The sequence below is a fragment of the Engystomops pustulosus genome, chromosome 1, assembly GCF_040894005.1.
Source record: "Engystomops pustulosus chromosome 1, aEngPut4.maternal, whole genome shotgun sequence".
In the NCBI taxonomy this organism is placed as follows: Eukaryota; Metazoa; Chordata; class Amphibia; order Anura; family Leptodactylidae; genus Engystomops; species Engystomops pustulosus.
This window is the reverse complement of record NC_092411.1, coordinates 287288031-287576388: the sequence shown is the minus strand read 5'-3', so window position 1 is coordinate 287576388 and position 288358 is coordinate 287288031. Positions and strand designations below refer to the sequence as shown.

The 288358-nt window shown below is 45.2% G+C and overlaps 1 protein-coding gene across 7 annotated transcripts; it reads right to left on the bottom strand.

Moving 5' to 3' along the window:
* Positions 1–98033: 98033 nt before the first annotated feature.
* On the bottom strand, positions 98034–271529 carry DYSF (dysferlin). Of its 7 annotated transcripts, none has more exons than XM_072126385.1 (57): positions 271362–271529; positions 244863–244918; positions 242547–242638; positions 235572–235677; positions 232802–232940; positions 232375–232565; positions 231505–231633; positions 231365–231427; positions 231227–231277; positions 230826–230856; positions 228938–229053; positions 228550–228676; positions 220614–220717; positions 219967–220035; positions 218533–218576; positions 216117–216199; positions 212253–212288; positions 210343–210458; positions 209992–210105; positions 209002–209179; positions 200418–200542; positions 199959–200065; positions 199641–199833; positions 196254–196409; positions 194561–194692; positions 192819–192985; positions 177711–177825; positions 176769–176874; positions 175986–176128; positions 173354–173527; positions 166682–166775; positions 166238–166315; positions 157948–158129; positions 157372–157512; positions 155845–155874; positions 153944–153970; positions 152453–152494; positions 150314–150421; positions 149008–149169; positions 147990–148155; positions 141710–141783; positions 127745–127807; positions 123963–124061; positions 119434–119562; positions 116528–116683; positions 115729–115820; positions 114761–114931; positions 113762–113904; positions 113301–113440; positions 112737–112825; positions 111283–111378; positions 109658–109799; positions 107716–107815; positions 105194–105372; positions 104199–104308; positions 103380–103527; positions 98034–101226 (listed from the first exon to the last, which is right to left on the bottom strand). In XM_072126385.1, the coding sequence occupies exons 1-57, from the start codon at positions 271447–271449 to the stop codon at positions 101188–101190; spliced, it is 6351 nt and encodes a 2116-aa protein (XP_071982486.1). In that variant the 5' UTR covers positions 271450–271529; the 3' UTR covers positions 98034–101187. The 7 variants fall into 7 exon arrangements, with proteins under 7 accessions (XP_071982486.1, XP_071982485.1, XP_071982488.1 ...); XM_072126384.1 differs by lacking the exon at positions 271362–271529 and adding an exon at positions 255328–255436; XM_072126387.1 differs by lacking the exon at positions 212253–212288.
* Between the last annotated feature and the right edge of the window lie 16829 nt (positions 271530–288358).

The window sequence follows — 288358 nt, the reverse complement described above, 5'->3', positions numbered from 1 at the left end:
CGAACCTTTCGAAAGAATGTTTTTCTCCAGAGCTCCTAATCTCGTTTTTGGAATTTATATCCGAAATGGTGTGAAGCAAAGCTATAGTTGTCACCCACCTCAATCATTAAAGACTGCTGGATGGAAAACATGGTCTGTGTATAAGCCACAACTCTACAACCCAATGGTGCAGATTTATGAAAATCCTTGCAAAGTGCATAGTCAGACGTGACGGCCCCCTACTGCACCGGATTTATCACAGTCTGATGTCGGATAATTTTTTGGTGCATGCTTTATCCAGAGAAGCCACTCCCCTTTTCATAGTCCTCACCCTTTTGTTGTCTTAGTCTAAGTGTCTAAAAACTGTTGTATATTCTTAAAAAAGGGGCACAAGGCATTTGAGAGATTCTGGACTCCTTCGATGTTTTCGGAATAAGATTTAAAAATCTGCCAGTTTTTGTTTTATTACACCAACCACAATTTTTCTAAATAACCAGAAAACCTCCTTAAAGTATAACCGTAAAGTTATAAGGATTTTACCAAATTATTATATGTGATTCCCCCTTTGATGCCTACTTTGTGCTGCTCACATTTTTCTTTCCAAAGTACTGCCATTTTCTGTTCTGAAAGCGTTTGACAAAAATCAGAGGTGAAGTGGGCGTAGACTAATATCTGCCAGTCTATGCCCTCAAGCTGAGGCTAATTTATTTTGCCCACAGATACTACGATGCCTTCTGTTCTCTATATCAAAGTAAATTAGCATTAAATCCATTTAGTTTCCCACATGTAAATTCAGTAAACACTGCACATACAGGATGTGTATACTGACAGCCTGGCAGCTTCCATCACCTGGAGGAGAAGGGGACCTGCGCAGTACATACAGGATGTATATGGTGACAGCCTGACAGCTTCCATCACATGGAGGAGCAGGGGACATGTACAGTACATACAGGAGGTATATGGTGACAGCCTGGCAGCTTCCATCACATGGAGGAGCAGGAGACATGTACAGTACATACAGGATGTATATGGTGACAGCCTGGCAACTTCCATCACATGGAGGAGCAGGGGACATGTACAGTACATACAGGATGTATATGGTGACAGCCTGGCAGCTTTCATCACATCGAGGAGCAGGAGACATGTACAGTACATACTGGATGTATATGGTGACAGCCTGGCAGCTTCCATCACATGGAGGAGCAGGGGACATGTACAGTACATACAGGATGTATATGGTGACAGCCTGGCAGCTTCCATCACATGGAGGAGCAGGGGACATGTACAGTACATACAGGATGTATATGGTGACAGCCTGGCAGCTTCCATCACATGGAGGAGCAGGGGACATGTACAGTACATACAGGATGTATATGGTGACAGCCTGGCAGCTTTCATCACATGGAGGTGCATGGGACATGTACAGTACATAAAGGATGTATATGGTGACAGCCCGGCATCTTCCATCACATGGAGGAGCAGGGACATGCAGATTACATACAGGATGTATATGGTGACAGCCCGGCAGCTTCCATCACATGGTGGAGCAGGGGACATGTACAGTACATACAGGATGTATATGGTGACAGCCTGGCAGCTTCCATCACATGGAGGGTCAGGGAACATGTAATAAGTGTTAGAAGTCATTAGTACATGAAGTCTGTAGCCTTGTGCTGTGCTGTGTGAGCACTAGGGGTTATTAGCTTATTTGTACAGAGCTCATAATGCCGATGCAGTATGAGGTGCAAAGATAGACAGAGAAAGTTCTGTAGAATCGTAGACAGGGATGGAGGGACTGGTAGGGAACAGGGGAGATCTTGTACCTCACGATACTGTGCAGGAGAACTCTGTATCCAGTCTCTTGAAAATATCCAGTTCTGCTACATACACAGAGAGCACAGTCACATGACCTCCTCCTTTGTGAGCAGAAGCCCCTCCCTTTCCATGAAACCACAGAGTTTGTTTATTCTACGGACTCCAGGGCTTGTCAGCACAGGCAGAGGAAGCATCTACTGCAGCACTGAGATAATCTGAGGGCTATAGAAAAGAAACTTCTGGATATAGGTAACAAAGATAATAGGCAACGTTGTTTTACATCCAAAGAGCTTTTGATTTGTGGAGAAAAAAACCTTTATAGTTACTCTTTAACATTTGTCATGGACATGTATAATGTATGTGTGTATATGCAGAAGAACCCTAAGAATTATTACCTCCCTGTAGTCAGGTTTCCCCAGCTCTACCCGCGGGGTGTACAATCTGGTTGCATTGGATTTATATTAACATTTGGTGATATATATATATATATATATATATATATATATATATATATATATATATGTCACCAAATGTTAATATAAATGTCACCATATGTATATATATATATATATATATATATATATATATATATATATATATATATAACATTATTAAAAATATATAGGAAAATACCAAAATATTTTATAATTTTTTGTGAGATGTTGTCTCTACGATCTTTTCATTTTCATGTGAACAAATCCCCCAAAAAAGTCTCCCACATAAACATGATGTGCGCATAGGAATAAGTCCTTAAGTCTTCTAAGGATTGAGCATCCTGGGAAATTGAAGATTTCCCTCCTTAACAAGTATTTTCCATAAAATATAAAGTCTCTGAGGGAGCGACTGTCTTGTTCTTTGTGACTCCCTGGTCTGGTTTGGACCGACGTACAGGCGATTACTAAAACATAAAATATTCTGCTGCTTAATGTGCGGCCTTTGGGGTTAGACTTGGTCCTGGGTATTATTTTCCAGAATTCCCATCTATTTTAAGTCAAATAAATATTTATCTAAGTCATGTGCGTCAAAAAAGCCACCGCCTGTCACTGGCGTCCGCCATCAAGCTCCAGAGACACATGTCATACAATGTGATCCCTTCATGGGATTAGGATATGGAATAATAAGGTGCCAAGTCAGGGGATACAGTCAGCCGACTAAAAGTGAGTCTCTCAGCAAGACCCCACATTATGGTTATCATGTTGACATGTAGGGGTGACCCTGAAATATCTGCTGCCTGAGGTGATCCATAGAACGGCGCCCCCCCCATCATACCCCGTAGTAATAGTAATACTCCAGGTTATTTTTTTAGTATCTGGTCCTCCATGCAGTCTCACACCTCTGCTGACAGGTTTTAAGGAACACTATCTTTAAGTGTCAAGTTCTGCCCCCCATCTTACTACAGATACTGCTGCCTGAGGCAAGAGGCGCAACTCGCCTCATGGATGATGGACCGCCGACAAGGGAGGTGAAGCCGTGAACTGGAGCCTTTTTGAGTCACTTTACTTAGTTTGCTGAAATTTTCTAATTTAATAGGAAATGGATTTTATAATTGTAAAACCTTCATTTATGACGGCCATTTTGAAAGCGATCCCCGCCTTTCTGTATATTCTTGTAGAATATACAACAGGAAGTGTGTGCTTTATAGCAGCAGACATGTCTGGTTTTCTAGATAATTGCATTTGACATAAATCATAAAAACCTGTAGCTTACATTTTTACATAGAGCTCCATTCCTCCGTTATTCTGTAGATTTTTTTTGTATACGTTGACCAATGGGTGTTACTAGGTGGGGGGTCACAATTCTTAAGGTCCAATACTGATCCTGTTATTGGGGTTCCCACATTTTTCCCATGTTGATTTGTGCATACTGCTTCACAAATCAACTTTATGGTATTGATGGACAAAGGCAAGTAGAGCAACATGGACAATGGAGCAGCAGCGTGCGTTGGGCAGCCGTAGCTCTAATCACATAGAGGTATTGGCGCCCTACGACCTGTGACTGACGGAGGTAAGATAACTCTTCTTGTATGATCCCTTCCTAGTGTGATCACTCTTGGTTCTATACACTAGTAAAAATGAGATGACTCTGAATACTCTGTCCTAGTCTGCAGAGCAAAGCTAAGAAGTGAGCAGAGAATAAACTCTCAGCTATAATGGAAGGCAAACTAAGTGTGTGATGTGTGTACAGCTACCCAGGGGCCACATCCTCATGATCATACTTCCCTACCTGGGGGGATTTGGTAGCTGTAGATATCCTTTAGAGTAGCCTCTTAGTTTGCGTGTAAAACACTGGTCGGTTATCCTCGGGTTATGATTTCTCACATGTGATAAGTCGCCGGCAGGCCGGCCAGTGGACGAGTGCCAGCATATGATACATATCCTCCAATGATTGTAAAGTGTTGATTGTCTAATTAATGTAAATTGCGGACCTTGTAATAATAAAATAATATATATATATTGTTGCAGATTTCTTTTTTTGAGCTTCCTTGATAATTCCTGAATTATTCTTTATTACAGAATGTAACAAGTGACAGGGACAAGGACTGATAAGTGCGGAAAAACTGAAATACTAAAAAGATCTGGAATTCAGGGTCATCATTGTTTACCAAAAGCACAAGAAAGCCTTGGCGAGAACGATGAAGTGGTGATAGGGGGAACTACACACGACCTGTCGTGCACCCTGAAAATGTGAAAAAGACCCTAAAAGACATCTACCACCAGGATGAAGGACGTTCTGGTGTGCGCCCTTCTGGCAGGACCTGTTCTTCTATAGCTTCCTATGTCCTTCTTTTTAAGAAAAAAGGCTTTAAACATTTGCCATTGAGCCTGGGGGGCACCAGGCTCTATAGATGTTATTGGAGCCTGTAGCCCCTCAGGCTCATTTGCATAATTGTGTAAGCTTTTATTTTTTTAAAACTAGGGCATGGGAAGCTTAAAGAACGGATCCTGCCAGAGGGGGCACACATCAGTATGCCCTTCATCCTGGTGTATGATGTCCTCTAAAAGGGAATATATTGAATCCTGTTCTTCATGAATATGGCGCCCCCTGTACTGCTCCGACAGAGTGCACCACTTTTTTTTTTTTTTGCTGCACCTTTAACCTGGGGCATGATAAATCCAGGGCACGATGCGACTGAGCATTATAACGCCCGCTCCAGTGCAGAAATTTCTGTTGCATGAAGAATAGTTCAACTGTAACACAAAACGCTTGCATGTGGCGTGAACACTTCTTAAAGGGAACCTGTCATCAGAAAGTGGCCTAACAAACTACTACCAGTAGTGTTGTCTAGCAGCTTTACACATTACAGATCATGTTTCTTTCATAGCCCAGCGTGGTTCCATCACCCAGAAAATCAACTTTAAAATGAAATGTAAACTGGTTGTATAAAGTCAAGGAGGAGGAGAGTTTAACAGTGAAGTCAAACTCTTCCTGCCTCTGAACACCTCCTCCCGTGATTTACATCATTCACTAGACTTCAGGAGATCTGGTTAGTGATGTCTCTGGGTGCAGGACCATCAATTACAGTGAAGGGGGCATTCTGAGATAGGGAAGCCTTGAATTCAAGTGTTAAAGTCTCCACTTCCTTGACTTTATACAATAAATATACACTCACTTCAGAGTGGATTTTCTGGATGATGCCATGAAAAAAATATAACCTGGAAGGTGTTCAGCTATTGGACAGCATATTGGTAGTGGTTTATTAGGCATATTTCTGCTGACAGGTTCCCTTTAAATACCTGTGCAAGCAGTTTGCACAGAAAAGAACATGCAAAGTTTATCAGAAAACTGGTGTAAATGTGCCCCAATGTGCTAAGTTTGATGTAACATTTTGCTAATATAATACATAGTGGTCACCGGTCAATGGGGACGAGGTGGCATTTCATTGGATTACTCAAATATTCTCTTGACCATTATGGGAAGCCATCTTGGCTTATTGAAGACTGGGAATGAAATATGGACCTACTTATACAGTTAATGTAGAAGACACATTGTGGAGATCTGTGTCCTACCCTTGTCATTTCTAGACTAAAAGGCTTTTATCCCAAAATTAGGAATCTCAGCATCTCTGCAGCGGTGTAGACCATCTGCTGATATTTACATTACATAAAACTTCCATAGGGTCTAGATGCTCTGACTGGACACAAGCTAAGGACAGCAATGGTCCAGCAGAAGGTGGACTTGGGTCACATGTATTATGCGGTGTTAGAGATTTACTTGATGACCACATGGAGACCTGATGGCAACTTGTAGTAAGTAAAAGTAAGTACTTTCTTGCACTAGCTATAGTGTCACAGTGGTCTTCGGTTCTCCGGCACTGGCAGTGGGCTTGAAGTATCCGTGGCCACAAGACACATTGGCCAATCATAGGCCTTAACCCAGAATAGTAGACCACTGGGAGTTGGAGCATAGTCGACACACTTTTGGGGTTTCCCATGATACCTAGAAAATGCCTTCATCTTCAACACTTTTGGAGTGTCACTGGGAGACAGTTCTCATCTCTGTTAGGTCATCAGTTATTTTGACCAGAAGTTGTAGACCACACAGATCAGTTGCAGGTCTTTCCAGTGACTACACAGAGGTAAGTTACGATAGAAAGACTGGCACCTGTTCTGTCTGTCGACCACTCTTGCATTTTGCTCAAAATAACTAAGAAAAAACTGAAGACTAAACAGTTGTCACGGGTGCTCCTGTAACTCCTCCTAGGGAGCGCACGCACCGGCTCTGTGAGATTTTAAGGGCCAGAGTGCTGATAATTGGCGCTGGCCAGCTGCCTGCCCTGATATAGAGCTGTCCTCTTCCAGTGTCCCCTGCCGGATCTTTGTGCCTTGTGCCTCAGGGAAAGATTCCCAGTAGTTGTTCCTGTGTTTATAGTGATTTCCCGTTGTGACCTCGATTCTGTTCCTGACTTCAATTCTTTACCACCTGTCCTGACCTTCTGCCTTGTCCCCAACTCCGATCCCGTCCTGCCCTCCTGCCTGACCACGTCACCTCCGTCTGACAATTTTGTACCTCACCTTGGCCTCCACCGCATGCAAAGTCGTGCCTGTGGAGCGACCTGCTGGTATCCCTCCGCAGCAAGTCCAACCCACTTTGCAGTGGGCTCTGGTGAAAACTGGGTACCACTTAGACTCCGCTCCCGAGTGTCGGCTTACATTACTACCCCTGAATCCTGACAACAGAAATGTGAACTGACCCTAATGCTTGAACCACAAGTATTTAAGTCACCAAGTTACCAATCAGTCAAACTTTAAATGACATCTACCATCAAGATTAGGGACATGAGAAGTTAAAAGTAGATGGGGCACACACGACTACGTCAGTGCTTGGTTTACAGTCCTTCATTCTGGTGGTAGAGGTCCTTTAACTATGTGAAAATATATTGCATTTTTAGAAAACTTTATTTTTGAAGGCTCATTATTTACACTATAAGGACCAATTCCCTCCTTGCTATCGTCATCGGCCTTATTTTCCTGTCCAGTATTGAAAAAACTTCACATGAGATTGTCTTCTGCTCCACCATTGCTGCCTTATTTCATTTGAACATCTACACAGAAGCAGGAAATATTTCCTCCCCACAATGTTCACCTGTAATACGTCCCTTTCAGACACAAATCATTCTGTCAGCTGCTTTGATCCGACTCCATTGCTCCTAATTGAGGCCAAGCATTCCAATTAGTGAGCTGTCCATCAGCCGGCAGCAGGGGGTCTCAACCTTCATCATATCTCCTAGTTTCTTGGCATGGGACCCCACTGCACCACATGATTACCTGCCTGTGTTCTCCTTGCCCCAGGGGCACTTCCTCATCTAATGGAAATGGGCCACCACATCATTGCAGGTTTAAAAACACAAGGGAACAATGACCTTGAGTATGAACTCTGCCAGCTCGTGACCTAGGATAATATTATGTCAATTAAAATTCCAGCTCTCCCAAATTACCTAGAAAGTTCTTCCCCGAATTACTGTTAGTAAAGGCCTGTGGCAGTCGCCAAATCATCATGGCACTTAGGAGATAGAAGAGAAATATCTGAGATGCCTCAGCTCCATGTCTACATCCAAGTTTATGTCATTTTTACTAGGGTGCAGCTGCAGGAGATGCCGTTTATTGTTCCTTCTTGAGCTTTTTGCCTTGCAATACCCCCTCTACTGCATGAGAAGATAGAAGTGTAATTTGTGATACATGGAAAACACTAAGTTTTTATTGGACATCAAAGCTTCAAATGATAATCTCATGCTGACTGCTGACATTGGGTTGGTCCTTGCATATGGAGAAGTGAAATGTGCCCAAATGAAAGATTTGCCAATACTAGATGGTCAATGACGGTATAATTGAGTACTTAGCCTCAGGGCACCCTGCATTCACATCGGAAAGAGTATTCTTTACTGTCCCAAATTTGATGTCCTTGAGACAGCAAATATGGACATGTTAAAAAAGGGGTTTGCAAAATCGTACCCGAAGTGTTTGGCTTCTGTCTGGTTTAGACAGAATCTATAGATCCTATAGATTTGAGGAAGAAGATCTGTGATCTCTTGATATAAGAAACATCTAACTGCTTCGAGTCCATAACTGCCCTTGGTAAACATGTGCCCAGGAGTTTCTCCACGTCTCGGCTCATGAGAGTAGGGCTATAAATTTTACTTTGCCTTGTTTTGTGCATTGAAAACTTATTAAAACCAAGTTTAAGAAATGGCTAAAATAAGATCTGAAATTAAGTTGTGTCTCTTATGTCCAAAGTTTGCAATGGGGGGTATACAGTACATGCAGTGGAGTTTCTTAAATAGACCTTGATGGGCCTGTGTCTTCTTTCAACCTTATCTACTGTGAGGCACTTTGTTACCACAAACACCATAGACCAACATGTGGACCTCCTTATCTACAACAAAAATGTCCCACGTTTGGCATAAATAATAACACAAACTCTTATTGGTCTAATAGTTATATAATCTGCAGCAATAGATAATGGGTGAAGATGGGGAGGCTGCAATGTAGATAAGGAATTACTCTGTGGCACTCCTGGTGAGTGTGTGATAATGGCTTTCTGAGTGGATGGTGAAGGCGAGGCCCATGATGTTAGCAACAGGCCAGGGTTCACACTGAACATAGGGAATCAGCACAAAACTCACAATTCCTTTAATAGCACATAGTCCACTCTGCAGCCAGGAACAGGCTGGCAATGGTCCTTCCCAAAGGGCAATGGGTTGGCTGAGGCAATGTTTCCCTCGTGGAGCAGGAATTCAAGAGTACCTCTGCATTGAACCAGTGGTCAGAGTGAGCTCTGCTGTATTAACAGCACAACAGAAATATCTGTAGCATAGATGTAAGCAATTAACATGTCCTAACATCATTTCCAACCAATCACAGCCTGGGATTCTGCAGGAAAGATAACAAATGTTTCAACATAACATAAATATTGCATTAACCTCTCAGTAGCAGGCATGATGGAATACAGATGTAAACACTCATTTTGGCTAGTAGAAAATGTCAGACCTTAAAGGTGAGTATAAAGGGAGAGCTGGCATAGGAGAGCTGTCCAAACCCTCTTCAGCTGACCAGGAATCTGATCAGGGCTCAATTTCTTAATGACCTGTTTTGCGGGACATTACAAATTATGTCATCCCTTTGTGAGCTGGAGTCGTATAGTCAATAATGATATCTCTTTGTGTTCTGTGATCAAATCAATGGAGGGATTGAGCTTTGAAGTAAATGAAAACGTCCCTGGTGGATTGGTGGAGCAAAGTCAGAAATACCAACCCTGATGAGCGGGAGAATTGAAATCAATGGACTCATCCCTGGTTGTCTGGAGCAATGAAGTCAATGCTTCTAGGTGACCTGCACTGCCTCCTCATACTTTAGATGTCCAGTGGTCCTCTTACACCTTGATGACCTTGCGCCTCATTGCACTCTATATAATATAATTCTATTGTCTCCTATGAACATAACGTGATTACAAACGGCTCGTGGGTCGCAGACACAGTAACCCTGTTAGGCTTGCTGTTACAGGAGCCTGGCATACGCGACCTTTCACCCCGTTCTGAGCCCGAAGGGATGGTGTGTTTTACATGTTGCTCTGGTTTAGAGGTTCCTCTGTTTTTGATTTTCCTCTCTGGCTGCAGGGAAATTTGTCTCTCCGCCAAGATGTCTCATAGAGCAGAACGAGGCAGGAAAACAGACATTTTTACACACACACAGTTTGAGACTGTTCCTTTTCTGGTGGGATCCTGACATCTTGTGATTTATGGAGATTTGTTGTATCATTCAATTTTCTCTTTATTTCCATGATCGGGGTCTGGACAGAGCCAAAATGGAAATTCATCCATCGGCTACCTGTGCCGAATGGCATCCAAGAGAAGGAGAAGAAATATTTTCTTTTCTTGAAATCAAATTCTTTCATGCAAACTTCCCAAATTATCACCAATTTAGATTAGATCAGAAGAACCTCAAAAAATATCTCCAATATCTTCAGTAGCTGTTATAGTATCATTAGTATAACATGGCAGGATCCATGTTTATTTCTCCAAACTATAAGACTTGTCAGTTGTCTTTCTTTCCATGTGACCAGGAGACATTATGATTTTTGTAAGATTTTGCCAGAGATATGAAGTCTTTAACAGTCCATGAGATCCAAAGGATAACGTTTATCATTCTAATTAGTTTGAATACAACAACTGAGAAGAGGATAGCCTTCAGACTGATGGGGTTATGACCACTCTAATGTGAATAGGATTCTGATTGGTTGGAGTAAGGCCACTGGGAAGAGGTTAATATCTTGATTTGAGGTGGTAAGACTGATAAGAGGATAGCATTCTCATCGACTGGGATATGACCATGGAGAAGGGGTTAACCGTTTGACTGACCGAAATATGACAGGGAGGACATTCTGATCGGCGGGGGGTATGACCACTGAGAAGAGGATAACATCCTCATCAATGGTGGTGCAACCAGTGAGAAGAACATAACATTCTGATAGATAAGGGTTCAGTTACTCAGCAGAAATTCTGTTAGTGAGTGACCCTAATGTTCAATAATATCTGTAGTGCCCGGGGTAGGGGTGGACCCGATGCTATGCTGTGTCTGCCAGGCATTGTTGAGGTGTTACCACATGTTTCTGCTCTCCGTAAGGCATAGTAAGGCATGGTGCACCCCAATGGGAAATCAGTCCAGAGAGTTAGGGTCTGCAGTGAACAATTCAATTCAATTTACTGAAGAAATTCAGGTGCAAAGCAACTCAAGCAAATCACAGGGATGAATCTCCTCCCTGGCAGATGAAGGGTTCTATGCTGAGGAAAGGCCTGGGCCAGCTGTTCCTCTCTTTCTCAGAAGGTTTGTACCCTGGGCTGGAGCCCAGTATCCCCTTCTCAAGTTCTTCCCTAACTGCAACACACTAAGGATTGGGAAAATTCTCTTTATATACCTTTCACCAGAGAGCATACATTTTAGCACAAAAATAATGACCAAGCATTCTCCCATAGACTTACCTCTCCCATAGCAAGATTCTAAACAACTTTCCAGACACCACCTGTCATTCTAGAAGTCAAACTGTCTTCTTGTCTAGTATCGGGAAGTAAGAGTTCTCCCTGTCTAATAAACTAGTCTGTTTTTCTTTTGTAGAACAGTCTGTACTATAGAAGTGGGCATGCACGCAACAGAAATGGGGGGGGGGCGTGGCCGTAAGAAAACCCGACGGATTCGGAAAAACCAACGGATTTTTTTAAAAAAAGTGTCGCTTGCCACGCGCTTACCTGGGTAGGCGCGCCCAGGGTAGGACGGTGAACTTCAGTGAACTACGACGGACTTCAGCGCACCAGCGACACCTGGTGGACATCGGGCGCACTACCTTAGTGAATCGCCGGAAGACCCGAATCCTCCACAGAGAACACGCCGCTGGATCGCGAATGGGCCGGGTAAGTAAATCTGCCCCATACAATCAGAAATGTCAAATATCTCAATGTTGATTAACCATTTCTACTAGTCTATACAGATACAATACTAATAAACAGAATGTATGTAACAAAATACTATTGATTAATGCAAGTTAACCCTCAATGTAAAATAAAGTAAGAAGTGCTGTGTTTGTATAAGGGAAATATTCAAATGTCCATAGTGCAATGTTCCTCTTTTACAGGGCAAAACACATCTCCGAAAGAGGCTACTGATCTTTTCATGAACCTATGAGAACCATCATTTATGCTAGAAGCGCCATCCACTGGAGAATATTCTTGCATTTATTTTGGATCCAAGTCGGCCATCTTGAAATCCACAATCTTTAGTACGGTAAGTGTTTTAAGTTTTTGACTTGTTTTATACTAGAAGCGCCATCCACTGGAGAATATTCTTGCATTTATTTTGGATCCAAGGCGGCCATTTTGAAAAACCCACAATCTTTAGTAAGTGTTTTAAGTTTTTGACTTGTTTTATACTCTAGAGTAGTAGATGCTACTGGTGCACGTTCAAAGAGTTAACCCTCTGATCTTTTATGTCTAGCAATTATCTATAATTACAGATTAAATGTCTTTGAAAAAATGAATCATTCTATATAATTTGTCTCAGCCTGAATTCTGAAAAATGTTTCTAAGCATTTTCAGTTCATTGAACTCGACACTTGTCTTTGACGTACATATATATTGGGTAAAAGATGAGTATGGCTTCCTGACAATTCTACACAGTAAATCACACGGATAATTTAGATTTATGGATATTTACTTGTAAGTGGGTAAGACAAATTCTCAGGTAGTTCCAAGTTTAACTGAGGCTCAGCTAATACAGAACAGTTAATTAAATCCATTAGAGGAGATGGAATAGCAGAAGCCATTGAAGTGGGTTGGCCAGAGATCTGTAACGAGACTATGTGCCATTGTATGTCAAAAATAAGAAAATTCAACAAAACCATGAGCTAAATTTAATGTCAAAATTGCTTCCATTTCATCCAACAAACAAAGCTCGAAGTCATAGTAGTTGGTTGATTCCCAGGCTAGAAAGTTAATGGAAATTGCAGATGATAGGCTGATGGCTTCCAATACGGTTGTCCTTCAACGATTTAGCGTACGGGGGATAATTTTTTTCCTTAATAATATAAAATGCTAAATTTAATTTCTCTTTCAGAATCTCGAGTCTCGTAACTTTTTTATACATATGTATCTTGGCTGGAACATTGAGGAAATGTGAGAGTTTTCGCCTTCTATAAGGTTGAACGACTTGAAGGAATTTTGGTACAGGAAGAACTTGCGAGAATAAGAATAGGTCAAGATGTTCTGGAGGAAACTGTAATTGATTCAGACTAAAGGGTCCAAATCTGAAACCTACTGTAGTGTGAAAGACATAGTAATGGGGTGTCAATACTATAAGGGTGACAATCTCCCATGAGACACCATAAAGGCAAAAGTGTAAGTTCCCGTGAGGAGAGGGGGCCTACCTGATGTCTGGGACATTTGGGATGCTGATTATATCCCAATAGGAATGGAAAAACCCAGCACAAGGTTAAACCCAACACAAGGTGGAATACCAGCCTCGGCCACGCTACATCAATACAAATGGAGCTCTAAAGTCTTCTGTCTAATAGTTGTGTATTAAAAAATAAAAGCAAATAAATCACCATTATACCCGGTATTTATGCCGTAGACACGGACCACATTAAACAAGTGTTGCTGATATCTTGCCACAAGAATAAGCTGAACCTTCAGCCAGACATGCCGAAACGTCACATTTTAAATCAACTTTATTAAAGGGCGGCTGCATCTTGTTGTGTTGAATAATAGACATGGAAAAAGTTTTTATGTCCCAGCCTCTTTATATGAAGAAGAGCAGAATGTAGATCATGGAGTTTTTTGTTATTTTATGCAGTTTTTTTTTTTTTTTTTAATTTCATTGCTGTTTATAAATTAAAATGGATCTGTACAATATGGACCATCGGGGACTACACCAAAGTCTACTCAGGGTAGAAATTACTTAACACAGAGTCAGGACCCAGTGGGTCCAGAATCTAACAACTCCATTTGGATGCTTCTAGAGTGAGTTGCTTAGGGTTTAATTGAAGGTGGGCCTAAGAACCATTTTATCTAGCGACCTTTAGGGACCCAAGCCTGACACTGAGTCTGCTCCTCTATTGGAAGACACATGCCACCAACCTTGATGTCATTGCATCCCCTGAAATGTATAACATAATATTTTAATCAAACTGGTCTAGAACTTAATCCTCTTGAAGGGGTTTTCCCACAGACAGTCCCCTTAACCTCTACAGTTGGGTTTAAGTTGCCAATAATCTTATGCAGTCCGGTAGGAGTGAATTGAAGGCTAGTCACATGTGAGTACCACGACTTCATTCAGTGGCAATGAAGACTTAGGTGAACTTTGTCCTCGATGACCCTGATTATTGGGGTACGAGCAGTTGCATCCACTGCAATAATAGATTCTCGCTATGTTCATAACAGTTTTTCAAGGGACAACAATGCCTTATTGGTTACTCATCATCATGGTAATCATTTGAAACAATGATAGAATAACTAGAATCAAAATATCTCTATCTATTTAAAAGAGAAGTAGATGAGATGTGCAGGAGAAGTAGATGAGATGTGCAGGAGAAGTAGATGACTTTGCTGTTACACAATATAAAACCTTTATTTTTAATACAGTTTTTTAACATTGGGAGAATGGATCCAAGAGGATAGGCACCACTGGGGAATTACTTTACGGACAATAAGCTCACCTATATAGAATAACTTTTTTTTATCTAAGCCACCGGATCTGAAAAATTCAAACAATAGAAACCAGATCAAAAATGCTACATATAGAGTTTTTGATCCGGCTATGCTTGATGGGTGTATGTGGTGCATCAGAAGGTAAGTTGATCTAAAGCAGTTCTTCAGTTGATCTAAAGTAGAGACCTGTTTAGCTTCAGCCGCATGATTTCGACGTATTGCCAATCCGGCAAATTGACGCCTATAGCAACTAGCCATGGCTATGACTATACACCAATCCGGCAACATGTCCAGGTCTCACGGCCAAACCCAAATGATGAACTTGAACGGGAACCTGGATCTGCTCATCTCTAATCTAGAGACTAAAAGTAAGACTAAGAATAGAAAAGGTAAGAAAAAAATCATGGACCTCTATATAGAAAATATAGGCAAATAGCAATAAAAATCGGAGAGTTTTTTGGAAAAATTATTTTTAATTAGTCATTTTAAAATGTATAATTTTACATAATAAAATACCATGATCAGATGGATAAATACCATCATTTATAACTATAATTTTTTTTTTTTTTAAAGTTAAAAAAAACACTGCAATTTTAATTCAAATCTCAATCAGATGTATAGAAATAAAAAAAAGAATCAAAACTTGAAAAAAAAATTATAATAAATTTAGGCTTTTTTTTTTTTAATTTAAAAAACTGTCTGAACTGTTATTCCCAGTGCCTGTAATATTTTTCAGATGCCGCTGACCAAGCTTAATGATTTTATTTTATTTTTCTGAGCTGGAAATTCTACAACTGCCGTGCGTTCCAGGCAATTATCTGCAGAGACTTGAAATCCGATGTTCTGCTGACTACTGGGATTCCTCAGCGCTGCTCCTCCTCAGTGAACGCTAAGATCCTATAATTTCTACAGGGAAACAAATACTTGCGAACACGGGGTCGGAAGTCCATGAACTACCTTGTAGGCATTATATGAATTTAGAGAAATTGAATCCACTCAGCTTTGCATTCCAATGTGAGTATAACCTCCAGAGCTGGGCGCAAATTCTCCAAGAAATCCTCATTAGATATACCGTTGCCTCTCGGTAACCTCTCTCGTTATTGGGGCCCGACTTATGGGTCTTACTGGATTGTCTTGACATAAAATTTGGTCTTTTTGGAAAAAAAAGTGAAAAAGTAATTGATCAATGTCTTGTTAAATGTATGTGCTACACTGGGTCACTAATGAATTCCAGATATTCACATTCTTATGAAATGTTCAGCCGACTTAGACAATCATTTGTAGATGTGAATTATGCAAACGACCGAGCCAAGCAACACCCTTGTTTATCCATATTTAACATGAAAAATCCATGCAAGAGTTTTTCAACCCTACAATACTGTTCATAGTCCTATTGTGATAGAGGTCCTTAAGTTGGCCGGTAAGAGAGGAGCCTTTTGGGCTTTCTCAAACTCAAGGTCCAGCATCTGTTCTGAAGTCTTTAGTTAGGAACAAACTGGGACATGACCTGTATTTTAATGTATTTTTGCAGTATATGGTATAGGCAGGGTCATTGAAGAGCAGACTAAATTTGGGGTTGCATCATCAGTTATCCTTTAAATGGCAAATAGTCAAAAGAAAAGGACCTTTGAAAAATCCATATTCCAAAAGATGAGTTTCCTTTGTTGGGGTTCTTCCATTAAATAAACATAAACCTTATGCGGAGGAGAAGGGATATGTCTCAGTACCAGAAGGTCCATCTGCTGGGAGAACTGGTAATGAAAGTCCCCTTGTGTATGAAGTGTCATTGTCAGGCCCGATGGTCCAGGACAACATTATGCCCAGTTGTAGTAGTCCATCATGTCTTCAGCATTTCAGTCCCCACTTTTCCAGATCATTTAGTGACCCAGTAGTCAGACCCCATAGATGGGAGAACCCCTCTAACTTTTTTTTATTTTTTTGGGTTGTCAAAATTGGCAGGACAGTCATTTCCTGTGATTGAAGTTAGAGATTGACATAATGGGGGTCATTTACTAAGGGCCCGATTCGCGTTTTCCCGACGTGTTACCCGAATATTTCCAATTTGCGCCGATTTCCCCTTGAATCGCCCCTGGATTTTGGCGCACGCGATCGGATTGTGGCGCATCGCGACGGAAATCGGGGGGCGTGGCCGAACAAAAACCCGACAGATTTGGAAAAACCGCCACATTTAAAAAAGAAAATGTGTCGCGAAAATTGCACTTACCTTCACTCAGCCCGGCTCGGTGTATTCCAGTGTGTTCCGATGCTCTTCAGCGCAGCAGCGCCACCTGGTGGACGGCGGAGGAACTACCTTAGTGAATCCCGGCCGGACCCGAATCCAGCGCATAGAACGCGCCGCTGGATCGCGAATGGACCGGGTAAGTAAATCTGCCCCAATAAGACTGTGATGGAGATTAGAGAGTGAACACGAGTGTTGGATCATTGAACAACCATTTGCAGTCCCAATCCACTTAATGCTTTGGGCTATGTTAGTGGATATGACAAGACATGAAGAACATTTGATTATTACAGATATTTTATTATTAAATAATTAAATGACAATGGAAAAATGTTAATGGTCAAGAACAAATGTAATATTGGTCTATTTAAAGAACAACTCTAAAGTGTTAAAACTTTTGCCTAACTCTGCACTAAGCTAAAAAAAAATTCTGTAATTTACTCTCATTAGCTATCTGAAGCCATTTGCCTGCTAGCAGGGGTTTTACCTTGTCCACTTGGCTGCTCTTCCTGCCTTTGCTTATCTTGGTTGTCTTGAAAATCCCTATCATTAGCTGGAAAGGAGTAGTGGGTGGGTGAATCTTGTTGGGAGTGCATTAGGTGAGGTGCACGCTCCCAAGCTTTAGATGCTAGGAGCAGGAGAGTATCAGTCCTGAAATGACAAAAAAAAACAAATGAAAGTGATGTCACAAGCATGTGACTGATCACATGCTTTAAGTCATCCAATTACAAGGATGCCACACGGTTGTTATGTAACAGAGCTTTATTACTGTATGGTCATTTTTTACTATGATGCAATGATCTGTGCTCTATGCTGTCAGCTCTTTGTCTCTCCTATGTTGCTCTGCACTAGATCTCTGTACAAGCAGTAACACTGATTCTGTGTCCTCCTGATTGGCTGAGCTGTTTGTGCACGTTCACGTGAATGCCCTCAGTGCTCTGGCCTCACTGCCCTTAGCTGATGTCACAACATGGAAGTCCCACCCACTTCAGGAAAAACTGAGAGGATATTACAGATAGCCTCATATATCTATTAGCATATTTGGAATTGTTGTCAAAGGCTCTCTTCAGCTATATTTTGTCTATAAACTTTAAAGTTATGTTTTAAATCTGAACTAAACTGAAGAAATACAAGTCATGTATTAAAACTACAACTTGAATTCAACCCATTGACATTTCTGAGTTCCATAAAAAACTAAAAACTTCCCAAAAAATTGTCATTCTTCTATGAAAACTTCTCCTTGTTTGGTCTGTCCCATCTTTTTTAAGTTAGTTGTAGAAAAATGAATCCCCCCAAAAAATAAAAAATCTACAAAAAAATCTTATAGTGTGAACCGATCAGATTTTGGATACTGTCTTACTTGCAAACTGCTTCCCAGAAGAAGAAGAAGGTGATGCCGGGATCTGCATGGAGAGAAGTAATTTCAATGTATAACTGACAGTGCAGGCGCAGTGTAAGTCTATCCGCCCAGGATAGGCTCAGGGAATAGGGATTTGTATCTTGTGCGGTAAATACTATTTTGTCAGGAAGCCCAGACTTAAAGGTATGAAAATAAGGAAATCAAGTGGACATGTATGATAAATTCAATATGGCTATGACTTGGATTTCATCTTACTTGGAGAATGGATCCAGTTGGTCCATGACCAGACGCAGAGTTTTCCAGCACTCTAAAACATGTGTAGGAGGCGATGGCCCGAGCAGAAGATAAAGGCCATTTGTCAACATTATGAAAGATTGTAGGAAACTGGTACAGAACAGAGAATCCATGATGCTGGGCCATGGACCATCATTTGAAATCAGATATTACGGGTTTTGTAGATTTCAGTAGAAGACGGCAGCTATGGAGCCAGTGCGTTGGTTAGTGAAAGGTTCTTTGTGCAAGTTAAGGTAGTTACCTGGTTGGTGACCCAAGTCAATAAAAGACCCAAAAATTAGTTTTATATTTATATTTGTAAAATATGTGTATACCATATGGCTAGATCATAAATACCTGCAGGATCTATCTCAGGATCCACCTCAGGTACCCACACCTCTCTCAGGAACCGGTCATCCTGCAGCCAGGCAGAATGGAGAGGCAGCTGTAGCAGAATGTCTACCATCCATTCAAATCTATGGGAGCACAGGCAATATTTGCCGTCACTTGGCCAGGTGGACATATCCTCTGGTTAGTCGTAACTCTTTAAATGTTGACCTTGTTACTAAACAGATGACATGTGTGATGCCGGTCACCCATCTTTCCACAGTAATTTCTCTTCATCACTCCTTACCCCTGTGTCTGCCAACAACGTCCTACCAGCATCTCTGTATTCCAGGGCACTCTCCTCCTCCAAAAAGTGTATACATACAAAGATGTCGCCAACTAACTCCTGTGCCCCCCCCCTCCCCCTAGAGATAAAAGGAACAAAGGAACTCTCCTCCTACAGGAAGCATTGATGTTCCTCTTGTCTCGTTCAGAGGTGTCTACTACCGTTTACCTACACTATCTTGGTTCTAGTTTACCTAGAACTACCCTTGTAGAGTCCTTGAGTCCTCATTGCCGCATGGTCCAGAATTCTGTGAATAGGTTATAGGTTGGAAATGATTGTGAGCACTCGAAGCAGGATACTGGGAAAAAAAAGAAAGAAAGCAGAGATTCAAATGTAGAATAACAGACCAAAAATAATGTGAACAACAGGGTATAATCGGGGGAATTCATTATGACTGGCGTTTTGAACACAAGTTTCAAAATCCCCCACGTTTGCAGTCCGGTGCTCATATCTACTAATAGGCACCAGCTTCTTCGCAAATACGGGCACAAATTCTGCAAGTTCCAGGCAACAATTGGATCACAAATACATATGAGGATATCAGTACCTGCAATTTTACCTAAAGAAGGCTTATGTTCTAAGCCGAAACACATTCACACGTAGGCAGCACCCTCCTTCTAGTTCATCAACTGCTCTTGTTGACCTCCTCATTTTCTTAGGATAAGCTCAATTTCAAACTGGTTAGGTGGTAAAGTTGGTCCACAACCCTCATTTGCCTTACCATATTGGAGAGAGTGATCAATGTGTGCCCTACTTACCTCACCATGGATGTACTCGCCTCCTCCAGCGCTGGCGATCACACTCTAGCATTGTCTACCATAAGAACAAAAGAATCAGACAAGTTGAAATCAAATCCCATCAACTGTTATTGGAGGAAAGCTAGTCTAGCCCACGTTGCCCTAGGTCAGTGATGGCAAACATTTTGGAGACAGAGTGCCCAAACTACAACCAAAATCCACTTATTTACCGTGAAGTGCCAACATGGCATTTTTAGCAGTAACTTATTGTTACCTGTTCTTCCCCATCTTTCAATTGTATCGGCCCCCTAAGGCCACCAATACAGTTGAAAGGAGGGCAAATTCAGACTCACTGTAGCTTCTCTTCAGGGTCTCTCTGTAGAGGAAGAATGGTGGGTTCAGCAGGATGACCACCAAAGATAATGCAGTTCTGTCAACTCCCTTTCACTTTTCCCGCAGTTCCAAACAGACAATGAAATTTTGCTTTAAAATAGCGCTGAGAGCGGCAACTCTTAAGTTGCCTGGGACTGCAGTTGGATTTTGTCCTATTTGGTGAACTCTGTCCTGGGGTGATGGTCTGAGTGCCCACAGAAATGGCTCTGAGTGCCACCTCTGGCACCCGTGCCATAGGTTCGCCACCACTTCCCTAGGTGATGGCCAATGTTAAAAAAAAAACGGCAGATACAGCCAGCTCTTAAGTGTAAGGCTACCTCGTGGCAATTGGAAGTGTAATTCTAGTAACCAACACTACACGATGATTCCTAGGGTACAATGATTTCTAAAGCTCTACGGAATATGATGGCGCTACATAAACAAAGATTATCATTATTATTATCCTCTATGAATACCTCAAAATTTTAGGAAACTCCACCAAGAATGATCTCAGATGTTTTTCTCTGCCACAAATGGAAACCAGTGACTGCCATGGATAGCTTAAAGAAAAAATACTCAGCAATGTATCATGCGGGAATCCTACACTTTCAGGATGTGTCACCATCTCATATATTCAGCCGAGCCGTCCAGATACCGACTACTACTACAAGAAAAACAACTCGGGCTGCGAGTAAAGTCTTATTCACAGGAAGACGATACTATGAGTAAGTAATCCAGGGAGGTGCTCAGAACCATTACCGGACAAACTCTGGCTGGCCCAATGCTACGATATTTGTGGCTTCAACTCCTGGTGTTTTCTTCTAAGAGATGGCTCCAGATTTTATGTTCTTCAGATTTATCTGGAATAATAAAAACTTTTCTAATGTCTAGATTATATTAGAGATCTAATGTTTAGATATGGATAGAAGCTTCCTATTCCACCAGCATATAGTATATAATATATAGCAGCATGCGTCCGGCCGTGGATAGGATTTTTAGTAATAATAAACATCTTTCGGTTCTACACCCATAAAGAAGGAGGTAAAGCCTCATCTCACAGCGAGGTGTTTAAAGCTGAGCTCTTTTCCGCTTCACCTTCTCCAGAGGAAGGGATCTGGCCTCCAGATGGTGTCTGAGGGCCACATTTGGTGTTTGTAGCTCATCGATGGGGCTTGAGCCATTGACCTTGGGATATCTTGTAAAAACCGGACGCACTAATTGACATCATATTTGTCCTTTTCAGTCTTTTAAGAGAAATCTGGTTCGAGTTTTCCGGGCTCCCAATATTGCTGTACATGCTTTAATAAGGCACAGGGGAATTAGCTCAAGTGGATTCCCAGTTACTAAGTCTGATTAAGTCAAACATGTAGAACTGTAACTAATCTCACAGCCCTTCCATCACGGGATATACAAAGAGCTATGACAGATGTGACTTGGTGGGGAGAGCGCAGCCGCAGGCCCGGGAGAGACTAAACCTAAAGATCTACATACAGAATTATGATGTTAGAAGGTGTCATAATAATAGTAATTTTCGAATAATCATTATAACACGGATACAATGTTTAAAAATGATTGTGAATACTGCCACCACTAGTGGGCGCTGACAATTATAATTATAGCTGTATAGTCTAAATGTAATAGTCTCAAGATACCCCCAAATAAACTGTATATACCCCACTAGAGACTCCAAGGTCTGAATTCTAGTAAAGTATAACATCAAAAACTTTGGGTTCTAGTTTTCCACTTTGAATGATGTCATTCTGATGGAGGGGCTCGGTTTATAAGATGCTGGCTACAGGATAGACTTTTATAGACTGTGGGGGTCATTTACTAAGGGCCCGATTCGCGTTTTCCCGACGTGTTACCCGAATATTTCCGATTTGCGCCGACTTTCCCTGTATTGCCCCGGGATTTTGGCGCACGTGATCGGATTGTGGCGGATCGGTGCTGGCATGCACGCGACGGAAATCAGGGGGCGTGGCTGAACGAAAACCCGACGGATTCGGAAAAACCGCCGCATTTAAAAAAAAAAAAATGTGTCGCGGGACTCGCACTTACCTTCACTAGGAATAGGCCGTTGAACTTAAGGGCATTCCGGGGAACTTCAGCGCATTAGCGCCACCTGGTGGACGTCGGAAGAACTGCCTTATTGAATCCCGGCCGGACCCGAATCCACCACAGAGAACGCGCCGCTGGATCGCGAATAGACCGGGTAAGTAAATCTGCCCCTGTGTATTCAATTACCCTATAGCACCTCTAGAGGTGAAATGAAATATTAATTGAATGTGTAATGTCCTCTAGAGGCCACAGGTGTTGGACATGCCCACAGTGATTTCCAAGATGCTGTTGGGTAAGGTTGGGTTCTGGGTTCATGTGGATATTACTATGAGACGTACCACCTACCTAAACATTGAAGAGGCAAAGTAAAACCAAACATAGTAAAGGTTCCCCTAGAAACAGCAAGAATGGTCTGAAGAAGTCAACACGATTACGTGGTCTTCAAAATCCCATATCTAAGCCCTATCAAGCCACCTTGAAATGTGATGGAAACACTAATGCAATCCACCGAAGCCAGTTCATGATTTATTGGACCAGCTGCTTACGCCTTCGACCCATATACCACAGGACACCTGTTGACGTTCTGAAGAGTTCAAATCATGACAGGTTAAATGTTTTAGGGGACACATGCCGAGCCAGAATAGAGGTTAGAACATTTTTTTATAATACTTTCATCAATCATATAATAAAAGGGGCTTCCCATAAATTCACTGAGAGCCCAATATGGCTGGGCTTAATGAATATAAAAATGTTCTTTGCTCCGACTCCTGATTTTGGCATAGCTTCTGACACCCATTGACCAACACTCCTGTCCAGTCCCATGACCGCCAACACTTCTGTCCCAGCAGTGCGAGTAGACAGGTGGGATTAGCAGTGTTGGAACCAAAAGTGGCAAGTACGCTATATTTTTCACTCTTATAACTGCCACGGCCCTTACCGGGTTTTCCAGAATTCTTCTAAAACCTCTTTAATAATATGGGAAACAAAGTTTAATAAAACTGCAGCCATAAATCCTAATATTATGGTCTAAGTCTGGGTACACGTGCTGGACCACTGTGCCATAGCTATTAAATACCTCTCTCCCTTATGGGTACTGTACGCCAGGCATGAGTAATGGAAGGCAAGATATTATTCAGATGGCTCCACCCGGTTACAATCCGGCCTGGAACGGAATTGTGTTCATGTACTGAATACCCAAAGGCAAGGAATTATTGATTCAGACAACGGCTGTGTCTCTAAAGTTCCTATACCCAGAGAGTAAAACCCAACATGAAACCAAATGAATAACCAGGTTCTGGAAAGTTGGACATTAGCCGGGTAAGGCTAGCTTCATAGATATGGATCATCTGGTCAGCTACAGATTAGGCTTAGGGCTAAACCATGGAAGTGGATTCTAAAGGACTGTGTGTTCTTCAGCCATAAACCACAAAAGGTTTTACTCCTGCCTCAGTAGAAGAGCGCTAACGTAGACCATCAGCCAAGAACGAGACATGGGACCTCGAGAGATGTGAGCAGGTCAATTCAGACAGTTTCTGTAAAAAATACCCTCCAAAAAAGCTTTCAATGATAGACTTTGTCCTCTTCTATAACAATCTGGGACCAATATATTCTCTTACATTCTCTTTCAAGTGCAACTTGTTCTTCAGCCGAGAAAAGAGTGTGACTAGAGATGAGCGAACACTAAAATGCTCGGGTACTCGTTATTCGAGACGAACTTTTCCCGATGCTCGAGTGCTCGTCTCGAATAACGAACCCCATTGAAGTCAATGGGAGACTCGAGCATTTTTCAAGGGGACCAAGGCTCTGCACAGGGAAGCTTGGCCAAACACCTGGGAACCTCAGAAAAGGATGGAAACACCACGGAAATGGACAGGAAACAGCAGGGGCAGCATGCATGGATGCCTCTGAGGCTGCTTAATCGCACCATTATGCCAAAATTATGGGCAACAGCATGGCCATGACAGAGTGACAGAATGAAGCTAGATAGCATCTAAAACATCCAATAATTGACCCTGACACTATAGGGGACGGCATGCAGAGGCAGCGGCAGCAGGCTAGAGAGTGTCATGGCGACATACCCTAAATGGACTCAGGCTTCAAACCAATGGGTGGCAGAGAGGAACCAAAGGAGGTGAGCAAGAAGCGCTCAAATAATATCGGTACATGATAAAAGTTTGCCAGTATATTTTGTGGATTACACAGCAGGGTGGCGACAAAGTTAACATGGAAGCCATGAAAACAACCCAAAATTCTGCCTGACACAGCTCGTTTGATAAGGGGACCATGTATGGAGGCAGTGAACTAGTAGTAGATTAAAGGTGCTGCAGTTAAAACTATGTTAGTTGGATCTTGGCATGGAGCTGGCGCTCCGCTGCCAGGCGAGCTTTCGCCAATCCAAGCCCCTGTCTCTAGGCTACTCCCCAAACAGCACTTCTAAGAACCTTTTGTATAAGATCAAGTGTAGTAGCGTTCTTATAAGTTTAGGATATGGCGGGTGAGGGGAATGTAAACAGATGCGCAAGAAGCGCTGAAATAATATCCCTAAATGGTAAAAGTTTGCAAGTATATTTTGTGGATTACACAGCAGGGTGGCGACAAAGTTAACAACTTTGATGTGGAATGCCCTGTAATAGCTCTTGGGCGGTGTGCCTTTTATCGCCTAGGCTCAGCAGTTTCAGCACCGCCTGCTGTCGCTTAGCGACGGCACTGCTGCTGTGCCTAGAGCTACCGACTGATGGCGCCATGCCCACGGATGGTAATTCGGAGGAGGAGGAGGTGGAGGAGGGGTGGGAGGAGGTATAGTAGGCCTTTGAGACCTGGACCGAGGTAGGCCCCGCAATTCTCTGCGTCGGCAGTATATGACCAGCCCCAGGGTCAGACTCGGTCCCAGCCTGCACCAAGTTAAGTGTAGTAGCGTTCTTATAAGTTTGGGATATGGCGGGTGAGGGGAATGTAAACAGATGCGCAAGAAGCGCATGATGCGCATGGAGCTGGCGTTCCGCTGCCAGGCGAGCTTTCGCCAATCCAAGCCCCTGTCTCTAGGCTACTCCCCAAACAGCACTTCTAAGAACCTTTTGTATAAGATCAAGTGTAGTAGCGTTCTTATAAGTTTAGGATATGCCGGGTGAGGGGAATGTAAACAGATGCGCAAGAAGCGCTGAAATAATATCCCTAAATGGTAAAAGTTTGCCAGTATATTTTGTGGATAACACAGCAGGGTGGCGACAAAGTTAACAACTTTGATGTGGAATCCATGAAAACAACCCAAATTTCTGCCTGACACACCTCGTTTGATAAAGGGACGATGTATGGAGGCAGCTATATGGACGACTTTTGGAGGTAGCAATGGAGACAACGTGTGGAGGCTGCTATGGAGACAATTTAATTTGGATAGTGCCTGTATGTGGCAGTCCCAAACATTTTTCAAACCAGAGGAGCAGGTAGGTGGCCCTCCAGTAAAATGGGATAGATTGAGTGCCTGTATGTGGCAGTCCCAAAAATGTTTCAAACCAGAGGAGCAGGTAGGTGGCCCTCCAGTAAAATGGAATAGATTGAGTGCCTGTATGTGGCAGTCCCAAAAATTCTTCAAACCAGAGGAGCAGGTAGGTGGCCCTCCAGTAAAATGGAATAGATTGAGTGCCTGTATGTGGCAGTCCCAAAAATTGTTCAAACCAGAGGAGCAGGTAGGTGGCCCTGCAGTAAAATGGAATAGATTGAGTGCCTGTATGTGGCAGTCCCAAAAATTGTTCAAACCAGAGGAGCAGGTAGGTGGCCCTGCAGTAAAATGGAATAGATTGAGTGCCTGTATGTGGCAGTCCCAAAAATGTTTCAAACCAGAGGAGCAGGTAGGTGGCCCTCCAGTAAAATGGAATAGATTGAGTGCCTGTATGTGGCAGTCCCAAAAATTGTTCAAACCAGAGGAGCAGGTAGGTGGCCCTGCAGTAAAATGGAATAGATTGAGTGCCTGTATGTGGCAGTCCCAAAAATGTTTCAAACCAGAGGAGCAGGTAGGTGGCCCTCCAGTAAAATGGAATAGATTGAGTGCCTGTATGTGGCAGTCCCAAAAATTGTTCAAACCAGAGGAGCAGGTAGGTGGCCCTGCAGTAAAATGGAATAGATTGAGTGCCTGTATGTGGCAGTCCCAAAAATGTTTCAAACCAGAGGAGCAGGTAGGTGGCCCTCCAGTAAAATGGAATAGATTGAGTGCCTGTATGTGGCAGTCCCAAAAATTGTTCAAACCAGAGGAGCAGGTAGGTGGCCCTGCAGTAAAATGGAATAGATTGAGTGCCTGTATGTGGCAGTCCCAAAAATGTTTCAAACCAGAGGAGCAGGTAGGTGGCCCTCCAGTAAAATGGAATAGAATGAGTGCCTGTATGTGGCAGTCCCAAAAATTGTTCAAACCAGAGGAGCAGGTAGGTGGCCCTGCAGTAAAATGGAATAGATTGAGTGCCTGTATGTGGCAGTCCCAAAAATGTTTCAAACCAGAGGAGCAGGTAGGTGGCCCTCCAGTAAAATGGAATAGATTGAGTGCCTGTATGTGGCAGTCCCAAAAATTTTTAAAACAGAGGACCGGGTAGGTGGCCCTCCAGAAAAATTAAATGCATGAAGTACTATAGCAAGAGCCAGTGGGCCCTGTCAAAAAATAGCCATTTTCCTCTGCTTTACTGTACAAAGAGGAGGAGAAGGAGGAAAATGAGGAGGAGGAGGAGGAGTGGATCAATTATTCAGGTTGAGCTTCCTTCACCTGGTGGAGATTGGAAATTCTGAGAAATCCAGCCTTTATTCATTTTAATAAGCGTCAGCCTGTCAGCGCTGTCAGTCGACAGGCGTGTATGCTTATCGGTGATGATGCCACCAGCTGCACTGAAAACCCGCTCGGACAAGACGCTAGCGGCAGGGCAGGCAAGAACCCCCAAGGCGTACAGCGCCAGTTCGTGCCACATGTCCAGCTTTGAAACCCAGTAGTTGTAGGGAGCTGTGTGATCATTTAGGACGATGGTATGGTCAGCTACGTACTCCCTCACCATCTTTCTGTAAAGATCAGCCCTACTCTGCCGAGACTGGGGACAGGTGACAGTGTCTTGCTGGGGTGACATAAAGCTGGCAAAAGCCTTGTAAAGCGTACCCTTGCCAGTGCTGGACAAGCTGCCTGCTCGCCTACTCTCCCTCGCTACTTGTCCCGCAGAACTACGCACTCTGCCGCTAGCGCTGTCAGAAGGGAAATACTGTTTCAGCTTGTGCACCAGGGCCTGCTGGTATTCATGCATTCTCACACTCCTTTCCTCTCCAGGGATGAGAGTGGGAAGATTTTGCTTGTACCGTGGGTCCAGGAGAGTGAACACCCAGTAATCGGTGCTGGAATAAATTCTTTGAACGCGAGGGTCACGGGATAGGCAGCCTAGCATGAAATCTGCCATATGCGCCAGAGTACCAACGCGTAAGAATTCACTCCCCTCACTGGCCTGACTGTCCATTTCCTCCTCCTCCAACTCCTCCAACTCCTCTTCTTCTGCCCATACACGCTGAACAGTGAAGGACTCAACAATGGTCCCCTCTTGTGTCTCGCCAACATTCTCCTCCTCTTCCTCCTCATCCTCCTCCACCTCCACCTCCTCCGATATGCGCTGAGAAACAGACCTCAGGGTGCTTTGGCTATCAACAAGGGAATATTCTTCCCCCGTCTCTTGTGACGAGCGCAAAGCTTCCGACTTCATGCTGACCAGAGAGTTTTTCAACAGGCCAAGCAGCGGGATGGTGAGGCTGATGATGGCGGCATCGCCACTGACCATCTGTGTTGACTCCTCAAAGTTACTCAGCACCTGACAGATATCAGACATCCACGTCCACTCCTCATTGTAGACTTGAGGAAGCTGACTGACCTGACTACCAGTTCTGGTGGAAGTTGACATCTGGCAGTCTACAATCGCTCTGCGCTGCTGGTAAACTCTGGATAACATGGTCAGTGTTGAATTCCACCTCGTGGGCACGTCGCACAACAGTCGGTGAGCGGGCAGTTGGAGGCGGCGCTGCGCTGCCCTGAGAGTGGCAGCATCTGGGCTGGACTTCCTGAAATGCGCACAGATGCGGCGCACCTTCGTGAGCAAATCAGACAGATTGGGGTATGTCTTGAGGAAACGCTGCACTATCAGATTTAACACATGGGCCAGGCATGGCACATGTGTCAGTCTGCCGAGTTGCAGAGCCGCCACCAGGTTACGGCCGTTGTCACACACAACCATTCCCGGCTTGAGGTTCAGCGGTGCCAGCCACAGATCAGTCTGCGCCGTGATGCCCTGTAATAGCTCTTGGGCGGTGTGCCTTTTGTCGCCTAGGCTCAGCAGTTTGAGCACCGCCTGCTGTCGCTTAGCGACGGCACTGCTGCTGTGCCTAGAGCTACCGACTGATGGCGCCGTGCCCACGGATGGTAGTTCGGAGGAGGAGGTGGAGGAGGGGTGGGAGGAGGAGGAGGCATAGTAGGCCTGAAACACCTGGACCGAGGTAGGCCCCGCAATCCTCGGCGTCGGCAGTATATGAGCAGCCCCAGGGTCAGACTCGGTCCCAGCCTCCACCAAGTTAACCCAATGTGCCGTCAGCGATATATAGTGGCCCTGCCCGGCAGCACTCGTCCACGTGTCCGTGGTCAGGTGGACCTTGTCAGAAACGGCGTTGGTCAGGGCACGGATGATGTTGTCTGACACGTGCTGGTGCAGGGCTGGGACGGCACATCGGGAAAAGTAGTGGCGGCTGGGGACCGAATACCGAGGGGCGGCCGCCGCCATGAGGTTGCGAAAGGCCTCGGTCTCTACTAGCCTATAGGGCAGCATCTCCAGGCTAAGCAATCTGGAGATGTGCACATTAAGGGCTTGGGCGTGCGGGTGGGTTGCACTATATTTGCGTTTCCGCTCCAGCGTCTGGGGTATGGAGAGCTGAACGCTGGTGGATGCTGTGGAGGATCGTGGAGGCGACGATGGGGTTTTTGTGCCAGGGTCCTGGGCAGGGGGCTGACTAGCAGCTGACACAGGGGAAGGAGCAGTGGTGTGCACGGCCGGAGGTGAACGGGCTTGTTGCCACTGAGTGGGGTGCTTAGCATTCATATGCCTGCGCATACTGGTGGTAGTTAAGCTAGTAGTGGTGGAACCCCTGCTGAGCCTGGTTTGGCAAATGTTGCACACCACAGTCCGTCGGTCATCCGGTGTTTCCTTAAAGAACCTCCACACTTCTGAAGATCTAGCCCTCGCCGCAAGAGCCCTCACCACGGGAGCTTCACTAGTTGACAGTGGCGCTGATGCACCAGCTCTGGCCCTGCCTCTCCGTCTGGCCCCACCACTGCCTCTTCCAACCTGTTCAGGTCGAGGACTCTCCTCCGTCTCAGAAGCACTGTGTTCACCCGGCCTCTCAACCCAGCTTGGGTCTGTCACCTCATCATCCTCCGATCCCTCAGTCTGCTCCCCCCTCGGACTTCCTGCCCTGACAACAACTTCCCCACTGTCTGACAACCGTGTCTCCTCATCGTCGGACACCTCTTTACACACTTCCACTACGTCAAGAAGGTCATCATCACCCACAGACTGTGACTGGTGGAAAACCTGGGCATCGGAAAATTGCTCAGCAGCAACCGGACAAGTGGTTTGTGACTGTGGGAAGGGTCCAGAAAACAGTTCCTCAGAGTATGCCGGTTCAAATGCCAAATTTTCCTGGGAGGGGGCAGACTGGGGGGGAGGAGGCTGAGGTGCAGGAGCTGGAGGAGTGGGGATTTCGGTGACATGGGTGGACTGCGTGGAAGACTGACTGGTGGTGGACAAATTGCTCGAAGCATTGTCAGCAATCCACGACATCACCTGTTCGCACTGTTCTGGCCTCAACAGTGCTCTACCACGAGTCCCAGTAACTTCAGACATGAACCTAGGGAGTGTAGCTCTGCGGCGTTCCCCTGCTCCCTCATCAGCAGGTGGTGTCTCACCCCGCCCAGGACCACGGCCTCTGACCCCTGCAGTAGTTGGACGCCCACGTCCCCGCCCTCGTCCTCTACCCCTAGCCCTCGGGTTAAACATTTTTAAAATGAGAGTTATAACTTTTTTTTTTTTTTTACTTCTTTTTGTTTTTTTTTGTGTTTTTTGTTTTTTTTTGAGTTTTTAAAACCAAACAATCCTATCCTATTGCTATGGCTATTTTCTAGCCAAGTATCAAAGGAAGCACACTACTATGCCAGATGAGATGACACTGAGTTAGTGCCTAATAGAAATCCAACCCCTACTGAATTTTGCCACTTCGGCCTTTGCTATGGATATGTGCGCCACTAAGCGCAGAACACAGCGGTCGCAAGTCTCACTACAAATTGCTCAGAATTGGCAAGTACATGCACTGCAGAAACTACAGCCACCAGCAGATCAACCAGAAATCAAATATATAGAACGCTACTGTAGGCTTCAAGAAGCTGTTTGTATTCTCCTATGGCTATTTTCTAGCCAAGTATCAAAGGAAGCACACTACTATGCCAGATGAGATGACACTGAGTTATTGCCTAATAGAAATCCAACCCCTACTGAATTTTGCCACTTCGGCCTTTGCTATGGATATGTGCGCCACTAAGCGCAGAACACAGCGGTCGCAAGTCTCACTACAAATTGCTCAGAATTGGCAAGTACATGCACTGCAGAAACTACAGCCACCAGCAGATCAACCAGAAATCAAATATATAGAACGCTACTGTAGGCTTCAAGAAGCTGTTTGTATTCTCCTATGGCTATTTTCTAGCCAAGTATCAAAGGAAGCACACTACTATGCCAGATGAGATGACACTGAGTTATTGCCTAATAGAAATCCAACCCCTACTGAATTTTCCCACTTCGGTCTTTGCTATGGATATGTGTGCCACTAAGAGCTAAACACAACGGTAGCAAGTCCCCCTGCTAATTCCTCACAAAATGGTAAAAGATGCAAATTAAAATAAAAAAAGTAGAACGTTATTGTAGCCCTAAGAAGGGCTGTTGGGTTCTTTGAGAATCACTCCTGCCTAACAGTAAGCTAATAGAACACCCTAACGCTTTCCCTGACCAGCAGCAGCTCTCTCCCTAGCGGCATCCAGAGACAGAATGATCCGAGCAGCGCGGCCAGCGGCTAGTCTATCCCAGGGTCACCTGATCTGGCCAGCCAACCACTGCTATCGACGTGTAAGGGTACCACGTCATGCTGGGTGGAGTGCAGAGATTGGCTTTGTTTCTGGCCGCCAAAAAGCAAAACGGCGGGAGCTGCCATTTTCTCGAGCGGGCGAAGTATTCGTCCGAGTAACGAGCAGTTTCGAGTACCCTAATGCTCGACCGAGCATCAAGCTCGGACGAGCATGTTCGCTCATCTCTAAGTGTGACGTTTCCATAGTAAATGTCAAATATCCGACTTACTCCGATGATGTCACTAGTTTGGAGTTGAGTTCCTAATGAGGAGTTCCAGGATGTGTGTTCATATTTCACTGGGCCACTCCGGTCTCCGTGACATTGTGAGGCTTGCTGATTTTTCAGTTGGCGCCATGAGCTGTAGGCCTCGTAGCCAGTAGCGAGTGAACCACGGTGGGATAACCATATTTATGACAGGAAAGGAAGCTGTGTTTAGAAATACTGGGCGTCTCTCAAAGCCATCAATCTTGGTAATTAGCTTCTGTCCACAGACTGGCCCAGGGTTAAGTGAAATGGAGAAATTCGCCCTCAACTGTCTCACCAAAACCAAGTGAGCAGCAAAGGGAGGAAGACGGCAAAGCTAAATATTTGCCTTACGAGCTGACGAATGGCCGGATGATTTATAGACATTCAATTAGTTTATATTTGCATCATCTCCCGGCCTTTAATTCACTTGGTGACAGAGGTCTCCTGTGCCCCGTGTTGTAGAAATCTGTTCTTTATTGAGAATTCTGGAGAGTTAGTCCCAAGCAGAAGTCAATATACTCAACAATGAACAAGGGAGTCCCCTGCGTGTAAACCCGAAACTGCAGAACATCCAATCTTTCTGGAATGACTCAGGCTCCTACAGGAAGTATTATTATATTCGGACAGGCTAAACACTCAATGCTCAACACACACATAACTGTTTATTATGGTATAGTTGCTTTTATTATGAGGACTTGTTTTTTTGTGGAAAGGGATGTATTTGTAAAGGCACCATTTTGATTTCATACGATTTCATCATTAGCTTTTGTCACTTTGTTGTGTTTTGGGGAATTGATTAAAAATATGTTCTGGCTGGGCCCTCCAATGGGAAAATAATCACACTGGGGCACATTTACTTACCGGGTCCAGTCGCGATCCTGCGGCGCGTTGTCCGACGAGGATTCAGGTCTGCTGGCATTGACTAAGATTGTGCGCCAGATATCCAGCAGGTGTCGCTGCTGCGCCGAGGTCCGCCGGAGTTCACCTTCTTCTTCCTGGTGCATGTGAGTGCTTGATCTTGCGACACAAATTGCTTTTTAAATTCCACAGTTTTTCCGAATCCGTCGGGCTGTCCGACGGCCACGCCCCTGATTTCTGTCACAATGCGTCACAATCCGATCGCTTGCACCAAAATTCCGGGGCAATTTGGCGCAAATCGGAAATATTCAGGAAACCCGGCGAAAGTGCGGCGTTCGGACCTTTAGTAAATGAGCCCCACTATGTCCCCGATTAAAGAAATAACCACAATGGCCCACATTTATCAAAGACAGCTAGTGACGTCATCCAACTCCTACCTTGCGTAGCCCGGAGCTTTCCAGTGTGTCAGCGCAAAAATCCAACCACACTGAATATGAGATTTGCAGAAATGATGTCCGGATGATGTCACCGACTGTCGGCAAAGCTTATGGGTGGCCGGAAAAATTAATTTAGATGAAACCAGGTGATGTCCAGCTCATATTTTTATGAACTTATTTATTCGGTGTAGCGGAGCTGAAGATAGGAAAAACGCTGCGATTAAACCCCCAAGGAATCAAGCATTGAGTTGGTGACACTTCACCACCACTAAAATGAAGATAGATTACCTTTAAGCAAACAGTTGGAGGTGGTGATAGGTGCATTTAAAATGAATAAAATTACGAATAGTTTCTAAAAAGTTTCTTGAAAAGAGTCTAATTATGTCAAATAGTTGTCTCTGCTGGATATAAGTTTTTCAAAAAGAGAACCAAAAGTATCAACCTGCAGATGTTTACAGACCCCAAAACACGCGCCAGACACAATGAGAGCCCCTCATGTAACATCTAACCTGCCGGGGAAATATGGAAGGAATATGGCCGGGATTTCAGGCTGACTGACTTTTATACGCTGATTATTGAGTGCTGAGCACTTGGGCTGCCGAACATTGTTACACGCAGATTTTCATCCTGATCGATTCCAGATCACAATATTGTGATATTATTTTGTAACACTGAGATCTCATACCCAAATATTGTAGGGGGTCCTGACCAGGGGATATCATAAGAATTCTAAAAGACAATGGGGGCGGGGGGGGGGGGCAGGTTATCAAGACTTGTCCACACTTGTATAGCCTACACCTATTCCTAGTGCAGGTTATAAAGAAATTCCACACCAGTCAGAACTTGGCGTAGAATTGTTTGGTCACATGGTCAGCACCGATATACAAAGCGGCCAGAGCCTTGGAATATCCGGTGAGACCATAGGGTTAGTGGGAACATCAAGCACTGACACACATGACAAATCACCCCAATATACATAGGGGCAAAGCTATAGTACAGATGTGACCTCTTAACATGAGGGTTCCAGCTTATCAATATATCAATTAACATTAAATGGCGTATGCATTGTTACATTATATCCTTCACCTCTTTATTTCCTATTGTTATATTGTTTTGAAAATCAAATATAAACTGTGATTTAAAAAAAAAAATTCTAGGGACCATCGATCAGTTGCTTCCTGTGGTTTTGTCCAGGGCCTGGCAAATAGGCAGGGACAGAAGTAAAGGGAAATCTCAGGTCCTGCACCTCTTTCTCTGTCTGGACAAGTTATATTTTTTATTTACTCCCAAACATCAGGCAAAGGGCATCCCAAAGAGAGACTTTTAGTACCTCTAGTACAGTGACCGTGGTGAAAAGCATACTACATGTATTTAATGCTTTCCTGGTGTCTTGGGGGGGGGGGGAGTTTATTAAATTGTTATCGCACATCAATATATGCATCCAAATAGCAGATTTTATCTAATGCCTAGGACTTAGGGCTGAAATAGTGTTACAGGAGCAAACCTCTATTAAAGGTCTAGATATTTAAAGGGGTTGTCCAGGAATGCATTTTGTTTTAAGAAAACTAACGAAGAGCTTATATTCCGGTGCTCCATTCTCCTGGGTCAAAGCACCGGCCACTGTAAACAAAAAGGGCCCTACAGGGACACTGACGGACAACAGCGCAGGAGCGCGAGAGGTGAGGATATGCCCTTTGTTATTTTTACAGCCCCCCCAGCCATGTATAAAAACTTTTCAATCCTGGACAACCCCTTTAAGCCTTCCTCACTTGAATTAAGATGCTCTATTGAAACGGTCAATGTGATAACAGAGAACCATAGATGGTGGAAGCTCTGAGGTGGCCACCACAGCGTTTCTCCTTGCATCCATCTTTGAGGCAAATTTGTGTTTTTTGCGGTCCCAAAGTAAGTTGGAAAATTTAGTCGGAGGCAGGTAGGATTCTTTGTATTTAGTAACAATAAACTTTCACCTCTTTCCATTCACAGTAGCAACCGCTCTACCATGTGTCCACTAGTTAGCGCCCCCCACCTCCTCCGTCCTCCCCCGTTGTGCGGTGATAAAGTGTCCGCTGCCTATTTTTATCCTCCAGACGCGAGGCGTCTCTGCCAAGAAGCCATTATGACAACCATCACAAGAACAATTATTTCAACAGCCCGTAATCTTAAAATAAGTCACTTTTCCACTTTACGTCTAATCCGAATGTATTTTGCATCCAAAAGTTGCCTTTTTTATTAGGAACCGGATACTTGTGAAATGAAACTTGGTTAATCATTTCCCCCCTTCAAAGTCCAGAGATGGACGGAGCCCAGGAACAATACGGATCATATACTATGAATTCTCTACGGGAGAAGGAATAATGGTCGGATTCAAAGGCTGCGTCTCCACCCTGGTAAGAGAGGCCGTAACGAGACACGACAAGTTCTTATACTGTCAGGTCTGTGTGGGCTCCCGGCCCTCCAGGATATCCAGAGCCTTGGCAGGGCGTCCACATATGTTACCCCAGGCGGGTAAAGATGAATAGATGTTTGGCCACGTCCAACACATTTTTTATCTTGTTTTTAAATGTAGAGTATTTTCTTGCAATTATTATATGTTATAGGATCAGAGGGATCTAACTCCCAGCACCCCCAATGATCTGCGTCTTCATAGCACCCCCACTTATGTGCATCTTCATAGCACCCCCACTGATCTATGTCTCCATAGCACCCCCAATGATCTGTGTCTCCATAGCACCCCCAATGATCTGCGTCTTCAAAGCACCTCCGCTTATGTGCATCTTCATAGCACCCCCACTGATCTATGTCTTCATAGCACCCCCACTTATGTGCATCTTCATAGCACCCCCACTGATCTATGTCTCCATAGCACCCCCAATGATCTGTGTCTCCATAGCACCCCCACTGACATGTCTATTTATAGCACTCCCACTGGTCTGCGTCTTCATAGCACCCCCAATGATGTTTGTCCTGATGGGTGAACTTTGAAGCCTCTTCTTACTGACTGCAGCATCACGTCCACTGGTCATGAGTAGAGTTGAGTGGGACTCAAAGTTTAGTTTCTGGTGGGTCCCGCACAACATGTACATATTTCCAGATTGGTGGTTGAGCAGCCAGTCCGGCAAATTGATGCCCCTAGCAACTCGCCATGACTATGATTGGTCAGGGGTGTCCTCTAGTCATGAGCTTTTGCAACTCATAACCATTCCATTAAAAAGCAGTAAGATGCAATACCAGGCACAGCCACTACACAGTATATGGCGCTGTGCCTAGGACACTCCAAAGAGGCTGCAATTCCAAATCCTGTTCAATGAGCTCATCATCGGGATACAAGTTACTCAGCCCTCTCCCCCCTCCTGGTATGTGGCCTCCTGGGCCAGAACTACCCATGCCCTCTAACTGGTCTCATTGTGCTGGAGCAGGTGATCCTCACATGTAGGTGCAGACCATACTGGGAATATTTTGTCTGTCCCTCGTCACAATAGCTACAATCTATAATGCTGAGAACTTCACTGACTTCGATATTTAGGCTAAAGCTGAAGCGTTCTGATCCGTGTTTCCAGCTGTCGCTCATTATTCTGGCTCCTGGAAACGGAGCAGCAGAAGATTTAATATTACAGCAATCCGCACGTTATCCTCTATTGGACCCGTGATGGAGCGGCTCCGGTCACATCAACAAGAATGGAAGAAATCTAAAAATCATAGGAGAAGGAAGCAAAGTGATTGACAGAGGAGTCATTCTAGAGTCATCAAAATACTTGCACAGACACAGGCTGGAGCCTCAAACAGTTCACACTTATTTGATATCACATTGTATATCTTCCCTGTGACATCACTGTGTGTATAATCCCTATGCCGTGACATTGCTGTGTGTATGACCCCTGTGACATCACCACTGGGGCACATTTACTAAGGGTATGCGGACCACATTTCCGTCGGGTTCCCCGACTATTTCCGATATGCAACGCATTTAAATCAGGGGTCGTGGCCACCGGACAACCCGACTGATTCGGACTGAGCGCGGGATTTAAAATTCAAATTGTGTCGCAAGACAATGCACATACACCGAGAAGAATAAGGTGAACTCCGGGGACCTGAGCGGGGAAGCGACACATGCAGGATATCGGATGCAAGATCTTGGTGAATCGCGCTGGACTTCATCCTCGTTGGACAAAACACCTTGGGGATAGCGACAGGAGCGGGTAAATCTGCCCCCCTGTGTATTATCTCTGTACCTTGACATCACTGTGTGTATTATCCCTGTGACATCACTGTGTGCATTATTCTTCTACGGTGACATCACTGTGTGTATTATCCCTGTGACATTACTGTGTGTATTATCCCTGTGACATCACTGTGTGCATTATTCTTCTACGGTGACATCACTGTGTGTTGAATCCCTGTAATTAACCAGCCATGGATTCTACAGGTAGATGACAGAAAATAACATCCACTCTCTATATTTGGGAATTGCCCCCCACTGCATGCCCACCCAAAGCTTAATATATTACAATCACCAGGAGATGAAATGAAGGACTTTCCGTGGCGTCTGGTCCCGCACATTATCCGGGGTAGAGTTACAACTTGCGTTTAGAGGTTCGAAGACTTCATCAACGACAATTTAATGGCCACCAGGAAAGTGAGCGCGGAATATTGTCAGGGTTGGGGGTCCGGGGGTTCAGCCGTCTTCTTAATTCCCAATTATCATGCGGATTGTATATTCCTTTGCTCCGTTGTTTGATGAGGAAATTCCGTAGCAATTAATGCAGTAATAACATCATTAGTATCAGAGGGTAACTCCATCAATGTGTCATAACCTGCCGAGACCACAGACCTTCTACAAGATGTTCCAACATCTGGGAAGCTATTTTATTCCCCCCGGGAAGGAAATTTTACATAAATTAGGAAAGTCTCAAAGCCCTGTGTTGTCTAAGTTGTTGCTGTAACCACAATAAACATGCTTAATATTCAGGGAAATCAGGCATCTTACGAGGTCTGGATTACAATGGGAAGGATTGTCTGGATAACCCACATCATATGTGCGCCTTGTGCCCGGGTCAGGGCAGAGACTCAAATCCCTTAAAGGCATCCGACCATCGAACAACCTTGAACTTTAGACAATGGGTGCGTCATCAGAGCTGTGCTCCACATTGGGGGCAAATACAAAGTGAATAGATATCAATATTGACATTTAGGGCCACAATTATTATAGCGGGCAAGGGACTAATGAATCTGGCACACCCTGCTTACACAAAGGGCACCAGTTTTTTTTTCTGATGCATTTAGTTTAACGGGCATGCGACACAATGATGTCGGACTTGTGACATAAATGTGGTCGCCAGTGCGAATTTGGTTCTACCATCACCATAGACAGGGGGCATCCTCTACACCTAGATGAGAGGAGGTTCTACCATCACCATAGATAGGGGGCATCCTCTACACCTAGAGGAGAGGAGGTTCTACCATCACCATAGACAGGGGGCATCCTCTACACCTAGAGGAGAGGCGGTTCTACCATCACCATAGACAGGGGGCATCCTCTACACCTAGAGGAAAGGTGGTTCTACCATCACCATAGACAGGGGGCATCCTCTACACCTAGAGGAGAGGAGGTCCTACCATCACCATAGACAGGGGGCATCCTCTACACCTAGAGGAGAGGAGGTTCTACCATCACCATAGACAGGGGGCATCCTCTACACCTAGAGGAGAGGAGGTTCTACCATCACCATAGACAGGGGGCATCACCTACACCTAGAGGAGAGGCGGTTCTATCATCACCATAAACAGGGGGCATCCTCTACACCTAGAGGAGAGGAGGTTCTACCATCACCATAGACAGGGGGCATCCTCTACACCTATAGGAGAAGTGGTTCCATCACCATCATAGAATGGGGGCATCATCTACACCTAGAGGAGAGGTGGTTCTACCATAACCATAGACAGGGGGCATCCTCTACACCTAGAGGAGAGGAGGTTCTACCATCACCATAAGCAGGGGGCATCCTCTACACCTAGAGGAGAGGAGGTTCTACCATAACCATAGACAGGGGGCATCCTCTACACCTAGAGGAGAGGAGGTTCTACCATCACCATAAGCAGGGGAAATTCTCTACACCTAGAGGAGAGGAGGTTCTACCATCACCATAGACAGGGGACATCCTCTACACCTAGAGGAGAGGAGGTTCTACCATCACCATAGAGAGGGGGCATCCTCTACACCTAGAGGAGAGGAGGTTCTACCATCACCATAGACAGGGGGCATCCTCTACACCTAGAGGAGAGGAGGTTCTACCATCACCATAAGCAGGGGAAATTCTCTACACCTAGAGGAGAGGAGGTTCTACCATCACCATAGACAGGGGACATCCTCTACACCTAGAGGAGAGGTGGTTCTACCATAACCATAGACAGGGGGCATCCTCTACACCTAGAGGAGAGGAGGTTCTACCATATCCATAGACAGGGGGCATCCTCTACACCTAGAGGAGAGGGGGTTCTACCATCACCATAGACAGGGGACATCCTCTACACCTAGAGGAGAGGAGGTTCTCCCATCACCATAGACAGGGGACATCCTCTACACCTAGAGGAGAGGTGGTTCTACCATAACCATAGACAGGGGGCATCCTCTACACCTAGAGAAGAGGCGGATCTATCATCACCATAAACAGGGGACATCCTCTACACCTAGAGGGGAGGAGGTTCTACCATCACCATAGACAGGGGACATCCTCTACACCTAGAGGAGAGGCGGTTCTACCATCACCATAGACAGCGGGCATCCTCTACACCTAGAGGAGAGGAGGGTCTACCATCACCATAGACAGGGGACATCCTGTACACCTAGAGGAGAGGAGGTTCTACCATCACCATAGACAGGGGGCATCCTCTACACCTAGAGGAAAGGAGGTTCTACCATCACCATAGACAGGGGGCATCTTGTACACCTAGAGGAGAGGAGGTTCTATCATCACCATAGACAGGGGACATCCTCTACACCTAGAGGAGAGGAGGTTCTACCATCACCATAGACAGGGGGCATCCTCTACACCTAGAGGAGTGGTGGTTCTACCATCACCATAGACAGGGGGCATCCTCTACACCTAGAGGAAAGGAGGTTCTACCATCACCATAGACAGGGAGCGTTCTCTACACCCAGAGGAGGATCGGTTCTACCATCACCATAGACAGGGGGCATCCTCTACACCTAGAGGAAAGGAGGTTCTACCATCACCATAGACAGGGGGCATCCTCTACACCTAGAGAGGAGGAGGTTCTACCATGGCCATAGACAGGGGGCATCCTCTATACCTAGTGGAGGGGTGGTAATATCACATAGACAGGGTTTCTTTACAGTAAGGGTAGTGAGGTTTTGGTCCCTGCCACAAGATGTTCTAATGGTCATGATACTGAACATGAGGGACCTGGATGTTGTTTTTTAAAACAAAAATATCACAAACTAACTAGATGTTATCCTGGCTGCCATATGGGATCACTTGGGATCAACACTGTGGGGTTTTAGGTTGGACTTAAAGGATTTTTATTTTCAACGTTATCCACAACTATGATGCTACAAGATGGTCGTGTCATACTATCATGTAGCATCCTCAGCCTTCTACACTTTTATGCTGAACACTCTGGAACATCCTCTAGAACAATGTGATCTTTCTTATCGAATTCCATGGTATGGAGGGTGCAGTGCAGACTCTAGTCCATCTCTAGATCATACTGGGCGCCCAGGTTGAGCTTTACTGTATGCAGACTTTGACCCCCCTGTAGTATGTGATCATCACCCAAGTTCCTCCTCGCACCTTAGAAATAAGTCCGGTTTCCCATGATTCTGTGCCTCACATTCATTCCCCCTCAGTGTAAGAGGCCTCAGTATAAATCCAGGCCTCGTCACAAGTCTCGTGTCACCCGCCCGCCACCACATCTATTATAAACCTTCTCCATGTGGAAGAAGTGATGGAAATGTTGGAAAGCCGGAGCAGAGACACCCGGGATTATCAGTCTGGTTCTGCGGATAATTGGAAGGAGAACAGATAGAGCCGGGGCCCGGGAGATTTATGATTTTCCAGCATCTCCAGAAAGTAATTATTCCATTGGAGGAGACCCGGCTCCTGCCACAACCGTGTGAAAAGGTTTTGACTACAATTTCCTCTTCTGCATCTGGAGACCTCGGGGTCACACACCTACATGTCCTCCGTCTCCACCGCACGGATTTAACCCTCTAAGCTCTCACTATGTGCCTTTATATTATGGATGGCAACTATCACATGTCCTGTCACTTTATATTCACAGCCAGTCCTCGGGTTAAGTACAAGATAGGTTCTGTATTTTTGTTCTTAAGTTGAATTTGTATATAAGTCGGAACTGTATAGTTTTTAATTGTAACCCAGACAGAATTTTTTCCGGTCTCTGTGACAATTGGATTTTAACAATGTTCGGTTGTCATAAGAACCTGGATTAACACTAAATCTTAATTGCAGACTCCTGTGATAACTGTTATAGATGTCTATTGTAGCCTAAGTGAATTACCAACATCCAGAGAACAGTCTCTACCTAGGGGTCGTCTGTAAGTCGGGTGTTCTTAAGTAGGGGATTGCCTGTATCTAAATGTGTGGTGAGTCATGTGACCAGTTCATTCCCCCAGTATATACTCACTTGTATATCGCTCTCATTATGCTTGAAAATGGCCGAGCCGAAACATAGCAGCAACCGGAGTAATCACTTTTTTTTACCTTTTTGTACCGCTTATAGGGCGTGTGCTCCCCGGCTCTGTATAATTTATAGGTCCATTGCGACGATAATTGGCATTGGACGGCTGCTAATTCTGTTAAATAGCCGCCCCTTCCTGTGTTCCCTGCCGGATCTTTGTGCCTCATAGCCTCACAGAAAGCTTGCTCCGGATGCCCTGTGTGATTATTCTGAATTCCCTTTGTGACCTCGATTCGGTTCCTGACCTCGCTTCTGTGCTGCCCATCTTGACCTTCCGCTACGTCCGCGACTCTGATCCTGTCCTGACCTCCTGTCTGTCCCCAACCACGCTTCTGCCTAACCATTCTGTACTAGGCCTTGGCTGCCACCTCGGACAAAGTCGCACCTGTGGAGCAACCTGGTGGTACAACGCCGCAACAAGTCCAACCTGCTTTGCGGAGGGCTCTGGTACCACTTAGACTCCGGTCCCAGGTGCCGGCTTATGTCATCGTCCGCGGTGGTCCAGAGGATCCACTACCACTGACACTGACAGCAGGTAAAATGTACATGTGTATACAGAGGTTACATTTGTAATTCTATACAGATGTATTGATCATTGTGGTTACTTGTCTTGGCAGAGGCACTGAAGTTGATGGTTACATTTCTATACAGAGGCACTAAGCTTGGTGGTTACATTTCTATACAGAGGCACTAAGCTTGGTGGTTACATTTCTATACAGAGGCACTAAGCTTGGTGGTTACATTTCTATACAGAGGCACTAAGCTTGGTGGTTACATTTCTATAAAGAGGCATTTAGCTTGATGGTTATATTTTCATACAGAGGTAGTTAGTTTGGTGGTCACATTTCTACACAGAGGCATTGAGCTCCATAGTTGCATTTCTATACAGAGGCATTGAGCTTGGTGGATACATGTCTTGGCAGAGGAATTGAGATTGCTGGTTATATTTCTATACAGAGGCATTGAGCTTGGTGGTTAAATTTTCCATACAGAGGCACAGAGCTTGATAGTTGCATGTCCTACAAGAGATACCGTCCCACATTAATTAAAGTGCCTGCGCCAGTTTTCTGTCTGACTTTGCACTAGAAATAACTTGTAAACTGCACATGTATATATAAAGCGTCTTTGCCAGTTTTGTGTCGTGGCTGCTCTGTGTCCGACAAGACAAAAAAATGTGCAGCTAACGCGGCTGTTACTGCTTAGCCGGACCGTGTGCTCCACAATTCTGCTGCAAGTGCACAAGAAAAAAATGGCGCTTTCTGCTGACACAGTGCAAGGGGCGACAGATTCATAAAAACTGTGTAACACATCTCATGAATGCAGTTTGCACTATTTCTGATAAATATGGCTCACTGGGGGTCATTTACTAAGGGCCCAAATTGCTATTTTTCGTCGGGTTTCCCAATATTACCGATTTGCGCCGATTTCCCCTGAATTGCCCCGGGTTTTTGGCGCACGTGATCGAATTGTGGCGCATCGGCATGCATGCGACGGAAATCGGGGGGCGTGGCCGTCGAAAAACCCAACGAATTCAGAAAAAATTCGGTATTTTTTTTAAAAATGTGTCGCTTGACACGCGCTTACCTGCACCCAAGATAGGATGGTGAACTCCGGCGGACCTCGGCGCAACAGCGACACCTGGTGGACATCGGGCGCATGACCTTAGTGCAACCCGGCAGACCCAAATCCTCGACGGAGAATGCGCCGCTGGATCGCGACAGGACCGGGTAAGTAAATGTGCCCCATTATGTTTGCTGGTCACAGGCCTCATATAAATAATTTCTTATCAATATTTATGAACACAGAAAGAGACTAAAGATAAACTGGAGCTTGTTGGTAACTAAAAACAATAGTAAAAGTTGCAGAGGGGATCCAAGATTCCTGGGGGCTTCAAGCTTTGCAGTCGCAAAAAGTCTTTCAAAGATGGCATCTCAAAAGATTATAACCCTGCTCTGCGCTCACATTGGTTTTCTTCACCAATACATGGACTCAAGTTACTCCAAACAGGTGAATACACAGGACTCATAGTCATCCTAGGCAGAAATGTAGTCCTTCACTGTTACTACAGCCATGAGGCGCTGCAGGACTTTGGGGAGGCTCTCCTGAGCGCTCTCTCACGTGTGGCCTTCAGTGCATCCAACATATCAAAGTTATAATGGGCCCATTGTAGCAGAATATACACACATCACAGATTATACAATAAACAGCACAAAGACACAAATATCATGTATCCTCCAGCAATCCCCGCACATATGGAGAACATAAACTATATACAGCTGAAGATCACACTACTGGAGGTGCGCTGACCTGACATCAGACTTCTCCAGACGATCTTCTCACAAGCGCAAAAGAACTTAAAGGATGTTCCAATGTTCCGACAGGTAAAATCCTCCCCCAAAATCTGCCACTGTGGAGACACTAGACATTCTGGGGTGGACCTCCATACATGGCCAGCTAGTGACTATCCTATATTTGATGATCTACTGTAAGTGTTGGAGGACAACATCTTGGAGCACCACCAGTGGTGATGGTGATACATACTAAGGTCATCGAGGTGACTGTTCCAAAGCAGGTCCATTGGATCCTCTGTTGAACCTAATTGTTAGTAAATCATTATCACATTTCTCCATCTTTTCATCAGACCTCATAAATCTACCAAATTGTCCAAATGGACTGGTCAAATGACTAAGGAAGCCTCCTGCACCGAGACCCAGTAACTAGTTTCGATCCTTGGCCTTCAGTTCCTTGGGGCATTTTGCCAGTTTAATAATTTGGCTTTATATCTTTTATCTCAAGGAACAAGTCGGATTCCTCAGACAATTTTGACAGAACCTGCCATAAACAATTCCACACAGAACATTACTATGTGTCCCTCAGACGTAACATTTGCCGCTCCCCGGAGAAGATAACATTGTCCTCTGTGTCCTGCGCACCCTTCTTAGATAAACACTGGCCATTGGTTGTTATCCTGAGGTCTGATGTTACATTTCTGAACTTGGCCGTGGCCGTAGCCTTCATGTTGTCTATCTGCCTGCTGTAGGAACTACTGTACATACTTGTAATGGCAACATAATTCCTATGATAGATTTCCCTCTCCAAAATTCCTCAACTTGATAGATTTTCTTCTCCCCAATGTGAAAAAGTCACCGGGTTCTAGAATTATCCAGATTTAGAGACACAGGAGCAGACGAGACCGGGACTTGTCAACTGTTCCAGCAGAAGTTCAGCGTGTGGTGGAACATTTCTGAATAATTCAGAGGTCTCTCCCCCTAGAGAGTGACTGACCTTCCTGTTACCTACAGCGTGAAGGTTCCCCTCAGCTAAACGAGGGTTCGCTGTAGTTTCTACTGTTACGTGGATAATATGTGGAAAAACCAGGGCGACGGAGATATATGACATTTAATGTTAATGCTCCCGGGGCCCAAATCCAGGTGCAAAAACCTAGAAAAGTGTAAATAATAGAACATATGTTGTGTAGCACCTTATTTCTTCCCTATATGCTGCTCGTATTACTGAACTATTACATTGCTGGAAAAGTTTACATTTGGGTAAAAATTGGCAGGATGACCCGACAGATATGGGAATCTAAAGAATCTCCCAAACCCCCATGTTACACCCTAAGTGCATGTGTTAGGAATGCTCAATAGAGAACCCTGAGTACATACCTTCATCAGGACCATTGTCCAGGGTTTAAAGTAAGAAAGTTACATCCATCAATGGACGACGGATGAGCACTACTCTCTGTAGAGTTACCAGGCTCTACCGAATTACCGATTATACCCTGGAAGATCTGTCCTTTAGATTCTGATCTTCTTGAATAATGATCTAGAGGAACCTATAGGGTACAAGGTATAAATATTACAAGTAGTATGGCTGGTGAAGAAGTGTTACTGTGCCTGAACATGATGTGTCCTCCAGGATGAAAACCTCTCTTTATAACCATCTCTGTGGTGGGATACACATGTGTCCTGCAAGTAGATTCCGGTTCTTTTGTCTCTTTTTACATTCAGCATTGAGTAAATACTTCTATACATCCATAACTACCCAGAGGAGACCATGTATCTGGTGGTTGTCATCATAATGAAATACATGTAATAGTCAAATCTTGATCATTGAGTTACTCATTGAGATGATGGAGGACATCCTCCTGATTATCGACCATTGACCTGTTAACGTCCTCAGTGGTTCTGACCTACGTGGCACAAAAGTTAAGTCTTGTGTCTTGAATCAGTGAAGTGGAGTCCATGATAAGAAATATTGTTTTCTACATCATTTTTAAACCGCATATTGAATGACCAGAGATGCTGATGAAGAGACCTCCATAGTGGAAAGCTCACCATAGAGAGTATCATCTACTAAAAATTCTCAGTTCCTATACTCTACAGTATCATGACTCATGTGATGTATATATATATATTTATGTGATATACCGATAGCACAAGCCTAAAATTTGATTTAGGGACATCTCTCCATCACATTCTCATTTCTAAAGAGCTAAAAAGTCGAATATCACAGAATCTTTTTATTTCTTGGGAATTAAGTCTCACCGGTCTGACTCTACATGGTGTTGTGAAAAAGCCAAGAGAGCCACCTACTGGGCAATCTGAGATTCGGAAAAAACATGTGGAATTCTTTACGGAATCTCAGGAGCAGGGATGTAACCTACAGCACTTGATCCACAATCTGTAGCCGGCCCTGTGACAGAAGGTTGACATCACGGTGGGGCACGCACACCACGGCCACCTCTGTATACCCAAAACTACCCCTGGAGATCAGCGAGGGTTTATAGGACCTATAATTTGTGACTTTTCTGAAACCATGGTACACAATCTTCCTTTAGGAGGTGGGGAAGGTTCCGGATAAGCCCCCAGACAATCGGGCATCTCGATGGGTAGAATTGTCCCTAGTAGTAGAGTTGTTAGGACACTATACAGACACATTTGTTCTTTGCTTCCTGTAGATATTTCCCTTTCATCAAAAGCTACTTTCTTACTTTCCTAATCCGCCTCGGGTTGTAACATTAATACCGAGAACAGAAAAATGGCCCCGGTGCGGATGACTGACGCAGTCAAAACAAAACCTTTCCTCGCTTTTCACAGTTTCCATTTCAGATGCTGAGAACATAAGTGAACGATGTGTTAAAATGTTCTGTTCCTGCCCTCAGATCCGTCACTGTGATTAGACTGTATAGAAAATGTAGAAAATGTTATTACAACGTTTGGCCGCGTTCCCGCGTGACTGAAGGTCTTGCGGTTCCGGTCACAGATAAATATGGAGCCAATGATTCTGGTTTCAGCAAATTCATTTTCTGGTTAAAACTGGAAAACTGGTTTCAGAATCTTCGGTCTAATGAAGTAGATGAAGATGAGTTTATTTATTTAAGTCCAAGTATAAATTTTGATGGAAAAACTTTTCCATATTATTTTTCTGCCCTTCAGGGTAGTTCTGCTCGGTGCATCTCCCGGAAGGACTATTTGTAAACTTTGCTCTATTAAATTGATATGAGGAAAAAAGAAATTGGTGAGACAGTCCACCAACATGAGAGCTAGACACATGTCCGACATATAGGAACTTGGGGGGCTTGGATTACTATCACAACATGTCCATTCATCTCATCCAGTGGAACAAAAAAAACCACTTCATATACATTGTACCCCATCAGCCACAAGATAAAACCACTTCTATTTTTGAAGAGTTTTGCAGTGTGGCCTGGGCATTATAACAGCGAGCTGCCATGTCCTGTGTGTCCTGACACCTTTCTATCATAGCCAGCAGTGGTCAGGGGTCAGCATGGGGGCTCTGACCTCTCTGTGACTACACCCCCCACAACAGTGAGCTGCCATGTCCTGTGTGTCCTGACACCTTTCTATCATAGCCAGCAGTGGTCAGGGGTCAGCATGGGTGCTCTGACCCCTCTGTGACTACACCCCCATACACAGCGAGCTGCCATGTCCTGTGTGTCCTTACACCTTTCTATCATAGCCAGCAGTGGTCAGGGGTCAGCATGGGTGCTCTGACCTCTCTATGACTACACCCCCCATACACAGCGAGCTGCTATGTCCTGTGTGTCCTGACACCTTTCTATCATAGCCAGCAGTGGTCAGGGGTCAGCATGGGTGCTCTGACCCCTCTGTGACTACACCCCCTGTACACAGCGAGCTGCCATGTCCTGTGTGTCCTGACACCTTTCTATCATAGCCAGCAGTGGTCAGGGGTCAGCATGGGTGCTCTGACCTCTCTGTGACTACACCCCCCATACACAGCGAGCTGCCATGTCCTGTGTGTCCTGACACCTTTCTATCATAGCCAGCAGTGGTCAGGGGTCAGCATGGGTGCTCTGACCTCTCTGTGACAACACTCCCCATACACAGCGAGCTGCCATGTCCTGTGTGTCCTGACACCTTTCTATCATAGCCAGCAGTGGTCAGGGGTCAGCATGGGCGCTCTGACCTCTCTGTGACTACACCCCCCATACACAGCGAGCTGCCATGTCCTGAGTGTCCTGACACCTTTCTATCATAGCCAGCAGTGGTAGGGGGTCAGCATGGGCGCTCTGACCCCTCTGTGACTACATCCCCCCATACACAGCGAGCTGCCATGTCCTGTGTGTCCTGACACCTTTCTATCATAGCCAGCAGTGGTTAGGGGTCAGTATGGGCGCTCTGACCCCTCTGTGACTACACCCCCCATACACAGCGAGCTGCCATGTCCTGTGTATCCTGACACCTTTCTATCATAGCCAGCAGTGGTCAGGGGTCAGCATGGGTGCTCTGACCCCTCTGTGACTACACCCCCCCCATACACAGCGAGCTGCCATGTCCTGTGTGTCCTGACACCTTTCTATCATAGCCAGCAGTGGTCAGGGGTCAGCATGGGCGCTCTGACCCCTCTGTGACTACATCCCCCCATACACAGCGAGCTGCCATGTCCTGTGTGTCCTGACACCTTTCTATCATAGCCAGCAGTGGTCAGGGATCAGCATTCGCACTCTGTGACGACACCCCCCATACACAGCGAGCTGCCATATTCTGTGTGTCCTGACACCTTTCTATCATAGCCAGCAGTGGTCAGGGGTCAGCATGGGCGCTCTGACCTCTCTGTGACTACACCCCCCATACACAGCGAGCTGCTATGTCCTGTGTGTCCTGACACCTTTCTATCATAGCCAGCAGTGGTCAGGAGTCAGCATGGGCACTCTGACCCCTCTGTGACTACACCCCCCATACACAGCGAGCTGCCATGTCCTGTGTGTCCTGACACCTTTCTATCATAGCCAGCAGTGGTCAGGGGTCAGCATTCGCACTCTGACCACTCTGTGACGACACCCCCCATACACAGCGAGCTGCCATGTCATGTGTGTCCTGACACCTTTCTATCATAACCAGCAGTGGTCAGGGGTCAGCATGGGCGCTCTGACCTCTCTGTGACTACACCCCCCATACACAGCGAGCTGCTATGTCCTGTGTGTCCTGACACCTTTCTATCATAGCCAGCAGTGGTCAGGGGTCAGCATGGGCGCTCTGACCCCTCTGTGACTACACCCCCATACACAGCGAGCTGCCATGTCCTGTGTGTCCTGACACCTTTCTATCATAGCCAGCAGGGGTCAGCATGGGCGCTCTGACCCCTCTGTGACTACACCCCCCATACACAGCGAGCTGCCATGTCCTGTGTGTCCTGACACCTTTCTATCATAGCCAGCAGTGGTCAGGGGTCAGCATGGGCGCTCTGACCCCTCTGTGACTACATCCCCCATACACAGTGAGCTGCCATGTCCTGTGTGTCCTGACACCTTTCTATCATAGCCAGCAGTGGTCAGGGGTCAGCATGGGGGCTCTGACCCCTCTGTGACGACACCCCCATACACAGCGAGCTGCCATGTCCTGTGTCCTGATACCTTTCTATCATAGCCAGCAGTGGCCAGGGGTCAGCATGGGCGCTCTGACCCCTTTGTGACTACACCCCCATACACAGCGAGCTGCCATGTCCTGTGTGTCCTGACACCTTTCTATCATAGCCAGCAGTGGTCAGGGGTCAGCATGGGCGCTCTGACCCCTCTGTGACTACACCCCCCCCATGCACAGGGAGCTGCCGTGTCCTGTGTGTCCTGACACCTTTCTATCATAGCCAGCAGTGGTCAGGGGTCAGCATTCGCACTCTGACCACTCTGTGACGACACCCCCCATACACAGCGAGCTGCCATGTCCTGTGTGTCCTGACACCTTTCTATCATAGCCAGCAGTGGTCAGGGGTCAGCAATCGCACTCTGACCACTCTGTGACGACACCCCCCATACACAGCGAGCTGCCATATTCTGTGTGTCCTGACACCTTTCTATCATAGCCAGCAGTGGTCAGGGGTCAGCATGGGCGCTCTGACCTCTCTGTGACTACACCCCCCATACACAGCGAGCTGCTATGTCCTGTGTTTCCTGACACCTTTCTATCATAGCCAGCAGTGGTCAGGGGTCAGCATTCGCACTCTGACCACTCTGTGACGACACCCCCCATACACAGCGAGCTGCCATGTCCTGTGTGTCCTGACACCTTTCTATCATAGCCAGCAGTGGTCAGGGGTCAGCATGGGCGCTCTGACCTCTCTGTGACTACACCCCCCATACACAGCGAGCTGCTATGTCCTGTGTGTCCTGACACCTTTCTATCATAGCCAGCAGTGGTCAGGGGTCAGCATGGGCGCGCTGACCCCTCTGTGACTACACCCCCATACACAGCGAGCTGCCATGTCCTGTGTGTCCTGATACCTTTCTATCATAGCCAGCAGTGGTCAGGGGTCAGCATGGGCGCTCTGACCCCTCTGTGACTACACCCCCCATACACAGCGAGCTGCCATGTCCTGTGTGTCCTGACACCTTTCTATCATAGCCAGCAGTGGTCAGGGGTCAGCATGGGCGCTCTGACCCCTCTGTGACTACATCCCCCATACACAGCGGGCTGCCATGTCCTGTGTGTCCTGACACCTTTCTATCATAGCCAGCAGTGGTCAGGGGTCAGCATGGGGGCTCTGACCCCTCTGTGACGACACCCCCATACACAGCGAGCTGCCATGTCCTGTGTCCTGATACCTTTCTATCATAGCCAGCAGTGGCCAGGGGTCAGCATGGGCGCTCTGACCCCTTTGTGACTACACCCCCATACACAGCGAGCTGCCATGTCCTGTGTGTCCTGACACCTTTCTATCATAGCCAGCAGTGGTCAGGGGTCAGCATGGGCGCTCTGACCCCTCTGTGACTACACCCCCCCCATGCACAGGGAGCTGCCGTGTCCTGTGTGTCCTGACACCTTTCTATCATAGCCAGCAGTGGTCAGGGGTCAGCATTCGCACTCTGACCACTCTGTGACGACACCCCCCATACACAGCGAGCTGCCATGTCCTGTGTGTCCTGACACCTTTCTATCATAGCCAGCAGTGGTCAGGGGTCAGCAATCGCACTCTGACCACTCTGTGACGACACCCCCCATACAAAGCGAGCTGCCATATTCTGTGTGTCCTGACACCTTTCTATCATAGCCAGCAGTGGTCAGGGGTCAGCATGGGCGCTCTGACCTCTCTGTGACTACACCCCCCATACACAGCGAGCTGCTATGTCCTGTGTGTCCTGACACCTTTCTATCATAGCCAGCAGTGGTCAGGGGTCAGCATGGGCGCTCTGACCTCTCTGTGACTACACCCCCCATACACAGCGAGCTGCCATGTCCTGTGTGTCCTGACACCTTTCTATCATAGCCAGCAGTGGTCAGGGGTCAGCATTCGCACTCTGACCACTCTGTGACGACACCCCCCATACACAGCGAGCTGCCATGTCCTGTGTGTCCTGACACCTTTCTATCATAGCCAGCAGTGGTCAGGGGTCAGCAATCGCACTCTGACGACTCTGTGACGACACCCCCCATACACAGCGAGCTGCCATGTCCTGTGTGTCCTGACACCTTTCTATCATAGCCAGCAGTGGTCAGGGGTCAGCATGGGGGCTCTGACCCCTCTGTGACGACACCCCCATACACAGCGAGCTGCCATGTCCTGTGTCCTGATACCTTTCTATCATAGCCAGCAGTGGCCAGGGGTCAGCATGGGCGCTCTGACCCCTTTGTGACTACACCCCCATACACAGCGAGCTGCCATGTCCTGTGTGTCCTGACACCTTTCTATCATAGCCAGCAGTGGTCAGGGGTCAGCATGGGCGCTCTGACCCCTCTGTGACTACACCCCCCCCATGCACAGGGAGCTGCCGTGTCCTGTGTGTCCTGACACCTTTCTATCATAGCCAGCAGTGGTCAGGGGTCAGCATTCGCACTCTGACCACTCTGTGACGACACCCCCCATACACAGCGAGCTGCCATGTCCTGTGTGTCCTGACACCTTTCTATCATAGCCAGCAGTGGTCAGGGGTCAGCAATCGCACTCTGACGACTCTGTGACGACACCCCCCATACACAGCGAGCTGCCATATTCTGTGTGTCCTGACACCTTTCTATCATAGCCAGCAGTGGTCAGGGGTCAGCATGGGCGCTCTGACCCCTCTGTGACTACACCCTCCATACACAGCGAGCTGCCATGTCCTGTGTGTCCTGACACCTTTCTATCATAGCCAGCAGTGGTCAGGGGTCAGCATGGGTGCTCTGACCCCTCTGTGACTACACCCCCCATACACAGCGAGCTGCCATGTCCTGTGTGTCCTGACACCTTTCTATCATAGCCCGCAGTGGTCAGGGGTCAGCATGGGCGCTCTGACCTCTCTGTGACTACACCCCCCATACACAGCGAGCTGCTATGTCCTGTGTGTCCTGACACCTTTCTATCATAGCCAGCAGTGGTCAGGGGTCAGCATGGGCGCTCTGACCTCTCTGTGACTACACCCCCCATACACAGCGAGCTGCTATGTCCTGTGTGTCCTGACACCTTTCTATCATAGCCAGCAGTGGTCAGGGGTCAGCATGGGCGCGCTGACCCCTCTGTGACTACACCCCCATACACAGCGAGCTGCCATGTCCTGTGTGTCCTGACACCTTTCTATCATAGCCAGCAGTGGTCAGGGGTCAGCATGGGCGCTCTGACCCCTCTGTGACTACACCCCCCATACACAGCGAGCTGCCATGTCCTGTGTGTCCTGACACCTTTCTATCATAGCCAGCAGTGGTCAGGGGTCAGCATGGGCGCTCTGACCCCTCTGTGACTACATCCCCCATACACAGCGAGCTGCCATGTCCTGTGTGTCCTGACACCTTTCTATCATAGCCTGCAGTGGTCAGGGGTCAGCATGGGGGCTCTGACCCCTCTGTGACTACACCCCCATACACAGCGAGCTGCCATGTCCTGTGTGTCCTGACACCTTTCTATCATAGCCAGCAGTGGTCAGGGGTCAGCATGGGCGCTCTGACCCCTCTGTGACTACACCCCCCATACACAGCGAGCTGCCATGTCCTGTGTGTCCTGACACCTTTCTATCATAGCCAGCAGTGGTCAGGGGTCAGCATGGGGGCTCTGACCCCTCTGTGACGACACCCCCATACACAGCGAGCTGCCATGTCCTGTGTCCTGATACCTTTCTATCATAGCCAGCAGTGGTCAGGGGTCAGCATGGGCGCTCTGACCCCTTTGTGACTACACCCCCATACACAGCGAGCTGCCATGTCCTGTGTGTCCTGACACCTTTCTATCATAGCCAGCAGTGGTCAGGGGTCAGCATGGGCGCTCTGACCCCTCTGTGACTACACCCCCCCCATGCACAGGAAGCTGCCGTGTCCTGTGTGTCCTGACACCTTTCTATCATAGCCAGCAGTGGTCAGGGGTCAGCATGAGTGCTCTGAACATTCCTCCGTGACTACACCCCCCATACACAGGGAGCTGCCATGTGTGTGTCATTTCTATCGCGGTCCGAAGGAACTTATTAAAAAAAAATTTCTTCTTTAGATGTATAATGACCATCACATCTTAGGAAAAGTCTGTTATTTTGAAGATGCCCCAATCCTCACCACCACAATGTTGCCCTCCAAGTTGAACACAAAGTTGAAGAACTGCCTGGCTACTTACTCCTACATCCCACCTCATCACAGATTCTCCTCGGATTCCAGAACAGGAGTGAGTTGGTTTCCTAAATATATAGCTGAAAAGAAAAGAACATTCTAACAGCAACTGAGACTTCTCCTAGATCCTTGTCCCAGGTTGGGTGTAAGCTACACCATGTAAAGTCCCTAAATATCAGAGGCTATGTCTGAGTTAATGCACATTGTACTCTTATTAGCTAATGAGATCTTAAGTTACCAAAACATTCCAAAATACATCTCTTTGGATGTGGATATTTCCTAAATGACAGAGGAATTTACAGATGAGGGTTGTGACATTCCAATGATGCTCCTTGGCTTTTACTGCCTCTAGTATTATGGAAACCCTACACTCTGTAATAACATCAATAATATGGGATCCAGCGTGGTCCGGGACAAGTCTCCTCTTCTCCTCACCTCACACCAGATATGTTGACATTTTATGGTCCAAATAGCAATGTCTATTTTAGGCAAAGAACAACATGTGAAATCCCAACAACATCGTTACTTGTCCATCAGTGAGAAACATCTTATAAGAGCCAGAGGATATAAGGTTCTTCCAAATCCCTTAATCTCCATTGTTGAAAAGAAATTGCTGAGTAATCATCTTGAGGAACAGTTCTTGTCCTTCATAGCTTCCAAGCCATTGCATTGTCACATTCTTGTCTCAAGGTCTTTCGTACTTGATCCAAGTGGTGTCAAACCAGCCAACACGACCCCTTGGTCTTATCCTCTTACATAACGGGTTTCTGCGTCATCCTAAGACAAGTTTTTAAAAAATGTTTTATCCAAACTGACATAAAACGGGTCGAGCAAACAACAGAATTTAATGGGCTCCATAATGTTATATCTGCTTCATTCATCTTTAAGCTTTGGGCTGGAGCCACAAATGTAGTCTTTGGTTAAAATTTTTGACCTCATCCAAAAATCTCAATTTCACTATTTTTAGTTGACATAGATAGTACCTTATGTTCTGTTCATTCTCTCATTGCTCGGAATTGGTCCACATTATGTTTTATTCCTAAAATGGTCATTGATTTCCACAGGTTAGGTCCTTTAAGTCACAGATGCTCCACCTTCATTGCCCCAGTGGAAGGCAAATTATGGACGGGATAGAGTATGTTGACTTTTTTATTCTAATTTTGGTCTTCTTGAGTAAAGGACTGCTTAGAGAAAATCATCCATTCACAAAACGTTAAAAAAAAAACCTACAGATACTCAACTGTCCTCCTCTTCATCCCAATCACTAATCTTGATACGCTGGGGATCACCTAGAAAAAAAGACTTATAAAAAGCAGCCCGTAGCTCGGGGATGCGATGTCCGGTGCTCCGGGCTTCTAATTATTCAAGCCCCCGCCTCCTTCCTCTCCCATGTTAAAGAGGTAAGGTGACGGAGCTCTGTGATCGGGATGAAGAGGAGGACAGCTGAGAATATGTAGGTGTTTTTTACTTTTCGTAAGTGGTAGATTTCTTTTAAACCAAATTAGAGCTCAGTTACGGGTGCAGGCATCTCACCGTTCTTCCTCCGACCTCCACCAATGGTTTTGGTTTACCCAAAGCTGCACTTGTGATCGGAGCAGTAATCATTCCTTCTTTCTGTGTTTAACCACGTGAATTTTCTTTCTACTAATAGGAAATGTAGTCTTAGTAATTCCAAAAATAAAGAATAGAGAGTGTTATACCCCCAGTGAACAATAAAGCAATTATGTTATAAAGTTACCACAAATTAGAGGGCTGGTCCCCCCCCAAATTGATTCATGATCAGATTTAAGACTGCACTATAATCTTTGGCAGTCGTTCAAGTGGAAGAAAGTTCATTTCGCTGCCTATATGATTATTTTTATATCACAGGAGAAATAGCAGCGGCTCCCTGTGATGGAAGGAATGACTTATGTAAGCGGCCGCCGCTCAAGCCTTTAACTTTGTGTTAAAACATGGAGAGATGTGGAAAATCAAATATTTCTTATCCAGACTCCTCAGGAACAGATAATGACCTCAGGTCTGTCGTAATATCTGTCCCTGACACAGGAAAGGAAGAGAAAAAATAATGTCAGATGTTATCCCATCCCTCGCACGCACCACAATGTCATATAAAGGGCAAAGGGCTCAGATAGATGCCACCTGCAGATTCAATCTTCTTAGCTCCTCCTGCTCTATAACATACAGGCTTCAGATAGAACACTATGGGCCACATTTATCACTTTTGTGCGCCTAAGTGTAGAAGTTGCGCCTAAATTCTGGCGCACTGTTTTGCCAGAATTATCACAAGCTACAACCATCTGTGATAAGTATATTTTCTGCCTCTTATTAATCACTTTACTTTAACACAGTTTAGGCACAGTTTAGGCGCAATGTTAGATTCGGGCACTTACATGTGATCCTGCTACAAGCTCCTCTCTGCTTCTCCCACAGCCCAGAATGAAGATAACACTCACAGCAGCACCCAGGTGTGTGACACCCAGCACCCAGTGACCTCCTCAGCAGGGGCTTCTCAGGAGGGGATCCCCCAGTGCTGGTCTCCTGCTGCACCCCTGTAATTCTGCACAGTATCCCCCTCAGACACTGTGCAGAATTACATGGGGGACACTTGTTTGTAGTATCTGCAAACTTCTGCAAACTTGTGCAAAGTTCTCCTCTCTCTTGCTTTGAGCTCAGGAGTTTGCAGAATATTTTGTAAATAGAAGGTGATGAACTGTAAATAGAGTCTGCAGCTCCTGTCTGCAGAGTATCTAATTGTATCTATTATATGTTACAGTGTCTGCAGTGTATCTAATGTCTGTATGATCTGTACTAGTGTCTGCACTGTATGTAGTGTCTGTATTATCTGTACTAGTGTCTGTAGTGTATGTAATGTCTGTATTATATGTACTAGTGTCTGCAGTGTTTCTCATGTCTGTATTATATGTACTAGTGTCTGCAGTGTATGTAATGTCTGTATTATCTGTACTAGTGTCTGCAGTGTATGTAATGTCTGTATTATCTGTACTAGTGTCTGCAGAGTATCTCATGTCTGTATTATATGTACTAGTGTCTGCAGTGTATGTAGTGTCTGTATTATATGTACTAGTGTCTGCAGTGTATGTAATGTCTGTATTATCTGTACTAGTGTCTGCAGAGTATCTCATGTCTGTATTATATGTACTAGTGTCTGCAGTGTATGTAATGTCTGTATTATCTGTACTACTGTCGGCAGTGTATGTAGTGTGTGTATTATCTGTACTAGTGTCTGTAGTGTATGTAGTGTATGTATTATATGTACTAGTGTCTGCAGTGTATGTAATGTCTGTATTATCTGCACTAGTGTCTGCAGTGTATGTAATGTCTGTATTATCTGTACTAGTGTCTGCAGAGTATCTCATGTCTGTATTATATGTACTAGTGTCTGCAGTGTATGTAATGTCTGTATTATATGTACTAGTGTCTGCAGTGTATGTAGTGTCTGTATTATCTGTACTAGTGTCTGCAGTGTATGTAATGTCTGTATTATATGTACTAGTGTCTGCAGTGTATGTAATGTCTGTATTATATGTACTAGTGTCTGCAGTGTATGTAGTGTCTGTATTATATGTACTAGTGTCTGCAGTGTATGTAATGTCTGTATTATCTGTACTAGTGTCTGCAGAGTATCTCATGTCTGTATTATATGTACTAGTGTCTGCAGTGTATGTAATGTCTGTATTATCTGTACTAGTGTCTGCAGTGTATGTAGTGTCTGTATTATCTGTACTAGTGTCTGCAGTGTATGTAATGTCTGTATTATATGTACTAGTGTCTTCAGTGTATGTAATGTGTCTATTATATGTACTAGTGTCTGCAGTGTATGTAATGTCTGTATTATATGTACTAGTGTCTGCAGTGTATGTAGTGTCTGTATTATCTGTACTAGTTTCTGCAGTGTATGTAATGTCTGTATTATCTGTACTAGTGTCTGTAGTGTATGTAATGTCTGTATTATATGTACTAGTGTCTGTAGTGTATGTAATGTCTGTATTATCTGTACTAGTGTCTGCAGTGTATGTAATGTCTGTATTATCTGTACTAGTGTCTGCAGTGTATCTAATGACTGTATTATCTGTACTAGTGTCTGCAGTGTATGTAATGTCTGTATTATATGTTCTAGTGTCTGCAGTGTATGTAATGTCTGTATTATCTGTACTAGTGTCTGCAGTGTATGTAATGTCTGTATTATCTGTACTAGTGTCTGCAGTGTATGTAATGTCTGTATTATATGTTCTAGTGTCTGCAGTGTATGTAATGTCTGTATTATCTGTACTAGTGTCTGCAGTGTATCTAATGACTGTATTATCTGTACTAGTGTCTGCAGTGTATGTAATGTCTGTATTATCTGTACTAGTGTCTGCAGTGTATCTAATGACTGTATTATCTGTTCCAGTGTCTGGCTGAGCTCTGCTGCTAGAAATGAGCTCTTCTACAAAGGGGCTCAGTGCTTTCTTCTCTGATAACGCCACCTTCGGGCTGGAGTGTTTTTGCGCCCGTTTTGGCGCCTAAATGAAAACGTTGCAAGTGATGAATATCATTAGGCGCAGCAAAACATCTGGATTGGTAAGATAGATGAAGGAAAGCTGGTTATTTTAGCTGCGCGGCTAGTTTGGCGTTTAATCGCAAAAATGGTGCGCCTGAATGAAAAGGCGCAAAAACAACAGAAAAAACGAGTGATACATGTGGCCCTATGTACAATCTGCTTAGTTCTTTCTGCTCTATAACATGCTGTCTGCAGATAGGACACTATGTTCTTCCTGCTTCCTGCTCCCGTAGATATATAGACACAGCTGGTCCTCCCCTAAGTCATGAAATGTCCAGCAGCCTCCATTCACTAATGAAATGTCCTGCAGCCTCCCTTCACTAATGAAATGTCCTGCAGCCTCCCTTCACTAATGAAATGTCCTGCAGCCTCCCTTCACTAATGAAATGTCCTGCAGCCTCCCTTCACTAATGAAATGTCCTGTAGCCTCCCCTCACTTATGAAATGTCCAGCATCAGCCTCCCCTTAATAATGAAGTGTCATGCAGCCTCAAATGTCTAATGAAATGTTTTGCAATCTCCCCTCACTAATGAAATGTCCTGTGACCTTCCCTCTGTAATGAAATGTCCTGCAGCCTCCACTCACTAATGAAATGTCCTGCAGCCTCCACTCACTAATGAAATGTCATGTAGCCTCCCCTCACTAATGAAATGTCCTGCAGCCTCCCCTCATTTATGAAATGTCCTGCAGCCTCCACTCACTAATAAAATGTCCTGCAGCCTCCACTCACTATTGAAATGTCCTGCAGCCTCCCCTCACTAATGAAATGTCCTTCAGCCTCCCCTCACTAATGAAATGTCCTTCAGCCTCCCCTCACTAATGAAATGCCCTGCAACCTCCACTCACTAATGAAATGTCCTTCAGCCTCCCCTCACTAATGAAATGTCCTGCAGCCTCCACTCACTAATGTAATGTCCTGCAGCCTCCCCTCACTAATGTAATGTCCTGCAGCCTCCACTCACTAATGTAATGTCCTGCAGCCTCCCCTCACTAATGTAATGTCGTGCAGCCTCCCCTCACTAATGTAATGTCCTGCAGCCTCCCCTCACTAATGACATGTCCTGCAGCCTCCACTCACTAATGTAATGTCCTGCAGCCTCCACTCACTAATGTAATGTCCTGCAGCCTCCCCTCACTAATGACATGTCCTGCATCCTCCCCTCACTAATGAATTGTCCTGCAGCCTCCCCTCACTAATGACATGTCCTGCATCCTCCCCTCACTAATGTAATGTCCTGCAGCCTCCACTCACTAATGTAATGTCCTGCAGCCTCCACTCATAATTGAAATGTCCTGCATCCTCCCCTCACTAATGACATGTCCTGCAGCCTCCACTCACTAATGTAATGTCCTGCAGCCTCCACTCATAATTGAAATGTCCTGCATCCTCCCCTCACTAATGACATGTCCTGCAGCCTCCCCTCACTAATGACATGTCGTGCAGCCTCCAGTCACTAATGAGATTTCCTACAGCCTCCCCTTAATAATGAAATGTCCTGCATCAGCCTCCCCTTAATAATGAAATGTGCAGCTGCCTCTACTCATAAATGAAATATCTGCCAGCCGTACAGTAATATAAAAAAAGTTATCTCCCCGCAGCTTCCTCTTCATTCTTGGATCTGTATGTTCTGCCCATGATGCAGTGCTGCCTGATGACATCATACAGTGTGCGCAGGCAGAGCACACAGACCTGTATTTGCCTACACTGCTATTGTAATCAACTGTATGCTTGTCTTCCTCTCTTATAGACAGACAGCTGACTGTCTATAAGACTGTCTACAAGACGGCCCCCTCCATCCCCAGGCCTAGCTGCAACTCCTGCAACCATAACCATTATTCCCCCGAACACTATGTACAATCTTCTCAGCTCCTCCTGCTCTATAACAAACCTCCTCTTGCTACCTTAAAGGCAGCTCCCTTAACACCAAACGTGAATGACATGATGTGGGATCAAATTAAACCATTAGGAACAGATTCCCAACTGTAGACAGAGCTGTTTGGACCTGGTTGGGTCTCCTCAGTACAGTGAAGGGAACTGGTTTGGTTGAGTGGCTTGCGACTAGGGTCAGGGAGTAAAAGTTCTCCTTATGGAGAGTTTGCCTACACAGTCTGAAGGATTAGAACTGCTCTCCTTTTGTTTGTTCATACACCACTGATAATTACATTTTAACCCTCTCTGCTCTCTACTAGGATAAATTATTCTCTAAGTACTATCTTCTAACAGAACAATTGATCAATCTCTGCTCAGCATTTCCTTTGATTGTTGACAGTCTGATGGGGCATTGCCTGTTTTCCATGTTGCTGTCTTGCAGCCATCAATATTGGACAAGGGGTTTTGTAGGAGCAAGTTTATCTGGATGGTTCCCCTAATGGTCAAAAACAAAATATTGGGTTCAATAAAGACTACCTGAGACACGTGTACCTTCCCACACTTGTAAAAATCTATAGCTAAAATGTCCTCATCCCAATCTTTATTGTTCTCCATCTTCCATGTTCTTCCACATTCCGCTTCCAGCAGTACAAGATACGGAATAATTAGGGATCAATAATCAGATCCAACAGCTTAGCTATGATCGGGGAGCCCTATAGTCCATCGAGCCTCAGAAACCTAAAATTCACTAACTGGTTTTATGTTCTTTGGGTTAGAGTCAATTGGAAATAAAGCCATGTCTAATTGCTCAATTATCAAATGTCAAACTCGACATAAGTCTTGTTTCAATATAATGAGATTTGAGGTCTCTGGTGGGGTATGTTCCCAGGTACACTGCACAGATCCCATCTGCGGACGAAAAACCGCCAAATTTTGTTGCTTAGAATCTCTGTAATGTTTAACTTTGCATTTCATTTTCGTTGGCAATGGCCCGGGTTATTACCGAGGAACAAAAGTTATTTTTGGTGAACATTCACCACTGGCGTGTATACAATCATCTCTACAAAGTCAGGTAGGTTCAACCGTAAGACCAATGGAACCTGTAGACCCCGGTCTGGTATCCAGTGGACCCCATCTTAGAATCTGAATAGAAAAGAAGGCCTGGTGCAGTGTGGCCAAACCAGGGGTGGCAGGTTTGGGTCTATAACCTGTAGTAATCGGGCAGACGGTTAGGCGACAGCTCTCTCGAGGTTCTCTGAATGATGGTCTCCATACATTGGACAACGGACTTGCTGCCAACAATCCTGTCCAGAACTAGTGTACAGCATGGCTGTAGATGGCACGTGATCTTGTGGGGTGTTGGTCATTGGTGGCTCGTGGCCTATGACCATTATGAAACTATATCAGAGTAGATACATTTTGGAGGTGATATGGCAACCCATCACTCAGTACAACCTCCATCAACTCCAATCTCTATTAAATCTAATAGGTGGCACTCCACTCCTCTAGCAATCATACTCTCTACAGCCGTATTGGTGGACACCCTGGTTCCAACTATCTAACATTCCAAAACTGGAAATAATGGCTGAGAAGAAGTAAAGAGATGGAGTTGAAGCACCTGGAAAGGCCTTCAGCACCCAACAAGATTGTAGGAGACAAAGGCTTTTTTTTATTAGGACATGAAATAAAAGCCACAAGTACAGTCATGTAGGAACACGATGAGCGACGCGTTTCAGCTTGACCTAATAAGCCTTAACCATGCGTTACTTCATGCGTTAAGATGAGGCCTTAATCCGAAGTAGGATAAAACTTGAAGAACTTGGAAAATACTCCAGCAAGGTTGTAGCAGACTTACTCTTCTGTATTAGGACGTGAGATAGAACTACAGTCAGGTAGGAACATCATAAGCGACGCATTTCGGCTTAACCTACCAAGCCTTTATCAAGCCAAAACGTGTCGCTCATGATGTTCCTACCTGACTGTAGTTCTATCTCATGTCCTAATACAGAAGAGTAAGTCTGCTACAACCTTGCTGGAGTATTTTCCAAGTTCTTCAAGTATTACCCTACTTCAGGGATATCTACGTGCACCAGTATATCAAGCAGCAGGTAAGTGCACTCACAGACAGCAAGAGGGTGAGCTGGTGTCCCATATTCCTTTATCAAAGAGATGGAATTGGTAATCATAGTATCATAGTTTATATGGTTAAAAAAAGACACTTCAACCAAGGAAGGGAAGGGATTGGATGAGGAAGGGATTTAGGGGAAACAATTCTATATAACATAACCATCAATGTTATTTAGGTGTAAAAAGGCATCTAGACCCTTCTTGAAGCTCTCTGCTGTCCCTGCTGTGACCAGCGCCTGAGGCAGGCTATTCCACAGATTGACAGTTCTCATAGTAAAAGCCCTGTCGCCTCCGTTGATTAAACCTTGTTTTCTCCAGACGGAGACAGGGCCCCCTCGTCTTTTGATTTGATTTAATCTGGAACAACTTACCACCATATTTTTTGTATGGACCATTCATATATTTATATAAATTAATCATGTCCCCTCGTAGTCGTCTCTTTTCCAGACGAAATAAATCTAGTTGTTTTAATCTTTCCATAACTAAGACCCTCCATACCCCTTATCAGTTTTGTGGCTCTACGTTGAACCCTCTCCAGCTCCAGGGCATCCTTTTTATGGACCGGTGCCCAGAATTGGACAGCATATTCCAGGTGTGGCCGAACCAGTGCCTTGTATAGTGGTAATATTACATCCCTATCACGAGAGTCCATACCACTTTTGATACATGACATGATCCTACTAGCTTTAGAGGCAGCTGATTGACATTGCATGCTGTTATTCAATTTATGATCTACTAGTACCCCCAGGTCCTTCTCAACAAGGGACTCTCCCAGATTTACTCCTCCAAGGACATATTTTGCCTTTGGATTATTGGCCCCCAGGTGCATAACATTACATTTATCCACATTAAACCTCATTTGCCAAGTGGATGACCAAACATTCAGTTTGTCCAAGTCACCCTGCAGCCTATGAACATCCTCCATAGACTGTATTACACTACACAGTTTGTACTACTACTCCCATCCTCCATAGACTGTATTACACTACACAGCTGGTACTATTCCCATCATCCTCCATAGACACTACCAGCTTCCAAATGAGGTTGTCTTCTTCTGTATCTATGTTGTCCACTAATTTAGAGCCTGGGCCCACCGGTCGATGCTCTGGTGGACCAGTCCAAGACAGCTTCAGCGTTATCATTGAACTTGCCACCAACCTGGTTCACTCTTTATATTGGGACCCACATTCCTTCTCGCACCCTCATCTATCTCTTATTTGGACTTTTTTCCATAAGATCCATGGCAGCACCCAGCACCCGGTGCAGGATGCGGCTCTTCTGGGGTCCTTATACATTAGTGTAATACCTCTGTGGTGATTACTCAGCCCCGGCACATTCACACCTCAGGTATCGAGCGCTGACGAGGCCAGAAATGTCCCGAATGTTTTATTGCTGAAATTCCTTTTGATAACATGGGGTTTTTTTCATGAATAAGTTTTAAGTGGACAAATTGTTCTACACGTCAGAAACATCTGGACAAAGTTATTCAAGTAAAACCGGAATTTGGAACAAAAAAGTACAAAAAGAGTTTCCCAGCGCACCGACAGTTATGGAGAAGTCGCCCCTGAGATTGTCCAGACAGGACAGGTAGGAGAACTCATGAATGGCGCCGAGCAGAGACATGTCCACAGCCGGGATGTCCTGCGGATAACACGACCCAGAATGACCTCACCTAGGGTCCTCTGGACCCCAACCACCTCTGTAACACTGTGCTGGATAGGAGTAGTAGTACTGTGCTGTGCCCATATATACAGGATAGGAGTAGTAGTACTGTGCTGTGTCCATATATACAGGATAGGAGTAGTAGTACTATGCTGTACCCATATATACAGGATAGGAGTAGTAGTACTGTGCTGTGCTCATATATACAGGATAGGAGTAGTAGTACTGCACTGTGCACATATATACAGGATAGGAGTAGTAGTACTGTGCTGTCCCCATATATACAGGATAGGAGTAGTAGTACTGTGCTGTGTCCATATATACAGGATAGGAGTAGTAGTACTGTGCTGTGCCCATATATACAGGATAGGAGTAGTAGTACTGTGCTGTGCTCATATATACAGGATAGGAGTAGTAGTACTGTGCTGTGCTCATATATACAGGATAGGAGTAGTAGTACTGTGCAGTGCCCATATATACAGGATAGGAGTAGCAGTACTGTGCTGTGTCCATATATACAGGATAGGAGTAGTAGTACTGTGCAGTGCCCATATACACAGGATAGGAGTAGTAGTACTGTGCTGTGCTCATATATACAGGATAGGAGTAGTAGTACTGTGCAGTGCCCATATATACAGGATAGGAGTAGCAGTACTGTGCTGTGTCCATATATACAGGATAGGAGTAGTAGTACTGTGCTGTGCCCATATATACAGGATAGGAGTAGTAGTACTGCACTGTGCACATATATACAGGATAGGAGTAGTAATACTGTGCAGTGCCAATATATACAGGATAGGAGTAGTAGTACTGTGCTGTGCTCATATATACAGGATAGGAGTAGTAGTACTGCACTGTGCACATATATACAGGATAGGAGTAGTAATACTGTGCAGTGCCAATATATACAGGATAGGAGTAGTAGTACTGCACTGTGCCCATATACACAGGATAGGAGTAGCAGTACTGTGCTGTGCCTGTATATACAGGATAGGAGTAGTAGTACTGCACTGTGCACATATATACAGGATAGGAGTAGTAGTACTGTGCAGTGCCAATATATACAGGATAGGAGTAGTAGTACTGTGCTGTGCACATATATACAGGATAGGAGTAGTAGTACTGTGCAGTGCCAATATATACAGGATAGGAGTAGTAGTACTGCACTGTGCACATATATACAGGATAGGAGTAGTAGTACTGTGCTGTGCCTGTATATACAGGATAGGAGTAGTAGTACTGCACTGTGCCCATATACACAGGATAGGAGTAATAATACTGTGCTGTGCTCATATATACAGGATAGGAGTAGTAGTACTGTGCAGTGCCCATATATACAGGATAGGAGTAGTAGTACTGCACTGTGCACATATATACAGGATAGGAGTAGTAGTACTGTGCTGTGCCTGTATATACAGGATAGGAGTAGTAGTACTGCACTGTGCACATATATCCAGGATAGGAGTAGTAGTACTGTGCAGTGCCAATATATACAGGATAGGAGTAGTAGTACTGCACTGTGCACATATATACAGGATAGGAGTAGTAGTACTGTGCTGTGCCTGTATATACAGGATAGGAGTAGTAGTACTGCACTGTGCACATATATACAGGATAGGAGTAGTAATACTGTGCAGTGCCAATATATACAGGATAGGAGTAGTAGTACTGTGCTGTGCACATATATACAGGATAGGAGTAGTAGTACTGTGTTGTGCCCATATATACAGGATAGGAGTAGTAGTACTGTGCTGTGCTCATATATACAGGATAGGCGTAGTAGTACTGTGCTGTGCTCATATATACAGGATAGGAGTAGTAGTACTGTGCTTTGCCCATATACACAGGATAGGAGTAGTAGTACTGTGCTGTACCCATATATACAGGATAGGAGTAGTAGTACTGTGCCCATATATACAGGATAGGAGTAGTAGTACTGTGCTGTGCCCATATATACAGGATAGGAGTAGTAGTACTGTGCTGTGCCCATATATACAGGATAGGAGTAGTAGTACTGTGCTGTGCCCATATATACAGGATTGGAGTAGTAGTACTGTCCTGTGCCCATATATACAGGATAGGGGTAGTAGTACTGTGCTGTGCCCATATATACAGGATAGGAGTAGTAGTACTGTGCTGTGCTCATATGTACAGGATAGGCGTAGTAGTGCTGTGCCCATATATACAGGATAGGAGGAGTAGTACTGTGCTTTGCCCATATACACAGGATAGGAGTAGTAGTACTGTGCTGTGCTCATATATACAGGATAGGAGTAGTAGTACTGTGCTGTACCCATATATACAGGATAGGAGTAGTAGTACTGTGCCCATATATACAGGATAGGAGTAGTAGTACTGTGCTCTGCCCATATATACAGGATAGGAGTAGTAGTACTGTGATGTGCCCATATATACAGGATAGGAGTAGTCGTACTGTGCTGTGCCCATATATACAGGATTGGAGTAGTAGTACTGTCCTGTGCCCATATATACAGGATAGGGGTAGTAGTACTGTGCTGTGCCCATATATACAGGATAGGAGTAGTAGTACTGTGCTGTGCCCATATACACAGAATAGGAGTAGTAGTACTGTGCTGTGCTCATATATACAGGATAGGAGTAGTAGTACTGTGCAGTGCCCATATATACAGGATAGGAGTAGTAGTACTGTGCTGTGCACATATATACAGGATAGGAGTAGTAGTACTGTGCAGTGCCCATATATACAGGATAGGAGTAGTAGTACTGCACTGTGCACATATATACAGGATAGGAGTAGTAATACTGTGCAGTGCCAATATATACAGGATAGGAGTAGTAGTACTGTGCTGTGCCCATATATACAGGATAGGAGTAGTAGTAGTACTGTGCCCATATATACAGAATAGGAGTAGTAGTACTGTGCTCTGCCCATATATACAGGATAGGAGTAGTAGTACTGTGCTGTGCCCATATATACAGGATAGGAGTAGTAGTACTGTGCTGTGCCCATATATACAGGATTGGAGTAGTAGTACTGTCCTGTGCCCATATATACAGGATAGGGGTAGTAGTACTGTGCTGTGCCCATATATACAGGATAGGAGTAGTAGTACTGTGCTGTGCCCATATATACAGGATAGGAGTAGTAGTACTGTGCTGTGCCCATATATACAGGATTGGAGTAGTAGTACTGTCCTGTGCCCATATATACAGGATAGGGGTAGTAGTACTGTGCTGTGCCCATATATACAGGATAGGAGTAGTAGTACTGTGCTGTGCCCATATATACAGGATAGGAGTAGTAGTACTGTGCTGTGCGCATATATACAGGATTGGAGTAGTAGTACTGTCCTGTGCCCATATATACAGGATAGGGGTAGTAGTACTGTGCTGTGCCAATATATACAGGATAGGAGTAGTAGTACTGTGCTGTGCCCATATATACAGGATAGGAGTAGTAGTACTGTGCTGTGCGCATATATACAGGATAGGAGTAGTGGTACTGTGCTGTGTCCATATATACAGGATAGGAGTGGTAGTACTGTGCTGTGCCCATATATACAGGATAGGAGTAGTAGTACTGTGCTGTGTCTATATATACAGGATAGGAGTAGTAGTACTGTGCTGTGTCCATATATACAGGATAGGAGTGGTAGTACTGTGTTGTGCCCATATATACAGGATAGGAGTAGTAGTACTGTGCTGTGTCTATATATACAGGATAGGAGTAGTAGTACTGTGCTGTGTCCATATATACAGGATAGGAGTAGTAGTACTGTGGTGTGTCTATATATACAGGATAGGAGTAGTAGTACTGTGCTGTGTCCATATATACAGGATAGGAGTAGTAGTACTGTGCTGTGCTCATATATACAGGATAGGAGGCGTAGTACTGTGCTGTGCCCATATATACAGGATAGGAGTAGTAGTACTGTGCTGTGCCCATATATACAGGATAGGAGTAGTAGTACTGTGCTGTGTCCATATATACAGGATAGGAGTAGTAGTGCTGTGCTGTGCTCATATACACAGGATAGGAGTAGTAATACTGTGCTGTGCTCATATACACAGGATAGTAGTAGTAGTACTGTGCTGTGCCCATGTATACAGGATAGGAGTAGTAGTACTGTGCTGTGTCCATATATACAGGATAGGAGTAGTAGTACTGTGCTGTGCCCATATATACAGGATAGGAGTAGTAGTACTGTGCTGTGTCCATATATACAGGATAGGAGTAGTAGTGCTGTGCTGTGCTCATATACACAGGATAGGAGTAGTAATACTGTGCTGTGCTCATATACACAGGATAGGAGTAGTAGTACTGTGCTGTGCCCATATATACAGGATAGGAGGATTAGTACTGTGCTGTGCCCATATATACAGGATAGGAGTAGTAGTACTGTGCTGTGCCCATATACACAGGATAGGAGTAGTAGTACTGTGCTGTGCCCATATATACAGGATAGGAGTAGTAGTACTGTGCTGTGCCCATATATATATAGAGCATAGGAGTAGTAGTACTGTTCTGTACCCATATATACAGGATAGGAGTAGTAGTACTGTGCTGTGCCCATATATACAGGATAGGAGTAGTAGTACTGTGCTGTGCCCATATATACAGGATAGGAGTAGTAGTACTGTGCTGTGCTCATATATACAGAATAGGAGTAGTAGTACTGTGCTGTGTCCATATATACAGGATAGGAGTAGTAGTACTGTGCTGTGTACATATATACAGAATAGGAGTAGTAGTACTGTGCTGTGTACATATATACAGAATAGGAGTAGTAGTACTGTACTGTGCTCATATATACAGGATAGGAGTAGTAGTACTGTGCTGTGTACATATATACAGAATAGGAGTAGTAGTACTGTGCTGTGTCCATATATACAGGATAGGAGTAGTAGTACTGTGGTGTGTCTATATATACAGGATAGGAGTAGTAGTACTGTGCTGTGCCCATATATACAGGATAGGAGTAGTAGTACTGTGCTGTGCTCATATATACAGGATAGGAGTAGTAGTACTGTGCTGTGCACATATATACAGGATAGGAGTAGTAGTACTGTGCTGTGTCTATATATACAGGATAGGAGTAGTAATACTGTGCTGTGCTCATATATACAGGATAGGAGTAGTAGTACTGTGCTGTGCCCATATATACAGGATAGGAGTAGTAGTACTGTGCTGTGCTCATATATACAGGATAGGAGTAGTAGTACTGTGCTGTGCTCATATATACAGGATAGGAGTAGTAGTACTGTGCTGTGCCCATATATACAGGATAGGAGTAGTAGTACTGTGCTGTGCTCATATATACAGGATAGGAGTAGTAGTACTGTGCTGTGCCCATATATACAGGATAGGAGTAGTAGTACTGTGCTGTGTCTATATATACAGGATAGGAGTAGTAATACTGTGCTGTGCTCATATATACAGGATAGGAGTAGTAGTACTGTGCTGTGCCCATGTATACAGGATAGGAGTAGTAGTACTGTGCTGTGCTCATATATACAGGATAGGAGTAGTAGTACTGTGCTGTGCCCATATATACAGGATAGGAGTAGTAGTACTGTGCTGTGCCCATATACACAGGATAGGAGTAGTAGTACTGTGCTGTGCCCATATATACAGGATAGGAGTAGTAGTACTGTGCTGTACCCATATATACAGGATAGGAGTAGTAGTACTGTGCTGTGCCCATATATACAGGATAGGAGTAGTAGTACTGTGCTGTGCTCATATACACAGGATAGGAGTAGTAGTACTGTGCTGTGCCCATATATACAGGATAGGAGTAGTAGTACTGTGCTGTGCCCATATACACAGGATAGGAGTAGTAGTACTGTGCTGTGCCCATATATACAGGATAGGAGTAGTAGTACTGTGCTGTGCCCATATATATATAGAGCATAGGAGTAGTAGTACTGTTCTGTACCCATATATACAGGATAGGAGTAGTAGTACTGTGCTGTGCCCATATATACAGGATAGGAGTAGTAGTACTGTGCTGTGCCCATATATACAGGATAGGAGTAGTAGTACTGTGCTGTGCTCATATATACAGAATAGGAGTAGTAGTACTGTGCTGTGTCCATATATACAGGATAGGAGTAGTAGTACTGTGCTGTGTACATATATACAGAATAGGAGTAGTAGTACTGTGCTGTGTACATATATACAGAATAGGAGTAGTAGTACTGTACTGTGCTCATATATACAGGATAGGAGTAGTAGTACTGTGCTGTGTACATATATACAGAATAGGAGTAGTAGTACTGTGCTGTGTCCATATATACAGGATAGGAGTGGTAGTACTGTGTTGTGCCCATATATACAGGATAGGAGTAGTAGTACTGTGCTGTGTCTATATATACAGGATAGGAGTAGTAGTACTGTGCTGTGTCCATATATACAGGATAGGAGTAGTAGTACTGTGGTGTGTCTATATATACAGGATAGGAGTAGTAGTACTGTGCTGTGCCCATATATACAGGATAGGAGTAGTACTACTGTGCTGTGCCCATATATATAGTATTGGAGTAGTAGTACTGTGCTGTGTCTATATATACAGGATAGGAGTAGTAATACTGTGCTGTGCTCATATATACAGGATAGGAGTAGTAGTACTGTGCTGTGCCCATATATACAGGATAGGAGTAGTAGTACTGTGCTGTGCCCATGTATACAGGATAGGAGTAGTAGTACTGTGCTGTGCTCATATATACAGGATAGGAGTAGTAGTACTGTGCTGTGCCCATATATACAGGATAGGAGTAGTAGTACTGTGCTGTGCCCATATACACAGGATAGGAGTAGTAGTACTGTGCTGTGCCCATATATACAGGATAGGAGTAGTAGTACTGTGCTGTACCCATATATACAGGATAGGAGTAGTAGTACTGTGCTGTGCCCATATATACAGGATAGGAGTAGTAGTACTGTGCTGTGCTCATATATACAGAATAGGAGTAGTAGTACTGTGCTGTGTCCATATATACAGGATAGGAGTAGTAGTACTGTGCTGTGTACATATATACAGAATAGGAGTAGTAGTACTGTGCTGTGTCCATATATACAGAATAGGAGTAGTAGTACGGTGCTGTGTACATATATACAGAATAGGAGTAGTAGTACTGTACTGTGCTCATATATACAGGATAGGAGTAGTAGTACTGTGCTGTGTACATATATACAGAATAGGTGTAGTAGTACTGTGCTATGCCCATATATACAGGATAGGAGTAGTAGTACTGTGCTGTGCCCATACATACAGGATAGGAGTAGTAGTACTGTGCTGTGCCCATATATAAAGGATAGGAGTAGTAGTACTGTGCTGTACTCATACATACAGGATAGGAGTGGTAGTCCTGTGTTGTGCCCATATATACAGTATAGGAGTAGTAGTACTGTGCTGTACCCATATATACAGTATAGGAGTAGTAGTACTGTGCTGTACCCATATATACAGGATAGGAGTAGTAGTACTGTGCTGTGCCCATATATACAGGATAGGAGTAGTAGTACTGTGCTGTGCCCATATATACAGGATAGGAGTAGTAGTACTGTGCTGTGCTCATATATACAGAATAGGAGTAGTAGTACTGTGCTGTGTCCATATATACAGGATAGGAGTAGTAGTACTGTGCTGTGTACATATATACAGAATAGGAGTAGTAGTACTGTGCTGTGTACATATATACAGAATAGGAGTAGTAGTACTGTACTGTGCTCATATATACAGGATAGGAGTAGTAGTACTGTGCTGTGTACATATATACAGAATAGGAGTAGTAGTACTGTGCTGTGTCCATATATACAGGATAGGAGTGGTAGTACTGTGTTGTGCCCATATATACAGGATAGGAGTAGTAGTACTGTGCTGTGTCTATATATACAGGATAGGAGTAGTAGTACTGTGCTGTGTCCATATATACAGGATAGGAGTAGTAGTACTGTGGTGTGTCTATATATACAGGATAGGAGTAGTAGTACTGTGCTGTGTCCATATATACAGAATAGGAGTAGTAGTACTGTGCTGTATCATACAGAGCAGGGCAATCTATCAGTGTGGTGTCTCTCTACCACAGGGATGTAGGGAGCCTAACCTTAATATATGACTATAATACTAGGAGGCCCTTTCCTACACCAGAGTTTGGTCCATGAAATGTGGTCAACACATGGTCCCTGTCTACAGTCACATGTGAATGAAAGCCCATGACTCCTTCCATCTTCAAGGTGCTTCATGAAGAAGCAGTATAAATCTCAGATGAAGATGTGACAAATTTAGAACATAATACAATAGGTGTAAAATACATTTGTTTGGGTATATAGGTTTCGTGGTTGGTTTGTTTGAGGACATCTATATATCTCCAGCTCCTGTTTCTAGAACCACACAAGTCATAGAAATAGTCTTACCATCAGACATTAAGACATCAGACTGTGGAGTGGAGGAGAAATTTTGAGGGGATGGGAGGGTCCACCACCAGAAATATGTATTTTGCAGTCACCTTAAAAACGATGGGTTTGCCAATATTGGCCATAATTGTCAACCTTTGAGGAATTAGTGACAATCCTTCACCAACACTTAGGGTATAGATTGCTCTTTGCGACCAACATGTAGGGCAGGGTTGTAGGAGGAGGTTGTGAGGAACCTAAAAGCTATATGCTGCACCTATCAGGTGAGACATGGACCATGTGGTGACCACATTTCACGGAGCAATCTTTGACCCGGGGTCACCACAGCCTACTGTTATGTTGTTGTCAGCCACGTGTCACTCCATGGATGTAGGGAGCCTAACCTTGATATATGACTATAATACTAGGAGGTACTTTCCTACACCAGAGTTTGGTCCATGAAATGTGGTCACCCGATGGTCACTGTCTACAGTCACCTGTGAAAGCCCATGACTCCTTCCATCCTCAATGTGCTTCAAGAAGAGGCATCTTCAGATGAAGATGTGACAAATTTAGATTATACAATGGGGGTCATTTACTAAGGGCCCGATTTCGCAGATTTTCCCTGAATTGCCCCGGGATTTTGGCGCACGCGATCGGATTGTGGCGCATCGGCGCCGGTATGCACGCGACGGAAATCGGTGGGGCGTGGCCGAACGAAAACCCGGCGGATTCGGAAAAACCGCTGCATTTTGAAAAAAATAATTGGTCGCACGCGCCATACTTACATGCACCAGGAAGAGATCAGGGAACTCCGACGCAACTCGGCGGACCTCGGTGCAGCAGCGCCACCTGGTGGACATCGGGCGCAGGACCTTCATGAACCGCCGGAAGACCCGAACGCTCGTCGGAGAAGCCGCCGCTGGAATGCGAATGGACCGGGTAAGTAAATGTGCCCCAATATGTTCATAGGTTGCGTGGTTGGTGTGTTTTTAGTGGGGGGTATCTATATATCTCAAGATCCTGTTTCTCGAACCAAACAAGTCATAGAAATCTTACCACAAGACCTTAAGACATCAGACTGTGAGGGGGGGGGGGTTTCACCACCAGAAATATCGGCCTAACAGGGGTTTGCGGTCACCTTAAAAAAAAGAAGGGTTGTTTGTTTGGCAATATTGGCCATAAAATCTAGACATGGAAGTAATTAATGCGCTTTGCAAATTAGTCACAAGAAATCAAATAGGGTCGTAAAGAAGAAATGATTGCAGGCGGGCTGCGGGTGCACCGGGGGTGAAAAGGCCAGCCATACCCGTGTAGACAAAATGGTTTTATGTGCCAACTAATGAGGGTCAGTCTGGGGCCTGCACACAATATAAAGCAGAGCAGGTATCAATTAAATCCAAGATCACAAGGCGGCCACAGAGCTCCATCTGCCAGACCCAGAGGTATTAACCCAATAAACGCTGGAACGCAGCTGTAGGCTGTCTGCAAATGTAACACAAAAGAGGTGCAATACACAATGACTACGAGCAGCCTGCCAGAGCCACCAAACCTACCCGGACACAGTATAGCGATGGGGGAGGTCAGGACCTGAAAAGGCCAGCCAGTCAAGACAGAGAAACACAAAGCTAAAAATAATGATGCTCGGAGACCGGTACCATCGCTTAACTGAGGAGAAAAGAGTAATTAGAAGAATTCAACAACCAGATCAACCAAATGTATGTAAACACCAGCCATAAAATGCTCCATTTCTAGAGATTTGGGTTTTTAGCATCCAATGCCAGGTGCTGGGACCAATTCACATTGACCTGCTTGGTCTTCCATAGCTGAGAGTCAGGAGAACCATTGGGTCTTCTGACTTTCTAACTTGATGCATTTTCTGGTAGAATAGAGGTACCTAGTAGCGACCCCTGTCGGTTATCCACGTGACCACTTTTCTGATCGACCCAACGGTGAATGCTAGTTCATTAATGTAGAATATTTTCCATAGAGATCCATAGACCTTCACCAATCTGCTTTTATCACAAATCCAGGGATGGACTTAATATAGATTTATATTAACAATAATATAGACAGTATACACATTAAAGGATTTTCCATGAATACGCAAAACCCCCAGGATCCCCGGACCAGGGCAAGCAAATAAAAATAACACTTGCATGGCACAATTGCATGGTAGCGCTGGTTGTACCCCTTGAATAAGATATTTATGGAGAAAATGTGTATGAAAAAAGTGTCCTTTAAAGGAAATCTACTGTCAAAATCCATCCTGATAAACCAGGGACACTTACTCTTAGATCCAGGCAGCGTGACTGTGGTGAACTTCTTATATGTGTTATTTAAAGCCTCTTTCCTTCTAAAATTATGCTAATGAGCTGTTAAGGCTACTGGGACAGTTCCCAGAGCTCCTCCAGTTGTTACACTGTCTCCCTCTCTGTTCCATCAGCATTTCCACCTCCCTCTGCCTGATGTAATCTCAGGACAGCACAGGAAGTTTCATCACAGGGTGGGAGGGGGAAGTGCTCATGCACAGTCTGTGAAGCTACAGCCTCTGGGAACCGCCCCAGTAGCCTTTCAGGTTCATTATAATAATTTTAAAATTTGATTTTAGAAGGAAGGAGGCAATGAATAACAAATATAAGAATAAATGATTGCCAATATCATTGGGAATGTTGGATAAGTAACATATTAGTACTTGAAGGGCAGGTCCACCACAAGGCTTGTTGTGTAACAAAGGTGACATGGAAGCCCACCAAAAACAATGTTGTATATAAAAGTTCTGTTGTTTGGGATTGTTTGATTAGAGAATTTGAAGAGCAGGTCTACTGAGCATGTTGAATTTAAGACGGTACGTCAACCATTGAGGCTGATAGATATGAGTTACAATCCCACCATCGGGCCTGCTAAGTATGAGTGTCAAGAAGAGTTGAAAAGTAAGTTGCATATGAGAGTTCCAAGGATAGTTGGAGAAAAATTTTGTTCTGAAAATTTCCATATGTGGGGGTGTAACCAAGAATCACTGACCTAGACGACAAGAGATGCATAAACTTCTGTATCTTATGCATCTGGATATGTCCGAATCCTCACATCTCGTGCTCTGTGACTTATGTGGTATCTTAAGTATTATAGTAAACTGGTTGTATCTCAAAAACTCCCTGTGGTTGGTCCAAAAATGGTTGATATCAATGAAAGCGTTTCAATTTATTTCCAATAATCTGAACCACTCAACAAAGACAGATTGTTTCTCGGCATCGGTACTCGGTATTTAGCTACTGGACGCATGGAGCCCCGAAGGGAATTCCAAAGTTTAGGTATAAAAGTAACTGTGAGGTCCCACCATGAGATTCCTTAGATCCTTTACCTTGTCCACATCCCTTCCTTCGTAATGATGTGTTTAAGGTTGAGGAGAACGCCTGGGAAACCTGTAAAACGAGAGGAAGTCTAATCTATAGCAAATGTCCTCATTAGTTTTATTTCCTGACACGTATTTGTGAACCAGTTGGGACTGGTATAACAACGGCAAGTAATAAGCTCCACTCTTAATGATCTCCACCAAGTCTACCACAAGCTCCGAGCATACCTCTCCCCATACATCATAAGGGAAATTATGAAACTACTGAACCACATAGTAGTAAACTATGTGAACAGAAGGAAAGGGATTAGCACATTTAATGCTACTTCTTTATTATCCATATTTAATGCTCACGCACTTCATAGCCGCCATGTCCACAACACAATACTGCCTTCACTTCATGGAAGTCCACCAAGTTCATGGATGAAATTATCCTTCTTTATTTAATTACATCAGCCAAGTACGTCGTGAAATATGAAGAATCGGTATAAAGCTCAGGGTGACAGATGGAGTTGTTGAGTTGCCTCTCTAGATTTCCTCGATCAAGACCCACTACAGACAACAACTGTTGTTTGCCCCCATGTAAGGTGTCTGAGGTGTCCCGCCCTACGGTAGGAAAAAGCCGAGGAGGCTAACGTTAGGATCAAGGAATTGCTCCATTTAGGCTATATGTTTCGAAAACCGGAAGGGCATCTTCTTCAGGTCAAAAATTGTTAAAAACTGTAGGAACTCAGAAGTGAGGAGGATACTGACTCACCATTTTAACAGCCCAAGCAACTGATCATCTACCCAAGGTGAAAGCAATACCTACAGTATCTTTCCTTTCACCATTTTTGAAACTTAAATATACTAAGGCTGCATTCACACTGCCGTATGGGGGACGTATATACGGCCTATATATGTCCCCCATAGACGGCAATGGGCGCACGGCCCCCTACGGGAGTGGTACGGTGTAGCACACGTGTGGCACCGTACCGCTCTGTACCCCGTGAAAAGATAGGACATGTCCTATCTATTCTCGGCATATGACGCCATGCACCATGTTCCTCTATGGAGAGGGGCAGGGATGAGCAGCCCTCACCCCTCCTCTTCTCCCTGGCACCGCCATGTGCCCGCCGTGCTATGGTACGGCGAGCAACGGCAGTGTGAATCCAGCCTTAGGGTCTACACCCTTGTTTTTTCATCTTGTTTCCCCTATAGAAACTCAAGGACCTCTTTTTTCTCCGAACCAGCACAATCACATTTTCCCAGGTCTTCCTCTAATCCCCATTAAAAGGAGAGGGCCTCCGGCCCTGGACTCAGCATCTCTCCATACTGTACCTCTCTGCCATAGATATATATAAGGAACAGCCTTCACAGGTCCTCAAGCCTCCACCGAGCTTCATGCAAACGTCCATGTACTATATCTATGAGGTATATTTGGACCCTGCACAGTACTAGGGCTCCTATTCTGTATAGATACTTCATAATGCTATTTTTCGTATCCGGTAAATGTTAGCGATGCCCAGTGCCACCTCTCTTACTCTGTATATACAGTATGACCCTGAACACTACGTCTATTATTCTATAGATCCATCTTAGTCTATCTAGGTATTTACAGTATTGCAGAACCATTGTTCTTTCTATCCATCCGCCTTAGACGGTATTTATGTAATGGAGCCTAAAATAAAACAATGATTTGTATTTATACGTGGACCCCCATTGGCTCTCAGGATTCCCATCCAATAAACCAGCACATAAAACAGGAGGCTGGATTTGTCCTATAACTTTACGATGCAGTTTACATGTCTCCTAATATATTGGCTGTATGGTCCCTTCGCGTGAGATCAACAAGACTTTCAGTAAACAACGAAAAAGGACAAAAAAAAGAACAAGATGTGTAGAAGAAAGTAACTGCGCCCTGGGGCCTATTTAACCAGTATTATATTTTACAAGCATTTGTCCCATTCATTCTATTTTTCCAAAAAAAAAAACCTCCCAGCTGTGAGACGGCGCGGATAGATTTCATGTGCTGCATTGTTCCGCGTCTGGAAATTTAGGAATTATCTAAAAAAAGATGAAAACAATTCAGCCAAGGGCATAAGAAAGGGTTAAAAAAATCAAGCAGGGCTTGTAAAATCTATTTTTAAGAAAGAATTATGTGAGAGGGTGAAGGATCCAGAGGGGCCGGTGCCAAGCGGTGTGAGCTTTTATGGATACCTACGAGAGTGCCCAAAATTGGGTTAGCCGGCGCTGTAACACCCATGGTGTCATCTCAGACGCTTTTCCACATTAACTTCAACTTTGGATGGGATCGTAAGTGGAAACCACTCGGAGCTCGGCCGGACCAGACAAGAAGTATAGAGGGAAAAACAAGGCAGGACGTAAAATACGAGCGGCCAGGGCTCTCCCTCCGGTCATTGCGAAAGGGCGGATTTTAGACAAAATTAATGTCAGGTTGTAAAATTGCTATGACCTGGCCCCTTCTCTCAAGGAAAATTTCACTATAATGGAGAGACCTTGGCTCATATTTTATGGTCTGGTCTGCGGTCTGTCTGTTTCTCCAGGTGAGCTGTCTCGTGGACATCTTTCTGCTGGTCTTGCTGAATGATAATCACACGGTGTAAGATTTTTATAAGGGGGTATTTGTCATATTGTTTGCGTTTATGTTAAGTCTGGTCTGAAGCCAACACTATGGGACCACATATGAAACCAGGTTTCTCAGGGTAATGACCGCGGCAACCAGAGGCAGGAGATTGGGAATAGCCGTGCCCAGAAGAGGTAATCAGGTCCTCCGAAGCCTGTGATCTATGTGGTGGCACTAAACTCAACCTGTCCTCTTATGTCTTGGTCACCTTATCAACAATGATAAGGTGAGGGACTATGTTTTCCCCAGAGGTCCCTCAGTGGTAGTAATTCTTGGCCGGTGTTGTGTGTGAGAAGGCCCTTGTGTTTGGTGTGGATGAAGCACAGAGATTGGAAGTTGGAACTAGGAGCTTGCAGTTTGTTGGTGCTTTAGTTACAAACATCTACAAGGTATCAAGACTTCTCTTAGGCAGTAGATGTTGTAGAATTCCAACCAGATGGTGGATACCTCTGACAGTGGGATTTCTTTTTGTCCATCCAGCTTACTCAGGCACCACTTAAGAAACCGCAATGGACAATCCGAGGTCCAGAATGCCAAGGCTACAGCAGGGTTTCAAAGGTTTTTGTTCCTCCTTAAAGCTAAATCTCCAGTCAATGTGTAGGAAATGGGGACCAGGCAAAAAATAAATAATGAGAAAGTTTACTTATTTAGATGTGGGAATTTAAAGTGGGTGGGATTCTGAGGGTCTGTGGGTCAGACTCTCGACAATCAGATACTGATAATCTTCCATAAGCGTAAGTCATCGGCGTCTACAATTACCAGACTCTCCCGTGTGCTCTTAGGTAGATCTGGTCCCCCTGTCTATCCATGTTTCCAGTGTAGATGCCTCAAGTTTGAGACCACCATGTAATGAATGTTAAAGAAACATGGAGGAGAACACTTACCTGCTGGAAATAAGACAATGGTGCCCTACACTGCACTAATCACACAATACAGAGCCATAGTGAAGTGTACAAATCACTAAACACTATAGTGCACGCTGTATATACTGCATATACTTGTACACAGATGGATTGCTAAGTATGGTCCTAAGGCACATAAACGATGCTGACAGACAATACAAACAGTGCTGTCATATCATAAACATGAAAAGTGGCGCTAAAATATACACATAACTAACACTGTTATGTCATATAGTAAATAATGTCATAACACAAGCTGTGAGCCTCTATTCATCCCCCACTAGTATAGCACTGCCTTAGCCCAAGGCAGAGGAGTGGAGGTACCTGAGGGTCTCCTGGTGTACCAGTATCTCTGTCTTCTGTTGTGGCAGTCTCCCAGTGTGCTGGTCTCCCTGTCTCCTGGTGTGCCAGTCTTCCAGTGTGCTAGTCTCCTTGTCTCCTAGTGTGCCAGTCTCCCGGTGTGCAGGTCTCCATGTGTCCTCAGATGCCAATCTCTCAGTGTGCCGGTCTCCCTATCTCCTAGTGTGCCAGTCTCCTGGTGTGCAGGTCTCCCTATCTCCTAGTGTGCCAGTCTCCTGGTGTGCAGGTCTCCCTGTCTCAACGGGTGCCAATCTCCCAGTGTGCCAGTCTTTTGGTGTGCCGGTCTCCCTGTCACCTAGGGAGCCTGTCTCCTGGTGTGTCGGTCTCCCTGTCTCCTGGTCTGCCAGTCTCCCTATCTTCTGGTCTGCCAGTCTCTTGGTGTGCCGGTCTCCCTGTCTCCTGGTGTGCCAGTCTCTTGGTGTGCCGGTCTCCCTGTCTCCTGGTCTGCCAGTCTCCCTATCTTCTGGTCTGCCAGTCTCTTGGTGTGCTTGTCTCCCTGTCTCCTGGTGTGCCAGTCTCTTGGTGTGCCGGTCTCCCTGTCTCCTGGTCTGCCAGTCTCCCTATCTTCTGGTCTGCCAGTCTCTTGATGTGCCTGTCTCCCTGTCTCCTGGTGTGCCAGTCTCCTGGTATGCCGGTCTCCCTGTCTACTGGTCTACCAGTCTCTTGGTGTGACGGTCTCCCTTTCTTCTGGTCTGCCAGTCTCTTGGTGTGCCGGTCTCCCTGTCTCCTGGTGTGCCAGTCTCCTGTTATGCCAGTCTCCCTGTCTCCTGGTCTGCCAGTCTCCCGGTATGCCGGTCTCCCTATCTCCTGGTCTGCCAGTCTCTTGGTGTGCCGGTCTCCCTGTCTCCTGGTCTGCCAGTCTCCCTATCTTCTGGTCTGCCAGTCTCTTGATGTGCCTGTCTCCCTGTCTCCTGGTGTGCCAGTCTCCTGGTATGCCGGTCTCCCTGTCTACTGGTCTACCAGTCTCTTGGTGTGACGGTCTCCCTTTCTTCTGGTCTGCCAGTCTCTTGGTGTGCCGGTCTCCCTGTCTCCTGGTGTGCCAGTCTCCTGTTATGCCAGTCTCCCTGTCTCCTGGTCTGCCAGTCTCCCGGTATGCCGGTCTCCCTATCTCCTGGTCTGCCAGTCTCTTGGTGTGCCGGTCTACCTTTCTCCTGGTGTGCCAGTCTCTTGGTGTGCCGGTCTCCCTGTCTCCTAGTCTGCCAGTCTCCCGGTGTGCCGGTCTCCCTGTCTAGTAGTGTGCAAGTCTTCTAGTTTACTGGTCTCCCTGTCTCCTGGTGTACCAGTCTCCTAGTGTGGTAGTTTCTCTGTCTCCTGGTGTACCAGCCTCCCTTTGTGCCAGTTTCCCTGTCTCCTATTGTCCCAGTCTGACACCAGATACTGATCTTACACAGGTTCATGTTGACAACCAAAGATAATTACTTTTTCCAATCATTGCAGCATTAAGCAGGAGGGTTTTCTCGGGGTAAGAAGAAAATCTTTTGGGCCAACCAGTCATGGACCCACTTAGTGGCCTCAGCAGATCAAGGCCAATTTTATAATATGACATCACAAGGGCAAAAGGACAAAATTGTCAGAGCAAAGATGGGACGGAAACCAAATTTATTCTACTCAATCACAGAAAGATGGCACATCACTTAGGTATCCTTTTACTATTTGATGGGCAGGGGTCTGACTTATCCAGAGAATGAAGAATCTTAATGGGGTTCCCATAAGTTAAAGTGATGACTTATTCTAACAATATGAGATGGGAATACCCCTAAACACATGTTTTTACTAAATATAAATTCAATAACACATGGCCTTGGATAGAAATGTGTAGGAATGATACAGAAAATTCTATTTTTTATAATAAATACCACCTATGGATCATCACCTAAGCTTTGAAATGATTGGAGATGATATAGCAGCAGGTAAATAGTCAGGTTTTCCGTACATTATAAGTATTAATAACAGGTACATTAGTTTTAGCTTCCTAGATCCATGACCTCCTCTGTGCCTCGACCTGCTGACATTTTCCCTGAATCTGTAGCCAGTTCTCATCACTCCATGAAATGTATAAGGGGCTATTCCACTTGGCTCTTCCATGAATATCCAGGATCTCAGTTCCGCAGAACAGTCGAGGTCTATCATCCAAATATTTCCGATCTCCACACCAAGGTCCAGATGGTTTATGCATTGCTACTCTTCTGTACATGGCACATACCCAGACTTATTAAGAATGCAATCACGGTGCACAATGATGGATGACTGTGTTAGCTGGATCTTACATCTCAGTGCAGTGGACTTCATCCTTTTCCCTAACGCGGTGGAAGACATAACAGGTTCACTATGATTTATGGTGATCAGGTCTTCATCTCAGAGGAGACCTTGAACCAGTGATGGGAAACCTTTTAGATACAGAGTGCCCAAACTACAACCAAATCCCACTTTTATGTTGCAAAGTGCCAACATGACAATTTGAGCAGTAACCTATTGATCTCTGCTGTATCACAAGTTCCAATCGTATTGGTGTCCTGAGGACTCCAAAACAATAGAAAGCAGGAGACATAAGGTTTGTAGCTTCCCTCCAGGGCCCACTAAAGAGGAAGAATCAGGGGACCCAAAGCATGAGGTCCAACAATAATCCATCTCTGTCCACACCTTCTGCCCATACTCCTCCTGTAGTCCTGGCAGCCAAGTATGTGTCACTTTAAAATAGCACTGAGCATGGCGGGTCCTTGGTTGTCTTATATTGCAGTAGGAAGCCTTCAGTCCTATCTGGTAAATTCTGTGCTGAGTGCCCACAGAAAGGGCTCCGAGTGCTACCTCTGGCACCCGTGCCATAGGTTCGCCACCACTGCCTTAAACAATACACATTGGGGGGAAGAAGGTTCCGCCAGTAAAAAAGGCATGTATTGCTAGATTTTGAGCCTAGGAGTTGGTCATAGAATCTTTTAGAGTCTTGCGTGAAGTCTAAAGAAAACTGTGAGACGTAATTGAGATGCTAATTACTGCTTGTGATGATCATGAGACTTCTTGCTAAGAGAGGGGAGAGAGAGCTGCCTCATATATAACCAAGGCCAAGGTTTCCCTTTGTACAAAAAAATATAATAAAGGGCTTTTCTCCAGGATGAAAAAAATATATTTCAAAAGATTCTAACTTTGAAGTTTTCTTCATCACTGCCATTAAAATGACTTTTACATTGGCCGTAAAGACCAAATAGAGAACTGCCTGAAAATGTCTCCACCAGGTCTCCACTTGAGATGAGTAAAGACTCAATAAAGACTAAAGAAGGGGATCTGAATTGCTTTTACGAGTCTGCACTTATTTTTGTATCCAGGGAGGAGCCAAATCAGGAATCTGGAATCGGATAAGAATTCATTTTGGGAGATTATTATTTTTGAGGGCTGGTGTGGGGTCTAAATCCATTACTGCTACACTAATCCCAATATTGAAGGTGGTTGACCAATGACAACCAAGGGCATATAATTACCAAAATCAGGGAAATACAGATTTGAATAATAGAAGGATATCTAACAAGAGCGGTGGAGCAAGAGACCCCAAACCTATTAGAACTTTGTTGTATATAAAGACAAAGTTCATTATAGATATAATATTCAATATCCATGCATGAAATGCTGACCCAGTGTGAGTTATGTATGAAGAGCCAGCTCCAACATACTGGCCCCTTTAACTGCGGTCATGTAGAGGATATCCATTACGTTAATCAGAAAGGAAGCAGCAGACGTTACTGAACCTCTCTGATGCTAACGTTACTGCACACTGTAAGTGATCCCTATAATAAGCCATTTTCCCATTTGTGGGTTACCCTACCAAGAGGGCAAAGTTAATGTGCTACATAATATCTACCGCTAGACGAAAGGTCATCCTCGCTGCCGCGTGACAAGTTCACAGAGTCGACAAGTTTCTCTGGAAATGATATCTGGGGCAAAAGCTGTTAATTCCTCATTTCGATACCCCTGTCCTGCTCACCTGACTCTTAGCCTCATGACCTCGGGATCTTGGCTTCCGCTGTTGCTTGAAGGAGTCTCGTCAGAAAACGACATAATGAATTAAGGCTCAATGAGAAAAAACTGTGTAAAAAAAAAAATTTTACACAAGTCTGTGATGTAACCTTAGATGCTAAGCTCAGCATTCCTGCAGTCCCATAAGGTTCTACAGTAGCGATCTGCTCCACATCAACGTGACACGGCCGGCAGGTCAACCTAAGACTTGGCACGGCTCGGCATGTAATTAGCATGTAGGGTTATGTTACATACAGTTGAGCGGTGTTGGGTAAGGTACACCATTAAGACTTCGTTCATACACGCGCTGCATGGTAATTGTATAAGGAATAATATAACATCCTCCACCAAAGGCACATCATACCTTGGGCTCTACGCGTCCTTATAAGATGTCAGGAACTTGGTGGAACATGGTGGTTTTTTTCGCGACAAACTTGCAAATAGGAGGTCCAAGGTGGATATCGATGGCTAGATTTTGGGAGGAAGAGGACAATCCTTGTCCGAAATATCATTGGACGGACAATAATGTTAATCCTCACTATACTACTAAACGTTGCAGATCCAACACATCGGTCTCCTGAGGTCTACTCTGGCTTCTCCTGAGTCTACGTTTATGTATGGTTTGTGGTGGTACAACCTTAAATTGTGAACCTTGACCTTCCGAAACTCACTGTGTGACCGATTGCCTGTAGTCCAGTACTATAGGAGCAGCTCATTGGGGGTCATTTACTAAGGGCCCGATTTGCGTTTTTTGCGACGGGTTAACTGAATTTTTCCATTTTGCGCCGATTTGCGGGATTGCGGGATTCCGGTGCACGCGATTGCATTGTGGCGCATCGGCGCCAGCTAGCATGTGACGGAAATCGGGGGCGTGGCCGTACGAAAACCCAACAGATTCGGGAAAACCGCCGCATTAAAATAAAAAAAAGTGTCGCTGGACACACGCTTACCTTCACCCGGCAATGGATCGTGAACTCCGGCGGACCTCGGCGGACTTCAGCGCAGCGACACCTGGTGGACGTCGGAGGAACTGCCTTAGTGAATCGCCGGAAGACCCGAATCCTCCACAGAGATTCGCTGCTGGATCGCGAATGGACCGGGTAAGTAAATCTGCCCCATTGTCTTGTGTTTATCATCTAGACCACCGGATATGTCATTATCACTATTTTTGCACTGGACTGATACTATAGTAATTATTACCATGTTTAAAGTAGTCAAAGTACTAGTAGAGGTCTACCAGGGATATTATTACTAGGGTTGCATGTAGTAATATCCTACTGAAACACCAGAAACATTTGTTAGCTAGTTAATTTCTCCGTGGACCAACGATAGTCAGTAGTAATAATACAAGTAGTAATAGTAGTAGTAGTTACAGTAGTCATAGTAGTATAAGTAGTAGTAGTAGTATAAATAGCGTAATTATTATTCTATTAAGTACTATAAGTACTAATAGTAGAAGTAGCAATAGTGAAAGTAGTATAAGTAGTAAGTAAGTAGTAATAGTAGAAAGTATTAGTAGTCATCATAGTATAAGTACTAATATTAGTAGTTACAGTAACCAAAGTAGTAGTAATATTAGTAGTAGTAGTAGGAGTAGTAATTATCATTAATATACTAACAGTGTAAGTAGTAATAGTAACAGTATACGAATTTGTAGTTGCAATAGTATAAATAGTAATAGTAGTAACAGTATTAGTGTAAGTAATAATAATCATATAAATTGTAATAGTAGTAATCATAGTATAAGTAGTAATAGTAGTATTAGTCACATTAGCCGTACTGGTAGTAATAGCAGAAGTGATAGTATAAGTACTGTAGTAGTTACAATAGATGTAGTAGTAAACCTAGTAGAAGCAGTAGTAGTAGTAGTAGTAATGGTAGTAGTAGTAATGGTAGTAGTAGTAGTAGTAGTAATGGTAGTAGTAGTAGTAATGGTAGTAGTAGTAATGGTAGTAGTAGGTGTAGCAATGGTAGTAGTAGTAGTGATAGTAGTAGTAGTAATGGTAGTAGTAGTAGTAGTAATGGTAGTAGTAGTAATGGTAGTAGTAGTAATGGTAGTAGTAGTAGTAGTAGTAATGGTAGTAGTAGTAATGGTAGTAGTAGTAGTAGTAGTAGTATTAGTAGTAATGGTAGTAGTAGTAATGGTAGTAGTAGTAGTAATGGTAGTAGTAGTAATGGTAGTAGTAGTAGTAGTAGTAGTAATGGTAGTAGTAGTAGTAATCAACTAAAACGTGAGTAGTTTTCCCTTTGGATCACCAGGACAACCATCAGGAACTTCATTCTATGTGGAATAATATGAGGCCTGTTATCATGGATATCCCATAACAGAGCGATACTACAGAATCCTTATCCTACTAGTCCACCAGGTGTATAATTGTCACCTCTAATATGTTTCTATTACTAACCCCCTAGATCCTTGTCATGTCCTGAGTAAATCACTAGATATGTTGTAGTTATCACACAGCCGTTAGGTTCAGGTAATTATTACCAGTAAGGACCCAATCAATGTTTGTCTTCTTTCTAATATGAAGGCCCCGATCCCTGTGATCCATCAGACCTTGGAGGAGGGGGGGTGACTATATAAACCATGAGAGATAGGGCCTGGCAGGAATATATGAGGGGGAAGCGTCTGCTCCTTCCATTACTTCCCTTATACTGTAAAAGGTTTTAATGATAAAATGATAATGTGCCAGGACCCTCCAACGCCCTAAACTCTACAACTCGTAAGGGCCATAAAAGTCTAATTAGGTCTGTTTTATCAACCTCCCCGGCCAAAGAAAACCCCAGACACAGGTTTCTGTTAAGTTAGCACGTCAAATGGAAATAATTAGGAACTTTAATGTGTGTTTTTCTTACAATAGAGAAAATATATAAGGAGCAGACGGGGCGACTCTCCAGGCACTGCCATGTCCTAAAATAGAAAGGAAACCCCTATTAATCACTGGCCAAGGGGCCCCAGATACAACACTAGGGCCCCATCTATTACGGTTGATTGGACACCAACCACAATTTTCAGGTCTGAACATTTGGGTGTTCAAGTCTCTAACCCGGAATTCGGCCAATGGTTCAGTGCTCAGACTGACCCCCTTCACCTGGTAACGCCCGTGGTCGGTGCTGGCAGGGTGTTAACAAGTGTTGAGCGGTCACCTATTTTGGCCGAACTTTGAGCAAATCTTTGGTTTGGGTGCCCAAAGGGGAACATCAACCGGTAACAACCGAGACCTGTGTTGGCACCGATTCTTTAAATGCCCTGGGTACACCGATCCCCGTGACGTCATTGGGAGTGACAATCCTAATGGAAGCAACAGATTTGCCAACAACATCTAAAAGATTAATTGGTGCGGTGAGACCGAATGTGGAATTGAACTTCTGATTGGAGTTCGGAACCTTCAATCTTTGACTGCGGTTCGGGTCTGCTCAACCCCAGTGTTAACCATCTAAATAACATTGGCAAAGCTGAAGGTAGAACTTAAATGCCACAGGCCATTTTCCCTAGGATCTCTAGGAGTGACAATCCAAGGGCTTTGCCGGTGGCATTTAAGGGGTTAACGCAATCTATGCCACTACCAATCATAGGTGTTGGGCTGGTGTTCGGGTGTCCAAACTTGTGCTCAAACTTTTGCCGAACACAGGGAACGCGAACCTGAATGGGCCTGGTCATGACTGCGATCTATCTCCAGTCTATCTTTCTATCTATTGTATCTGTCACGTACATTATCCATTTCCCTTGAATGGCGCATAAATATGGAATACAGAAGGAAAAACGTAATAAATCCATATAGAATATTTTATGCCTTAAATAACAAATGAACACACTTGTTTTCTCAGCTTCTGCAGAACATTCATGACATCACTGGGTGACCCCGGAGCACACACTGATGATGTCATCATCATACATAATCACACGTGTTCTCTCAACATAAAATGTGTCCTCAACCAAGGAACTCCCAGGCTTATAATTGGTAGAAGTCGACATAAAATGAATGTGTCAGCGATATTGAGCAGTATCCCGCCGTACCAGAGGTGGGTAAGAGCCAACGGTGACAAGCAGTGACTGTGGTCTACACCGGAGAGAGGCTCATCATAATCACCTCCAATATTACACCCATGTTATTTGCCGAGGTGCTGAGGAAAGACCACACAGGGCAATGAGTGCCGAGCCATAAACATGTTACTATTCATTTTCCTAGTGAAGCTTGGTTACCCATAAACCCTTAAATTTCCAATAGGCGCCTGCCTCGCCCAATAAAGAGGGGGTCCACCGTGAGACTGGATGCATCTAAACTTTCTAAACTTTCTAAACTTTTTGGATTCTTTATACATTTGATCAGCAATATTGTCAGATCTTTATCTAATTCATAAATACTGGATACGGGGGAGGGTTGGGTGGGGGAAGGGGTTGACCACTCACCATTAATAAGAATGGGGGTCCTTTGTACCCTCCACTGTGAATAAAACATCCGGTCAAAAATGTGACTACTCAAGGTGGTATATGGTAGAAGAGAGTGGCAACAGGCATACGGCAACCAGGCAGGACCCCATTCTCTATAGACCAAACGTAGGACCCCCATCACATCGGCCCCCGTGACATATTCGGTCAGATGCTCCCAAGCTTCTCATGTCAAAAACAACCCAAGCCAGTGGAACATTTCTTGAGAAAAGATAGAAAAATAAACAAAAAAATAAGAAACACATAACAAACAAGTAGCCTCCCAAAATTCATCCAAAAATATTATATATAATTCTTAAAAAAAACAAATAATTATCCCATTTTGTGTGAACGCCATTATTACTTCCGAACTAAATTCAAAATTAGATTTTATATTTGAAGCAATGTAGCTCCAAAATAAGATGTAAGACTAAGATCTGCTCCGGCTTCCTGCACTATGATCCATCTCCTTCACAATGTTCTCTCGAGGAGCGAGCGTCTTCTCGGTCAAAAACCAAATTACAGCCCAAAACCTACATAATTATCACAAAGTGCTGACATGACAATTTAATCAGTAACTTATTGCTCTCTGCTCTGCTTCCAATCCCATTGGCGTCTCGAGAACATCAATATAATTGAAAGAAGGAGGGGAAATTTGGATGATCGCTGTAGCTTCCCTACAGGGACTCCTTGAACCGGAAGAGTCGTGGCCTAGAGAACGAGCTCCAATGACAGTCCAGTGCTGTCCACACCTCGGCACTCCTCCTGCAGTACTATGAAGTGTTGCTTTAAAAAAACACTGAACACATCTTGGACTACCCGAGACTGCAGGAGGAGGTCTTGCATTACTAGTCTAACATACATGGAAGGCCTGGATGCCCACAGAGATTGCTCTCAGTGCCACGTCTAGTAACCTAACACTGGTGGTTTATGTACTATGCAGCTCCCAACCACCTGCTGCAAGTGTTTGGTGCCAACTTGTTTTTGGTCTACAATCCTGTGCTGCCGACTTTGACCTTCTATCTTGTACAAATTCCTCCAGCCCTGACCTTTTCCAGTCCTTGACTGTTCTTTTGCCTGACCCTTTACTGCTAATCGGCCATTTGTCTTGGCGCACTGAGTATCTCCCTGCAACAAAGATGACATCCCCATAAAAGGCATCACTCCCACCCCCCCAGACACTGAAAAGGGGCCAAAAGCGGAGGCATACTTCTGCTACACCTAACCTCCACCCCTAGTATCCTGATCTCTGTTCTTTTAGTAGTTCCCACAACATATAATCCCCTACAGAGAGTAAAAAAACATTTATTACCCCTCTCTATCTATCATTGCCCCCATGAATAATGAACCCCTTCCAAAAATGTATAACTGCTCCCCATATTGTGGCACTTAAACTTCTATTCCAGCCCCATTCCATCTATTGTGCCCCATTCCATCAATATGGCCATCCAAACATCTGATCCCTTCCCCCAATGTGGTCCTCCATGCTCCAGTCTATAATGCTCTCCACGTCACCCACACAGACACCCTCTTCTCCTCTCGGCCAACTCTGTGTCCGGCCTCAGAGCTGCCTACGGCAGAGGTAGAACAGTGGAGCAGGGAACTATGGACTCCCTGCTCTACCATTGTATTCAACTCTATCGGCAGAGTGAAAATCCAAGACATATCTGCCACAGCCAGGGAAAAAAGCACAAACTAAGACCTGGGACTATCCCTTTAAATCCAGGTTGGTCGGGAAGCTTGGTGAAATGGTGAATACCAGTAAGGTTCAGCATACATACCATCCATAGAGGTGGCCCAGAGTCAGACCAGTTGAATAACAATGTGGGTCCATGTCTGCTGCTTGTTACCATCCCCCTTAAAACCCCTTTAAATCATATTCCTTCATATCGCAGGTCTCCTGGTCCCTAATCTATGCCCCAAAAACTGATTTTAAGATGAATGAGAATGTGGTGTCCCCTGGCTGCCAGGGATTATAATCTATCCCATACTCACATAATGTAATTGTACATTCCTGGATCCGAAATGTAAATGATTCACCGAAAAACTCTTCGGGCTTCTCCATTAACATGTCGATGGAAACCGCTGTAATTTCCAGCTATTGTTTCGGGGGAGACGAGTGGAGTTTACTAGCGCCCCGAGACGCGGGTAATTCAGTCATAATAAGGAAATAGCTGTGTTATGACGACCCAAAATACTCCGAAAAGACATTACAATATCTGTGCGTTCAGTTTACTGCAAAATTACAGATATTTTAGAAAAGAAATCCCATTTTCTCTGTATTCTGGGATATTGTGCTCCGGCAGTGTAACCGCAGTCTGTCTGCAAATCACAGGATCGGCAGCTTCATCCGGCCGGTCAGGGTCTGTAGACGCATATAGTGACCCACTACCAGGAGCAGAGCGCTCCATCCCTCTTCTAGGGATTAGGATATATTTCCATTATTCCAGTGGCTGAGGGAACTACTGACTTTATTTACTGGGTTTCCTGCCCCAAAACCGCTCATGGACCCGGCATAGAATTACCCTGCCAACACAGAACATCCTGATAAATCCAGAGGGTGCCAGAGATTACATCATACGCTGCCTATGTGCCCCGATGTCCAGTGGGTAAAAGTATTGAGTATATTTATTGGTGTCCATTGGATGAGGATTATGCTCCTGGTTTTCCACGGGTGAGGACATGACTTATACTCTATGGCAGTGATGGCGAACCTTTTAGAGACCGAGTGCCCATACCATGACCAAAATCCACTTATTAACTTATTAACTGTGTAATTTGGCGCATTTATGCGACTTTTTTTGGCGCAGGGCAAAGTCCGGCACTTAGTGGTTCTGAGTCCCTGCGCCTTATCTGACATAGTGAGAGCCTCCTATACAGATGTTTGCTCGCCATCTATCACTAATTTGCGCCTAAAAAGTCGCAAAAATGCTCCTACTCTGAGCAGCTGCACTTCCAAAAAACTTCACTTTTCATTACTAAAAACCAAGGTTTTCGCTTCCCAAATGAAGAGTTCCCTCTAAGCACCATGGAAAATCCTTCAGAGAAGTTTTATAATGTAAAATTTCCCCAGTAACGACTTCATCATTGTCTATGGGATCATCTCTGGGAGTGATTATTGTCTATGGGATCATCTCTGGGAGTGATTATTGTCTATGGGATCATCTCTGGGAGTGATTATTGTCTATGGGATCATCTCTGGGAGTGATTATTGTCTATGGGATCATCTCTGGGAGTGATTATTGTCTATGGGATCATCTCTGGGAGTGATTATTGTCTATGGGATCATCTCTGGGAGTGATTATTGTCTATGGGATCATCTCTGGGAGTGATTATTGTCTATGGGATCATCTCTGGGAGTGATTATTGTCTATGGGACCATCTCTGGGAGTGATTATTGTCTATGGGATCATCTCTGGGAGTGATTATTGTCTATGGGATCATCTCTGGGAGTGATTATTGTCTATGGGATCATCTCTGGGAGTGATCATTGTCTATGGGATCATCTCTGGGAGTGATTATTGTCTATGGGACCATCTCTGGGAGTGATTATTGTCTATGGGATCATCTCTGGGAGTGATTATTGTCTATGGGATCATCTCTGGGAGTGATCATTGTCTATGGGATCATCTCTGGGAGTGATTATTGTCTATGGGATCATCTCTGGGAGTGATTATTGTCTATGGGATCATCTCTGGGAGTGATTATTGTCTATGGGATCATCTCTGGGAGTGATTATTGTCTATGGGATCATCTCTGGGAGTGATTATTGTCTATGGGACCATCTCTGGGAGTGATTGGTGTCTATGGGATCATCTCTGGGAGTGATTACTGTCTATGGGATCATCTCTGGGAGTGATTATTGTCTATGGGATCATCTCTGGGAGTGATTATTGTCTATGGGATCATCTCTGGGAGTGATTATTGTCTATGGGATCATCTCTGGGAGTGATTATTGTCTATGGGATCATCTCTGGGAGTGATTATTGTCTATGGGATCATCTCTGGGAGTGATTATTGTCTATGGGACCATCTCTGGGAGTGATTATTGTCTATGGGATCATCTCTGGGAGTGATTATTGTCTATGGGATCATCTCTGGGAGTGATTATTGTCTATGGGATCATCTCTGGGAGTGATCATTGTCTATGGGATCATCTCTGGGAGTGATTATTGTCTATGGGATCATCTCTGGGAGTGATTATTGTCTATGGGATCATCTCTGGGAGTGATTATTGTCTATGGGATCATCTCTGGGAGTGATCATTGTCTATGGGATCATCTCTGGGAGTGATTATTGTCTATGGGATCATCTCTGGGAGTGATCATTGTCTATGGGATCATCTCTGGGAGTGATTATTGTCTATGGGACCATCTCTGGGAGTGATTATTGTCTATGGGATCATCTCTGGGAGTGATTATTGTCTATGGGATCATCTCTGGGAGTGATCATTGTCTATGGGATCATCTCTGGGAGTGATTATTGTCTATGGGATCATCTCTGGGAGTGATTATTGTCTATGGGATCATCTCTGGGAGTGATTATTGTCTATGGGATCATCTCTGGGAGTGATTATTGTCTATGGGATCATCTCTGGGAGTGATTATTGTCTATGGGACCATCTCTGGGAGTGATTGGTGTCTATGGGATCATCTCTGGGAGTGATTACTGTCTATGGGATCATCTCTGGGAGTGATTATTGTCTATGGGATCATCTCTGGGAGTGATTATTGTCTATGGGATCATCTCTGGGAGTGATTATTGTCTATGGGATCATCTCTGGGAGTGATTATTGTCTATGGGATCATCTCTGGGAGTGATTATTGTCTATGGGACCATCTCTGGGAGTGATTATTGTCTATGGGACCATCTCTGGGAGTGATTATTGTCTATGGGATCATCTCTGGGAGTGATTATTGTCTATGGGATCATCTCTGGGAGTGATTATTGTCTGTGGGATCATCTCTGGGAGTGATTATTGTCTATGGGATCATCTCTGGGAGTGATTACTGTCTATGGGATCATCTCTGGGAGTGATTATTGTCTATGGGATCATCTCTGGGAGTGATTATTGTCTATGGGATCATCTCTGGGAGTGATTATTGTCTATGGGATCATCTCTGGGAGTGATTATTGTCTATGGGATCATCTCTGGGAGTGATTATTGTCTATGGGATCATCTCTGGGAGTGATTATTGTCTATGGGATCATCTCTGGGAGTGATTATTGTCTATGGGATCATCTCTGGGAGTGATTATTGTCTATGGGATCATCTCTGGGAGTGATTATTGTCTATGGGATCATCTCTGGGAGTGATTAGTGTCTATGGGATCATCTCTGGGAGTGATTATTGTCTATGGGATCATCTCTGGGAGTGATTATTGTCTATGGGATCATCTCTGGGAGTGATTATTGTCTATGGGATCATCTCTGGGAGTGATTACTGTCTATGGGATCATCTCTGGGAGTGATTACTGTCTATGGGATCATCTCTGGGAGTGATTATTGTCTATGGGATCATCTCTGGGAGTGATTATTGTCTATAGGATCATCTCTGGGAGTGATCATTGTCTATGGGATCATCTCTGGGAGTGATTATTGTCTATGGGATCATCTCTGGGAGTGATTATTGTCTATGGGATCATCTCTGGGAGTGATTATTGTCTATGGGATCATCTCTGGGAGTGATTATTGTCTATGGGATCATCTCTGGGAGTGATTAGTGTCTATGGGATCATCTCTGGGAGTGATTATTATCTATGGGATCATCTCTGGGAGTGATTATTGTCTATGGGATCATCTCTGGGAGTGATTATTGTCTATGGGATCATCTCTGGGAGTGATCATTGTCTATGGGATCATCTCTGGGAGTGATCATTGTCTATGGGATCATCTCTGGGAGTGATTATTGTCTATGGGATCATCTCTGGGAGTGATTATTGTCTATCGGATCATCTCTGGGAGTGATTATTGTCTCTGGGATCATCTCTGGGAGTGATTATTGTCTATGGGATCATCTCTGGGAGTGATTATTGTCTATGGGATCATCTCTGAGAGTGATTATTGTCTATGGGATCATCTCTGGGAGTGATTATTATCTATGGGATCATCTCTGGGAGTGATTATTGTCTATGGGATCATCTCTGGGAGCGATTATTGTCTACGGGATCATCTCTGGGAGTGATTATTGTCTATGGGATCATCTCTGGGAGTGATCACTGTCTATGGGATCATCTCTGGGAGTGATCATTGTCTATGGGATCATCTCTGGGAGTGATTATTGTCTATGGGATCATCTCTGGGAGTGATTATTGTCTATGGGATCATCTCTGGGAGTGATTATTGTCTATGGGATCATCTCTGGGAGTGATTATTGTCTATGGGATCATCTCTGAGAGTGATTATTGTCTATGGGATCATCTCTGGGAGTGATTATTATCTATGGGATCATCTCTGGGAGTGATTATTGTCTATGGGATCATCTCTGGGAGTGATTATTGTCTTTGGGATCATCTCTGGGAGTGATTATTGTCTATGGGATCATCTCTGGGAGTGATCATTGTCTATGGGATCATCTCTGGGAGTGATCATTGTCTATGGGATCATCTCTGGGAGTGATTATTGTCTATGGGATCATCTCTGGGAGTGATTATTGTCTATGGGATCATCTCTGGGAGTGATTATTGTCTATGGGATCATCTCTGGGAGTGATTATTGTCTATGGGATCATCTCTGGGAGTGATTACTGTCTATGGGATCATCTCTGGGAGTGATTATTGTCTATGGGATCATCTCTGGGAGTGATCATTGTCTATGGGATCATCTCTGGGAGTGATTATTGTCTATGGGATCATCTCTGGGAGTGATCATTGTCTATGGGATCATCTCTGGGAGTGATTATTGTCTATGGGATCATCTCTGGGAGTGATTATTGTCTATGGGATCATCTCTGGGAGTGATTATTGTCTATGGGATCATCTCTGGGAGTGATTATTGTCTATGGGATCATCTCTGGGAGTGATTATTGTCTATGGGATCATCTCTGGGAGTGATTATTGTCTATGGGATCATCTCTGGGAGTGATTATTGTCTATGGGATCATCTCTGGGAGTGATTATTGTCTATGGGACCATCTCTGGGAGTGATTATTGTCTATGGGACCATCTCTGGGAGTGATCATTGTCTATGGGATCATCTCTGGGAGTGATTATTGTCTATGGGATCATCTCTGGGAGTGATTATTGTCTATGGGATCATCTCTGGGAGTGATTATTGTCTATGGGATCATCTCTGGGAGTGATTATTGTCTATGGGATCATCTCTGGGAGTGATTATTGTCTATGGGATCATCTCTGGGAGTGATTATTATCTATGGGATCATCTCTGGGAGTGATTATTGTCTATGGGATCATCTCTGGGAGTGATTATTGTCTATGGGATCATCTCTGGGAGTGATCATTGTCTATGGGATCATCTCTGGGAGTGATCATTGTCTATGGGATCATCTCTGGGAGTGATTATTGTCTATGGGATCATCTCTGGGAGTGATTATTGTCTATCGGATCATCTCTGGGAGTGATTATTGTCTCTGGGATCATCTCTGGGAGTGATTATTGTCTATGGGATCATCTCTGGGAGTGATTATTGTCTATGGGATCATCTCTGAGAGTGATTATTGTCTATGGGATCATCTCTGGGAGTGATTATTATCTATGGGATCATCTCTGGGAGTGATTATTGTCTATGGGATCATCTCTGGGAGTGATTATTGTCTATGGGATCATCTCTGGGAGTGATTATTGTCTATGGGATCATCTCTGGGAGTGATCATTGTCTATGGGATCATCTCTGGGAGTGATCATTGTCTATGGGATCATCTCTGGGAGTGATTATTGTCTATGGGATCATCTCTGGGAGTGATTATTGTCTATGGGATCATCTCTGGGAGTGATTATTGTCTATGGGATCATCTCTGGGAGTGATTATTGTCTATGGGATCATCTCTGGGAGTGATTATTGTCTATGGGATCATCTCTGGGAGTGATTATTGTCTATGGGATCATCTCTGGGAGTGATTATTGTCTATGGGATCATCTCTGGGAGTGATTATTGTCTATGGGATCATCTCTGGGAGTGATTATTGTCTATGGGATCATCTCTGGGAGTGATTATTGTCTATGGGATCATCTCTGGGAGTGATCATTGTCTATGGGATCATCTCTGGGAGTGATCATTGTCTATGGGATCATCTCTGGGAGTGATTATTGTCTATGGGATCATCTCTGGGAGTGATTATTGTCTATGGGATCATCTCTGGGAGTGATTATTGTCTATGGGATCATCTCTGGGAGTGATTATTGTCTATGGGATCATCTCTGGGAGTGATTACTGTCTATGGGATCATCTCTGGGAGTGATTATTGTCTATGGGATCATCTCTGGGAGTGATCATTGTCTATGGGATCATCTCTGGGAGTGATTATTGTCTATGGGATCATCTCTGGGAGTGATCATTGTCTATGGGATCATCTCTGGGAGTGATTATTGTCTATGGGATCATCTCTGGGAGTGATTATTGTCTATGGGATCATCTCTGGGAGTGATTATTGTCTATGGGATCATCTCTGGGAGTGATTATTGTCTATGGGATCATCTCTGGGAGTGATTATTGTCTATGGGATCATCTCTGGGAGTGATTATTGTCTATGGGATCATCTCTGGGAGTGATTATTGTCTATGGGATCATCTCTGGGAGTGATTATTGTCTATGGGACCATCTCTGGGAGTGATTATTGTCTATGGGATCATCTCTGGGAGTGATTATTGTCTTATTGTACAGATCTGAGAATATTATTAGTCTCCATTTCATGTAAATTATAATAAAAAAGGAAAAGACTCATTTCTGCAAGAATCTGTAACTTTTAGTCCCTGCAGTTACATCACAATGAGAGGTTTTTGTGCAGAGATGAAGCCCTGAACGTTCTGTCACATTTTTTGAATCTCGTTCCATTATTAGTCTCAAATGAGGTTTACTTTATAGGGTAAAAATTAGAGACAAATTAGGCGCTAATAAATCGGACATGCGACAATTCCAAAATGCATTTACTAAGGCAGAACTAGAACCATCATAAATCCCAAGCCACTATGATTAATGCCCCCCATAGTTTATACTCCCTGGTTTAGAGTGAGTGAGGACATGGATTATACTCCCTGGTGTCCAGTGGGTCAGAGCATGTAATATATACCATATATACTCAAGTATAAGCCTAGTTTTTCAGCACACAAAAAAATGAACTGAAAACCCAAACTTGGCTTATACTCGAGTAAAAAAAAAATATATATCAAAACTCACCTATCTGGCTTCCCCGCTGCTGGCTATATACTGGGGCAGGGGACTGGCTATATACTGGGGCAGGGGCTGGCTATATACTGGGGAAGGGGGCTGGCTATATACTGGGGCAGGGGGGCTGGAAGGCTATATACTGGGGGGCAGGTGATGGCTATATACTATGGGGCAGGGTCCGGCAGGCTATATACTGGGGAGGCCGTGACCAATGGATTTCCCACCCTCGGCTTATACTCAAGTCAATAGGTTTTACCAGGTTTTTGTGGTAAAATTAGGGGCCTCGGCTTATACTTGGGTCGGCTTATACCCGATTATATACGGGTATATATTTTCATTATAGTGAAGTGTATAAAGTGATGTCTAGATAGTTTGCACTCAGATATACAGATAGGACAATGATTTAGATATCCGGGGTGTGTAATCTGCTCTGCTCTCCAGATGGGAGGATACAGGATAATCCTGGCGGCCTAAGGATGAGGAGGGGATAGATTTTACCTCCTGGTGTCCAGTATTACTCCCTAGTGACATCCTTGTTGTGTCTTTCTAATGTACGACTTTTACCAGAAATGTTCCTTATTAGGAGCAGCCGGTCTCCTCCCATCATCGCTGTACCGGCGGCCATTTTGATGCTGGATGTGACCCTCTGACGTGGGTTTAGATTTATCTGTGTTTTTGTGGATAAAATACCATCATTAAAACCCATTGACAAAAAAAAACACAACCACATTTTTGTGAATAAAGACAATTCCATTCACTTTATTGCATTCGCGCTGCTTCCTGATTCGAGTTATTACTGAGATAAAAGTCTGCGGACGACGTCTGTGCAACACATCAACAATAAAATCAAATAAAGCATCAAAATATTCTTACAATATGAGAATAAAACACATAAAACAACACAACGATTCATGTATAATACTGATATACTGGTGCGTTCTGGAGTAGGCTGTAGGGTAGCGGAGGTGGGCGGAGTCACTGTGTGTGGGGGGGGGGGGGGGAGTTTCTGTTCCATCAATTTTAGTAAAAATATTTTATATCAATCCCTTTTTACTGGACTATAAAAAAACGCCTTAATTTTAATCAAACATTTTATGATTTCACCTTTAACATTTTCTTGCTTACGTTTTACAATCGTAGACTATTCCCTTTAAAGGACATCTACCACCAGGATGAAGGACTGTAAACCCAGCACACTGACATACTGGTGTGTGTGCCCCCTCTGCTAGGATACGCCCTTCTTTTAGCTTCTTAAACCCTTGTTTTTACGAAAAGCCTGGAGCCCCTCAGGCTCATTTGCCTACTTTTTAAAACTTTTTTCAGAAAAATAAGGGTTTAAGGAGCTAAAAGAAGAGCGGATGCTGACAGAGGGGGCACACACCAGTACATCAGGGTGATCAGTTTACAGTCCTTCATCTTGGTGGTAGATGACCTTTAAAGGGAATGGTCTGGGATTGATGGAAAGTAGTCGAGAACAATAACCACACAACCATAATATTATTCCCAATGGATCCAGGTGGTTCCTTTACCCAGGAGAGGACACAAGTTACTGGTCATTAGGGGTCCTACAGCTGGGAACCCCAATAATCAGGAGTACGGTGGTCTCATAAAGGGTGGGTAAAGCATGAGATCTTCCCCTATCCCTTCTGTAGAGCTGAGCTAGATAAAGCCATAGCCCCCAGCTGTCTCCACCAGTCCCAGAGACAATTCTCGTGATCACTGAGGTTATGACAGTAGGACCCTTACACGAGAAGACCAAATCTATTTGGTAATAATCTGGTGATCTCCAGGCACTGAATCAAATCCAAATGTATTTCGAATCACTTGGGATCAATTGTATCTGTACAATCTTATACATAACAGAATTCTAAAAGGTCCATCGATGGTTTCTGCCATTGTCCGATAGGGTTCTGCTATTATTAACAATTTCGGAAAATATGTATGAAACAACTTCGGACCTATATATATATATATATACACTTTGGAAGACTAGAGGAGATTATATACCAATGTTGAAACAAGATTGATTTAGACCAAATAAACTTGAAACCAAATTGAATCTTTCGAAAAATTCTGAAGCACCTCTAACCCCCCCCCCCCCCCTGCTAATAGCAGGAGTCCTGGTGGTCGTAGGATCATCATTGCAGCTAAAGTAAAGACACGAGGTATAAAATGTTTTAAGGAAGACTCTTCTTGAAGTTAAGGTTCCCTATATAGTAGGGAACGTATGTAACGCTGTGAGTTTACCTCATTATACACCCGATTAAACAATGTAGGAAACATCGGAAGAATATTACCCGCCCTGGAGAAGACCTTCCTATCCTAAAGCGAGTCTTCGTCCATGGTGTACGTCATTCCTAGTTCTAGTCAGGATGTGGGGACTGTCCCAATGATACTGTTGGTCTCTAATGAACCTCTTATCGGGTTTTGGGGTAACATTACACCATAGGACTGTGATACGATGGTGTAAACCCATCCATTAACCATAAGTGGTTGCCGTCTGGACCAGGTAACCTTAGCAGGACATGGCCAAAGACTTTGGGGATGTTTTACCTTAAGTCTTGTAATTTGCGCCAGATTATTTTTTAGCTATTCTTCTTTTTGATTAATCTATGGGCTGATTTCCTTCGATAAACTTTGATTATTTCTGTGCAAAAATTTGGTGCAATTTCCGAAATTTGCTCAATTTTTGGCACAGTCTGCACAAAACACTTTCCTACACCTAGCAGGAACTGGAGTGTATTAGCACCACCATCTGCCACCAGGAGCAGTTCATAGAGGAATTAGGCGCAAAGCAGGAAAACCTTTGTGTGGCAAGCTTCAGAGAACGAATTAAAAAGTGGCCAAAAAAATGCAAATACAAAAAAACACACAAATAAAGATAAATCTGCCAGTTAAATTCTGTAGAAGCCAAAATGTTAATTTTAGGGAAAATACTTAAGACACGTTCAAGTGTTGTGATGATACATGTAACTGTCATAAGCTTTTAGAAGGACCCCTTGGGGCGCAGCATATGGGCACATGAAAAAGTACAAAGTATCGGCAAAACACGACTCCTTCCTGAGATATTCTAACAGCTGGAGCAGCTGAAACCGACTATAACACTGAAACGGCATCACTCCACCCAATATCTATGCATAAGGCCAGTAAAAACGTTTAACGAGAGCTAGGCATGGCAGATAGACTGGCACAGCCCAAAGAGCAGAGTACAAATATAACATCTGGAGGATAGAAAAGCAAAAACCCAACTTGAGTGTAGTGTCATCATCATCCCATCCTGACCAGCCATGGGTAGAGTGGTAGAGGCTGGGAATGGCTGAGGTCGGTGTTACTTTTGTATTTTATAAAGAATTTTCTTAAAAGGATGAAAATCCCTCTAATGATAGAGATCTGGGGGGAAAACAAAACTTTATCAGCTACTAAATGAAACCTTAGAACGGACAAAGCCAAGAGGTTCTATGCGTTGTGGTCTACAAAGCTTACCAAGCATACAACCATGGAGCCGTGCAGCATGGAGTCACCTCACTATTTAGATGCTATCATCTACAGATGGTAAGATTTCATCAATCAGGTGATGGAGCATGGTTAAGGCTTGCCACCATGAGCCAGCACCTTCTATCTTCTTAGGCAGGTCTATTTCGATCACTAAGCTAGTTTGCGCATGGACATTACATATGTCTGTTCACAATACATTCATCAGGTCCCACATTCTGTATATAGATTCTGCTCCCGATGTGATGATGAGTAATCTGTGAATTATGTTGCATAGTGATATGAATACTGGGAGCTATATGGTAGGTATGTGGTCTGTAATGTAGGTACATTCTGCACAGCAATCTCGGAAGGGTTTCAAGGCCTAAGGTTCCAGGTGGGCCACAATGGTGGTCTTCACATGCCCAGGAGGACTTTATCTGAAGGGCTTCACCAGCTTCATAGCAGCATAGTTCTGGAAAACAAAAGTTAGTAGACAGATAAGTCTAAAGATTTCACATCAAGTAGAGACCCTACAGCAGATGGTAAAATGCAAGAACTGTACAATTCAATACAAAGTGGGATCATGTGAATAATGTAGTCTGTTTCATCTAACAGAGATATGCAGAGATATACAAACCACTTGTCCTGGGATAGACTAGTTGTGACCACTTAAAACAATCAGAATGTTTCCATTTTGTCAATATCAGGTCCAGAGAGCCCAACACATTCACATAGAGGCATAAGACAAGAAGATCACCGACCTTCTGTGAGTAGTTATGGTTACAAATGGTCTCCCCATCAAAAGGGAACACCATCTTCCACCATAGACTTTTAGGTGACAACTTTCTCCACCCCCATTTCAACCCATCCCCACCCAAGTACACCGCGATCTGGTGCCAATCCTCTTCTGCTATGCAAATACATTGGCCACCCAAAAGGAACCCAACGCTGGATGACTGAAAGATGCTTCTCAACTGAGACTGGTCTAAACATGAAAAGCATGGACCCCACTGGAAAACCTAAGTTCCGGGGGCTGCACTAGTACTGAAAATGGAGTGAGACCCAAGCAACCAACACAACACCATGCATACAGAAGAGACCCAAAACCACAGACATTCAGGGGACCAAGAACCCTCCACCAAGAACCATCCACAGCTGACTAAAGAAGTGATACTGGGCAGCAGGTCCACTCCTTGATGAGAGAAAGGGCTGGGTATTGTTTTGTACTAAATTCTTTTAGGGTATCCATTTGAGTAACCCAACATTTGACATGGACCCCGCAATTTTACATTGACACCCCTAGTGAAAGGGGTTGTCCCCAAACTGGTCTGGATTTTTGTTTTATCTGCAGCTCTCATAGACTGCAGTAATACAGTATATATATACCTTTGTCATCATGGCATTCACTGATTTTACAATAGACCCAGAACTCCAAAAAATCTCATTAGAAGACGCCTGATATTCAGAGGCTAAGCCCATATAATAATGCCCTGGTGATTGTCATGGTAGCCTCTCAGTTACAAGTTGCAATGTAAAGTCTTGTAGCGGTTAGCAAGTGTTTCTAATGTCCGGTATAGAAGCTCCATCTAGTGCGTAAGATGAGAAGTAGAAAATACATGACTTAAAAAAAGAAACTGTAGATGTTTCGGAGAATATAGATCAAGCCCATCGATGTGCATAGGGGAGATGGATCGAGCACCATTGATGTGCATCAAGAAGATGGGTTGAGCATAACAAATGTACATGGAAAAGATACACTGAGCACCATTTATGTTCATGGTGAAGATAGAACAAGCACCATCTGTGTTGATGGAGAAGATAGAACAAGCACCATCTAGGTGGGGTAAGAAGATAGAACAAGCACTATTTATGTTGGGTTGAGAAGATAGGTCCAGCACAATCTATGTGTACAGAGAAGATACAACAAGCACCATCAATGTGGGTGGAGGATATAAAATAAGCATCATTGATCTATACGGAGAAAATAGAACAGTCACCATCAATCTGCACAAATGTTAACCTAAAATATAAAGGCAAGAATCCTGCCCAAATGTCAAAGGTTTGCAGTTGTCCGGTTTTAGGCTATTAATTATGTTTAAAAGGTTGGCGAGCCTTAAGATATTGATGAGAAATACAACTTCTGATAATTATGACCTGCCTATGTTTATTAGAGGGCATCCATATCAAATGGGATGGAGTGTGACACCTGTCCCACGCACCAATTAGCTGGTTTTAAAACTGTGGTCAGACCTGGAAACCGAAAAAATCATAACTCTTCCACTATAAGTGGACTGAGTTAGAAGCAGGGGCTCCATTCACTGTGCAGGGGTCGTGATTGGAATCTGTAGTTCAGTGCTCATTCACAAGCGTGTGATCAGTGGGTTCAGACATTCATGACCTAACACATAAATAGGTGGTCCATTTTGAATAGCTCGGAAAAACCCCTCAATCAATGAACCTCAATTAATAAGGAAATATTCAACTATTGTTGTATATGTCAACCTGTTCCAAACTAACTTGTGCCTCCATATAGGACTATATATAGCAACAGTGGTTGATGGCTGACATGTGGCTCTCACTGCATCCCACCCACCCTGGCATCTTTGCAGGTAATTGGTATCTTACCGGGAAGGAGTACAAGAAGATTCCCAGGAACAGCAGCAGGATGACGACAATTAGAAGGACTAGGATGAAACATCTGTATCGTCTCCATAGGATATACTTCAGGGTCTTGTATGGAGATGTAAACCAAAAGAATGAGGTCTCTGGGCGCCTGAAATTGGATAACATTCAATGTGAGTATATATGGAGACACTGTATACTTATAGATATAATATCCATTTATTGTCTCATCTAAGGCTCCATCTGCATTGAAGGTTATGTTTGGAGCCTCTCTTGAAGCCATCATTGTAGGTCAATAGGGTCCATTAAGCTCCATTAATCAATAGTAGTGGTCTTCTTGTAGATAAACCTACCTCTGATATTGATAGTGAACCCAAGCTACATGATTGAGTGGACATTCATGTAAGACCTTCTGGAGACATTGGGGGAGATTCATTATGACTTCTCTGATGGTTTTCCTGCATAGACTATAGTAACATCTCTGCCAGTTCAGATCTGCTCTAAAGGTCGAAATGGTGGAGTTTCCACCAATATTTAAGAGGCCCCTGACCGCCAGGAGGGAGAGCTTTAAGACTGGCGATATAAACGCCCGTCTTGATAAGTCTCCCCCATTATTTCAAGAAGAGCTGTAAAATATTTTCATTGACTTTCTTTGCCCAATTATAGCCCAAAGCAGACAATGATTCCCTAAGCTTTTTTGGGGAGGGGGGACTCATTGCAGTAAATAAGATTAAATTGGTGGTAGAAGCTGATGTTTGACCTCCACCACTTCCTCAAAGAAGACACTGTAAATTGTTATCGTTAAATGTTTATTGATCTTACTTGGGGTCTTCTAACTTGGGGTTCATGTTTGGCTCTTCTCGGCCATTCCCAGCTGGCCGTTCTTCATTCTCTTGTTCGTTGACAATCTCTAACGTCATTTCTACCTTTCCCTGAAAGACGATTGACACAAATGGAGGCAGATTATTAGAAGATAAATAGTCAATACATGGGGCAACCACTACATTGCAACCTGATGGACATATCTCTCCCAACCAACGCAACTTCCCTTTTGATCATTGTGGACCCACACAGGACGACCATGTCTATACCCAGAGTCATCTTTCCAATTCTGACGTTTAATTCAAGTCTTTATTGCACCCAATGATTCCAGATTGATTTCTTAATCTTCGACTTACTTTGGAAGAGACACATAGGGGCAAATTTACTTACCTGGTCCTGTTGCGGTCCCCGATTCGGACGGTCCGACGAAGATGAAGTCCGGCACGATTCACGAAGCTCATGTGCCCGTGTTCGTTCATCGCCGCTTCCCCGCCAAGGTCCACCGGAGTTCACCTTCTTCTTCCCGATGCTTGTAAGTGCGTGTCTTGCGACAGAATTCGAAATGTTAAATCCCGTATGTAGTCCGAATCCGTCGGGTTGTCCGATGGCCCGTTCCCCGATTTGTGTCACGTGCAAGCCGATGTGTCAAAATCCATTCACGTGCGCCAAAATCCCGTTAATTGCGGCGCAAAATGGAAATCGTTGGGAAACCCGACGAGAAAGCACTCCACGGACCCTTAGTAAATGATCCCCATATTGCAGGAGACTCTGTGATAAGACAAATATTGATGCAGCCTAAAGCTACTATAAATGTTATAGTATTTTGGAGAAGTGTTCAGTTTCCCTACAGCCCCACCCCAGGGTGCATGAAGCATTACACAAGTCAATGGATGGATGGATGTAATGCATGGACCTGGCTCTAAAAACTGTTCCACCAAATCCATTTCAAGTCAACTGGGTATTCCTAAGGAACTATAAAGACATAGAATCCTTACAGCAAGAATCTTCTGGTCACCATCCAAACCCACACAAGGCCACCAGCCCTTCACTGTTTTCTGCTCAAACAGAGACACAGATCTGTCAGCAACGATGGACTCATCCAGCAGGTCCAGGCTACATTTTTCTGCCGTCTTGGCTGGTTTGGGCATCCGGTTCAGATCCAGCTGTACAGACCCTGAATGGATGAAAACAGATTTTTGTAGCAATCATGACAATGATCATAGGTGTACGCACCACACAAACACCTTGGTAAGGATTAGGTCAGGCTCCATTGCTGTTTTGAACTGAAATGGGGGATGGGACAATGGACTTATGTGGCCAAGGAAAGGAGACTTTCTTCTATGGAACATTTAATCTAATGACCCTCCAGATTTCCCAATTTAGGGATAAGTTCTGCCTAATTTGATGAACTAGCTGTGAACCTTAATAAGTGGTGGGGCAACGACCCAAAGTTAACCCACCATGGTCTTCTTCAAAGGTCTCTATATGGATGTTAGAAAGCTGTGGACACATGGACCAAGTTAGGAGACCTTTTTCTAACACACTAGGAGCCCTCACCCTCACATTCACCACCTTTAACCTCTTTTCTCCTGTATGGCATAGAGCAGCACCCGGATGTCGGGATTGCTCTGGCTCAGGAGACGATAAAAGGGAAGGAGTCAGTAAGAGCGGTGATGCCATTGTTTAGAGAAACCTCAATTACAATCACTTTAGCTTGGAATTAACATTTGATATTGTTCCTGCGCTGATTTCTTGGTACAATCTCAAAGCAACTTCACATAAGCTGCTATACATAAACCAGATGTGTGCTGGATCCCGTCGACATGGCTTCCCATAAAAATGCCTGTCTTTTTCATGGTAGGCAATGGTCATAGCGTAAGAAAAGTTGGCTGAGCCATTAAAGAAGCTTCTGTCAGCAAAAGCCACACGTTGTGCGCCTCTGGAGCCTCGTTCAATCACACAGCCCTCTCCTCTGCCCAGTGTTAAAGTAAACTGGGCTCCTTGTTGATGTCATACTGGAACGCTGTGTAATGCGCTTTGTAGATGGAATACAATCGCTTCTATTCTCCGAGAGGCGGCAGATAAAAGGACAGAGGAGGAAAACACCCCTGCCCTGGTTTATAAAGACCTAAGTGGTGAATAAAACAAGATGGACCCAGTATACAGATATGAAAATGAGCCAATATACAGACGCCATCAAATGTCAACATGTGATGAAAGGTTAAGGCAAATATTAAAGGGGTATTTCGGGAATATGAACGTCTGATGCTTTAAATAAATGAATACAACAGAACTCAATGTCATGAATCACAAAATGGAGCTTAAATTATTTGCTTTTATGATTCACAAAATGTTATGGCTTTTCTAAAGTAGGTGGAGTTATCTCCAAGATGGCCGTCGTCTACAACTACAAGTCCCATGATCCCTCAGTTCCTCCTATGCTCTGCTCCCAGTGATGATGTAACAGACTGTCCTGCTCTGTGACCATAGTAATGATGTGTAACTGCCATCACCACACACCGGCCATACCGGATGCACTGCAACCAACCGACTACAGCCAAAGATAGTGGTGATCACATGACCTGCACAGGCAGATGCAGGACATGTGATGTGGTCATGTGACAAGCGGCCGTCTTCTGTCCTGTATCTCTTCTACAGGGACAAAGTCACAGGACTGATTCAAGGGCCAATACTATTTTAATTCTCCATCATAATCTATGTCTATGTCTCCATCTTTGAAAGGAGAGCAAAATATTAATATATTTTAACAATCCATTTGAATATGAATTATGCTTATTCCTGGAATACCACTTTAAATTTACATAAACCCCCAGAACTAGAACGATAGCACTTCTCTCCTATAGTCCTATAGTGCTGCTTGGACTGTACTGCTCCAACCATAATGTAACGATGGGTCCATCTAATGTGTAGGGGATGTCCTCACTCCACATACTCAACCACAGTTGGATTCATCTCCTCTCACCCACGACTATGAGGAACGTCCCCCCATTATATACAGTAGACAGGGGGTATTTTCTTCCTGAATTTCTGAAGATCGTCTTAATGATTAATGACCATGGAAGAGAAATATATTCAGTGGGCGGAATTCGTCATTACAATTTCGTCGTCTTTGTTCAATTCCATTTTCGTTTTATCTGAATTCATCAATTGAGTCTATGTACGTTGTTGTATTTGTTTAGTTTTTTTTTGTTGTTGCACATGTCCGTCTAAGGAGCAATTGGTCCAACTGCGCCAAATCGAAAATCGTGCATTGAATTCAGTGTCGTGAAAACTTGTCTGTGCAAATAATGACTTTGGCGCATGCAGGGTCTATTTTAAAGTGACTATACGCCGTCCTATGTTCATTTGTTGCAACGGAAAACGCAGAACACCATTTTTACCACAACTGCACCAAACATAGACAAAAAACCCAATAATAAATCCCCCCCCCCCCCCCGTGTATAGAGTTCAATGTCCCGGTCCATACCACTCATATTACTGCAGTGCTTCTTCTTACCTAAATAGTCATCAAAGGAGAATTTGTCGTTGTCCCATATCTGGAGGGTGAGGTTAGGGGGGATTTTGCTCTCAGTCTTGTCTGCGCTCCAGAAATGTTCCTGTTGGAGAAAGACCCTTTATTACATATATATAGATATAACTCATAGTACATAAAAGCTGAGGCACCTCAAATGGGTAGGAAGTTTTAACTTTTCCCAAGTTTTAAACATTGTAGCCACAAATCATGTATTAAGTATTTGTGAGGTGTAAAGACAATTCATTAGTCTCCAGTAATTTCCCAGTCAGTCTTCTATCCCCTAAGTCTCCTATGACAGATATCATTATTGTCCCAACAAAAAAATTCCCTAAACAGTCTCTTTTTTCCTCTAATTTAAATATGGTCCCAAAAGTTTCCCAGCTAGTTTTCTTCTTCCTATTGACAACCCAAAAAATAGTCTCCAATAATCTCTGCATAAAGTCTACTTTACAGTCTACTGTAAATATAGTCCCCAGTAAACTCCTTAATCAGTATTCTTCCCCCTCTGGCAACCATAAATCTGCACATGTCACCGGGCAATTGGTGTGTGTGTCGCCTCAATCTGGATCTGCTCTTCTTTTACTTTCCCTGCCCTTGTTTTCCTAAAAACTTTGGGTGTTACCAAAACTGCTACAGGATTTCTCCTCTTTGAGGCTTTACTGTAGGTTATGTCACTCGGCTCTTGGCGTGGTTGTCCCTGTAGCGTGTAGCGGGGTGGGTGTCATCACCAGCTCTGGGGGAGTGAAGAGGCGGACCATAAGCCTGCAAAGAGTCCAGAGAGAGTCTGGCGACGCCCTCATTTACTTTTTTTTTTTGTTGGAAAGCAGCAGAATAATAAAGTAAAAGAAGAGCAGACCAAGGGGGATACACAAGAGCATTTAAAGGGGATATTTCACCACTTCACACATGTGGATATTAGTATACCATTTTTGTTGGGGGTGCTACACAGATTTAAGGGCACTTTGCATTTTCTTTCCAGGCTTCACAGTTGCTGATATATCAGTCCGAGTATCTGACCATTAAAATCCTTTCTACTGTGAGAGAGGAGGTGCCGGGAGGGGGTGTGTGTTATGCTAATCTTGTCTGACAAGAAGAAGACATGCACCTACCTCTCTGCTCTGGGTCCTCCTCTCTGTCAGTGCAGAAGATTATAAAGGTCAGAGACTGATATCTCAGCAACTGGGGGGATAGAAAGAAAATCTATAGTGCTCTTTGATCTGTGTAGCAGCCCATAAAGCATGATCTGTCTGTCATGATGTGATCTGTGTAGCAGCCCATAAAGCATGATATGTGCCTCTCCACATGTGAGATGTGTCCTCTTTAAGCGTGTTGCTTTAGTTTACTGGATCCTGATGCTAGATTTCAAGCAGAATCCCCCATTTTATACACATCTCAACTATATTATCCTCCAGGTATTGGGACATTCTGAAGGAACTTTGGAGAAATAGGAATATTTAGAAACATTTCTCCTATTTCTGTACTTATTCAGATACTAGTTGTTGGGGGAGGGGGGGGGGAGTGGCCAAGCATGTGAATCCACTGGCCTAGTAATTAGACATATTCATTTACACTGTACACGATAGGGGGAACCATATCATGTGAGTACATGTCATTGCTTGTCAGTGCTTCATCCTCTTGGATCATCCGGTCTTCAGACCAACAGCGTTAGGACCGTGTATTCCAAAGCCAAATCCAGTCATTCCGATCCTATGTCCTGATGACCACCAGCTTATTGCTAGGGATAAAATCTCCATGGTTATACGTTGTGTTATCACAAACAGAGGTCACCACACCTCCACATTTATTTAACGACCACCGCGGCTCCACCGTGACGAGGTTCTCTGGTACAAAGACCTGACACACATTGGTGGTACGGTGAGACAGCCGGGCTTTGTGCTCGGAGTGTTTTTTGGGCTGGTCTTACCTTCTTAGACACTGAGCAGACCTGCTCCGCAGGAAGATAATCAAAGGGGAACACGAACCGCCAGTTAAAATTCCCTTCGCCTCCCATAGACCTGTAGTGCACATCTGTTTTCTGTTTATTTTCTTCATGGCCTATCAGCCAGCTAGGAGAAGGAGAGCAGGACAGCCGCGTTTACCTCCAGAGGAAGTATATTTGTATAACTTGCACAACATGTCATTGAAACAAAGGCATTACTTTCATGTGCGCCCTGGACGGGTAGCACCTATAGCAGGGAGAATGTGTACATAACGTTCCGTGGCGTTGTATAAACCAGTTCAGTATGTTCAGAGTTCAAAGCCGCTCAGGAGTGCGGTGACTCTGCGGAGAAACATATGGCTCTAGAGCCGAGCCTGGAGGTTACCTGCCTCTTATTCCTTTCTATTAACTCTCTGGCTACTGTTCTGGGCAAAGTGATGACATAGAGCCATGAATGTAGCCGTAGGTGTAGTATGTGATGTAAGTTTTGGCAATGGCACCATGGGTCAGACTGTGAGATATCACAGAATTCTACTGCCCCCTTTAAACTTTTAGGTTCTTCCACTAATTATTTACCCTCTGGAAGCTAAAATAATAGTTCAATCTTACTCCTCTTGTGTAGGTGTCTCATCGGATACACAGTCATATGCGGCAGAGCCTCTGCTCCTTACCTGACCATTGCGACAGAATCAGTTTCCTTCCCCCTCTAGCAGCTTCAAAGTAAGTCTTCTCAGCTACGCTATCACCTGCTTTCTTCCATTGCTCCAGAAGTGTTCTCAGTTATTCTGCCATGAACTACAGAGCTCTTCTCCATCACTAGCATTTCAGAATAAAGTCTCCTTTCCCCACTGGCAGCTGACTAAATCTCTTCAGTTTCTCAGCTACATTGTCACCTACTGTACTGATCTGGCTCTGCTCCAAGTAGAAAAGAATAGTCTCCTTTCCCCTCTGGCAGCTGCCACTATATTCCACTCTTACTCTCTCTGCAGAATGAATTTTCATCTTCTACACAGCTTAGTTATTTTCCCAAGAAACAGTACAAAATCAGTCTCCACCCCACTGTGGCAGTTAACTATATAATTGCATTTTATTTCTTTGCTAAATAAAATGTGTTTTATCACATACACTATCACCTATTGCTGCTGCTCTGCTCTTTCCCTGAGAAGCAGGACAGAATCAGTCTCCTTCTCCTCTGGCAACTGACAATATAATCTCTCTGCTGAGGGAGTCTTTTCAGCTATACTGCTCCATACTACAAATCTTCTGCTCCTCTCCTGACAAGCAAGACAGAATCAGTCTCCTTCCCCTTTGGCCACTGGTAATATCTCTCTGCCCCAAATTACAGATTCTCTGCTCCTTTTCCTGACAAGCAAAAATGGACAAAAAATGGTCTAAAAGCCTTTATAAATGTGTCGGCAGGCATTTTTTTACACAATTTTTTGTGCAAAACTGTTATTTTTGGGCGCAGGATCACTAATGAATCCCCGCCTCCCCCCCCTCCCCAATTTTTTTAGGGTATCGCGAGTAATCACCAATTTGGAATGTCAGGGAATGAGTAAATTTATTTATTTATTGTCTTAAAAGATTATAAGGTCCAGAAAACCACTTACCTCTTCACATAAATGTCACTCATCTTCTCCCCGGAGAGACTGACATCATCCAGGATAACGTCTTTCGTGTTCCAAATGATACAACGCAGGTAGAACCTGGTAACATGTCATGTAAAAATCATGGCACGGGATTAATATCCTCTAGAATAAGCAACTAAAGCAACTAAAACTTTCCAGGACTTACAGCAGATTTCTCACCACTACATAAACTCATACAGCTTTATGGCAGCACACTGACTCCAGACCCCTAAGCCTTAAGTGTATTGTTATGTTTTATCTATGCTCTGATTTGGGGACTTCATATTTATATTATATAATTTATATTATAGAAGTTCCCATTAGACAGAACAACCTATAGTAGTTTAGACTGAATACTACACATGGTATTTGACCACACTGGTATTTATCATATTAACTTCTTCATATGGTTTCCACCTATTCTGTAACATACTTCCACAATACTTCACACTACAATTCTGTTTCAACATCAGTCATGAGATTTAAAGAGAACCTGTTACCAGGGACCTCATTTTCACAAATGAGCAATGCACTCCTGCATTGCAAAGATGTCTTCCTGCCTTCTCTTAGCATCTGCAATACAATATTATTGTGCGTTATAACTTACCTTGCACCCTGACATAATCCTCTGTGTAGTCCCAGGGGTTGGGCTTTGGTTTGGATGCATTAAAAACAAACAAACACTTGTTTTGTCTGTGCTGCTCACTCCTCAGCTCTCATCCCCCACCTTTGTGCTCCTCTACAGATCATCCCTCCTGCTTCTCCACTCACACAGTGGGGAGGGAGGGAGCTTCACAGGAGCACAAAGGTGGGGACTGAGAGCTGAGGAGTAAGCAGCACAGACAAAACAAGTGTTTTTTTTTCAATGTATCCAAACCAAAGCCCAACCCCTGGGACTACACAGAGGATTCTGTCAGGGTGCAAGGTAAGTTATAACACACAATTATATTGTAATGAAATGCATAGAGAAGGCAGGAAGACATCTTTGCATTGCAGGTGTAAATGGCTCCTACAATCTGTCTTTAGTGTAAATGAGGTCCCTTGTGACAGGTTCTGTTTAATTATTGTTTTTGCTATCCTACTTTCAGGAGAAGATCTCCTCTGAGCATAACAATCCCTTTCGAGATATTGGCCACATTTATTAAAGCCCCTGCGCCAGTTTTTTGTCTGATTTTGCATTAGAAAGAACTTGAAAACTGCGCCACACACTTGTGTACAGCTCCACTATGCTTGAGGCGACACAAATTTCTGCACCAAGGGGGCCGTTATTGTGAGTCGGACCGTGCGCCAAATTTATTACCATGCACCAGATTTATGAAGACCGTGCCCCAGTATTCAAGCGCCTCCTGCACACTTCACAGTGCAGTTTGCACTATTTTTTGAGAAATATGGGTTATTGTCTACATAATGTACATTACATATTGCATTTATTGTACCTTTTTGCTTTTCTGGGTGTAATATTAAATGGTGGGCCTGGGGGTCCAAATGACTTAGGAAATATGTCCACCCACATCTGTAGTTTTCCCTAAAAATACAAAGCAGAATTTATGGAATTATAATAAAATAATAATAATATGTATAATAATAATACATAATTGTATATTAAATATAAAAAAGGAAACCCCAATGGCAGGCAACATTGAAATCTCAAAATACTTGCAATTTTAGGATTATCACAAAGACATGAGACGACCTAAGACCCTTGATTGAAGATTTATTTAAGTTTTAAAACTTACAAAGGCTTATTTCTAGTTTGTAGACCAAGAATAAAACATGAAGTCATAAGAATCAAGAAAATGATAGTAAATCTATAATAAAACTGTACAGATGCTTGTAAAATATATAGGGCTGGGAATTGTTCTAGATGTTGTGCCAATGCACCTGCCTCGTCCTCCTCCTCGCCGAGGTTCTCACCATCTTTGATCTTGGCCGGTGTTATACCGCGGTCTAGTCTATCTGCGTCCTAAAGCTTAATAACTTGTTTGATCAAAGGTCCGTACCTGCTCTATATCAGGCTGCAGGGGGCTGTACAGGGATCTTGTCTCAACGTGTTCACACACCAGGGCTTGTTTCCGTAGGACGTGCAGGGCAAGACGTTCCTCAGGTGGTCCCAAATGGGGATTAGAGAATTTGCTGTCCTCTGTCAAAAAGAAAACACCAAGGAAATTTGATTCATAGACCCAATACACCAAACAATTGGCTAGGACTCTATGCAAATGAACAGGAAGTTGTCAGTGGATGGCTGGTGATTGGCCATATTTTACATCTAACTTCCTGTAAGAAATGGCGGCCTCTACAGGACAGTAAAGTTGGTAATTGCACAGCTACCATCACCAATATCAAAAGTAAATCATGACCAGCATATTATAATGGATGTTTTTCACATTAGTGTCCCTTTAATTACAGCAAATAACATCCTACCCTTGTGAGGTCACAAAAAGCTGGTGAATTTGTCACTCACCAAGGTCAGAAATACTGTATTCATGATGCTTGAAGGAGATCCTGTCCTTCTTGTAGATCGGAGGCTTGAGGTTGCGCTGTTGGGCAAATATATGAAGGAGCTGGGAAGGCCGGAGCTGATCCCTCCATTGGTTTGGTCCAGAGCTAAAAATGTGGGGAAAAAAAGGGTGTAAATGACTCGGCCGTAATGCGAAATCTAAAACCAGATCTTAACATTTAGGCCAATGTTTTATGCCCCTCGAGTCCCAGAGCTAGGTGTGACTATAAGACAAGAATAAAAAATGTTGAGTATTTTAAGGTGTGTGCACAAGGACCGATACAGCAAAGGATCTTCACTTGCCATTTCAATACTTTCCTCCTATCTACTTGACACTTAGATGCTCCTAGTTGAGTAAACCATCACTCATCCATAAGCATCAATGAGAAAATCTTGGGTGATCCAAGCCAATTCTTGGACTTCCAAATACCACCACTGAGCAGAAGATAAACTCTACTCTACGGAAAGCTTATCCTCATTAGAAGAACTGATCTACTTTACTGAGGTGACACCAGAGACCCAAAATCTATCCTTCATAATGAGAAATCTTCTGTAATGATGACCATAAAGTCTACCTGTCCAGATTAGACAGACGCCGCACTTTCGTCGGGTTTCGCGATTATTTCCGTTTTGCACCGAATTGCCCCGGGGTTTTGGCGCACGCGATCGGATTGTGGTGCATCTGCTCCGGCTTTCATGTGACAGAAATCGGGGTGGTGGCCGTTGGACAACCCGACAGATTCGGACAAACCGCGGAATTTAAAAACGGAAGTGTGTCACAAGATCAAGCACTCACATGCACCGGGAAGAAGCAGGTGAACTCCGGCAGCAGCGACACCTGCAGGAACTCGGGCACACGATCTTAGTGAATCGCGGCAGACCCGAATCCTCGTCGGACAATGCATCGCGGGATTGCGACAGGACCGGGTAAGTAAAACTGCCCCATTTTGTTGGGTTACATACGTGCAATATGTTTGTGGTATGCCGCATCGAGCCCCATATTTGGAAAGAAATCGGTTCTCGAGATCGATAACAGTCTCCCCAATCTTCTCGTCCTTTGACAACATGTCATAGTCATAGAGTGTGATTTTCAAGTCTTTCTCTAATGGTAAGGTGCAGGTCAGCTCAAACATCCTGGAAAACAGAGAAGGCAGCTAATAAACGTTTTATAGTCACACATCATGAGCTTCACTAGCAGATGGATAGTATATTTGTAGGTCTTTCCTTTACATGACTGAAAAAAAAACATTGCTATCTTAGACTACCCAGATTAACTTAACATATACATATAGCCAGAAGAAAGTTGTAGAGAGGTTGAAATTGGCAGATACAGATCAAGGTCAAGTGAAGCTACAGTTGTAGACCTGCTGGGGTCTACAGCAGATCTATAGCAAATTATAAAGGTGAAAACATTAACTTATGAATATCTAAAGAAAAACTATCACTGTAGTTCTACAACCCTGGAAATTCTGAGCTAATAGTTTATGTAATTTGTATCTCCTTATACATTAATTGGCATTTAAAGGGAACCTGTCACCAGTGCCCCTCCGCCTCACAAAACACACACAGTACCTTTTAGATGTCTTTAGATACATCAGAGACCCTGACTGTGTGTGACTCATTGAAGAGAAATCCTGAGGGAGGAGTGAATAAGGAAGTAGAGAGAGAAGCTGACTGTGTGACTTGCTAAAGAGAATTCTTGAGGGAGGGGGGAATGAGGAAGCTGACATCTCTTCAGTGAGTCATACACAGTCAGCGTCTCTCTCAGCTCCTTCATTCCCCTTCCTGAGGAATTCTCTTCAGCAAGTTACACACAGCCAGTGTCTCTCTCAACCCCCTCGTTCCAGCTTGGAAAGGGGGAGAGAGAGCTGATTCATCTTCATTCTTAACCAGAGCAATGAAAAAATGTTCTCAGTTACACATATACTTACTTTCCAAAAACAGGCTCTAAGGTGCAGGGGATGTAATGTTCCTGATCGTTGATGGACTTCTTACCAATAGATATCTTCACATAGGGGTCGCACTAAACATTAAGCAAAAATAATACAGTGGGTTTAAATAATAATAATCATTGGATTTCTGCTTCATTGGTGGAAGCACAAAGCAGGATTCATTTCCACTTTTCATATTTATATATATTGCAACAAACACATAAAAAGTAGGGGGGGGGGGATAATACATTTACATTTTATAATAGTCATGTGACACTGACTGCGGCTTTACTCCAGCAGCCATTTATTAGAGGGAGCAACAAGGGCCCCTAACATCTGCATCAGTATACCATTTCAATTAGTGCTAAGATTTCCTGCTGGGAGAGAGGCATTAGAGTTCATAACACATATCTTCACATAGGGGGTCACACAAGAAAGGAGGCAAATAAAAATGGCTGAAATCTCCAGACTGAAATATGTAAATAAATGCAGTAGGGGTACAACTTTTTTCCTCCTTCCCCCAACCTGCTTAAAGGGGCCACACAGTTTATGCGTATGATTTACTGTGAATAAAGGTAATGTTTAAAACTGGAGAAAAAGGAATTTAGTATCTAGTTACTGACAATCTTCTTGTTGATTTGTGTAGTAATATTTCCCATAATGCAAGAAGCATAACTAGGAGAGGCTGAGCCCCATAGCAGATTTCTGCAAGCGGGTTGTAGCCAAGCACTACCCATTAATTATGCTCCTACCACCCCTCTGCTCTGTATTTACGCCTCTGCATAATCTCATTGCTTACCTTTCCATTAGCATCCTTGGGTTGGAGGCCAAATGCACGGACAATGTAGACCCTGACCAGGCACTCTTGTACTCCTTTAGCTGGCAGCTGGCGGAACTGTCGAGGAGGTGCAGGAACTGAGGGATCTTCAGGAAGGGAGTATATTTTAAAGGATCCCTATAATTATAATAAAACGACAAAAATGATGGTTATTTTATTGTATCTCCGTCCCTATGAATAAATATTTTGTTATGTCACCACTATTGCCTACAGCCGTTGCATTGTTGGCCAGTCTGGAGAAGACACATGGCCAATTGATCTATGGGGAATAGAAAACATTTAGTCTATGTATCTGTGTCCTTTCCATGGAAGAGAGGGCAAGGGAACATGGTGATAACTTATGGTGGCCCCAGATCATTAGACCAGGTTCTTAATCCCATAAACATGAACTCTCATGTTGACCCAGAAGAAAAATAATTAAAACATCTCACATTGGACAGTTCATTGGAAACGTGATCCCGATGCTAGTAGATAAGACGATGATGGACCACGACATGGCTTCCAACCAGTTTATCACAACTTGCTTTATATAATGGGAGACATCCAAGTTGACCCACATGTAACCCACCAAACTGTTGAAATAGTTCAGTATCTGATAACAGGTCTATCAGGATGTGTTTAGGCTACTGAAAGTCGAGCAAAACAGTTGTTGGTTTGAACGTCTTTTCTGAAATCCCGGAGAACTTTATGGTATTCATGTAAATGCTTGTTTGGGATTTACTTGACCCGATAAGGGTAGTCTATAGGAGCTGTGTTCTTAAAAGTAGATGAAGGAGTGGAGTGTGTAGATTGTCAGAAGATGGCCACCATGATATGATGTGACATCTAACCGTTTATCGCGGTCTTCTCAATAGATATAAAATATTTGTCTGTTATGCAGCTTCTACAAATTCTATTCCAGATTCTAAACCAAGGGATAAAATATTGGAGTAATTAGAGTCACAAGGAGATTTGGGACAAGATGATGACAGTTTTATGGCGATGATTCTCCCCAAGTGTCCTCCTGTACTCCTTCCAATTATGCTCCGAGCTCCTGAGAGCTCTACGATTCTCTCATCTTTATGCTGTTATTTTCCATTGGCTGAGTTTTCTCTTGATATAATGAGTGTTACAGATCCATCCACACATTTCCGCTCATCTCTTCAGCCTCAGATAAGCTTCCTATTAAATACTGGTTGACGTTATACTCATTGCCGTTGGCCACATAATGGAGAAGTTGTAATTAGGAAAAACAATACACAAAAGGCTTCTGGGATAATATCCACGAGTGAGTCATTAAAATTATGGCTGTTATATAATAATGGCTTCGACTTGATCTTCCTCCTGTATACGACCCATGTATGGCTTGTGCGTTGCATACCGAAGTGGTGAAGACAACCCACCGCAGTTATCACGTTTCCTGGATTCTGCCAATGTCCTACTGGAAATACTGGGCCAGGGTCATGGATCACTCTTGTCAATAGTAGACTCTATAAAAAACATGACCAGACCCAGGCTGAAAGTGAAAATAATGACCTGCATGACCTGGGTAAGTTGGGTGGAGAAAAGTTAGGGAAAGAATAGGGGGGAAGTACCGGCTTCCCATGTTTTGCGTTAGTGTGGGAGACCTGACAAAGGAAACGGTACACCCCCCTACCCCTTTTTGTGGATTTTTTTTTCTTTTTTGGGATTTTTGGGGTGCTTCTCAAAGAAGGAGGCTCGCTGGCAGATCCAGGTCGTGGTTAGTATCACAACAGGATGTGTGGTTAATTAGAGTTCAGTAGAGTTAATTGAAATGGGTTCCTATAATGACCATATGGTACTTGGGATGACCTGGGTTAGGCTACCGGTGGATGGTGAGTCAGGATTTTTTGTTACCATCTGCAAGTGGAAGTGGTATGGGGATACAACCCCTAAATTACAACATGTGGACAGAATGGGGCCTGGGATTTCTCTCCGTTGACTCATTCGCTCTGGCGCTGGTTGGTTAAATTTTGGTAAATTATTTGGTACATGAAGAAGTTCATCCATATTTATGTACAATATTATGTTTTATTTTTGTTAATAAAGTTGTGACTGACAATTTGATCCAATCCCGTTCTCAGTCTCCTTATTTGATGAACAGCAGATGGAAAGGGGGATTTTGGAGAGGCCACTGTTTGGTGAGTTTAGTTATGTGGACTGCTTTGCTACTTATAAACTACTGATGTAATCATTTCTAGAGTCACAATCCAACATAGGCCAGCCATAGGTCTGGTCATGCTTGCAATATTTCCTGTCCTACTAGATCAGAGAGCTTTCTCTCTACTTTGGTCCCAAAGCAGCATCAGATTGTGTAAGGTCACTAGTGCCCATAGATATTCTTGGGTCTGATGGATCCCCTTTTATTTAAGGAGGTCATGGATTCTGAGCTTCCTAGTTGCCCTCAGCCTTCTGCCTGCATATCGCCTCAGAATTAGTAGAGTGAGACAAACATTTTACTCTTAGCTTTACCTCATTCATACACTCATCCTTATCCTTACACTTGTCCTCCTCCGACCCATTTAGTGGTAAACCATTGGCTTTGACTACTCACGCGTATCAACCCCACAGTTGGTTTCTTCTCGAGGGAATATAATCTGGGAATTTGAGCTGAAAATCAGAAATATCTCCTTGCTGGGAGCAGAGATGTTCCTAAGACTGTGCTAAGTCGTATGGCGGGTGCCAAACCAGACTGGCACTACTGTGTGTGGCCTTACTGTAATCAAATTTGGAAAATTGAGATAGCATTAAATAAATAAATTAGGATTTGGAAAAGGAAATCCCCAGTATCTTAATGGTTCACCAAAGAGTAGAGAATATAGGATATTACATTTTACATTTTCGTGATTTCATCCATAGGGACTCACCTTAAATTCCCCAACTACAGATGGATCTTCAGCTTCATCTTGGGACCTGCCTCTGTATAACTTGAATGTACGGCAGAAGTCTGAGAGTCCCTCGTAGTCTTCTATGTTCTCCAGCTCAGTGTCCAGCACCTGTAAGATGAATGAAACCACTCATTGACTATTTGCCATGTACAATTTAGAAAACCAAAAAGTAGCAATAACACTTTGAAACTGTATTCCCTTATCTTTAGAAATGCCTTTTTAGGTGATTTTTGGCTCATATACTACTATTCACTATACAACAGAGAATTGGTAGTTAATCGATGGAATTACGATTACAACCACCCTAACCGAATAGCTGCTCTGATGCACTATGTTTGGCTAGAAAACACAAGTTCTTCTGTGATGTATCTCTATGGGGCCACTTGTATCCCCAGTCACCTCTATGGGGGCTGCCTCCTCATTGTGGTCAGATGGCCAATACAGAGGGGGCAGACAGAAGTATAGTGTTGAGCTATTCTAGTGTTCGGGACCTGTCTTGGGTGTCGCACTCTCAATGATCATCTACTAATGACGATCCTATGTTATTTTCCGGAGGACTTTGAATAGTGTACTATATTACTCGGACTGCCAGTAATATCTTGGTGTTATATGGTACTTTATTGCTCCAATAATATATTTTTATGGTGGCACTGAATGACAATACTGTCTAAACACTATATAGCAGTACCATTATTTCATCTGTACTGAATAACTATCCAAGTGTAAGAACCAGGGGTGCACATACTATACTATACTGGTACAGTCTGTGCAGCTGCATGAAGCCCCGTCGGTAAGGATAGTCCATGTCAACCTAAAGTTGCACAATAGATTGATAGACATACTTATTGATTGTTCTCTGTGATAAGATATGAGATACAAGGAGCCTGTATGCAATTTTCACCCAGGGGACCATTGTCTGTGTCCACCACTGATAAGTTCAGTACGACAAATTGCTGGACAAGTAACGGATCCATCTAAGGTCTCGTGTACACGACTATATATGGTGGCCACAATCTCCCAGGGGACCATTGTCTGTGTCCACCACTGATAAGTACGACAAATTGCTGGGGATAAAAGATCCATCTAAGGTCTCATGTACATGACCGTATATGGTGGCCGCGAGCTACTACAGAGATGCCCTGTGTATCACCGCAACATGCCAGAACCGTGTGGCCGAGGCACGGAAAGATAAAGCATGTCTTATGCCTGCCCGTTTTTTGCACACGTTTGTGGATATGACGCCAGAGAGTGGAGCAGCTGAATTCATTAAGGATACAAGTCCAGCTCCCTAATGTGTTCTGAATACCAGCGGACCCAGTTCCAGCTCTTATAAAAATCAAGGTCACAGCTGTATAAAACCCCCAGTGCAGCATCACTCATTCCAGTCCCGCGCCCGTGGACCCTGTCTTCGATTATGTGCTCTCTGCAGAACAGATCAGCGCTCTGAGCCGGATAAGCCCACATGTAAAGATAAACATTACCCACAATGTTAATTGCAGTCTCAAACTGGGGAAAAATCCAACATAAATGGTTAAGAGGAATAATGGGCAGAACGTCAGTGAGTTATTAGTGTGTAACATTCTAATAATTGTGCCGTTTCCTTTCCACACGTTTTCTATACAGGAATTTGTAGGCGAGCCAGAAAATTATTATCCTACAAAAGGCCAACGGGGTCGTCAGAGGCCAAGCGGAGAGCAGATGCTGAAGACTGGTCCAAGTGGCCTATTATATTGTGCTCTGTCTTTGTGTGGTCAGCAGATGACTAAATTAACACCACCCAAAAGATTCCCACACTCATTTTGGCATTTCAATTGCTTAAAAACCAAAGCTATTTCCATAAAACTGTCCGCCATTACTTGAGGGTTTCGGCTGCACTTCAAGATATTTCCCAACACTTGAGTCTTTCTTGACAAAGATTATTTTATTTTTACAAGTTTTCTGACACAGCGGTTGTTGAAAAGTCACTGAATATATAAATTGATTTGTTCCTATGTCAATACAGAAGCTTCCAGTAGGAGCCATTTAAGACTACGGACAAGTAGAAGAGACTTGGAGATACTTAAGCTCAAAGTCCAGCCCTTTAATTGACCTCCAATTAAAGATCTACAATCTCATAGTACAAACTACTACAGATACAACAATGTATTCGCCACATGGGATTTACATATGGAGGTCAATGAATACTAGACATACTATTCCCATCAACATCTATATTAGTGCCATGAATTTTCCAGAATGGAAAGAAATGGAGTTGTCTCCACAAAATATTATACTTGTCATCACACAACTTTACTCCAAGAATAAAGGTCTCTACAGCCAAATTACATATCATGTAGATGCCATCTTTGACTTTATTCGAACAAGAGGAGAATCCATTGGCAAGCTGGAAGTATAAGATACAGGAGAAGAGGACCAGGTTGAACACTGTGTAGCCATATGTATCACAGGTAGTTTGCCTGTTAGCCCTTGGACCATTACACTGATCCGTAATGGTCCTGGGAAGACTAACAGTAACCTGGTGACCGGCTCTTGTCTTTGACTTTTGCTCTCTTAGTTCTGTGATCCAAGAACAAATGGCTGTAGGCTCCTTAGGCAGCAGAAAGATGCTGCAAGGTGACTGGGGTCCTGCATGACCAAGAAGTGGACTGGTGGTTGGACATGTCATCTATATTTCATCTCAATGCATTAACAATATACAGTGTCAAAATTAACTGGAGAATTTGTTCCACAATATCCTCATATAATTAAATGGATACATAGGATGGTTGAGATTCCATATGTGAGGGTGCTCGGCTCATGTCGGGCTGGAGGTCCATCTAGCATTGGGGCCCTCCGGTAGATTCACCTCTTCACCTCCTAGATATTCTGAGCCAAGTATTATGTACTTAATTCCTGGTGTCTACTAAAACAAAACAGGAGCTAAATCTTACAACTAAGTGGTATGAATGGATCAATGAATTGTTGTGGACATTTGACTGGCAATTATTCACTAGCTGTAAGGCCAGGCACAAGCCATTGGGCTGTATGGGAAGGCTTAACAATGGAGTCTTCAACTGACAGATTTAAGGTTTAATGCTGAATATCCTATATAGTGATGTGAGATGATAAACTTGGAGTCTTAAACCCAGGACGTCATGGATATTGATTCATTGATTGATTGTGATGATTACTGCAAAGTCTATCAATCTAACCTGACCTTAAATCCAGTAATTTCTAAGGTTTATGCTTAACTTCAGGTCATTCCGAAAAAGTTTAATTTTATTCTTCAAATTTTTATTTATTACATTTATTCTATTAAACAAAATTTTCGGACTGTAGTCCCAGAAGTCCTTGGAGATTTCTAGTCTTGCTCATAGGTAACTTTTCCATATGTCTTATAAATTTAGCCTTTGCTTTACTTTATCTTTTGGCTTTCACACGACAAATTCTGAAATGTTTTTGAAAAAAAAAAGTCAATAAAATAAAATTGAATTATATTAAATCTCCGATGGATTTTGTGACTGTATTTAATAACTTAAGTCTTGGCGCCTTCTGTGATATTATTGAAAGTAGGCAGAGCAGGACACTGTGGAGACTGGGAGATTGTGAAGGACTCTTCCTGGTCTCATCTGAATGACAGATTTATTTTTGATGTGATATAACCGCTCTCGGTTTTGGCTTCTATCTCCGGTTACGATTTACCCTGTTTTTGCCTCTGTTTTCCTGATGCTCGAAGAAGCGGTGACTGTTATTATTTGCCTCAAGAGCCAAGAAAATGCAGCAGCTTTTCCAGAGAACGGGATGGACTGTGCCGGTGACAGCTCTCCGACGGTAGCCATAATGTAATTATCAAGTTGTGGATTCCAACAGCAGCCATTGGTGCCAAAACAAATCATGGCCGGACAAAACCACTCCAGATTTTTCGAATTTATTGTGTGATCTTTGTAGTAGCATTTTGCTTGGTAAGAATTCTTCACAAGATGAACATAGTGGGGGTCAAGGCAACAAGACACATTGCACAGTAAGTATTTGTCTCTAAAGAAGAAGCTTACTCAGGGTATTAGAAGCCTTCAAGATGTGGACAGTCAAGGTTTTGATGCATACACAAACTTCTACTTATTCACCATATAAACCAAATAAAATCATGGTGAAAAAATAGCACAAACCAAATTTCTCTTATTAAAAAGCTCTTCCGATCCCTAGTATATGCCATCTATTTATTAGACCACCTTGAGCTCTAACCATTGATGTATGCAATGCATCTGTAGCTCTCGGTTGTGCCTCCATACAGTCATCAGTTGAGCCTGACTCTAAAGTACTGACCACCATATCATTAGTCCACTTGCAAAAACTGGACACCCCCGATGTTCCATTATCTAGATCTCTTGTAGAAAATTTGTACAGGTCCAGTCATAGACCAAATAACACTGGGTTAACTACCACTAAAAAATATAATCGTAGATAAGTGGTTTTCCCAAAACCTCATTGCTCTTTGGTCTTTGGCTGTCTAATATCTGGAAACCACCTACCTGAAGAGTGTCAAATCCTCTCTCCAAGTAAGTCCCACACTTGTCCTTTTCCCCAATCGATGCATAGAATTTGCTCCACCAGTCGATGAATTCTTCTTCCTGAAAAGAACGGAAGTCAGTCACTCAACATATTTCTAATAAAGATCCCCACAAAATGGTAGCTCATAGAAACTTAACTTCTGAGAACTAAAAATTGTCAACTTAGGTCCAACCCGATGAGGATAGTAACAGGATTGTAGACCAAAAACGAATATTCCTTTTATGTAGTAGTTTTACCAAAGTTGAGTAAAATATGTATATATTGGGGTTAAAATATTGAGTAATCCCCTAAGAGATTATAAAACCTAAAGTGTTCTCTGTACTTCATGCTCACACATTACTCCACCACTGACAGCCAACGTAGATGCTTCATTCCTCCCAATGACAAATGCTGGGAAAGTCAAGGTCATACCGGCAAATGTGCACCCACCCAACGTTTGTGTCTACCTTGGCAGGAGACGTCTGATTTTATTCCCTGTATTAGATGGGCTGATAGATCGTTACCGAAATGTGACCCACTCGTAATTAATTTCACATGTCCCTGCGGCCTTGGCAACGGGAGAGGTTCACACCTCAGCAAAGCATGGACGGTCCGCCCGAGGCTGGAAAATTTAATCTGTGTTCCCATCAGATGGAATAATTTTGGAGGCTACATTGTTGTGGAGACGGCCTGCAGTTCTTAATAACACAACCATACATTTTTATTTCAATTTACGTTTAAAAGGATATTTCCACCCCAAAAATGGCCAAATGATAGTAAAATGGAAAAAAAATTGGAAAAAAAGAGTCATGTCTAAAGTTCATAAATTATCTACTATATTTTGCCACTTGGCTGGGGTTAGAAGACCTGAGAGCCACCTGTACCAGACATTGTGGGACATCTCTTTATGTCAATCTTATGTAATAAAGTATTGGCAAAACGCTTGCATCTCCCCTGTCCTAGGTAGCGCTCGTCCGCTCTGTAAAATATAAGGGCCAGTGTGCCACTTATTGGTGCTGGCCAACTGCCTGCCCTAATAAATTCCAGCCCCTTCCTATGTCCCCTGCCGGATCTTTGTGCTTCCATGCCTGAGAGAAAGCTGTATTCTGCGATTATCTTGATATTCCATTGTGATTTCGATTCTGTTTCTGACTCCGACCCTGTGCTACCTGTCCTGACCTACCGCTACGCTCCCGACTCTGATCCTGTGATGCCTTTCTCGACCTCCTGCCTGACCACGAGTTTGCCACCGCGGACAAAGTCACGCCTATGGATCGACCTATTGATACCACGCTGCAACAAATCCAACCTGCTTTGCGGCGGGCTCTCGTGAAAACCGGGCACCACTTAGACTCCGCCTTACCTCCACATTACTCCGCCCCTAAAGTGGGACACTGCTATTGTGCCTAATTTGCTTCTCAGAGGCTCTAAATGGGGGGTTACATGATGACATCATTGCGCCGTGCAGCCTCAGAGCTATTGGGACCACCAGCAGAATGGTGGAGTGGGGAGCTGACCTCTGGATTATTCTGGGACATATCACCCACCACAAAGGACAGCGGGACAGCCTCTGAAACCCAGGACAGTCCCGCTGAACCTGGGAGAGTTAGGAAGTCACCATAGAAAGGGGCTAGTACTATAAATAATAATACATTGTAGGTTGAGGGCCTAGTATGGAGCCTACTATGGAGCCCGCCAGTTACGAGTCTGGTAACTCCCAATTGGACACCTTTGTGAAGGCTGATATATAACACAGCAGTCAGACATGACACTAGTCAGCGCAGGTTATACAAGCAAGATCGGACCTTGCTCATGAAGACCCCAAGACCTTGACGTTAGGGTTTAGTTGCTGAGAGGAAGAATCACATTTCACATAATAATAAAGTTTGGGGTCCATGGGCTCTGGTGGGGCAGTAATTTCACCTTTCTGCACAGATTCTGCACAGATTCATGAAAGGTTCCTACAAATAATGATGTCTATTTTAGTAATCCGCAGAATTCCATCACGCTGACCTCATGGAGAAAATCTAATAGAGGCTTATTGGATTTTTGACTTGAGCCAGCCGTACAGGGCTGGAAATGAACCTCCTGAATAGACATTGTATTCAATGAGAGTTTCACATAAATAACATTTCATCACTCCCCACCCCTGGGGGCAGGGGTAGGTGTCCTTACTGGTCGTGCCAAGACCCCCACTACTTACCCAAAGGATCTTCTGCAGCCGTAAGACAAGAAACAATGGGTTAGATACTGAGTCCTCACCCCCTCCCATACATGCAGCGCCCCCCACCAGGTGAATAAAGCAGTGCAACTAGACACAAGCTGTGATAAGATGAGGGGAGAAGGACAATCATGTAAAATGTTCCTGTATTCGGGTATTCATGCTAAATATGTACAGTGCTAGACAGAATACATGGGTACAGCACAGTACTGCTACCCCTATCCTGTATATATGAGCACAGCACAGTACTACTACTCCTATCCTGTATATATGGACACAGCACAGTACTACTACTCCTATCCTGTATATATGAGCACAGCACAGTACTACTACTCCTATCCTGTATATATGGGCACAGCACAGTACTAGTACTCATATCCTGTATATATGGGCACAGCACAGTACTACTACTCCTATCCTGTATATATGGGCACAGCACAGTACTACTACTCCTATCCTGTATATATGGGCACAGCACAGTACTCATATCCTGTACTACTCCTATCCTGTATATATGGGCACAGCACAGTACTACTACTCCGATCCTGTATATATGGGCACAGTACAGTACTACTACTCCTATCCTGTATATATGGGCACAGCACAGTACTATTCCTATCCTGTATATATGAGCACAGCACAGCACTACTCCTATCCTGTATATATGAGCACAGCACAGTACTACTACTCCTATCCTGTATATATGGGCACAGCACAGTACTACAACTCCTATCCTGTATATATCAGCACAGCACAGTACTACTACTCCTATCCTGTATATATGGACACAGCACAGTACTTCTACCCCTATCCTGTATATATGGGCACAGCACAGTACTACTACTCCTATCCTGTATATATGGGCACAGCACAGTACTACTACTCCTATCCTGTATATATGGGCACAGCACAGTACTACAACTCCTATCCTGTATATATCAGCACAACACAGTACTACTACTCCTATCCTGTATATATGAGCACAGCACAGTACTACTACTCCTATCCTGTATATAAGGGTACAGCACAGGACTACTACTCCTATCCTGTATATATGGGCACAGCACAGTATTACTACTCCTATCCCGTATATATGGACACAGCACAGTACTACTACTCCTATCCTGTATATATCAGCACAGCACAGTACTACTACTCCTATCCTGTATATATGGACACAGCACAGTACTACTACTCCTATCCTGTATATATGGGCACAGCACAGTACTTCTACCCCTATCCTGTATATATGAGCACAGCACAGTACTACTACTCCTATCCTGTATATATGAGCACAGCACAGTACTACTACTCCTATCCTGTATATAAGGGCACAGCACACTACTACTATTCCTATCCTGTATATATGAGCACAGTACTACTACTCCTATTCTGTATATATGTGCACAGTGCAGTACTACTACTCCTACCCTGTGTATGTAAGCAGGGCCCAGTCCTGGGGGATGTACGGTGAAGCGCTGGGCCTCTGCGGTGACATGCAGGCACATGACATAACACATAGTACACACTGATGATACATACATGGAGGCTGGAGTGAGAAGACGATAAGTTTATTATGGCTGAGCCGCTCACACCGTCCAGCAGCTAGAAATAAACACGTCTGGTTAGTGACATCACGGTTAGTAGCGATGACATCACAAGCAGCAGATCAGATGAGATGTCAGGTCATAGTCACACAGGTCACAATCGAGAGGCTACAGGTCTTTATCTCAAAGATTCTCCATGCGAAGACGACAGGCAGGAGCAGGACATGGTATAGCAGTATATAATACTGCCCTGTGTGTGACCATCGTATGGTTGTATTATGTGACCACTGTATGATGGTAGGTACTCCAGGATCGGATGCAGTCTGTGTATGCTGGTAGCCATAGGACATGGTATAGCAGTATATAATACTGCCCTGTGTGTGACCATCGTATGGTTGTATTATGTGACCACTGTATGATGGTAGGTACTCCAGGATCGGGTGCAGTCTGTGTACACTGGTAGCCATAGGACATGGTATAGCAGTATATAATACTGCCCTGTGTGTGACCATCGTATGGTTGTATTATGTGACCACTGTATGATGGTAGGTACTCTAGGATCGGATGCAGTCTGTGTATGCTGGTAGCCATAGGACATGGTATAGCAGTATATAATACTGCCCTGTGTATGACCATCGTATGGTTGTATTATGTGACCACTGTATGATGGTAGGTACTCCGGCATCGGATGCAGTCTGTGTATGCTGGTAGCCATAGGACATGGTATAGCAGTATATAATACTGCCCTGTGTGTGACCATGGTATGGTTGTATTATGTGACCACTGTATGATGGTAGGTACTCCAGGATCGGGTGCAGTCTGTGTATGCTGGTAGCCATAGGACATGGTATAGCAGTATATAATACTGCCCTGTGTGTGACCATCGTATGGTTGTATTATGTGACCACTGTATGATGGTAGGTACTCCAGGATCGGGTGCAGTCTGTGTACACTGGTAGCCATAGGACATGGTATAGCAGTATATAATACTGCCCTGTGTATGACCATCGTATGGTTGTATTATGTGACCACTGTATGATGGTAGGTACTCCAGGATCGGGTGCAGTCTGTGTATGCTGGTAGCCATAGGACATGGTATAGCAGTATATAATACTGCCCTGTGTGTGACCATCGTATGGTTTTATTATGTGACCACTGTATGATGGTAGGTACTCCGGCATCGGGTGCAGTCTGTGTATGCTGGTAGCCATAGGACATGGTATAGCAGTATATAATACTGCCCTGTGTATGACCATCGTATGGTTGTATTATGTGACCACTGTATGATGGTAGGTACTCCAGGATCGGGTGCAGTCTGTGTATGCTGGTAGCCATAGGACATGGTATAGCAGTATATAATACTGCCCTGTGTGTGACCATCGTATGGTTGTATTATGTGACCACTGTATGATGGTAAGTACTCCAGGATCGGGTGCAGTCTGTGTATGCTGGTAGCCATAGGACATGGTATAGCAGTATATAATACTGCCCTGTGTGTGACCATGGTATGGTTGTATTATGTGACCACTGTATGATAGGTAGGTACTCCAGGATCGGGTGCAGTCTGTGTATGCTGGTAGCCATAGGACATGGTATAGCGGTATATAATACTGCCCTGTGTGTGACCATCGTATGGTTTTATTATGTGACCACTGTATGATGGTAGGTACTCCGGCATCGGGCGAGGTCTGTGTATGCTGGTAGCCATAGGACATGGTATAGCAGTATATAATACTGCCCTGTGTGTGACCATCGTATGGTTGTATTATGTGACCACTGTATGATGGTAGGTACTCCAGGATCGGGTGCAGTCTGTGTATGCTGGTAGCCATAGGACATGGTATAGCAGTATATAATACTGCCCTGTGTGTGACCATCGTATGGTTGTATTATGTGACCACTGTATGATGGTAGGTACTCCAGGATCGGATGCAGTCTGTGTATGCTGGTAGCCATAGGACATGGTATAGCAGTATATAATACTGCCCTGTGTGTGACCATCGTATGGTTGTATTATGTGACCACTGTATGATGGTAGGTACTCCAGGATCGGATGCAGTCTGTGTATGCTGGTAGCCATAGGACATGGTATAGCAGTATATAATACTGCCCTGTGTGTGACCATGGTATGGTTGTATTATGTGACCACTGTATGATGGTAGGTACTCCGGCATCGGATGCAGTCTGTGTATGCTGGTAGCCATAGGACATGGTATAGCAGTATATAATACTGCCCTGTGTGTGACCATCGTATGGTTGTATTATGTGACCACTGTATGATGGTAGGTACTCCAGGATCGGATGCAGTCTGTGTTCGCTGGTAGCCATAGGACATGGTATAGCAGTATATAATACTGCTCTGTGTATGTCCATCGTATGGTTGTATTATGTGACCACTGTATGATGGTAGGTACTCCAGGATCGGGTGCAGTCTGTGTATGCTGGTAGCCATAGGACATGGTATAGCAGTATATAATACTGCCCTGTTTATGTCCATCGTATGGTTGTATTATGTGACCACTGTATGATGGTAGGTACTCCAGGATCGGGTGCAGTCTGTGTATGCTGGTAGCCATAGGACATGGTATAGCAGTATATAATACTGCCCTGTGTGTGACCATCGTATGGTTGTATTATGTGACCACTGTATGATGGTAGGTACTCCAGGATCGGGTGCAGTCTGTGTATGCTGGTAGCCATAGGACATGGTATAGCAGTATATAATACTGCCCTGTGTGTGACCATCGTATGGTTGTATTATGTGACCACTGTATGATGGTAGGTACTCCAGGATCGGGCGAGGTCTGTGTATGCTGGTAGCCATAGGACATCGTATAGCAGTATATAATACTGCCCTGTGTATGACCATCGTATGGTTGTATTATGTGACCATTGTATGATGGTAGGTACTCCAGGATCGGATGCAGTCTGTGTTCGCTGGTAGCCATAGGACATGGTATAGCAGTATATAATACTGCCCTGTGTGTGACCATCGTATGGTTGTATTATGTGACCACTGTATGATGGTAGGTACTCCAGGATCGGGTGCAGTCTGTGTACGCTGGTAGCCATAGGACATGGTATAGCAGTATATAATACTGCCCTGTGTGTGTCCATCGTATGGTTGTATTATGTGACCACTGTATGATAGGTAGGTACTCCAGGATCGGATGCAGTCTGTGTATGCTGGTAGCCATAGGACATGGTATAGCAGTATATAATACTGCCCTGTGTATGTCCATCGTATGGTTGTATTATGTGACCACTGTATGATGGTAGGTACTCCAGGATCGGGTGCAGTCTGTGTATGCTGGTAGCCATAGGACATGGTATAGCAGTATATAATACTGCCCTGTGTGTGACCATCGTATGGTTGTATTATGTGACCACTGTATGATGGTAGGTACTCCAGGATCGGATGCAGTCTGTGTATGCTGGTAGCCATAGGACATGGTATAGCAGTATATAATACTGCCCTGTGTGTGACCATCGTATGGTTGTATTATGTGACCACTGTATGATGGTAGGTACTCCAGGATCGGATGCAGTCTGTGTTCGCTGGTAGCCATAGGACATGGTATAGCAGTATATAATACTGCTCTGTGTATGTCCATCGTATGGTTGTATTATGTGACCACTGTATGATGGTAGGTACTCCAGGATCGGGTGCAGTCTGTGTATGCTGGTAGCCATAGGACATGGTATAGCAGTATATAATACTGCCCTGTTTATGTCCATCGTATGGTTGTAATATGTGACCACTGTATGATGGTAGGTACTCCAGGATCGGATGCAGTCTGTGTATGCTGGTAGCCATAGGACATGGTATAGCAGTATATAATACTGCCCTGTGTGTGACCATCGTATGGTTGTATTATGTGACCACTGTATGATGGTAGGTACTCCAGGATCGGATGCAGTCTGTGTTCGCTGGTAGCCATAGGACATGGTATAGCAGTATATAATACTGCTCTGTGTATGTCCATCGAATGGTTGTATTATGTGACCACTGTATGATGGTAGGTACTCCAGGATCGGGTGCAGTCTGTGTATGCTGGTAGCCATAGGACATGGTATAGCAGTATATAATACTGCCCTGTTTATGTCCATCGTATGGTTGTATTATGTGACCACTGTATGATGGTAGGTACTCCAGGATCGGGTGCAGTCTGTGTATGCTGGTAGCCATAGGACATGGTATAGCAGTATATAATACTGCCCTGTGTGTGACCATCGTATGGTTGTATTATGTGACCACTGTATGATGCTAGGTACTCCAGGATCGGATGCAGTCTGTGTATGCTGGTAGCCATAGGACATGGTATAGCAGTATATAATACTGCCCTGTGTATGTCCATCGTATGGTTGTATTATGTGACCACTGTATGATGGTAGGTACTCCGGCATCAGGCGCAGTCTGTGTATGCTGGTAGCCATAGGACATGGTATAGCAGTATATAATACTGCCCTGTGTGTGACCATCGTATGGTTGTATTATGTGACCACTGTATGATGGTAGGTACTCCGGCATCGGGTGCAGTCTGTGTATGCTGGTAGCCATAGGACATGTTATAGCAGTATATAATACTGCCCTGTGTGTGACCATCGTATGGTTGTATTATGTGACCACTGTATGATGGTAGGTACTCCAGGATCGGGTGCAGTCTGTGTACACTGGTAGCCATAGGACATGGTATAGCAGTATATAATACTGCCCTGTGTATGACCATCGTATGGTTGTACTATGTGACCACTGTATGATGGTAGGTACTCCAGGATCGGATGCAGTCTGTGTATGCTGGTAGCCATAGGACATGGTATAGCAGTATATAATACTGCCCTGTGTATGTCCATCGTATGGTTGTATTATGTGACCACTGTATGATGGTAGGTACTCCAGGATCGGGTGCAGTCTGTGTATGCTTGTAGCCATAGGACATGTTATCTACACAACGTTGTACAATAGATGGTGGTAGTATAAGGGGTTTCCAGTAAATTTAGGTGGAGAGCTTCCGTATGTGAGCCACCCCCCATGGCCGCCGCTCTGACAACCCAACTATGTCTGATCTATAAACCACCGGTGGTTCATTGGGATTTATCTTGTGGTTCCTGGAACCCAAAAATATTCACTCCTGGACGATTCTTTCTCCAAAACCCTTTGTACATCCAAAACCTCATGAAATAAGTTCCCAGCACAGCGGTGACTGGTTCAGGCTCCTCCTGCCAGAACTAATCATTACCTTATGGCATTGATCTATAATTATGTGTGTACATAGAAGGATGACCAACGGGGCCTCGGGGTGCAATGGCTTCCTACATAACGAAATAATGCAAGATTCCCAGAACTATCACATCTATGACATCTTCACGGTGATTAGGTAAAGTTACTACTGCTATGTAATTGTCTAAACCTCGAAGTAAATACAAAAGTAAATTCCTAAAGTACATTACACATCATGACTCTGACCTGTAGTCCAGATACTCACCATCTAGTAGATGTTTAGTGGGGTCAACAGGCAATGCTCCATGGGAAGAACATACGAATGAGCTCCCCTCGAGGAGGTAAAAACTTCAGTGGAGAAGCCAATTATGGTTAAACGTCATCACCAGGGATGTTCTTCTATGTTCACTGCATGTTTCTGGCACACCTGGACCACCTAGTGCAGCAGTGGTGAACCTATGGCATGGGGGCCACACATCACCCACAGAGACCTCTCCGTGGGCACCCAAGTCATCAACCTATCAGTCTTCACCACCAATGACTCAAGTCCTCCTCCCACAGTCTGAGGAAGCCTAGAACGTTCCACACATCCTTTGCTCCTCCTTATTTTTACTCTTCAGTCCTCTCTAGGACCAGCGTCAGACTGGGTTTCCTAAGGCCCACCAGAGAAAATCAATCCGGGGGCCCACTCTTCATTATCCCCCAGGAAATATACTCTAGCCACCTTCAAATTGTGTTGTTTTCTGATGGACCTCTAGGATTTAGTATTGGGCTGAGCCAGGGCCCACCGGAGGATCCTCTGGTACTCTGGTGGGCCAGTCCGACACTGTCTAGGACACTGACCTGATTGAAAGCTGTGACAGAGCAGGGAGCAATAAGTTATTGCTTAAAGTGCCATGTTGACACTTAGCGATACATAAGGGGGGGTTTGGTTGTAGTTTGGGTTTTCTGTCTCTAAAAGGTTCTTCAACCTTAGATCTAAAGTGTGTGGAGACATGACTTTTTTCATCCTTCCTCCTACAATCCCAAGCTGGTGCCAGGAGCATATCAGGCTCTCCGTCTACATTGTATATACAGTATATGCATAGGTGACCCTAACTTGAGCTTTCAAGAAAACATCCAAAATGTCCTCCATGTAGTTTGTTCATTTGTGAGAAAAGCGAAAAATGTACTTATAGTTCCATCCATAACTATTTGGGCAGAGACAACATTTTCTATACCACAATGAGTTCTTGAAAAAAAAAATATTCAGATAAAGTTGAAGTTCAGACATTCAGCTTTGGGTTGAACAAAAAGATTAAAAAATTCTTCAGTTCCTCACATTTTTATTCAAACACATTCCCTTCATTTCAGGGGATCAAAAGAAATTTGGAATAAATAATTGGAAATGAAATGGTTATGTCTAATACTTGGTTACCAAACGCTTTGTTGGCAGTGACGGCCAGAAGTCTTCTACTCATGGCCATCACCAAACATCGCAGTATCTCCTCCTTTGGGCTGGAAATATACTAAACCAAGTACATGCTGGTGAGTGTCCCCTGAAACATGAAGATTCTTTGTTTGTCTTGTAATGGCCTAGGTTTGGATAAAATCATCTTTTAAAATTATCTAAATGATCATCGGGGGCTGATGATTCTTGCTTTCCCGACGTGTTACCCGAATATTTCCGATTTGCGCCGATTTTCCCTGAATTGCCCCGGGATTTTAGCGCACGCGATTGGATTGTGTCGCATCGGCGCCGGCATGCAAGCGACGGAAATCAGGGGGCGTGGCCGAGCGAAAACCCGACGGATTCAGAAAACCGCCGCATATAAAACAATAAAAGTGTCGCTTGGGACGCGCTTACCTTCACTTGGTCCGGCTCGGTGAAGTTGAGTGCGTTCAGATGCTTTTTAGCGCAGCAGCGCCACCTGGTGGACAGCGGAGGAACTACTTTGATTAATTCCCAGCCGGACCCAAATCCACCGCAGAAAACGTGCCGCTGGATCGCGAATGGACCGGGTAAGTAAATCTGCCCCAATCTTCTTCTGGCTCCATCTTCTGCTAATTAGCACTTCTCTGTATAGTGTCACCCCCTCAGAGGAGTGGGTAAGTAGCAGAAGGTGGAGCCAGAAGCGGCTTCTGAGGACAGGAAATTCTTGGGCTCATTTTCATAATTTTAAAAGACAATTTTTTTTTCAAAACCAGGTCACTTTAAGTTAACCAAAAAATGGATCATGTTTCAGGGGAGACGTCACCAGGGAGTACTTGATGTACAATACTCCATTTATGTGGTACATTTCCTATAACCGAAAAATAGCCTGTGAGTCAAGTGTTCAATAACTTTTGGTCCCATTAAAAACATGGTGGCACATGTTAACGAAACGAAAACGGAATGAAAACTCCAAAACTCTTCATCCAATTTTAATGTGGATACCCTCAAAACAAATCAGATGCCCATGTCCATCATATAAATGTAACTTGAATCTGTGAACAGGCAAAAAAACCTAACCTGGACCTAAGTGTATGAGCATTAGATAATTTAGGATATTAGATATTCCTTGCCCAACCAAGTGCTTTTTTTCCCAAATTTTTATGTTATTTAATGTAAAATATCCATGAGGAGATCTAGGGTATCCTCGGTCACTCTCTGCCTGGTCTCTCGTCTGTGGCCTCTCTGTAGAGACACTAGAAACCAGCATCACACATGGAAGAATTTGCCGAGAAGAGTTGGCACAGAAACTTTTTACTCCTGATTTACAGTCTGTAGCAGCTGAGTTTATTGCTCTTTCTTCTCTTGAGTGATAATTGCATGTGGTCGCCCCATGACTTGGCCAAGAAAACCAACTAGACTTTTTCACTACTTTACTAATTCTTCTGCCAGGAAGTTAAAATTTTATAGGCAAAGCAAACCCGCCACACTGGTGCCGTCACCGTGTGTTTGCCCTGGCTGATGAATCCTGCTCTGTCCAAGCCAAAAAACTTTCAATATCACCCTGTTCCACACTTGACTGCGTTTGCCTATGGGGGAAGATGATACAGACCCTGAGGCAGCTGTTGTGTGGTCTCCGAAGAACCATTGGAGAACTTGATGTTCTCTCCTCAAAGGTATATTATAGATGGTGTTCTTAAAGGTCTGGAAAGGGAGGTCATTATTTGGCTCATGTTTATAGTTGGCGATGGAAAAAGTTTCAAAAAATGTTTGATGAAAAAAAAAATAAAGTGTTAAGTCCTTCTCATTAAACCGGGGGTCATAAACCAGATGAGACATGATTTAGGTAAGCTACAAGGAGGCAAAGCTTTAGTTTATACTATCCCATTTCAAAAAAGAAAGTGTACCAAGACCTCAGGGGTGTAACTATAAGAGCAGGAGGCACAGCCTAATTTAGCACCGCCCCTGCTTAACTTGGTGTGCAAGAATTGGGTGGAGTGAGATCAAAGCAACAGTAAATTTATTTATCTATTAATACTGAGCTTATTTGGTGAAGGGATTACTAAGGATCTCAAACATACTATGATACTCAAAGAGGTTTTCAGCGGAATATGAAAATCCAACAATGTATTCAATGCTAAGTGAAAAATATTTAATTTGGTCTGTAGGACGAGAAAGTCGTGTTCCTTGGTGTTTATTTCCATCTCAGAATGTCTACCTGTGCCAGTTACTCACACTCAGTACGTCACCTAGAAGCTCCTCACCAAGGCAGAGGTAAGATCCCCATTTGATGCCATGTATCAATGATCCTGCCCACAATCCCAAATCTACCTACCCTGGTAAAATTTGTCTGTAGTCACTGGAAGTGGCAGGTCGTGTGACCCACTTGTAGGAAGACTCAGGACTTTCTGTGGTGACCCAAGTCAAGGCTTCTGGCAGATGGAGGGGGTTGTTCCGTCACTATTGATGATCACCTCACCATATCAGTGGTTGGAGGGGTGTGGCATGGACATCCACCAATCACTAACATGGGTGTGGTTATGATGGAGGGGCATGCACAGCATAGTCCCGTACATACGCCACAGGAAGTTCCCCATGTGAAGATTTATCACACACTTGAAGACCAAAGACCAAGAATGAGTAAAACAATAAGAAATGAATAAAAGTGGGAAATAATGTGAAGACATTCAAAGAGGAAACCCAACAAGCAGCAAAGGGCACCCATGGACACCACAGGAACATTTTTCAAAAAACTGTTCCAATAATTGAATAGATTATTACATTCTTATGATTCAATGGACAGTGGGCAGCACAGTGGCTCAGTGGGTAGCACTACCGGCCTTGCAGAGTCAGGTTCCTGGGTTAAAGTCCCATCCAGGTCAAGATCTGCAAAGAGATTGTATGTTCTCTTAGTGATTGTGTGGGTTACCTCTGTTTCCTACGGTTTCCTCCAACATTCCAAAACATACTGGTATATCCATATGTTATACAGTATATCCATATTGCTTCTTCCATAGGGACACAATCACAAAGGTATGAGCAGACCTTAGAGATAGATGTCCTAAATGATAGGGATGTGTCCTTATTTCATGAAATTGTTCTCTATGCTGTGAGCAGAACTTTATAGCTCCTTCTTTTTGTATTTTTTTTGTAGTTTTTGCTAGACTGTCCAATGCCAGGACAAGTCAAGGTTTTTTGGCATGCCGAGACCTCGTAAAACAAGTTCTCTACACAAAGACAACCTTTACAGAATGCCTGCGGCTAACCTAACATCAAACTGGACTTGGGTCATTGTGGTATCATCTAAGAATATTCCGTTTGACTTAAGAAAACAGAAGGTGCTGTGACTAACTGTGTACACAAGGCACAAGAACCTCGGCTCTGCTGCTGTTTCCAAATGTGTTCTTACCAAAAATCTTAAAACTACGTATGTTTTTGGAAGAATTTTCCAAAATTAAAGTATTTGGGAAGGGCTCAGCAAAAACATATTTTTTCCAATGACAGAATCTGGAGCCACGTTGCAGGGAGGTCACCCGTTCTCCTCTTACGACTTTCGGTGAACCTCTCCCTTTGTCTAGTTCTTGAGCCCCTTGAAATCTAAAAGGCCTCTGTGAAATCAAAGAAGGGAGCCTTTGGTGGACGATTTCTCCAGACTCCTATTACTGACCACAGTTTTAGATTGACAGCCATTTGTAATGAAATGTGCAACTGAAATCTGAGGTGTGGATCTTTCAATCTTATCATAACATGCTCCATTCTTGGATCCCAACTTTAGTCAAATCCCATCACTGAAGTAGAAGAATCTAAACAAGTGCACCATCAAAAATGGCAAAAACGGAATCGAAGTGAGGTTCCTGAACTGGACTGAAGGTCAACTCACATTTGCAACATTGGAACTGCATTGATGGACACTGTGATGCAGCGTGAAGGACCTCAATAAAAGTGGATTGGGTCAATTAAAAACCATTGGTGTTAACAATGGGGCTTGGGGGTGTGCATTTTCTTCGGGTTTCCCGACGATTTCCGTTTTGCGCCGCATCGTGCCGGGGATTGTGTCGCACACGATCGTGGGTGTGGCCATCGGACAACCCGCCGGATTCGGACGGAATTTAACATTTAGAATTGTGTCTAGCACTTACAAGCACCGGGAAGAAGAAGGAGAACTCCTGCGGACCTTGGTAGGGAAGCGACAGATGCAGGAACTTGGGTGCACGATCTTAGAGAATCGCACTGGACTTCAACTTCGTCGGACCGTCCGAATCGGGGATCGCGACAGGACCAGGTAAGTAAATTTGCCCCATTGTGATAGATCCATCATAGAAGTTCATTTCTGACTTTCACAACACATCAGTACCATAGGGTGCTAGTCAAGGGCAACATTCAATATGGGTTCAGTTTGTGAATCTTACAGGTTGGGGCTCATTTTATTTTCAAAACCATTTTTAGCTATTTAATCATATTTCAAAACTTTTTACAATTATGTATGTTGACCTGTTCACATATTGTACCTTAATCCCTACAATGGCCAATTTCATGGGAAGCCATTTACCTATTTGCATATTTTTCGAGTATTAGAAACTGGAGTAGATGGAGGAATTAAGTTTTGGGATACCAGCTCTGCCTTCGCTCTCAACCCTGGTCTTCACAAAGAACGGGGAAAAAAAACACTGTAAAGGCAAAGCAAAATCCTCAAAGACTGATTTCCAGCTATGGCGATTGTATCTTTGCTACTGTCATCAACATAGTGAGTGGACACACGGAGGTGACACATGGGCTTCAAACAATGGACCACAGGTGTGTTGCTTGTGGCCTGTGAAGAGCACACGTTCATGTGCCGGTAGCCTTAGTAATATCCTTGAGGGTGATTCTCTTTTGTGAAAAAACAATCCAGCACCATCCATGACGTAGAAAGAAGATATATCATATCTCCATATTTATAACTAGACATAAGTCAACCCTAACCCTATTTTGTGGTTCTTTATTAAGTGGTCCTGTAGCTGCCTGTCTCTGAGGACCATGAATGAGGAGAAAGGTTGCTGTGAGGGCAAACGACCTTTACTAAACATTATAAATCTCCTGGCACTTTCCCCACTACAGCCTGGACGGCTTTGGCATCTGTTTGGGAAATTACATTAAACAGCGACCACAAATACCAAGAACCCGGAAAGACATAACCGCTGGTAAGTGGTGGCCTACAAGTGGAATTTACAGAGATCTATAGGAACGTTAAGGACTAACGTGATGAAGGACTCATTGTGAGGTCCTCAGCTAAGTTCTCCTAAAGGCTTAATGTGCAAAATAACAGAAATTAAGAACATCACCCACAAGCGAAACTTTATGGTTCAAGTAGTACCGTAGGGGTTATAGAAGGAGAGCATCTAATATATTCACATGTTGAGGAGTATCACAGCAGAAGAGGAGGACACTTGGTGCTGCTGATAAAATTCATGTATTATTTTTATACCTGCTTCATTTCTGGTTATTACGTTTACATTTCTCTTATAGCATTTAGCTATCTGATGTATATCAGATCACCCAACTGGATCAACTGAACTGGATCATGATGTACAGGTTGCCATGGATCTGCATTGCTTTCCTTTGGGCACGATTGTCAGAACTGCCTGTTTCAGATTTTTTTTGGCCACAAGTTGGCCTAAGTTCTCTGACTACAAACTGTCTGGGGACCAAAACTCACTACAATATAATAACAGACTTTTACGTGCCATGGGGATCTTCTTGCTCCTTCAGGGTTCAGGCCACTGTAGTGTCACCCAAGATCATTACCAAGATCATTACATATGTTGGCTCCATTTAAGGAAACTATGATTCATGTTGACACAGAAGTCAAGCAATCTCTTCCTAGAATACCAGTTCTGCCATGTTTGATGTCCCTGTGCCCTGGGACAACACTAGCTGGCGCTCTGAAAACAGGCAAGGTCATCAATAGCAATAGAGGGTCCATCTGAAGTGAGGAGAGCTTGAAGTCGGCACTGATCTCTCTGCTACAAAGTTGATTTTCTGGATGATGCCCAATGAAGGGCCTAAAATAGAACACAATCTGCAAAGTCTCAATCTCTTTGATAAGATACTTATTGGTGGTGGATTATACGTTAAATTTCTCGCCCCCACATTCATTACATTTTCTGAGGCCCAAAACTTATTGGGCTCATTTACTAAGGGTCCAAACGCTGCACTTTCGTCGGGTTTCCCGAACATTTCCGTTTTGCGTCAAATTGCCCCGAGATTTTGGCGCATGCAATCGGATTGTGGCACATCGGCGCAGGCTTTCAGGCGACAGAAATCGGGGCCGTGGCCATCGGACAACCTGGCGGATTCGGAAAAAACGCGGAATTTAAAAAACAAATTGTGTTGCGAGATCACGAACTTACATGCACCGGGAAGAAGAAGGTGAACTGCGGTGGACCTCGGTGCAGCAGTGACACCTGCTGGATATCGGGCGCACAACCTTAGTGAATCTCGGCAGACCCAAATCCACGTCGGACAACGCGCTGCGGGATCGCGACTGGACCGGGTAAGTAAATGAGCCCCATTATCTTGTTTTGCAAAACAAATTAAGCTTAATTTTGATATTTAGCTCAAGGTGCGGCCAGGGCATGCTTTTGTATTACTCCTCTCTGTCTCCTTATTATCCCTAACTCTCCTACTGCCGTGACATCATTCAAGGGGCCCAGCAAATCTGGTGCATGCGCTGTACTCAAGCTCAGAAGAACTACAGGCGGTCCCCTACTTAAGGACACCCGACTTACAGACAACCCATAGTTACAGACGGACCCCTCTGCCCACTGTGACCTCTGGTGAAGCTCTCTGGATGCTTTAAAATAGTCCCAGATTGCAATAATCAGCTTAAAATTGTCTGCAATGAAGCTTTATTGATAATTCTTGGTCCTATTACAGCAAAAAAATTTGAAACTCCAATTGTCACTGGGGCAAAAAAAAAAATTGTCGGGAACTACAATTATAAAGTATACAGTTTCGACTTACATACAAATTCAACTTAAGAACAAACCTACAGTCCCTATCTTGTATGTAACCCGGGGACTGCCTGTACTACGCATGCGCTGGGCAAACGGAGGTTACAGCACTGTAAGGGTCAGTGAAGTGCCAGACAAAGAGAAGCGGGAGCTTTAAAGAGCGATGTTCAAATGCTATACTGTATCATCAACATCACTTATTACTGGAATCCAATGAAAATCAGGGCAATTATTTTGTTATTTTTATCCAAATCTATAAAATTCCTATACATGTTCTCTAAATCTTATAAATGAGGAATTCCTCTGATGGCATTAGGTTGATATTTGGGGTCTTACTTGAGTCGGGATCAAAGGTTCTTTGTCATCAATATCGATGAGGACTTCATCCCGCGGAGTGATACTCACATCATCTGCAATGGATACAACAGATTTATTTAGGGAAGATTCTTAAATATACTCAGGAAAACAAAAGAACATATTCTCTAATTCACTATTATTAAAAAAAAATACATCATTATGTCCCTATTAGTTCTGGTAGAAAATGTTGGTAGCCCCAGGAACCAACTGTAAATATTCTATTGTCAGGCAGGGCAGATTCTTCTCATTAATATCTTCTCCTGTCTGCACGATGCAGTGTGCTGTATGCCCCTCCCCCCTCTATTACAAGACAAGCTCACACACAGACACTTCCTGCCGGAAAGCAGCATGCACAGACTTACTCTCCAAACTACAGGCAAGATAAGGTCCTTATAACAGGGGAAGGAGGCGCTAACAGTGTGTGTTATAGGTGAGTTAGCAAGGTGTCATTGTGTGTTATATCCATCTCATGAATCTCAACTTTAATCTGTATCATCTCTTTTTTTCTACGTGTCAGATACTAGTGAATGTTCAGAAGGTAAATAAAAGTGTAGATAAACCCTGTACCCTGATAATCTAAGCACATTGTCAGCACACAGCATCTCATAGCACTATCAGGGATCATGAAGTTTCCCTTCTCACACTCTGGAATCTCACACTGACCATCACTGACTGTTAGGAACTAAAACAGCAATAATATTGAGTAAAACGGTAAAGTAAGAGGTTAAAAATAATCTTTATTGTGTAAACAGCACTGTGGGTTTATAATTTGAGGATTTTCTTCTAGGGAAGACCTCTTTGATGTGGATTTTAGTGAAATTTGCATATCGATTAAGGGATAAATCCATGCGATCAAATCCACAGTAAATCAGAATTGAAATTCACTTGTACAATGACGATTGTGAATTTCACAAATGAATGATAGACCCAAATCAGGTCCCTTAAAGATTTCTACAAATAATCCACAACAAATGCACATGCTGCGGATTTTGATCAAATTAAAACCGGCATGAAAAAATCTGCACAATGTGAATTATAAAAACCACATCCCCATAAAACATTGGACTGTGAGTCTGAGTATGTGAGTATGAGGTTGCCGATTACTCGTTTGTCGTCCGACACAGATCCAATGCCTCTGTACCAAGCCCAAGGATCCCGACACAAGAGGCAAACATTATTTGACAATCCCTAAAAGTATGAAATATGATAAAGACATGATAATTGTATCACCCAAAAAAGACATAGAAAAAAATGGGAATTTTTATTCTCAGAAGCGAGAGAACAGTAATGAATCCGCAGCCTGTCAGCCAGTCATCCGGTATTATCGGACGTCCTGCTTACTCCAGACTTCACTGTCTGCAGGGCTTATCGGAAAGGCTGGGCCTTGACGTGTTAATGAGACGAGCCACTCCGGGCTAAGAATAACACCCCGTTTCTAGTCCTATTTCCAACCAGAAGGGAAAAAAAATCTCTTTGAAAACGCTAAATTATTGGAATTCAAAAGAAACAGCAATTATTCTCTCAGTGGGGAAGGCGGTGAGCGGAGTGTTACATTAAATAGCAGAAAAAAACCCGCCTGCCAGGATAAAGAAAACGGCCATACAGACGTGTCAATGTTGGCTCGCCCCCAAGGTAAAGACAAAGGCTTCGGAACGTGTGGTGCCAAAGCTCGTAAGAGTCCATCAGAAGCAATGGTGACGGCAAGAGAGCCTACATCCGACATCTATATATGAGACACAGTGGACCCTACTGATAAGTGCTGCACAATGGGGCAGATTTACTGCAGATTTACCTGAGCAATAAAGTCTACTAATGTCCTGCAATGGTGTCCGAAGTTTTGACTGATTTTTGACTTTTATGATCACATTTGTGCATATTCTGACTGCTGTGACCTCAGCTAGTTTGAATGACGTCTTAAGAATTGGGCAAGTCAACAAAAGAAGGTGATAGAAGCAAGAGTCCAAAGGTCATGGCACTCTTCTACTGATTATTAGTGGCCATATCTAGTGGACCTCTACATATATATAGGATCAATGTCAAAATGATAAGGTTCTTCTACTGACCATGAACCGATTATGGCCCCGAGAGGTTCACCTATCTTTGGCCTTCATATTAAATTAAGTTTGGCTGATTCAAGAATACAGACACCTTGAAGATCTCTAAAGAGTTTCGAATAGGTTAGTAATTGATGGATAAAGTTTTTATGAAGACAATATATTTTTATATAAGTGCTATATCACACACATCTAAAATAGTATCAGTGTAAAAATTATAGGAAGCATTACATTTATATGGAAATTCTAAATTTACAAGTGATGGGAGAGAATGGATATACAGAGCTAGCTCCATAAAAATCTAAAATATATCCTATAAATCTACAGGAATTTCATCATCTCTGGCACCCAAGACCACAGCGTAGTTACTGAAAGAAGAGACAGGAGTCTTGAGAATTCAAGTGGTCCTGTACCACATCAGCGTGTCCCTGTCCTGTCCCCCAAGTGTCAAAATGTCCCTGTCCTATCACCCCAAGTGTCAGTGTGTCCCTGCCCCCTCCAAAGTGTCAAGGTGTTCCAATCCTGTCCCCTAAGTGTCAACATGTCCCTGCCCTGTCCCCCCAAGTGTCAACATGTACCTGTCCTGTCCCCCAAGTGTCATCATGTCCCTGTCCTGTCCCCCCAAGTGTCAGCCTGTCCCTGTCCTGTTCCCCCAAGTGTCATCATGTCCCTGTCCTGTCCCCCCAAGTGTCAGCATGTCCCTGTCCTGTCCCCCCAAGTGTCAACGTGTCCCTGTCCTTTCCAAATGTCAGCATGTACCTGTCCCCCAAGTGTCAGCGTGTCCCTGTCCTGTCCCCCCAAGTGTCAGCGTGTCCCTGTCCTGTCCCCCCAAGTGTCAGTGCGTCCCTGTCCTGTCCCCCAAGTGTCAGCGTGTCCCTGTCCTATTCCCCCAAGGGTCAGCGTGTCCCTTTCCTGTCCCCCCAAGTGTCAGCATCTCCCTGTCCTGTCCCCCCAAGTGTCAGCGTGTCCCTGTCCTGTCCCCCAAGTGTCAGCGTGTCCCTGTCCTATTCCCCCAAGGGTCAGCGTGTCCCTTTCCTGTCCCCCCAAGTGTCAGCGTGTCCCTGTCCTGTCCCCCCAAGTGTCAGCGTGTCCCTGTCCTGTCCCCCCAAGTGTCAGCGTGTCCCTGTCCTTTCCAAATGTCAGCATGTACCTGTCCCCCAAGTGTCAGCGTGTCCCTGTCCTGTCCCCCAAGTGTCAGGGTGTCCCTGTCCTGTCCCCCAAGTGTCAGCGTGTCCCTGTCCTGTCCCCCCAAGTGTCAGCGTGTCCCTGTCCTGTCCCCCAAGTGTCAGCGTGTCCCTGTCCTGTCTCCCCAAGTGTCAGCGTGTCCCTGTCCTGTCCCCCAAGTGTCAGCGTGTCCCTGTCCTGTCCCCCCAAGTGTCAGCGTGTCCCTGTCCTTTCCCCCCAAGTGTCAGCGTGTCCCTGTCCTTTCCCCCCAAGTGTCAGCGTGTCCCTGTCCTTTCCCCCCAAGTGTCAGCGTGTCCCTGTCCTGTCCCCCAAGTGTCAGCGTGTCCCTGTCCTTTCCAAATGTCAGCATGTACCTGTCCCCCAAGTGTCAGCGTGTCCCTGTCCTGTCCCCCAAGTGTCAGGGTGTCCCTGTCCTGTCCCCCAAGTGTCAGCGTGTCCCTGTCCTGTCCCCCCAAGTGTCAGCGTGTCCCTGTCCTGTCCCCCAAGTGTCAGCGTGTCCCTGTCCTGTCTCCCCAAGTGTCAGCGTGTCCCTGTCCTGTCCCCCAAGTGTCACCGTGTCCCTGTCCTGTCCCCCAAGTGTCAGCGTGTCCCTGTCCTATTCCCCCAAGGGTCAGCGTGTCCCTTTCCTGTCCCCCCAAGTGTCAGCATCTCCCTGTCCTGTCCCCCAAGTGTCAGCATCTCCCTGTCCTGTCCTCCCAAGTGTCAGCATCTCCCTGTCCTGTCCCCCAAGTGTCAGCGTGTCCCTGTCCTGTCCCCCCCAAGTGTCAGCATGTCCCTGTCCTGTCCCCCAAGTGTCAGCGTGTCCTTGTCCTGTCCCCCAAGTGTCAGCGTGTCCTTGTCCTGTCCCCCAAGTGTCAGCGTGTCCCTGTCCTGTCCCCCCCCAAGTGTCAGCATGTCCCTGTCCTGTCCCCCAAGTGTCAGCGTGTCCCTGTCCTGTCCTCCCAAGTGTCAGCATCTCCCTGTCCTGTCCCCCAAGTGTCAGCGTGTCCCTGTCCTGTCCCCCCCAAGTGTCAGCGTGTCCCTGTCCTGTCCCCCCCAAGTGTCAGCATGTCCCTGTCCTGTCCCCCAAGTGTCAGCGTGTCCCTGTCCTGTCCTCCCAAGTGTCAGCATCTCCCTGTCCTGTCCCCCAAGTGTCAGCGTGTCCCTGTCCTGTCCCCCCCAAGTGTCAGCGTGTCGCTGTCCCCCAAGTGTCAGCATCTCCCTGTCCTGTCCCCCCCAAGTGTAAGCGTGTCCCTGTCCTGTTCCCCCAAGTGTCAGCATGTCCCTGCCCTGTCCCCCCAAGTGTCAGCATCTCCCTGTCCTGTCCCCCAAGTGTCAGCATCTCCCTGTCCTGTCCCCCAAGTGTCAGCATCTCCCTGTCCTGTCCCTCAAGTGTCAGCGTGTCCCTGTCCTGTCCCCCCAAGTGTCAGCGTGTCCCTGTCCTGTCCCCCCAAGTGTCAGCGTGTCCCTGTCCTTTCCAAATGTCAGTATGTACCTGTCCCCCAAGTGTCAGCGTGTCCCTGTCCTGTCCCCCCGAGTGTCAGTGCGTCCCTGTCCTGTCCCCCCAAGTGTCAGCACGTCCCTGGAAGATGACGAGAAGATGAAGTCACTGCTCAGAAGATCACATGATGCACAATACTGTACCACAACCTTCATATTCATGTGGAGACTTATAGCCATGGATGCTTCAATAGGAGATTCTGGGAAAATATGCAAATAAGTTTCCCAAGATGGGATATGGAAAAACACAGCTCTTTTAGATATACTGGTTTGGTTTTAATCCCACATCATGTCGTAAGGCTTCTTGTAGGTCATGCATGATGTCAAAGGAGCTGCCTTACATGGTAGCTAAAAGAGGCATGGTTTTCCCTATCCCATCCTGAAAAACTTATTTGCATATTTTCCCAGGATCCCCTAGTGGTGCATCCATGGCTACATGGTTACATGCCTACATGGCAACCTTATTTGGCAGTCTCCGTAAGGAGAACGCTCACTTCCCGACCCTAGTCAAAATCCTCTCAATCAGCCAAACCAGTTCCCTATGCTGTACTGAAGAGACTTAACCAGGCCATAACAGCGCTGCCTACCGTTGGGAATCGGTTTCTTCTGGAATAGATATGCTGGTTTGCTTTTAATCCAGCATCATGTCATAAGGCTTCTTGAAGGTCATGCTTGATGTCTAGGGAGTTCCCTTACAAGGTAGCTAAAAGAGGCAAATTTTTCTGCATCCCACCCTGGAAAACTTATTTGTTTCTAAGGAGAAACTATGGCTATAGAAGTTTGGTGGTACATGTTCCTTCAGACTACACTGCATTACACTACACACAGTAATTTTAAAAATATTCTACACAAAGACAACCTTCTGTCCATAGTGAATAAAGGTTGGATGGAATCCTTAGATATCGTATCTTTAGATCTTTAGATACGCATGTTACTTTTCTAAACACTTTGACCAAACCAAAGACCAATATGGAAATCCCTGGATTACAGTTAGGCCAGACATGACCTACCTACTATGCTCCCATTGGGAGTTATTTATATCTCTGTGTCCTAGGATGCTAAAACAAATTGAGACACAGGGTTGTGTTTCATTTGCTGTCTAGATCCCAAATATGCATTTGCCCTTAGGCTGGGATGGATCATAACTCCACAACTTTCCATAACTAACATATTGGTCAAACAAGCACATGGGTTTTATTAGCATTTGTCTAAAAGTGGAGCAAACTCTAAGACAGTGGAGTCACCAAGACTACGGAGGTGTTAGTAGATGGCTACCCCCTACAGAGCCAGAGACCCTCTTCAGTCTTTGGGCCTTTCAGAAATTTCATTAGTTATTCAAACTAAGGCTAGGGGGAAGTAAGGGATATTTGGGATGCCTTGATGAACAAAACCCAGCATGTAACCCATTTTGTGCATGTATATTCCAATATTTAATCACAGGAAGGATTCCCCATAATCTCTGACCTCAGGTGTCAGGATACGACTGACATTTCCCATTGCGGTCTACAAACAACAACCAGAAACATGATTAGATGTTATACCTGTCATTACTTCATCCATTTCTGCCTCTTCCACACTGGGGTCACAGTGAAACTCTTCCAGCGAGTTAATGGTACATTGTCCTACTACAGGTTTCCGTCCAAACTGGCGATTATCGATCACCTTCACGATGATGGGCGGACAGTAGAGATCTTCTCTGGGCAGTCTCTGGGAAACCAGTTTACACAAATGTAAATGGATTTATCTATTAAATATGTCAACGCTTTCTATATTTAACAATTTATGAGAAACATTTTTGGATCAGCTGTAACTTCCCTTCTCCTACTTTTCTGGAGGACTCCCAAATTAATTTTTGGAGACTATGTTATCAACAAAAGCCAATGACCTAGTAAATTAGATGCTCTTGTGATGTGTCCTTCTAGGTCAGTGGTGGCGAACCTATGGCACGGGTGGCAGAGGCGGCACTCGGAGCCCTCTCTGTGGGCACCCAGACCATCACCCCAGAATGAAGTTCACCAGACAGAACTCAAAGAATCTGCCTGCAGAACCTTCCAAAATGATATGCGAATTTGCCCTCCTCCTTTCAACTGCGTTGGTGTCTTTAGGAGGCTGAACAACTGAAAGTTGTCAAAGAACAAGGAGAAATAAATTACTGCTTAAATTGCTGCGCTGGCACTTTGCGATAAATAAGTGGCATTTGGTTGAAATTTGGGCACTAAGGCTCTAAAAGGTTCCCCATCACTGCTCTAGGTTATACATTAGATACATCCCACATAAAGGGTTCCAATCCCAGTCTAGGGTCGGATAACTTAGGAGGGGTTGCGGCAACTTCCACCAGTCCTCAAAGATAATAATCCCGGTGCTGGTCTCCAGCTGCTGATAGACAGCCTTCATTCAGCCCCGTAATATAAGAAACACATGCTAGCTCTCTCGCACCTCTAGAATATCGGCTTATAAAAGTAGCTGAATCCAGGCCAAGTGCGTTTTACAAGCACCTGGGCCTTTCTTACGACGCGAGGGTCGGGGAGAAAAATCTGTTTACTGTATTAAGGCTCTTACCACTTCCACGAAGAGGACGCACACATCAAAGTTGGGATTCTTTTTGACGTTTTTTATAACGCATGACTGGATCATTTCATCGCCACACTCTACAACGAGACTGGGGGATGTCACGCTGGCCAGCTGGTAGCTCTTAAGGTTTCTCAGACCCCATGCCAGAACCTGCCGACAGAGTGGTCGAAATCTCATGTTTAAAAGGTTTATGTAATAATGGCTATCAGCTCATCATCATAACCACCGGGAGAGTGAGGGGAAAAAACTGTTAAATGTCTCATAGAAAGTAACAAGCCCATGTAATAAGAGCACAATGGGATCAATGTTTCGGGCCCTGTAATGAAACTCAAGACACATACATATAGACATAGTTATAGACACTGATACCTTTACCACATGTATCCATCACAGAGATGAATTACTGGGGAGGTCATGTGCAAAAAGGGGCAAAAACACAAGACAGTGGTCTACAGAGATGAAAAATTGGGCCCATGCTCTGCCAAGTACCAACGTGACCTGTGTTTATTTCCTTGTTTTTTGCAATACAAACTGAACTTCCTAATGACAAAATTTGAGTACAAAAAGTTGAGTAAGTAAAAATTCTTAGAGGTTTTGTTTTTACAGCATTCTTTATGACAATGCTTTTATTTATCTACATCTTAATGTTTTGCTTTTCAATTTTTTTTTTAAAGAGGACCTATTAAGACCTCACACATTGATCAACACAACACATTGTAGGGTTTTCTACAAAGATTGAGGGGCACTTAAAATTTCCTTTTTAGTCCCAACAGTTACTGAGATATCAGCCCTGCTCTTAAACCATTGTTATCCTCTTCGCTGTCAGAGAGGTGGGGTTGTTATGTTAATCTTCTCTAACACTGTCCATTCAACGGAAGACAGTGTCAAAGAAGCTGTACAGTGTGATCTCTGTATTCTCATCTATTATACTATCTATCACTGATTGGACAGTGTTAGAGCATAACCCTTCTCATCCACTTCAGCACCTCCTCTTTGACAGTGGAAAGGACTTTAATGGTCAGATACTGGAACTGATATCTCAGCAACTGTGGGAGCTAGAAACAAACTCCTCCTGAGTCTGTGTAGCTGCCCCTGCAGTATGGCACGTTTAAATGTATGGTACTCCATGTATTATCACCACATGTGTGAGGAGGTGAAAGGTATTAGTTTTTTAAAATTAAAATAATCTTTTTTTTTTCACCAAAAGATCACATGTGACTCTTATGTGTTTTTTAATTTTAATATTATAATAGTAAAGACATTCAGAAATATCTTTTTGACCATGTACACTTACTTCTATGGCGGTTCTCTGTAGAACAGGTTTTATACCCTGAGGAATCATATACACATTGGCGCTCCTCTGAGGAGGCGGGTAGGGCAGATCTGAGCTTGTTTCTGCTGTCTAGGGAGGAAAAACACAGACGTAAAGTGATCAATTTAACACGTTTTTAAAACAGGCTACAACCAGAGGCCTCCTCCTGGTATAAATCACACCAAGCCATGCTGTATTATAAACCATGAAGATCTTGGCTACTCACTATCACTCTTCATTGGGACAACAAGTAGCCTTTTATTTAGTAGTGAGATATGATTATTTTTAAAGAAACACAGTCAAGTTTTAGCATTTTAGGGACACAATAAAGCAAGATCCATTAATAAAATTAGCTTAGCATAATAATTACTAGAAATATTACAATGTATAAGATCTTTGAAATAGTTGATAATGAGGAATTACTGGAAACTTTAATTAAAACATAATGTACCTGATTCTGTTTTTAGGATTTGTTTACCAATTTATCTTCTGACTTACAGTGGGTATGGAATGTTTTCAGGCACCTTTCAATTTTTCACTTTTTGTTTCATTGCAGCCAATTGGTAAGATACAAAAATTTTTTTTTGCTCATGAATAAATACTCTTCACCCCGTCTTGATAGAAAAAAAACTGAAATGTAAATATTTTTGCTAATTTATTAATAAAGAAAAATGTAAATATCACATGGTCATAAGTATTTAGGCCCTTTGCTGTGAAATATTTGCATATTTCACATCACATGCTGTCCAGTTCCTTCTGATCCACCTTGATCAGTTGGAATCCAACTGTGTTTAATTAAACAAATTGAACTTTATTAGGAAAGACACACATGGTCTATATAAAACCGCACAGCTCACAGTGCCTGTCAGAGCACAGGAGAATCATGAGGTCTAAGGAACTGCCCCAGGAGCTCTGAGACAGAATTGTGGCAAGACACAGATCTGGCCAAGGTTACAAAAGCATTTTGGCAGTACTCAAGGTTCATAAGAGCACAGTGGCCTCCATAATCCTTAAATGGAAGAAGTTTGAATGAACACGCTTACTTGACCTGGCCGTCCAGCCAAACTAAGCAATCATAGCAGAAGAGTCATGGTGAGAGAGCTGAAGAAGTATCAAGATCACTGTGGCTGAGCTCCAGTGATGCAGCAGGGATATGGAAGAAAGTTCCACGAAGTACCATGTGATATTTCAGTTTAATAAAATAGCAAAAATATCTTCATTTCTGTTTTTTTCTGTCAAGATGAGGGCAGAGTGAACATTAATAAGCATTTTTTTGATCTTACCAATTGGCTGCAATGAAACAAAGAGTGAAAAATTAAAGGGGTCTAAATAATTTCCATACCCAATACATTTCCATAGTATTGGTACTGATGTACGATGTCTATAGATGACACTACTATATGGGCAGTGGATGCCTACCAAGAACAGTGTAGTCAATATTCATCAAGATCATCTCCAGACCCAAGCAAGGTCATACATTTCTTGAAACTCTACCCTCCTCCTCGTGAAACACTTATAAAGAGGAATAACATGGTGACCACGTATGAAGAAGATAAGACCATGTAGTAGACAAAATGAGCTTCTGGATTTTGGAATCATTACTTATCCTCCACAGAAATGAGCATATGAGTAATGAACATGACCCTTTCCTCTTATCAGACAGGAGGACCCATCTCAAACTGAAATGTTACTTTTTTAGCCTTCATGGTAGGTCCACCAACAACAAGGCAAGATGGGGACCGACTAGGCTGCAACGTCATCTACCACGTAAAACATGTCAACAAGTCCAAAATTACAAATTGAGATGAGGAACAACCATTACATGTTACGGCTCTTTGAATGTTGACTGGGTCATTGCCTCTGGGTCATTGCCTCTGACATCTAGAAGATTACGCCGAACCCTGGGGATTTCAAACTAAGGTTACCAGATCACTCCATTTTCAGTCATGAACCATTAGTGGCTTAACTAAGGTTTCGTAGCAACACACAAGCTCGGTCCAAGCATTTTGCCCAAAATATTATAATGAGATTCATAACTTGAGCATCAAGTAGAGGAGAAATGTAAGAGGAGCACAAGAGGATTTGATTAAAGGGGAAAGTATAAAGAAAACTATAGAATACCCAGTCTAGAAGCTTCTCCGTGAAGAATCGGGGAACAAGTAGCTGAAACATTTCCAAGCAGGAAAGGAAACAGATGAGAAGAAAGAAGAGAAAAGGAAACATACCATTATTACTACTGTACACATCACCCCATTACTACAACCCCTTGCATCATGTCTATGTATCGTTATGAAGGAAATGGGGTGGATCACAAATCCACATAAGGCCAAGGTGGCCAAGTCTCGGCGATGTGTAAATGAAAAAAGGTTGGATTCAGCATATTTTGTTCAACAGAAAAAATGTAATGGCCAAATATTTTATGGTCAAGCCAGGGCAATGAGCGATTGCTGGGGTCATGGAGGACAACACCAAGTTATGGAGATGTACAGAAGACGTCCTAGTGATGACCTTCTCTAACAGGAGTTCAAAGAAGAAGAAGCTGGATTTCTAATGTTTACTCTCTACTCCGTATTAACATGGCCAAGCTGGATCCACAGATGGAGCAGAAGTGGACTTGTGGCAGACTGAGACAATAATGAAGGCAACAATGGATATATTTGGTTTCAGGATCTGGTGGAAACCTTGTGTCTTTGGAGCTCGCTGCTCATGACACCATCGTTTTCATATAAAAGATGATCCAACCAAGAGTCCAATTGGCAAGTACTCAGAATATGAATTTTCCAAAAATTTTGACAACAGTTGGAGTTCACGGTCCTGTAATCCCAATTCTGCTGCTCTAGTGTTAGATCACTAGCTTCATGTCTTACTCCAGCCCCAGCTGTCTCAGGGTCTGTAGAATTTGATATTAAGTGGTGTGTCCTTCGGGTTGACAAAGAGGTCTAGATACTCATAAGTGGTTCAAGGGCTCAAGCTACTTCAGAGCAGTCAACTGCAAGGCACTAACCATAGAATCCTTCTTTCCACATTGACGTGAGGGTCTCATGGGGAGGCCATGCAGCTACATCATCATGCATAGAGCTGTTATCGTGGTGCCACATGCAACAAGGTGTGTCAAGCCAAGTCCATGATAGATTAGGAAGCTACACAATGCACCCACCCAGAATGCCTATTTCTCTTTGGGCACACACATGGTTGTAGAAATATGGGATATATACAAATATGGGGGAGATCTTCATGTGGGTCTTGTTGGGGGTTGCTTTATCTTGATATCCTGATCCTATTTTAAATGCTCGGACAAGCAAGTTCTGTTGTATATTCTATGACAACCCAATTTTACGGCAGGGAATGCATTTTCATTTTCATCCTTTAATACTGATAGAGGCAATATACTGCCCCCTAGTGGAGGCAAAAGAGAAGCAAAATCTTTAGAAGTATGTGTGCGAGTGATCAGGGACAATGGTGGCTCATTCTATAGAGAAGATATGTCATATTGTACGGACACTGCTATGTGCAACTCCACTACAACAGGGAGGAGAAGGGTCAGTAGAATATTTATTCCCTATCAATATCTGATGTCATCCTTAAGGGGAGAAGCGGGGGTAGTAATCTTACCTCTCCAAGAACCCCAGAAATTTCTCCCTGTAGAAAAACAAGATTCACAATAATGGATCTCAACAAAACTGCAACATTATAAACCTAAAAACCAATACAATGATCCCTCCAAACAGTATATCTAATGTAACAACAATGCTGGGACTATGCCTAAACCAGATATATATAACCTCTAAATCCCAACCTTACAATAGGTAACCTGTCAATAATTTCAATAGATACCATAATCATAATAAGTCATATATGTTATTAAGTATTGACACCAAATGGCATAAAACATCTAAAAACATACAAGAAGTATAGACAGTGTGACATGACAATGCACAATGGAAAATGTGTATCATCATATCAGAGTCACTGGACAAATATAACAATTAATGTAGATGGACACTGATTAATAAATACCAAAAGAATTCATTATATCAATAAGGCCGATCACTCAAACAATGGCCGATGTCCTGTACATCACAACAGCTATCATTGGTAAGACTAAAAATGCCATGTCCAAGAATACCAAGCACCGGCCATGGTGCATAGTCATCAATTGTCACACTGTCCAGCACCCCAACGCACGTTTCGGCACCCGGCATCATCAGGGGTTACTGGTAACGAATTCTTTTTGCACTTTATTTTTAGTATTTATTAATCAGTGTCCATCTACATTATTATTACATTTGTCTACTGACTTTTTAATAGGGCATTTGTATGATGATACATTGAGGCTTATATACTAAGGGTCCGCGGATCGCATTTCCCCCAGGGTTACCGAGGATTGCGGCGATGGGACAGGTGTTTAGAAGGGGTTTTTGGCGCACGCGATTGGATTTTGGCGCAGCGGCGCCAGCTGATCCGACTGATTCGGACTGAGCACAGGATTTCACTTTAAATTTGTGTTGCAAGATCATGCACTTACATACACCGGGAGGAAGATGGTGAACTCCAGTGGACCTGAGCGGGGAGGCGACACATTCAGGAAATCGGGCGCACGGTCTTATTGAATCGAATCACAATGCATTGTTGTCGGACAATGCACTTTCGGGAACTCCGAGGAACCGGGTAAGTAAATGTGCCCCATTGGGGCAAATTTACTTACCCGGTCCATTCGCGTTCCAGCGGCGGCTTCTCCGCTCTGGATTCGGGTCCGGCCGGGATTTAATAAGGTAGTTCTTCCGCCGTCCACCAGGTGGCGCTGCTGCGCTGAAAGTAAACTCATCGCGCCGGAATGCACCGAGCTGGACCAGGTGAAGGTAAGCGGTCCTTATGCGACACATTTTCGGTTTTTAAATGCGGCGGTTTTTCCGAATACGTCGGGTTTTCGTTCGGCCACGCCCCCCGATTTCCGTCGCGCGCATGCCAGCGCCGATGCGCCACAATCCGATCGCGTGCGCCAAAATCCCGGGGCAATTTAAGTACAAGCGGCGCAAAACGGAAATATTCGGGTAACACGTCGGGAAAACGCGAATCGGGCCCTTAATAAATGACCCCCATTGTGTTTACTTATAGACTGACTTTTTCCATTGTCATGTCACACTGTCTATACTTCTTGTATGTTTTTAGATGTTTTTATGCCATTTGGTGCCAATACTTCATAACATTTATGACTTATTATGATTATGGTATCTATTGAAACTGCAGCATTGTTCAGTGTAAAAAATTGGATCAGATTTTAGGTTTAGGAAATCTCATCCACACAGCAGAATAATCTGTACAGATAACAGGTGGAAAGTTCTCTGCTGTACAAATGATAGAAAAATGGGCAAATTCCTGCAGTGAGTTATACAACCTATGGCCAATAAAATGATCCTTATAGGTTACTGTGTAACAAACGTACTAATGCTGCCTTCTAATGCGATCGTGACAACACATTTATCTACAATAATGTATACAGTAACCCATCTTACCTCAAGTCCGGGGAGATGATGTAGAGCCGGCTAAGGGTAGGAAAATAAGAAAAATTACTAAGAGATTTCTCCTTAGAGTCCAGAAAGTGGCCCCCATAAAACCAACCACATTGTCATCCAAAGTAGACCATATCCATAAAATCCACCACCCAAATTCTCATCCGAAAAAGACAAGCCATATAGTTATCCCTAGGAGCCAAGACACAGTCTCATTGAATTAAGACTAAATTCTCATCTATACAAGATCAACTATCTTGATGTGATCCTCAGAAGACCAACCATGTTCTCATCCAAAGAGAACCAGCCATATCCCCATCCACAGGAGAACCAGTCATACCCCCATCCACCAGCAACATGCTCGTCCTTAGAAGACCAAACATATTCTCATCCAAAGAGAACCAACCGAATCCCCATCCACAGGAGAACCAGTCATACCCCCATCCACCAGCAACATGCTCGTCCTTAGAAGACCAAACATATTCTCATCCAAAGAGAACCAACCGAATCCCCATCCACAGGAGAACCAGTCATACCCCCATCCACCAGCAACATGCTCATCCATAGAAGACCAAACATGTTCTCATCCAAAGAGAACCAGCACCATGCTCATCCTTACAAGACCATAAATATTCTCATCTAGAAAAACATTATCAACTCTGACATCCATAATAGAGCAGCCATATCGTCATTCCAAACAGAACAGCCGTATTCTTATCGCCAGAGGATGACCTACATTCTGATCTACAGAAAACTAGACATTTTCTTCTTCACAGATCAAAAACATCTCAGAAAAAACCACCCATATTCTCGTCCGCAAAAGACCAACTTCAACCTTATCCATTAACACTCGCCATTCCCTTAAGTATTTTATAAAGACATATAGTGAAGATCTTGATCGACTTTACAAAAATCTCAGGCTTAAAATTGAATTTCATGATAGAGCATATAAAAGTGTATGTCGCAGGAAAACTTTCCACTTCGTTGACAACTCTGCTGCACCAAACACACGTCAAGTTCTTATGACTTCATGATGATGTAAGAGGCCATGCCTTTCATCAACAGTCATACTCAGTATTGCTCTAGACTGCAGGATGTTGTTTTTATATATAAAATATGTATTTTCATATAATTTCCAATAATGTTCTATTTTCTATGTCTCTGTTCTCCGACCCTACATTTTCCTTGCTGTATTTTGCAGCCAGTAGACTAGTAAAAAACAGCCAATGTCAATATGCTTTAATAACCAGCTGGCAAGAAGGGTCCAGACACTGGGCAACCTCTCCGTCTCTTAGGATTTCAAAAGTGTGAACCTACAGCAAAGCAATATGTTCAGATCTGGACAAGTGGGATCTCAAACAGGCTTCTGCTTCCCTGCCGTGATAATATCAAATTGTATTCTGAGAAATATTGAGTAATTTGATGGATGGTGTTAACTTCTGATCTCCAGTTTCCAAACATTAGAGTCCCGTGACCACAATGGGATCCTGACTTTATGATTGGTGAATAGATCGGATTTGACATATTTACCTTTTCTCTTTGGATGAGCTCAAAGGCAGCTAGTAACTCTCCGGTGTTCTTCTCTCCCATCATAATTGGATACCAGGACAACCTTGGCGAACGATCCAGACTCGGTTTACAAATACAACGTCCCATGTATTCATCGGCACCCTACAAAGAAGGACAGTAGGAGATCACATTATCTATTCTAAGTGCTACAAAACCTTTGGTACCTGCCTCTCCTAGATGAATACATGTCTTTTATTGAGCAAATTGTGCAGGCAGAGCTGTGGACCCTAACTGTTGTTGGGCCATTCCCTGGGGCAGTGGTGGCGAACCTATGGCACGGGTACCAATGGTGACACTCTGATCCCTTACTGCAGGCACCCAGGCTGTCTCCTCAACACAGAGTTTGCCAGACTCAAGGCCTCCTCCTACAGTCTCAGGCAACCCAAGATGTATCGAGCTAAGTGTGTCCCTGTCCTTGCCCATCCTTGACACATTGGCTGTGCCATTACAAAGTGAACCTATGAATCAAACAGGACAACTTAGCTTTGTGGGACACCACCATACTGAATACCAAATGCTAACATAATGGTCACTCACGTAGGTGTCATGATCATAAATTTCCACCACAATACTTGGAGGGACTTCAGCCACAATAGCAGGATCTCCAAATATTTCAATTTCATGAAAGATGAGGGTCTGGTCCCAGGTTGGATTTAAAGTGCTCTTTACAACAACGGTCTTCTGACTTTGATGCAGGAAAGATACAATGGCATATGGGTCTGTAAAGATAAGCCAAAACAGTGATGTTAATTGCTGGAAGGTCACACTTCATAATTTACATATTAGCTCATCAATATATATATGGTAGTCGACATTATAGTTCTATGAGGTCCTGGTGGGCCCTAGTGACCACTCCTAATAAAATGAGCCATATGTGATCACCTCATCCATGTATAATCTATGCAGATCCATCCATATTCATATTCTTAAAAAATAATCCTAATATAATTTTATTTTTAACAAAACATTTTAAAACAAAAAAGGATATTTTTCAAAAAATTTTGCAAATATGATTTGAAATGGAATTTGTTTTGGAAATAGAGTTGAGTGGATCCGAACTGCCAAGTTCAGGTCTGTGCCAAATGAAGGTCCCCCAGACTTGACTCCGAACCATATTAGAACTTTGGCTCCAGCTCAACACAATCGCCAGTAATGCCCACAATTGGTGCTGAAACCGATCCTGGGCATTAACTGTTTAAATGCCTCCATCAAAGTTCTTGGTGTCATTTAAATTGAACAATATTGCATTTTGGGGAGAATCAGCACCACCCAATGACTTTGAAGGCAGCATATAAACAGTCAATGCTGTTACTGTGGTTACTGTCCAGGTTTGGGTGAACTGGACCCGAAACCGAACTACTATGGGTCCTCTCATCACTAATTGGAGACCAACTTTACCTATTCTCTTCAGCCCACCAGTAACGGAAGGTGCTAATCAGGGCTATTCCATGTGGTTTCCATGGCTTTCATAGAAATCAGTGGTAGCTATAGACATGGCGTAACATAATCCCTGGACCTCATCCATGGGGGATACGAATATTTCCGTAACTCAAGCCAGCAGTCTTGACATTTTGCGTTAATACTCATATACCACATACATCAAGAGGAAAGACAATCAATTAAAAATTATAGAGCTCCTTTTTAATAAAGTAAAAGTAAATTTTGGTCAACGTTTTTTTCCCCAGCTCCAAAAGTAAGCAGTGACCACAGTCATGTAGAACGGGTGAACAGAGAAATTTTTCCTAAGGGTCCAGATATTTAGATGAAGGACGTCCTGGTGCTTTGTAATCGATGGTTCGTCAACGAAATTACTGTATGGAAAGAACTAATTTATCCTCCTCAAGAAACTTTAAGAAGGGCAAGACTTGTTAACACAACTGGACATAACAAGGTGGAGTATTGGGGAATATATATCATCCAAATCATGGAATTCTGTGACACTGCCTGAGATTTATGGTCACATATCTTGGGGAGTTTAGTGATAATTCAAGTAGAATTAAAAAAAAAAAAAAAACCTTTTGGCAATCCATAAAGAGAGGCCTTTCCCTCGGTGAGTAAATTGTATTTAGCGAGTGTTGCCGCCCGGACGGCTGGTGACAGTATATTATTCCTCATGAATGGGTCACACGTATGTACCACATGTTTACACAGTGATCACAATTCTACATTGTAGCATTTAATGGATGTTGTCGTTGGCTTCTTCCAACTCCACAAACTTCAAGTCCGGCCAATCACGCGGGATGAGATCACTGCTCGGGGCCGGAGGATTATAACAGCACAACCATTGTCGAGCTCTCAGGAAATAATTATCAGTCTTACAGTAGAGGCATTTACCATAATAATTGTGCTGGATGCATTGTATAATTGAGAACTCCCCAAGAGAAGCCGGAGAGACCCTCCAAGCTCTAAGGAGAATTTTAGGGAGGTCCTAGCAGTTTTTGAGGAACATCAGAGAATGATAGGACTAAATTATTTCCAATATAAAAACTTAAAGAACTCTGAAAAATATGTATTTTGTATTTTAGTGATAAAAGTACTGGCCCTTTAAGACCAGAGGAAATCTCCCAACATTCTGGGGGACTTCCTATTCTGAAATGGGAGAGTCCACTATGAGAGGGGGAAATTCTTCATGTTTGTTTTTCTTTCTCATGATGGACACTGGATGTTGTTTTGTTGCATTTTTTTGCCTCATTTTTTTTTCCACCAATTTGCTTTTCACTGATTTGCATACATGTAAATCACATATAGAAAATTACCCCGCATCGTAATGAGATCTTAAAAAAAGAGAAAACTGCTGAACTGTATTCACTGGCTGATTTCTAAATCAGATACCAGGATTACATAATGGCTTAACCACATGGAGGACCGCACAAACCACACAGCTACGGCCGATGATTAGACACTATCCCCTCACACAGTAATAGTGCGAATAGACTGTGCAGCCATGATGGGATGTTGTTGTAAGGTATTGTGAGTGTGTCCTTCTTTTGTCCCTCAAGTGTCAGCGTGTCCCTGTCCCCCAAGTGTTAGCTTGTCCCTGTCCTGTGTCCCTGTCCTGTCCCCAAGTGTCAGCGTGTCCCTGTCCTGTCCCCAAGTGTCAGCGTGTCCCTGTCCTGTCCCCCAAGTGTTAGCGTGTCCCTGTCCTGTCCCCCAAGTGTCAGCGTGTCCCTGTCCTGTCCCCCAAGTGTCAGCGTGTCCCTGTCCTGTCCCCCCAAGTGTCAGCGTGTCCCTTTCCCCACAAGTGTCGGCGTGTCCCTGTCCTGTCCCCCAAGTGTCAGCGTGTCCCTGTCCTGTCCCCCAAGTGTCAGCGTGTCCCTGCCCTGTCCCCCAAGTGTCAGTGTGTCCCTGTCCTGTCCCCCAAGTGTCAGCGTGTCCCTGTCCTGTCCCCCCAAGTGTCAGCGTGTCCCTGTCCCCACAAGTGTCGGCGTGTCCCTGTCCCCACAAGTGTCGGCGTTTCCCTGTCCTGTCCCCCAAGTGTCAGTGTGTCCCTGTCCTGTCCCCCAAGTGTCAGCGTGTCCCTGTCCTGTCCCCCAAGTGTCAGCTTGTCCCTGTCCTGTCCCCCAAGTGTCAGCGTTTCCCTTTCCTTTTCCCCCAAGTGTCAGCGTGTCCCTGTCCTGTCCCCCAAGTGTCAGCGTGTCCCTGTCCTGTCCCCCAAGTGTCAGCGTGTCCCTGTCCTGTCCCCCAAGTGTCAGCGTGTCCCTGTCCTGTCCCCCAAGTGTCAGCGTGTCCCTGTCCTGTCCCCCAAGTGTCAGCGTGTCCCTGTCTTGCACCCCTAGTGTCAGCGTGCCCTGTCCTGTCCCCCAAGTGTCAGCGTTTCCCTTTCCTTTTCCCCCAAGTGTCAGCGTGTCCCTGTCCTGCCCCCCAAGTGTCAGCGTGCCCTGTCCTGTCCCCCAAGTGTCGGCGTGTCCCTGTCCTGTCCCCCAAGTGTCAGTGTGTCCCTGTCCCGTCTCCCAAAGTGTCAGCGTGTCCCTGTCCCATCCCCCAAGTGTCAGCGTGTCCCTGTCCTGTCCCCCAAGTGTCAGCTTGTCCCTGTCCTGTCCCCCAAGTGTCAGCGTTTCCCTTTCCTTTTCCCCCAAGTGTCAGCGTGTCCCTGTCCTGTCCCCCAAGTGTCAGCGTGTCCCTGTCCTGTCCCCCAAGTGTCAGCGTGTCCCTGTCCTGTCCCCCAAGTGTCAGCTTGTCCCTGTCCTGTCCCCCAAGTGTCAGCGTGTCCCTGTCCTGTCCCCCAAGTGTCAGCGTGTCCCTGTCCTGTCCCCCCAAGTGTCAGCGTGCCTTGTCCTCCAAAGCATCAGCGTTTCCCTGTCATGTCCCCCCAAGTATCAGCGTGTCCCTCTCCTATCACTCAGTGTTCTAGGTCTGACCCCTCCGCCATGTTCTGCTCCAGAGCTGGGGCCAGATTTAATGTACGGCCGATCACACATCATGTAAGTGGCTGTTGACAGGCGAGCCGCTAATACTCCAGCAGGTGCCTTGCAGCGTTGCCCGCGCCCGGTAATGTCATGTGTTTACTGTATGCTCTGCACAGACAGAGCACTAACTCTCGGGGTCTCCTGAGACGGCGCCTCATGCCCAGGCTATTAATTTCCACTAATAAAACCAGGGATTTCTTCTCGGGAGCTTGTGATTTGTGGAGTCTGCAGCCGCAACCACAACCCTTAAGTCTATTAGACATCTTATACAAGAACGAGCTGCGATAAGCTCCGGACCGCGTGAAAACGTGCGCCCCAACAACTCTCCCAGCCCCCTGCGTCTCACCCACACTATATATATCACCTACAAGACATTTTTATGTCACGGAGGAGTGTAGTGGTAGGATGCAGACTTTTTAATTCCACTATAAATTCTGGAAATTTTGGTCTGGGTCCGAGAAAACATACCTGGCTTTTAACACTCAGGATGAATTTTCCAGGGGACATGAATTGCCTTAATTTAGTGTTTGGTACCGAAAATAAATAATAAAAGCCCTTTTTTTTTACGGCTGCTCCAGAGTCAGGTGTTTTCCTTTCCAGCGGTTTCAATCAATTCTTTCATTTACAATAAACATGATATGAAGGGAGCCCTGTGAGCGGCCTGGGGCATGTGTGTGGAGAAGGAGGAAGGGGGGAGACAGAGATGGAAACACTGAGGGGTCTGGAAATGACCATATGCCCAAACTGAAAAGTTTCCCCAACTTTCATCTTCAGTTCAGAAGAGACATCAAAATGAGTTTCCCCCTCCATGAACGCTGAGAGCCGGGAACCCATCGGAGAGGAATGATCAAACACAAAGAGTGGACAACATCAAGTGACATTGACCCCAAAGGGTGAATTCTCAGAACTGGATTCAGAGGGTGAAACCCCAGTGTTGATAAAGAAAGATATGTATACATTGATGGTATTACATTGTTTTATAATTATAAGTTTATTATATACTAATTTATTCATATCACATAGTAGTAGTAGGGCGTTCCGATTAGCTGACTAAAGGGAGAACTCAAGTTGATAAAAGGGTTCCCCCAACGCGTGGTGCAGAAGCCTTTTTTTGAGTGTGTAGCATAGTGGACAAAGAGGACATAGGGGCATATTTATCGCAATTGCTAGCACTTGCGATTATTTTGCCCTCTCCGCCACCTTCACGCCAGTGGGGTGTGAAGGGGTGTGAAGGGGGGGCGTGGCCGGACGAGCGAAGGGCGCGGCTGACCGGGAATGGGCCGGCGTGGGGCGTTACTGTCCCTGCAACTGCGCATTCGCTGTTGCTGGTGACTTTACATATGTTGATAAACGCTGCGGAGCTGGCTGCCCCGAGTCAGTGAGGGACAAAGAGGTATAAAAAGTAAGAAAAAGTTATCTTCTAAGTTAAGGTAGCTAAACAAGCCAAAAAGGCAGAGAACTTGGGTTACTAAGGGGGGGGGGGGGGGTTGACCCTTTGTCCTTCCGTAGAGTCTGATCTTACCATCAAGGCCCTGTGGGGTGATGAGTTGCATGAGTAGGTCTGGAGGACCGAGCAAGAAAAAGGAGCCATGTCCTCCCATTATGAAATTTTGGATTTCGAAAATATGATATGGCTGAAAAAAAGCGCGAGAAGGGCACTAAAAAGAGTTTGGGCGATCTAAGGTATTTAAGAAAGAAAAAACTTCCTCCCTCTGGTTAAACTTTCCAAACGGTTCCTTGATGAGATCTCCTCCTCAGAAGGAGTGCATGAGGCTGGTATACTCGTTGGGGCTTGCAGAGGGAGACTGACTCAGAGTCACGTGACAAAGATGAAAGAGGGGGTGATCCAGGTGGGACTTTAGGGACCAAGAAGTCCACTAATGATATGGACACCTCAATTTTCTTAAAGAGAAGTTGTCCTTCCTCTGAAGGAAATAGGGGAAAGGGGTCCTTTTCAGATGACAAGTGGTAACATAAAAGCTGTCTAACTCATTATGGCAGCACTCACTCTGTTGACAATGGCACCCATCAATGTCACCAGCATGAAGTATGACGTGGCTAGATTTGTAGTCTTTGATTTTCTCGGCTGTGTTGAAGATGACATTTTATTTTTGCAGGAGACCAGGCTGCCAGGTTTTTTCAACCGTGTTTAAAGCTAAAAAGGAGTGGGGACCGAACCATATAGCGGAGTGTTGGTCCTTTTTATCATATCGGTAAAAAGCAGACAAGTTACGGAGTTAGAAATGGAGAGGTGTCAGATCCTTGATGTCCTCCTAAAGGAACAAGCGCTCCGCCTTTTTAACATCTATTGTCCCCCATCCTCCAAGTGGGACAGGAAGTGGCTCTTTATGAAGATCATGACCTACCTCTTTACAAGTCGGCAAGTGGCTTTTGGAGGGGACTTCAATGCAGTCACGAGGCCCTACGATAGAGGAGGTTGCAGAAACAAGCTCACTTATGATATTCACACACACTGCCCGATGGGCATACGGTACCACGCTGGAGAGGAGTGCTCATCCCTCCCCATAGAAAACATCAGTGCATGGCATGTTCGCACACACGGGGAAAGATAGGGCATGCAAATTTGCAGCCGCGGAAAAGTCCCGCAGACGGTTGTGTGAATGAGGCTTTAGTAGTATAGCTAGTGAGGCTCGCCTAGTAAATGTCCACATTAGGCACATCTCAGGCTACATGGGGTTCACCTAGAATACGGGTAGCTGTAGGTCTAGAATAGACAGGTTGTATTTACAGGAGGAAGCCATTTCTTCAGCGCTGTCTGTTGTTGAGGTGGAGCTCTCTTATCACTGTTTAATTTTGTTTTCTAAGATTGATATAAACCCCCCTGATGAGAAGAGGCCATTGGAAACTCAATTCATCTCTCCTAGAAGAAGCACCTCTTCGGAGCCAGGTAACATTGCTCAGCATTTGCAGCAGTAGGTCAGAGTGGTGGGAGAGCCCCAGAAGCCTGGACAGATATCGCTTGTATCAGGACCTGAGGAGGAAACTCCAGCATCTCACTTTGACAGGCATTAGTCGTTAGGACATCTCCAGAGTGAAATTCTTGCTTAAGAGCTGTCAGTACGAGAGGGATTATAGGAATTAGTGCTCACCCACCCCTCACAGAAGTTGCAAGATGTCAGCTATGCTTTGACATATGAAACCAGGAGGCATCGGTAGGCACTTCAAGGGTGGTAGCGTATGCCGATGATATCCCCGTTTTTGTGTCCTCGGGAGGGGAGGCGCAATGGGTGATGTCAGAGATTGACCGCTAGAAAGAGGCTTCTGGATCCAAGATCAACTGGGATAAGTGTGAGAGTCTCTGGCTAAGAAAAGGAGCGGATGAACCTGCTCAAAACGTACCTGCTGATATATAAAGGAAAATGTGCATCTTGCCAGAGCCTCTCTGGACTCGGGTATAAAGTCTCTGGACCCAATGGATTGCCCCAGTCGTGATCTGGGGGTGGGTTTAAGACTTTCGAATTCCATTAGGATCCCCTTGAAGTTTTGGGACTTGGCTTGGCGCTGCTTCCATGGAAAGCTGTGTGTGAGGGACAATCTGAAGTGTAGGAGCTCTGAGGAAAGGGGTTGTCCCCGGGAGGAGTGCGGTGGTCTGCTGGAGAGCATGAACCACTTCCTGCTTCAGTGCCCCTTTAACACAGAGGTGTACAACCGGGTGGGCGCTTCCATCCATTGGCCCGGGTTGGCCGGTCTCTCCTATGCGGAGTGGGCCTATGGAGCATTCAGAGGCCTGGGTGGCCGGGACCGCTGCACGTTATTCCTAGTCAGTCTAGTGGTCAGGTACCACACGTGGAACGCATGGTGCTTAGTGTCGACGCAGCATAAAATCCTCCCGGTGGATGAGGTGGTTAGGAACATTGTGGGTGACCTGGTGAAGGTGCACTCTCTGGAGTATGAGAGGCTGGGCACGGGGAGGGCCTCTCTCCTTTGGAGGGGGTTCTCCATTAGTGTCCCTTAGTCTGTCATCTCCGCTCCTGGTGTTGGGCTGATGCTGCACTGTAGGTTTTTGTTTTGTTTTATGAGCATGTAGTGATGTAGGGCTTTCAGGCGCCGAACCTGGGCTTTATGTGGTTTGGATTGATATAATTGCATTACGTTTTCATCATGTTGCAAATGCTGTATATATTGTATATAGTGTAGTGTTAGGTTGGGCGGGGGGTGATGATGGGAGAATTGTTAAACTGATATTGGAACCTGGAATGGACACTGGTCTGGACACGGGTGCTAATTGTGAATGGGGCTGGACCAGCAGGTAAGTTATTGTATATATTGTATATTATGTTTGGTTTGTGTTATGTATTGTTATGTTTTTTACAGCTCTGGAGTACAATTAAAAACTCATGTAATTTATGTACATATGACTTGCATACATTTGTTTAAATGTCACTAGTGTCCTTGCCTACCCGAAAAACTGTCTTTGTCCATTGGGATCAGGTTCCGGGCCTGGTAGAGATAGCAACGTAAATGGTACCGGTTTCCATCTATAAGAGGAGAACAAACAATAAATTATGTAACAAATAAATGTCAGATCCCTACAGATTAGAAGATGAGACAGGTGAACTGCCAGCAATACGTTACATAGACATATTGGGGGATAGTTATTAGGCCCTCTGCGTCACGTCAGTTACGTAGAAGCCCTGTAATAATAGCAAATGCTAGCAAGTGCGATTATCTACCCCAGTCCGCCACCTTCACGCCAATGGGGCATGAAGAGGAGTGAAGTAGGGGTGAGTTTATTTCTACGCCAGGCTCCCTATGGTAAATACCCCCCAATATATGATACTAACTGCAATCTCCTGGCAAATATATTAAGGCAAATCAAAAATATACACAAAACGTATACTGACAGTCAAAGATGCAGGAGATGGTCGGCCGGTTGACTCCTAAGCTGAGAGCGCTTGTGTTTCTTCCATCATCACTTTTATCATCTGTTACTCCACCCTACAAGAAGAGAGACATCACATTATAAGATCTCATTGGGATACTAGAAATATCCCATCATGGCCCCACAGCACAAGGTTATCCATAAAGTGACCTGATCCTATGACCATACAGGACAGTGAACATCTGAATATCTCCCCAGTAAGTTTCCTGGTTGGCTGGAGAGGGTTTGGCCAGCTCTCCCATGTTACCTTCAAAGTTCTTTCCTCTTTACACCTGGAGCTACCTTGGTTTTACAAGTAATACCTGCTATAGCTTTCCTTTGCTGCCGTCTACTGCTCAAATGGAGTGTTGACACCTGCAGCATCTCATGCCTGCTACTGAAGGGTTAGAATGTGATATGTATGTATGTTATGTTGTAACATTTATTATCTTTCCTGCAGAATTCTAAGCTGTGATTGGTTGGTAGCTCATCATTCTTTGGAATGAGCTATGCAATAATCTATATATAGGGGTCCATTCCAAGGTGTTGGAGCTTCTGTCTTAGTCTTGAGTCCTAGTTCTTTATTCTTAGTCTAACTTGCTGCAGAAGTAGCAGAGCCAACATGGCTCCTATTTTGAGTGGTTCATGGTTGAGGTAACTCCTAAATTCTCAACGGAAACATCTGCACTGCCAACCAATCCACTGTCTTGTGTGTGTCTGAATGAAGGACTGTTTTGATCTTGTTACTTGCTTCTGCGTGGACTGTGTCTACAATAAAAAAAAAAAACTGTCGGCCACATTTATCACAACTAGTGAAGTCTATACTATGTGCAGCTGCCCTGTGTAGAGTACAGGGGGCGGCAGATTCATCAAAACTGGGGCTCGTTCTTCATTCATCTGGGACCTCCTGCACTGATCAGGAAGTGGGCAGAATTTTCTTTTGGTGCTCTTTGTTCATGCTGCAAAGTTGTGGCAGACTAATCAGTAAAAGCCCCTTTAGATGTACATTTTTTCTGTCTTCAGTATGATCCCTGGCTGCCGCTAACATCACAGGCCTCCACATCTTCTTGTATCTCCCTGCTGGCACTGTGGACCAAGCCACCATAAAATATTTTGGTACACGGCAGCATCACAACCAACCACTGAGGTCCCAGGGAATCCAACTCCCCCCATGCAGCATAAGAGCCCCGGTGGGGTAACTATGACAATACAGCACAGTGACCAGATCCTGTGACCATGCAGTAATACCAACACCGTAAATGACCTGATCCTGATAATGCCCATATAGTACAGTGACCTGATCCTTAAGCCATACAGAAAAACCCATATAGTATAGTGTCCTGATCCTATGGCCATACAAAAATATCCATCATGTTATCCATGATGTTATGACCATACAGTGATACCCATACGGTACAGTGACGTGATCCTATAATAGCACAGTGCATGGGCTGATCTTTTGACCATACAGTACATGACCTAATACTATGACCCTACAGTAAAGTGTCCTGATCCCATGACCATTCTATCTGCAGGTACAGCCTGGCTGTGAACTATGACCCCTCTCATAGATTACATGCTATCACCATGAGGCGCGTTTTTACGATTTTCCCTCGATCACATGTGTTACACATTGGTCTACGGACGACATCTGCTGCACCACCTCGGTCTTATATACAAAGTGTCCTCTGAGAAGTCAATGGCTGTTTGAACATTGGATGCGGTTTTCTACTGTGTAAATAATCAGAGATAATAAGATGTAAATTACATTTTCCCTGCGGCGTGTCGGAAGCTTTTTACCGGTGACTGGTTTATTTAATCTGAAGCCCTGATAGCAGGAAAAGTCATTGAGGAGCCTTCTGTGAGGCGTCAACGTGACACCTACACATATTATACGGGAGGTGACACATGACACAGCTGGTTCTCCACAGACTCCAGAGATCCCTGCCACGAGACGTAGGTGGTCCGCGCCAGCGCTGCCTGCTTTGTGTAAAACTGCGGGGAACTGCTCCAAATACTATCACACCGAGACTAAAGGAAACTTGTGCTGTGTCAGCGGAGTGACAGCTCAGTAGATGCGGTCATAGACCAAAGCACTGTGCAAGCACGGAGAAGGAGCACACCCACCAAGCGGTTGGTAGATATGGCCGGTTGGGTATCGAGTAGCTGATTTCAGTGGAAGGCCACAATCTGCAAGTTCTGCTCTTCTATCCATCTAAGCAGTTTTATATGGAAAGGCTTTGAATATAAAACACAAGGTCCCTAAAATTGACATAGGAGACATAGTCCCTAAATTGACAGTCAAAAATGACTGCGATCCGAAATAATCAAACCCAATGAAGATGTTCGATTTTTCCTATGATTCCTTGATTAACTTTTTTATTTTTTAAGTTGGTGTGTTTAAATGGGCTACTCATGGGTGGAATCCTGAACACAACCTGAACTCAGACCACAGGCGATGGACTTCACTACAGCCAATGGAAATCATTTTAGGAAATATTGGACGGTTGTTAAAGGCCATAACCCGTCCAGAATACATAGTCACCCTCTAGTTTCTTCTCTACAGCCACTGTCACTTGTCTAGTTTTATTGGCAATTATACCAATAAAATGGACCCATGACAAGGTTTGTTATTAGCAAGGTCTATCAAGTGGTCAACATGATCCTCAAATCAAAAACCGTAATGGTAAACATCCTATATGTTTAGTTTTTGGGTTTCAGAACGTCATACAAACTAGCAACTTATCAACCTCTAAAAAAGTTGGGTTGAAACACTAAGTTTGAGAGAAACTCAATGCGCAATAGTTAAAACATTCTGGGAGTTGTCCTTTGGTGGATCATGGTCACAAATGTTGTAACCCTAGACCTCCAGGATTTGCATGTATGCACAGCTGGTTTGTAGGCTTTGATTTACTCAACAAAAGTTAGTTGAACATTCCTTTGGGCTCCATTTGTCTGGTTTACATCAACTTATGTCCCTTTAAAGAGGTTCTTCGGGCTGACTATAAATGGTTTGGTCATTGATTCAACATCAGTGAGAATCCAACAATTGGGCTCCACACCAATCGGCAGATATTAGTAGAAGGCTTCGTAGAGTGCCTTGTGGTCATGCTGTATTATTACAGTTCATCTATGGATTATGAGCTGCAGTAGTGTCCACCATGTGCCTTTTGGATCCCTACAAGGTGCTATAAAAAGCTGATAGTAGCTATTTGTCATTCTTCGAGAACCCCTTTAGGAGTCTATGGGCATTGGATGCCACTGTAAACCTCCCTCACAGTGCAACAACTGTTCTTCTACCCTTGACTGCAAAACCTTTATAACAAAATAAGTTATCGCATAAAGAACTAATTTATCCGCAACCATGTGACCGGTCCATAGAGAGAAGTAATACTGCAGGTACGATGCCAAAAAGCCACTAGCCAAAACTGCTTACATACTGCTCACAATACCCTGCATTATCCCTCCTTGGCCCACCGTGCCCCGTGTGTGGCCTGGGCAATAAGTCATGGAGATTGCAGAAAGGAAGAATTTCTGGGTCATTTCATGCTATAATGCCTGTGATATACGGCACACACCGGCTGTGATGTATTCAGCTGCATGGCGGCCCGTGTTAAAAGTTCACTCCTCAATAAATGAAGAATAAGTCCAAGAAGAGAGGATCATGGGTGTGAGGACCTGTCCAATGTAAGCAAATTAGGAAATGTGACACATCCATAACCAGATGACTCTTACATGCCCAGAGCAGAGAGACACGAGATTTCAGAGAACCCCTTCGAGACTCCGGTCCTGGGTCAGAAGTTAATGATGATGATTGGCTCCGGGGATGGAAGCTTACTTTACGGGGGTTAGTATATTATTGGTGTAAGATCAGTCTTTGTGTCTTACTGTAAGCTACAATAATACTCCACTGTTCCCCTGCAAGCAAGCCACCTTTATAAATAGCAAGGAGTGGAACAGCGCAGGATGTCTGAGATTTTCCAAAAATTGCTTATGGAAGGTTTGGTGGAAACTGCTTTAAAATAAACATAGGGACAATTACCGGGAAGTTCAAACACTGTGGATTCCAATGTCAGGACTGGGAATGTTAACCCTTTGCTGTCATAGAGCTGGGAAAATGTAAACAATATGTTCTGGTGAGTGGATAGACGCCCCCAAGAATAGTATACAGAGGCTTTGCTTTGGGATTTGATGCTCCTCCTTGAGTAGCTCGGAAGACACATTGAAAGACCAGTCGATGTCTTATCATTACTGAATATGGTGTCTTTTATGTAGCAGTTGCTTATGTATAAATTTACATATGGACGTAGGTGAAGTAAAAAGAAAAAATATGTTGAGGACCTCCGATGTCCAGAGGATTGGTGCACTGGTTCAGCGGTACAGAGGGAGCATGTAACTATGTAACTCACACTCAACCAGATGAACACACATTCCAACACAGATTAATTATTTTCTCTAGTTCCCACCATTCCCCATCAATCAATGCTGTTATTTTAGAAACCTGATATGCTAATAAGACTATGGACTATCTACTGTCAGATGGGCAGTCCAGGGCAACGCCCACATGACTGCAGAGGGCCTGATTTACATATTAGGTGCTTCAATTAATGGCATTGATTGCTCGTAGAGGCAGAATGATGGCTTAGAAATGATGTAAAAAGTCAGAGTTAGTAAAAGTGGTCAAAGGTCCTCTTTAAGTCCCAAAGCACCCAACTGGTTTTCACATAAATGGAACCCCTGACCTTTTTTTCGAGGAGGTATCATTTGGAAGCCATCAAAGTTTTTGAGTGTCTTACGAGCTCTATTACACAAAAGTCTCTATTCTCTATTACACAAAATTTTGCAGAACTGAAAACTAAAGATAGAGGCATCTGAATAGGATTGACCACTGCTGAAGTTGTGTAAATCTATGTTATATCCATGTTTTGCAGAACATTAACTCATAAAAAGAAAGTTCTAGCAACTTGTTTATTGGTAAACCAAAACAGTTTGGCTGTGATGGTGAACAACCATTGCCTGCACCAAGAGCCATCTGTGAGTGCTCATCGTAGAAAGATGTGTTGCATCCCAGAGGAAAATAAGGAACCCTACAAATGAGTCTTTTTACTCTTGTGGCAACTTTTTGAAATGTGTTTAAGCTAAACCGATCCACTGGAACTCCGCCAGGTCAAAGTTAGCATGGGTTGTAACGGGTCACATGTGAACAATAAAAAGCTTCCAAGATGGTTCCACTAGAGCCTTAGACTGATCATCATCACTGTAGGTTGCAGAGGTATCTACATTGTTTTGCCTCCTTCCAATACTGCATTCTGTCCATTTATTTTACCCAAGTTCCTCCTGCAAGCTGGGAAATCTATTTCTGTTTATCTGAGCCTAACAGTAAGAGTTGTAGGTATGTATGACTGTAAAATCTGAGCCAATTATCAGATCAACCACAAGAAAGAGGTGAGATTGCTCCTCACACCAAACCTCCTGAGCAGCTCCTCGAAGCCTCGTAGGGGGAGTGAATGATCAGAGCCAGGCTAAGTAGCAAACGAAGAAATAGAAATGTTTTTTCTATATTCCAGCCAGACCACTGGCAAATCCCAGCCATCCCACTGCGTTACGAGAGATAACCTTTTCCACTAACACTGACAGAAACGGATATTAAGCAATCACCAAATCTGGCAAGACTTATGGAGATGGGTTAAGAAGATCGACCCAAGGACATTTTTATTCCTTATTTTCCCTGGACTCTTGATGCCGCTTGGTAAAAGGATCCCGTTATTTGGCTCAGGCAGCAGGCGATGGAATGAGCTGGGATTTGTGGTTTCTATGAGGGGTCTCTGATGAAGGACCTGTTATACACTGTAGTACATTGTGGCCCCAGGTCATGTCCTCTTGGCAAATCCATGAAGCCGCCGGAATGTACATGGCCTCATGCAGAGAACATGATCTGGCTCTATTTTTGCTCTCAAAGCCCAGAGCCACTGGAAGGAGTGAGCATCGATCATGCACAGGAGGTTTCGTCTGGTCTAGTCTTGTCCATAAAATGTATTAATAAATCAAAGAAGCGAATCCGTTTTCGAGACCGCTCATTTTTCATCCTCCTGTGCCTGTTCAACAATGTGTCCCCTATACATAACTCACACAAATAATCCACAAGGGTGGTTCATCAATCTATATAAATAATTTCTTATGCCATTATGTTTAATTTTATGTGATTGCTATGGATCTAGAACAATTATGTGAGAGGAAGTCCCTTGTAGGACTCTATGTGACCACTTCTTCTTACAAATGACATTAATAACAGATTGTTGGGGTGGAGGGAACCCTGGTAGACTCACCAACATGTCACTAGAATGGGTTGTGTTGCTATATTTCCTACCACTACAGTTCAAAACATCCAGATCTCCGTTGCAATACCAGGCGCAGCCACTAGTGAAGGCATGGAGCCATGCCTGGTAAACATTGAAGGATGTTCGGCGTGGTTCCATCAACCAGTTGATCAACGTGGAAGGAGAAAGTAGGACATCACCAATGTAATGCTGTTTTCATGTAAAATATTTATGGCAACTTTGGCAAAAGAAAGTTTTTTATTTGTAGATATTCCAGATCCACAATCTCTCAGTTGACTTGTCTATAAAGGTAAAGAAAGCAATTACATCCCACTTACCAGAGATCCCTCTAAGGCAAAAACAGCCGCAGCTCCCGTCATCTCCAGGGGCTCCATCCGTCGCCTCCATCTCCGCCTGCGGAAACTGTCCGTCTTCCGATACTTCAGATGAAAGCGCCATCCAAAAAGAGAAGCGTACTCCCAGCCTTCACTCTCAGACTCGTCAGGCTTGTGCTATGAGTAAGAGTAACATGATTACAGGGATTAGTCTCCTAACCAAGACTAACACAACAGCAACATGTCAGATATGGAAGGGACGTCACCCACTGCTGGTGGCAATGAAATATCTGCTCTACTGCAGTCAGGTTAGGTTCCAAACTCATGGTTCATTTAAAGCAGTGGTCCAGGGTTTAGGCTTTGACGGTGATTGATTGTTTATGACAATAAGTAGGAAAACATTCTCATATGTGGCTTTTGGTAGACCCCACTATCTAAAGTTTTCTTACAGTTTTCAAGAACCGTAGTAGCTATAATAGTCCTTCACTTTCCTGGTGAACGTCATCGCTCTCCTCATCAAAGAATAAACACTCCATCCATGATCCTGTAGAGTCGTGTTTAACAAAAAGGTATCCTCACCAACCCGTCCATGCAATGATCAGCATTGTTAGAGAGTCCTACCTCTCATCATGAGGACTAAGGCTTGGGGGCGTTGACACCATCTTTCTTTGTCAGGACACCACCATTGACATTAGGTAACTGCCTGATCCGGAAGAACCCGGTGGGTTAGGCAGACTATCATCTAACGTATATGGGCAAAAACATTCCACAGAATGGAATAGGAGTCCACCTACCCTAATTTTTTATGTTTGAGTTGTGGGTCACTGTTTCTCTGCTACACATAGCATAATGGAGACATCTAGGAAAAGGATAGCACATGGCTCATGGCCATCTAACTGATATCATGCTGAGTAACTACACGTCTGCTATGCACAAGGAGGTGAAAAGTGAGAGATGGTTTGGAAAACTGGCAACAGTTGTATTATTTGATGAGATTTTGAAGCTTATGTTCACCTTGGACTTTGTATGGACCATCTACATTTGATTTGGGTCAAACTTATGAAAGAGGAACATTGTCTGATGGTGAACTCTTTAATTTTTTTTTAAATAGTATTGTCTAAAACTCCTCAGAGATGACTCTGGTGAACACTGTTGGCACAAAGCTTTAGGGTCAGGGGTTCAAATCCAAGAGAAATATCTACATGGAGTTTGTATGTTCTCCTTAGGTTCCTCTTGTCTTCATACTAGAGATTGTGGTGGTTTCAGGAAACAAAACTTCAGCCATCAAACTTGTTCTTATGGGCAAATCTGCACAAAGTAATTTGGAAGGTGGGAAGGTATAAATAGCCAGAGATATTAGCACGTAGTTGTAGATGATAAGGTGAACACCAAACTATCTAAAACACCAAACATCAGACATCAAAATATTTTATAAGTTGAGTTTGGTGCGTGCAGACCTCCTGGCTTCAGTGTCTCTGGCACATACTGTGGTGAAGCACAATAGGCAGGAGCAGGCGCTGACAAGCCGGGGAGCCTCTGTGGTAGCCTTTCTAAGGATCTCTGTGCTGCCCTCTTTTATAACATGCTATGCTGTTTCACTGCTACAGGTTATAAAAAGTGCATCTGGCAGACGCTGGACGCTGGCCGCCGGCCGCTTGTTTACTCTCAGCTTTCAATAGGACGTTTTATGAACGGAGAACACCACGTCTTACAGCTGCCCAATGCGGTCCGACGGAGACACCTAGTGGAGGAGATCTGTGGACTGCTAAACGTCTGACTATGTTGGTATATTGTGATCTATGTATAAAATATCCTCTGTATATAGATGTAAACAGGGTGGCAAAAATTGGCAACTATATTTACCCAAGGCGCCGTTCATGTCATGTAGGGTCTCTTGTTCACAGGGATCCAAGGGGTTAGATCTCCTCCGAAATTTTTTGTGTCATAAAAATTTCTTCAACTTTTGTAGATACTTTAAGGCCATCAATAAGAACCCTGCTTTGTGTTATTGAGTTTTTGTTGCACATTTTATCCAAATGTGGGAAAAGTTTTATCACACAAGGATTAAGGTGTAAAGGAAAGATCTCAAGGGGGTTTCAAGCTAGTTCATCATTTGTTAAAAATGTTTTTAAATATTCAAATATTGTATAAAAATGCTAAGAAATTATAATCAGCTTATTCTCCTCCAGTCCCATTGCTACCAGATCCCTGGATAAATTCTACTTCCTGTCCAGTTTAAACAAACAGGAAATGACCACTCAGCCGATTGCAGGCAGGAGAGGTGTGTCATCCATGCAGTCAGTGATTGGCTGGACAGTTGTCAAATATTTCCTGTCTGAATGTAAGTCTAGCAGGGAACCTGATAACAGCTGAGCTGGACCAGAAATAGTTGTAGCATATATTCAGATGTAAGAAGGGGTAATTTCTACCTATTTCATTAACTTTAACCTATTTTTATCGAAAATCTATAGAAAACAAGAACACGAGACCCTTTTCTGATCTGAGATCTCAATACAATGCACTCGCTGACAATATGCCCCCTTGTATAAACCATCGGTGGCCCCTCGCTTCCCCTTCATGTATCCTCTGCTTTTACAAACTGGATGCAATTGAAAAAACTAATAAAAACTGATACCTTCTTTAAAATCTCAATTTGCTTGGGGTCCCTCCTGCGCAGTCTCACCCATCGCTTCCTTCGGTTTGTGTGATACATCTTTTCTGTAGGAACCCAGGATTTGGGTCTGCGGTCTGGTGGAATGGTGATGCCGTACTCCCAGCCTGCAGGTAAGATATGGCACAATACACAATACATACTATACAAAATCAGATATAAATCAGAAGGGAAAGAGATCATCTCTTAAATCTAAAACATCTACTATATGGCTGACCATGACATTTACAGCCCCAAGGTGACCAACTAAGGCAGTGGTGGCAAACCTATGGCACGAGTGCCGATGGTAGCACTCAAAGCCATCCTTATGTGCACCCATGCTGCCACAGAGTTTGCCAGGTTGAGGCCTATTCCTTTGGTAGCCCAGATGTTCTGCATTCAGTGCTATTTTAAAGAAACCCATTGTGGGACTGCAGGAGGAGCAGAGCAGTGTGAACAGGGCTGGATTACCATTTGACCTCCTGGACCATTATTCATTCTGTTAAAGGGAACCCTGGAGGGAAACTACAATGATAATCAAAATCCCCCTCCTTCTCTCAACAGTATTGGTGTCCTCAAGATGCCAATGTGATTGGAAACTGTGGCAATAAGTTGCTAAATAAATAAATAAAGTGTCTGCACTTTGTGATAAATTAGTGTGGGCACTCGACCTCTAAAAGGTCTAACATCACTAAACTAAGAAATCAGTGCTATTATCTCCCGGAAGTCCATGAAGATCATCATTTGTGGATGATTGACTTGTCTTACCCTGCTCATCCACAGCTCGGTTAATATCTGTTGTCCATTCTTCATCTTCCCAGTTCCACCCTGGAGGACAGTCAGTCTCATCTTTGGGGAGAACTTTTTCTCCATTCTGAAAATTGAGACACAATAATCATCACAATAAGGAGAGAAGATCTACTGAGTCTGAAAAACCATTGCTCCTCTCAGTAATGTGACCTCATGTACATTATAGACATTGACACAAACTGAAGGTCCATTTAGTACGACTAGACATAGTGGACCTGAGAATCACCCGCAATCCTGGCCGGTGGGAAAATCCACAAAGTACCCCCCCATTTATTGCTTATGTAATCACCTCTGTACATATACAACTTAATAGCTAACAATATATACTGACCATTTTCAAAACTTGGCTTTATATATGAGTTATACTTTGACCAGCCTTGCAGACTTTAGCCGGATTGGTTGGCCATCTAATGTGTATTTTGTTACAAGACTTGTCTCTGATGGCAGATGTCAACGCGGCTGATAATTTTGTTGCCAAAGACTCTACGTATTCCTTTCCTTTTATTACTGTCAAAAATTTGTGAAGGGTTGTCCTTCCAGTCAATGTCAGATAATGACTGGCCATAGATGTAAGAAAGGTTTTTGGCAAAATATCAATCGGCCAAGTACTTTCTCTCCAAAGCCCCGATACTTATAATCACAGTCAGCCAACCATTAAAGTTTTATAAATAGGGAGAGGTTAGAAAACCATTCAGGACACCCCTACACATTAGATGTTCAATCAATCTTGCTGAAATCAGACGGTTCAACTGGCATACATCTAAATGTTCCAGGGCTCTAGATGCCTCAAACAACACTGCTTAAGCCATTATACCTCTCCCATCCTCACACACTGTCCCTACACAAAAATAACAACCTTGTAACCCAAGTGAGCCTACACAGTGTAAGCCTCTTCCGTACCACATCTGTGTAGGCTTCAGTCATATGAATCCACTGCCCACCAGGAAGTCTGGCCTGGTTTTCAAAAACTTCTTCCACAAAGCTCATGTGACCAGCATCCGTGTCGTATAATAACCTGGAGAAACATGAACAGAAGGAAACAGAAAATGAAAGGTTTTGGAAAACCTGAGTTTTAGAAAAATTCTAGACAAGTCCAAGATTCACTGACCATAAGGTCTTCGTTAATAGGAAAAAACATTGTCAATCCAATCACACCGTCACTTAAAAAATTAAGTTTCTGTGCCGGGTGCTCTGTGTTATCATATGAACAATTGGACTCAAATTAGACATAAAGGAGAACTATATGTAAAGATTGGTGGAAAAGGAGATAATGGGGCAGATTTACTTACCCAGTCCTGTCCCAATCCCGCGTGCGTTGTCCGAGGAGGATTCGGGTCTGCCGCGATTCACCAAGATCGTGCGCCCGAGTTCCTGCATCCGTCGCTTCTATGCTGAGGTCCGCCAGAGTTCACCTTCTTCTTCCTGGTGCATGTGAGTGCTTAATCTTGCGACACAATTCCGTTTTTAAATTCCGCGGTTTGTCCAAATCCGTCGGGTTGTCCGACAGCCTCCAGACGTCGCGTGCAAGCCGGTGCAGATGCGCCAAAATCTGATCGCGTGCGCCAAAATTCCAGGGCAATTCGCCACAAAATGGGAATAATTATTCGGACACTTAGTAAATGTGCCCCAATGTTGTAAGGCCCCCACCCTAGGAACCACTGCAACGTTGGCTGTGCGGCTTGTTGAAGCACCGGAGTGTGCGAAATGCCGCATTTCTTCGTGGTTCTAAGGCCCTTCCCGCAATCCAGCCCTACCAATAGCTTTTGTAAAGCCACTCTCCCATTACACTCTTCCAAGGATCCATAAATTATCATTTCTTTGTTCTTCTTTAACTGTTTTGTCTTTGAAAGACTCGCATTACAGCATCATCAGCCCTACCAATAGGCTACCTGGTAACTCTATGTACCGGGACAGTTCACCACCACATTGATCAGACCGATTTACACAGGGTAATATGTCATAGCTAAATCTCCATGTGCTGTGATACATTGCAATTCTGCACAATAATATTCAAGAAAATGTGGATTTAGGGAAACTCGTCTCCATATTTTTCTTGGAAAGTTCAGCACCATAAAAATTGTTGAACATTCTTCATCCGTTATGTTGTTTTTAGACAGCTTTCAGATATTTGAGAGCTGTCATACGCGCCTGTGACCCCCCACTTCCCTCAACCGCTTGTGGAATTTGTGGTGCTGAATCATTTCTGCAGATTCGGCTATTATGTCTATAATCGCGTCGTTACGCGCCTTACACCGAGTGGCGGCAAGATGAAATCAATTAAAATTGCATAATGCGTTGCGCTCCTACCGGTAAGTGGCATGTCACCCGCTACACCAGGGGGTGGTAATAACCAAACTATTTAAGTAATTGAATAAAAAAACAAGAAATTCCAGCAGCCGGCAAACCGCGTCCCATTGCACCGCGCTGATGAAGGCTTTAAGACTCTGGCAATGACGAACCAACCACAGAGAAAACTATTAACATTTTTATGATGCCTACCAGCTAAAACGGCCAAGGGGTAATCACTGCTCTGAAGACTAACGGGGACATGAGATGAGATTGTTAACTCCCGTGTGGCCTACTACCAGCCAATACGGTGCCAATACATGGCAATCTTTGTATAGTGGTTCCCCAATTATATCTGCACCAATAATAGGAAGGGATGTGACGAGGGGACCAGTCAGGAAACAAGAGATGAGAAGTTGGAACAATAGGCACAAAGTCATCCTAACCGAGAGTAAGACCTATAGAGGACCCTATTGTAGACTGAAGCCTTGATGGCTGGAAGCATACTATTCCAAAATGTCTGCTTTCATCTATTGTAACACATTTTGATCAGTGATTGTGTGATGGAGATGTCCACAAACCAGGGCTGGATTAAGAGACGGATCAAGAGAAAAGTAATTTTTTTTTATTTAATTCCCAAGAACAGGGGGCCACCATATGAGAGGAGGACAGGAGGTCACAGTATAAGAGATTACAGGGGGCCACCATATGAGAGGAGGACAGGAGGCCACAGTATAAGAGATTACAGGGGGCCACCATATGAGAGGAGGACAGGAGGTCACAGTATAAGAGATTACAGGGGGCCACCATATGAGAGGAGGACAGGAGGCCACAGTATAAGAGATTACAGGGGGCCACCATATGAGAGGAGGACAGGAGGTCACAGTATAAGAGATTACAGGGGGCCACCATATGAGAGGAGGACAGGAGGCCACAGTATAAGAGATTACAGGGGGCCACAATATGAGAGGAGGACAGGGGGCCACAGTATAAGAGATTACAGGGGGCCACCATATGAGAGGAGGACAGGGGGCCACAGTATAAGAGATTACAGGGGGCCACCATATGAGAGGAGGACAGGAGGCCACAGTATAAGAGATTACAGGGGGCCACAATATGAGAGGAGGACAGGGGGCCACAGTATAAGAGATTACAGGGGGCCACCATATGAGAGGAGGACAAGAGGTCACAGTATAAGAGATTACAGGGGGCCACAATATGAGAGGAGGACAGGGGGCCACAGTATAAGAGATTACAGGGGGCCACCATATGAGAGGAGGACAAGAGGCCACAGTATAAGAGATTACAGGGGGCCACCATATGAGAGGAGGACAGGGGGCCACAGTATAAGAGATTACAGGGGGCCACAATATGAGAGGAGGACAGGGGGCCACAGTATAAGAGATTACAGGGGGCCACCATATGAGAGGAGGACAGGGGGCCACAGTATAAGAGATTACAGGGGGCCACCATATGAGAGGAGGACAGGAGGCCACAGTATAAGAGATTACAGGGGGCCACCATATGAGAGGAGGACAGGAGGCCACAGTATAAGAGATTACAGGGGGCCACCATATGAGAGGAGGACAGGAGGCCACAGTATAAGAGATTACAGGGGGCCACCATATGAGAGGAGGACAGGAGGTCACAGTATAAGAGATTACAGGGGGCCACCATATGAGAGGAGGACAGGAGGCCACAGTATAAGAGATTACAGGGGGCCACCATATGAGAGGAGGACAGGAGGTCACAGTATAAGAGATTACAGGGGGCCACCATATGAGAGGAGGACAGGAGGCCACAGTATAAGAGATTACAGGGGGCCACAATATGAGAGGAGGACAGGGGGCCACAGTATAAGAGATTACAGGGGGCCACCATATGAGAGGAGGACAGGGGGCCACAGTATAAGAGATTACAGGGGGCCACAATATGAGAGGAGGACAGGAGGCCACAGTATAAGAGATTACAGGGGGCCACCATATGAGAGGAGGACAGGAGGTCACAGTATAAGAGATTACAGGGGGCCACCATATGAGAGGAGGACAGGAGGCCACAGTATAAGAGATTACAGGGGGCCACAATATGAGAGGAGGACAGGGGGCCACAGTATAAGAGATTACAGGGGGCCACCATATGAGAGGAGGACAGGGGGCCACAGTATAAGAGATTACAGGGGGCCACCATATGAGAGGAGGACAGGAGGCCACAGTATAAGAGATTACAGGGGGCCACAATATGAGAGGAGGACAGGGGGCCACAGTATAAGAGATTACAGGGGGCCACCATATGAGAGGAGGACAGGAGGCCACAGTATAAGAGATTACAGGGGGCCACAATATGAGAGGAGGACAGGGGGCCACAGTATAAGAGATTACAGGGGGCCACCATATGAGAGGAGGACAGGAGGTCACAGTATAAGAGATTACAGGGGGCCACCATATGAGAGGAGGACAGGAGGCCACAGTATAAGAGATTACAGGGGGCCACAATATGAGAGGAGGACAGGGGGCCACAGTATAAGAGATTACAGGGGGCCACCATATGAGAGGAGGACAGGGGGCCACAGTATAAGAGATTACAGGGGGCCACCATATGAGAGGAGGACAGGAGGCCACAGTATAAGAGATTACAGGGGGCCACCATATGAGAGGAGGACAGGAGGCCACAGTATAAGAGATTACAGGGGGCCACCATATGAGAGGAGGACAGGAGGCCACAGTATAAGAGATTACAGGGGGCCACCATATGAGAGGAGGACAGGAGGTCACAGTATAAGAGATTACAGGGGGCCACCATATGAGAGGAGGACAGGAGGCCACAGTATAAGAGATTACAGGGGGCCACCATATGAGAGGAGGACAGGAGGTCACAGTATAAGAGATTACAGGGGGCCACCATATGAGAGGAGGACAGGAGGCCACAGTATAAGAGATTACAGGGGGCCACAATATGAGAGGAGGACAGGGGGCCACAGTATAAGAGATTACAGGGGGCCACCATATGAGAGGAGGACAGGGGGCCACAGTATAAGAGATTACAGGGGGCCACCATATGAGAGGAGGACAGGAGGCCACAGTATAAGAGATTACAGGGGGCCACCATATGAGAGGAGGACAGGAGGCCACAGTATAAGAGATTACAGGGGGCCACCATATGAGAGGAGGACAGGAGGCCACAGTATAAGAGATTACAGGGGGCCACCATATGAGAGGAGGACAGGGGGCCACAGTATAAGAGATTACAGGGGGCCACCATATGAGAGGAGGACAGGAGGCCACAGTATAAGAGATTACAGGGGGTCACAATATGAGAGGAGGACAAGAGGCCACAGTATAAGAGATTACAGGGGGCCACAATATGAGAGGAGGACAGGAGGCCACAGTATAAGAGATTACAGGGGGCCACAATATGAGAGGAGGACAGGAGGCCACAGTATAAGAGATTACAGGGGGCCACCATATGAGAGGAGGACAAGAGGCCACAGTATAAGAGATTACAGGGGGTCACCATATGAGAGGAGGACAGGGGGCCACAGTATAAGAGATTACAGGGGGCAACCATATGAGAGGAGGACAGGAGGCCACAGTATAAGAGATTACAGGGGGTCACCATATGAGAGGAGGACAGGAGGCCACAGTATAAGAGATTACAGGGGGCCACAATATGAGAGGAGGACAGGAGGCCACAGTATAAGAGATTACAGGGGGCCACCATATGAGAGGAGGACAGGAGGCCACAGTATAAGAGATTACAGGGGGCCACAATATGAGAGGAGGACAGGGGGCCACAGTATAAGAGATTACAGGGGGTCACAATATGAGAGGAGGACAGGGGGCCACAGTATAAGAGATTACAGGGGGCCACAATATGAGAGGAGGACAGGAGGCCACAGTATAAGAGATTACAGGGGGCCACCATATGAGAGGAGGACAAGAGGCCACAGTATAAGAGATTACAGGGGGTCACCATATGAGAGGAGGACAGGGGGCCACAGTATAAGAGATTACAGGGGGTCACAATATGAGAGGAGGACAGGGGGCCACAGTATAAGAGATTACAGGGGGTCACAATATGAGAGGAGGACAGGAGGCCACAGTATAAGAGATTACAGGGGGCCACCATATGAGAGGAGGACAAGAGGCCACAGTATAAGAGATTACAGGGGGTCACCATATGAGAGGAGGACAGGGGGCCACAGTATAAGAGATTACAGGGGGCCACCATATGAGAGGAGGACAGGAGGCCACAGTATAAGAGATTACAGGGGGCCACCATATGAGAGGAGGACAAGAGGCCACAGTATAAGAGATTACAGGGGGTCACCATATGAGAGGAGGACAGGGGGCCACAGTATAAGAGATTACAGGGGGCCACCATATGAGAGGAGGACAGGAGGCCACAGTATAAGAGATTACAGGGGGCCACCATATGAGAGGAGGACAGGAGGTCACAGTATAAGAGATTACAGGGGGCCACCATATGAGAGGAGGACAGGAGGCCACAGTATAAGAGATTACAGGGGGCCACAATATGAGAGGAGGACAGAAGGCCACAGTATAAGAGATTACAGGGGGCCACCATATGAGAGGAGGACAAGAGGCCACAGTATAAGAGATTACAGGGGGCCACCATATGAGAGGAGGACAGGAGGCCACAGTATAAGAGATTACAGGGGGCCACAATATGAGAGGAGGACAGAAGGCCACAGTATAAGAGATTACACGGGGCCACCATATGAGAGGAGGACAGGAGGCCACAGTATAAGAGATTACAGGGGGCCACCATATGAGAGGAGGACAGGAGGCCACAGTATAAGAGATTACAGGGGGCCACCATATGAGAGGAGGACAGGAGGCCACAGTATAAGAGATTACAGGGGGCCACCATATGAGAGGAGGACAGGAGGCCACAGTATAAGAGATTACAGGGGGCCACAATATGAGAGGAGGACAGGAGGCCACAGTATAAGAGATTACAGGGGGCCACCATATGAGAGGAGGACAGGAGGCCACAGTATAAGAGATTACAGGGGGCCACCATATGAGAGGAGGACAGGAGGCCACAGTATAAGAGATTACAGGGGGCCACCATATGAGAGGAGGACAGGGGGCCACAGTATAAGAGATTACAGGGGGCCACCATATGAGAGGAGGACAGGAGGCCACAGTATAAGAGATTACAGGGGGCCACCATATGAGAGGAGGACAGGAGGCCACAGTATAAGAGATTACAGGGGGCCACCATATGAGAGGAGGACAGGGGGCCACAGTATAAGAGATTACAGGGGGCCACCATATGAGAGGAGGACAGGAGGCCACAGTATAAGAGATTACAGGGGGCCACCATATGAGAGGAGGACAGGAGGCCACAGTATAAGAGATTACAGGGGGCCACCATATGAGAGGAGGACAGGGGGCCACAGTATAAGAGATTACAGGGGGCCACCATATGAGAGGAGGACAGGAGGCCACAGTATAAGAGATTACAGGGGGTCACAATATGAGAGGAGGACAGGATGCCACAGTATAAGAGATTACAGGGGGCCACCATATGAGAGGAGGACAGGAGGCCACAGTATAAGAGATTACAGGGGGCAACCATATGAGAGGAGGACAGGAGGCCACAGTATAAGAGATTACAGGGGGCCACCATATGAGAGGAGGACAAGAGGCCACAGTATAAGAGATTACAGGGGGCCACAATATGAGAGGAGGACAGGAGGTCACAGTATAAGAGATTACAGGGGGCCACCATATGAGAGGAGGACAGGGGGCCACAGTATAAGAGATTACAGGGGGCCACCATATGAGAGGAGGACAGGAGGCCACAGTATAAGAGATTACAGGGGGCCACCATATGAGAGGAGGACAGGAGGCCACAGTATAAGAGATTACAGGGGGCCACCATATGAGAGGAGGACAGGAGGCCACAGTATAAGAGATTACAGGGGGCCACCATATGAGAGGAGGACAGGAGGCCACAGTATAAGAGATTACAGGGGGCCACAATATGAGAGGAGGACAGGAGGCCACAGTATAAGAGATTACAGGGGGCTACCATATGAGAGGAGGACAAGAGGCCACAGTATAAGAGATTACAGGGGGTCACCATATGAGAGGAGGACAGGGGGCCACAGTATAAGAGATTACAGGGGGTCACCATATGAGAGGAGGACAGGGGGCCACAGTATAAGAGATTACAGGGGGTCACAATATGAGAGGAGGACAGGGGGCCACAGTATAAGAGATTACAGGGGGCCACAATATGAGAGGAGGACAGGAGGCCACAGTATAAGAGATTACAGGGGGCCACCATATGAGAGGAGGACAAGAGGCCACAGTATAAGAGATTACAGGGGGTCACCATATGAGAGGAGGACAGGGGGCCACAGTATAAGAGATTACAGGGGGTCACAATATGAGAGGAGGACAGGGGGCCACAGTATAAGAGATTACAGGGGGCCACAATATGAGAGGAGGACAGGATGCCACAGTATAAGAGATTACAGGGGGCCACCATATGAGAGGAGGACAGGAGGCCACAGTATAAGAGATTACAGGGGGCAACCATATGAGAGGAGGACAGGAGGCCACAGTATAAGAGATTACAGGGGGTCACCATATGAGAGGAGGACAAGAGGCCACAGTATAAGAGATTACAGGGGGCCACAATATGAGAGGAGGACAGGAGGCCACAGTATAAGAGATTACAGGGGGCCACCATATGAGAGGAGGACAGGAGGCCACAGTATAAGAGATTACAGGGGGCCACAATATGAGAGGAGGACAGAAGGCCACAGTATAAGAGATTACACGGGGCCACCATATGAGAGGAGGACAGGAGGCCACAGTATAAGAGATTACAGGGGGCCACCATATGAGAGGAGGACAAGAGGCCACAGTATAAGAGATTACAGGGGGCCACCATATGAGAGGAGGACAGGAGGCCACAGTATAAGAGATTACAGGGGGCCACCATATGAGAGGAGGACAGGAGGCCACAGTATAAGAGATTACAGGGGGCCACCATATGAGAGGAGGACAGGAGGCCACAGTATAAGAGATTACAGGGGGCCACCATATGAGAGGAGGACAGGGGGCCACAGTATAAGAGATTACAGGGGGCCACCATATGAGAGGAGGACAGGAGGCCACAGTATAAGAGATTACAGGGGGCCACCATATGAGAGGAGGACAGGAGGCCACAGTATAAGAGATTACAGGGGGCCACCATATGAGAGGAGGACAGGAGGCCACAGTATAAGAGATTACAGGGGGCCACCATATGAGAGGAGGACAGGGGGCCACAGTATAAGAGATTACAGGGGGCCACCATATGAGAGGAGGACAGGAGGCCACAGTATAAGAGATTACACGGGGCCACCATATGAGAGGAGGACAGGAGGCCACAGTATAAGAGATTACAGGGGGTCACCATATGAGAGGAGGACAAGAGGCCACAGTATAAGAGATTACAGGGGGCCACCATATGAGAGGAGGACAGGAGGCCACAGTATAAGAGATTACAGGGGGCCACCATATGAGAGGAGGACAGGAGGCCACAGTATAAGAGATTACAGGGGGCCACAATATGAGAGGAGGACAGAAGGCCACAGTATAAGAGATTACACGGGGCCACCATATGAGAGGAGGACAGGAGGCCACAGTATAAGAGATTACAGGGGGCCACCATATGAGAGGAGGACAGGAGGCCACAGTATAAGAGATTACAGGGGGCCACCATATGAGAGGAGGACAGGAGGCCACAGTATAAGAGATTACAGGGGGCCACCATATGAGAGGAGGACAGGAGGCCACAGTATAAGAGATTACAGGGGGCCACAATATGAGAGGAGGACAGGAGGCCACAGTATAAGAGATTACAGGGGGCCACCATATGAGAGGAGGACAGGAGGCCACAGTATAAGAGATTACAGGGGGCCACCATATGAGAGGAGGACAGGAGGCCACAGTATAAGAGATTACAGGGGGCCACCATATGAGAGGAGGACAGGGGGCCACAGTATAAGAGATTACAGGGGGCCACCATATGAGAGGAGGACAGGAGGCCACAGTATAAGAGATTACAGGGGGCCACCATATGAGAGGAGGACAGGAGGCCACAGTATAAGAGATTACAGGGGGCCACCATATGAGAGGAGGACAGGGGGCCACAGTATAAGAGATTACAGGGGGCCACAATATGAGAGGAGGACAGGAGGCCACAGTATAAGAGATTACAGGGGGCCACAATATGAGAGGAGGACAGGAGGCCACAGTATAAGAGATTACAGGGGGCCACCATATGAGAGGAGGACAAGAGGCCACAGTATAAGAGATTACAGGGGGTCACCATATGAGAGGAGGACAGGAGGCCACAGTATAAGAGATTACAGGGGGCAACCATATGAGAGGAGGACAGGGGGCCACAGTATAAGAGATTACAGGGGGTCACAATATGAGAGGAGGACAGGGGGCCACAGTATAAGAGATTACAGGGGGCCACAATATGAGAGGAGGACAGGATGCCACAGTATAAGAGATTACAGGGGGCCACCATATGAGAGGAGGACAGGAGGCCACAGTATAAGAGATTACAGGGGGCCACCATATGAGAGGAGGACAGGAGGCCACAGTATAAGAGATTACAGGGGGTCACCATATGAGAGGAGGACAAGAGGCCACAGTATAAGAGATTACAGGGGGCCACCATATGAGAGGAGGACAGGAGGCCACAGTATAAGAGATTACAGGGGGCCACCATATGAGAGGAGGACAGGAGGCCACAGTATAAGAGATTACAGGGGGCCACCATATGAGAGGAGGACAGGAGGCCACAGTATAAGAGATTACAGGGGGCCACCATATGAGAGGAGGACAGGAGGCCACAGTATAAGAGATTACAGGGGGCCACCATATGAGAGGAGGACAGGAGGCCACAGTATAAGAGATTACAGGGGGCCACCATATGAGAGGAGGACAGGAGGCCACAGTATAAGAGATTACAGGGGGCCACCATATGAGAGGAGGACAGGAGGCCACAGTATAAGAGATTACAGGGGGCCACCATATGAGAGGAGGACAGGGGGCCACAGTATAAGAGATTACAGGGGGCCACCATATGAGAGGAGGACAGGAGGCCACAGTATAAGAGATTACAGGGGGCCACAATATGAGAGGAGGACAGGAGGCCACAGTATAAGAGATTACAGGGGGCCACCATATGAGAGGAGGACAGGAGGCCACAGTATAAGAGATTACAGGGGGCCACCATATGAGAGGAGGACAGGAGGCCACAGTATAAGAGATTACAGGGGGCCACCATATGAGAGGAGGACAGGGGGCCACAGTATAAGAGATTACAGGGGGCCACCATATGAGAGGAGGACAGGAGGCCACAGTATAAGAGATTACAGGGGGCCACCATATGAGAGGAGGACAGGGGGCCACAGTATAAGAGATTACAGGGGGCCACCATATGAGAGGAGGACAGGAGGCCACAGTATAAGAGATTACAGGGGGCCACCATATGAGAGGAGGACAGGAGGCCACAGTATAAGAGATTACAGGGGGCCACCATATGAGAGGAGGACAGGAGGCCACAGTATAAGAGATTACAGGGGGCCACCATATGAGAGGAGGACAGGGGGCCACAGTATAAGAGATTACAGGGGGCCACCATATGAGAGGAGGACAGGAGGCCACAGTATAAGAGATTACAGGGGGCCACCATATGAGAGGAGGACAGGAGGCCACAGTATAAGAGATTACAGGGGGCCACAATATGAGAGGAGGACAGAAGGCCACAGTATAAGAGATTACAGGGGGCCACCATATGAGAGGAGGACAGGGGGCCACAGTATAAGAGATTACAGGGGGCCACCATATGAGAGGAGGACAGAAGGCCACAGTATAAGAGATTACAGGGGGCCACAATATGAGGGAAGAGGGCCACAGTATAAGAGATTACAGGGGGCCACCATATGAGAGGAGGACAGAAGGCCACAGTATAAGAGATTACAGGGGGCCACAATATGAGGGAAGAGGGCCACAGTATAAGAGATTACAGGGGGCCACCATATGAGAGGAGGACAGGAGGCCACAGTATAAGAGATTACAGGGGGCCACCATATGAGAGGAGGACAAGAGGCCACAGTATAAGAGATTACAGGGGGTCACAATATGAGGGAAGAGGGCCACAGTATAAGACAGAACAGTGGGCCACAATATGAGGGGAGTGGGCCACAGTAAAAGAGAGGACAGGGGCCACAATATGAGACAAGACATGAGGCCACGTTAGGCTTGCAGACAGGGAGCCACAATATGAGAGGAAGACAGGGGGCCACAGTAGAAGAGCGGACAGGGGGGGGTCACAATATGAGGGAAGAAAGCCACAGTATGAGAGAGGACAGAGGCCCCAAATATGAGACAACACAGTAGGCCACAATATGAGGTGAGGGGACCACAGTCAAAGAGAGGACAGGGGGCAACAATATGAGACAGGGGGCCACAATATGAGACAGGACAGGAGGCCACATTATGCTAGCAGACAGGGAGCCACAATATGAGAGGGGGACAGGGGGGTCACAATATGAGGGAAGAGGGCCACAGTATGAGAGAGGACAGGGGGCCACAATATTATGGGAGTGGGCCATAATATGAGGAGAGGTGCCTACGGTGTTAGAGAGGACAGGGGGCCACAATATGAGGAGAGGTGCCCAAGGTGTTAGAGAGGACAGGGGGCCACAATATGAGGAGAGGTGCCCACGGTGTTAGAGAGGACAGGGGGCCACAATATGAGGAGAGGTGCCCACGGTGTTAGAGAGGACAGGGGGCCACAATATGAGGAGAGGTGCCCACGGTGTTAGAGAGGACAGGCGGCCACAATATGAGGAGAGGGGGCCATGGTATTAGAGAGGACAGGCGGCCACAATATGAGGAGAGGGGGCCATGGTATTATAGAGAGGGCAGGGGGCCACAATATGAGGAGAGGGGGCCATGGTATTAGAGAGGACAGGCGGCCACAATATGAGGAGAGGTGCCCACGGTGTTAGAGAGGACAGGGGGCCACAATATGAGGAGAGGGGGCCATGGTATTAGAGAGGACAGGGGGCCACAATATGAGGGGTGAGAGCCACAATATGAGAGAGGACAGTACCACAATATGAGGGAGAGATGGAGGGGTGACAATATGATGGGGGTGGAGGACAGAGGCCACAGTATGAAGGGAATGTGTGACAGGAGGCTACAACATTAGGAGGGGGATGACAGGAGTACAGAAAGCTCAGGCATTATAAATTTGGTGATATAATAAAAAGTGTGGGAACAACAGTAAAGGGTAGATACATTAAATAGGTGCAAATATTTGTTACTGAGTTGCATAATGGGGTATTAAATGGGTCCATAGGAAGGTTGGCCCCAGGAAGGCGCCATTATACTATGTGGGGCCATTAAGGACGATATTATACTATGTTTGGGGGTGGGGCAATAGGTGTGAATTAGGAAAACGGGAGGGGCTCTTTGTCCCTATTTTTCTTCAGAACCAATATAGCCGGCACAAAGCTATAAAATTATATAGAAAGAGCTGGAACTAGTCAGTAGAGTCGTCACATCAATTTACTATTACGTAAAACTTTCATATTAAAATCAGACTAACACAAAGTATCAATCTTAGACACGATTAGTGTCATCAAACTATAAAGAAACTGGTCTTGTGCTTACTTTAATATGGATCCTATTGTAGTAGGGTTTGTCTTATACACAATACACTTTTACTACAAGTCAAATATTTGTAGTCAAATAATACTGTGCAAAATTGTACTTTACTAGTTCACATTACATGCCCTTAAAGGGGTTTTTCCACGAAGAAAAGTTAGGCCCTATCCATCGGATAGGACCTCACTTGCTGATCAGTGGGGGTCTCAGTGATGAGACCCCCACATATCACGAAAACGATGAGTGCAGCACTCGGCAATTTCCATCAGCTCCGTAGACATTAATAGAGCAGATTGATAATGCACGGCCGTCTGCTCCATTAGTCTGACAGAGCGACGCGGGGTCCGATGGAGGTACCTGTAACCCCATCGGACCCCTCGTTTTCATGATCTGTCTCAGCACTGAGACCCTCACTGATCAGCAAGTTAGGCCCTACTCGGTGGATAGGGCCTAACCTTTGTTTGTGGGAAAACCCCTTTAAGCCCATAAAAATCTCCTCAAGAGCTTGAATAGTGCTTGAAGAAGAAGATACTTCGAAACGCATTGAGCGAACAGAAAAACCTTCACGTTTATGACAAAAGGAAAAGCTGCATAGAAAGTAATCTTACCCATATTTTAGGGTGCTACCAGGTCAATCCACAGGTGCGACTAGCCTGCGGTGACAGCCAAGGTCGAAGTACAGAATCACAGTCCAGGCTCAAGGTCAGGCACAGGCAGGAAGTCAGGGCAGGCAGCAGAGATGCAGAGGTCAGATCCAGGGTCACAACGGGAGATCAACACAGAGTCAAGGAACCAGGAAGCTTTCTCTTATCGCTATGAGCTTTAAGATCCGGCGAGAGATGGGAGCTGCAGGGGAAAACCCAAAAATACCAGCGCCAATCAGGGGTGCGCTGGCCCTTTAAATCTTCGAGTGCTAGCACGTGCGCGCCCTAGGGAGTGGGGACGTGCTCGGGTTAGCCGGGATGGGAGCAGGAGCGTAGAGAGGTAAGTGAGGGCTGGGGGATGGGGGAGTGCCGTCACAGAGGGGCACAGGGACACCCGTGACACAGGTACATTACATTGCATTGGGTTCTCTTGCATAGAGTTGAGTTAAAGGGACTTCTTCTAACCCACCAGTGCAGAGAAACCAGACATGGAAGCTTAGCAAAAAGTTGAGTCTCAGGAACATTAACCATTTTTTTCAGACACAAAGATGATTAAACCAGGATTGTAACCTGAACATCCATCTTCATAAATGGTCATGGATGGACCAGTTGATCCCAGGAATAAAACTTAAAGGAAATGGTTCTCCTCTCTCTGGTGTCTTTTATCCAGTAGTTTCCCCAACTACTCTCATGACATGATACACAAAACAGACTAAAGCTTTAAGTCCGACCTGGGGATCATCCCAAATTTGATTATCTTATGTCACTAGAAATCATTGTGACCCTGAAACTCTACAGATTCAGCTACTTCTTGGTTACCAAGTTACTTCTTGGTTTATTTTCAGACCTAAATCAATAACAATAACCAAACAATAAATGTTCATTCACTTTTACAGCCCTAAGTAATAAAAAACACCAGAGAGTTCAGAAATCAGCCCCCTGGAGTAGACGTAACTCAAGCCTTGGCGTGGTGGAGGTGGTAGATCAATCCATGGACATTCGCCCGATGTGGTGTGCCCTGATTTCCTGATGCCAAAAGACTCCAAATCTCTTAGGAAAATGTTTATCTGGTGAATTACATAGAACAGCCATAGGAGAGCTTGTGATACGTTACAGACCTCGGCCATTTATCAGCTGATTATAGTATAAAAACCAAACCCTGGGATTATGTCACAGCTCTGTCCAAGTCAACATACCAGAAGAGCCAGCCGCCTTCAGTATCAGGAGAAGACGTAATAGTCAACAGAAATGATTGGAGTTATTGAAGAACATTGTAAAACATGTAGGACCTCAAGGAAAAGCTGTAACGTGACATTTAGAAGCACATAAACACATCTGATCAGGTTACAATCTGAACTCACGTCTTCTCAGGGCTGATAAACCAGTCTCCGGCCCATGTCCAACCACTGGAGGGCTTGAAGCTATCCTTTGGAAGCTTGATCTTCCCAGTCACATCTGAGTACTTGGGGTAGGTGAGTCCGGTGGTTCCCCAGTTTCCCACCAATGCCAGCTTGGTCTGGTTCTCATACTGCAAGACATACAACGCTGTTGGCTTCTCTATTTGTACATGATGACATAGAAAAGTATCAATATAATCTAGGTATCTATAGGTAAAAAAGATGACATTAGATTGTGTCAAAGGTCAAGAATATAAGCTTTTAATATTGTGTTATTTATCACATTGAGATGGGCCAAGATTAGGTAAGGTAAAAAGGAGAGATAGGGTAACATTGTAAGTGAGCAGGGTAGGGTGGGCTGCAATGTAAAATTGTATAAAGAAAACAAACAAAATTCAGAATGGTAGAAAGAGATAGATTTAGACTTTATATGTGTACAGTGTATAGCAGTAATATGATAGATATGATAAAAGAAGATAAGATGGAAGGGTGGGGTTGGATAACATGGGATACAAGCATAGGATCAGATGGGATGGGACGGGATCTTATAAAATGGAAAAAGATGCAATAGGATCAGATGGGATTAAACAGAAAGGGATAGAAAGATGGGACAGAATGCCATAGGATGGGTGGCATAAGATGGTATATGGTAAGATAGGATAGAACAACGCATAGAATCAGAATGGATTGGGATTGGATAGAATGATATGGGATCAGATGGGATGGGCTAAAAATGGATAGTATCCGATGGAGTGCCACAAGATGGGACATAATCAGATGGATGGAATAAGATGTATGAGGATCCAAAGGGCTGGATTAGGTTTGGATAAAATCAGATGATGGATAAGGATTGGATAATGAGATCACATGGGATGATACCCCAAAGGTAAGGATCAGATGGAATAGATGGTGTTTTACAAAATTAGTGGGAATGGAAAGGATGGGATCAGAGGGATGTAATGCAATGGTTGTAAATGGAATTGAAGACATTGGGGCAGATTTACTTACCCGGCCCATTCGCGATCCAGTGGCACATTCTCTGCGCTAAATTCGGGTCCGGCCGGGATTCACTAAGGCAGTTCCTCCGACGTCCACCAGGTGGCGCTGCTGCGCTGAAGAGCATCGGAACGCACTGGAGTTCACCGAGCCGGGCTGAGTGAAGGTAAGTGCAAGCTCGGCGACGCTTTTTGTTTTTTAAATGCGGCAGTTTTTCCGAATCCGTTGGGTTTTCGTTCGGCCACGCCCCCCGATTTTCGGCGCATACATGCCAGCGCCGATGCGCCAAAATCCCAGGGAAATACAGGGAAAATTGGCGCAAAGTGGAAATATTCGGGTAACACGTCAGGAAACCGCGAATCGGGCCCTTAGTATGAATGAATGGAATGTGGTGGATTAAAATCGAATAGAATAAAAATATAGATTAAGATCTGTTTAAAAGGAATGGGATGAGTAAGGATCAGACGTGAAGAAGATTAGTAGGATAGAAAGGTGTTATATGTGTACAGTTTATAGAAGTGATATGTATATAGATATGATAGATATGATAAAAAGGAATGATTTAAAGGAATGGGATGAGTAGGGATCAGACATGAAGAAGATTGGTAGGCTAGAAAGGATTCCCTATGATCAGATAAAACAATATGAAATAAAGTAAGAACCCAGTGAACAGAACAGAATAGTCAAATAAGGAAAGTTTGAAACATTACCGATTCCGCAAACACCGAGAGTTTCCCCTGAGCGTACTGATTGAACTCCTTCTGGTCGACGGAGAGCCCAAACCATAGCTGCACCCGCACCTGCCCTGGCATCTTCGCTCCTTTATTTCCTTCTTGAGGAAACTAAAAATAATAAAACGGAGAAAGTGGAATAAAGAAAACATCTAAACACTGATGTGTTGTCCTCTGGAGAGGCTCCCACCACCAATAATGGAAAATCCATTTTTTTCTTCCTATGTACTGTATAAAGCAATGTCCGGACTAGAATGCCATTTAATTATGCCCACCCATGTCTTGGTTGGTTGAGTTGATTACAAAAAAGATGGTCAGCAACACCTTCAGCTCCAGATTCCTAATGGAAATTCTGTACCTTCTTCTGACACCAAGGCTCACGTGTACCTGTGAATCAACCCAAAAAGGACTGCCTAAAATATGCAATAACTGCACTGCTCTGATCCCGCACCTCATGTGTCCACCTACTCCCATACAGATTGTGAGCCCTCACAGACAGCATCCTGCTTCCACTTCTCTCCAGGACATTTTTGTAGACCATCCTTTGATACAGATGGAGTAAAAAATGGAGAGTCTTTGTAGTCAATAGTAGTAAACTGACAACAGGATCAATATCTAAGTAGGGAACCCCCCCCACACACACACACACACTTTGAGTAACCTAGACCAGCTCTAGACTAGTGGAGAAGGAAAAGAAATCCGGACCAGCGCTTGAACATCCCAAGAAGAATTGGAGCCTCGTGAAGATTTTGTTACTTTATTAAAGTCTTACGATGCGTTTCAGCTCCGGACTGGAGCTTTCACCTGATGAAAGCTCCAGTCCGGAGCTGAAACGCATCGCAAGAGTTTAATAAAGCAACAAAATCTTCACAAGGCTCCAATTCTTCTTTGGATGTTTGAGCGCCGGTCCGGAATTTTTTTCCTTCTCCACGGGCTTTTGCATTTCCTCTCGATGTTACCAAGGACGACCACCCTGGGTTCAACGCGGATATCACGAGGATCGGCTACCATCATCACATAAGGACCTCATTCAAGGCTTACTTTCACCAGATATGAGGTGAGAGTTTTATCGTCACCTTTCTGGATCAATCTACATTTGCAGTATCACACTAGGGTTGCGTCCCTCTCCCTGTGCTTATTCCCCCGGTGGTTGGACGCACGGCTTGCACCCCTGTTCCTCCACCCTCCAGGTACCTCTGTCCAGCTCTAGACAAGGGCAAAGATGTGGAACAGAACGGCCGATAGAACATATTCATAACATACGACAGCTGCATTAGCCGTACATCATACTTGAGTTTGACATCTTGATAATATCACATAATGTGCAGATATTATGTGTGAACCTAGTTCCAAACAGCGATTTTCGAATGGAAAACTTGGTCAGCCAACAGATTTGCTACATATGGTCCAATAGTACTGTCCTAGGGAGGGTGGCTATAATGTGAGCTATCAGACTCGTTTGTAAGAAATAACCTAATTATCAAATAGATCTTTACTTTTGGCCGGATTGTAACGATTGAACAAATATTTCAAAAACTCTCGCAAGGAATTTATGCCCAGATTCTGGTTCCGATTTCTGTCACATTCAATCTAGCCTACAGTCCAATCTGGGCTGACCCCTGCCAGTTAACTTATACCAAAGAAACTCGCACTAATAGAAATGAAAACATACTTTAAGAAATATCGTCTGAAGTTTTCCGCAGTGCTTGCCGCAACACTTGGCCCCGTTCCTGGAGAAAAGGACTTGATGGGCTGGTATTCTGTAATAAGCCACACGCTTGTCTCCTTGTAACATCCAAATCACTATATCTGGCAAGCTGTTCTGCGGCTGAAAAAAAAAAAATTACAGATTCACAAAATATTAGTGAACCTTTCCAACAAATACATAACAAAATACAGATGAAAATTGGAAAATTATGGAAAAGCGAAAGCCACAACGCAGACAGGCATCATTAACATTTTGTATTATCTGCAAGGAGAACATACAGAAGCTCCTGCCAATGATGGAAACCATGGAAGAGGCCAAGGAACTGGCTGCGTGGACTTCTGTTGTCTTCATCTAAGACTTCACCGATGACCACACTTGGCAGAGATGAAGGGACCACCTACTCTTAACCCAAGACTTGATCTTCAACCTAAGCTGAAAGATACTAGAAACCACTGAACTCTGCGTTGAGATGAACGTTCAACAATCCTCGGGACACACAATCGTACTTGTCTCAATGACCTTGTTCCACCACAAAAAATGCCACACGTGGGTGGATTTGGCGAAGAGAGGCTGTGAAGAATACTATTTGCTTAGGAAATAATATCACAGAGGACTTTATTCAGAAGCAGTAAGTCATCAGTGTTTTGGTAACTTCAACCTTCTATAAAAATCTTTACGGTCTATTCTGGGCAATTGGGTCTATTTATGTGGTGAGAACATGGCAGCCACCAGGATGACTCTCAGCAGCAACTCCTCTGCCATGACTTAATCACCAAGGTTACATTTTTACATAATCGTTCCATCTCTCGGATTCAGCAGAAGTAAAAATCTGTTTTTAATTGTTCCTCTTATTATAAAGACATTGATATATTTGCTTTATTTTCAGAAATTTTTGAAGTGTATTAGATGTGACTTTGCCCTATGATTAATAACCCTGTCTCCATACGCTTGGCAGGACCAATGATGGTGAGAAGAGTCTGGAATTTGCCCAAAATGATCAAAATCATTATATTTTATAAAGGAGAAATTTGGATTGTATTCACCTGTCCGAAATACAGTGTGAACCAGCCAGGAGCTTCCCCTTACTAAAGGTATGTGACCAACCCGAGAATGAGGACATACTAGTTCTTCTCAAAGAATTATGTGGGTCTATGGCAAGAACCAGCACCAGTCCCATTTAATGGGGGTCATTTACTAAGGGCCCGATTCGCGTTTTCCCAACGTGTTACCCGAATATTTCCGATTTGCGCCGATTTTCCCTGAATTGCCCCAGGATTTTGGCGCACGCAATCGGATTGCGGCGCTTCGGCGCTGGCATGCACGCGACGGAAAACGGGGGGCGTGGCCGAACAAAAACTCGACGGATTCGGAAAAACCGCCGCATTTAAAACAAAAAAAGTGTCGCGGAGCTTGCGCTTACCTTCACTAAGAATAGGCCGGTGAACTTGAGCGCGTTCCAATGCACTACCTTAATGAATCCCGGCCGGACCCGAATCCACCGCAGAGAACGCGCCGCTGGATGGCGAATGGACCGGGTAAGTAAATCTGCCCCACTGTGTTTATCCCATTAAGCTGCTGGGCCACAAATACAAAATCTGCATCCAACCCCCCCTAATATCTTGAGATGATACCTAAATCGGAATCAGACCTTGAGTAGAGTAGACTAATGATACCTGACATGAGGGAAGGTCCCTAAATGGCACCAAGCATAGGAAGAAGTAATTCTTGGATGACAATAAGTATGGAGAGACAATCTCTATTGTGTAGGTTAGTAAGGGATTGGGGCCAGAGGAACGAGAGTATATGGCACGGTCAGACTACAATAGGGATTGTCTGTAGTCTGTTACCAGACAGATACATAGATCTGAAGCTGAGCTGTGAACACAAATCTTTTAAGAATAACATTAGTTGTAAACTTGCATATTTTTTTTAGATGATCCAGAACAAGGTTGGGAAAGTGGACAAACCATTTTTTCCCTCATGACGGTAGTTACGTAGGGAGGATGGGCGGCAATATAACACTGCCCGGGCCAGTCCTGGTAGCTTAACAGGACATCTACCACAAGATTATTGGTGGTAGAGTGTCCTAAATAGGCTGCTCGTTACTTCTAGGGGATGGGGGGGGACCGTATTTACATGTAAATCGGCGTTTTCTATTGCCGAAATAATAACTTTGTAAAAGTGCTGGACACGCTCAGGCTGATTGCGCCCGATCGTCTCTCGGCTTCCCCAGACTTTAATATTTTCACACCCCCCCAATGCAAGCCTCCTCCTGCAGCCAGACGGGGAACTAGGAGAGAGCACACGCCCCGCTCTCCGCGCCCTGGCCCTTTGGCGTCACCAGTCGGATCCTAATTCTCTGGCCGGCGGCAGGAAGCAGCTAATAAAGTCCGGGGAAGCCAAGAAGCACTCGGGCGCAGTCAACCTGAGCAGGGCCAGATTAAGGGTGGTGGGGGCCCCTGGGCGCAAACTGGTGGGGGCCCTTCCAACAATGTTTTTGGAGGTATATAGCCAGCCAGACCCCTGTAGTATGTAGCTTGCCAGTCCCCTGTAGAAAATGGCGATCTCAGCTATCTCCCCCAGCAAAGGCAGCTGCCACGGGCCACTGTGCATTGCACACAGAGACAGTCAGCGACTCAGCTGAGTCATTGACTGTCGGAGACTGTTGGGGGGCCCCTTAAAAAGTGAAAGTGGTGGGGGCCCCGGGGCTCGAGCCCCAGGAGCCCCTCCTTTAATCCGGCCCTGAACCTGAGCGTCTCCAGCACTTTTACAAAGTTATTATTGTGCCAATAAAAACAACGAATAACATGTAAAACACAATCCCCCCCCATCCCCTAGACATAACGAGCAGCCTATTTAGCACACTCTAACACCAATAATCTGGTAGATGTCCTTTAACTTATGTGGTCCTTACTTTAATGGGCCACATTTATTAAAGTGTTTGCACCAGTTTTCTGTCCGACTTTGCACTGACAACAATCTGGAGACTGCTTGAACAGTCTGCACCAGTTTTATGTGGCGGCTGCTCCGTGTCCGACAAGACAGAAAAAATGTGCAGCTAAAGCCACTGTTACTGCTTAGCCGATCCGTGTGCCACATTTATAACTGACGTGCGGCACAATTCTGCAGTATGAACAAAGTGCAACAAAAAAAATGGTGTCACTTCCTGAACAGTGCAGGGGGCGCCAGATTCATGGAAGATCCAGCACCAGTTCTGAAGAATCTGCCGCCCCCTGCACCCTCCACAGGACACTATACATAGTACAGACTGCACTGGTTCTGATAAATGTGGCCCATTGAGTTTAAGGTGCTGAGTATTCTAGACAAATTATCTACAACCCCAGCCATTACCTCCTCAGCCAGAGACTTTAGTCTCAGTAACCAGTCCTCCGCCTGCTCGAGGACATCCAATAGCTCACAATCCTCGTGCTTTATCTTCAGTGCAGACTGGACTATCTGGCTCAGGTTAGACCTCCGAAAGCGATAGAGATACAGGTCCAAGTGGGTGGTTCCGGGTATGGATGGGACATCTGGTAATGGATAACTGGAAACAGAAGAATACAAAGAATCAGAAGATGTGATTGCTGGTATCCAATAAGGCAGTTTCGGATGTTTCCGATGACCTTGCATTGGGTTCTGGTGCTGAGCTTCTCTAGTAGATCTATGTACCTGCAGTCACTTATGATGTCATTGATCAGACGTGTCACCAACGAGTCCAGGTCATAGGGGGAGCATTTTGCTTTAACTGCAAGTTGAACTTTTTCCAAGTTGGATTCCTAAAAAAAAGAAGAAGCATGTGAACCACAAAGCACCATCCAAAATCTACTACAGGTTGGTCAATGGTAAGTACTACAAGTACTGAACAGGAGAAGATAAGCCAAGACAAGTGAAATCTGTCCAAACATGAAGTCATAGATGATTTGAAGAACCAAATGTGTCCTTGTTCTATCATCCTTAATGTTAAGCTATTCGCTTCTGTTACCACAAGCTTTAGATTTTGTGTCCTCCAAACCCAGAAGCATCGGGAAGTAGGTTTTAACAGATAATGATCTAGTTATATAAATATCTACAATATTGTGGAAAAGTAACACAGAGCGATCTGGAACTACGTCACTTCCCAACACTCACCAGATTGTCCACCGCATGAAAGAGAATGTTCTGTGTGTCAGTCCTGTGCCAGATATCTTCCCAGTATGAAGAGAGAACAACCACTGGTTTCACATTGCCCCACGGGAGGTAGTAATACTGACAGCCTGAAAATAACATTACATGTCATTACTGCAAAGAAACAGAGTACTATAATACTGCCCCCTATGTACCAGAATATAACTGCTATAATACTGCTCCCTATGTACAGGAATATAACTACTATAATACTGCCCCCTATGTACCAGAATATAACTGCTATAATACTGCTCCCTATGTACAGGAATATAACTACTATAATACTGCCCCCTATGTACAGGAATATAACTACTATAATACTGCCCCCTATGTACAAGAATATAACTACTATAATACTGCCCCCTATGTACAAGAATATAACTACTATAATACTGCCCCCTTGCTGGGAGGTTGTGTGTGAGCTGAGCTCCTGAAGTCTCCTGATGCCTGGAGACAGCCCAGGGCGGGGCCACCCTGGGTGGGGAACTTCCCCAAGCAAGGCCCAGGCTTCCAGGCCTACACCGGGAGAAAACTCCCTTACAACTTCTGATGGGGATGTAAATCCCAGAGTGAGCCGCCAGCAGAGCAGCAGCCAGTTTGTGAGTGACCTCCGTGTAATGAAGAAAGAAGAAAAGAAAGAGAGTGAAAGTGAAGCCAGATCCCAGCCCGGACAGCATGGAGCACAGATAATGAAGCAGCTGAGTACAGGTCAGGCAGCAGGTGCACAGCCCCCCACTCCTGCACCCAGACAGCGGAGAAGATCCCTGGAGAGACAGACCCTGCAAGAAAACCTGCAGCAGAGAGAGGTTGTGTCCAGCATGGCCTGCACAGGCCGCACCAGGTCAGCAGCAAAGCCGCTAAGTGTCTCTGCACAGAGTGATCCAGCCTCAGTCTCAGGCCCGGCCATTACAGGCAGCAAACCTGAGAAGCCAAGCCAGGAGATGGTTACACCCAGGCAGCCTGGAGGACTACAGCAACCAGCACGGCAGCTGAAGGAGACTACCCGAGCGCCTGAGCTGAAGATGGCGGAGGAGATCCCGGCACTGGTAAGGAGGATGGGGGAGCTGAGTCACCACAAGCAGATGCTGCAAATGCAGATAGACTGTATGTATAGCCTGAGGACTGCGCACCCTGAGAGCAGCGCCCTGTACAATAGTAAGCTGCAGGCGCTAAGTAAGGAACTTGCTGTGGTGGTGAGGGACATGGACTGTGTTCTGGAGAGGATGGGACCCCTGGCCGAGTCCTATAAGAACAGGGAGCGCTTTGCCCAGCAGAAGCAGAGCTGTAACCCTGGACCCCGGGCCCCTGCAGCACAAGCTGGACCCATCCCCCCAGGTGCACCCCACAAAGTGTCACCCCAAGTATTGAAACCTGCAAGCTTCTCTTTCCAGAAGGGACAGACACAAGAACAGCCGCAGACCCCCGCAGCAGAGGAAAATGCTGTAGTACCACAGGTCCCAGCAGAGACTGTGCAGCAGGATAGTGGACTTTCATCCATGCGTCATGGTGATGCGGTGACCCAGAATTGTGCTGTAGTGACAGAGACTGGGGACATTGCTAAACATCTTGATGTGGCTGAGGGGTCGGGGGATGGAGGGGACTCTCAGTCTATCTGGGAGGTGCAGCTACCGGTGGATGGGGGGCAGGGGATTGTACAGGATGATGTGTGTGATTTCCCCCCTCTAACATCCAGCCCCCCAGATGAGTCAGGTCCCTCTACTTCAGACCCTCCCCCCAATACACAGAGTGAGCCCCGTCAGGAGCCTCCTAAAAACGCCTGGAGCCGCGGCGCTCCCTCCTTCACCTCCGGCGCACAGTACTCAGGGCAGGCGTTTAAGAGGAGGAACGTGGTGCGCTTTAAGAACAGAGGCGCTAAGGAAGATCTCCCAGATAGGAGGTTTGTGGTGCGGGATCTCCTGTGCCGCCAGATGGGGTTCACGCCTGATGATATCCTGGCGGTCATCAACCTTCCAGACAGACAGGGCTACGATGTCAGCTTTAAGCTCATGTCTAGTCTGGATAGGTTCTGGGATAAACTCCCCCGGTTCAAGGATGTTGATGGCTGGAATAAGTTTACGTTTGTCCCCATTTCCAGGCCAGGTACTGTAGTGGTGAATGTCATCTTCTGGAACGAGTCGGTTCCTCCTCAGGATATTCTTGTGTGGCTCAGGCGCCATTGTGATCTGGTGTCTGACCTCACCAAGAACCGAGACGCCGACGGTATCTGGACTGGAGGGTGGAAGGTTCTAGTAAAACTGAGGCAATTTAACAACATCACCCTACACCTCCCTAACTCCTTCTTCATTGGTAGAGAGAAAGGCGTCTGTTTCTACCCAGGGCAACCACGGAAGTGCTTCAGATGTGGTAAGATCGGGCATGTGGCTAAAATATGCACAGTAATAAAATGCAACCTGTGTGGGGAGGTCGGCCATCTCAGTGCCAGCTGTGAGAATGTCAAGTGTAATCTGTGCGGTGAGATGGGCCACCCACACAAGGATTGCCCGGAGGCCTGGCACAACATCGCTAGAGACTTCTCAGATGATGAGATGGTGCAGGAGGCAGATGCCTTAGAGGAGGAGGCCATGCTGTCAGGACAAATTCTGACTAGGCGGGAAGTACAACAGGGCTCAGGTAAAACTGCTCAAGAACCTCAGCAGTCAGGGAGCACTCAGGGGAGTATGGAGGTTGTCACCCAGGAGCAGCCTCAGACAGCCACCTCTGTAGCACCTGGTGATTATGAGGAGGTAAAGAAGAAAAAAAGAAAGAAAAAAGATAAATCTTCCCGTAAGCCTGAGGAAGAGAGCAATTTAGGCCTGAAAACAATGAGGAAAGCCAGTGGTGATACTGGGGTCATGGTCCTTGGCAACCGGTTTGATGCTCTGTCAGAGTCAGATGGGGATTATGAGCGAGAGCTGGAACGTATTGATAATGAGTGTGAGGTGGACATAGGGGACCCCCCAACTAAAAAGAAACCCCCTCCTGAAGATACCGCTGTAGAGTCAGACATGGAGACAGGTGGAAGACAGGGGGACATTGACTCTGACATATGATGATGGGGGTCACTGCTCTGCTCTTTATCATTGTGATGGCTGGGTTTTCTCTAAAAATTGCTTCCAGCAACGTCAACAGCATTAAAGTAAGAAGGACCAGACACGCCGTGTATGACCACCTGAGATATCTGGACGCCGATGTCATCTTCCTGCAGGAGACCCGTCTGACCACCTTAGGGCATCTCCGTGAGGCTGAGCGTGAGTGGCGGTCTGGTCCTTCTTACTGGTCACTGGCTGTGGAGCCGTACGCCGGGGTCGCCATACTGTTTAACACCACAGATGTGACGGTGCACAGGCTGACGGAGGTCGTTATGGGGAGGTGCCTGGTGCTAGAAGTGACCATCCATGGTAGGCGGCTCCGGCTGATCAACATCTATGGCCCACAGACAGTGACAGAGAGAATCCAGCTGTTCAATGAGGTGCAGCAATATCTTTTCACTTCAATCCCTGTGATAATGGCGGGCGACTTTAATGTTACCATGACATCGGGTGACAGATCCTCGGGCAGAGCAGTGGTCAGAGACTCCAAAGTCCTAAAGAGCATTATATCACAGGCCCATATGTGTGATGTATTCACCCTGGGTGGTAGGACACCTAAGTACACCTACTCCTGTGCTGACAGGCACAGCAGAATTGATATGGCTTTTGTGAGTCCCTCAGAGAATGTTAGTGGGATGAGTGAGAGAGTCGTCCCATATTCTGATCACCTGGCCTTATTGTTTTGCATAGGAGCTACTAACCGCTCTGATATTGGTCGGGGGCTATGGAGGCTTAACTCCAGCATCCTGGATGATGTCTATGTCCAGTATTGTATCCACTCCCTTTTTCAGGACCAGCTCCAGAGACAAGACTTCTACGACAATATATCTGACTGGTGGGAGAACGTCAAGGAGGAGATCAGGTCCCTCTTAAGGAGACTGTCAGTGAAGAAGGGTAAGAGTAAGTACAGCCAGTATCTCAAGCTGCGGAAAGAATTGGAGTCACTGTATTCGGCGGGAGGGGGGGACAAACAAAAGATTGACCGACTGAAGTCTGAAATAAAGCAGTATCAGTACAGTCGCTACACGTCCCTGGTGATCGAGAGAGATTACGGAAAACTGGGCGTTCCCGATCCGTATGAAAATTGCCGGGAACGTGTGGCCAAGAAATCGATCACAGGTCTCACTGACTCCCAGGGAGTTTTGCAGGAATCTCGGGAGGGTATTCTGGGGGTGGTGAGATCCTACTATGCTGAATTATTTCAGAGGAAGGTTTTGGATAAAGAGAAAATGGCTCAATTCTTGGAGGCAACTCCAGGTCCTGACACTAAAGATTTGGATTTCTCTCCTTTGACAGCAGAAATAACAGAGGAGGAGGTTAAAGAGGCCATTGATAAGTTACATCTGAAGAAGGCACCAGGTCCAGATGGAATAACATGTGAATTCTATAAGAAGTTCAGAGACCTCTTAGCCCCGATCCTTGTGGATGTATTTACAAATTGTCTAGAAAATCACCTGATGCCTCCATCCATGAGGGTCTCATCGCTAATTCTGCTGTCCAAAGGGAAAGAGCCTAGTGACATCAAGAACTGGAGGCCAATCGCCCTCTTGAATGTCGACAGGAAGATTTTGGCAAAAATTCTGTTTTCTAGGTTAGTCTGTTTGTCCCCGGCACTGTTGGCAGGCTCTCAGTACGGCACGGTAAGAGGGCGGAACATCTCTGGAGCAGTCATCTCGATTAGAGAGATGTTTGAGAGATGTAAAGCTCTGAGGTGTGGGAGATATGTTGTAGGTCTGGACCAGGCTAAAGCCTTTGACAGGGTTGATCATGATTATCTATGGGCCACTTTGTCAAAGTACGGTATTCCGGGACAATTTATAGATTGGCTGAGAACTTTGTACAGAGAGGCGAAGACCTTTCCTCTGATCAATGGTTGGCAGGGGGACACTTTCGGGGTAGAGGCCGGGGTGCGACAGGGCTGCCCCCTGAGTCCACTGCTGTATGTGTTTGCTATCGATCCATTCCTGAGATCACTGCAGCGGTGTGATTTTCAGGGGGTGCCGGTCCCCCATTGCTTGCCCCTGGATGTTGTTGCCTACGCGGATGATGTGACTGTGGTGATATCTGAACCTCGTGAGGTGGAGATGTTGTCTGCAGCCATCAGAAGCTACTCAGAGGCCTCCGGGTCTCTGGTCAACCTTGAGAAGAGTCAAGCTTTCTGGACATTGGATACTGCTCCGGGCTTTGATCTGCCACAGTTCGCCAAGGCCTCCACCCATATTAAGATCCTTGGGGTTAAATTTGGGAGGGAAGACAATGCCAAACTAAATTGGGAAGAGAAGTTGGATACCGGAAATGCAAAGGTTCAGCGATGGAAGAACTGGAGGCTGACCTATAGAGAAAGGGTTACTCTGATGAAGACTTACCTGGTCCCTGTCTTCCTCTACGTCTCTGTCGTCTTTCCTTTGCCAGAATCTTTCCCCGCTAGGCTCTTTAGCCTGTTCTTCCAACTTTTATGGGGGAACAGGATGAACCCAGTAAAAAGAGGGATCACCTACCTGCAGAGGAGAGAGGGTGGGCTGGATATGTTAAATCCAAGGGTTTTCTTTGACTCCATGTTTCTGAAAGTAAATTTCAGTTGCCTGGACTCAAACAATGGTCTCCTGTGGGTAAGTAGTGTCAGGGACTGGATATTGCCTTTTGCAGAGTCTTGGGTGCGAGGCGGCAGTCTCAAGAGGGGCCGATGGACTCCTGGCTTCCTCCCCCAGTATCTGGAGTATGGTCTCAGGTGTTTGAAAAAGTGGAGGCTAGACAAGACATTTTTAGAGAGTAAGACCAGGAAGGACCTTTACACTAATATCTGTAAGACCTTCTATACAGTACAGCCAGCTCTGAGGGACTGCACAATGGCCACCCTGCAGGAGAGTCTGAGGCTCCTTAATGGACCGAGGCTTCCAGCCAAATTCTTTGACATCGCCTGGTTATCTCTGCATGGGAGACTATTTGTCAGAGGAAATTTAAAATTCCTGAGCGTCTCTGACCGTATGTGTCCCCTAGGATGTCAACAAGAGGAGACCTTGGAGCACTTTACCACCGAGTGCCAGGGTGGGAGGCAGATATGGGAGAAGGTGTCCCACAGACTGAAAATACCACGTCTACAGTCTCTTAGATACCCAGATATAATCTATGGGGTAACACCACATATAATGGACATTGACCGGGGGACCATGTACCTCATTATCACCATCATTAAGTATTACCACTGGCACAACAGGACCCGAGTCTCCATCCACAATGAGACCTTCCAGCACATGACCGCAGTCACACTTATAATGTCTGAGCTCAGATGGATCAGATACATAGAGATTGGGAAAAGTGATGGGAATAGAAAGTTATGGAGGAATATATGTCTGGACTAATGGATCATGTAATTATGTTAAATCCTTTTCCCTTTAACCAATGATGGACATTTAAGTTACTTATTATACATTTATTTATTAATTTCAATGTATGATTTCTGTTAAATTCTGATTGGAATGTACCATGTATTTTGTTTGTTTCTACTAATAAAAATTGCCCCCTATGTACCAGAATATAACTGCTATAATACTGCTCCCTATGTACAGGAATATAACTACTATAATACTGCCCCCTATGTACAGGAATATAACTACTATAATACTGCCCCCTATGTACAGGAATATAACTACTATAATACTGCCCCCTATATACAAGAATATAACTACTATAATACTGCCCCCTATGTACAAGAATATAACTACTATAATACTGCCCCTATGTACAAGAATATAACTACTATAATACTGCCCCCTATGTACAAGAATATAACTACTATAATACTGCCCCCTATGTACAAGAATATAACTACTATAATACTGCCCCCTATGTACAAGAATATAACTACTATAATACTGCCCCTATGAACAAGAATATAACTACTATAATACTGCCTCCTATGTACAAGAATATAACTACTATAATACTGCCCCCTATGTACAAGAATATAACTACTATAATACTGCTCCCTATGTACAAGAATATAACTACTATAATACTGCCCCCTATGTACAAGAATATAACTACTATAATACTGCCCCCTATGTACAGGAATATAACTACTATAATACTGCCCCCTATGTACAGGAATATAACTACTATAATACTGCCCTCTATGTACAAGAATATAACTACTATAATACTGTCCTCTATGTACAAGAATATAACTGCTATAATACTGCCCCCTATGTACAAGAATATAACTACTATAATACTGCCTCCTATGTACAAGAATATAACTACTATAATACTGTCCCCTATGTACAAGAATATAACTACTATAATACTGCCCCCTATGTACAAGAATATAACTACTATAATACTGCCCCCTATGTACAAGAATATAACTACTATAATACTACCCCCTATGTACAAGAATATAACTACTATAATACTGCCCCCTATGTACAGGAATATAACTACTATAATACTGCCCCCTATGTACAGGAATATAACTACTATAATACTGCCCCTTATGTACAGGAATATAACTACTATAATACTGCCCCCTATGTACAGGAATATAACTACTATAATACTGCCCCCTATGTACAAGAATATAACTACTATAATACTGCCTCCTATGTACAAGAATATAACTACTATAATACTGCCCCCCTATGTACAAGAATATAACTACTATAATACTGCCCCCTATGTACAAGAATATAACTACTATAATACTGCCCCCCTATGTACAAGAATATAACTACTATAATACTGCCCCCTATGTACAAGAATATAACTACTATATTACTGCCCCCTATGTACAGGAATATAACTACTATAATACTGCCCCCTATGTACAGGAATATAACTACTATAATACTGCCTCCTATGTACAAGAATATAACTACTATAATACTGCCCCCTATGTACAGGAATATAACTACTATAATACTGCCTCCTATGTACAAGAATATAACTACTATAATACTGCCCCCCTATGTACAAGAATATAACTACTATAATACTGCCCCCTATGTACAAGAATATAACTACTATAATACTGCCCCTATGTACAGGAATATAACTACTATAATACTGCCCCCTATGTACAAGACTATAACTACTATAATACTGCCCCCTATGTACAGGAATATAACTACTATAATACTGCCCCCTATGTACAGGAATATAACTACTATAATATTGCCCCCTATGTACAAGAATATAGCATATAGTATATTGTACTTCTATATGAACCTGTCTGTTCTATGTCTTGGCAGAGGGCGCGGTAATATTTAGTGTATATTATGTGGCGAGGTCTGCACAGTTTACAGGCACAGCTATGGAGTATTAGGACGTGGTGCGCTGCTTTTTACGCTCTGCACACACCATTTATTTATCACCAATTATAACCTGGCACATTGTTTGCCCCTCATACTCCAGGAGTCCGGGAAACTATGTGTAATTATTATCACATCATACACAACTCTCACCATCGAATACCGCCCTGCTGTACTGTGTGGTGGAGGCCAGGGGTAAGCAGGTGGTGTCAAACTTATTGCCGTAGTTCCCGATGCTGACTTCAAAGTGAATGGCGTCATCAACATCCTGCAGCATGGTAGCGGAATAGAAGGCAGCAAAGAGGCAGTACTTCCTCCTCCGGAGATACTTCTAGAAGGTAACATGGATGGATGTATTATATATTCTATGTTTATTTTCACATTTCATGTTCAGAACTTCTCTTGTGATGCACCTGTGGCCTGGAATGGTTTACCATAGACGCCAAGAGACAGATTCACTATTGAAATTGTCAATCAAACTGAAAATATCTGGCAGATTTAATCACAATTTGGTGCATCTAGTTTTGGACCAAACTTCTCAAAAAGTTTGAGAGTCTTCACAGAAAATTCAATTGGAAAACGTGGATTATTAGGGGTTTTGCTGGTTCTATCCTCAGTATAGGTCATCAATGTAGGGAACGGTTGTTGGCACCACCACTTGGAAAACCCCTTTAACCTTTACCTATAATCCAAGTGTGTGGATCCAGTGGGCAAAACACCTATTTGAGGCCGATACCAACCCCCCCATGTTACAGGAAGATATCATAGCCCCCATTATTTTTCAGGAAAACCGCCCAGGCCCCTCCTGAATTTGTATAATGATTCTACTTGAGGTAAGCGAGCAGGATCCCATCACATAGTCCATCAAACCTCCCCTCGCAGGACGTAAGACTTGTACAAACAATCAGAACACAAATTAGTCCTTTCCATGAAGAATTCCAACATCGGAAAAAAGAAAAAACATCCGCAACCCCAATTAAGGCAATTTATGTCTTCCTGATTAGGAGTGAACGTTCCAGTCCACAAATCGTTCCCAGGTAAAACCCGTAAGATCTGTTCAATCGTTTAGGGGGAATGGAGGGATTAACAGATGTTCCCACTGCTTTTATGGAAGTCATATAATCCCGGAGTAGCTGTCATTACCTCGACTCGTAAGATGTCATCAGGAGATATGTCCTCCACCTTCTGCTCAGTATGTTCCACCAGCTTGGTCTCCAGCTCCAGGAGGACACGTCCTCTGTAGGCTACTCCTTCTCCCTGCACGACAAACAGAGGTCATCTGTACTGGAAAGTATGGATCAGACACCAGGAGAGCATGGAGAAAGCCTCCGAGAGGAATGTGCTGAGAACAGAGAACTTTGGTGGTGGACGAGCCAAGACAACATGGAAATGAAGTAGATTCGTATCCCATCATTCAGGCAAGATACAAAACAGATGCAGACTGGACACTCCACCAAGTCCATATATTATGGGCAGTGGTGGCCTCCCTCTTACCTTCCCCATGTTCAGCTCTTCGTAGGGGTCCGGGAACCCAGTGAATTCTCTGGGGCTTCCATAAAGGTTCACATAACATGGTCCGAAGGTGGGAAGGAACCCCAAACTGTCATCAACTAGGGGCAAAGAGATCAAGGTCCAAAATTAATGGACATCAATGGACTTTTGCCTATATTGGAAAACACCAAACATCTAATGACTTGTAGCTCAAGTGTCAGCATCGCACTGTCATGTTCACCAAGAGTCAAGGTGTCCCTGTCCTGTCCCACAAGTGTCAGCGTATCCCTGTCCTGTCCCCCAAGTGTCAGCGTGTCCCTGTCCTGACCCCACAAGTGTCAGCGTATCCCTGTCCTGTCCCCCAAGTGTCAGCGTGTCCCTGTCCTGTCCCCCAAGTGTCAGCGTATCCTGTCCTGTCCCCCCAAGTGTCAGCGTATCCCTGTCCTGTCCCCCCAAGTGTCAGCGTGTCCCTGCACTGTCCCCCCAAGTGTCAGCGTGTCCCTGTCCTGTCCCCCCAAGTGTCAGCGTGTCCCTGTCCTGTCCCCCCAAGTGTCAGAGTGTCCCTGTCCTGTCCCCCCCAAGTGTCAGCGTGTCCCTGTCCTGTCCTCCCAAGTGTCAGCGTGTCCCTGTCCCCCAAGTGTCAGCGTGTCCCTGTCCTGTCCCCCCAAGTGTCAGCGTGTCCCTGTCCTGTCCCCCAAGTGTCAGCGTGTCCCTGTCCTATCCCCCAAGTGTCAGCGTGTCCCTGTCCTATCCCCCAAGTGTCAGCGTGTCCCTGTCCTGTCCCCCAAGTGTCAGCGTGTCCCTGTCCTGTCCCCCAAGTGTCAGCGTGTCCCTGTCCTGTCCCCCTAGTGTCAGCGTGTCCCTGTCCTGTCCCCCAAGTGTCAGCGTGTCCCTGTCCTGTCCCCCAAGTGTCAGGGTGTCCCTGTCCTGTCCCCCCAAGTGTCAGCGTGTCCCTGTCCTGTCCCCCCAAGTGTCAGCGTGTCCCTGTCCTGTCCCCCCAAGTGTCAGCGTGTCCCTGTCCTGTCCCCCAAGTGTCAGCGTGCCCCTGTCCTGTCCCCCCAAGTGTCAGCGTGTCCTGTCCCCCAAGTGTCAGTGTGTCCCTGTCCTATCCCCCAAGTGTCAGCGTGTCCCTGTCCTGTGCCCCAAGTGTCAGCGTGTCCATGTCCTGTCCCCCTAGTGTCAGCGTGTCCCTGTCCTGTCCCCCAAGTGTCAGCGTGTCCCTGTCCTGTCCCCCCAAGTGTCAGCGTGTCCCTGTGGACAATTCCAAGATGGAATTCCAAGAAAACTAGGACCCAACTGCAATAAGAGCAAACAGCGCCACAAACTATGTAGTGTTCATGCTGAGTACTGGAGATCCGCCCCCAATCGATTACATGAGAGTGAAGCCCCAGTCAGTGGCGTAACTAGGAGTGTCAGGGCCCCATAGCAGGCTTCGGCATGGGGCCCCGCTTCCAGCTTGAAAATTATACATATTTGTATACTCACACATGCAAGTTACAATCACACAGCATATATACACACATACAGTATATCCATACACCGTATACACATACAGCATATACACATCACTGATGCAGCATATATACATCACATATACGTTATATACATATTTTGATGTACAAAGTGCAGCATAATATAGATATAATGATGCACATCCTCCACTCTTTAGTGTGTCAGGTCGGATGCTGGGGCCCCCTGACACTGTGGGCCCCATAGCGTTTCCTATGGCTGCTACCACTGTAGTTACGCCCCTGGCACCAGTAGCGCGTATACAGAGTATACGGTGAGATCCATGAACACAGCCGCCCCCTATAAGATATTCCCCCTACACCCTCATACAGCTCTGCTACATCCGCTAGTCACACACTACATCATGGCTATAGGAATGATAGAGGACATCGTAGAGGACGTACAGGTAAGAACGGCCGACGGCTTTCCCGTGGTCTCATCTGAAGCACAAAGAAAGAAGTCCTGGTTAGAGATGGCGTCAGAGGTGTCACATGAATGGATCTTATCAAGGAGCAGACATCACTAATGATGATGACAACATGGGAAGGGGTTAGAATAAAGACAAAAAAGTGATGAAACATTAGGCACACACAACACAGGCTCAGCCGGCGATGCTAAGGACCTATACAGGGTCCAGTAGGACCAGAAGGGCTTCCTACTAGTGGAGGTGTATAATCTGTATGTAGTGAGCTCCCCCTAGTGGTGGTGTTTAATGTGTATGTAAATCAGCTCCCCCTACTGGTGGTGTATAATCTGTATGTAGTGATCTCCCCCTAGTGGTGGTGTATAATCTGTATATAGTGATCTCCCCCTAGTGGTGGTGTATAATCTGTATGTAGTGATCTCCCCCTAGTGGTGGTGTATAATCTGTATGTAGTGACCTCCTCCTAGTGGTGGTGTATAATCTGTATGTAGTGATCTCCCCCTAGTGGTGGTGTATAATCTGTATGTAGTGATCTCCTCCTAGTGGTGGTGTATAATCTGTATGTAGTGATCTCCTCCTAGTGGTGGTGTATAATCTGTATGTAGTGATCTCCTCCTAGTGGTGGTGTATACTCTGTATGTAGTGATCTCCCCCTAGTGGTGGTGTATAATCTGTATGTAGTGATCTCCTCCTAGTGGTGGTGTATAATCTGTATGTAGTGATCTCCCACTAGTGGAGGTGTATAATCTGTATGTAGTGATCTCCCCCTAGTGGTGGTGTATAATATGTATGTAGTGATCTCCCCCTAGTGGTGGTGTGTAATCTGTATGTAGTGATCTCCTCCTAGTGGTGGTGTATAATCTGTATGTAGTGAGCTTCCCCTAGTGGTGGTGTATAATCTGTATGTAGTGAGCTCCCCCTAGTGGTGGTGTATAATGTGTATGTAGTGATCTCCCCCTAGTGGTGGAGTGATCGTAGTGATCTCCCCCTAGTGGTGGAGGTGTATAATCTGTATGCAGCGATCTCTCCCTAGTGGTGGTGTATAATCTGTATGTAGTGATCTCCCCCTAGTGGTGGTGTATAATCTGTATGTAGTGATCTCCTCCTAGTGGTGGTGTATAATGTGTATGTAGTGAGCTTCCCCTAGTGGTGGTGTATAATCTGTATGTAGTGAGCTCCCCCTAGTGGTGGTGTATAATCTGTATGTAGTGAACTCCCTCTAGTGGTGGTGTATAATCTGTATGTAGTGATCTCCCCCTATTGGTGGTGTATAATCTGTATGTAGTGAGCTCCTCCTAGTGGTGGTGTATAATCTGTATGTAGTGAGCTCCCCCTAGTGGTGGTGTATAATCTGTATGTAGTGATCTCCTCCTAGTGGTGGTGTATAATCTGTATGTAGTGATCTCCTCCAAGTGGTGATGTATAATCTGTATGTAGTGATCTCCCCCTAGTGGTGGTGTATAATCTGTATATAGTGATCTCCCCCTAGTGGTGGTGTATAATCTGTATATAGTGATCTCCCACTAGTGGAGGTGTATAATCTGTATGTAGTGATCTCCCCCTAGTGGTGGTGTATAATCTGTATGTAGTGATCTCCCCCTAGTGGTGGTGTATAATCTGTATGTAGTGATCTCCTCCTAGTGGTGGTGTATAATCTGTATGTAGTGATCTCCCCCTAGTGGAGGTGTATAATCTGTATGCAGTGATCTCTCCCTAGTGGTGGTGTATAATCTGTATGTAGTGATCTCCCCCTAGTGGTGGTGTATAATATGTATGTAGTGATCTCCTCCTAGTGGTGATGTATAATCTGTATGTAGTGATCCCCCCCTAGTGGTGGTGTATAATCTGTATAAAGTGATCTCCCACTAGTGGAGGTGTATAATCTGTATGTAGTGATCTCCCCCTAGTGGTGGTGTATACTATGTATGTAGTGATCTCCCCCTAGTGGTGGTGTATAATCTGTATGTAGTGATCTCCTCCTAGTGGTGGTGTATAACCTGTATGTAGTGATCTCCCCCTAGTGGTGGTGTATAATCTGTATGTAGTAAGATCCTCCTAGTGGTGATGTATAATCTGTATGTAGTGATCTCCTCCTAGTGGTGGTGTATAATCTGTATGTAGTGATCTCCCCCTAGTGGTGGTGTATAATCTGTATGTAGTGATCTCCTCCTAGTGGTGGTGTATAATCTGTATGTAGTGATCTCCTCCTAGTGGTGGTGTATAATCTGTATGTAGCGAGCTTCCCCTAGTGGTGGTGTATAATGTGTGTGTAGTGATCTCCTCCTAGTGGTGGTGTATAATGTGTATGTAGTGATCTCCTCCTAGTGGTGGTGTATAATGTGTATGTAGTGATCTCCTCCTAGTGGTGGTGTATAATGTGTATGTAGTGAGCTCCCCCTAGTGGTGATGTATAATCTGTATGTAGTGATCTCCTCCTAGTGGTGGTGTATAATCTGTATGTAGTGATCTCCCCCTAGTGGTGGTGTATAATCTGTATGTAGTGATCTCCTCCTAGTGGTGGTGTATAATGTGTATGTAGTGATCTCCTCCTAGTGGTGGTGTATAATCTGTATGTAGTGATCTCCTCCTAGTGATGGTGTATAATCTGTATGTAGTGATCTCCTCCTAGTGGTGGTGTATAATCTGTATGTAGTGATCTCCCCCTAGTGGTGGTGTATAATCTGTATGTAGTGATCTCCTCCTAGTGGTGGTGCATAATCTGTATGTAGTGATCTCCTCCTAGTGGTGGTGTATAATCTGTATGTAGTGATCTCCCACTAGTGGAGGTGTATAATCTGTATGTAGTGATCTCCCCCTAGTGGTGGTGTATAATCTGTATGTAGTGATCTCCTCCTAGTGGTGGTGTATAATGTGCATGTAGTGATCTCCCCCTAGTGGTGGTGTATAATCTGTATGTAGTGATCTCCTCCTAGTGGTGGTGTATAATCTGTATGTAGTGAGCTCCCCCTAGTGGTGGTGTATAATCTGTATGTAGTGATCTCCTCCTAGTGTTGGTGTATAATCTGTATGTAGTGAGCTCCCCCTAGTGGTGGATGTAGGCAGACAATTTTATCATTTACAGTAAGGTGAAGAAATTCGCATTGTGTTTGATTCCAGCCTTAAAGTGGTTGTCCAAAAGATAATACTTATCTAGTGTAGTCTTTTGATTGTTGTGGTGTTTTACCGGTCAACCCCCAAATTATCTTATATCATGTTGATGGGAGGGTGTGTTATTTGGGGTAAAACTTCTTTAAGATGGTCTTATTTTTACTGGAGGTTTTAGAATGGTTGTTTGCACAAGTGCATGGGTTGTGTCATTGGTTCCTATATATAAAATTAACTACCACGGTGGTAGGAAATGGTACTGCAAGTAAAAAAAAAATTTTAATTAAAAGGTGGCCCTGTTGGCTTGTGGCTGGTACAGTGGTGAGAAATGGTACTGAAGGTAAATAATTTTAGAACTGTGAAGGAAGTGTCACATCAGGTGAAGATGGACATTGCTGGTTCTGTGCCTCATACATCACGCATGTGCTCCACACGAGCAGTTACATCATGCACACAGCACAGATGTTATTAGCCTAAGCAAAGTACACAAGGATGTCAGGAAAGATGGAAAACATGCACACAGCTTCTATCGGTGTTAATTTGCATACTGTTTTCCCATGAAGCATTGCTCCCCTCACAGGCGGATCTCCTTAATCAAGACCAACACTGAAACCTATAGACCACATAAAGATCAGTTGGTGAGTGCATCGTGCAGTTACACTGGGAAGGGGGTTAAGTGGGATCACGAAATACATATGTGCCCAACACCAGCATGCCCAAGGGAGCAGAGGGCACTTACCTTCTAGCTCCCCTCCAGGAGCAGAGATCTTGGACATGCTCAGGTAAGTGGTCCCGATGATGTCATTATGGGTGAGTCGGTCCCTACAAGAGTAAATCATAAAAACAGGGTAAATCCTCCTCTATCAGTTCGGCTGAGGGGTGGGGGCAATTCTGTGAATAAACGTAACAACCTAACAATAGACTTGGCCAACTTGAGAAGTCCTATACCTGGAGGTGGGCTCCCTGCCTGCTTACTCTCCCTGCCTGTCTCTAAGTCATTCACTCACACTCCTTGCACGTCTGTCTCTTTGTCTCTACCTCACTCTCCCTGCCTATCTCTCTATATCTCACTCTCCCTGCCTGTCTCTCTGTATCTCACTCTCCCTGCCCCTCTCTCACTCACTCTCCCTGCCTCTCTGTATCTCACTCTCCCTGCCTGTCTCTCTGTATCTCACTCTCCCTGCCTGTCTCTCTATATCTCACTCTCCCTGCCCCTCACTCACTCTCCCTGCCCGTCTCTCACTCACTCTCCCTGCCCGTCTCTCACTCACTCTCCCTGCCCGTCTCTCACTCACTCTCCCTGCCCGTCTCTCACTCACTCTCCCTGCCCGTCTCTCACTCACTCTCCCTGCCCGTCTCTCACTCACTCTCCCTGCCCGTCTCTCACTCACTCTCTGTGCCTGCCTGTCTCTCACTCACTCTCTGTGCCTGCCTTTCTCTAACTCATTCTTGCTGCCTGTCTCTCACTCACTCTCCCTGCCCGTCTCTCACTCACTCTCCCTGCCCGTCTCTCACTCACTCTCTGTGCCTGCCTGTCTCTCACTAACTCTCCCTGCCTGTCTCTCTCTAACTCATTCTTTCTGCCTGTCTCTCACTCATTCTCTACCTGTCTCTCAATCACTCTCCCTGCTTGTTTCTCTGTCTCTCAATCACTCTCCCTGCCTGTCTTTGTTTCTCACTCACTCTCCCTGTCTGTCTCTCACTCACACATGCTCCCTGCCTGTCTCGCTGTATCCCTATTCATCTTACCTCACACATAAGCGTCTTATACTCATTGGGGCAGATTTACTTACCCGGTCCATTCGTGATCCAGCGGCGCGTTCTCTGTGGAGGATTCGGGTCCGTCCGGGATTCACTAAGGTAGTTCCTCCGATGTCCACCAGGTGTTGCTGCTGCGCTGAAGTTCATTGGAATGCACTGGAGTTCACCGTCCTCCGCTGGGTGCAGGTAAGCACGTGTCAAGCAACACTTTTATTTTTTTTTAGATACGGCGGTTTTTCCGAATCCATCGGGTTTTTGTACGGCCACGCAAATCGGAAATTTTCAGATAACGCATCGGCAAAACGCGATTCGGGCCCTTAGTAAATGGCCCCCATCGTGTGGCAGAATGTAAACCAATCATGGCTCAGCTCACCACCAATCATGGCTAACTACCACAGCAGCAGCAGAAAATGGCTCCTGTAAAAAGTGGATTTTGGAAAGAATGGGGTGAATATTTCTATTTAAAATCTAGCCTATGACTAGTTGTGCAAAATTTGGTGATTATAAATGCAATGGTGCAGATTCCTTTAGCGGACATACATGCAAACACTGGTATATAAATTAGATTCCCTAGCATCGGTGGAGGTGTGCCCTGTTCAGTTGCTCCCTCCCATGTACTCCTCCCCAAGTTCCATGCCTCTTCTCAGCATGTCAGTTGACCAGAGTGACATCATCACAGATCTTTTAGCCTTCTAACATTAGCACTGTACACCATGCATATATCTGATCACATGAAATCACAGAAGCCTCCATGGAGGCTGCTGTGATTCCTGTCATCAGATACATACATGGGGTAGACGTTGCAGATGTAACATGACCTTTGATGACATCATCCTGGTCACATGACTTTAAGTGCCCAATAAGGTAACAGAGGTCTCCATACAGCAGAATATCTTTGAATTAGGAAGAAGGAGACAGGGTAATGCAAGTAAATTTTGCAGGATTCACTTAGTGTGATGGACTCACATCAGGTGAGTTGTATATAAGTTTACAAACTGATTTTTGTAACATTGCAGCCATGGGAAGGAACCATTTGGGCATAAGGGCGATGCTTTTTAATCATATTTTTCAATGAAGCCTTTTTTTTTGAGTGGGTTAATTTGCATGACCGGTTCTCTTTAAATTCCGATTCACATTTGTTCCCCTGGTGGCTGCTGGTGAAACAACACCCTTTGCTGCACAAGTGGCCAGCCTGATGAAGGGCCTATGTTGGTACATTCTGCCACAATTTCCATTAGATGGTCACACTAGGAATACCGAAGATGTAGTAGAGCTGGGGTTGTCACTGAGATGTTCCTTTTCTCTTACATGTATGATAATGTAAATACCCAGCATGCCCCACAGTCCATCCCTTACAACCTGCAGGCACTATCTCGGGGTCCCTGATCACTCACCAGTCCGTGAGCCGGATCCTCATCTTCTCGCACATAGACGGGAACTAGGAGGGAAATATTACACAGTGATGATGTGCAGCCTCACATGACATGAGAGAGGGGAGGGCTAAAGAACAGCGGGGGTGGTACCATTGGCGGCCAATCAGGTTATGGGAGTTACAGTCTGACATTCTGATAGGCCTGTACCATTGGTGGAAGGGGGGGGGTTACATCTCGTGGTTTATCTAATTGTAACTCTTGAGGGGATACAAGTGGTGGCAGATACAGGCAGGTTACAGCCTGACCCCCAAGTCCAGCATCCACCGAGGCATCTGGGGTCACACTGAAGCTTTGCCCATTTTCACATTACAAATAGGAGAAGAGCAGCGATATTCTAGGGGAACACTTAGAACATGGAGAAGCTGGGATTGGGATATGTCTGGGGCACTATAACTGGCAGAATTATTGTCCAATATGAGAGTTTATGAAAAATTCTAAATTGTAGATGGGAAACTTATGTAAAGCATCGAGACTGAGGCATTTATACGGGTACAATTTCTGGAACAATATTGGTGGGGACACTATGGGCCGGACACTGAGGGGGACATTATAGATGGGACATTGAGAGAGATACCATGGACGGGGCATTGAGGGGGACAACAAGGATGGGACATTTAAGGAGACAGTATAGATGGGACATTGAGGGTGGGAGACACTGTGGATGGGACATTAAGGGGGACAATATAAATGGGACACAGAGGGACACCTTGGATGGGACATTGAGGAGGACACTATAGATAGGACATTGAGAGGGACACCATGAATGGTACATTGAGGGGGGCACCATAGGTGGGACATTGAGGGGGACTCCTTGGGAGGGTCATAGAGGGGGGCACTATAGATATGACATTGAGAGGGACACCATGAATGGTACATTGAGGGGGCACTATAGATGAGACATTAATGGGAATACCTTGGATAGGACATTGAGGGGGACAATATAGATAGGACATTGAGGGGGTCACTATAGTTGGGACATCGAGAGGGACATCATGGATGGAAATTGGGGGGGACACCATGGATGGAAATTGGGGGGGACACCATGGGTGTGACATTGAGGGGGAAACTATAGTTGGGACATTGAGGTGGACACCATGGATGGGACATTGAGGGGGACATCATGGATGGGACATTGAGGGGGACACTATAGTTAGGGCATTAATAGGGACATCATGGATGGGACATTGAGGGTTACACCATAAATGGGACATTGAGAAGGACCCCTTGGAGGAAACACTGAGGGGGGCACCATGGATGGGACATTTAGGGGGGACACCTTGGGAGAGACATTGATAAGGGCACTATAGATGAGACATTAATGGGGACACCTTGGATAGGACATTGAGGGGGGCACTATAGATAGGACATATCACAGACCCTCCGCCCACTACTCACCCTGATGGGTAAGGTGATGCTCTGGTTCCACTGAGGGTTGGCGTTCTTCTCCAATATCTTACTGTAAGTCTACGATGCACAAGAAAATAAAGGGTTCAGACGACTCTGAGGACATGAGACGGTTTGTGTAACTTTGGGAGAATTTTAATAAATCTGCCCCAATGTTTCCATTGTCTTGGCAATAATCCCAATGTCTCCTACTGAAACATGTGACAGGTCCCATATGTCACATTATACACCACACGAGCCGCACATCATTGCTAAACCTTCTATAAATGAGATTCATGGAACACAAGGTCCGATCTCCCGCAGGAGACCATAGAGATCTATAGACGTGCATGTAGCACCCCCTGCTGGGGACATAGGATACTGCACAAGTTCCATCCAACACATCAACTTGTACTAAACATCAGGGACCCAAAAATAAGGAGTTTAAGATGAAGCTTATATTTCTGCTCTTACTATAGAAAGAGTCTCTCAGGTTATATATCAGATACTCCAAAGTGTAGGGTGGGGGCCCGAGCTCTGGGACCTCCCCTGAGAATGAAGCTTCTTCAGCGCTCACATGAGCAGGGGACTTGCTGAGGTCCTGGGTGCTCATGGGTGGCATCTACCAATACTCCAGGACCATGAGGACGGGCACTCACCATCTTCCCGGCAAAGCTGACTTCTACAAAAGGATCCACCAGGTTCTTTTTGTTGCTGTCGATCCCGAATATTTGCTTCACGTTGTCCAGAACAGCGTCATCCACTGAGGGTGAGGAGAGAACAAGATGTGGGTGATGGAGGAAAACTTGGAGAACAGGATAAAAGTCTAGCTACTACCAGTATATCATTATACACCACCAGTAGGGGGAGCTCATTACATACAGATTATACACCACCACTAGGGGGAGCTCATTACATACAGATTATACACCACCACTAGGAGGAGATCACTACTTACAGATTATACACCACCACTAGGAGGAGATCACTACATACAGATTATACACCACCACTAGGAGGAGATCACTACATACACATTATACACCACCACTAGAAGGAGATCACTACATACATATTATACACCACCACTAGGAGGAGATCCCTACATACAGATTATACACCACCACTAGGGGGAGATCACTACATACAGATTATACACAACCACTAGGGGGAGATCACTACATACAGATTATACACAACCACTAGGGGGAGATCACTACATACACATTATACACCACCACTAGGGGGAGCTCACTACATACAGATTATACACCACCACTAGGGGGAGCTCATTACATACAGATTATACACCACCACTAGGGGGCGCTCATTACATACAGATTATACACCACCACTAGGAGGAGATCACTACATACAGATTATACACCACCACTAGGGGGAGCTCACTACATACACATTATACACCACCACTAGGAGGAGATCACTACATACAGATTATACACCACCACTAGGAGGAGATCACAACATACAGATTATACACCACCACTAGGGGTAGATCACTACATACAGATTATACACCACCACTAGGGGGAGCTCACTACATACAGATTATACACCACCACTAGGGGGAGATCACTACATACAGATTATACACCACCACTAGGGGGAGATTACTACATACAGATTATACACCACCACTAGGGGGAGATTACTACATACAGATTATACACCACCACTAGGGGGAGATTACTACATACAGATTATACACCACCACTAGGGGGAGATTACTACATACAGATTATACACCACCACTAGGGGGAGATTACTACATACAGATTATACACCACCACTAGGGGGAGATTACTACATACAGATTATACACCACCACTAGGGGGAGATCACTACATACAGATTATACACCACCACTAGGGGGAGATTACTACATACAGATTATACACCACCACTAGGGGGAGATTACTACATACAGATTATACACCACCACTAGGGGGAGATCACTACATACAGATTATACACCACCACTAGGGGGAGATCACTACATACAGATTATACACCACCACTAGGGGGAGATTACTACATACAGATTATACACCCCCACTAGGGGGAGATTACTACATACAGATTATACACCACCACTAGGAGGAGATCACTACATACACATTATACACCACCACTAGGAGGAGGTCACTACATACACATTATACACCACCACTAGGGGGAGATCACTACATACAGATTATACACCACCACTAGGAGGAGCTCACCATATACAGATTATACACCACCACTAGGGGGAGATGACTACATACAGATTATACACCACCACTAGGGGGAGATCACTACATACAGATTATACACCACCACTAGGGGAGATCACTAAATACACATTATACACCACCACTAGGGGGAGATCACTACATACAGATTATACACCACCACTAGGAGGAGATCACTACATGAAGATTATACAGCCACCACTAGGGGGAGCTCACTATATACAGATTATACACCACCACTAGGAGGAGATCACTACATACAGATTATACACCACCACTAGGGGGAGATGACTACATACAGATTATACACCACCACTAGGAGGAGCTCACCATATACAGATTATACACCACCACTAGGGGGAGATCACTACATACAGATTATACACCACCACTAGGGGAGATCACTACATACACATTATACACCACCACTAGGGGGAGATCACTACATGCAGATTATACACCACCACTAGGAGGAGCTCACCATATACAGATTATACACCACCACTAGGAGGAGATCACTACATACAGATTATACACCACCACTAGGAGGAGATCACTACATACAGATTATACACCGACACTAGACGGAGATCACTACATACAGATTATACACCACCACTAGGAGGAGATCACTACATACAGATTATACACCACCACTAGGGGAGATCACTACATACAGATTATACACCACCACTAGGGGAAGATCCCTACATACAGATTATACACCACCACTAGGAGGAGATCACTACATACAGATTATACACCACCACTAGGAGGAGATCACTACATACAGATTATACACCACCACTAGGGGGAGATCACTACATACAGATTATACACCACCACTAGGAGGAGATCACTACATACAGATTATACACCACCACTAGGGGGAGATCACTACATACAGATTATACACCACCACTAGGAGGAGATCACTACATACAGATTATACACCACCACTAGGAGGAGATCACTACATACAGATTATACACCACCACTAGGGGGAGATCACTACATACAGATTATACACCACCACTAGGAGGAGATCACTACATACAGATTATACACCACCACTAGGAGGAGATCACTACATACAGATTATACACCACCACTAGACGGAGATCACTACATACAGATTATACACCACCACTAGGGGGAGATCACTACATACAGATTATACACCACCACTAGGGGGAGATCCCTACATACAGATTATACACCACCACTAGGAGGAGATCACTACATACAGATTATACACCACCACTAGACGGAGATCACTACATACAGATTATACACCACCACTAGGGGGAGATCACTACATACACATTATACACCACCACTAGGGGGAGACCACTACATACACATTATACACCACCACTAGGAGGAGATCACTACATACAGATTATACACCACCACTAGGAGGAGATCACTACATACATATTATAAACCAACACTAGGAGGAGATCACTAGATACAGATTATACACCACCACTAGGAGGAGATCACTACATACAGATTATACACCACCACTAGGGGGAGATCACTACATACAGATTATACACCACCACTAGGAGGAGATCACTACATACAGATTATACACCACCACTAGGAGGAGATCACTACATACAGATTATACACCACCACTAGGAGGAGCTCACTACATACACATTATACACCACCACTAGGGGGAGATCACTACATACAGATTATACACCACCACTAGGGGGAGATCCCTACATACAGATAATACACCACCACTAGGAGGAGATCACTACATACAGATTATACACCACCACTAGGAGGAGATCACTACATACAGATTATACACCACCACTAGGGGGAGATCACTACATACAGATTATACACCACCACTAGGAGGAGATTACTACATACAGATTATACACCACCACTAGGGGGAGATCACTACATACAGATTATACACCACCACTAGGAGGAGATCACTACATACAGGTTATACACCACCACTTGGGGGAGATCACTACATACTGATTATACACCATCACTAAGAGGAGATCACTACATACAGATTATACACCACCACTAGGGGGAGATCACTACATACAGATTATACACCACCACTAGGGGGAGATCACTACATACAGATTATACACCACCACTAGGAGGAGCTCACCATATAAAGATTATACACCACCACTAGGGGGAGATGACTACATACAGATTATACACCACCACTAGGGGGAGATCACTACATACAGATTATACACCACCACTAGGGGAGATCACTAAATACACATTATACACCACCACTAGGGGGAGATCACTACATGAAGATTATACAGCCACCACTAGGGGGAGCTCACTGTATACAGATTATACACCACCACTAGGAGGAGATCACTACATACAGATTATACACCACCACTAGGGGGAGATGACTACATACAGATTATACACCACCACTAGGAGGGGCTCACCATATACAGATTATACACCACCACTAGGGGGAGATCACTACATACAGATTATACACCACCACTAGGGGAGATCACTACATACACATTATACACCACCACTAGGGGGAGATCACTACATGCAGATTATACACCACCACTAGGAGGAGCTCACCATATACAGATTATACACCACCACTAGGAGGAGATCACTACATACAGATTATACACCACCACTAGGAGGAGATCACTACATACAGATTGTACACCACCACTAGGAGGAGATCACTACATACAGATTATACACCACCACTAGGGGAGATCACTACATACAGATTATACACCACCACTAGGGGGAGATCCCTACATACAGATTATACACCACCACTAGGAGGAGATCACTACATACAGATTATACACCACCACTAGGAGGAGATCACTACATACAGATTATACACCACCACTAGGGGGAGATCACTACATACAGATTATACACCACCACTAGGAGGAGATCACTACATACAGATTATACACCACCACTAGGGGGAGATCACTACATACAGATTATTCACCACCACTAGGAGGAGATCACTACATACAGATTATACACCACCACTAGGGGGATATCACTACATACAGATTATACACCACCACTAGGGGGAGCTCACTACATACAGATTATACACCACCACTAGGGGGAGCTCACTACATACAGATTATACACCACCACTAGGGGGAGATCACTACATACAGATTATACACCACCACTAGGAGGAGATCACTACATACACATTATACACCACCACTAGGAGAAGATCACTACATACAGATTATACACCACCACTAGGAGGAGCTCACCATATACAGATTATACACCACAACTAGGGGGAGATCACTACATACAGATTATACACCACCACTAGGGGGAGATCACTACATACAGATTATACACCACCACTAGGAGGAGATCACTACATACAGGTTATACACCACCACTAGGGGGAGATCACTACATACAGATTATACACCACCACTAGGGGGAGATCACTACATACAGATTATACACCACCTCTAGGGGGAGCTCACTACATACAGATTATACACCACCACTAGGGGGAGATCACTACATACAGATTATACACCACCACTAGGAGGAGATCACTACATACACATTATACACCACCACTAGGAGAAGATCACTACATACAGATTATACACCACCACTAGGGGGAGCTCACTACATACAGATTATACACCACCACTAGGGGGAGATCACTACATACACATTATACACCACCACTAGGAGAAGATCACTACATACAGATTATACACCACCACTAGGAGGAGCTCACCATATACAGATTATACACCACCACTAGGGGGAGATCACTACATACAGATTATACACCACCACTAGGGGGAGATCACTACATACAGATTATACACCACCACTAGGAGGAGATCACTACATACAGGTTATGCACCACCACTAGGGGGAGATCACTACATACAGATTATACACCACCACTAGGGGGAGATCACTACATACAGATTATACACCACCACTAGGAGGAGATCACTACATACAGGTTATACACCACCACTAGGAGGAGCTCACTACATACAGATTATACACCACCACTAGGAGATCACTACATACAGATTATACACCACCACTAGGAGGAGATCACTACATACAGATTATACACCACCACTAGACGGAGATCACTACATACAGATTATACACCACCAGTAGGGGGAGATCACTACATACACATTATACACCACCACTAGGAGGAGATCACTACATACACATTATACACCACCACTAGGAGGAGATCACTACATGCAGATTATACACCACCACTAGGAGGAGCTCACTACATACAGATTATACACCACCACTAGGGGGAGATCACTACATACACATTATACACCACCACTAGGAGGAGATCACTACATACAGATTATACACCACCACTAGGAGGAGATCACTACATACAGATTATACACCACCACTAGGGGGCGATCACTACATACACATTATACACCACCACTAGGGGGAGATCACTACATACACATTATACACCACCCCTAGGAGGAGCTCACTACATACATTTTATACACCACCACTAGGAGGAGATCACTACATACAGATTATACACCACCACTAGGAGGAGATCACTACATACAGATTATACACCACCACTAGGAGGAGATCACTACATACAGATTATACACCACCACTAGGGGGAGATCACTACATACAGATTATACACCACCACTAGGGGGAGATCACTACATACAGATTATACACCACTACAAGGGGGAGCTCACTACATACAGATTATACACCACCACTAGGGGGAGATCACTACATACACATTATACACCACCACTAGGGGGAGATCACTACATACACATTATACACCACCACTAGGAGGAGATCACTACATACAGATTATACACCACCACTAGGGGGAGATCACTACATACACATTATACACCACCACTAGGAGGAGCTCACTACATACACATTATACACCACCACTAGGAGGAGATCACTACATACAGATTATACACCACCACTAGGGGGAGATCACTACATACAGATTATACACCACTACAAGGGGGAGCTCACTACATACAGATTATACACCACCACTAGGGGGAGATCACTACATACACATTATACACCACCACTAGGGGGAGATCACTACATACACATTATACACCACCACTAGGGGGAGATCACTACATACACATTTTACACCACCACTAGGAGGAGATCACTACATACAGATTATACATCACCACTAGGAGGAGATCACTACATACACATTATACACCACCACTAGGGGGAGATCACTACATACAGATTATACACCACCACTAGGAGGAGATCACTACATACAGATTATACACCACCACTAGGAGGAGCTCACTTCATACAGATTATACACCACCACTAGGGGGAGATCACTACATACAGATTATACACCACCACTAGGGGGAGATCACTACATACACATTATACACCACCACTAGGGGGAGATCACTACATACAGATTATACACCACCACTAGGGGGAGATCACTACATACAGATTATACACCACCACTAGGAGGAGATCACTACATACAGATTATACACCACCACTAGGGGGAGCTCACTACATACAGATTATACACCACCACTAGGGAGGAGATCACTACATACACATTATACACCACCACTAGGGGGAGATCACTACATACACATTATACACCACCACTAGGGGGAGATCACTACATACACATTATACACCACCACTAGGGGGAGATCACTACATACACATTATACACCACCACTAGGAGGAGATCACTACATACAGATTATACATCACCACTAGGAGGAGATCACTACATACACATTATACACCACCACTAGGGGGAGATCACTACATACAGATTATACACCACCACTAGGGGGAGATCACTACATACAGATTATACACCACCACTAGGGGGAGATCACTACATACAGATTATACACCACCACTAGGAGGAGCTCACCATATACAGATTATACACCACCACTAGGGGGAGATCACTACATACAGATTATACACCACCACTAGGGGAGATCACTACATACAGATTATACACCACCTCTAGGAGGAGCTCACTACATACAGATTATACACCACCACTAGGAGGAGCTCACTACATACAGATTATACACCACCACTAGGGGGAGATCACTACATACACATTATACATCACCACTAGGGGGAGCTCACTACATACACATTATACACCACCACTAGGAGGAGATCACTACATACAGATTATACACCACCACTAGGAGGAGATCACTACATACAGATTATACACCACCACTAGGGGGAGATCACCATCATAACTTACTCTGAGGCAAATCTTCTGCGCGGTAGACTCTCAGTGTGAGATGAGCCCCACGTAGCGCCACTCCTGCCGGACGCAGCAGGTTCCCCTCAATATCCTCTTTATCCTCTATAGATTCCTTCTTTTCCAGCTGTGGATGAAAGTGATTTATTCCTCAGGATTATTATAGACAGGAGAAGGAGCGGCATCAGAAATCACGGGAACCTCCTACTATAAGATAATAGCTACACACATGTAAAATATATATATATATATATCTGAGCTGTGACACTATAGGACCCAGAGCTGTGGTACCGGTGCAGGAAGTGGCTGGGGCCCTGCGGAGCCGCTGGTTCTGGAGTAGTGCTGGCGGGTGACATGTTATTAGGTGTATAGTGCATGTTATACTCACCGGACTCTCATCCCCGGGGCCCAGGACGTGGAGGCTGACCTTCAAGTAACCCTTGGCCCCTGCAGAGAAATCCTCGGGGTCGGAGAGCAGCAGCCACTTCTTCAGGAAGGCGTGTTCTAAGGACAGAAGAGCGAGATACCAGGACCCTATAATTACTACCCTCATAATGGGAAAGCTGGGGGATAACCAGTGTGACTCCCCACTAGTGTAAAGTACACCCCGACACAGGTTATGCTATATGTGGGGGGATACACAATAGAAAAGCAGGTACAGTATAAATGTACAGGACATTCACAGTACAGTATACAAGCTCTTATACCTCTTGTGTCACTCCATCATCCTCATAGACTGTAAGCTCTTGTGTCACCCCTTCATCCTCATAGGCTGTAAGCTCTTGTGTCACCCCTCATCCTCATAGACTGTAAGCTCTTGTGTCATCCCCTCATCCTCATAGACTGTAAGCTCTTGTGTCACCCTCATCCTCATAGACTGTAAGCTCTTGTGTCCCCCCCTCATCCTCATAGACTGTAAGCTCTTGTGTCACCCCCTCATCCTCATAGACTGTAAGCTCTTGTGTCCCCCCCTCATCCTCATAGACTGTAAGCTCTTGTGTCACCCCCCTCATCCTCATAGACTGTAAGCTCTTGTGTCCCTGCTCATCCTCATAGACTGTAAGCTCTTGTGTCACCCCCTCATCCTCATAGGCTGTAAGCTCTTGTGTCACCCCTCATCCTCATAGACTGTAAGCTCTTGTGTCATCCCCTCATCCACATAGACTGTAAGCTCTTGTGTCACCCCCTCATCCACATAGACTGTAAGCTCTTGTGTCACCCCTCATCCTCATAGACTGTAAGCTCTTGTGTCACCCCTCATCCTCATAGACTGTAAGCTCTTGTGTCTCCCCCTCATTCTCAGAGACTGTAAGCTCTTGTGTCACCCCCTCATCCTCATAGACTGTAAGCTCTTGTGTCTCCCCCTCATTCTCAGAGACTTTAAGCTCTTGTGTCACCCCCTCATCCTCATAGACTGTAAGCTCTTGTGTCACCCCCTCATCCTCATAGACTGTAAGCTCTTGTGTCACCCCCTCATCCTCATAGACCATAAGCTCTTGTGTCACCCCCTCATCCTCATAGACTGTAATCTCTTGTGTCACCCCCTCATCCTCATAGACTGTAATCTCTTGTGTCACCCCCTCATCCTCATAGACCATAAGCTCTTGTGTCACCCCCTCATCCTCATAGACTGTAATCTCTTGTGTCTCCCCCTCATCCTCATAGACTGTAATCTCTTGTGTCACCCCCTCATCCTCATAGACTGTAAGCTCTTGTGTCACCCCCTCATCCTCATAGGCTGTAAGCTCTTGTGTCACCCCCTCATCCTCATAGGCTGTAAGCTCTTGTGTCACCCCCTCATCCTCATAGACTGTAAGCTCTTGTGTCACCTCCTCATCCTCATAGACTGTAAGCTCTTGTGTCACCTCCTCATCCTCATAGACTGTAAGCTCTTGTGTCCTCCCTCATCCTCATAGACTGTAAGCTCTTGTGTCACCCCCTCATCCCCATAGTCTGTAAGCTCTTGTGTCACCTCCTCATCCTCATAGACTGTAAGCTCTTGTGTCCCCCCCTCATCCTCATAGACTGTAAGCTCTTGTGTCACCCCCTCATCCTCATAGACTGTAAGCTCTTGTGTCACCCCCCTCATCCCCATAGACTGTAAGCTCTTGTGTCACCCCCCTCATCCCCATAGACTGTAAGCTCTTGTGTCACCCCCTCATCCTCATAGACTGGAGTCTGTATATATATGGAGATGCTGTATGTATGAGGCTCCTATTTCCAGTGAAATTCATCTACTCATCCCTAGTAGCAGCCATTACTGGATCAGCACGTACTGGGTTCTCCATAGATCATCCCGACATCCATCTGTAGGGGGCGAAAGCAGAACACGACCAGTCACATGTAGCATCATCTCCTCCGCACCTCCACTATTTCTTATACTGAGGCTCCCCATGTTCTGAGAAGAAGCACAAGTCCTGCTCTCCTTCCCAAACATGAAGCGATAAACAGCGTCTGCCGGATCTGAATGTTTAGCCATCACAAGGGACCTTACATGACCCCAGATTGGCCAATTGGGATGGTCAATAAACATGAACCCGGGGGTCTCACTGAGGAGGCATGAGGTTCCTATCTGTCCCATCAGGCTCTGTATAGAGACTGATCAGGGACAGTAAGATAAGGCTGGTACCAGGATGGACCATAAGTGACCTTACAACACGACACGCGAGGGACTCACCCGGAATTCTCCAATCACAGAATCCGTCCGGAGCGAGCGCGAGTCTAAGACCTGCCAGTATGGAAAATGTATAGTATAAGGAGAGGAAAAAATTATAGAGGGATCCTCATGTCCTGCTCCGAATACTCGAATACTCACAGTCAGGAACACCGGCTCATCGAAGAGATCAGCAGGAGACTCAAAGAAGTTGAAGAAAAATGTCTAAAAAGAACCAAAAATTACACCAAGGAGTGATGACCCCACCCAGAAGACCACCAGAGTCCCCCCACAGATGTTACCTCGTCAAAGAGCGGACTGTTCCCCTTCCGGATCCGCGTTCTTTTGGTCTGTCCGGCCACCGTCACCTTCACAACCGGTTTAATGTTGATGCCGAGCAGCTGCCGCCCCTCAATCACCCGAACTCGGATCTGAAGAGACAATTGGTGAGAAGTGTCAGCTCCCTGGTTGCTTTGTAGGAGGAGATCCCTCAGCGGTCTTGGGTCCTGAAGGTACGTCAGCTTTGACTTTCTGTAAGGTTTGTAGACCATTGTCCTCGTCTATGGTGTGATACCCACAAGCAAGTCCTGGATTTGGTAGACTAAGGGTCACTCTATGGTCCTCGTCTCTGGTGTGATACCCACCTTCAGGTCCTGGAGTTTGTAGACTACGGGTCATTCTATGGTCCTGAGCTCTGGTGTGATACCCACCTTTAGGTCCTGGGGTTTGTAGACTATGGGTCACTCTATGGTTCTCGTATATTATGTGTTACTCACCTGGAAGTCCTGGGGTTTGTAGACTATGGGTCATTCTATGGTCCTCATCTCTAATGTGATACCCACCTTCAGGTCCTGGAGTTTGTAGACTACGGGTCACTCTATGGTCCTGATCTCTTGTGTGATACCCACCTGAATGTCCTGGAGTTTGTACACTATGGGTCACTCTATGGTCCTCGTCTCTGAGGTGATACCCACCTGCAAGTCCTGGGGTTTGTAGTCTATGGGTCACTCTATGGTTCTCGTATATTATGTGTTACTTACCTGGAAGTCCTGGGGTTTGTAGACTATGGGTCAGTCTATGGTTCTCGTCTCTGGTGTGATACCCACTTTCAGGTCCTGGAGTTTGTAGACTATGGGTCAGTCTATGGTTCTCGTATCTTATGTGTTACTTACCTGGAAGTCCTGGGGTTTGTTTGACAGCTGTTTTTTGGGTGCGCTCTTCTTCCTCCGGCCGCCCTGCACAGGGAGCATCGCTGCAGTTTTCTTGGGAAGACTGGGCTGCTCTGACCCCGGCATAAGGGACGTTGTCTCCCCCTCATCTCCGGTGCCGGCCTGGTCTTCTGTGTCCTCCTCCATGGTGGTATCTGGACACATCATTCCAACACACAATACAAGAAACCAGAGGTTTGATTATCAATGTGACCACAGGAGGGCGCTATAACAGTACTCATTGAGAAGGTGTGACGCCACAGGAGATGCTATTCACTAATATATCACTATTTAAATGAAGTAATGAATATATAACCACATATGAGGTATATACACGATACATTAACGGTTAACCCATCTAACATCATACGGGGGGGAAGGGGGGACATACCAAACTGCAGCTGACTGACGGTGTCCACATCACTGAGAGATGGCGTTGGCTCCCTCATTGCCGGCACATTGGATGGTGGAGGATACACAGGTGCTGCCCCCGGGGGTGGAAAGTAGGAAATCTGAAGAGTCAATGTGGCCTGAAAAAAGGGAGATGAGACATTTAACTCTTCATTACTAGAGAGGTACCAAAAGATGAAAAACCCCACCATCTCCCCAAATGTCTTCACTCCCCAGCTCTTCATCCACACTGTACTAAAGAGCCATCTCCATTCTATTGGGGGGGTAGATGGGTGCCCCAACCATGAGGTGAGTTGAAACTCTTGCCTCAGGCAGCACCATCTGCAGCAACATTGGGGCAGCATCTAGGGAGCAGTCACCTGCTACAAAGCAGAACTTTTTGACACTCCAAAATAGCGTTTCAGATGTCAGCAAGAGCGAGAGACACTGCATGGAGAACCCAAGTACTAAAACCATAATCTGATACATTACTGCTGGATGTGGTGGAGGTAGTGCTGTTCTATAGCTCGTCTCCAGCAGCAGAAGGTTTAGGTTCACCCCTGGAGGTAATCCTGTGACTCCTGGGCCCCCCCTTCTTGCTGGGCCCATAACTGAAGCTCCAGTATTCCCCACCAAATGCCAGCCCTGTGTGTAGGGAAAGGAACCCTGAGGAAGAACTTCTGACAACTAAGCATTTACCAAAACTGTATGTATTATCTGTCTTGCTGTAATGTATCATCTATACGGTGAGAATCTACCAAAACCTTCAACAAACTTTGTTAAATAAAACCGCTAGTCCTGTTTGTACATGTGTAGTAATACAGTATCTGACCACTATCTGACTTGTATTCTGGAGTGTTTAGCAGATTTCCCCTCTGCAACCTCTATCTGTAATTCTCAGGTGTCTCAGAGCTGGAGGTTGTTAGCTGCTATGATGTCTCCCATATACTACACATAGAAAGTAGAGGAGAATCTGCAGCATAACTTGCATAGATAACCATCAGCAGGATCATATAAGACATCATTAAGAATCCCTGGCCTGTAAAGAAGGGAATAAAGCACTTTGGAGGAGATAGAAACTTACTTTTATCTCCAGCAGCTTCTATCTGAGCTGCTCTCTCTTGTCTCTCACTCAGGACCATCAGCATGATGATACAGGACATCATACAACAGTGCTGCTCTGTATTGCTGAGAATAAAGCACTTTGTGTCAGATAGAAACTTACTGGTATCTCCAGCAGCTTCTATCTGAACTGGTCTCTCTTGTCTCTCTCTCTCTCTCTCAGGACTATCAGTATGATGATACAGGACATCATACATCAGTGTTTCTCTGTACTGATGAGAATAAAGCACTTGGGGTGAGCTAGAGACTTACTATTATCTGCAGCAGCCTCTATTTGTGCCTGTTCTCCCCCTCCCCTCTCTATAGACTTCTGTGTAATCGGATGCCCTATGAGCTGCAGTGAGAAGGAGCCAGATAAGTGGAGAAGGAAGCATTTTCCTCCCCTAGAGCTTCTTACTATTGGTCTCTGCACAGTTGGCTGAGATGTTATTGCCCCTTTAAGTGACTGTGGGGGAGACTTTGCTGTGATGTCCTTCCATGATACCAGTGATACATGTAACATGCGGGGAGGGAGAGGGGTGCATAGTGTGAGCCACATCCCGTGTACAGTCCCCGGCCACAGGGACCTCCCAGAATAAACAGTCACATTCTCTACATATTCCGGAGATATTGTTATTCCATCCATCCCGGCCTCCGGAGAAGAGGAATATAACAGGATTAACCCCCGCACTGCTTCTTACAGACACTGGCAGGGCATATACCTGGAGAGTACAGAGAGGGGGTGCTGCAGCGTGTACCCCAGCTCCACATCACAGGGGTATATAGATAAAGGACAGGGGCAGGGACCCTCTCCCCCCTTCCCCTAGTGAATATCTTCAGATCAGTCCTGGATCCCGGTCACTGCTGACTCATCACAATATCACATTCCATGTCCAGAAATGGAAGAGCGATCCACAGCGCGAGGAAAACCAGATGCCGCTCCTCCAGTACTGCACCGGGAGCCGGCACAATGTGTATTACACCCAGGGATAGCACCGAGCGGGGGCTGGTGTCACACTGGTCCCTAGTGATATGATACAGTCCTTGGTGATATGATATAGTCCCTGGTGATATGATAAGGTCCCTGGTGATATGATAAGGTCCCTGGTGATATGATAAGGTCCCTGGTGATATGATACAGTCCCTGGTGATATGATATAGTCCCTGGTGATATGATATGGTCCCTGGTGATATGATATAGTCTCTGATGATATGATACAGTCTCTGATGATATGATATGGTCCCTGGTGATATGATATGGTCCCTGGTGATATGATATAGTCTCTGATGATATGATACAGTCTCTGATGATATGATATGGTCCCTGGTGATATGATATGGTCCCTGGTTATATGATATAGTCTCTGGTGATGTGATATGGTTCCTGGTTATATGATATAGTCCCTGGTGATGTGATATGGTTCCTGGTGATGTGATATAGTCCCTGATGATGTGTTATGCTTCCTGGTGATATGATATTGTTCTTGGTGATATGATATGGTTACTGGTGAAATAATATGGTCCCTGGTGATGTGATACAGTCCCTGGTGATGTGATAAAGTCCCTGATGTGGTACAGTCCCTGGTGATGTGGTACAGTCCCTGGTAATATGATATGGTTCCTGGTGAAATAATATGGTCCCTGGTGATGTTGTGCAGGCCATCACTTACCCCGGTGCTCATTTTCTTGCTGTCCAGTAGTGGAGAGTTGTAGGTCGCTGTCAGGTTGGGGGAATTGAATAAATCTCGGAGGGGAACGCGGGTCTCGCCCAGCAATCTGTGGTGAGGAGCACATAGGAGAGGTCATTAGCACGAGGGACATATCAGATATCTTCACTATTACATTATAGACCAGCATAGAAGCGCCTGGTGGAGCCTAGAGGTGTCCATGGATACCCGGGGTGTATGGACATTACTCAATGTCCTGGTGGGCTTCTCACCCACCCTTCCATCCCCTGGTCATATGATTATCCTCAAGCCTTAATTGGCCAGTACCACATGGCCACCCATTCATCTCAGTGGTCAGCATCTAATACTAGACTGTTAGCCGATGCACCATGGGTGGGCCAAAGTCTGGAGAGTGCTTGTAAGCCCCGCCCCAACTCCTTGCCTTGGCTTTGATTGGTGGCTTCAGTATTGGATTGACATCACAGTCCTCAGCATGGAAATCTTACCTGGCCCCATACATGCTGTGTATTGCTCCGAGCTTCCACATCCACCTTACATGTGCCCTCATTACTCCTGCCTGACCCTTCTGATGTCTGCCGTCATGTGTAGATCCCCCATAAGATATGTACCAGACATTTTTTCAAGAAACCTGTTATAAGCCACTAGTACAGTGTGTATATATAAGTTGTAACATCGTATCGGGCCATTGTCTGCTTCATATTCTGCATTTTTTAGCAGTTTTCCTCCCGGCAGGCTCCATCTCTGATCGTCGGTTGTGTCAGAGCCGGTGGCTGGAGAGAAGCTGCTATGAAGCTGTGAGGTGGAATAAACCTCATGGAGGATGTATCTTGGGATTACGGAGATACTATTTTCATAAAGGTTTTATTTGGTTTTAATAGGTTTTTCAAAAATTAAAACCTTTTGTACGAAAAAACATTTCTTCATTTTGCCGTAGTCTGACGCTAATAACTTTTTCATACTTTGGCGCACAGAGCTGGTTACGGTGTCATTTTTTGTGGGGAATGATGACATTTTTATTTCTATCATTTGTATAACATTTAGATCACTTTTTATACAATTTTTTATGTGTTGACAAATGATAAAAAAAGTAGTATTTTGGACATTTGGACCTTATATTCTGTTACGTGTTTAACGCTGGGAATAGCCATTTTTATATTTTGAAAGATTGGACTTTTTGGGACGATACCTAGCATGTGTATTGTTTATTTTTAAAACCAGTTGTAGGAAAAGGGGTTCGATTTCAATTTTAAAATATTTTTTACATTTTTTAACCCTTTCTTAACTGTTTTTCTAGACTCCCTAGGGTACTTTAACCCTAGGAGGTCTGATCACTTAAAGAATATACTGAAACACTACAATATTTCTGTATATTGCAAATTTACTGGATCTGACAGCAGGCTCCTTTACAGATCCGGCGATGACCTGCGTTTGGGTCCTGGCTGTCAAAGCAACAGGCCAACACCTGACCTCAGAGACGGCCAAGGCCGGAACCAAGAAAGCGGCGACCATAACTTAGCGTCTGATGGTGGCACTTAAGGGGTTAACACTCGTGATTGGTGCTGTCGCCCATGGGTACCCACTGTGTATAGGGTGGGCTCAGCCTATACACACTCCTTAACTGTGAGATACAGTTACATCACACGTTGGTAAGGTGTACCATAAAGACGAGGGATCCCAGGCAGGTACTTCGGGTGATCTGGATGACCACAAACAAGTAGGCTATTGCTAGAACTCTACGGATAGACGGACCCCTACCCGCCCACTTAGTGTGGAGGTGGCATAAGAGGAGAAATAGTCACAATTCCTGGACATGCACCAAGGAATTGTGACTATTTCATGGCTTGTACCCCTGAAAAAGGGCCTACTAGCTTTGATAAAACACCCCACCATGAGCCCACTGCCTGATACTTGTAACTTTTGCTATTACAGAAGAGTCCACTTGGGTTGTCCCGCGTAATCCAATGTGTACGGGCAGCTTGATCTCTGTAGAGATAGAGAATCCTTCATAGGCGCATCCTTCGCTCTGGCGCACGCCCACCATTACTACATGTCTCAGTCATTGAAGGAAAGGAAAATCCACCCTGACCGGGAGCCCGGGCTCCATCAATTCTCACACTTCTCCTGGCTCACACGCACCATCAGAGGGACACAATATTAATAGTCTCCTGTAATAACGGCCACAGTGTCAGAGGAGGAGGTCGTCTTCTCTTAGAAGGAACAAACACAGGAAATGGATGGAGGAAGCCTTAGTGACAGCCACCGAGACGGAGCGGGAAACACTCACCTCACGTAAACCAAAGGTGACCAAAATAACATCTTATCTTACGGCTATTTATAGGGGGGGGTATAAATAAAATCTGTCCCAGACAATGGCGTCTCCCGGCATGAGGAGCATGAAACAGCTGGAAACTTCTTTAGATATAATCCGATGGTTATATAATGTGACACCTCACATGAAATCCTCGGCACTGCCCGGCATTATTGACACAAAGACTTCTGGTTTTATCATAGTATCATAGTATATAAGGCTGGAAAAAGACACAAGTCCATCAAGTCCAACCTTTAAGAATGAAATAAATTCTATATATGAGTAATATCCAGAAATCTGTGCATTATCATTGTGTGTCTCCTTGGTAACAGACTACAGACAGCCCAGTGTAGTCTGGTTCCTTTGACATCTGCACAAAGTTACGTCATTGACACCCCCTGCTGATTCAGTATCAGTTTATGGCCCTCATGATCTTGGAGCATTTGTTAGCAGGTTTGGATGTGTCTATACTATAAAAGCTGAGATGCATTTGAGAAAATGTCAAGTTCTATGTAGATTTCAATGGTGAAATTATGTCGATACTTTTACGTTCCCATCTCCTTCTCCATAACACGTGTGCAGGATGCATTGTGGGAAGCCACGAGGAGACCAGAATTCAGACATCCCCACCATCAATATCCAAAGAGGTGAGATTCAATAAATGAAGACCACATTCATCTCTCATGCGGTTAACCCATGGAGCCTCTTATTGTAGACGGAAGGTTCTCCAGCCAATTATTGACTTCCAAGATCGATCTACCAGGAAGACTTCTACTCGAGATAAAAGCTTCCTTATTACAGTCTTATAAGACATTCTGAGATTCAAGAGACCGGGATGAAGATGAAGACTCTACACTGCAACGCTGGAAGGCCTACAGAAGAGAATGGCGCGGTGGTCAGTATGGGCATCGCTCCTCAGGTCAGGGGGTTACATGAGATGCCAATAGACCCTCCTTTTCCTGGGACTATGGAATCGTTAGGAACGCATCAGATAAGTCATTTTTATTTAATAAAAGGAAGGTTTTCTCAGGATCCTTAACTTTTGGCCAAAAAGGAGAGCAAAGTGTATATATGTCCACTCTCACACCTACTAATGAAAATGGACACTGTGTAATGCCAAATTTCTCCTGTGGTGGTGCTGGAGGGAAATTGAGCACTTTCCTTACTGATCACAGGGGGATCAATGTATTATTCTAATCTGTTCCAGTATAGGACCGCCCACCTGACAGTAGAGCGACAGATTAGGAATTGAAACTAACTGAATGTTCGCGAATGGTGGAGGCTAGAGAAATTACTCCAACTCATCTAGAGAGAAGTTACCATAAGCCCATGTTTGTCATGGCTACTCATTTACCGCAATATATTTAAAAATTTATATGGAGATCTGGTTTGGAGGAACAGTACCCAGATCTTTAATTATACTGATCAATATCAGGGATGGATTGGTCCATCAAGTGACCAAAGATCCTCCAGAGAGTCTAGACCCTCAACACAACACCCTAGAAGTCCAGTAGAAGACAACCAACACGATTTGAAGGCTACCATTTCCTAGGCTAGTGATGGTGAAGCGAGTGCCCAAACTACAGCCAAAAAGCAACTTCTCTATCACAAAGTGCTGTGATTGTACATGGAGTCCTCAGGCCACGGCTTTGCTCAGAATTGGTGAGTCCTTTACATTGGTCCTCAGAAGACTTGGCAGCATTTTTGCGCTGATCTCAGCCACTTATAAGATCCCGCAGCTGATACCTTGCTACTATTGTTTTGTGCTATTATTCTAGCCTGTCCTGGTGTATCCTAGCCTCACACTTATATCCTTTACCAGACGTGCATTGTTATTTTAATGTAAACCTTTCCTGATCCTGTAGCTTGTCCCGCAGTGTAACGAGATCTAATCGCTCCGAGCAGGAAGCCGGGGCAGCGCTAATGTACAGCCAGATCCCTCCGCACAATGATGGGACGCTGCACCTTTGACTCAGAAAGGAATGTCTTAAGGGGTCTGAGAAAATTCTTGAAAAACACAAAATACCAAAAGTACCAAAAGTACCAAAAGTGCACATGACTGAAAATAATGGCCAAAATTGTAATGAATGTTGCGATCAATTTGTCTCTTATGGGACTCTGTCTCTTGGGTGGTAAGAACTTAATCCATAGACTTCCACAATTTTCCATGATCCTAAGATTTTGCATTACCATTGGTACGTTAATATGAAATATTAAATCAACAATAGATCACGCAGGACCCTGACCTGATGACTCTTCCTCACAAAGTGTTCTCAGTCAGATCATCCCACAGATCGAGATGGATCAAGGACTTCGTCTACTGCTGTATAGATCAGTTGGTGGTGGCTTTGGAAGAAGCCTAATCCTCTCATACTTGTGGTGACAAATGGTGGAAATGCCACGGTCTTCTCCTCCGCTCTCTCCAATCATCTCAGGTACATGTGATTCTGATGACCCAGAAGAACATTATATCTTGCAAAAGGATAACCTACAGCAGCTCATGAAGGAAGCTAAAGAGACTGTAGAAACCGACAAAAATGTGGATCCCAATGTTTTGAAAGACTTTTCGACTTTCCATGCACGGAAAGGTATTTCCAGTACACGATCTATTGGACAAATGGATTGAGCGAGCCATGGAGAAACCTAGAGATGAATATGACATAGGATTCAAATCCCGGGAACTTAAGTAAACTTGATGAATGTTTTTCAAAAAATTGCATGAACAGATGGTGCAGCCCAAAGACTTTCAAGGCGAAAAGGGAAGACTGAAATGTAAAAAAACATATCTCAGCTACTGCATCATGTAGAGTGGGCAGGTCCTTCATCTTCAATTGTCAGAAGACTTAGACAAAGAAAGAAGAGGAAGTTAGAGAGCATCTTCCATCTGATGTTTTAATCCTCAAAGTCCTAAAAAAAAGTCATGGAAAAGGAAGCGGAAGTCATTGTGATCCCACCTTTCTAGCATCAAAGTGTGCTGTGTCCTCCCACATTAGAGGTCTTCAAAGATGGACATTGGCAACTTCCTGTGTCACCATTCCAGTATTGAGAAGATTCTTCAGTCCACTACAATCACGGAAATAGCTCCATAATTCTTCTGTGATGTTACAGAGGTCTCATCTAGAGCAATGCATTGTCTAGAAAAGGACTTCATGGACTAAGCTCTGGGAAGGGGATGTGATGTCTAAGAATCACAAAAAGTTTTCTTATTAATGGTCCGCGGCATCATCTGACATGTTGAGACCCATACCAGGAGATACTGTAAGTGGAAGTTACAAATAGATCTGCTAATTCTCAGAATATCAGAAGAAGATATCACTCAAGATGATGATGATTTGATCCAGAGCAGTTCTTCTGGAGAAGATTCTTGATAACCTTATCTACTGGAAATTTACTGCTGAAAATATTCGAAAGTCGATGATTGGACTCCCAGAAGAACTCTACATCTTCTATTCTTGTTCCTCCCATAGAGTTAGAACTTCAGAAATCACTGAGGAACACAACTGCACATGTCAGGATTGCTGGACATCTCTCGAGAGGGAAATATTGGCATCTTCAAGCATCTCCAGAACTTCTGATGTAGGAAGGAAACTCCATGTGACCTTGGCCCGGAGGGAAAATCTTCTAAGATCTCAAAAAAATGAGTCCTGTAGACACCAGGGCCTTCATGGTACTCATCTAATGTGATGTCATCCTTGACCAAAGCACCAGTGCTTCACCAGTTGACCAAAGCTTCCAATGGAGGCCACTATAGGTGATATCAGGACCTGTATCTTGATTATCTGGTATATTCAGTAGGAGGGTGACTCAGGATGAGTATGTAGGGCACACGTCCTGCCGCTCATCCTGCCAGGCCTTTTCCATGTATTTTACAGGAAACCACAAGAATTATGAAATCTTAAGATATAAATAAATAAGAGGAAGTGGACGCTTATTTCACAGAAAACTGGACAATATTGGGCAGTGTCCCTTCCGTAGTAGAGCCACCACTGGCACAGCATCACGCTCAGTCATCCACAACGCGAACTCTATGAGGTACAGAAACTACGATGTCAGAACCCAATCTACTGCTTCATAGATGTCTACACATAGATGTCTACATGTCTACATAGAGGTCTACATGTCTACATAGATGTCTACACATAGATGTCTACATAGATGTCTACATAGATGTCTACATGTCTACATAGATGTCTACACATAGATGTCTACATGTCTACATAGATGTCTACACATAGATGCCTACATAGATGTCTACATGTCTACATAGATGTCTACACATAGATGTCTACATGTCTACATAGATGTCTACATAGAGGTCTACACATAGATGTCTACACATAGATGTCTACATAGATGTCTACACATAGATGTCTACACATAGATGTCTACACATAGATGTCTACACTTACTTCACCCCTTTAAGTTCTCTGCTATTTTTGCAGCCCCAAAGTATCAATAATTACACACAGTCAGAGATTGGGTTCCCCAAAACCAGCACTAGTTGCACCTTATGATTGTAGATGGATGGCACCGCTGATTGTATGATCCCGTCATGATTCCTCTAATAATTTGTGATAATATTCTGGTGATTTACAGAACAATATACAGTATATGGACAGGTGACAGATTTGCGCCCAGTTTTACATTACCGGTTCCTTCCCATCGTCTCATGGTCCTTGACGGCGGCGTACAGCTCAGCGCTGGTGTCCAGGGGGACGCCCTTCAGGTCCCATTCAAAGCCCTGAGGGACAAACAAGGTGGATGAAGACTAATATCCATGACACATTCCTTACAAAAAATTACAATGGGGCATCTGTGTTATCATCTTTTACAGAGCCCCCATCACATATACATGACACACCCCCTGTGACATCACATATACATGACACACCCCCTGTGACATCCACACCCCCTGTGACATCACATGTACATGTATACACACTCGGTGACATCACATATACATGTATAGACACCCTGTGACATCCACACCCCCTGTGACATCACATATACATGACACACCCCCTGTGATATCACATATACATGTACACACCCTCTGTGACATCACATATACATGTACACACCCCCTGTGACATCACATATACATGTACACACCACCTGTGACATCACATATATATGACACACCCCCTGTGACATCACATATACATGACACACCCCCTGTGACATCACATATACATGTACACACCCCCTGTGACATCACATATACATGTACACACCCCCTGTGACATCACATATACATGTACACACCCCTGTGACATCACATATACATGTACACACCCCTGTGACATCACATATACATGTACACAACCCCTGTGACATCACATATACATGTACACACCCCCTGTGACATCACATATACATGTACACACCCCCTGTGACATCACATATACATGTACACACCCCCTGTGACATCACATATACATGTACACACCCCCTGTGACATCCCAAATACATGTACACACCCCCTGTGACATCACATATACATAATACACCCCCTGTGACATCCCCTTAGTTTTTGTAACTAAGAACTGTTATCTGCTACCGTTACACTGTGACACAGACTTAATGCAATGACATATAGAGAGGAATCTTCTCAGAGATTATTATTGTAATTATTGAGACAATTATTATAATTTTATTATTATTATTATTATGGAGATGATTATTATTTTTACTATTATTAATAATCGTCTCCATAATAATAAAAATAATAAAATTTATAATGATAATAATTGTCTCAATAATTTCAATAATAATCTCTGAGAAGATCCCTCTCTATATATCAGGGCATTAAGTCGGTGTCACAGTGTAACAGTAGCAGATAACATGTCTTAGTTACCAGAAATCCTCAGCTAGATAGTGGATAGAGGCTCTGTGTCTCTATGGCAGTTGGACTGCAGATGGTCTGGGGTTCGAATCTGGGGCTGGATAAAAATGTATTTAAATAAATATTGTGTCTAGGGAAGCCCCAGGACAGTGATGGCAAACCTTTTAGAGACAGAGTGCCCAAACTTCACCCAAAATCCACTTATTCATCGTGAAGCGCCAACATGGCATTTTAAGAAGTAACTTCTTAATATCTGTTCTACCACATTTTTCAATTGTATCGCCCCCCTGAGGCCACCAATATAGTTGAAAGAAGGAGAGCAAATTCAGATTATTATTGTAGCTTCTCTCCAAGGTTTCCCTGTAGAGGAAGAATGGTGGGTCCAGCAGGAGGACCTCCAAAGATAATGCAGTTCTGTTAATTCTTCTCACTTTTCCCACAGTTCCAAACAGTCAATGAAATGTCGCTTTAAAATAGCGCTGAGAGCAGCATCTCTCAAGTTTCCTGGGACTGCAGGAAGATTCAGTGGATTTAGTCTGTTCCATGAACTCTGTCCTGGGACAGTGGCCTGAGTGCCCACAGAAAAGGCTCGGACTGCCACCTCTGGCACCCGTGCCATAGGTTCACCACCACTGCCCTAGGAGATGTGGAGACAGATGCTGATCTGAACCTGATGACGTGGTCCCTGCTCTCCGCTAACCCGACACTTCTCTCAAAATGATTCCCTGCCCGATGTCTGTAGAAGCCATTCAGTATGGCAGGTTCAGGCTTTGAAAGGATTTACTAGGCGGGACACAGAGCTGGGACAACCCCAGCGAGTGCGGGACCTGGAGGGAATATCCCGGACTATCTACCAGCTGCCTGTGACCCCGGGTCAGAGGTAAAAGAATGGGACTGTCCCGGCCAATCTGGGATGGTTGGGAGCTATGTGCACCCTGTGACATCACATGTACATAACACACCCCCTGTGACATCACATGAATAGGACACAGCCCTGTGACATCACATGTGCAAGGTACACCCCCTGTGACATCACATGAATAGGACACACCCCCTGTGATATTATATACACATAATGCACCATGTAGCTCCTCCTGGCACCGGGCCGAACACTTCTCACCTCGTTCCAGATGGGGTTCTGGTTATTCTTGATAACTTTGGTTTTCTTCTTAACCCCTGGAAAATAATAAGGAAGAAGTTATCAGGAACATTTCTCACTTAAAGGGGTTGTCCCATGTCCTATTCATAGATCAGTCCGGCCCCTCGTTATAAGCCGTCTCTGGATTTACACCTCATAGAAATGATTTGTCCCTAGGAATGAGATGAGAATAGCCCCGGACTCAATGGCTTTATGTCCCTTCATGATGTGGACTCCTCTGGTGCAGTTCACACACAGCATTTACAAGGGCAATTCAGGTGCAGGGGGAGGAGCTTCCCCCAATTACATGACGAACGAGCGTCACATGTTCTGAATTGTTCACCGGTATCAAAATGCAACTTGTGGACGCGGCATCAATGCATTTACAACACCTCTGCCAAGGTAAGGGGGTAGTTGTGAACAGCGCCCTCTACCTGTCAGGCTCCATCAGGTGAGTCTGATCAGCTCACCCAAAGGATAATGCAGGGAGATCTCAGGTAATCTGCAGCTGTGGCCTCTGCCTGGAAAGGCAATAGTTAAGTGGGTGTATTGTATTGTATACTGGAGTGTGATTGGACAGGTGCTACCACCTGACCAAAGGGGAGTATAAAACCCCTGTGCAGTGGAAGCACATGGTGCAGTCTTGGCTGGTCTTTCCAGACCTCATGCTCCTTCTCAGGAGTCTGTCTGGTCTTACCTCAGAGTGACCAGAGAGAGAGACAGTGTGGAGCACACCCTCAGTACTACCACAGATACCAAACCCAGGACCAGAGTCAGGAGACACAGCTTGGACACAGCTCCATCCCAGACTGCATCTACTACCAGACTGGTGCACTATTCCTGAGGACCCTCGCCATGACCACTCCAGTACCAGAATCTGTTGTTAACCATTTGGCCCGTTGCCTTCTACCTGTTGTTCAATACAAAATCGTGAGTTGATTTGCACAACGTTGCCTCTGTCTGATCCCTGGATACGGCTGTCACCACCACGGGCTCCCCATCCATTCACTCCCCATCCATTCATCCTACAGATTCTCAGGGGTTGCCCCAGGGAGAACCAGTACATCAGCCTCTCCCTCCATATTTCTTGCACACACCACCTGCTGGAGAGCTGCCAGGCTGTAGGACAGCCCTCCGGTCCTAATAACAAACACCGTGACAACAGCGTGCCCAGGCCGCTGCCGCCAGCCACTCCGGTATCCCGGGCCCCGGCTGTCTCCAGGCCCCAAGAAGAGGCAAAGCCCCGGTGGGGGATGTTGCACATTTACAATGTGTTAACATTATGTTTACTGAATGTAAACTTTCTGCATGTAGAGAGATCCCGGCCGCATGTCTGCAATTACTCCAAGAAACCCGATTCAGTAGTGACTGATGGATCCGACACCTGGTAATAATCACAACCTACAACCCAGTGACCCCACAACAAAGTCACTACAAGAGCAGTGTGGGGGGAGGTGTAGGTTACACTGTTATGGGGGGATGTGTAGGTGACACTGTTATGGGGGGATGTGTAGATGACACTGTTATGGGGGGATGTGTAGGTGACGCTGTTATGGGGGATGTGTAGGTGACACTGTTATGGGGGATGTGTAGATGACACTGTTATGGGGGGATGTGTAGATGACACTGTTATGGGGGATGTGTAGGTGACACTGTTATGGGGGGATGTGTAGGTGACACTGTTATGGGGGGATGTGTAGGTGACACTTATGGGGGGATGTGTAGGTGACACTGTTATGGGGGATGTGTAGATGACACTGTTATGGGGGGATGTGTAGATGACACTGTTATGGGGGGATGTGTAGGTGACACTGTTATGGGGGGGATGTGTAGATGACACTGTTATGGGGGGATGTGTAGGTGACACTGTTATGGGGGGATGTGTAGGTGACACTGTTATGGGGGGGATGTGTAGGTGACACTGTTATGGGGGGATGTGTAGGTGACACTGTTATGGGGGGATGTGTAGGTGACACTGTTATGGAGGGATGTGTAGGTGACACTGTTATGGGGGATGTGTAGGTGACACTGTTATGGGGGATGTGTAGATGACACTGTTATGGGGGGATGTGTAGGTGACACTGTTATGGGGGGATGTGTAGGTGACACTGTTATGGGGGGATGTGTAGGTGACACTGTTATGGGGGGATGTGTAGATGACACTGTTATGGGGGATGTGTAGATGACACTGTTATGGGGGATGTGTAGGTGACACTGTTATGGGGGATGTGTAGGTGACACTGTTATGGGGGATGTGTAGGTGACACTGTTATGGGGGGATGTGTAGATGACACTGTTATGGGGGAGTGTGTAGATGACACTGTTATGGGGGATGTGTAGGTGACACTGTTATGGGGGATGTGTAGGTGACACTGTTATGGGGGATGTGTAGGTTACACTGTTATGGGGGGATGTGTAGGTTACACTGTTATGGGGGGATGTGTAGGTGACACTGTTATGGGGGGATGTGTAGGTGACACTGTTATGGGGGGATGTGTAGGTGACACTTATGGGGGATGTGTAGGTGACACTGTTATGGGGGGATGTGTAGGTGACACTGTTATGGGGGGATGTGTAGGTGACACTGTTATGGGGGGATGTGTAGGTGACACTGTTATGGGGGGATGTGTAGATGACACTGTTATGGGGGGATGTGTAGGTGGCACTGTTATGGGGGGATGTGTAGGTGGCACTGTTATGGGGGGATGTGTAGGTGGCACTGTTATGGGGGGATGTGTAGGTGACACTGTTATGGGGGGATGTGTAGGTGACGCTGTTATGGGGGGATGTGTAGATGACACTGTTATGGGGGATGTGTAGGTGACACTGTTATGGGGGGATGTGTAGGTGACACTGTTATGGGGGATGTGTAGGTGACACTGTTATGGGGGATGTGTAGGTGACACTGTTATGGGGGATGTGTAGGTGACACTGTTATGGGGATCCCCCTCCCCCTCTCTGTGGGGTGAGATATGAGACTTTGTGGAGGTCCCTGGATTGTAAGGACTTCCTCGGTGTCCGGCCGGGCGAGAGGAAGGGGAAGAGGAAGGAGCTGAGCTGTCAGCAGGAACACAATCCACGTCTCAGGGACACATTAGCGCTGGAGATCGTTAACAGATCTATATATGGACATGAGAATGTAGCAGAGCCGAGCCGGCGCGACCCTCACCGGAGACCCCACAGCTGGAGCCGTCCAGGACTATACTGTCTATACAGATGTAGCAGAGCTGAGTGTGATGGAGACTCAGCCCAGTGCTATCACTATATACAGCAGGGGGAGAGTGGGTTGTTGGGTTTTGTGCAGAATTCAAGGTAATGGGCTGTGAAGACGTGTCCTCACACCGCTGTGCTCTGTGCTCTCTGCAGCCAGTATTATGTATTGTCCCATGAGAGATGTGTAATGATCCCTCACACTGCTGTGCGCTGTTCTCTCTGCAGCCAGTGTTATGTATTGCCCCTGGAGAGATGTGTAATCAGACCTCACACTGCTGTGATCTGTGCTCTCTGCAGCCACTGTTATGTATTGTCCCCGGAGAGATGTGTGATAAGACCCCACACTGCTGTGCTCTGTGCTCTCTGTAGCCAGTGTTATGTATTGTCCCTGGAGAGATGTGTAATCAGACCTCACACTGCTGTGCTCTGTGCTCTCTGTAGCCAGTGTTATGTATTGTCCCTGGAGAGATGTGTAATCAGACCTCACACTGCTGTGCTCTGTGCTCTCTGCAGACAGTGTTATGTATTGTCCCTGGAGAGATGTGTAATCAGACCTCACACTGCTGTGCTCTGTGCTCTCTGCAGACAGTGTTATGTAATGTACCTGGAGAGATGTGTAATCAGACCTCACACTGCTGTGCTCTGTGCTCTCTGCAGCCAGTGTTATGTATTGTCCCTGGAGAGATGTGTAATCAGACCTCACACTGCTGTGCTCTGTGCTCTCTGCAGCCAGTGTTATGTATTGTCCCTGGAGAGATGTGTAATCAGACCTCACACTGCTGTGCTCTGTGCTCTCTGCAGCCAGTGTTATGTAATGTCCCTGGAGAGATGTGTAATCAGACCTCACACTGCTGTGCTCTGTGCTCTCTGCAGCCAGTGTTATGTATTGTCCCTGGAGAGATGTGTAATCAGACCTCACACTGCTGTGCTCTTTGCTCTCTGCAGCCAGTGTTATGTATTGTCCCTAGAGAGATGTGTAATCAGACCTCACACTGCTGTGCTCTGTGCTCTCTGCAGCCAGTGTTATGTAGTGTCCCTAGAGAGATGTGTAATGATACATTTGATTGTGTTATTACTATGAATAAATATGTATTTCTATTCCAGGATAGTAGACGCATCTAGTGCATTGGAGCTGTGCCCTAACACTGCTGTGCTCTGTGCCCCCTGCATTGAATTGCTGCAACGTTTGCCTTCTTGACTCTATGTTAAAGCTGCTGAAAATTTTGGTTAAATTATAAAAAATGTAAAGCAAAGTGGAGGGTCTCTGCAGTAATGCAAAGGGCACAGCAGTGTGAGGACACATCGCCAGTGCATTTGGAGAAGCTAAAGTCTGAGAATATAAATCCACATATCACAGTCCTGCTGCTAATAACAACATACACAAATCTATGATCACACATCTCTCTAGGGACAATACCAAAAACTGGCTGCAGAGAGCACAGAGCACAGCAGTGTGAGGACACCACTCCCAGTAAAATCCTGAACTATAAATACAACTAGCTGCAACTAACACCATACACAGAGGTCTGATCACACATCTCTCCAGGGACAATACATAACACTGGCTGCAGAGAGCACAGAGCACAGCAGTGTGAGGTCTGATCACACATCTCTCCAGGGACATTACATAACACTGGCTGCAGAGAGCACAGAGCACAGCAGTGTGAGGTCTGATTACACATCTCTCCAGGGACAATACATAACACTGGCTGCAGAGAGCACAGAGCACAGCAGTGTGAGGTCTGATTACACATCTCTCCAGGGACAATACATAACACTGGCTGCAGAGAGCACAGAGCACAGCAGTGTGAGGTCTGATCACACATCTCTCCAGGGACAATACATAACACTGGCTGCAGAGAGCACAGAGCACAGCAGTGTGAGGTCTGATCACACATCTCTCCAGGGACAATACATAACACTGTCTGCAGAGAGCACAGAGCACAGCAGTGTGAGGTCTGATTACACATCTCTCCAGAGACAATACATAACACTGGCTGCAGAGAGCACAGAGCACAGCAGTGTGAGGTCTGATTACACATGTCCCCAAGGACAATACATAACACTGGCTGCAGAGAGCACAGCAGTGTGAGGTCTGATTACACATCTCTCCAGGGACAATACATAACACTGTCTGCAGAGAGCACAGAGCACAGCAGTGTGAGGTCTGATTACACATCTCTCCAGAGACAATACATAACACTGGCTGCAGAGAGCACAGAACACAGCAGTGTGAGGTCTGATTACACATCTCTCCAGGGACAATACATAACACTGGCTGCAGAGAGCACAGAGTACAGCAGTGTGAGGTCTGATTACACATCTCTCCAGGGACAGTACATAACACTGGCTGCAGAGAGCACAGAGCACAGCAGTGTGAGGTCTGATTACACATCTCTCCAGGGACAATACATAGCACTGGCTGCAGAGAGCACAGAGCACAGCAGTGTGAGGTCTGATCACACATCTCTCCAGAGACAATACATAACACTGGCTGCAGAGAGCACAGATCACAGCAGTGTCAGGTCTGATTACACATCTCTCCAGGGACAATACATAGCACTGGCTGCAGAGAGCACAGAGCACAGCAGTGTGAGGTCTGATCACACATCTCTCCAGGGACAATACATAACACTGGCTGCAAGAGAGAACAGAGCACAGCAGTGTGAGGTATGATTACACATCACTCCAGGGACTATACATAGCACTGTCTGCAGAGAGCACAGAGCACAGCAGTGTGAGGTATTATGACACATCTCTCCAGGAACAATACATAACACTGGCTGCAGAGAGCACAGAGTACAGCAGTGTGAGGTCTGATCACACATCTCTCCAGGGACAATACATAACACTGGCTGCAGAGAGCACAGAGCACAGCAGTGTGAGGTCTGATTACACATCTCTCCAGAGACAATACATAACACTGGCTGTAGAGAGCACAGAGCACAGTAGTGTGAGGTCTGATTACACATCTCTCCAGGGACAGTACATAACACTGGCTGCAGAGAGCACAGAGCACAGCAGTGTGAGGTCTGATTACACATCTCTCCAGGGACAATACATAACACTGGCTGCAGAGAGCACAGAGCACAGCAGTGTGAGGTCTGATTACACATCTCTCCAGGGACAGTACATAACACTGGCTGCAGAGAGCACAGAGCACAGCAGTGTGAGGTCTGATTACACATCTCTCCAGAGACAATACATAACACTGGCTGCAGAGAGCACAGAGCACAGCAGTGTGAGGTCTGATTACACATCTCTCCAGAGACAATACATAACACTGGCTGCAGAGAGCACAGAGCACAGCAGTGTGAGGTCTGATTACACATGTCCCCAAGGACAATACATAACACTGGCTGCAGAGAGCACAGCAGTGTGAGGTCTGATTACACATCTCTCCAGGGACAATACATAACACTGTCTGCAGAGAGCACAGAGCACAGCAGTGTGAGGTCTGATTACACATCTCTCCAGAGACAATACATAACACTGGCTGCAGAGAGCACAGAACACAGCAGTGTGAGGTCTGATTACACATCTCTCCAGGGACAATACATAACACTGGCTGCAGAGAGCACAGAGTACAGCAGTGTGAGGTCTGATTACACATCTCTCCAGGGACAGTACATAACACTGGCTGCAGAGAGCACAGAGCACAGCAGTGTGAGGTCTGATTACACATCTCTCCAGGGACAATACATAGCACTGGCTGCAGAGAGCACAGAGCACAGCAGTGTGAGGTCTGATCACACATCTCTCCAGAGACAATACATAACACTGGCTGCAGAGAGCACAGATCACAGCAGTGTCAGGTATGATTACACATCTCTCCAGGGACAATACATAACACTGGCTGCAGAGAGCACAGAGTACAGCAGTGTGAGGTCTGATTACACATCTCTCCAGGGACAGTACATAACACTGGCTGCAGAGAGCACAGAGCACAGCAGTGTGAGGTCTGATTACACATCTCTCCAGGGACAATACATAGCACTGGCTGCAGAGAGCACAGAGCACAGCAGTGTGAGGTCTGATCACACATCTCTCCAGGGACAATACATAACACTGGCTGCAAGAGAGAACAGAGCACAGCAGTGAGAGGTATGATTACACATCACTCCAGGGACTATACATAGCACTGTCTGCAGAGAGCACAGAGCACAGCAGTGTGAGGTATTATGACACATCTCTCCAGGAACAATACATAACACTGGCTGCAGAGAGCACAGAGTACAGCAGTGTGAGGTCTGATCACACATCTCTCCAGGGACAATACATTACACTGGCTGCAGAGAGCACAGAGCACAGCAGTGTGAGGTCTGATTACACATCTCTCCAGGGACAGTACATAACACTGGCTGCAGAGAGCACAGAGCACAGCAGTGTGAGGTCTGATTACACATCTCTCCAGGGACAGTACATAACACTGGCTGCAGAGAGCACAGAGCACAGCAGTGTGAGGTCTGATTACACATCTCTCCAGAGACAATACATAACACTGGCTGCAGAGAGCACAGAGCACAGCAGTGTGAGGTCTGATTACACATGTCCCCAAGGACAATACATAACACTGGCTGCAGAGAGCACAGCAGTGTGAGGTCTGATTACACATCTCTCCAGGGACAATACATAACACTGGCTGCAGAGAGCACAGAGCACAGCAGTGTGAGGTCTGATTACACATCTCTCCAGAGACAATACATAACACTGGCTGCAGAGAGCACAGAACACAGCAGTGTGAGGTCTGATTACACATCTCTCCAGGGACAATACATAACACTGGCTGCAGAGAGCACAGAGTACAGCAGTGTGAGGTCTGATTACACATCTCTCCAGGGACAGTACATAACACTGGCTGCAGAGAGCACAGAGCACAGCAGTGTGAGGTCTGATTACACATCTCTCCAGGGACAATACATAGCACTGGCTGCAGAGAGCACAGAGCACAGCAGTGTGAGGTCTGATCACACATCTCTCCAGAGACAATACATAACACTGGCTGCAGAGAGCACAGATCACAGCAGTGTCAGGTATGATTACACATCTCTCCAGGGACAATACATAACACTGGCTGCAGAGAGCACAGAGTACAGCAGTGTGAGGTCTGATTACACATCTCTCCAGGGACAGTACATAACACTGGCTGCAGAGAGCACAGAGCACAGCAGTGTGAGGTCTGATTACACATCTCTCCAGGGACAATACATAGCACTGGCTGCAGAGAGCACAGAGCACAGCAGTGTGAGGTCTGATCACACATCTCTCCAGGGACAATACATAACACTGGCTGCAAGAGAGAACAGAGCACAGCAGTGTGAGGTATGATTACACATCACTCCAGGGACTATACATAGCACTGTCTGCAGAGAGCACAGAGCACAGCAGTGTGAGGTATTATGACACATCTCTCCAGGAACAATACATAACACTGGCTGCAGAGAGCACAGAGCACAGCAGTGTGAGGTCTGATCACACATCTCTCCAGGGACAATACATAACACTGGCTGCAGAGAGCACAGAGCACAGCAGTGTGAGGTCTGATTACACATCTCTCCAGAGACAATACATAACACTGACTGCAGAGAGCTCAGAGCACAGCAGTGTGAGGTCTGATTACACATCTCTCCAGGGACAATACATAGCACTGGCTGCAGAGAGCACAGAGCACAGCAGTGTGAGGTCTGATTACACATCTCTCCAGGGACAATACATAACACTGGCTGCAGAGTGCACAGAGCACAGCAGTGTGAGGTCTGATTACACATCTCCCCAGGGACAGTACATAACACTGGCTGCAGAGAGCACAGAGCACAGTAGTGTGAGGTCTGATTACACATTTCTCCAGAGACAATACATAACACTGGCTGCAGAGAGTACAGAGCACAGCAGTGTGACGTCTGATCACACATCTCTCCAGGGACAGTACATAACACTGGCTGCAGAGAGCACAGAGCACAGCAGTGTGAGGTCTGATTATACATCTCTCCAGGGGCAATACAGAACACTGTCTGACACATCCCTTTAAGAGCCCCTTTAAACAGCAATAAACCTTTGAATAAGGTAAGGACCTAATCTCAGCGGAGGCCATGGGCTGATCTCTGAGTGATTCCAGACTGTGTCCTCCTCTGATTACACCCTGGGAGATGGAGAACATGCACAGATTTGTTCCATCTTCCAACCTAACACGAGTTCATGGGGGAGAAGATGCTTCAAGGGTCACTCCATGTGGGGCAGCGTTATCCTCAGTCTCCAAAATGTGGATGACCCAAGGGACGGTGGTGAGCTGAGTGCTGGCAGGACCTATAAGGTCCATGGTACTGGGGCCAGAAGTCCAGGGACAATGAGGTCCAGTCTGGTCCTTATCTTCAGCCTCAAGATTCGGTGGAGATGTTTCTCTTATGGTGGAAATTCATGGCTGAGGGAATCTCCAACTACATCCATAACATCTCCATCCTATAGCACCTGGGGGGTCCCATAAGACCCCGCTCCATGTGGGATCCCCTGGTCCTCTGTGGAGGGACTGCTCAGCTTCACATCCAGCATCTCCAGGGTCCAGAACAAGGTCCTTCCAATATGCGATGACTTCTCTGTAGAACATCCTCAGGAGAGGATGTGTTCCCTGACTACACAGGATGGAGATACAATGTATACAGCCTCGGCTCTGCTACATATGTATCATATGTGTACAAATCACTGTACAGGACATGTCCTACACACCCCTCCTAGTCACATCTCATATCTATCTATCTATCTCCTATCTATCCTGATAAGACATTAGTGTGCTCTCCGGTAACGCACGCCTCCTCTCGCAGTATCTGCACATCACACACAGCTCCAGGGATTCCATATTACAGATGGGATCGATTAACCCCGTGGGGCCCGCAGTGACTCAGTCCTGATCCCTCTCAGGATGTCAGTGTTACATGTCCACAGCAAAAGGCAACAAACCGCAACTACACAACAACAACACAACCGGTGACAAACACATCACAGCTCTGCAATAATAACAATGTAACCGGTGACAAACACATCACAGTTCTGCAATAATAAGTAACCGGTGACAAACACATCTCCACTAGATTGTCAGCTCTTGTGTATCATCGCATTGTATTATGTGACCATGTTATCACCCTGTAATGTCTTATTGTGGTTGGTGTGTACAGCGCTGCGGAATATGATGGCGCTATAACTATAATAACAATGTATGACTGTATAATAACTCCTCTCTCACCTCTGAAGCCCAGGCTGGTCACTGGGTCGCTGCCCCGATCCCCTTTGCCCCTGTAGGGCAGGTTACTGGCCCTCTGTACCACACAGCGCAGCATCTCTACTGACACCCCAGCACTGGAGGCAGCCAGAGCCCACACAGGGGGCGTGTCCTGCCCGGAGTAGTCACGCCCCGCCCCCTGGAGCCATTCTGCAGGAATGCCCAGCTTGTCTCTGCTTGCTGCTTACAAGGAGGAAGGAGCCCCCGGGGGCAGGAGCAGCACATGGGGTGGGACAGGAGCATGCAGGATGTTACCCAAAGAGGTTCTGCAGCAGCTGAGCTGTATGAGGAGCTGCCTCACCAGTACCACTGTCCCCTCATAAAGAGGTTCTACAGCAGCTGAGCTGTATGAGGAGCTGCCTCACTAGTATCAGTGTCTCCTTAAAAGAGGTTCTGCAGCAGCTGAGCTCTATGAGGAGCTGCCTCACCAGTGCCAGTGTCGCCTCATAAAGAGATTCTGCAGCAGCTCAGCTGTATGAGGAGCTTCTGCAGTACCAGTGTCTCCGTATAAAGAGGTTCTACAGCAGCTGAGCTGTATAAGAAGCTGCCTCGCCAGTACCAGTGTCTCCTTATAAAGAGATTCTGCAGCAGCTGAGCTCTATGAGGAACTGCCTCACCAGCACCAGTGTCTCCTTATAAAGAGGTTCTGCAGCAACTGTGATGTATAAGGAGCTGCCTCACCAGTACGACAGTGTCCTTATAACGAGGTTCTGCAGCAGCTGAGCTCTATGAGGAGCTGCCTCATCAGTACGAGAGTCTCCTTATAAAGAGGTTCTGCAGCAGCTGAGCTGTATGATGAGCTGCTTTACCAGTACGAGAGTCTCCTTATAAAGAGGTTCTGCAGCAGCTGAGATGTATGAGGAGCTGCCTCAATGGTACCAGTGTCTTCTTATAAAGAGGTTCTGCAGCAGCTGAGCTGTATGAGGAGCTGCCTCACCTGTACCAGTATCTCCTTATAAAGAGGTTCTGCAGCAGCTGAGCTGTATGATGAGCTGCTTTACCAGTACGAGAGTCTCCTTATAAAGAGGTTCTGCAGCAGCTGAGCATTACACATCACACATAATACATTGCAATCATTCTGAGATAAGATCCTATACATGTTAATGGACACTCCACACCACGCCCCTAAATGTCCGACTACCTCATTGTCACTGTAGATTTTCTTCCTCCTCTTGTAGTGGCTTACAGTTTTTTATGTGATGAATATTACTGCTATAAAGAGCGCCGGGAGCGGGTTGGATGAAGGGCAGTGATTACACACATCAGGGCCATATCATTTAGGATCGCAGTGAGGGCAGTAAATTATTGAAATACAAGGCGGAAGCCGCAAGACAGAACAATTGTCTCTTAGAAGCTTCTGATCCCCGTAACGTCCAGTAAGACCTGATGGCGTCAAGTGGTGAATACCAGTATATCGCCCTCACGACAGTGGAGGACTGATGGTGAGAGAGGAGCTGGAGGAAGGTCTGACGTAATCTCCAGCAGCATTGCCATAATACTACCGCTACCATAATACCATTACACTGCACTCACGTAATAATAGTACACAGCACAGCACATGTGATACTACCGCACAGCGCTCATGTAATAATAGTACACAGCACTCACATAATACTACCGCTCCCATAATACCATTACATTGCACTCACATAATAATAGTACACAACGCTCACATAATACTACAGCTCCCATAATACCATTACACTGCACTCGCGTAATAATAGTACACAGCTCTCACATAATACTACCACTACCATAATACCATTACACTGCACTCACGTAATAATAGTACACAGCACTCACATAATACTACCGCTCCCATAATACCATTACACTGCACTCACATAATAATAGTACACAGCGCTCACCCAATACTACCGCTCCCATAATACCATTACACTGCACTCACATAATAATAGTACACAACGCTCACATAATACTACCGCTCCCATAATACCATTACACTGCACTCACATAATAATAGTACACAGCGCTCACATAATACTACCGCTCCCATAATACCATTACACTGCACTCACATAATAATAGTACACAGCGCTCACATAATACTACCGCTCCCATAATACCATTACACTGCACTCACATAATAATAGTACACAGCGCTCACATAATACTACCGCTCCCATAATACCATTACACTGCAGTCACATAATAATAGTACACAGCGCTCACATAATACTACCGCTCCCATAATACCATTACACTGCACTCACGTAATAATAGTACACAGCGCTCACATAATACTACCGCTCCCATAATACCATTAAACTGCACTCACGTAATAATAGTACACAGCGCTCACATAATACCATTACACTGCACTCACGTAATAATAGTACACAGCGCTCACATAATACTACCGCTCCCATAATACCATTACACTGCACTCACATAATAATAGTACACAGCGCTCACATAATACTACCGCTCCCATAATACCATTACACTGTACTCACATAATAATAGTACACAGCGCTCACATAATACTACCACTCCCATAATACCATTACACTGCACTCACATAATAATAGTACACAGCACAGCACATGTGATACTACCGCACAGCGCTCATGTAATAATAGTACACAGCACTCACATAATACTACCGCTCCCATACCATTACACTGCGCTCACATAATACTACCGCTCCCATAATACCATTACACTGCACTCACATAATAATAGTACTCAGCGCTCACATAATACTACCGCTCCCATAATACCATTACACTGCACTCACATAATAATAGTACACAGCGCTCACATAATACTACCGCTCCCATAATACCATTACACTGCACTCACATAATAATAGTACACAGCGCTCACATAATACTACCGCTCCCATAATACCATTACACTGCACTCACGTAATAATAGTACACAGCGCTCACATAATACTACCGCTCCCATAATACCATTAAACTGCACTCACGTAATAATAGTACACAGCGCTCACATAATACTACCGCTCCCATAATATCATTACACTGCACTCACATAATAATAGTACACAGCGCTCACATAATACTACCGCTCCCATAATACCATTACACTGCACTCACATAATAATAGTACACAGCACAGCACATGTGATACTACCGCACAGCGCTCATGTAATAATAGTACACAGCACTCACATAATACTACCGCTCCCATAATACCATTACACTGCACTCACATAATAATAGTACACAGCGCTCACATAATACTACCGCTCCCATAATACCATTACACTGCACTCACGTGATAATAGTACACAGCACTCACATAATACTACCGCTCCCATAATACCATTACACTGCACTCACATAATAATAGTACACAGCACTCACATAATACTACCACTCCCATAATACCATTACACTGCACTCACATAATAATAGTACACAGCACAGCACATGTGATACTACCGCACAGCGCTCATGTAATAATAGTACACAGCACTCACATAATACTACCGCTCCCATACCATTACACTGCGCTCACATAATAATAGTACACAGCACTCACATAATACTACCGCTCCCATAATACCATTACACTGCACTCACGTGATAATAGTACACAGCGCTCACATAATACTACCACTCCCATAATACCATTACACTGCACTCACATAATAATAGTACACAGCGCTCACATAATACTACCACTCCCATAATACCATTACACTGCACTCACATAATAATAGTACACAGCGCTCACATAATACTACCGCTCCCATAATACCATTACACTGCACTCACATAATAATAGTACACAGCACAGCACATGTGATACTACCGCACAGCGCTCATGTAATAATAGTACACAGCACTCACATAATACTACCACACAGCACACACATATTATAGAACTGTATTAACATAATACTTCCATACAGCATTCATTAAACCCGCAAAACAGCACTGAGAAAAATATTCCCACACAGTCTTCCCCAGTTATGTAATACGACCATACAGAGCTGACACAATACTACCATACAACATACACATCCACTACCACAATGAAGTCACATAATTCTGCGCTCACAATAGTGCGTCATGGTTCTTATTCCTTAACATCCAACCAAATTACCCAGGAGGACCTGCTTCACAGCTCCCTCCACCCCATGGGCTCCTCAAATAAAGGAGAAAGCCATATATAATATCATGTTACACCCAGTGCAGAACTTCAGAGGATGTACCTATTTCAGTTTCACCATCTGCCCACCCCCACACTGTCTCCCCATACCATATTTACCAATCTCACGGAGTCTTCATAACCCTGCACTGTCTCCCCGCCCATGCACTGTGTCTCCTGCACTGTCTCCCCGCCCATGCACTGTGACTCTCAGACCATGCACTGTGTCACTCCGCCCATGCACTGTGTCTCCTGCACTGTCTCCCCGCCCATGCACTGTGACTCTCCGCCCATGCACTGTGTCTCCTGCACTGTCACCCTGCCCATGCACTGTGTCAATCCGCCCATGCACTGTCACCCCGCCCATGCATTGTGTCACCCCGCCCATGCATTGTGTCACCCCGCCCATGCACTGTGTCTCCTGCACTGTCACCCTGCCCAAGCACTGTGTCACCATGCCCATGCACTGTGACTCTCTGCCCATGCACTGTGTCACCCCGCCCATGCATTGTGTCACCCCGCCCATGCATTGTGTCACCCCGCCCATGCACTGTGTCTCCTGCACTGTCACCCTGCCCAAGCACTGTGTCACCATGCCCATGCACTGTGACTCTCTGCCCATGCACTGTGTCACCCCGCCCATGCATTGTGTCACCTTGCCCATGCACTGTGTCACCCCGCCCATGCACTGTGTCTCCCAGCCCATGCACTGTGTCTCCCCACCCATGTCAGCCAATGACATTAGCAGTTCACCGTACTGGCCCGATACTTTGACAAGGGCTGCCTATTTAAAGAGGCTTCGTGTCTTTGCCTGAAAATCAGTTTCTTACGGTTCCTGTTCTCAAAAGACCTCAAGCACCAGATTTACTGTCCCCGCTGGTGCGCTCGTTACCCTAGGGGGTCTTTCACCTCCTTTATTATTCTTTTCAAGCCTCTTTTGACTTTGTAAAAATATGTAAATTAGCCAGAGGAGTCCCAGGTGACGTCACCTGAGCACCTGCTGGCTCCGGCCGCTCATCTATTATCCCCACCCCCCTAATCAATATTCATTGCACGTTCCTCCCACTAGCGCAGCAGCCTGCCCGTGACGTCACCTGGAGCACCTCTGGATAATTTACATCATTTTCACATATAAGTCGATTTCTCCTAAAAACAAAGCTGGAAAAGAATAATAAAAGAGGTGCCCAAGGATCATACAGTGTCCTCTCCTCATACACAACATGGGAAGGTGACAAGCGCCCCCTGCTGGACAGTGCTGTCAGTGACACGTGTGACCCGCATCAGCCGCTGTTCCTCAGGATTATGCAGGAATCTCAGAGTGGGATGTCAGACGATGAACAAGGGAAAAGAAATATCAGGGTGACCTCATAGGTCAGAGAACAAACCCTGGCGCTGTGTCACATCATACAGTGGTGCACACTAACAATGGAGAACGTCACCGCACACACATATATATACACTCACCGGCCACTTTATTAGGTACACCATGCTAGTAACGGGTTGGACCCCCTTTTGCCTTCAGAACTGCCTCAATTCTTCGTGGCATAGATACAACAAGGTGCTGGAAGCATTCCTCAGAGATTTTGCTCCATATTGACATGATGGCATCACACAGTTGCCGCAGATTTGTCGGCTGCACATCCATGATGCGAATCTCCCGTTCCACCACATCCCAAAGATGCTCTATTGGATTGATATCTGGTGACTGTGGAGGCCATTTGTGTCCAGTGACCTCATTGTCATGTTCAAGAAACCAGTCTGAGATGATTCCAGCTTTATGACATGGCGCATTATCCTGCTGAAAGTAGCCATCAGATGTTACAGGGTACATTGTGCTCATAAAGGGATGGACATGGGCAGCAACAATACACAGGTAGGCTGTGGCGTTGTACCAAGGGGCCCAAAGACACCATGACACCACCACCACCAGCCTGAGCCGCTGATACAAGGCAGGATGGATCCATGACACCACCACCACCAGCCTGAGCCGCTGATACAAGGCAGGATGGATCCATGACACCACCACCACCAGCCTGGGCCGCTGATACAAGGCAGGATGGATCCATGACACCACCACCACCAGCCTGACCCGCTGATACAAGGCAGGATGGATCCATGACACCGCCACCACCAGCCTGAGCCGCTGATACAAGGCAGGATGGATCCATGACACCACCACCACCAGCCTGAGCCGCTGATACAAGGCAGGATGGATCCATGACACCACCACCACCAGCCTGAGCCGCTGATACAAGGCAGGATGGATCCATGACACCACCACCACCAGCCTGAACCGGTGATACAAGGCAGGATGGATCCATGACACCACCACCACCAGCCTGAGCCGCTGATACAAGGCAGGATGGATCCATGACACCACCACCACCAGCCTGAACCGGTGATACAAGGCAGGATGGATCCATGACACCACCACCACCAGCCTGAGCCGCTGATACAAGGCAGGATGGATCCATGCTTTCATGTTGTTGATGCCAAATTCTGACCCTACCATCCGAATGTCGCAGCAGAAATCAAGACTCATCAGACCAGGCAACGTTTTTACAATCTTCTACTGTCCAATTTCGATGAGCTTGTGCAAATTGTAGCCTCAGTTTCCTGTTCTTAGCTGAAAGGAGTGGCACCTGGTGTGGTCTTCTGCTGCTGTAGCCCATCTGCCTCAAAGTTGGACGTACTGTGCGTTCAGAGATGCTCTTCTGCCTACCTTGGTTGTAACGGGTGGCGATTTGAGTCACTGTTGCCTTTCTATCAGCTGGAACCAGTCTGCCCATTCTCCTCTGACCTCTGGCATCAACAAGGCATTTCCGCCCACAGAACTGCCGCTCACTGGATGTTTTTTCTTTTTCGGACCATTCTCTGTAAACCCAGTAGATCAGCAGTTTCTGAAATACTCAGACCAGCCTTTCTGGCACCAACAACCATGCCACGTTCAGAGGCCACAAATCACCTTTCTTCCCCATACCGATGCTCAGGAGAACTGCAGGAGATTGTCTTGACCATGTCTACATGCCTAAATGCACTGAGTTGCCGCCATGTGATTGGCTGATTAGAAATTAAGTGTTAACGAGCAGTTGGACAGGTGTACCTAATAAAGTGGCCGGTGAGTGTATATATATCATCAGATGATTCTCTCATTCTCTGACATGAAATCAGGATAAACCTTCCCCGTTTTCAGACAGTTACCAACCAAAATTATTTATATTTACCAAATGCCAAAATAATGAAAGAATTTTTAAAGCATTTTCTGCAAAGTCAAAAAATATCTTTAGTATTTGGTCCCATTGTCCTTACACTGTGTGTCTCGGTTCACATGTTCTGGATCCTTCCACAAGCCTCTCACAATAGTTGGTAGGAATTTGGGCCCGTTCCTCCAGACAGAACTGGTGTGACTGAGCAAGTGCCGGCACCAGCACCAAGCTTACCGGGGCAAGTGCCGAGAGCTGCTGGGGGGCAATGAATCACACCGGCCAGCGTCTCTGCACTGAAGGTCCTGCGCGGCTGTATAAAACATAACCATCGGGGGGCAGTGTCAAGATCTGAGGTAGTGGATCCCCTGTACCACCACGAGCGATGGTGTAAGCCAACAACTGGCAGCGGAGTCTAAGTGGCACCTGGTTTTCACCAGAGCCCGCCGCAAAGTGGGTTGGACTTGCTGCAGCAGGGTACCACCAGGTTACTCCACAGGTGCGACTTTGCCCATGGTGGTGGCCAAGGCGTGGTACAAAGTTGTGAGGCAGAATCGTGGTCGGGGATAGGCAGAAGGTCAAAACAGGAAGCACAGGATCAATGTTAGGAACAAAGCAGGAGGTCAAGGCAGAGAGCACATGGTAAAAGTCAGGAGTGGAACCAGGGTCACCACGGGAAATCAGCAGACAGGCACAAGGCATCGAAACAAGATTTCTCTTAGGCATGAAGCACAAAGATCCTGCGGGGAATGCAGGAAGTGGCTGGCTTTTATAAAATTCCTGGAAATGGCCAGCTCCAATTACCGCCATAGGTGGCTGGGACGCGTGCGCTGCACTGCTGGATCGTGAGCAGGAGCATGGAGGGGTAAGGAAGTACAGGGGGGGAGCTGGGGGGCAGCAGAGGAGCTGGGGACCGGAGAGAGGCACGGGTGTGTCCATGACCCAAGATGTTGGTAACGGGGACACCTGTGACAGTTACCGCCCCCCCCCCCCCCGCTTTGGCCTCCCCCTCTTCTTGGTTTGGAGGAACCACCGCAGGAGGCCACAGTCCAAGATATTGTCCTCGGGCTCCCAATATCTCTCTTCAGACACGGACCCCTTCCAGTCAACAAGGAAGAACCGCTTCCCTCTCATGGTCTTCATGTCCAGAACCTCCTTTACCACGAAGACATCAGTGGAATCATCCACAGGAGCAGGAGATTGCTGAGAGAAGTGGTTCAAGATGACCGGCTACAGGAGAGAGACGTGAAAGGAGTTCGGGATGCACATAGTGGGAGGAAGGCGGAGTTTATAAGCCACAGGATTTATGCGCTTTATCACCCCGAATGGCCCCAGAAAACGTGGACCAAGATTGTAGCTGGGAATCTTCAGCCGGATGTATCTGGACGATAACCACACCTTGTCACCTGGAGAGAAAACTGGAGGAGACCTGGGCTTCTTATCAGCTTAGGTCTGACACCTGAAGCAGAGACAGACATATCTGTTCTCAAATTCCAGATTTGAAGTCCTGCCCCAATTCTTCCACCAAAGGGACATCCGAGGGCACGGACAGAGGAAGAGGTGAATGTGGAATTCGTCCAAAGACAATAAAGAAAGGGGCAGCACCAGAAAACTCAGAATCCATGGAGTTGTAGAAGAACTCTGCCCATGGTAACAGGGTGCACCAGTGATAAAAATGATGAAGGTAACAGCCCAGAGTTTGGGTGAGTCTCTCTACTTGCCTGTTAGTCTGAGGATGATATGCGGAGGAGAAGTCCAGCTTGACCTGCAGTTGATTGCAGAGGAAACGCCAGAACGTGGACACAAATGGGACCCCACGGTCCGAGACAATGTACAGAGGGAGTCCATGTAGCCGGAAGATATGGAGGAAGAACAGACTGTCTGATGGCAGTGAAACAAAATTAGACATCTTCGAGAACCTGTTAGTTACCACCCAGATGACGAAATTCCCAGAGGGAGATGGTAGATCAGTAATAAAGTCCATGGCCACGTGAGGCCAAGGGAAGTTGAGTAACGGTAACTGCAACAGGAGACCACCAGATGGCTTGTTAAGAGCACAGGAGGTGCAGGAACCCACAAACTCCCGCACATCTTTGACCAGGTCTGGCCACCAATAGTAACGAGAAATGAGGGCTACTGAGCGCTGCACCCCAGGATGCCCAGACACTCGAGAGCAATGTCCCCAAGTCAATGGGGGTCCCGACGTGTTACCCGAATATTTCCGATTTGCGCCGATTTTCCCTGTATTGCCCCGGGATTTTGGCACATGCGATCGGAAATGCACGCGATCCGTCGCGTCCGGCATGCACGTGACGGAAATCGGGGGGCGTGGCCGAGCGAAAACCCGACGGATTCCGAAAAACCGCTGCATTTAAAACAAAAAAAGTGTCGCTTGGGACGCAGTTACCTTCACTTGGTCCGGCTCGGTGAATTCCAGTGCGTTCAGATGCTTTTCAGCGCAGCAGCGCCACCTGGTGGACGGCGGAGGAACTACCTTAGTGAATCCCGGCCAGACCCGGATCCGCCGCAGAGAACGCGCCGCTGGATCGCGAACGGACCGGGTAAGTAAATCTGCCCCAATATCTTTTTCTGTAAAGCAGGTCGGACATATGTCTTGCCAGGAGGGAGCTGCCGCAGATCACTGGAGCATGAAGTCCTACTGGGAAAGGCCACTGAAGCATTGCAGATAATTTGGCTGGATTCATCTGTAGGCCCTCACCGTAGCTGATGTATCCAAGAAATGGAAGACTCTTCTGATGGAACTGCCACTTCTCCAGTTTGGTATAGAGAGGATTAGCCCTTAGGCGCCTAAGAACTTGTCATACGTGGACTTGATGAGACTCCAGGTCAAAAGAAAACACTAAGATATCGTCTAGGTAGACTACGACACAGGTGTAGAGCAAGTCTCTGAAAATGTCTTTGACAAAAGTCGCATTGCACAGTCCATAGGGCATGAGCGGGTATTCGAAGTGCCCGTTACGAGTATTGAAGGCGGTCTTCTACTCATCGCCTTCACAGATGCGGATGAGGTTATATGCCCCCCGCAGATCCAGCTTGGTAAAAACCTTGGCACCACGTAAATGGTCAAAAAGTTCTGTGATCGAGGGTAGTGGTTTTTCACCATGATTTTGAGGCATTGGTAGTCGATACACGAATGGAGGAAGCCATCCTTCTTGGTCACAAAGAAGAATCCAGCACCGGCAGGAGAAGAGGATTTGCGGATGAACCCCTTCTGCAGATTCTCCTTAATATAGGCCGACATAGCCGCAGTCCCTGGCATGGAGAGTGGGTATACCCGACCTCGTGGAGGAGATGTGTCTGGTAGCAGCTCTATAGGACAGTCATCAAGGTCCAGATAAACAGCAGGAATATCCAGAAGACTCAGAAGAAGACCTGGTGGACACTGGTCGGAGAGCCACGAGGCAGGCGCTCAGGAGCCCAGCGGAGAAGCAGTCTGCCAGTTGAGGACAGGTGCATGTTGCTGTAACCACGGAAGTCCCAAAAGAATGGAGGATGTGGAGCTGTTGGCTTACACCATCGCTCTCGGTGGTACAGAGGATCCACTAGCTCAGATCCTGCCATGGTTCCACTACCAGAAGTAGCTGATCTACCCGCCATCGTCTCCCGGCATTCCCAGGGTATTGCCGTACAAGATCAGAATCTAGGAAAAGCCACCGCCATTCGACAGCGGCTATTGTCCTCCCAGCAGCCATGTCAAGTTCCTGCAGTTCCATCTGCTAGCCCGATTTGTCTACCTTATACAGAACCTAGGCTGAGGCTCTCTCTGCCTTCCAAATATGATGGGGAAGCAAAGTTGTGCAGAGGCTTTAATACCCAGTACTCCTTGCATATTGAACGCCTACACAATCGTAACTCAACAGTAGAAAGTGGCTTTCGTGATCAGTCTTCTCTCTGGGGAAGCCCTGGCATGGGCGACACCCCTCTGGGACAAGGGAGATCCAGTTACAGCAGACATCACCGCTTTCATTCCCATCTTCTTTGTACTTGGGTATAATTGTTTGTGCAGATGAACGAGGCTCCTTCAGGTTTCTGGAAATTACACCCAAGGATTAACCAGGCTTGTGCAAATCCACATCTCTTTGTGATATCTTGGCTGATTTCTTTAGACTTTCCTACCTTACACAAAGAAGCAGTGTGTTTCAGGTGTGCCTTCAAATCCAATCACATGTATGTCCATATTTAACTCAGATGATGCCAATAAACCTATCAGACTCTTACAAAGACATGACATCATCAAAAAAAAATGTGTATTTCTTTGCAGAAAGTAATAAAAAGGCCTTACAAATTCTGTCATTTGGTAAATGTAAATAAAGTTGGTCCCTGACGGACCTAAATCGCAAAAAGTGTATTCTGGTTTCATGTCAGATGTGAGAAAAACATCATGTGTGTCTTGTTATATAGTGTATGGACACTTGTGGTTAGAGGGTATGTACATGAATGCATACGCTCTCACATACATATTCATACATACACACATACATGACACCAGTATACGGATATCCATATAGCCCTGTGATGTATACGATCCTTAGGAGCTTATTCACATGTGATCTGTGTGACGTCATGTCCTTGGTCACATGGGTTTTCTGCAGCACAGTCTTACCTGCAATACCATAGACAGCCACTATACAGTGTGTGGCGCTGTAGATTCAAGACATACGCTTTTAAGTTACCCTCTTACACCAGTGCACGAGAGAACAATGTGCCCTGTGCCCGGCGCTGATGAGTCCTCCTGGCGGTGACCTCACGAGGAGGAGGTCCAGACTAATAACCCAGAGAGAATCGGTACCAGTCATTGCTGAGATACAGTCCCTGCACCTACAGGAGATGCTACATCCACAACTAATGGCAAGGGTTCACAAACTTCTTCCTCATCAGAGAAGCTTCACCCTGTTACAGACCTTCTGCCCCCAGGTCATGTCACATATGCTGTGCTTGCTGTCAGTGAATGGAAACATATATTAAGGGTTTGTTACAATGTGTCAGTGAAGAAAAGTTACCAGTTGTGTTTCTTATGACTCTTTGATACAATATATTTCCGCCAGGAATTCTGATGGTTTAGATTTGATCTAGAACTGAAAGATGGCGACTAAACTTTAAGACATGGATGTTATAGATAATTAGAGCCTCGCACTCTGACTGTGACTCTGGACACGGGAGCCTGTATTTTGTGATTAATACTCTGTACAAAGCTGTGTTCTGGTGCAATAATTATATACTAAACTTGGTTCTGTTGCTGTATTTCTGTGCTGTGCTCAGTTCTGGTGCCATATTTATGTATTAAGCTTGGTTCTGGTGCTACAGTTAAACACTGAGCTTGGTGTGGTATTTGTGACCAAAGCTTGGTTCTTGTGCTGTATTTATGTATTGAACTTGATTCTGGTGTTGAAATAATTATGTATTGAGCTTGGTTCTGGTGCTGTATTTATGCATTGTGCTATAATAACTCATGGGAGGCACAATATCTGAGGGCACTGTACATATTTTTGGGAGAATGGCGCTGTATACTCTATATAATACATCCGGAAGTATTGTATTTAATTTTTTATTTTGAGGGTAACTGTTTATATTATAATTGTTATAATTAATTTGGGGACAATGTGTATATTTTAATGATTTGGGGGTGGGGGCTATTGAGTAAATTACATACAAACTGCCCGCCTCCCCCCCCCCCCAAACAAAAAGTATTGTCTCCTTTTAAACAGTTCTCAAGGCCTGTTTAAAACGTCGGCGATGACCTCATAGGATCGGGGCCTGCGCTCCCACCCACAGACGGAGGGGGGCTTCAGACTTGTATATATACTGATTTGTACACAATCATTAAATTCCAATGTGGATGAGTCTATATATCATCAGCAGGACGCAGCATGTAGGGTCAATGTCTATCAATGGGGCCATATAGGATTACTGCAAAGGCATCAATGTACGGCACAGTGTACGGCCAAAGCTGGGGCCAGCAGTACAGTGGAAGCCCTATCAGAGGTAGCTCCACCACTGCACATAGCAGCAGACCTCCTGGGGATAGGGTATAAATGGATGATCACAGTCAGGGCCCCCCATCCTCCACAAGTCCCCCCTGTCCTGCTCCAAACCAACAGGTCTCCCAGGTGACACAAATCTGAATCATATCAGTACATTATAATAGTTTTATTCACATTACCTTGCTCCCTGCCAGCGGCATGTGGTGAGTCCTGGGGGAGAGGCAGCTGCAGCCTGTGTCTCCTCATAAATTCCTCTACTCCACACAATCCCCCTCCCCTGCCGGCTCAATGCACATGACAGGATGAGGGTAGGGTGAAGATGTTACATAAGTGCGGAGGAAAGGAGATTGAGACACTCATTCGGGACTCACCACATGCTGCTGGCAGGGAGCCATGTAATGTGAAGTAAAGTTTTATAAAGTACTGAAATGAATCATAATTCTGACAAAGGCATTTAAAAATCGGCATAGCATAAAATATTGGAACCTGTCAGCAGCTAAAAATTATATCCCTGGTGACAGGTTCCCTTTAAGACACTGCCTGCACCCTCTGTGTGACCCAGGTGGCACTGCCAACAAAGCAATGACAATGTTGGAGTCGTCTGTGTCACAGAGAGGATGCTACAAGTATCCTATAAGAGAAGCACAGGGCCGAGGAGAAAGCTGCAGGGAACACAGGTACCGGGGGCAGTAAATATTTTATTATTTTTACTGACCACATAAGGGAAAGGATGGGGGTTGTCCTGTGATATATTACTAAGGGGAGGGGGTGTCCTGTGCTACATTACTAAGGGGAGGGGGTGTTCTCTGCTACATTACTAAGGGGAGGGGGTGCCCTGTGGTACATTACTAAGGGGAGGAAGCCCCTATACTACATTACTAAATGGTGGTGCTGTGCTACATTGCTAAAGAGAGGGGGGCACGGTCCTATATTACTAATGGGAGGAAGTCTCTGTACTACATTACTAAGAGGAGGGGGGCCCTGTGCTACATTACTGAGGAGGATTCTGTGCTACATTAATGGGAGGGGTGTCCTGTGCTACATTACAATGGGGAGGAAGGCACTGTGCTACATAACTAAAGGGGGGCCATGCTATATTACTAAATGGTGGTGCTTTGCTACATTGCTAAAGAGAGGGGGGCTTTGTGCTATATTACTAAGGGGAGGAAGTCTCTGTACTACATTACTAAGGGGAGGAGGTGTCCTGTGCTACATTACTCAGGGGTAGGCGGCACGGTGCTACATTACTAAGGGTGGGGGTCACTGTGATACATTACTAATGGGAGGAGGACACTGCTACATTACTAAGGGGAGGGGGCACTGTGCTACATTACTAAGGGAGGGGGTCACTGTGATACATTACTAAGGGGAGGAGGACACTGTGCTACATTACTAAGGGGAGGGGGGCACTGTTCTACATTACTAAGGGAGGGGGTCACTGTGATACATTACTAAGGGGAGGTGGACACTGTGCTACATTACTAAGGGGAGAGGGGCACTGTGCTACATTACTAAGGGAGGGGGTCACTGTGATACATTACTAAGGGGAGGAGGACACTGTGCTACATTACTAAGGGGAGGGGGGCACTGTTCTACATTACTAAGGGAGGGGGTCACTGTGATACATTACTAAGGGGAAGAGGACACTATGCTACATTACTAAGGGGAGGGGGGGCACTGTGCTACATTACTAAGGGAGGAGGACACTGTGCTTCATAACTAAGGGGAGGGGGGCTCTGTGCTATATAACTAAGGGGAGGGGGGCTCTGTGCTATATAACTAAGGGGACGGGGGCTTTGTGCTATATTACTAGGGCAGGGGCCAGTGCTACATTACTAAAAAGGGCTGTTGTACAAATTAAATCAATGAGGGGGTGCTAAATATGAATAAGTTAGGGGGAAAATATACTGTAGGATACTCTATAATATATTTTGGGGTTGCAGTGTATTATATATTTATCCATGGGGTGCACGTCGTTATCATTTTTACGGGGTAAATATTAATAATGAGGATGTTATGCTGACTGTGAGGCTTTTAGGGACACAGTGTTGAGATAAGCTCAAGGCCAAATTCCCAAGTGATAAGTCATGGTAGAAAGATTATCACTAGTGACAACTTCTTTAGTAAGAAGGACATTACCCAGCAGGTAGCCTCTTTTTTATGAGGCATATCTCAGTTCAGTGCCTCCTCTCTATGGGACATTACCCACCTGGGTGCCTCCTCTCTATGGGATATTTCGCAGCTTGATGCCCCCTATCTATCAGATGTTTCCTAGCTCCCCTCTCTATGGGTCGTTTCCTAGCTCAGTGCCTCCTCTTTATCAGATGTTTCATAGCTCAGTGCCTCTTCTACATGGGACATTTCCTAGCTCGTTGCCTCTTCTACATGGGACATTTCCTAGCTCGGTGCCTCTTCTATATGGGACGTTTCTTAGCTTGGTGCCTCTTCTATATGGGACGTTTCTTAGCTTGGTGCCTCCTGTTACAGTACCCCATGTACATATCCAGCTAGTGAGCCGGCCCATGCTATCTGGTATCTGCTCTACTTTCCATAAATACCCACAGCTGTTGTAAGCTGCACAGTCATCCCGATATACTGCAACCCTCCTGGCAGACAGCCCCATGCAGAAACCCAGCAAGCCCCTTACCCTGGAAGACCACCGAGCAGTAGGCATCGCTGATGTCGCTGTCAGGGGTCTGCACATTCTCAGCGTGGAGGATGAATACTCTCAGCATTGCAGCCGGTATAAGCAGCAGTGGTGTCCCTGATGGCACAGAGCTGGGAGTGGTCGTCTCCCTCCCTCTACTGCGCTCATCAGTCACACACAGCCCTGACCATGACCACTCACCAGCAGGTGCCTACCCCACGCACACCAAAATAGACCCCAGCCCCCTCTGTGACACAACAGTAAAGTTGGACACAGCTACACAAGATCATATGGAAGCTCAATACAGGAGACCCCCAGGTTATAGCGGCTGTACGTGTATCATTATATACAGGAGATCCCCAGGTTATAGCGGCTGTACGTGTATCACTATATACAGGAGATCCCCAGGTTATAGCGGCTGTACATACATCATTATATACAGGAGATCCCCAGGTTATAGCGGCTGTACGTGTATCATTATATACAGGAGATCCCCAGGTTATAGCGGCTGTACGTGTATCACTATATACAGGAGATCCCCAGGTTATAGCGGCTGTACGTGTATCACTATATACAGGAGATCCCCAGGTTATAGCGGCTGTACGTGTATCACTATATACAGGAGATCCCCAGGTTATAGCGGCTGTACGTGTATCACTATATACAGGAGATCCCCAGGTTATAGCGGCTGTACGTATATCATTATATACAGGAGATCCCCAGGTTATAGCGGCTGTACGTGTATCACTATATACAGGAGATCCCCAGGTTATAGCGGCTGTACGTGTATCACTATATACAGGAGATCCCCAGGTTATAGCGGCTGTACGTGTATCACTATATACAGGAGATCCCCAGGTTATAGCGGCTGTACGTGTATCACTATATACAGGAGATCCCCAGGTTATAGCGGCTGTACGTGTATCACTATATACAGGAGATCCCCAGGTTACAGCGGCTGTACGTGTATCACTATATACAGGAGATCCCCAGGTTATAGCGGCTGTACGTGTATCACTATATACAGGAGATCCCCAGGTTACAGCGGCTGTACGTGTATCACTATATACAGGAGATCCCCAGGTTACAGCGGCTGTACGTGTATCACTATATACAGGAGATCCCCAGGTTACAGCGGCTGTACGTGTTTCACTATATACAGGAGATCCCCAGGTTACAGCGGCTGTACGTGTATCACTATATACAGGAGATCCCCAGGTTACAGCGGCTGTACGTGTATCACTATATACAGGAGATCCCCAGGTTACAGCGGCTGTACGTGTATCACTATATACAGGAGATCCCCAGGTTACAGCGGCTGTACGTGTATCACTATATACAGGAGATCCCCAGGTTACAGCGGCTGTACGTGTATCACTATATACAGGAGATCCCCAGGTTACAGCGGCTGTACGTGTATCACTATATACAGGAGATCCCCAGGTTACAGCGGCTGTACGTGTATCACTATATACAGGAGATCCCCAGGTTACAGCGGCTGTACGTGTATCACTATATACAGGAGATCCCCAGGTTACAGCGGCTGTACGTGTATCACTATATACAGGAGATCCCCAGGTTACAGCGGCTGTACGTGTATCACTATATACAGGAGATCCCCAGGTTACAGCGGCTGTACGTGTATCACTATATACAGGAGATCCCCAGGTTACAGCGGCTGTACGTGTATCACTATATACAGGAGATCCCCAGGTTACAGCGGCTGTACGTGTATCACTATATACAGGAGATCCCCAGGTTACAGCGGCTGTACGTGTATCACTATATACAGGAGATCCCCAGGTTACAGCGGCTGTACGTGTATCACTATATACAGGAGATCCCCAGGTTACAGCGGCTGTACGTGTATCACTATATACAGGAGATCCCCAGGTTACAGCGGCTGTACGTGTATCACTATATACAGGAGATCCCCAGGTTACAGCGGCTGTACATGTATCACTATATACAGGAGATCCCCAGGTTACAGCGGCTGTACGTGTATCACTATATACAGGAGATCCCCAGGTTACAGCGGCTGGTCGTGTATCACTATATACAGGAGATCCCCAGGTTACAGCGGCTGTACATGTATCACTATATACAGGAGATCCCCAGGTTACAGCGGCTGTACATGTATCACTATATACAGGAGATCCCCAGGTTACAGCGGCTGTACATGTATCACTATATACAGGAGATCCCCAGGTTACAGCGGCTGTACATGTATCACTATATACAGGAGATCCCCAGGTTACAGCGGCTGTACATGTATCACTATATACAGGAGATCCCCAGGTTACAGCGGCTGTACATGTATCACTATATACAGGAGATCCCCAGGTTACAGCGGCTGTACATGTATCACTATATACAGGAGATCCCCAGGTTACAGCGGCTGTACATGTATCACTATATACAGGAGATCCCCAGGTTACAGCGGCTGTACATGTATCACTATATACAGGAGATCCCCAGGTTATAGCGGCTGTACATGTATCACTATATACAGGAGATCCCCAGGTTATAGCGGCTGTACATGTATCACTATATACAGGAGATCCCCAGGTTATAGCGGCTGTACATGTATCACTATATACAGGAGATCCCCAGGTTATAGCGGCTGTACATGTATCACTATATACAGGAGATCCCCAGGTTATAGCGGCTGTACATGTATCACTATATACAGGAGATCCCCAGGTTATAGCGGCTGTACATGTATCACTATATACAGGAGATCCCCAGGTTATAGCGGCTGTACATGTATCACTATATACAGGAGATCCCCAGGTTATAGCGGCTGTACATGTATCACTATATACAGGAGATCCCCAGGTTATAGCGGCTGTACATGTATCATTATATACAGGAGATCCCCAGGTTATACCGGCTGTACATATATCACTATATACAGGAGATCCACAGGTTATACCGGCTGTACATATATCATTATATACAGGAGATCCCCAGGTTATACCGGCTGTACATATATCATTATATACAGGAGATCCCCAGGTTATACCAGCTGTACATATATCATTATATACAGGAGATCCCCAGGTTATACCAGCTGTACATATATCACTATATACAGGAGATCCCCAGGTTATACCAGCTGTACATATATCATTATATACAGGAGATCCCCAGGTTATACCAGCTGTACATATATCATTATATACAGGAGATCCCCAGGTTATACCAGCTGTACATATATCATTATATACAGGAGACCCCCAGGTTATACCGGCTGTACATATATCATTATATACAGGAGATCCCCAGGTTATACCAGCTGTACATATATCATTATATACAGGAGATCCCCAGGTTATACCGGCTGTACATATATCATTATATACAGGAGATCCCCAGGTTATACCAGCTGTACATATATCATTATATACAGGAGATCCCCAGGTTATACCAGCTGTACATATATCACTATATACAGGAGATCCACAGGTTATACCGGCTGTACATATATCATTATATACAGGAGATCCCCAGGTTATACCGGCTGTACATATATCACTATATACAGGAGATCCCCAGGTTATACCGGCTGTACATATTTCATTATATACAGGAGATACCCAGGTTATACCGGCTGTACATATATCATTATATACAGGAGATCCCCAGGTTATACCAGCTGTACATACATCATTATATACAGGAGATCCCCAGGTTATACCGGCTGTACATATATCATTATATACAGGAGATCCCCAGGTTATACCGGCTGTACATATATCATTATATACAGGGGATCCCCAGGTTACACCGGCTGTACATATAACACTATATACAGGAGATCCCCAGGTTATACCAGCTGTACATATATCATTATATACAGGAGATCCCCAGGTTATACCGGCTGTACATATATCATTATATAAATAGAAAGCAAATGTGGCACTTTAAAACATAACTTTTACTGATATCTTTAAAATTAGTATCATAGGTCCCTAATTAATCCACGCTTGAATGGCGCCGCAAAACCATTAGTACATAGCGTGTCACACCAGGCAGTGTAACACACCTAAAGGGTTTAAGTGTGGGGTATTAGTATTAACCCAATCTATAAGGTTATAACACATGTGGTAAATCAATACTCAAAAACACTGAAGGTGTATATAACATAAGATATATATCGGGTTACTAATATGAGAAGAAAATGGAGGGATCTCACCAAATCTTGTCATTCGTCGGTTATGGTCCCCAGGGTGCAGGAGATTCGTCTGGGATGTAGCAGTCTCTTGCGTGTCCCTAGTGTATCTATTCCTGTCACCCGGACCGTTACTCCCGTCCTAACAAGGACGGTCCCACACTCGCCCTATAAGCTAGTCTGTCCCTAAGTCGTAGCAGGATACAGAGAAATAACTATATATCACATCCCAACGCGTTTCCCCCCAAAGTTAACTGGGGTTCATCAGGGGATTTCCAGACAACAACGGAAGGGCACGGAATGAAGGTTCCCGATGCCTCGTTACAGAGTATCCCCCATAGGTAAAGGGGAGAAGACTCGACTAGAGTGGCAGTGGCCGTTCCTCCTGTTGGCCCGGCCAAATGAGGCGTGCGGGTCGTGGTACTGGCGTGCGCATCTTCTCACTGCGCATGCGCCATTCAAGTACCGGACTTCCGGGTTTGGTGCCCGCCCCATCCTGACGCGCTGTGATGCTACATTCGCGTCCTAGCAACCAAGGGGCCGAGCACACCACAGGACGGGTATGTATCTAGTACTGTTGGTGTGGGAAGGCATGAATAGTCTCCCATCACCTCCCGTCGGTCAGCCTGTGAAATATGTCACAGTGTGTAATCTTTCTAGATATCTGAGCACCGGAGTTTATCGACAGCAAAAAAGGAAACAATAAAAAGAGAGAAGGCTAAAAACACACACCAGGAGATGAAGACTTATAGGGAATAAGTAATTACATACATTCTTTCTATATATATATAGGAGCTCAAAGAAAGCAAGCATAGCTAAGAGTCTCGTTAAGCCCTTTAGGTGCTACCGTATCAAGGCGGAATATCCACCTTGTCTCACACTGTAAGACTTTCCGGTCCCAATTCCCCCCACGAGAAGGTCTGTTGATTTTAGTGATGCCATGGAACTTGAGTACTTTGGTATCCCCCCCATGCATCGTGTTTATATGTCTGGCTAGTGGAGTGTCGTGATGGTTTCTGATGTCGGATAGGTGAGCACCTACTCTACGACGAAACTCCATAATAGTTTTGCCAACATATTCAATGCCACATTCACAGATGGCCCTGTAAATGACCCCTTCAGATCTACAATTGATGAAGGTGAGAATTAATTAGGGACCTATGATACTAATTTTAAAGATATCAGTAAAAGTTATGTTTTAAAGTGCCACATTTGCTTTCTATTTGTTTCTCCCTGTTTATGTGGATAGCACTGGTCATGATCTGGTAATTGATTAAGAGCCTTCTGGCTTGCTAGTTGCAATACCAGTTGCTGGTCTATGTTTGTGTCCTTGTATTGTACACCTACGAGACCATCTTGTGAATGACCATCATTCTTGCTTTAAATTATATCATTATATACAGGAGATCCCCAGGTTATACCGGCTGTACATATATCATTATATACAGGAGATCCCCAGGTTATACCGGCTGTACATATATCATTATATACAGGAGATGCCCAGGTTATACCGGCTGTACATATATCATTATATACAGGAGATCCCCAGGTTATACAGGCTGTACATATATCATTATATACAGGAGATCCCTAGGTTATACCAGCTGTACATATATCATTATATACAGGAGATCCCCAGGTTATACCGGCTGTACATATATCATTATATACAGGAGATCCCCAGGTTATAGCAGCTGTACATATATCATTATATACAGGAGATCCCCAGGTTATACCAGCTGTACATATATCATTATATACAGGAGATCCCCAGGTTATACCAGCTGTACATATATCATTATATACAGGAGACCCCAGGTTATACTAGCTGTACATATATCATTATATACAGGAGATCCCCAGGTTATACCGGCTGTACATATATCATTATATACAGGAGATCCCCAGGTTATACCGGCTATACATATATCATTATATACAGGGGATCCCTAGGTTATACCAGCTGTACATATATCATTATATACAGGAGATCCCCAGGTTATACCGGCTGTACATATATCACTATATACAGGAGATCCCCAGGTTATACCGGCTGTACATATATCATTATATACAGGAGATCCCCAGGTTATACCTGCTGTACATATATCATTATATACAGGAGATCCCCAGGTTATACCAGCTGTACATATATCATTATATACAGGAGATCCCCAGGTTATACCGGCTGTACATATATCATTATATACAGGAGATCCCCAGGTTATACCGGCTGTACATATATCACTATATACAGGAGATCCCCAGGTTATACCGGCTGTACATATATCATTATATACAGGAGATCCCCAGGTTATACCAGCTGTACATATATTATATTCAAAATATTTTTATTAGATTTTTTTTTTTTTTTTTTTCCGATTATAACAACATAGGAAACATATACAATTATGCAAAGGAAAGTATTCAGCATGTAATAAGGAAGAGACAAAACCCTGAGTCCGGGGTCGCGCAGGACCACACAGTATATAGACATTGGAGACATATCCTATTTCGGACTCGCAGGTCCGTTCTGAGATATTTGTGGATAGTATATTTGTGAATATGAGGTCAAGCTTGACTCCCGACCTAAAGATTAACAAGAGTTCTTGAGGCATTGAAACATGCGGAATATAAAACATTTTTCATTACTAAAGCCATAACGGGGAAATAACATTGTTGTCTAAGTTGTGGGTAGCAGCGGAGGAAGCCATATGTAAAATTGTCATATGGCCCTAGTCATTATGCTGCTTTCTAATGATATTAACCCCCATGGCCTTGATACGCCAACAAATATGTAAAAACTATAAACACACAGTAAAACAACTTTTGGAAAAAGAAAAAGAAAAAAGAAGAGGGAAGAGGAAAGGAAAAAAGAAAGGATAAAGGAGAGGTTTGGGAGAAGGAGAAAAAGAGTGGAGAGAAGGAGGGGGGCAGGGACACACATCCAGGGCTGGGGGTTGACTCAGACAAATACCTAGGCGACATAGATTACGGAATGGCCCAGTCATTAGATGAATAAATTATTATACTCCGGGGTATCTTTGAAAAGGAACCACGGCTGCCATAGTTCCACAAACTTCCCTGTTGTCTGGTTAACTTCTGCGGTGAGTTCCTCCATACGGCATATGTGACTCATCTCCCGCACCCAATCAACAAATGGTGGGGTAAGGGGAGACCTCCAATAGCGTGGAATAACCGAGCGGGCCGCAGTCAGAAAAAAGCGCAGAAGCCCCTTTTTTTGGGACCGGAAAGTTCCCGGAAGAATGGACAACAGACCTATCTTAGGAGTTAAAGTGACCGTACGTTTAGTGATCGCAGTGTAGGTGCTAGATACTCTTTCCCAAAAGGGCTTAATTTTATCACACTCCCACCACACGTGAAGCATGGATCCACCATCATTCCCGCAGCGCCAGCAGACATCTGGAACACTAGGATAGTACCTATGCAGCGTCTCAGGTACACGATACCATCGGGTGAGTATTTTGTAGTTTTTTTCTTGTGCAGCACAAGCAACAGAGAGTTTATGTGTGAAGGTGTACATCTTTTCCGTATCTTGGGGAGTAAGCTCTGTATCCAGCTCCCGTTCCCACCTGCCGACATACCCCGGGTCGCCTGTGAATCTCTCCGACTGTAATAGGGAATAAATTTGTGAGATAGCGTGGGGCTGGGGAGACTGTGAGCTGAGGAAATCCTCAAAAGGCGTCTTGCTCGAGTCGAATGCACCCCGTTCGCTGTCGACAAACGATCGCAGTTGAGTGTACTCGAACCAGGACAACTGAACACCCGGACATTTGAGCTGCAATGCCTCGAACGTCGGAAGGGAGCCGTTCTCAACTATGCTACCCATACGGGGATCATCTGCATAGTGCCAAAGTAAGAAGGAGTCCCTATCCTTTCCCGGGGCGAACGCGGGGTTGTGGAGAAGTGGTGTGAGGGGACCACGATTACGAGACAAAAGGCCCTTGCGTATAATTTTGTTCCAGGCTTCAATTGCTACACGGGAAAACCTTGCATGTTTTGCTAGGGGTTGAAGTGCATGTTTACCTATCCAGGGAAGGTATCCCAGGGGAACTGAAGAGAATTTCTGTTCTAAAGCGACCCACTGCTTTGTCTTGGAATGAAATTGCCAATCCACTAGGCGTTGGAGAGTAACAGCCCAATGGTATATCTGTAGATCCGGGAGGCCTGCCCCCCCAGCCGATTTAGGCCTAGTAAGTACCCGCCACCCTATCCTTGGTCTGCTGGTTCCCCATACAAACCGAGTCATAGCTGATCTCAACTTCTTAAAAAAGGAAGAAGGGGGTGCTATTGGGGCGCCCTGGAAGAGATACAAAAACCTAGGAAGAATATCCATTTTGAGTGCATTTATCCTTCCAAACCAGGATAGCCTCTTTTTATCATAATTATTAAGATCTCGCAGGGTGCGCTCCAATAGGGGGGCGTAGTTAAGATTATATATCTCATCATAGGAAGGGGAGATCTGTATTCCCAAGTATGTAATATGGTCGGTACGCCATCGGAATGGGAAGCTATCAGCCACATGTTGTGCTTCATCTGGCGGCAGAGAAATATTTAATGCTTCTGATTTAGTGTAGTTTATCTTGAAGCTACTCAAGTGACCGTACCTTTCAAACTCATGGAGAAGGGCCGGGAGAGTGATTCGTGGCTGTGAGACGTATAATAATAGATCATCGGCGTATAGGGCCGCCTTGTACTGCGCGTCCCCTATGCATGCGCCATGGATGTTCGGGTTCTTCCTTATTGCTACCGCCAGATGTTCCATCACGATGGCGTATAACAAGGGGGATAATGGGCATCCCTGTCTAGTGCCATTGTTAATTAACAAAGGATCCGAAAGAGATCCATTAACCCGAACTCTGGCTGATGGACTAGTATAAAGAGCGGCTACCTTGCCCACAAATCCCGGTCCTAGGCCCATTTGCTTTAGTGCCTCGTTCATGAACCCCCAGTGGACCCTATCAAATGCCTTCTCAGCATCGATAGACAAGAGGCATAATGGGGTTTTAGATGTTTTGGCCCAAGAGATCAGCAAGGCTGTTTTATTGAGATTATCCCGTGCTTCACGCCCAGGCACAAAGCCGACTTGGTCGTTATGTATTACTGATGGCAGAAGTGGGCCTAGTCTGTTGGCCAGGATCTTGGAGTATAATTTGATGTCCACATTTATCAAAGAGATGGGCCTGTAGCTACTAGGGGCCGTAGGGTCTTTGCCCGGCTTTGGTAATACACTTATATGAGCCTCCAATGACTGAGGGGCAAAGGGGGTGCCAGTAGATATAGAGTTAAACACCCTGGTGAGAAAGGGGGTGAGGGATTCTCTCATGAGTTTGTAAAAGGCAGGCGTGAACCCATCTGGCCCAGGACTCTTGCCTGAAGGGGTTTCCCTGATAGCATGATGCACCTCCCCCTCCTCTATAGGTTGCTCCAATGATTCAGTAGACTCACTAGTGATCACCGGTAGCGCGGTATCTGAAATATAATCCTGCATGCGGTCTAGAAGGGCCCCCTCTCCCATATCTGCAAACTGTGGCCGGATGTTGTATAACTCATCATAATAGCTACGAAAGGTCTCTACAATCTCCCTTGGGTTATATGTGAGCCCCCCATTAGAGGTCTTTATTTTAGGCATAAATGTTGCTGCGCTGCGCGGATGCAGGAGCCTCGCCAGTGGCCGCCCACATTTGTCGGCATATTCATACAAATAGCGGGAAAATTGAGTCCTATGATGAAGGTGGGCCTGGTCAAGGAGGCCCCTCAATGTCTCCCTCTTCCCTGTAAGTTGCGCCAGGAGGTCATGAGCCAGGGAGGATTTATGGCGGGATTCCAACTCACTGATCTCCTGTGCTAGGGATGTAATTTTTGCAGCCTTTTCCCTCTTCAAACGGGTGCCATGCCTAATGAATACACCGCGAAATTCCCCTTTAAGGGTTTCCCACACCAAGGGAAGAGGTATTGAGTCATCCGAATGTGTTGCTAGAAAATTATCCATAGAGGACTTAAGTTCGGCAACACATAGAGGATCCTTTAGCAAATTATCATTAAGTCGCCAGTTCCAAGAACGGCGCATTGAATTAGGCAGTGACACCGTGAAGAAGATGGGAGCGTGGTCGGAGAGAACTATGTTGCCTATTGTCGCAGTGGGCTGCCATTCCAGCGCTCTGTGGCTAACTAGAAATGCATCAATTCTACTATATGAACCATGAGCAGAGGAGTAAAAAGAGTAGTTTCTGTCTACAGGGTGTAGGATACGCCACACATCTATGAGACGTAGAGCGTGAAGGTCGCGTTTCAAGGAGTGCATATGCCTAGCAGAGACATTACTACGCCCCGACGAAGTATCTAAGATGGGATCCATTGGGAAATTAAAGTCTCCCCCTGTAATGAGTGTGCCCTCAGCGAATTCTGACAGACAACGCAGGATAGATCGACAGGCAGGTATGGCCTGGGCGTTTGGCAGATACCAGTTGGCCACTGTGAAAGTCGTATTTTGAATGCCCAATTTAATAAAGACGTACCTCCCGTTGGGGTCTATTCTAGTGTCCACGACTGTGTGCTGAAGAGACCTATGAAGGCCAATTGATACGCCTTTAGAGCGAGCGTCTGGATTGGCACTGTGATACCAGCTTGTGAAATACCGGTCGCGCATGGTGGGAATGTGCCCCACTTTAAAGTGGGTCTCCTGAAGGAAGAGTATCTGCACCCGTTGCTTATGCATCCCGTATAAGATTTGCGATCTTTTCTGCGGGACATTGAACCCCCTAACATTGAGGGACCCCACCTTTAATGTAGCCATGCGGTGTTTTTCTACTACCAAGGTATTGGGTCACAAAGGATCACTTGCTACAGAGACAGGAGGATAGAAGGGAGGGAAAGAAAGACGAGAAAAAAAAAAAAAAAAAAAAAAAAGGGGGGGGGGTAAAGTTTGCAAGAAAAGGGAGGGAAAGGGATGAAATAAAGGAGACAGAGACACAGAGATAAACAGAAGGTAGGGGGAGGGGAAAAGTATAAATCTGCACCTAAGTACAGAGAAATCGGGGTAGCAGTAATTTACGTCACGATCAGACCAGCTGCTCGTAACACCCCTAAGGGACGGTGAGTTTCCACGGAAGGTGCTCCCGGGGCCCAGAAGCCACCAGCCCGTATATCTTGGAAGAACACAGGAAGGAGATAAGTGAGGAAGAAGTAATCGTCCCCCCCTCTCCCCCCTTCTTAGTTAGTCATCACCCAAAAATAACCAAGTATCTATACCCAACATCAGTTATTGTACATGCAAATTATAAAGACATTTAAAGAGAATAAACACCATCAAATACAAAGGCAGAAATAGAACCTCTCGAGAAGGTATCATCAAAGACAGTCCAATACCCGAAACCCGCCATGGAAGTAAGGAACAGTAGATAAATCAGCCATTAACAACACTGTGAAACAACTTACAACGTCCATAGCTGAAGTAGGATGGGTCATCTGGATGTAGGGGCCAAGAGGCCAGAAGAAAGTAACTCCAACTCTCACCAGAAGAAGCCTCATCTTGGAGATTGCGGGTCTGGGCCCGCTTGACGATTATCCCGGTGGTCCACGGATCTCCTACGTTGTCTTCGCCGTGGGTTCCTCTGGGGTCTCGGGGGTGGTGCCCCCCAGGTTTCAACCGGCCAATCTGAAATGTTGACGGGAGGGAGACCCAAGGCCTCAGTAAAAGCCGGCATATCGCTAGGATGGCGAAGAACATGCAGCTGGCCATTATGACGGACTTGTAGGCGAAAGGGGAATCCCCAAGAATATTGAAGTGCTTTCTGTCGGAGAGAGTCCAACACAGGACGCAATGCTTTGCGCTTCATCAAGGTTAGCCTGGATAGATCAGGGAGAAACTGCACCACCGAACCTTTAAAGCGTATTTCCCCTTGTTCCCTGGCACAGTTCATAATGGACTCCTTGAGTTGGTATCGATGGACCCTGCAGATTATGTCCCGTGGTCTATTCGGGTCAGGGGATTTAGGGCCAAGGGACCTGTGTGCACGATCAAGCTCTAATGGTGTATCTGTTGGGACGCCCAGGACCACATTAAAGAGCTCTTGCAAGCTTGAATGTATAGCAGAGGGTTCAATGGATTCGGGGAGACCCCTGATCCTAATATTATTCCTCCGGCCACGATTTTCCAGGTCATCAAGATGGTCAGATAACGCCTGAAGCTGGGAGGATTGAGAAGCCAGCTGTGCCGAGTGAGCAGCCAGCCTTTCTTCAACATTACGTTGGGAAGTCTCTGCTGTGGACACTCTTTCTTCAATATGATGTACTTCGTCTCTGAGGGTAGATATTTCAGATCTGTAGGATTGTTCAAGCCTGGAGACATAGGACTCCATGTCCTCTCTAGTAGGTATGGTGCGGATGTGTGCTCGCAGGGCTCTAATGTCAGCCAACACTTCCATATCCAATGAGATTCTCTGAGGATACATATGATGTTGGGACGCTTGATCAATTACAGGAATGCCACACTGTACTGGGGTAGTTGAAATGGAGCCTGCAGCATGCGTTGAGGAAGGGCACGAAGCTGGAGAGGGCAAGGACACCTCATAGTCCCTGAGGTGACATGGGCCACATAGTCGGGGGCACCCCATCCACAGGGGGAGAGAGCGAATCCTGTGAGGATCCCCAGTGGGGTGATAAAGCCAGTGATTGGCATGGTGAGGGTAGCTGCCCAACTGCCCGTGGGGAGCACAGTGCTGCGAATGATGTGGCTATCTGCACTGTGTCCCTGGGAGACCTGTCAGAGGTTGCAGCCTCTGTAATAGCCAGGGCTGAGTCTCTTACCCGGCTGCTTGTTGGTGCAGGGGATCGTGCGCCAGCACTCCCGGTCCCATCTTGAGGCGCGCGACTGTCGCGCTCTTCTGCGCTCTGCGGCGCCATCTTGGCTGTGCCACGTGGAGATCCTGAAGCGCCAGGTGTAGCGGGCGTTAGCGGCCGTGTTCCCCGACCCGGGTTAGGTGAGTCCAGGATGGAGCGTTCCGATTGCGGGGCCTCTGGAGCTCCTGGCCGCGCAGTGGTCCCTGCCTCCGATGTGGCAAGATCAATTAGGTCCGCCGCCATAGCCGGGGCGCCGGCCGCAGCTGCAGTGGAGGAGCGGCCCGTCATGTAGGTCGCGATGTGACGAGTCGCTGGCCGGGATAGCGGGGTAGAAGCAGCCCTGGCACCTCTCCTCCTCTTAGCACCCATGCAGGAGGTAAGATTTGGGGTGATGTGGGTGGTTTTATGCCGGTTTCTCTGGGCCTAGCGCGGGAGCTCTCAGGAGACACAGCCTCACGCTTCCATGGCCAAACCACGCCCCTTGTACATATATTATTATATACAGGAGATCCCCAGGTTATACCAGCTGTACATATATCATTATATACAGGAGATCCCCAGGTTATAGCAGCTGTACATATATCACTATATACAGGAGATCCCCAGGTTATACCAGCTGTACATATATCATTATATACAGGAGATCACCAGGTTATACCAGCTGTACATATATCATTATATATAGGAGATCCCCAGGTTATACCGGCTGTACATATATCATTATATACAGGAGATCCCCAGGTTATAGCGGCTGTACATATATCATTATATACAGGAGATCCCCAGGTTATACCGGCTGTACATATATCATTATATACAGGAGATCCCCAGGTTATACCGGCTGTACATATATCATTATATACAGGAGATCCCCAGGTTATACCGGCTGTACATATATCATTATATACAGGAGATCCCCATGTTATACCGGCTGTACATATATCATTATATACAGGAGATCCCCAGGTTATACCGGCTGTACATATATCATTATATACAGGAGATCCCCAGGTTATACCGGCTGTACATATATCATTATATACAGGAGATCCCCAGGTTATACCGGCTGTACATATATCATTATATACAGGGGATCCCCATTGTCAGGATCAGAGGTAGAGGATCCTCTGTACCACCAGGGATGATGATCTAAGTCGACACCTAGGACCAGAGTCTAAGTGCTTTTCACCAGAGCCCGCCGCAGAGCAGGTTGGACTTGTTGCGGCATGGCACCACCAGGTCGTTCCACAAGCCCGACTTTGTCCGAGGTGGCGGCCAAGGCATTGTACAAAATCGTCAGGCAAACTCGTGGTTGGGAACAGGCAGGAGGTTGAGACAGGCAGCACAGGATCAGAGTCGGGAACGTAGCAGTAGGTCAGGACAAGCAGAACGGGATCAGAATCCAGAACGGAATCGAGGTCACAACAGGAAATCAGGATAATCACAAAGGGCTTGGAATACAGCTTTCTCTTAGAAGCACAAAGATGTGGCAGGGGACACAGGAAGGGGCTGGGAATATATTAGGGAAGGCGGCAGGCCAGCACCAATTATCGGCGCCCTAGGTGATGGGGGTGCACGCGCTGGACCGCAGTAGCTGCGGAGATCGTCGCTGGAGCCAGGAGAGGCGAGTTCTCCCGCAGGCAGGCTCTGGGGGCACCAGAGGTCACACTGGTGCGCCTGTGACCAGGGATATTGGTGAAAGTACCCCCCTTCGGCCTCCCCCTCTTCTTAGACTGGAGGAACCTTTGTAGAAGAGCTTGATCCAGGATGTTGTCCTCGGGCTCCCTGGATCTCTCCTCCGGCCCAAACCCCTTCCACTCAACAAGAAAGTACCGTCTCCCTCTACCGATTTCATGTCCAGGACCTCTTTGACTTCATAGACATTGGTGGAATCAGCCACAGGAGCAGGAGGCGGTCAAAGAGTTCCTTGACCAAGGGTAGTCGGTAGCGGTTCTTCGCGATAACTTTATTAAGCCGACGATAACCTATGCAGGGGCTGAGAGAACCATCTTTCTTGGCCACAAAAAAGAATCCAGTACCAGCAGGAGACAAAGACTTGCGGTTTCTCCGAGAAGACATCAGCCGTCCATATAAGCAGCGGGAAGACCCACCAGAGGGTTGGAGGATAATGAAGCAGACATGGTGGAGACCGGCCAAAGAACCAAGAGACAGTGACTGGCACTGGACCTCAGCGAAGAATCTCCCCCATCGAGCACTGGAGAGTGTTGCTGCAACCACGGGAGACCCAACCAAGCGGCAGATGTAGATCGGGGAAGCACATAAAACAAGTCTCTCCTTGTGCATAGCCCTAACTTGCAAAGACAGAAGCTTGGTGCGGTAATATACTGGATCACTGAGGACCTGCCCACTGATGTAGGAGATAGCCAGTGGCTTCTCCAGGCAGACCACAAGAAGGTGATACTGGGAGGCCAGGGCAACATCCATGAAATTTCCTGCAGAACCAGAATCCAAGAAGGCTGTGGCTTGAAACTGAGTACCTGTCCTGGATCTGAGCTTTGCCCTCACCTATGGAGGACGGACTGGACAAGACTGAAGAAAGTGTTCAGGGCTGGCAGAATAGAGGCAAAGGTACTCCTGTCTTCGTCATAAATGCTCTTGGGGTGTCAGACGAGCTTTATCCACCTGCATGGGATCCTCAGCAGCAGACCCAGGATATGTGTCACAAGGGCAACCGTGACACCCAGGGTATAGCTGCTGTTCACATAGAATTATATACAGGAGATCCCCGGCTGTACATATATAGTGTATCACATGGTCCTGCCACTATATTGCAGTATTCTGTAGATCTTACACATATACAATGTGACCTCTAAGAGCCCTAGAAGACGACCTCAGGTGTGACCTTCATCTCAGAGAAATACCAGACAGCTCTCCCTCTCCGGGTCACACAGGGAGCGCTGTAGAACCTACTGGACATCCTGGGGAAGATGTATGGGAAGTGCGGGAAGCATTGCACAGAGGAGATTACAGGGGATGTATGGCACCCAGCCCGGGCCACTAGAGGGGTGTATGGCACCCAGTCATGGTGTATTGAGTACAGTGTCCCCCGGGTGCTATGGAGGGGGGAGGGAGTGCATAGTTGGCTTATTTTATGCCAGAAAGCGGCAAAACTAAGAATCAGATAAAATAAGAGAGCCACGCCCCTTCCATAGGCCACACCCCCTTGATCAGAAATTTTTTTTTGTGCACATTACAAAAGATCAATAAGTCTCCCACCGGTCACAACCTCAAAAACTATCCACACATAACACTAGATAAAAATGTAGATTCTATTACTATGAAAGCTCAGCATGAAAAGGCTCTGCTACATGTAACACAAAGATAAAGCAAGAGACGCCTCGCGAAGAGACAATAAAGCACGCGATGGGGCGCAGGGAACCCCTACTGCTACCACTACAGACTGGGAGGTCACTTATAACTTATACTGCCTGCGGTACATGCGCCGCTTCTCATCTCACGTGTAGTTTGATGTTACTGACCTCTATTGGTCATCGTGAGAATTCCTTGCGTCACCTTTGTGTATTATGTAATTTTTGGAAAGTATTACAGACCTTTTCATGCGGAGCTTTAATACTGATACAATGTACATTATTATCTAGTGTTACGTGTAGAGATTGTACATGAGGTCTATATGCCGTCCGCTGAGGTTGTGATGGATTTGGGACCCCTCTGCTTATAGTGTGTTTGATGATACATTGCATGAGGTGTGGGGGCAGCCCCCGCACTGCTCCCCCTGCTGTCCTGAGTGTCACCTGCAACACTGTCAGATCATCATCACACACTCCAGGCCTCGTACCACCACCACCACCATTGGAGGAATCTCTATGTGTGAGAAGGAAACATGTTGGGTGACTCCGCCACAGTCTCGCTATGGTTAGATCTAGCCCTCGATGTGTCCATCACTACTTTCACAGCCAGAATGTGAGCAGCAATGCAGGAT

What these genes read in the sequence shown, in the direction of transcription:
- DYSF (XM_072126384.1), bottom strand. Translation starts at nt 255,421, where the DNA reads ATGCTGCGCTGTGTGGTACAGAGGGCCAGTAACCTGCCCTACAGGGGC. An exon ending in CTGAAGCCTACACAGATGTG is followed by an intron (nt 176,875 to 177,710) that starts GTACGGAAGAGG and finishes CTCAATTTTCAG; the next exon opens with AATGGAGAAAAAGTTCTCCC. An exon ending in AGCTCATCCAAAGAGAAAAG is followed by an intron (nt 155,875 to 157,371) that starts GTAAATATGTCA and finishes TCCTACCCTTAG; the next exon opens with CCGGCTCTACATCATCTCCC.